Source organism: Macaca thibetana, chromosome 20 (genome assembly GCF_024542745.1).
Source record: "Macaca thibetana thibetana isolate TM-01 chromosome 20, ASM2454274v1, whole genome shotgun sequence".
Lineage (NCBI taxonomy): Eukaryota > Metazoa > Chordata > Mammalia > Primates > Cercopithecidae > Macaca > Macaca thibetana.
Window position 1 is genome coordinate 45307519 of NC_065597.1, and position 288358 is coordinate 45595876.

General features: G+C 41.9%; 6 protein-coding genes and 1 non-coding gene across 22 annotated transcripts; 5 read left to right on the forward strand and 2 right to left on the reverse strand.

Moving 5' to 3' along the window:
* Positions 1 to 5202: 5202 nt before the first annotated feature.
* On the forward strand, positions 5203 to 62450 carry MYLK3 (myosin light chain kinase 3). 4 transcript variants are annotated; one of them, XM_050773418.1, is made up of 13 exons: positions 5203 to 5425; positions 28826 to 28916; positions 30857 to 31289; positions 36263 to 36723; positions 38290 to 38395; positions 39019 to 39112; positions 39478 to 39587; positions 41230 to 41371; positions 47209 to 47279; positions 53742 to 53870; positions 55741 to 55893; positions 56843 to 56975; positions 61007 to 62446. In XM_050773418.1, exons 1-13 carry the CDS (start codon positions 5375 to 5377, stop codon positions 61064 to 61066), a joined length of 2034 nt encoding a protein of 677 aa, XP_050629375.1. In that variant the 5' UTR covers positions 5203 to 5374; the 3' UTR covers positions 61067 to 62446. The 4 variants fall into 4 exon arrangements, with proteins under 4 accessions (XP_050629375.1, XP_050629376.1, XP_050629377.1 ...); XM_050773419.1 differs by having other exon boundaries at positions 5320 to 5429; XM_050773417.1 differs by lacking the exon at positions 5203 to 5425 and adding an exon at positions 20486 to 21186 and having other exon boundaries at positions 61007 to 62450.
* Positions 62451 to 69228: 6778 nt separating this feature from the next.
* ORC6 (origin recognition complex subunit 6) lies at positions 69229 to 78488 on the reverse strand. Of its 3 annotated transcripts, none has more exons than XM_050773427.1 (7): positions 77987 to 78488; positions 75559 to 75688; positions 74168 to 74331; positions 73535 to 73624; positions 71873 to 71985; positions 71388 to 71456; positions 69229 to 69710 (listed from the first exon to the last, which is right to left on the reverse strand). In XM_050773427.1, exons 2-7 carry the CDS (start codon positions 75604 to 75606, stop codon positions 69583 to 69585), a joined length of 612 nt encoding a protein of 203 aa, XP_050629384.1. In that variant the 5' UTR covers positions 75607 to 75688; positions 77987 to 78488; the 3' UTR covers positions 69229 to 69582. The 3 variants fall into 3 exon arrangements, with proteins under 3 accessions (XP_050629384.1, XP_050629382.1, XP_050629383.1); XM_050773425.1 differs by lacking the exon at positions 77987 to 78488 and adding an exon at positions 76916 to 77090; XM_050773426.1 differs by lacking the exons at positions 71388 to 71456; positions 77987 to 78488 and adding an exon at positions 76916 to 77090.
* On the forward strand, positions 77257 to 107726 carry VPS35 (VPS35 retromer complex component). Of its 2 annotated transcripts, none has more exons than XM_050773422.1 (17): positions 77257 to 77354; positions 83207 to 83305; positions 84648 to 84744; positions 85328 to 85451; positions 85954 to 86136; positions 87638 to 87851; positions 89403 to 89486; positions 90097 to 90206; positions 92421 to 92517; positions 92619 to 92767; positions 94608 to 94815; positions 95220 to 95375; positions 97990 to 98112; positions 103773 to 103952; positions 104448 to 104687; positions 105063 to 105206; positions 106742 to 107726. In XM_050773422.1, the coding sequence occupies exons 2-17, from the start codon at positions 83291 to 83293 to the stop codon at positions 106919 to 106921; spliced, it is 2304 nt and encodes a 767-aa protein (XP_050629379.1). In that variant the 5' UTR covers positions 77257 to 77354; positions 83207 to 83290; the 3' UTR covers positions 106922 to 107726. The 2 variants fall into 2 exon arrangements, with proteins under 2 accessions (XP_050629379.1, XP_050629378.1); XM_050773421.1 differs by lacking the exon at positions 77257 to 77354 and adding an exon at positions 77458 to 77559.
* A 28263-nt stretch (positions 107727 to 135989) lies between these two features.
* SHCBP1 (SHC binding and spindle associated 1) lies at positions 135990 to 177359 on the forward strand. 2 transcript variants are annotated; one of them, XM_050773484.1, is made up of 13 exons: positions 135990 to 136129; positions 139480 to 139647; positions 140113 to 140228; positions 141719 to 141927; positions 148498 to 148590; positions 152739 to 152972; positions 153053 to 153221; positions 153534 to 153654; positions 157204 to 157335; positions 161829 to 161947; positions 173781 to 173867; positions 174221 to 174362; positions 175856 to 177359. In XM_050773484.1, exons 1-13 carry the CDS (start codon positions 136027 to 136029, stop codon positions 176179 to 176181), a joined length of 2019 nt encoding a protein of 672 aa, XP_050629441.1. In that variant the 5' UTR covers positions 135990 to 136026; the 3' UTR covers positions 176182 to 177359. The 2 variants fall into 2 exon arrangements, with proteins under 2 accessions (XP_050629441.1, XP_050629442.1); XM_050773485.1 differs by lacking the exon at positions 135990 to 136129 and adding an exon at positions 139230 to 139356.
* Positions 177360 to 191852: 14493 nt separating this feature from the next.
* LOC126944176 (putative ankyrin repeat domain-containing protein 26-like protein) lies at positions 191853 to 277587 on the forward strand. 9 transcript variants are annotated; one of them, XM_050773446.1, is made up of 19 exons: positions 191853 to 192238; positions 196613 to 196727; positions 196895 to 197068; positions 201216 to 201319; positions 206048 to 206121; positions 209589 to 209642; positions 213581 to 213611; positions 216367 to 216439; positions 232446 to 232485; positions 232872 to 232933; positions 235980 to 236073; positions 245157 to 245230; positions 250084 to 251037; positions 252745 to 252891; positions 267298 to 267585; positions 268175 to 268392; positions 270721 to 270949; positions 272341 to 272420; positions 275004 to 277587. In XM_050773446.1, the coding sequence occupies exons 1-19, from the start codon at positions 192027 to 192029 to the stop codon at positions 275059 to 275061; spliced, it is 3081 nt and encodes a 1026-aa protein (XP_050629403.1). In that variant the 5' UTR covers positions 191853 to 192026; the 3' UTR covers positions 275062 to 277587. The 9 variants fall into 9 exon arrangements, with proteins under 9 accessions (XP_050629403.1, XP_050629404.1, XP_050629405.1 ...); XM_050773447.1 differs by having other exon boundaries at positions 272344 to 272420; XM_050773448.1 differs by having other exon boundaries at positions 245160 to 245230.
* LOC126945184 (U6 spliceosomal RNA) lies at positions 204828 to 204934 on the forward strand. The gene has a single exon (XR_007722350.1). It is a non-coding gene; the product is annotated as a U6 spliceosomal RNA (small nuclear RNA).
* Positions 277588 to 286166: 8579 nt separating the features above from the next.
* On the reverse strand, positions 286167 to 287567 carry LOC126944214 (keratin, type I cytoskeletal 18-like). The gene has a single exon (XM_050773515.1). It carries the CDS (start codon positions 287526 to 287528, stop codon positions 286236 to 286238), a length of 1293 nt encoding a protein of 430 aa, XP_050629472.1. The 5' UTR covers positions 287529 to 287567; the 3' UTR covers positions 286167 to 286235.
* Between the last annotated feature and the right edge of the window lie 791 nt (positions 287568 to 288358).

Below are 288358 nucleotides of genomic sequence, written 5' to 3' on the forward strand. Positions count from 1 at the left end.
TGGAGCCTGGGGATTCCTGTGTCATCTGGGGGTCCTATTTCCCGGAGGGGTAAAGCCACCGTGGAGTCAGGCGGCTGGGGGGGGCTAGCCCTCGCGTCCGCCCCGCCGGCCCCTCAAAGTTACTTTCCCTTTCAGCAGGCCCGTGAGTGCCGGCTGCCTCCCCTCCGCCTGCTCTCTCCCACTATTTTATTCGCGCGCGCTCTCTTTCTCTCTGTCATCCCGTGTCCTTTCTCCTTCACACTCAGTCTCTTTTTTTTTCTGTCTCTCTCTCTGACTCTCCACGTCTGCCGTTTCCTCCCCTTTCTCTTTCCGATTTCCCTTCTCACTTTCTCCCTCTCCCCAGTCTCACTTTCTGTGTCTCTTCCTATAAAGGAATGTGGGTTAGAATCCCTATAGAGGAAATCTGATCTGACTTATTAATGATAGCTAGTCGCAGGCGCGCCTCGGCAGCCCGGGGACCGGGGCCGGGAGCGCGGCGCCAGAAGCCGGGGACCGGGGCCGGGAGCGCGGTGCCGGAAGCCGGGAGCCCGGGGACCGGGGCCGGGAGTGCGGCGCCAGAAGCCGGGGGACCGGGGCCGGGAGCGCGGCGCCAGAAGCCGGGGACCCCGGGGACCGGGGCAATTCAGACCGCAAGTGCGCACCCGGGGACTGGGGCAATTCAGACCGCAAGCGCGCACCCGGGGACCGGGGCAATTCAGACCGCAAGCGCGCACCCGGGAACCAGGGTCAGATTCAGCTGTTGCCCGGATCGTGAACGCGCTCCGGCAACTCAGATCGCAATTTAAATCAGAAGAGAGCCAGGGGACGTCTCCCACCGGTCTCCACTGGCCGTCCTATAGCGCGTCCGCCAGGACTGTGCCAGCCTCAGTTTCAGACCTCGCGAGTCACAGATTCAGATTCAGAACAGACACACAGACACAGACAGACAAACGGAGACGAGCCAGCTCACCTATCAGTAGATCGATCTTAGCAGATCCGTTGACCAGGGGTCTGGTGGGCTTGGGGAATCCCGGACGAGCCCCCAGATGTTATGCCCAGACTGTTTGTTCCCCAAAGAAGACCACCAGAGTCCAGAGTCAAAGCCAAGCGGCAAGGATCTTTACTACAAGTTCGAACCTGGTCCCTCCTTTACACAGTATACAAGAGGGCCCCGAACAATGCGAGCGTTTGCTTTTTATAGCCCGAAAGTTGCAGGGGAACAAAGAAATTCTTTTGGCTCCTGCGCTTTCAGTAACCTTGAACGGCTGTCCCCTTATCGGAGACTTTCCAGGTGGTGTTTGTACTGGGCTCAGGGAGTTTGAGAGATATATGGTGGTGGGATGGGAGGATGGGATGTGTTTGTGCTAGGCTCAGGGAGTTTTGAGCCCGGGGCTGAGGAATGTGCCCAGTTCCTTTCACAGCTTGGGTGACAGAGTGAGACCTTGTCTCAAAAACAACAACCACCACAACAAAAAACAACAAAAACAAAAACACAAACCAATGAGAACATCTGTAGACAAAAACACACATTTTTAGGATCTAGATCCATACTTTCCCTGGAGAAAGGGAGAAGTCTCCTTTCTTTCTTTCTTTTTTTTTTTTTTTTTTGAGACAGGGTCTTGCTCTATTGCCCAGGCTGGAGTATAGTAGTGTGATCACAGGTCATTGCAGCCTCCACCTCCTGGGCTCAAGTGATCCTGTCACCTCAGCCTCCTGAGTAGTTGGGACCATAGGCACGTGACATGCCACCATGCCTGCCTAACTTATTTTTTTATTTTTTGTAGCAATGGGCTCTCACTATGTCTCCCAGACTGGTCTTGAACTCCTGGGTTGAAGTAATCCTCCTGCCTCAGCCTCCCAAAGTGCTTGGGATTGCAGGCATGAGCCACTGCACCCAGCCGAGGTCTCCATGTTTGAAAGAGCACAAATCCTTTAGCTGGCCAGCTCTGGCAGGTCTTTTCTACCATTCCACACCAAAAGATTTTCAGAGGTCTGCTATGCTGAGATTAGCATTGAATTTCACTGGCTGTGTGGCAGGATGACTTTACTTCCCATTTTCACATTTTTTTAATCTGCAGAAACTTGGTACTCACCAGGTCTCCGTTTGCAAGACTGGGTCAGAACTCCAGCTTACATCCTGCTCTTAACAAGAGCAGCTACCACTCAGGGGCCACCTGACTATGTGCAGGCACTGTTGTATGAGTTTCACATTCATTTTCTCACTTAATCCTCAAAATAATCCCATGCAATAGGCCTTGATGGGGAAACTGAGGCCCGGAGCAGTTGGGTCACTTGCTTAAGTCACACAGTGCTTCAGATTCCTGAGAGCTGGGCTTCAAACCCAGTCTCTCTGGGGCCAAAGCTTGGGCTTTTAGCCTCTGTGCTACATGTTCACCACTAACCAACTCTTCTCCCTTCCCTTCCCTCCCCTTCCCTCCCCTCCCCCCCTCCCCCTTCCCCCCTTCCCCCTTCCCCCCTTCCCCCCCCTTCCCCCCTTCCCCCCTTCCCCCCTTCCCCCCCCCCCCCCCTTCCCCCCTCCCCTCCCTTCCCCTCCCTTTCCCTTCCCCTCCCCTCCCCTCCCCTCCCCCTCCCTCCTGCTTTCCTTCCCCTTCTCTCTTCTCTTCTCTTCTCTCTTTTCTTTTCTTTTCTTTTCTTTCAACAGAGTCTCACTGTGTTGCCCAGGCTGGAGTGCAGTGGTGCAATCATAGCTCAATACATCCTCAAACTCGTGGGCCCAATTGATCCTCCTGCTTCAGCCTCCAGAGTAACTAGGACTCCGGGCATGCACCACTATACCCAGCTAACTTTTTATTTTGTGTAGAGACAACGTCTCCCTATGGTGCCCAGCCTGGCCCTGAACTCCTGGCCTCACACAATCCTCCTGCCTCAGCCTCCCAGAGTGCTGGGATTACAGGCGTGAGCCACCCCATCTGGCTCAGTGAGCCCTCTTGAGCATATGAGAAGGGAGACCTGCAGCCACCACCTGTTAGTAACTGGATGGGTGACTGTGGTAGACTAGATAATGGTCCCTCCAAAAAAAAGATGTTCCTATGTTAATCCCTGGGACCTGTGAATGTCACTTTACAAATCAAAAAAAGGACCTTGCAGATGTGATTAAGTTCAGGATCTTGAGATTGGGAGACTGTCCTGGATTAGCCAGTGGGGCCTCGATGCGATCACGTGTATTAATATGAAAGGGAGGCACAGGGAGGTGTGACACACACAGAGGAGGAGGTGTGGTTCTGGAGGCAGAGACCAGAACGATGCAGCCACAAACCCCGAAAGCCGGCGGCTGCCAGCAACTGAAAGATACAAGGAATGGGCTCTCCTCTGAGGCCCCTAGAGCACGCATTAGTCAGCATAGTTCCTGAACTATGAAGGAATAAATTTCTTTTGAGCCACTAAGTTTGTGGTAATTAGAGCAGGCATAGGAAACTAATACAGTGACTGTGTGGTCTCTCTAGGCGTCAGTTTCTTTATCTGTAAAACAAGGATATTAATGATACATACCTAGTTTTTTGTTGTTGTTGTTTGTTTGTTTTTCCGGGTCTCGCTCTGTCACCCAGGCTGGAGTACAATGGCACGATCTTGGCTCACTGCTTCCTCTACCTCCCGGGTTCAAGCGATTCTCCTGCCTCAGCCTCCTGACTAGCTAGGATTACAGGCATGCGCCACCACGCCTGGCCGACTTTTGTATTTTTAGTAGAGACAGGGTTTTGCCATGTTGGCCAGGCTGGTCTCGAACTCCTGACCTTAAGTGATCCGCCTGCTGTGGCCTCCCAAAGTGTTGGGATTACAGGCATGAGCCACCACATCCAGCCTAGTATTTTTTAAAACTAAGGAATTTAAAATGCTTGGCAGGAGGCCTGGCATGAGTATATGCTCAACCAAGATGAGGTATTGTGATCACTGGCTCTGATAGGCGCACGTGTGGGTTTTTTGGGAGTACGTGGGCCACTTGACAAACCCAGCTTTAGTTCATGTGATGTGCTTGGTTATCCAGTAAGGTCCACAGGGCACTTTAGAGGCAAAGAAGTTGAAATTAGTTAAAAGTGACAATACATGATATTTACTGACCACCTGGCAGGAAATTCACCCAAAAATCTCCACCTCTAATTTCCTTTTTTTTTTTTTTTTTTTTTGAGACGGGGTCTCACGCTATCACCCAGGCTGGAATGCAGTGGCTTGATCATAGAGCACCGCAGCTTCAAACTCCTGGGCTCAAATGATCCTCCTGCCTCAGCCTTCCAAGTAGCTGGGACTACAGGCCTCCACCACCACACCTGGCTAATTACTGGTTTTTTTTTTTTTTTTTTTTTGAGACAGGATCTTGCCATGTTGCCCTAGCTCGGAATCCAACTCCTGGCCTCAAATGATTCTCCTATCATGACCTCCCAAGTAGGTGGGACTATAGGTGCCCGCCACCATGCCTGGCTAATGTTTTTTATCTTTATTTTTTGTAGAGACAGGGGCCACTATGTTACCCAGGCTGGTTTCAAACTCCTGGCCTCAAGCAGTATTTTCACCTTGGCCTTTCAAAGGGCTGGGATTACAGGTGTGAGCGACCAGGCCCAGCCTCCACTTCCAATTTCTAGTGTGACTATAGCCATCAGAGAAACACTTTTCAGGTAGTAATTTTTGTTACCCAGTGAATGCCCCAGTAACTTCTTATTTTCTGGATCTAATTCTGAGTGGTCATTCCAGGACACTTAATTAATAAACATAAAAGTAAACATGGCAACTGGGAATTATAAGTGCAGATTCAGTTGCCCATCAGGAATGTAACCAGTGATCTGCATGCTTTGCTATATTATCCACGGAAATGAGCAGAGGGAGGGCTGTTTTGATCTAGGCACCCGGGTCCCAGATGCCTGAGAGCTATTTCTCCCCAAGGGCCAGACTGCAATGAGTTTGCCTTTGAGATGTTCCCATTTGTTCGCCCAGCTCCAAGAGACGTCATTGCCTTCATTGTGGGTTGTTCCGGGCAAATGATGGGGGAATTAGCAGCATGGCCTGGAGCGGCTCTGAGCAGGCTTGGGCCAGCTGACACACGCCACTTAGGTTTCCAGGGAGCCAAGCTGTCCCCACTCACGCACACACGGCTGATGCACTTGTGGCTAAATGCGGTGCAGTCAGGGCCCCAGGCCAGATTCAGGGCAGGAAATAGAATACCACCTCCATTGCCAGGGAAACAATGGTCTGCGGACATGATTTAAACTGGAGCCAACGAGAACGCTCAGAGGGCCGGCCAGTAGAGGAAGGGAGACCAGAGGGCAGCTTGCACAGATCTTGTCTTGGGTTATAACTGTTGACAAGCCACTTAACTGCCTCCAGGTTTAAGTTTATCTGTGTATAAGATGGAGGTAACAATATTTATGCATCTCACTGGAGACTTATGAAAACAAGATTTTTGGACAGATCCCTTGGGACCCATGGATGGAAGGTGGTATGTAAGTGCAGTGATAAACCTACTCTGTGTGTGTGTGTGTGTGTGTGTGTGTGTGTGTGTGTGTTTTCAGCTGTGCATTAGGGACATGTAGACCCTCCAGAAAACACTTTTGGAGTCTGATCAAAAACGACAAGAAAAATGAGCAGCTCTTGGTTGTAAGTGCATGGGCTTGCTTTGGTTTTGCACAGGTCTGGGAGAACTGCATGTGTAACTCAGACTTCAGAATTGTTTTCCACCTGTTGCTGTGATGAGTAATACAGGTGCTCAGATCATCTGAGAATGCTACAGTGATTGTTGCCAAATGTTTGCCAACTTTGCTTTACAAAACTCCCCAATTCTACTGTGTGGTTTATGAGTTGTACGTGGAGTCTGAACATTTCTTCCCAAGGTGAGTGGGGAATCTATTTAAAAACAAAGCACACGGGGATAATTATTCTTTCCCCGTGACATGTGTGATTTCTGAGGAGTCTTCCTGCGCCTGCTAAATATATGTGTTTCTGTTCATTTAAGCCTAAGCAATTGACCTCAGACCTCCCAATAACGTTAGTAAATGTTTTCCGTTAGCTGGGGTCCTGCGGGAGTCTATTGCTCTGCGTTCTTGGTTAGTTAAACCTGTCTCTTAGGCATATCATCTGTCTAGAATAATTCCTCTGGCTCTAGGTGAATGATGACTATTATAGAAAAAAAAATTGTTGAGTAATAAACTGTTTTATTAGAAAAATATACATGAAATATAGAAAATATAGATTATCTGCAATTCCCTCATGCGGAATGAACCATACTGGCATACATACATGTATATTTTCAACAAAAATGGGATTCTATGTATATGCTTGAGGTGAAGTCTTTACCTAGTAAACCTGGAAGAGCATTGCATATCCTTAGAGATTTTTGCCTGCGGCAGGGAGGGGTCCTGCTTCTGTTGCTGGCCTGCGGGATGGCGGAATGAGAGACCTTGGAAGAACTTTCAAAGACTCCTTCCCTGAGATGTTGCTCCACTTAGCGCCCCTGTGTTTTGGCAACAACATGCTTCCCAGAAGTGGTAAACACTTGCTGATTTGAGCTTCTATGTGGATGCTGGTCCCTACCACTCCCTTCTCTTTTTTTTTTTGAGACGGAGTCTCGCTCTGTCGCACAGGCTAGAGTGCAGTGGCGTGATCTCCGCTCACTGCAAGCTCTCCGCCTCCTGGGTTCATGCCATTCTCCTGCCTCAGCCTCCCTAGAAGCTGGGACTACAGGCGCCCGCCACCACGCCTGGCTAATTTTTTTGTATTTTTAGTAGAGACGGGGTTTCACCGTGTTCGCCAGGATGGTCTCGATCTCCTGTCCTCGTGATCTGCCTGCCTCAGCCTCCCAAAGTGCTGGGATTACAGGCGTGAGCCACCGCGCCCGGTCCCTACCACTCCCTTCTATCCTCCTTCCCATTTTTTTTTTTTTCATGCTAACAGAACTGATTAAGTCATGACTCACATGCAGTGCAATACACACACATTACAGCCTGTGGAATTCGCTTTTTATTTTGTTTTGAAATGGAGTCTCACTCTGTTGCCCAGGATGGAGTGCAGTGGTGCGATCTCAGCTCACTGCAACCCCCACCCCCCAGGTTCAAGTGATTCTCCTGCCTCAGCCTCCTGAGTAGCTGGGATTACAAGGCGTGCGCTACCGCGCTCGGCTAATTTTTGTATTTTTTAGTAGAGATGGGGTTTCACCATGTTGGCCAGGCTGGTCTCCAATCCCTCCGCCCCAGGTAACCACTTCCATTCATTCCTAAATACTGACTTTATCATGTTACTGCCCACCCCAAAATGTTCCATAGCATCACAGTCCCTCTGTCTTGCTGCTTCAGGTCTGTATGTCTCCGCCTAATTTTCCTGGTCCACCGTCTTATTCTACCTGCTGGGACTCCATTGATGTCACATGGCTGGAGGGTGGGCCCTGCATCCTCACTCCTACCTGTCAGGCTCCACCAGAGGGCTTTGTTCCCTCTGTGACCTCACTAGAACCGTCTTTTCTTAGCCTTCCAAGTCTTGCCCATCCTTCAAGGCTCAGCTTAAGTCCCGTTTCCTCCAAGAAGTCCTCCCCAGTTTCTTTGCCTCTCTCTTACACGCTGAGTTCGCTGGCACCATGTGGCTGAGTTTCTGTAGGTCTAGGGCCCCAGAAGCCTTCCCTGGCCGCTGTGTCATTCCAACTTTTGATTCCCAACAACCATTTATATCTTGGAGCAGACATTTATCCAAGCCCTCCTCTGTCCTCATCCCTTCTCTCCCACATCCTGGGGCTGCCTGAGGGTTTGTCCCTCCCCAGACCTCAGACCCTGCTAGGTGTCTGTGTCACCTTTTTCCTACCCCAATGTTGGGACTTTGCTACCCAGATCAACCAAGTCCTCTCCTACGGACCCTCAGGTCCCACCTCTGCTACCAGTTCTTCGGATTTGATACCCAGACATCTTGGGACTGGGCTCAGCTCAGAGGATAGGGGTAGACTGAGGGGAGAGAGTTCACAGGTGAAGAGAGAGTTCTTTTGATGGGATGTGGGGTGGGGCTGGGAGCACTGGTGAGTTACACAGTCGCCCCATCTCACTCACGTCCCCTGCACTTCACAGTTTCTCTGTTGTTCCTATGTGTTAACCTCACTGCTGTCCAGACTTTTGGGGTTTCCCATGGCACAAGCAGAGCTTGGAGCCCACAAGAGTGGGCACAGTGAAGGGGATTAAATAAGACAGTGCAGCTAAGGTGCTGAGCACGGGGCCTGCCCATGGTCGGGCTGAGAGAAGCGAGTTAACTTCAAGACCCTGCAGTCCCTTCTCTGATTCTTGTCAGCCAGGGGAGGTGAGGCGGGGTCTCGAAGCTGTATGTATGTTTGTAGGAGTTGAGGGGACTTCCAGAAACCCTCTCGTCCACAGTGAACACAGGCCTGAGAGCAGCGGAGCCAGGTCTGAGGCCCAGCTTTGCGCGACTCTCCCTGTGACCTGTCTCTCCACAAGTGAAATGGGGCAGTGGTCCTTCCCCCTTGGATTAGCAGCGATAGGGAACACTGGTGCTCAAGGACTTTGCAGGTGGAACCCTGCATGAGGTGGGTTGGCCTGGTTCCAACCTGCAAGCATAATTGAGTTTTCTGAAATGGCAGCTGGAAGATGTAGCCCCTCAGAGAAAAAGTTGGGTTCTAGACAGAAAGCAGAAAGTTTCAGTGAGATTAGAGCATGTGGAAAAGGGGCTGGGTGTGGTGGCTCACACCTGCAATCCCAGCACTTTGGGAGGCCAAGGTCGGTGGATCACTTGAGGTCAGGGGTTCGAGGCCAGCCTGGTCAACATGGTGAAACCCCATCTCTACTAAAAATACAAAAAATTAGCTGGGTGTAGTGGTGCATGCCTGCCTGTCATCTTGCTGCTAGGGAGGCTGAGGCAGGAGAATTGGTTGAGCCCAGGAGGCAGAGGTTGCAGTGAGCTGAGATTGTGCCACTGCACTCCATCCTGGGCGACAGAGCAAGACTCTGTCTCAAAAAAAAAAAAAAAAAAAAAAAAGTGGAGAAAAGGAAAAAAAAAAAATGGGAAAGAAAAGAAAGCTACAGTGATACTACCCTCAGTTGTAGGCAAACTCTGGAGTCTGCGTTTAAATCCAGCATCTTACACTGACTTTGGAACATGCCTTCATCACCCTGTGCCTCAGTCTACTTGTCTGTGAAATGGGGATAACAGTTTTTTCCTCCTCGAATTGTTGTGAAGGGCAAGTACAGTAATTGATGTAAGGATGTAGCACAATGCCTGGCTCAATCAACACTAGTGTTATTATTTCCTAATAAGTGTTTGTTGTTACTCAGTGAATGAATGGATGGATGGATGGATGGATGAATGAATGGCCATTGGTCTGGATTTGGCTCAAGAGGGTGCTTTTTTGTTATTCTCTAGCATTTTGGGGCTGATTCCATCTGACTTTGCATAGGCAGGGAACAGTTTGACTTGCATGTGGAGAAAGAAGAGAGGAAATGAGAAGGCTTCGCCCAGGGGTGCAGGGCCACACACAGAAGGCAGTGAGATCTGGGAGCAAACCCAGCGGCACCGGAGAGCCAGTGGGGACACGCCCTCACCAGGCTGGGTTTCCCTGCGGCTGCTGTTCCCTCTCCGCTTCTGTAGAGTCAGACTTGCACTTTGATTTTGCTCCCCAGCTCAGCTCCTTGATTCATCCCAGCAGGGCTGTGGCTGTTGCTTTATCATCTTTCTGCATGGCCAGGATGAGACAGGTCATAGACATTTTACTATGAAAGAATAAGCAACCAACATTGAATATCTCAGAGTCCCCGCCCCTCGGCCCTTTCCCCATCTTCTCAGACAACCGTCAGAGCCGAGCCTGGGGGTGTAGGCCAGTCTCACTCTGTACCCCCGCACACACCTCTCAACCCACAGAGCCGGGGAGTTCCAGGTCATTCCAGGTCATTCCAAGGGCAATGGTTTTACCATCTGGCCCTGTCTTTGCTGCTGACGTGCTGTGTGACCTTCAGAAAGCCCCTTTCCATCTCTGGGCCTCAGAATCTCCATCTACAAAATAAGGGAGATGACCCTTCCAGTGTGTGAGATCCCTGCTGTCTGTGAAAGTGGCGGAGGGTGCGAGTGATGAGCATGGGTTCAGAACGCTGTCCCCATGCCTTTCTGGTGGAGTGGCCCTGGGCAGCTGTTAAAGTTCCCCAGGTTGCTCCTCCTCTATGAGACGGAGATGACAAACAATGACCCACCCCACGGGGCTGCAGTGTGTCTCAAATAAGGAGAGGCAGCTAAAGCGCTCAGCGCAGGGGCTGTGAGTGCGTACAGAAGCCGGCAGCCCTGTCTCTCCTTCCCGTCAGCCAAGCTAGTTAATTTGTGGTCCCAAAGTTGAGCGAGAGAGAGAGAGAGAGAGAGTGTGTGCGTGTGTATGCATGGCAGTGTGCGTGTGTATACTTGGTCTCTCCCAGGTGCTCTGGGAACATCTGGCCAGGGAGCCCTCCCTGGCACCTCCCTGGCAGAGCCACGTGTCCTTGTCTCCTTGTCTTCTCCTGCACTGCAGCCCCGGGCTTTGGGGACTCTGTGCCTCTTTGCTGCCTCCTGAGTAGTTTTATTTGGAGGGCCAATAGCAGGACCCTCCCAGCCCAGAGGTGACCGACCAGGCCCGGCCAGGGTACAAGCAGCCCCACTGAAGACCTGCAGGGCTGCCACCTCTCTGCTGCGGACCTGGCCTCTCCTCTGTCCTGAGGGCTCCCTGAAGGCAAGGAGTCCCTGCACATCCCCAGGGCCCCTTGCACCCGGTTGCGGGGTTTTGAACTCAGGTCAGTTCTACCCGAGGACTCCCTCTCTTCATTCCTTTCTCCTTGGACCACACAGTGTTTGTTTCACAGATGGACACTTTGCTAAGTGATGCAGGAAGTAGGCCCCCGGGGAGGCAGATAGAGCCCAGCAAGGCAGATAACCAAGTGAAGCCTCTGGATGCTGCTGGGGCCGGGGACAGGGTCAGAGATAAGCGGAAATGCCAGGCTTATCGCTCCTGCCTGAGTTCTTCCAGAGAAATCAGCCTGGCCGGCCAGCCCACCTCATTCCCAGCGCTCCGGGCGGTTGGGCAGCATCCATCTCCAGACAGAGTAAACACGGAGTTGGCACAGTCACAGCGGCTGATGGATGGGGACTCTGTGCCCCACTCCAGCACTGCGCGGTCCCAGCACCAGAGGCCAGTAGCGGGCGTCGGGTTACACCCAGATATTTGCGGTAAGGGCAGCTCCGGGCAAGTGTGCTTTGAAGTAAGAGCCCGAGGAACAATTGGTTGGGTCACGGGACTAAGGGAGACCTGGTGACAGTTGTTCCCCAATCCTGGGTTATCTTGCGCCAAGAAAGTCAGCAGAAAGCTTTGGTTTAGGGGGACAGTTTGGGGATGGTCAGCTTGGGCCTCTGCAACAAATGCAGGGTGTGGTGGACAGACGATGTGGATGGCAGCTACCCCTAAAGTTGTCCACATTGAACTCTGCGTGGCTTTCGGGAGCTCTTCTTCATCCTGCTTTCCTTTCTTAAGTGAGCTTGGCGCCATGGAGGGAATGTGTGTACTTCCGCACTGCATTCCAGTAATGGTGTGGTGCGGGCAGGGAGGTGGCCTGGGCTGGGAGGAGGTCAGCTGGCTTAGGACTGAGAAGCTGTCCCCCCACTTCTTCCTCCTGCCCCCCACCCCACAACGAAGTGACCAAGCAAGCACACTGCTGCCTTGCTGGGCTGACCATCTGTGGTCAGACGGGAGAAGGTGTGGGGTTGGTCTTAAGGATGGCCGTTCCAATCGCTGCCATTTTCGTGGACTTACCACGTGCCTGGTGCTGTGCTAGATGTTTTGCTTACTGCTTACGTTAATGTCCAACAGCCGTGTGGTTATTGCAGTTAATGGGCCCCCAGTGCAGATGAGGAAAGCTGCGTTCAGAGAGGCTAAGTGCCAGGTGCACCGTGAGCCCCTATGGCATTTTGTGTGAATTAGAAAACTTTCCTCTCAACACGTGGCTACCTTCTCTCGGAAAATTGTCATCATATTTGATTGTGTTAGAACAAGACCTTTCTGGCCGGGCGCGGTGGCTCAAGCCTGTAATCCCAGCACTTTGGGAGGCCGAGACGGGTGGATCACGAGGTCAGGAGATCGAGACCATCCTGGCTAACACGGTGAAACCCCATCTCTACTAAAAAATACACAAAACTAGCCGGGCGAGGTGGCGGGCGCCTGTAGTCCCAGCTACTCGGGAGGCTGAGGCAGGAGAATGGCGTAAACCCGGGAGGTGGAGCTTGCAGTGAGCTGAGATCCGGCCACTGCACTCCAGCCTGGGCGACAGAGCAAGACTCCGTCTCAAAAAAAAAAAAAAAAAAGAACAAGACCTTTCGCTGCTACACACTGCAACACGACTGTTATAAAGAAATACACAAATCTACGAAGGGCACCGTGTGTTTGTCCCCTTAGAGGCTGTCCTTAGGTTCTGGATAACCCATCTCCCATCCTGGTCCCCAGAAGCAAACACATTGAAGCTGTTTCTTTGTTTCTTTTGATATTTGCCTCCATATTTCTTCATTCTCTGTTTTGTGCATGATCTATGGAGTTGCTGGTAAGATAAATGAGGACTTAGCTCTCTCACACTCCCCACTTTCCCTCTCTCACCCTCACAAGACAGATGTCGCTGCTTTTACTTAATAAAGGGTTTACTTTACTACAACTGTAAATATTCTTCAATGCAAAATCAGTGATTGTATTTTAATCTCATTCTTTCTTGTAAGAACTCTGGGCCAGGCATGGTGGCTCACACCTGTAATCCTAGCAATTTGGGAGGCTGAGGCGGGCGGATTGCCTGAGCTCAGGAGTTCGATACCAGCCTGGGCAACACAGTGAAAGCCCATCTCTACTAAAATACAAAAAGTTAGCCGGGTGTGGCGGTGTGCACCTGTAGTCCCAGCTACTCTCGGGAGGCTGAGGCAGGAGAATTGCTTGAACCCGGGAGGCGGAGCTTGCAGTGAGCCAAGATCGCGCCACTGCACTCCAGCCTGGGCGACAGAGCAAGACTCTGTCTCAAAAAAAAAAAAAAGATAAAGAAAAGGAAAAAAGAACTCCAGTTGTCCTGGCATCTCTAATTCCTTTTGTTCCCCTTTTGCAGTATCTGCCATCATCATGCTGATGGCTAATGTCTGAGCACTTGCTGGGTGCCTCCCAGGCATTCTCATGGCACCTCCCGACCACTCCATAAGGGTATGTGTTATTATTATTCTCCTGTTACAAACAAGGAAGTATAGACTCAGAGAGGTTAAGTGAAAACTGGCCCAGGGCTGTGGCTAATAACTGGCAGAGGCAGAAATTAAATCCAGGCAGTCTGGCTCCAGGCCCTGTGCTCTTCCCATTTTACTGCATGTGTTTAATTGCATTCTATTGTATGCTCTTTTTCCCCTGGGAGGGTTCCTGTTGAACACTCTTGATTTTCTTGCTTCAACTTTGGGCCTAGGTTGAAGCTATTGTTTCTTGGAGCTCTTTTTTTTTTTTTTTTGAGATGGAGTTTCACTCTTGTCACCCAGGCTGCAGTGCAGTGGCACGATCTTGGCCCACTCCAACCTCCGCCTCCCGAGTTCAAGCAATTCTCCTGCCTCAGCCTCCCGAGTAACTGGGATTACAGGCACCCACCACCATGCCCAGCTAACTTTTTTGTATTTTTAGTAGAGATGGGGTTTCACCATGTTGGCCAGGCTGTTTACCCCCTCATTTTGCTGTAGTATATCCTCAAAGTAGCTTCCTTAGAAAGCATGCATGGGTCAGGTGCAGTGGCTCAAGCCTATAATCCCAGCACTTTGGTAGTCTGAGGCAGGTCGAATTGTTTGAGCCCAGGAGTTCAAAAGCAGCCTGGGCAACATGGCAAAACCCCATCTCTAAAAAAAACCCACAAAAATCAGCCAAGCGTGGTGACACACGCCTATAGTCCTGGCTGCTTGGGAGGCTGAGGTGGAGGACTGCTTGAGCCCAGGAGGCTGAGGCAGCAGTGAGCCGAGATCATGCCACAGAACTCCTGCCTGGGTGACAGAGTGAGACCATGTCTTAAAAAAAAAAAAAAAAAAAAAAGCATGAATTTTTTGCATTTTTGCAAATCATAAAACCCTTCATTTTGTCCCCTGATGGTGGTGCAGTGTCTTCAAAATTCTAAGGGGAAGTGCTTTCCTATCTAGACTTTGACAGCCAGCCTCTCTTCCAGCATCCAGTTGTTTTTAGGATGAGAAGTTTCATGTCATTCTGATTCTAGTTCTTTGCTATGTATGGTAGTCTATTTTCAGAAATACCTGAAACTGGGTAATTTATAAAGAAAAGGAATGTATTTCTTTAGTTATGGAGGCTGAGAAGTCCAAGGTTGAGGGGCTGCATCTTGTGAGGACCTTCTTGCTGGTGGGCCCTCTCCGCAGAGTCCAGAGGTGGCCCAGGGTATCCCATGGGGAAGGGGCTGAGTGTGCTCCCTCAGGTCTCTCTTCCTCCTCTTATGAAACCACCAGCCCCACTCCCATGATAACCCATTCATCCATTAACCCGTAAGGGTAGGGCCCTTATGATCCAGTTGCTTCTTAAAGGCCTTATCTCTCAATGCTGCCACACTGGGATTAAATTTTGACATTAATTTTGAAGGGGACAAATTCTCACAAGTGTGTGGTTTTTTTCTTTTACATTTTGGGGAGTTTTAAAATCTTCTCTTTATCCCTGTGTTCCAAAATTTCATAATGACTGTAGCATTTCTTTTATAAATTCTTTCCTTCTTTCATTTCTCTCGAAACTCCAGTTAATTGGATGTGAGGCTAGCTGGACTCATTGTCGAACAGCTTCTCTCCTGCACATGTCTTCATCTTTTAGTTTTATTTTCTGGGATAGTATCTTAGCTTCATCTTCTCATCCCTATATTGAATTTTTAAATTATACTATTCATATTTTTAAATTCCACTATTCATACTTTAAAATTCCAAGACCTCTCTTTTATTCTACAGTTGTTCTTTTTCCATAGCATCCTCTCCTTTTTTAAAGAATGGAATAGCCTTTCATGCTTTTCTGTGGCTACAAATGACAGGCTTGTCTGTTTGTTTTTTGAGACAGGGTCTTGCCCTGTCACCCTGGTTGGAGTGCAGTGGCACGAACATGGCTCGCTGCAACCTCCGCCTCTTGGGCTTTAAACAATCCTGCCACCTTAGCTTCCCGAAGAGCTGGACTACAGGCGCATGCCACCACACCCAGCTAATTAAAAGAGTTTCTTGGTAGAGACAGGGTCTCTCTATATTGCCCAGGTTGGTCTCGAATTCTTGTGCTCAGTTGAGCCCCGCCTCCCTGGCCTCCCAAAGTGCTAGGATTACAGGTGTGAGCCACCTCACCCCGCCAAATGACAGCCTTTTTGAAACTTCTGTTTCTCATTTCCTCTGTTTCTTCTATGATCATGTTTCTGTTTATTTGCTTTAGTCTTCCCTTTTCATCTTGAAGGCTTTCTTTGAACATTCAGTGATCCTTTTTGTCTGTGCATATTTCTGAAGAAGGTACTGACAGCTGGGGTGGTTGAGGCTTGTTAACTGCGTGGTTTTGTTGAGGATGAGCAGGTAGGGCGCTCCTGAGAAACCCCAAAAGCCAGCCCCTAGAACTATTATGGTGTGGACCATTACATTTCTCCAGAAGCAGGCTCTGATCTCTAGGGAGGGTGGGCCTGGCCAGGCCCTTCTGTGCCGGGGTGTGGGGCAGGAAGAGGGATGGACTTTTCAGTCTTGCATTCCTGCTCCCTATTTACCCCACCGGGGGTCTCGGGGTCTGAAGCCTCTTTGGGGTCCTACAGGGAAAGCTGGCTCCATGCTTATCTGTATTCACCCTTGTGGCCAGTGAGGCTGCAGTTTTCTCTTTCTTGTTTCTCCAGTTACCTCTCCTCCACTAGTTTTCCAGAAATTCATTGATAACACTCATTCACCAACAGCCCCTTCTATTCTCTTCATCATTGCAGGTGTGTATTTATTTTCTTCCTTTACCACGAAGTCTCTGGAGGGGAAGGAGAGAAATATGAAAGGTCAGTCTTTCAACTTGAGTCAGAGCCTTGATATCATTTTATTTTATTTTATTTTATTTTATTTTATTTTTTGAGGCAGGGTCTTGTTCCGTTGTCCAGGTTGGAGTATGTGTCTCCATTGCTGCTCACTGCTGCCTCAACCTCCCAGGCTCAAGGGATCCTTCTGCCTCAGCCTCCTTGTAACTGGGATGACAGCCACATGCCACCATGCCTGGCTAATATATACATATATGTTCTTTTGTAGAGACGGAGTCTTGCTCTGTTGCCCAGGCTGATCTTGAACTCCTGGGCTCAAGCAATCCTCCTGCCTCAGCCTCCCAAAGTGATGGGGTTACAGGTGTGAGCCACCACTCTCCTGGGTTAAAAAAGCCTGGAAAGATATTGAAAGACCCCATCTATAAAAGAAAGTTTTTTTTTTTTAACTTTTATTTTAAGTTCAGGGATACATGGGCAAGTTTGTTACATAAGTAAACTTGTGTCATGCGGGCTTGTTGTATAGACTAACTAATGAGTACTAGGCTTAATACCTGGGTGATGACATTTAAAAAAAATTAAAAATTAGCTGGGTGCGGGGGCAGGCACCTGTAATCCCAGTTATGCAAGAGGCTGAGGCTGGAGGATCGCTTGAGCCTAGGAGTTCCAGGTTGCAGTGAGCTGTGGTTGTGCCACTGTACTCCAGCCTGGGCAACAGATCAAGACCCTCTCTTAGAAAAAAACAAAGTAAAATAAAGTGAGGGTGTTGAAATCTCTCTCACCTCATGATCCCCAAGACTATTAGGTCACTAGAAGGCCAGGGAAGAGTCTTGGGGTTTAGTGTGTGCTGGCCCCCACCTAGGGTGAATAGAGGTCAGCCTGTCTTTTCCCGGGAAAGGATCCACTGCCCTGCCCTGTCCTTACCCAGGAAGGACAAGGGGTTATTGTATTTGCTGCTCTGTCGATCTAGTTCAGCTACCTCTTCTCTGGTCTTCCTTCTCTGGGCTTGGGGGGTCAATGCCTCCCCATCCTCCGGGCAAGCACCATCACACAAAAACTGGCCAAGCCCCCTGCTGTGTCCTATGCATCAGGGAGAGTTAGAGAGAAGCATCCCTACAGGAAATCCATGTGCTCCAAACTCCTATCTCTTAAAGCTGAGAATGAAAGAGGTTAAAGTTTGTCCTTCTGGCTACTCCCTTCCACCAAAGAAGCCCCAGGAACCACCCACGGTGTGTTCTAGGCTTTCTCCCGGAGGGCCCTGGAGCTCCCTGGAGCTCCCGTCCCGGATTGTCAGGGTTTCCTGCCCTGTGCTCACTTTGATGCCTCCTCCTTCCACAAAAGTCTCAGGACGGTCTGCTCAGCCTCCTGCTGCCTCCTCCTTAGCTCATTCCTCCATGTTGAACACCTGCCATGTGCCAGGCAGCTGGTGCCTCCGGGAATCCAGGCCAAGCCCAAGAGGATTGGTCTGCCCTCAGGGAGCTTCCAGCCGTAGCCACCTTCTTAGCAAATGAGCTACCTTGTAAACTTGTTTGTTTACAAGGTTAATGTAAATGCTTAATGAAGACATGACAAATCCTTTTGTAATTTAATTCTTTTCTTTTTTTCTTTTTCGAGACAGAGTGTTGCTCTGTCACCCAGGCTGAAGTGCAGTGGCACCATCTTGGTTCACTGCAACCTCCGCCACCCGGGTTCAAGCGATTCTCATACTTCAACCTCCTGAGTAGCTGAGATCACAGGCGCTCGCCACCATGTCCTGCTAATTTTTGTATTTTTAGTAGAGATGGGGTTTCACCATGTTGGCCAGGCTGGTCTCAAACTCCTGGCCTCAAGTGATTCGCCTGCCTTGGCCTCCCAAAGTGCTGGGATTACAGGCATGAGCCACTGTGCCTGATAATTCACGTTTGGTATAGGTACATGTCTGGGTATTTGGTGTTTTCCTTTGGATTCATTTAGACTTTGAAGTTATCTTTCTGGCTTTATTTATTTATTTATTTATTTATTTATTTTTATTATTATTATTTTTTGAGACAGAGTTTCACTCTTGTTGCCCAGGCTGGAGTGCAATGGCGCAATCTTGGCTCACCACAACCTCCGTCTCCCAGGTTCAAGAGATTCTCCTGCCTCAGCCCCCCAAGTAGCTGGGATTATAGGCATGCACCACCACACCTGGCTAATTTTTTGTATTTTTTTAGTAGAGATGGGGTTTCACCATGTTAGCCAGGCTGGTCTCGAAATCCTGACTTCAGGTGATCCACCTGCCTCGGCCTCCCAAAGTGCTGGGATTACAGGCATGAGCCACTGAACCTGGCCTATATATTTATTTTTGAGACAAGAGTCTCGCTCTGTCGTCAGTGGCGCAGTCTCGGCTCACTGCAACTTCTGCCTCACTGGTTCAAGCAATTCTCCTGCCTCAGCCCCCCAAGTAGCTGGGATTATAGGTGCGCACCACCATGCCCAGCTAATTTTTGTATTTTTAGTAGAGATGGGATTTCACCATATTGGCCAGGATGTTCTCAATCTCTTGACCTCGTGGTCCGTTCGCTTTGGCCTCCCAAAGTGCTGGGATTACAGGCATGAGCCACTGCCCCCGGCCCTTTCCAGCTTTATTAACCTAGGACTTGCCTGGATGCTGGTTCTCCAGAGGCCAGGGTCTGCCTCTCGTCTGGTGGGACTTTTATTCCACAAAAAGTATAGGCACCAACTGGGGAGAGGCACAGGGGCTGGGTGTGTTAGACTTCTAGAGACTTCTCTAGGCAGCCATTTTCCCAAAGATTGGCCCAGGGAGCCCAGATCTGCAGGGAAGTGCTAAGCGTGAAGTGTTGGGAGAGCCCGCTGCCCTGGTCGACTGGGGGAGTCTTCTGTGGCAAATGAGGTCCTCCTGAGGCACATGGTGAATCCCCAGAGGAACTGGAACATGGGGTTACCCTTCAAATTTCCTTTTCCAAGGAGACTTTATTTGTGTGTTTTTCAGCGGCGGTGAATATAACAGACCCTGCTCTTTCTAGCATGTTCTGGGTCATTCCACCAACGACACCCATGGCTGTGCTCTCAGGAATGGGTTTGGATTTCTCTGTGGGCTGCCCAGGGGCAACTAGCAGGATAGAGGGGTAGGTAGAGAAGGCTGTGGTCAAGCTGCATTTGCATAGCAAGCTCATTGCATTGATAGGTTAATGGTTTAACATAGCAAAACCTCTAGTGGTGCTTTCATGTATTTATTTATTTTGAAGACAGGGTCTCCTTCTGTTGCCCAGCCTGGAGTGCAGTGGCAGGATCAGAGCTCATTGCAGCCTCAAACAATCCTCTCGCCTCAGCCTCCTGAGTAGCTAGGACCACAAGTGTGTGCCACCCTGCCTGGCTTATTTTTTGTAGAGACCGGGTCTTGCTCTGTTGCCCAGGCTGGTTTCGAACACCTGGACACAAGCAATCCGCCTGCCAAAGTGCTGGGATTATAGATGTGAGCCACTGCACCCGTCCCTAATAGTGCTTTTAGATTCCAAATGTCCAGGTCAGACTTTATAATAATTGCTTTTATTCAGAAGGGGGAAGCTTGACGGGGACACTAAAGCCCCCTCTGTTGGGGGCAGCCCTGCCCATGGCTGGACCATCCTCAGGAGGCCGTGTGCCTGCCTGGGCCACCTTGGGCAAATGCCCCTCTCTGGGCCTTGCCTTCTGCCCAAGGGGAGCTGGATGGAAATGGTGTAGGTCAGACTGCCCCGTGGAGTACTTGGGACTTTGAGGGGCTCCCTGTGCCCCACCTCGGGGGTAACCTTAGCATCTCTGCTTGTGTCTGCTTTATTGACTGATACTTCTGTAAAATGTTTTATTTGAACCCAGGGCTTCTAAGGCAAAAACATTTGTAAACCACAGGAAACATAGGCCTGTTGTGCTCTGGGTCCCTGCTAAGTCTGTTTCAGTATGGAAACTGCGTGTGTGATACCTGCATAGTTGTTATTGGGGGAGCAAGTGTCTCTGGTGAGTGTCCCCCCGAGGGCCCAGTGAAGAACATGGGCCCTCAGGACAGCACTTGGCAGGTGGCCAGGGCCATTGCCCTCAGTTCTATTTTTAGGTACCAGTGACTAGTGACTGAAGGCCCTGGTGGGGAGGGACCAGCCAGCCACCCCACAGACAGTCTAAACACATGTTCTGAACGCTGGTGTAGTAGGGGCACCTGAAGTTTGTTTTAAATTTGCAGAAGCATCAAAATTTTCATCATGGCAGAAGTCACAACTTTGCTGAGTGGTCTCACATTCCTTTCTGTCTCTGCCTTGCTTTTTACTGTGACTCTGATATGTGTGGCCTCAGGGCTCTGGGCCTCTAAGGACCTTCCTCTGCCCTGGGATCCCTCCTGGAGCCCAGCCAGCAGGTCCATTCTCCAAAGGACCCTTTCCTTTCCACTGAACCGAACCAGTAGTTGCATGAACCCTGCCTGCTCTGGGCAGATTCTTAACATATTTGCCCATCAGCAGCCTCTCAGAGAGGAATGTTAAACGCTGCCGTGATGTCAAAGGGGCCCCAAGGAGAAGGGCCTGGGCCGACCTCGGCCTGTCACTCACAGGCCCGTGGAGGGTGGGAGATAAGCAAAGCCAAGGTACAGGAAGAACCCGGGTCTCTGCGCTCCTCACACAGCCCAGGCCATCGTGGGGGTTGGTGCTGCCGGGAGGCTGTCAGCTGCGGAGGACAATGACCTTGCAGACACCACCGCCTGAGTGAGAACCAGGGGTCTGTGCCTCTTGTCATTCCCCACTCTTACCCTGGTCAAGCCTGCACCAGCATGTCAGCAACCTCCAAGGAGAGTCTGGGGCACTGGGGGCTGCCAGGGTTGGGCAAGGCCTGCTTAACCACCATGGACAAAAAGCTGAACATGCTGAACGAGAAGGTGGACCAGCTCCTTCACTTCCAAGAAGATGTCACAGAGAAGTTGCAGAGCGTGTGCCGAGACATGGGCCACCTGGAGCAGGGCCTGCGCAGGCTGGAGGCCTCCCGGGCACCAGGCCCAGGCGGGGCTGATGGGGTTCCCCGCGCTGACACCCAGGCCGGGTGGCCCGAGGTCCTGGAGCTGGTGAGGGCCATGCAGCAGGATGCGGCCCAGCACGGTGCCAGGCTGGAGGCCCTCTTCAGGATGGTGGCTGCGGTGGACAGGGCCATCGCTTTGGTGGGGGCCACATTCCAGAAATCGAAGGTGGCGGATTTCCTCATGCAAGGGCATGTCCCCTGGAGGGGAGGCAGCCCAGGTGACAGCCCCGAGGAGGTTGGTTCCTGCTTCCCTGCCCTAGCTGGACGGGAGGCCCCGGCCCTGGTGGGAGACTGGCCAGGCAGCCAGTGTTTGGAGAGCTGGAGGCATGGTGTCCCCTTCCTGTGTGATCTGTTGATGGGGAAAAGGAGAGCCGGAACCTTAAACGGGTCATAAGTGGATTTCCAGGCAGGATACTGCCTGCCATTCTCCCCAGGGAAGGGAAGAAGCGGGGCTCTGGCCAGGACTACAGGGTCTTGGCAGCTCCAGGGAACCTAGCCGTGGGGGACACGCTGGTGGTTTGGGAGAGAGGACCACCACACTTCTCTGACACCCCCGTGACTGCCCTTCTGCTCCTTCACACATGGGATGGGACAGGCAGGAGTGGCCAGTCTCTCCTGATGGAGCCCCGCTCAGAAACCCACCCGCCACCTCCTGTTCCCAACCTTGAGCTTAGCTCCAGAGGGGGTGGACAGTGCAGCTGCCTGTGGGGAGACGAGTGTTGACAGTGACCCAGGGGGACAGCAGGCAGGAGCCGGAGCCTGGGGGTGGAGGGTGGCATTCCTGGGAGCGGCTGTTCCCAAGAGTTGCATAATCAATCCTGCAGGCTAATGGAAGCTTGGCCGCTGGGAGAAGGATATGGGGGGTGAGGTCTGCAGAGGGAACACCCTGTTTGGGGACAGCTAGGGGTCAGCCACTTAACAACACTCAGACAACCTGGAGCCACCATTTCAGACCCCTGAAGTGACTTACCAGCCTCTGGCAAGAGATGAGCTGGGGTCAAAGGGGTCTGTGCTTGACTCTGTGTCAGCTGCCGAGGACAGGAGCATGCCTCCCCTCCCCGCACCAGGCCGGAGCTCCCCTGCTGCCCCTTCCCCTCCCTGCCCTGCAGCTCCTGTCAGAGCTGCCCCTCTCCCCAGCCCCTGCTGTCTCCACGGTGCCTCTCCTGAGGGCTTGGCCTGCAGGGCAGTGTGACCCTAACCAAGCCCAGTTTTAAAGAAATAAAATTATGCTGGGTGCAGTGGCTCATGCCTGTAATCCTAGTGCTTTGGGAGGCCAAGGTGGGAGGATTTCTTGAGGCCAGGAGTTTGAGACCAGCCTGGGCAACATAGTAAGACCCCGTCTCTACAAAAAATAAATTTAAAAATTTGCCAGGCATTGTGGCACATACCTGTAGTCCTAGCTACTCGGGAGGCTAAGGTGGGAGAATTGTTTGAGCCCTGGAAACAGAGGCTTTAGTGAGCTATGTTTGTGCCAGTGCACTCCAGCCTGGGCCACAGAGTGAGGCCCTGTCTCTTAAAAAAAGAAAGAAATTTAATCTAATTATAGTCAGCCCTCCATATTTGTGGGTTCTACATCTGCAGATTCAATCAAATCTCAGATCAAAATGTAGTTAGTCCTATGATGGTGTGTCCGTACTGAGCACGGACAGGTTTTTCTTTCCTGTCATTATTCTCTAAATAATAATACAGTTGTTACACGATAGTATAACAACTACTCATATAGCATCTACATTGTATTAGGTATTATAAGTAATCTAGAGGTGATTTAAAGTGTATGGGAGGATATGTGTAGGTTACATGCAAATACCATGACATTTTATATCAGGGACTTCAGCAGCCATAGATTTTGGTGTGGAGGGGGCCCAGGAACCGATCCCTGGCAGATACAGAGTCACGACTGTAAGTAATAAAATAGATCTAATCAATAGCGTTAACCAAATTAATATGCACATAGTAAAAAAATAATAATGTAAAGAGCATACATCTCCTTCCTATTCCATCCCCCAGGCCCCAGAACACCAATACCCTGCCCCGCAGGCAAGCGTGGGTTCTGATTTCCTTTGAATCCTTCCAGATAGAGGCTGTGTCTACAAGCAACTTGGTATCCACAGCACCCTTTTGTTTTGTTTTGTTTTTCCCACAATCTGTCCACCAGAATTGCTTTGTTGATTTGTTTTGTTTTTGAGACGGAGCTTCACTCTGTCACCCAGGCTGGAGTACAATGGTGTGATCTTGACTCACTGCAACCTCCGCCTCCTGGGTTCAAGCGATTCTCCTGTCTCACCTCCTGAGTAGCTGGGATTACAGATGCCCACCACCATGCCTGACCAATTTTTTTGTATTTTTAGTAGAGATGGGGTTTCACCATATTGGCCAGGCTGGTCTCGAACTTCTGACCTCAAGTGATCTGCCTGCTTCGGTCTCCCGAAGTGCTGGGATTATAGGTGTGAGCCTCCGCTCCTGGCAGAATTGTTTTATTTTAATTTAAATGTTATTCACATTGTCCTGGCCCTGATTTCTAATTTTTTACTTAATATATTTTGGGCATTGATTGATGTTTATATTGTTATGAATATATTCCGAGTACTCCCTTTGGGGGGCTGTGTCTTCAGTTGTTAACCAGCCCAGATCCTCGTTTGTTTCTATTACATAATGATGCAGTGAATATCCATAGATGTATGTCACTGAACACAAGTGTGAGTTTATCTGCATGATACACTCCCACAGTGGAAATGCCAAGCCAAATGGTAAATTGATACGGATAAAGGCAAATCAGCCTTCAAAGAAGTTACTCCAAATCAGTCTCCTACCATCAAGGTGTGGGAATGCTTTTGATTCTTTGCCTTTCTGGTGAATGAAAATGGGAAATTATTGTGCATTTTTTTTTCTCTTTTCCCCACCCACTTCTCCCTTCGGATTATTTTAAGGAAATCTGAGATGTTGGATCATTTCTTTCATAAATGTTTAGCATTTATAGCAAAAAGATAAGGGCTCTTTTAAAAAAACATAATCTTGATACTGTCATCACACCTAATAAAGTGAATACCTTTATTTATTTATTTTTATTTAGAGATAGGGTCTCACTATGTTGCCCAGGCTGGTCTTGAACTCCTGGGCTCAAGCGATCCTCCTGCCTCAGCCTCCCGAAGTGTTGGGATTATAGGCACAAGCCACTGCACTGGGCCGAATGATAACTTTTTAGTATTACTGAAGTTCGGTGTTCTAATTTCCCTGATTATCTTATACTTTAAAAATATTTTAGGCTGGGCGAGGTGGTTCAAGCTTGTAATCCCAGCACTTTGGGAGGCTGAGGCGGGGGATCATCTGAGGTCAGGAGTTCGAGACCAGCCTGGCCAACATGCTGAAACCCTGTCTCTAATAGAAATACAAAAATTAGCTGGGCATGGTGGTACATGCCTGTAATGTCAGCTACTCAGGAGGCTGAGGCAGGAGAATTGCTTGAACCCAGGAGGTTGGAGGTTGCAGTGAGCCAAGATTGCGCCACCATACCCCAGCCTGGGCAATAAGACCAAAAACTCCATCTTAAAAAAAAAAAAAGCTGGGTGTGGTGGCTCACACCTGTAATCCCAGCACTTTGGGAGGCCAAGGTGGGCAGATCACAAGGTCAGGAGTTCGAGACTAGCCTGGCCAATATGGTGAACCCCCCCGTCTCTACTAAAAATGCAAAAATTAGCTGGGCGTGGTGGCGGGCGCCTGTAGTCCCAGCTACCCGGGAGGCTGAGGCAGAAGAATCACTTGAACCCGGGAGGCAGAGGTTGCAGTGAGCCGAGATCGCACCACTGCACTCCAGCCTGGGCGACAGAGTGAGGCTCTGTCTCACACACACACAAAAATAAATAAATAAAATAAAAATTTACAGTTTATTTGTATCAGACCCAAATAAGACAATTATTTTTATTTCTCTTAAAGGTAACCTTTTGAACTTATGAAAAAAATTTTAGGTTTTTATTATGGAAAATTTCAAATATAACCAAAACTAGACTAATATGTCTTATAGTTTTGATTTATATTTATTTTGCTAGAAGACTGAACATCACTCACAGGTTTGAAACCTTTTGTATTTTCTGTGGACTGCCTGCTCATATCTTTTCCCCCTCTTTCCTATTTTGTTTTTTTGCCTTTTTCTTATTGATTTGTAAGAGTGCTTCATATAGTAATGAAATTAGCTGTTACATATGTTGCATGAAGGCATTTCTGGTTAAGGGAAGTCACAGAACTTCCTACTTTTTGAGTTCTTGTGCCATTTCCCGTCGTCCTGCTCCACTGGAACTTACTAAATCTCTCCTCTGGCCCTGGCGTTTAATAAACGTATCAGGAATGTCTTTAGGTTTGGTCCAGTCTCCCCATCAGGCTGTCGGCTGCTGATTGGCCCATGACAGGAAACCTCTGCTTCCCTCCATGTTGTGAGGCCAGGGCAGGTCTTGCAGGAAGGGCTCAGAGAATGAGCGGTGAACTGAGACACAGCCACGGCTGCTAAACACATCGTCAGTGCTGAATGCTGTGCATTATGGAGGCTTCTTGGGGACTGAGTTTCCTGGGAGAGTGGAGCATGGCAACCATCTTTGGAATGGAATTAAATCCTAGCACTGGCGGTTGAATTTGAAAATTGTGCCAGGACTTTGTGAAGGTCCTCCTGAGATCTTCAGAAGTCCCCAGTGGCACTTCATTTGGTTCCAGCAGTGAATTTGATGATACCTGGAAGCCAGGTGTGCTCTTCTGGAAAACAGTCCCGGGCATATGTGTTCAGAGGCACCAGTCCTCTAGAATGGTGTGTGAGGAAGCACAGAAACAGCAGGGACTAGAAGGCTGAGCCCTGAAGACAGAACCCAGCTGGGGGTGGGGGGTGCACATGCATGGGCCTGCCTACCCTAAAGAGGGGGGAAGCAGAGGACAGTTTGAACCCAACAAGGTCTGCCAAAGGACAGTCTGTCCAAGTCCCTTTCTGCCAGTGGGTGAAAGAGGAGGAGGTCTATTTCATGCCTCCAGTCCCCCCAGCTCTGGGGGCGGCAGGACAGAGTCTGCAGAAGGATAAGGGGGAGCTGTCTGCCGAGCAAGGGATCTGGGCCACATTGATGACTCTGGTGATCCTGGTGACAGTGGCAGCGAGCAGTTTTGATGAAGTGCCTCCCCCACGCCAGGTGCTGGGCTGTGTGTTCTCCATGTGCTATGTCCTTACTGTTCAGAGGTCAAAGCTTGGTGTCCTGGAATCGCAAAGTAATGAGCAGGTAGTAATTTAGAGTAGTGGGCATGGTGTAGACAAACAGTGGAACCAACACCTTAGGGTTGGGGAGACATTTGGGACAGCTGTAGTGCCCTGCTTAGAGGAGACTGCCCTAGCCGAGTTTTGCCATCTTGGCCTAGAGTTGCCAGATCTTCAGGTTTTTTTCTGTGTGTGTGTGTTTTTTTTTTTTTTTTTTTGACAAGAGTCTTACTCTGTCCCCCAGGCTGGAGTGCAGCAGTGTGATCTGGGCTTACTGCAACCTCCGCCTTCCGGGTTCAAGTGATTCTCCCTGCCTCAGCCTCCCGAGTAGCTGGGATTACAGGTGCCTGTCACCATGCCTGGCTAATTTTTGTATTTTTGTAGAGACAGGGTTTCATCTCACCATGTTGGCCAGGCTGATCTTGAACTCCTGACCCCAGGTGATCCACCCTCCTCAGCCTCCCAAAGTGCTGGGATTATAGGTGTGAGCTACCATGCCCGGCCATCCTCAGATTTTTTTAAGAAAAGCTGGGGTACTTAGATTTTTTTTTTTTCCTAGAGAGTTTTATTAAGGTTTAGTAACTACATAATAATTATGATGGTATAATTTACATGTAATAAACTGCACATACTCACAAACTATGCACATGTCAAATATATAGCTCCACAAATGTTTCTATCCATGTCACCACCACCACAGTAAAAATGGGAAACAATTCTGTCACCCCAAAAGGGATCCTAACTGTAAAAATCTCATAGATTTTAAAAGTTGGGAACAAATTGAAAAAGTTAAACCTGGGTAACAAAGTGAGTACCTTGTCTCTATAAAACAATATCAACCAACAATTAGCTGGAGGTGGCAGCACGTGCCTGTAGTCCCAGCTGCTCGTGAGGCTGAGGTGAGAGGATCACTGGATCATTTAATCCTGGAAGGTTGAGGCTGCAGTGAGCTGGGATCCAAACACTGCACTCCAGCCTGGAAAACACAGCGAGACCCTGTCTCAAAAAAAAAAAAAAAAAAAATCCAAGCCCAGCAAAATATGTCCTGAGCTGTTTTTGGCCTCTGGGCTTCTAATTAAGGTCTTCTGTGGCAAGGCAGGGGAAGGCCCTGGCTGGGCCCCCAGGCGAAAGGCACTCACTGATACAGGGGCTTCTCTTGCCTTGGCCACAGAAGCCCCAAGACTGGTGAGTGCTTTACACCTCGGGGGCAAGCAAGGCTCTGGGCTGTGGCTGGCACTGCTGCTGTAACATGTGCCAGAATTCATCTTAGGGACTTCATCGAAGGGTGCAAACCCCAGAAACATCGTGCTCTTGCATGAGGACCCAGCAAGAGGTCAGACCATCTGGAAATACTTGCTTAAGTATGGACTAGCTGAGCATACTGAGGGCTCTGGGCTGTTTTATGGGTGAAAGCATGGGCAGGCCAGACACTGGTCTGGTGTGGACCATTTGGATTTAAGGAAAAGCTGCTGAGAGCTTCTCTGGGTCAGTGTCCTTACACTGGGCTCATTTAACATTGATAGCTCTTGGTTCCTGGCAGGACAAAATCAGCAGAGCTATTGAGCACCCACTATGTGCTGGGCACACTTCTAGGACATTTGCACATTACTCCCAAATCTTCCCACTGACTCTACAAGGCCGATAATGTGATTATCCCCATTTTACAGATGAGGAAAGTGAGATGCAGAGAATTTAAGGATCTTGACCAAGTGGTGAAGGTGGGGTTCAAACCCAGCATGGCTGGCTCCAGAGTCCATGCCCCTGGCTACACTGCTACACTGTAAAGAGGTGACCATGGGATCCCCCAACCCAGCTCCCAGGCACACATTACTAATTGACCTTGGCACTGTTTCCCCCAAGCAGGGATTTGACTTCAGAATTCAACCGAAACCAATGCTGTAGTAGCCATGATCAATTGATCTGGGTTGGCATATTAAGATTATTTTTCATCTCTGGCCAGGCATGGTAGCTCACACCTGTAATCCCAGCACTTTGGGAGGCCTAGGAGGGAGGGTAGCTTAAGTCCAGGAGCTCGAGACAAGCCTGGCCAACATGGTGAAACCCTGTCTCTACTAAAAATACAAAAATTAGCCGGGCATGGTGATGCATGCCTGTAATCCCAGCTACTCGGGAGGCTGAGCTGGGAGGGTCTTTTGAACCTGGGAGGCAGAGGTTGCAGTGAGCTGAGATTGTGCCTCTGCATTGCAGCCTGGATGACAGAGCAAGACCTTGTCTCAAAAAAAAAAAAAAAAAAAAAATATATATATATATATATATATACACACACATATATATTTAAATGATTATTTTCCATCTCTAGTCTTAAGTCCTTTGGGGTCCAGCCTATTTTGAACCCTGTATCAGGAGCTGGGTTCATCCCTTATGGGGAATATGGTGAAGCCCTGGAAAGGAAGTGGTTCTTGGTGTGAAGCTGGGTGCCTCCTCTTTTAAATTTTATGACATTGGGAAGGCCTCAGTGTCCTTCTCTCTAAAGTGGTAACTGCAGTGTCTACTCTCCAATGTTACTGTGATACTGTGTGAAATAACCTAAATGCCCTTACCTTAAGCACGCGGGAGGTGCTCAGCAAATGTCTGTGGCCTGAAAGGCAATATTGATGATAATGATGACATTTTTTTATGGTTGTTATTTTAGAACAAAGAGCGAGTGGAAGAAGAAGGAGCAAAACCAAAGCATGTGCTGAGCGCCAGTGGGGTGCAGTCTGATGCCAGGGAGCCTGGGGAAGGTGAGTGGGACCCCATTTGCTTTATCTGACATTGCAGACACAACAGCTTCAGAATAAAGTCCCCAACGACATGGCCCACAGTATGATTCCTGGGCAACTGTCAAAGCTTCTTTTTGTTTGTTTGTTTTTGCAGGGTTTTTTGTCATATATATCCCACCAGAGACACATAGTCAATTGCTATGTTTCAAAACCACTTGGAATACGGTTGACCCTTGAACAACTCGGGGTTGGGGAACTGACTTTCTGCACAGTTGAAAATTCAAGTATAATTTTTGACTTTTCCAAAATGTAACTACTGATAGCCTTCTGTTGACTGGAAGTCTTGCTGATAACATAAATAAGCGATTAACACATGCTCGTAATGTTTTATGTGTTAAATATGGTATTCTTACAATAGAGTAAGCTAGAGAAAAGAAAATGTTATTATGATGATCACGAGGAAGATAAAATATATTCCCTATTCATTCCGTGGAAGTGGGTCTTCATTCTTGTCATTTTCACATTGAGTAGGCTGATGAGGACGAGGAAGGTGAGAGGTTTGTCTCACTGTCTTGGTGGCAGAGGAGGAAGAAAATCTGCATCTAAGTGAACTTACGCAGTTCAAACCTGTGTTGCTCAAGGGCCAACTGTAGTACCTTTCTGTGCAGGCGATGCCACCAACTTGGTACTCAAATGCTTTAAATGTTTATGGATTACTTTGTTAACCTTTAATTTTCTTGTATAATTTTGCATGATATTTACATGGTTCCAAAGTCAAATAGACAAAACAATGTGTATTAAGAGAAGTCTAGAGGCCGGATGCAATGGTTCCTTCCTGTAATCCCAGCAATTTGGGAGGCCAAGGCAGGAGTATCACTTGAGCCCAGGAGTTTGAGACGAGCCTGGGCAACATAGTGAGACTCCATCACTATGAATTTTTTTTTTTTTTGCTTAAAAATAAGAGGCCGGGCATGGTGGCTCACACCTGTAATCCCAGCACTTTGGGAGGCTTAGGTGGGCGGATCACCTGAGGTTAGGAGTTTGAGACCAGACTGGCCAACATGGTGAAACACTGTCTCTACTAAAAATACAAAAATTAGCAAGCATGGTGGCATGTGCCTGTAATCCCAGCTACTTGGGAGGCTGAGGCAGGAGAATCGCTTGAACCAGGGAGGTAGAGGCTGCAGTGAGCCGAGATCACGCCACTGCACTCCAGCCTGGGTGACAAGAGCGAGACTCTGTCTCAAAAAAATAAATAAATAAAAGAGAAGTCTATCTTCTACCTTTGTTCTCTGCACCCCGCTTCCTCCCCTGATACGTAAGTAACCATTTAAAAAGCTTTTGTCTTTTCTTTCCCTTGAGGTCCAGTCTACCTAGACAACATGGTCAGTGGTTATGTGCACACGTGCACACATACACGCTCACACATACTCCCTTCTTAGAGAAACAGGACCCCAGACACACCGTTCTCCACCTGGCTTTCTTTCACTTACAGTATATCCAGAGATCACTCCATAGTTGCGCTTAAAGATGGTTTTTTTGAGACAGGATCTCACTCTGTTGCCCAGGCTGGAGTGCAAGTGGCGTGAACATGGCTCACTGCAACCTCTATCTACTGTGCTCAATCAATCCTCCTGCCTCAGCCTCCGAAGTAGCTCAGATTGCAGGCATGTGCGACCATGCCCAACTCATTTAAAAATTTTTATTTTTAGTAGAGACAAGCTTTCACTGTGTTGCCCAGGCTTCCATAGAGGTATTAATTTCTTCTTTTTCACGACTGTGCCAACTCCTTGTTGGATGCTTCATGGTTTAGTCAACCAGCCCCTTTCATTTGGGTCGTTTCCAGTCTTTGGCTGTTGTAAACCTGAGCACTGAATGGCCTTGTACAGATTCCTCGCAGTATCTTTGCGGCAGACTCCTCCACATGGGAGTGCGTTTTTGTCCTGCCTGTTTTCCTGTAGAGAGCCAGAAGGTGGACGTGCTGGAGGGGACAGTGGAGAGGCTGCCCCCCATCAGAGCTTCGGGGCTGGGAGCTGACCCCGCCCAGGCATGGGCCTCACCAGGCCAGGGAGATGGTGTTCCTGGCCCAGCCCAGGCATTCCCTGGCCACCTGCCCCTGCCCACAAAGGTGGAAGCCAAGCCTCCTGAGACACCCAGCGAGAGCCCCAGGACTGGCCTGGAATTGGCTCCAGCACCCGGCAGGGTCAATGTGGTCTCCCCGAGCCTGGAGGTTGCACCAGGTGCAGGACAAGGAGCGTCATCCAGCAGGCCTGACCCTTGGCCCTTAGAGGAAGGCACGAGGTTGACTCCAGGGCCTGGCCCCCAGTGCCCAGGGCCTCCAGGGCTGCCATCCCAGGCCAGGGCAGCCCACAGTGGTGGAAAAACACCTCCAAGGTAAGGGGAGCTCTTCCAGGCTGGGCAAGGGAGGGGATGGACTGCGGCGCCTCGCTGGAGCTCGGCTGTGGGCAGCATCCACTGCATCCATGTTCCTGGGCTGTTCTTGCAAGGGGAGTGGGAAGGAGGCCTGGGCCCTGCCTCTGGGAGCTTAGAGTGCCACTGCTCACCGGCTGCCCACTAGAGGTACCTGGGGGTAGTCTGGAAAATAAAGATGCCTGGAGATGTGGATTGAATTGGTCTGGAGTGAGTTTCAGGAATTAGATTTTTTTTATATGCTCCCCAGGTGGTTCTAATGGAGAGCGGGGTTGAGAATCACTAGCTCTAAGATCAGTACTAACAGTAGCTAAAAGATGGGGCTCATGGAGCACCTGCCCCGGGCTGGCCATTGGCTGGGTATTTCACTGGCTTCCCCTTTTATTCTCAAGCCGTCCGCAGGAGATGAATGTGGTTGTCATCCCCATTTCATTGATGAGAATACGTAGGCTCCAAGTGCCCAGGGCCCCACAGCTAGGAATTCATAGAGTTGGGATCTGAATCCGGGTTACCGGATTCCGGAACCTGTGCCCCAATCACTGCACCATCCTGCTTCCTCAAGTCGACATTTAATTAAGTTCTAAATAATACGGTGAGGCAAGAAGGACAGGAACCTCAGGAATGTGAGAGGGGTGCAGGCTGAGTCAGCCCCGGGGCTTTCGGGAGGCTCACTCAGAGGTCCTGGAGGCGGAGTCGTGGCAGCTGTCTTGGCCCTAGAACGCAGCCTGAGGACCTGCTCTGGCAGATGTCTGCAGCAGAGTGAAGAACCTGCAGACTCCCATGCCCTCCCCAGCATGTCCTGGTCCCCAGGGCGGCCCTGCTGAAGGGTGCTGTGCCCCCGGGCTTTTCTCGGAGGGATCTGGTGTTTCCTAGCATATTCTGTGCCTGCCAAGGGTGGCCCTGACCTGTCATGGAGAACCCAGGCCTGCCTCAGGGAGTGGATCTGGTGTCTGTGTTTGCTGTGGTGACAGGCAGAGAAGCCCAGATCATTTGTCAGACTTGGTTCTAGGAGGAAATGGGAGCCTCCCAGGGGGCCTCACAGGCTGGAGGAAGGGGTTCCTGGCAGGCATCCCGGGACTGGAACCAGGACACTAAATGTGGAATCTGGGGCTGGGGGTGAACTGTCTATGAAGTTGTTATGGGCCTCAAAAGTTCTCTATCTCAGGTTCAACCCTTGGCTGAATTCAGGCCCAGCAGACCTGCAGCAGCCTCAGGAAGTGAGGAGATCACTATCTGCCCTTCCTCACCTCCGACCTGGGTGCATTTTGAGGAAAACAGGTTGGAAGTATCAGCTCTGATGGGTCGTGATTGCCTGTGCAGAGGATCCTGCCAGGCGCTGTGGCTCACGCCTTGATCCCAGCACTGTGAGAGGCCGAGGCGGGAGGATCGCTTGAGCCCAGGAGCTTGAGGCCAGCCTGGGCAACAAAGCAAGACCCCATCTCTACAAAAATGAGCTGGGCTGCCATGGGCATGATGGCGGGCACCTGTAATCCATGCATGCTCAAACTACTTGAGCCCAGGAGGTTGAGGCTCTAGCTAGTTATGATCACACCATTGCGCTGCGGCCTGGGAGACAAAGTGAGACCCTATTTCAGACAAACAACAGCAGCAAACAAACCCAGAGGATCCTGAGGCCATGCCTACTGAGGCACTGAGCTGGAACTGGTCAGCACTGCCCGCATGGGTCTGCCACCCGGCAGGTGGACAGCTTTGGGTACTCAAAGTGGCAGGAGCTGCTTGGAAGTGCCTTTAGGGGCTTCACTCAATGGCCCTGGAAGTGAAGACCCAAAGGGAAGTCATGATTGCTGGCCTTCTCAGCTGACTGTTGACTAGCAGCAGTTTCCTGTGTCCCTTGGTCTGGCAGGAGGCCTGAGTTAGATTTGGAGTGGCTTGGCGTGGATGCCACACTTCCCCTCCTACCTATCATTACTGAACCATGCCCAGTCCCAAGGCACAGTGTTGGAAGGATTTCTACCGCTCATCCAATGAGTCACACGCACCTAGGGACAGGTGTATCAGAGAGGTCCAGCCACTGAGACACGGGGACGGGGCCTTCAGCTGCTGGAGAAAGCCTTCACTGTTTTCTTTTTAAAAATTGGGATAGAAACTGGCCAGGCACAGTGGCTCACACTTGTAATCCCAGAACGTTGGGAGGCCGAGGTGGACAGATCACCTGAGGTCAAGAGTTCAAGACCAGCCTGGCCAACATGGTGAAACCCTGTCTCTACTAAAAATACACAAATTAGCTGGGCATGGTGGCAGGTGCCTGTAATCCTAGCTACGCAGGAGGCTAAGGCAGGAAAATCGCTTGAACCTGGGAGGCAGAGGTTGCAGTGAGCCGAGATCGTGCCATTGTACTCCAGCCTGGGGGACAAGAGTGAGACTTTGTCACAAATAAATAAATAAATAAATAGGGATAAAAACCACATAATGTAAAATTTAACATGTTAGTGCCCCCCTCCTTTTTTTTGAGACAGGGTGTCACTCTGTCACCGGGGCTGGAGTGCAGTGGTGCTATCTCAGCTCACTTCAGCCTCCACTTCTCGGGCTCAAGAGATCCTCCTGCCTCAGCCTTCAGTGTAGCTGGGATTACAGGCATGTCCCACCATGGCTGGTTAATTTTTTTTTTTTTTTTTTGTAGAGACGGATTCCACTATGTTGCTCAGGCTGGTCTCGAACTCCTGGCCTCAAGTGATCTTCCTGCCTCAGCCTCCCAAACTGCTTGAGCCACAGTGCCCAGCCCCATCTTAACCTTTTAAAAGTGTACACAGTAGTGTTAAGTATATTCACGTTGTTGTGAGACAGATCTCCAGGACGTTTTCATCTAGTAAAACTGAGATTCATCATCCACTAAATAACATCTCCTGCTCCTAGCCCTTGACAGCCACCATTGTACTTTCTGTCTCTGTGAATCTGAGACACAGATTTTTGAGGGTCCTCATATCAGTGGAATCATACGGGATTTGTCTTTTCTTTTTTTTTTTTTTTTTGAGATAGAGTCTCACTCTGTCACCCAGGCTGGAGTGCAGTGGTGTGATCTCAGCTCACTGCAAACTCCACCTCCCGGGTTCAAGCGATTCGCGATTCTCCTGCCTCAGCCTCCCAAGTAGCTGGGACTACAGGCATGTGCCACAGCACCCGGCTAATTTTTGTATTTTTAGTCGAGATGGGCTTTCTTCATGTTGGCCAGTCTGGTATCAAACTCCTGACCTCAGGTGATCCATCCTCCTTGGCCTCCCAAAGAGCTGGGATTACAGATGTGAGCCACCACACCTGGCCACAGGATTTGTCTTTTTGTGCCTGGCTCATTTCACTGAGCACAGTGTCCTCAGGGTCCATCAGCGCTGTAGCACGTGTCAGAACGTCCCTCGTTTCTAAGACTGAATAGTATTCTGTGCTATATAACGCATAGACACCACCTGTGCATTATCTGTCACTGGGCATTTGGGTTGCTTCCACCTTTTGACTGTTGTGGATAATGCTGCTACCGTTATGAGGGGACAGATGTCTCTTGGAGACCCTGCTTTGGATTCTCTCGGATATATACCCGGAAGTGGAGTTGCTGAAACATACGGTAATCCTACTTTTAATTTCTGAAGAGCCTCCAGTTTTCCACAGCAGTTGCACCATTTTAGGCCTTTTGAACCCCTGCATTTGTGCCTTCCTCTCTTGGTTGACTCTTGGTACATCTGTAAGGTGTCACTGTCCCTGATGACAAAAGAGGGAACTGAGGCCAGATTTATCCAAAGCTGTCCAGCAACCTGCTGGCAGAGCTAAGCCCAGAATCAAGGCCACCTGCCTCCCTGCTGAGACTCAGTCCCCGCCAGACACTGTCACCCTCACCCCCCCAACACACATAGACCCCATGCTGTGGGACTGTGGCCCAGCAAAAAGAAGCCCCACCGAGAGGCAGCCAGAGTTGGGGAGACTCAGAGAGGGAGGGTCTGGATTCCCGGGTGACGTGACTGGCAGGATCAGGGTCTTTCCTTCTGGAGGTCGGGGTTCAGAGGGCCTTTCCCACCTCCAGCTGGGCTCACAAACCCTAGTATTGCAAGGTCTGGGTAGTGAAAAGGAGTGAAGTGAGCTGGGGCATCGCCAGGGTGCGCAGGGCCTGTGCTGAGGTGGAAGGCTGTTCTTCAACCACGTGGGCACGTGGGCCCAGCACAGCTAGCTCTTCTGTTTGTTCAAGATGAACAGAAAGTCTAGTTTTTTATGAGAATTGCCTGATTTTATTTTATTCTATTTTATTTTTTGAGACAGGTTCTCTCACTCTGTTGCCCAGGCTGGAGTGCAGTGGTATGATCATAGCTCACTGTAGCCTCCATCTCCTGGGTTTAAGCAATCCTCCTGCCTCAGCCTGAGTATCTGGGACCATCACTCCTGGCTAAGTTTTTTAAGATTATTTTTTGTAAAGATGGAGTCTTGCTATGTTGCCCAGGCTGGTCTCAAACTCCTGGCCTCAAGGGATCCTCCCATGTTGGCCTCCCAAAGTACTGGGATTACAGGTGTGAGCCACTGTGCCCAACTGAAATTGACTGATTTTAAACAAATACTTCTGAACTGGGGCTTCCAGTGTGACGTTTGACTTGGTTTCTCCTTCTCTTCATTTAAGTGAAAGGGGAACAGGGCCCGGGGAAGGTAGAGGGACCTGGGCCTACCTCCTACAGGCCTCAGTTCTCCTGGGGCAGAAACAGGTTCTTGGGGGTGTATGGTCCTCACCCCTGTCCACCGTCAAGCTTCCCGGGACCCTCATCCAGCGGGATCCTGAGAGCTGATGGCACCACCTGCCACTGAAGCCAGCTCCTGCCCTGGTGTCCTGTCTAGCAGGGCCTCAGGGCCATTGTCAATGATGGCAGCAGTGGGCATTGGAACCCACATCTGTTCTGACTCTGGAGTCCTTGCCTCTAACCTCAGCACCGTGTTTCTCTCTGCCCCAGGATCTCCATCCACATGCAAGAGATGGATACTCCTGGGGAGATGCTGGTGACACGCAGGGGCAGCCTTGGACCCAGCCCCGCCACAGAGGCTCCAGCAGCTGCCCAGCCAGGCGAGCAGGGCCCACCTGGGACTGGGCGCTGCCTCCAAGCCCCTGGGACGGAGCCCAGAGAACAGACTCCTGAAGGAGCCAGAGAGCTCTCCCCACTGCAGGAGAGCAGCAGCCCCAGGGGAGCGAAGTCAGAGGAGGATCAAAGGGCTGGGGTTGAGCCTAGCACGAGACCAAGCTTGGCCAGGAGGGACGACGATGACCACGCGGTTGGGGCCCTGGGCCTGCAGCAGGGCAAAGGCCCAGGAGCCGGAAACCCTGAGCCTGAGCAGGACTGTGCAGCCAGGGCTCCGGGGAGAGCCGAAGCAGTAAGGAGGATGCCCCCAGGCGTCGAGGCTGGCAGCGTGGTTCTGGGTAAGTGGGGCTGTTGGCTGGTTAGACATGAGCCCTGAGGGGAGGGAGTTTGGAGCCCCTACTCCTGGGGAGTCTTCCTGAAACTTCCAGGGGTAGCTCATATGAGTCTGGGAGCGTCCAAGAGTCGGGAACATCTCCAGGTACGTCCTGGGGCTGGAGACCAAGGCACAGAGATGTGGGGCCTGAACTTGGGCTGGCTGCAGGGGTAAGGGAGAGGGGACATGTGTGGCCCACCTGGGTACATTTCCCTTTTTTGGAGACAGGGTCTTGCTCTGTTGCCCAGGCTGGAGTCCAGTGGCACGATCATAGTTCCTTGCAGGCTTGACCTGGGTTCAAGTGATCCTCCAGCCTCGGCCTCCCAGAGCTTTGGGATTGCAGGCATGAGCCACTGTGGCTGGCCACTGGGGAGGATTCTTACCGCCACCTGCCTGCCTGCGCTTGCCTCCATGAGTCTCATTTTGGATAGAGAGAGAGAAGGCTTCTGTTAAAAAGCGAAGACATGAATTGGAGTATGTGACCACTGTCAGCGGTTCCCACCCACCCAGGCTAGTGACCCAGGGTGTGTTCTTGTGACCTAAAAGCCCTCAACCCCTCCAGCCCTAGGGTCACACCCTCTTGGTCTGAGAATTGTCCACGGACCGCTCTCAGAGTTCCCGGTAGTCGGAGAGCAGGCAGAGTGCTCCCGTGGCGAGCCCTGAACAAACAAACGCCAGCCGAGCCAGCCGAGCCGACTTCCTTCCAGCCCTTGATGCACAACCGGTTCACACCACTGCACTTGCTGTGTGTTCTAGATTCTGTTTTATTCATTTAGTCTATTTCCTGTAAGATTTCTAGGTATTCATATCACCTCTGAAGGACAAGATTAAAATAAAACAACCCTAAACCATTAAAAAACAAACAAGCAAACAAACCTTTCCAAGTGCTGGCTGTCCTCTATTTCCCTTGCAGACAGATACCCTGTCGACCCCCTCCCCAGTCCTGTGCCCCGGGGCCTGCCCCCTGGCTCCATCACGGGCTGTCATGCTGAGCTTCTGGTTGGGCTCAGCTGGCAGGAGATGGAGGGCGAGAGGAGAGAGGGTGGATGTTTATTTCTCCAGCTGCCTCCCTCTCATAATACCCGCGCGAGTTTCCACAGCCCTGACTTTACAGGCCCTTTAAAAATAGTGGCGTCACTAACTGCCCCATCACCTTGTCCATGTGGGCCCTCTGTTTCCTGCGGGCCACACAGATCCACTAGGATCGCCTTCTAGACATCATGAGCAGACTGGATAGAACTTCTCAGCCTTGCCAAGGGCACTGTCCTGGGTGCTGGGAGACCCGGGTTTGAGTGTCGTCTGTCACGGGCTTCCTGTGTGACCTCGGTGGTCACCTCACCTCTCTGACACTCAGCTCCCTTCTCTGCCGAATGGATGGCTCTACCGAGATGGTTTGGAGAAAAGGTTTCGAATACCAGGGTTGGCCGTAGGGCCTGGTGGACCAAGGGAAGCTAAGTGGGTCTGGCATAGGTGACCGAGAGGTGTGGGCTGCACAGAGGAGGCTCACGGGTTCCTGTTGCCTCCCGAGCAGATGACAGTCCGGCCCCGCCAGCTCCTTTTGAACACCGGGTAGTGAGCGTCAAGGAGACCTCCATCTCGGCAGATTACGAGGTGTGCCAGCACGAAGTCTTGGGAGGGTAGGTGGGCATCTGCCTTGGTGGGGGGGGCTCAGAGCAGGAGTCACGGGGTGGGGTCGGGACCACCTGGAGAACTGGGGTGGGTGCCGCAGGATGACTCTCTCGAGCTAATGGAGCCCAGGCTGGGGTGGGACATCCCGTACGGTGTGGGGTGCATGACGGCCCACAGAGTGGGGGAAAGAGAATAGCCTGAGAGGACAGGAGAGCCCACGTGGCGTCGGGGAGGGGAGGCTCGGGAGGGCAGGCACCCTATGGGTATGGGAGGCACAGCCTGGAGGTGGCCAGAGAGCCAACATGGGGTGGGGTGAGGAGAAGCTTCTTTAGGGTGGATAGCCCAGGTGGTGTGGGGTGAGGGGATGTTCCCTGGGGTGTGGAATGGTCTGGGTGGTGTGGGATGAGGGGATGTTCCCTGGGGTGCAGGATGGCCTGGGTGGTGTGGGGTGAAGAGTTGCTTTGCAGGTTTCAGGATAGTCAGCAGGGTTTTGGGGTGATGACAGGCTGCACTCTGGGATGTAGGATGGTCCACATGACCTGTGTGTGGAGGAGTTGGACCCAGAAGTCCGGGGATGGGTGTGGGATGAGCCTCTGGGCTCTCAGCCTGCCGTGTGGCTGTGTCTCTGCAGGGGCCGGTTTGGCCAGGTCCACAGGTGCACAGAGAAGTCCACAGGCCTCCCACTGGCTGCCAAGATCATCAAAGTGAAGAGCGCCAAGGACCGGGTGAGGCATCTGCCTGGGCCAGGTCCCTATGGCTAGCCTCAGGATTCCTTTCCTTCCCTCAGGGCCCCCAGGCTCCCATGCTGCGCTGGAAACGCTACTTATTCCTGCTCTTTTCCAGGATTCCCACCCTCCAGTCAGCTCTCCTGTCCTTGTTGGGCCTTAGGTTTCCTGTCTGTGAGATGAGTGGGTCACACTCAGGCCCTTTGTGTTGTAGAATCTGGTTTGGGTGTTGAGTCAGGGAGACCTGGTGTGAGAATAGGAAACTGAGGAAGGATGAGGAGTTCTGTGTCTGTGTTGGGAGGTCAGCTGGCTCCTCCTCCTGACTCATTCGCTTGGAAATCCCTCTGTCCTCTGGTTCCCCTAAGGAGGATGTGAAGAACGAGATCAACATCATGAACCAGCTTAGCCACGTGAACCTGATCCAGCTCTATGATGCCTTCGAGAGCAAGCACAGCTGCACCCTCGTCATGGAGTAGTGAGTATCAGAGGCGGGGCGGCCGCCTCGGCTCAAGCCAGGGCTCAGCGCTAGGGCTTAGAGCCTTAATTCAAGGCAAAGCCCTCTCTGTCCTTTCCCCTTCCTGACATGTCCAGGGTCGTGTCATCCTGTCTTCTCTGGCTTGGCTATTTGACCTCCAATATGGAATGTGGAGGACAAAGCAACTTCCTCACAAACCAGTGGCCAGTGAGCCTGATTTGACCTGCAGGTGTACGTATGTTGATTGGCCTATACTATTTTTAGTAATTTTTTGAAAATTAAATTGAAATTTTTTTTTAGAGACAAGGTCTTACTCTGTTGCCCAGGCTGGAGTGCAGTGGTGTGATCACAGCTCACTGCAGCCTTGAACTTCCAGACTCCAGTGATCCTCCCACCTCAGCCTTCCATGAAGCTGTGACCACAGGCATGTGCCACCATGCCCAGCTAATTTTAAAAATTTTTGTAGAGATGAGGTCTTGCTATGTTGCCCAGGCTGGTCTTGAACTCCTGAACTCAAGCAATCCTCCTGCCTCAGCTTCCCAAAATGCTGGCATTACAAGTGTGAGCCACCACACTCTGCCTATTTTTAGTAATGTGGGATTCGTTGTTAACCATTGGAAATTAGGATCTTCACATTAAAACCTAGATATCTGGCTTTTCTCGAAAACGTAAAAGATGTTGTAAATGCCGGGCTTGCCTTTCCAAGTGGAAATGATGTGTGGGAGCTTCCAGGGACTGCCGTTTGTAGACAGGGTGACCAGGCTTCCTCTGCCACAATCCCCAGCACTCCCAACCGCCCCAGTGCTGGGGCCAAGGACTCAGAGGCCATTCATATTTGCATTTGTGTTGCTGTTTTCCTTCGGGGCGCAGCTGAAGAGAATAAAGCGTTTGTCATGTCATGTCCTTATCGAAAGTGGAAAAACAAAAAATAAGTGAAAGACTGTGTGTCTTCAGAACATGTTTGCTTCACGGATGGCCTCATTGGTCCATTTAGGCTTATGCCACAAAGGTCCGAGTTGGCCTCCATAGGCGAATGAGTTCGCGGCCCTGGTCAGGACCATCTAGAGTGTGCCTGGATCATCAACACTGATGGCCATCCCTTCTTCCCTTTGATCTGTCACTTCCTTTTTACCACCCCTAATCTTTGCTGGGAGTGGACTGGAGCAAAGGTCCCAGTAAAACCCCAGTGGCAGGCCTGGTATGGTGACTCATGCCTGTAATCCCAGCACTTCGGGAGGCTGAGGCGGGCAGATCACCTGAGATCAGGAGTTCAAGACAAGCCTGACCAACACGGTGAAACCCTGTTTCTATGAAAAAATACAAAAATTAGCTGAGTGTGGTGGTGAGCACCTATAATCCCAACTTCTCAGAAGGCTGAGGCAGGAGAATCACTTGAACCCAGGAGACGGAGGTTGCAGTGAGCAGAGATTGCGCCACTGCACTCTAGCCTGGGCGACAGGGTGAGACTCTGTCTAAAAACAAAACACGCAAAAAACCCAATGGCAATGGCAGCAGCCCTGTGACCCATGAGGTGTGACAGTGGGCCTACCCAGGCTGGCCTCTTTTGGCCCCGTGATGACAGTGGACAAGCCCTGAAGAGCCTTGCTCAGACTGGTACCTGCCTCTCCCTTTGCTCTGGCAGCGTGGACGGGGGTGAGCTCTTCGACCGGATCACAGATGAGAAGTACCACCTGACCGAACTGGATGTGGTCCTGTTCACCAGGCAGATCTGTGAGGGCGTGCATTACCTGCACCAGCACTACATCCTGCACCTGGACCTCAAGGTGGGTTCTGCCCTGGGCATGCGGTAGGGGCCCCTGATGCCCTAGCCCTTGGCATGCTCTCACCATTGAGAGCTCTGTCCACAGACAGCCCCAGCTTCCATTCCTGGCTCTCTGTCATTTTGTAGTTCTGGAGTCTGGACAGGCCACTCTTGCTGCCTCTTGGGGCTGTAGTTCTTCCATCTGGATAATTGTACCTCTTTAAGTATTATTTGAAGATTAAGTGAAACAATGAGCTTTTCTTCTTTAAAAATACCTTTAAGATTAGTTTTTTTAAAAGATCAAAAGGGAACATAGGCTTTTGGTAACAAATATAGACAGCAGAATAGTGTGTAAAATACACAGTGAAAGTTCCTCCCACCAGGCCTCCCTGCTGAGGGGACTTCTCTGTGAGCAAGCTGGCATGACTCACACACACACAAAAGGAAATCCTACAATGCATTCCTCTCTCTCTCTCTTTCTCTCTTTCTTTCTGACTTTCTTTCTCTTTCTCTCTCTCTCTCTCCTCTCTCCTCTCTTTTTTTTGGAGACAGGGCCTCTCTCTGTTGCCCAGGCTGGAGTGCAGTGGTGCCATCATAGCTCACTGCAGCCTCGACCTCCCAGGCTTAAGTGATCCTCAGTCTCCCAAGTAGCTAGGACTACAGGTGCGTGCCACCAAACTTGGCTAATTTTTCTATTTTTTATAGAGAGAAGGATTCACCATGTTGCCCAGGTTGGTCTTAAACTCCTGGACTCAGGCAATCCTGCCTTAGCCTCCAAAAGTGCTGGGATTACAGGCGTGAGCCACCACATCTGGCCCACATCTTGTTTTTAATGTTGCTTTTGTTAGTCATACAGTATAGACATCGTTCCTCATTCTCTGTAAGAGCTGTGTGATACTCTATGGAGTGAATACACTTTTGAATTCCACTATTTTGTCTCCTAGGAGTGTCCTGGGAGTGTCAGGTACATAACACCCTGGGCACGGTGCCTGGCTGATAGCAATCACTTGAGACATGGTGGGAGTTTCTGTGATTTTCCACTCCTCTGGGCCAAAAGGAGGGTGTTTCTTTACAACTCATTTCAGGAAGGGGGTGAATGTCGGTGGCTCCCCACAGAAGAAGGCCGGTGGGTTGGCTGCATCTGTGAGGATTCACATTGCCCCTTCTGACCGTCTTTCCTTGTCGACATCAGACTGTAAGGTGGGGTGCTTGGAAAGTTGGTAGGGGTGAGGGGATTGGCCTCAGGCCCCTTTTGCTCATTAGAGCTCATCCCAAGCCCCCTGCACCAGCTGCTCTGGGGTGGGCAGCCAGGAAAAGCTCAGGAACCTGCCCTGTGATTCTGGGGCAAGGACCAGCCTTTGGGGCACCGCCTGTGGCTGCAGCAGAGAGGAGATCGCTGCTGAGGCTGTTTCTCTCAGCTAACGCTATAGTTTGTAGTAGGAGACTGAATGTTTTCTCCTTAAAATCAGGAATAAGACAAGGATATCTGTTCTTGCCACTTGCATTAAAGGGGCTGTGGGGGTTTAGCCCCTTCTGATTGTGAGACTTGGGGTAAGTTCTTTAAACTCATCAATTGTGAAATAGAGAAACATAATACCTACCTCTTGGGGTGTTGTGTGGATTAAATATAGAGAAAGAGCTCTGGAACTGCACTGTCCAAGACAATAGCCACAAGCCACATGGGGCCACTAAACACTTGAAATGTAGCTAGTATGACTAACCAAACTTTACATTTTATTAATTTAAATTAATAAACTGACCCTTGATGCAGTTATTGGAAAACTATTAGTATGTTTGGAACAATTTGGATATATGAATTTACTTTTCAACTCTAAATTTCTTGAAATCTAAATACAGATAAAATATTTCTGGGCTGGGCGCGGTGGCTCACGCCTGTAATCCCAGCACTTTGGGAGGCCGGGGTGGGGGGACCACGAGGTCAGGAGATCGAGACCATCCTGGCTAACATGGTGAAACCTTGTCTCTACTAAAAATACAAAAACAAAATTAGCCGGGCATGGTGGCGGGAGCCTGTAGTCCCAGCTACTCAGGAGGCTGAGGTGGGAGAATGGCGTGAACCCAGGAGGCGGAGCTTGCAGTGAGCTGAGCTCGTGTCACTGCACTCCAGCCTGGGAAACAGAGTGAGACTTGTCTCAAAAAAAAAAAAAAATTCTGATGAAAACTTAAGGTCTGAATTGAGATACACTGTAGATGTAAAATATACACTGGATTTCAAATGGATTTCAAAGACAATATGAAAAAGAAGGGACACAATTGCATCAGTATTTAGACATGATACTATTTTGGATATATCCAGTTAAATAAAATATATTATTAGTCTGTAATCCCAGCACTTTAGGGGGCCAAGACAGGAGGATTTCTTGAAGCCAGGAGTTTGAGACTAGCCTGGGCAGCATAGTGAGACCCTGTCTTTAAAAAACAAAATTATTTTTAATTAGCCATTTCTGTAGTCCTAGTTACTTGGGAGGCTGAGGCAGGAGGATTGCTTAAGCCCAGAAGTTGGAGGCTATAGTGAGGTATGATTGTGCCACTGCACTCCAGCCTGGGCAATAGAGCAGGACCCTGTTTCAAAGGGGGAAAAAAGACACTAGAAAAAGAACAGCAAGTTCTTTGAGTCTGATTGACTCAAAGCAATCAGAATGAGGGAAATAAAAATTGGAGCATAAAAAACAGAAAAAAATAGAGAAAATCATTAAAACCAAAGTTAGTTCTTTAGAAAGATCAATAAATTGGCAAATATTTAGCTATACTAACCAAGAGAAAGAGAAGATGCAAGTGACTAAAATCAGGAATAAAAGAGGAGACATTACTACTGGTCTTACAGAAATAAAAAAGGATTATAAAGAAATATGATAAAAAATTGTATGCCAATAAGTCAGAGCACCTAGAAGAAATGGACAAATTTCTAGGAAGACACCAACTAGTGAAACTGGCTCAAGAAGAAATAGAAAATCTGAATAGACCTATAGCAATTAGAGATTGAATTAGTAACCAAAAACTATCCACAAAGCAAAGCCCAGGCCCATATGGCTTCACTGGTGAATTATACCAAATGTTTGTTTGTTTGTTTGTTTTGAGGCCAAAGCAGGTGGATCACCTGAGGTCTGGAGTTTGAGACCAGCCTGACCAACATGGAGAAGCCCCGTCGCTACTAAAAATACAAAATTATCTGGGTGTCGTGGCACATGCCTGTAATCCCAGCTACTTGGGAGGCTGAGGCAGGAGAATCACTTGAACCCGGGAGGCAGAGGTTGCAGTGAGCAGAGATCAAAGCACTCACTGCATTCCAGCCTGGGTGACAAGAGTGAAACCCTATCTCAAAAAAAAAAAAAAAAAAAAAAAGCATTAGCTAGGATATGGGAAAATTGGAACCCTCATACATTGCTGGTGGGTTGTAAAATGTGCATTCACTTTTTAAAAAGTTTGGCAGTTCCTAAAAATGCTAAACATAGAATTACCATATAACTCAGCAATTTTACTCCTAGGTATACCCCTAAGAGAATTAAAACATAAGTTGACACAAAAACTTGTACACAAATGTTTTTAGCAGCATTATTTATAATAGCCAGAAGTGTAAACAACCCAAATGTTCATTAATTTTATTAGTTAATGGATAAACAAAATATGGTCTAATCCATACAATGGAATATTATTTAGCCATGAAAAGGAATGAAGTGCTGATACCTGCTACACAACATGGATAAACCTTGAAAACATTCTGGTAAGTGAAATAAATCAGACACAAAAGGCCATATGTTTTATGATTCTGTTTATATGAAATGTCCAGAATAGGCAAATCCACAGAGAAAGAGGACATTAATGATTGCCATGGCATGGGAAGTGAGGGGAGAATGGACAGGGACTGATGATGGGTATGGGTTTTTTTTTTTTTTTGAAGTGATGAAAATGTTCCAAAGTTACATAGTGATATCATTGCACAACTCTGTGAATATACTAAAAATCAATGAATTGCACACTTTAAAATGGTGAGTTCTGGATGGGCGAGGTGGTTCACACCTGTAATCCCAGTACTTTGGAAGGCCGAGGCAGTCTGATCACCTGAGGTCAGGAGTTTGAGACCAGCCTGGCCAACATGGTGAAACCTGTCTCAACTAAAAATACAAACAAATTAGCTGGGCGTGGTGGCCCACGCCTGTAATCCTAGCTACTCAGGAGGCTGAGGCAGGAGAATAACTTGAACCCGGGAGGCGGAGATTGCAGTGAGCCGAGATTGTGTCACTGCACTCCAGCCTGGGCGACAAGAGTGAAACACTATCCCCACCCCCACCCCAAAAAAGGTGAGTTTTATGGGAAAAATCAGTATTATTTGTATTACTTAAAATGTTATAAAATTTAAGTTCACCTGTTTCTTTTGACCCTTTTAAATGTGCATACTAGAAAACTTTAAATTACTATATATGTGGCTTGTGTTATATTTTTATCAGATAGTGTTATTCTAGATCCTATATAGAAGACATAGAGATTTTTAAACACCACTCTCTCACACCTTTCTGAAGGAATAACATAAGTAAGAGTGAAAGCTTCTGTTGGGAGAAACAGTAGCTGACATTTGCTTTGGAAGCTGTAAAGTGTTTCATGCATGTTATGTCATTTTATCCTCACACCCTCCTGAGGGGCAGACAGGAAGAGGTTATTACTCCCGTTTTACATATGGAGACGTTGAGTCTTCAGGAATGGAGAGGGACTCATCTAGGGCTACAGAACCAGGTAATGAGCCCCTAGGCCTCAGGCACTAGACCCTAGGTCTGCAAAGTCCTGTCTGTCATAAGCCCTACATCTTCATTCAGCTTCTCTCCCCAAACCCCCAACACACTTACCCCCAAATTTGTCATGCATGAGCAGAGAGCATCCTTCCAGACTCCCTCAGGGCCTCAGAGCTGATCCAAATGCCGTAAGAGGGGAGGCGTGCCAAGGCTGCCACCCTCATGCCATGGGCCACAGCTGTCACTGCAGAGTGGCAGGTGGACATTCAGCAGCTCTGCTCTCCTTAACCAACCAGTGATGCTTTGGTGTTACCCCAGAGATTCTGATGTAATTGGTCAGGGTTGAGGCCTGGGCACTGGGATTTTTTCTTTTTCTTTTTCTTTTTTTAATTCTCTTAGCATTCCAGTATAACATTGGGATTCTAAAAGCTCCCCTGATGATTCCAACATACAGCCAGGGTTGGGAACCCATCCCCAAACCAGTAGTTCCATACAAGCAGTTCATGGGCCAATTATACCTCACAGAGGTATTCTGTTGGGCTCTGAGATGTGAATTTAGATTTCATTTAGTTGTTAACATTTAAAAGCATGGAATTTTCACATAAAAACCTGAATTCCTAGCTGGGCATGGTGGCTCATACCTGTATGCTCAGCACTTTGGGAGGCTGAGGCTGGAGGATCTCTTGAGCTCAGGAATTCAAGACAAACCTGGGCAACGTGGTGAGACCCCACCTCTGTTCTTTTAATTAAAAACAAAACTGACCAAAACAACAACAACAACAACAACAACAAAAATCCCTGAATTCTCGGCTTCTCTTGAGGACTGAGAAACTCTGGCGTTGTGCCTACACTCCTACATGGTGACCAGTGTCTGGGACTGGGTAGTGCTGTCCCTTTACACAGGCTGGGAGCCTCCAGTTCCCCACAGTCCACTCCAATCCTTATTGTCTCGCCAGTCCCTTCATGTATTTCCTTTATCTATCCAGCCCTTGCAGGGCTGCCCTGAGCCATTTATGTCCCTTGAAGGCTGGAAAACAGAGGCCTATAGACAAGTGTGGCAGCTGCAGACCTCCTCAGCTATTGCTTGGGCTAAGCAGACTTCTTTCTTTCCCAGCCGGAGAACATATTGTGCGTCAATCAGACAGGACATCAAATTAAGATCATTGACTTCGGGCTGGCCAGAAGGTAAGGGGTTTTTACTTAGATACCTTAACAAAATTCCTTGGGACTCTTTGTGGCTCTCTGGGTATGGTTACTCCTGACCCAGCTAATGCTTGAGTTTTGGAACTGATGCAAGAAAGCTCTTGTGCACAGAGGCTGGTGGCCTTTGACTTGCAGACAGGCCTTGTTGCTCTTGCATGGGCTGGCTTTGTGTTGTGGGCTCTGCTTCTTCCTAAAAGGCTGTGGAATTAACTGAACTTCACTCCACCTATCTGAGAAAAGAGGACAGTGATGGTGAAGGGGGCTGTTGATCGAGGTGCTGGGCTGCTCAGTTCTGTGGGTTCCCCAGGCCTCCTGGGGCCAGGAGGTGCTGGGCTATGTGATGCATCTGCCACCATCCCTGCCCTCCAAGAAATGACCAGGTTAAATACAAAAAGCGAGCATGTGACGGTGTTGGGTGGCGCCATGGGTAGGTGTTTCTGTAACCTCTCAGGACTGGTTTAGATCTTGGTGAAATGGTGATGTAATACATTACCTGCTGGCATGGGGATGGTTATGAGCGTTAAATGAGAAAATACACAGACAATGTGGACCCATCCTATCCGGGAGGTTAGGTTCTCAAGTTTCAGGGCATAAAGTAAACATTGTAAGCCCAGCACAGTGGCTAACGCCTATAATCCCAACACTTTTGGGAGGCCAAGGAGGGAGGATCTCTTGACCCCAGGAATTCAAGACCAGCCTGGGCAACATAGCAAGACCTCATCTCTACAAAAAATACAAAAATTAGCCCAGCATGGTGGTGAGCACCTGTAGTCTCAGCAACTTGGGAGGCTGAGGTGGGAGGATCACTTGAGCCTGCAGTGAGCCAAAATCACACCATTACACTCCAGTCTGGGCAGTAGAGCTAGACCCTGTCTAAAAATAAATAAATAATAAAGTAAACATTGTATATTTATTATTATTATTATTATTATTATTATTTTGAGATGGAGTCTTACTCTGTTGCCCAGGCTGGAGTGCAGTGGTGCAATCTCTGTTCACTACAACCTCTGCCTCCCGGATTCCAGCAATTCACCTGCCTTAGCCTCCCAAGTAGCTGAGATTACAGGCACCTGCCACCACACATGGCTAATTTTTGTATTTTTAGTAGAAATGGGGTTTCACTAAGTGGGCCAGACTGGTCTCAAACTCCTGACCTCAAGTGTTCCTCCTGCCGCAGACTCCCAAAGTGTTAGGATTACAGGCCTGAGCCACCACATCAGGCCCATTGTATACGATGTTAAAAATCTCATAGTCTCTTAAAATACCTGAAGGCTAGTGCAGTGTGGCTAATATTGCTGTGTAGCCCAGGGATGCCACACTACCCATGGCACCACCCAACACTGTCACATACTCACTTTTTGTATTTAAACTGGTCATTTCCTGGAGGGCAGGGGTGGTGGCAGATGCATCACATAGCCCAGCACGCCCTGACCCCAGGAGGCCTGGGGAGCCCACAGAACTGAGCAGCCCAGCACCCTGCTCAGCGGCCCCCTTCACCATCACCCTACTCTCTTCACAGATAGGTGCTGTGAAGTCCAGTCACGTGTGCTGAATACTGTGCGCCTGGAGAGCTCCTGCCCATGGCATGCATGCCCAGGGGTGTGGGTTCTTGGCAGTGGTAGTAGCAGACCCTTGGCATTTGGGAAGGCTTCCTCTAAACCTTCAGACATCCGCAGTTCGTAAACATGGCAGAAACATGGCAGTAGTTGTATGCCCAGCTTCCAGGATTCCTCCAGGATTCTGTTGCCTCCAAGAATGACATTTCTCTGGGAATCACATATCTTTTTTTCTCTTTTTTTTCTGAGACCGAATCTCATGCTGTCACCCAGGCTGGAGTGCAGTGGCACGATCTCATCTCACTGCAACCTCCGTCTCCTGGATTCAAGCGATTCTCCTGCCTCAGCCTTCCAAGTAGCTGGGGTTACAGGTGCCCGCCACCATGCCCAGCTAATTTTTGTATTTTTAGTAGAGATGGGGTTTCATCACGTTGGCCAGGATGGTCTCGATCTCTTGACGTCATGATCCGCCTGCCTGACCTCCCAAAGTGTTGGGATTACAGGCATGAGCCACCATGGCAGGCCGAATCACATATCTTCTAGGTAGGTCTTTCAGCTACAGCTAAATTTTCAACTCTTCTGGAAGCTGCTTCTCTTTCCTAATGGCTGGCTGTTTTCTTTTTCTTCTTCTTCTTCTTTTTTTTTTTTTTTTTTTTTGGACAGAGTCTCTCTCTGTCACCCAGGCTGGAGTGCAGTGGCGCAACCTCAGCTCACTGCAACCTCTGCCTCCTGGGTTCAAACAATTTTCCTGCCTCAGCCTCCTGAGTAGCTGGAACTACAGGTGCCCGCCACCACGCCTGGCTAATTTTTGTATTTTTAGTAGAAACAGGGTTTCACCATGTTGGCCAGGCTAGTCTTGAACTCATGACTTCAAGTGATCTGCCCACCTCAGCCTCCCAAAGTGCTGGGATTACAGGCATGAGCCACCACGCCGTGCCCTCCACCACATCCACGAGTGGAAGGAAACACAGCATCGCCCCTGGATGCAGAGCCGCGTGCCTGAGCTCAGCTCTGCCTTCCAGCACCTGCCTCCCAAGCAGCATCCACACCCTCAGTGCTGGTTTTCCTGGTCACTCCTCCACTGGTTGAAGTGTAAACGTTACCCATTTGCAGTGTGATGATGCATTTTCAGTGCCCCATGTGCTGCTAGTGTAAATGCAGGAGGAAGTTCACATCATCCCACGAGGCCTTCAGGGTCTCTATCACACAGTGTATTGTAGTTCATAAACAGAAAAAAATCACATGCAATCTACCATGTTAGCAAGTTGCTTAGTATTTTCCCTGATAATATGCTATAAAATTCAGATGCCTCCCACACGCTTGCATGTTGTATACACTAGGGCAGTGTTTCTCAACCTATTTCATTATCGCTACCTGCCCTGTAGTGAGCCCTTTTTGACTTTATTTCCCCAATCGCCTAGTCCCCCAATGCCATGAAATTTAATACCACTGATGTACCATGTATCTGTTTATGTGCTGTGGCCCTTTGGAGAGCCACAAACCATTGTAATAGCTAAGACTGTTTTGCCCCCAAGAACCAATGTTTGTCCCCCACGGGGCAATATTGTCTTCACTGAGAATGCACACGCTGGTGTATGCAGTACACTCTCAAATACCTGATGGTCCGCTGCCAAATGAGCATTTGCAGGGACACATTGTGAACACCGAGAAAGAAGCAACCACTGGACGCCCCTGGAGTCAGGGAAGGCTTTTCTGAGCAGTCGGCAGGGACTGGTGGACAGGATTTGCTGTCTGCAGGCAATGCTGCTATGCTGGCAAATGCTTCAGCACCAGCCCTGAGGGAGTGGGGAGTGAGAGGGGATGGGTTTGATTTGTAATCTTTGCCAGTGTTTGCTAATTACAAGCTACCAAGATGATATCACTGAAGGCGGAGCTGGAAGGAGAGGCACTCAGGTCTCCCGTGCACCTGAGAGCCAGCTCTAGTGTAGCACTACCTGGAGGGGAGGTGGGGGGGCCCTGTGAGTTGTGGGCTGAGAACAGGGTGCACCCTGTATGTGCAGGCCGGTCGGGGGAAAATACAGTCGAAGATGAGGGCACTAATGGGGAATCCTGAATGCGGGGCTCACACGTCTGAACATTATCCTATAGGCCAGAGTCTTACCTGGTGGGGAGGTGAAAAGGGCTGTAGGTCAATTTACCAAAACTTAGTCAAACCAAAAACCTCCATGCCGAGTGGCTGTTTGGGGAAAAGCTCTCAAATTGTATTTCCTCTGCTCTCACACCACAGCAAACAACACTGAAGACTTCTGTGATCAAAAGCGGGCAGGTGGGTTCCCCACCAGCGAGCAGCGGATGCCAGCTGGGTGTCCTGCAGTTCAGTTCTGACATCCCCTATGGGGAGATAGCATCAGATCCCACAGGTTGAGGGCTCAGTCCTCAAGGATACCCCCTCTTCCCCCAGTCACTGGTCACAAGTGCAGGCCTCTGGAGCTTCTGATGGAATGTCTTCATGTTGGGGTTCCCACGACCCCCTCTTTGGGTTTGCTTAATTTGCCGGAATGGCTCAAAGAACTCAAGGAAACACTTACTTACATTTACCTGTTTATATTACAAAGAATACAGGTGAAGAGGGACATAGGGCGAGGTATGGGGAAAGGGGCATGGAGCTTCCATGCCTTCCCTGAGTGTCCCCTCTCCAGGAATCTCCCCGTTTTCAGCCCTTGGGAAGCTCTCCAACCCTGTCCTTTTGGGGTTTTATGGAGGCATCATTACATAGGCATGATTGACAATGGCACAGAAAGATGATTGGACAAAAAGCCCATGATCTAAACCCAGCAAGGCCTGTCTTTTTCTTAGCTTCTCTGTATTGCATTCCTTCCTTTAGGGTAGGGGGCAGGACACTCTCTAGAATGAGGGTCTTTTGATCCACAGTCAGATTAGAGTCCTGCCTTGGGCAGGTGAAAGAAGGACTGGAGAAGGACACAGAGAGAGAGATTCTCTCCTGAGGCCTAAAGTGTCCCAACATTATAACAAGGACTATGCAAGTTAGAAGCCAGAAAAAAATATATATATATACACAAACATATATATACGTATATATAGATACACAGCCCACATATATATATATGTATCCATATATGTATCTCATAACATGTATCTATCCATCTATCTATCTATCTATCTATCTATCTATCTATCTAACCATCTAGTCCCCTGGCCCAGTCCCTCAACCCCCGCCACCTTGCTGCTCTTTCACTGGATGGGCTTAGCTGTGTTGGCGCTGAGTCATTGTCTGCCTGGCTCTCAGCAAATTTGGAGGAGAGGAGACTGCTCTCTGAAAGCTGATTTAAAGGAAGCAGGGTATATTGGCAGAATATTCATTTTATTTATTTTATTATTGTTATTCTCAATTGCCTCATCTATAAAATGGGGATAATAATCCTACCTATTTCATAGGGCTCTTGGAAGGAGGGAAAGAGATGCCACGCATGTATAAAACTTTTAGCATAGTACCTGGCAAATAAAAAGTGCCCATGAAATTTTAGCTAGAGACTCTTTTTCTTCAAGAGTGATTCTAAAACACACTATTTGCCCCGCTTTCCCACTCAGCCATTGACTCTCTTCCTAGCCTTAAACTTCATGTCCAGAACTTTTTCTAATTTTTTATTTTTGGAATTGTGGTTTAAAAAATACATAACATAAAAGTTATCACCTAGTGTCCGTCAGTGGATAAAGAAACTGGGGTATATATATGCAAATGAATACTGTTCTGCTTCAAAAGAGAAGGGAATCCTGTCATTTGCAGCAACATGGATGACTCTGTAGGGCATTATGTTAGGTGAAATAAACCAGGCTCAGAAAGACAAGTACCACGTGATCTCACTTAGGTGTGGAATCTGAAAAAGACAAACTCTTACAGGCAGAGTTGGATGGTGGTTACCGAAGGCAGGGCAGGTGGCACTGGGGAGATGTCGGCCAAAGGATACAATATTTCAATTAGAAAGGAGGAGTAAATTCAAGAGAGCCATTGTACAACATGGTGATTATAGTTAATAACAATGTATTGTATACTTGAGAATTGCCAAGAGAATAGACTTTAAGTGTTCTCACCATAAAAAATAAGTATGTGAGGTAATACATATGTTAATTAGCTTGATTTAGCCATCCCACAATGTACACATGTATCGAAGCATCATATATACCGGTTGGGTGTAGTGGCTCACACATGTAATCCAGCACTTTGGGAGGCTGAGACAGGTGGAGTTTTTGAGCTCAGGAGTTTGAGACCAGCCCGGGCAACATGGTGAAACTTCATCTCTACAAAAAATACAGAAAATTAGTCAGATGTGGTGGCGTGTGCCTGTAGCCCCAGATACTCAGGAGGCTGAGGTTAGAGAATTGCTTGAGCCTGGGAGGTGGAGGTTGCAGTGAGCTGAGATCTTATCACTGCACTCCAGCGTAGGTGACAGAGTGAGACCCTGTCTCAAAAAAAAAAAAAAAAAAAAGCGTCATATATACCATAAACATGTACAATCAGTACATTCATATTTTTGTGCAACCAATCTACAGAACTTTTTCATCTTGCAAAACTGAGATTCTATACCCATTAAATAATAACTTCCCATTTTCTGCCTGCCCCAACCCCTTCCTTATTTCTGTTTCTATAAATTTGACTACCGACAGAAGCAAACACCTGGAGGAGGAAGACTGTAGTTTTCTGATTCTATCACTGACTTAGAAAAGCCTGAAGTTTGGGGCCTGGGATCTGAGTATTCCCCAGTAATTCACAAGTGTAGTGTGGGTGTGGGGTCCAGGCCATATGGCTGATGGGAAGTGGGGAATGTCTGCATCCCACCAGAAATGAGCCCCAGCATCCACATCTCCCAGGCCTCACCCCATGGTTCTTTGTACCCTCCCTCCTCCCCAGGTACAAGCCTCGAGAGAAGCTGAAGGTGAACTTCGGCACTCCTGAGTTCCTGGCCCCAGAAGTCGTCAACTATGAGTTTGTCTCATTCCCCACGGACATGTGGAGTGTGGGAGTCATCACCTACATGCTGTGAGTGCTTAGCAGCCTGGCTCTGAAATGGGGATGGGGGTCATTTGTCTTCCTTTGGGTAGTCTTAGAAGCAAAATTTTGAGTACAAGTAGTCTATTTGCGAAGTATCCCCAGGAAACCCCAATAGAGGAATAGGGTAGTGAGACGGGGAAGGAAAGGAGCCAGGGAAGGGTATATTATCAAGCCAGTTACCATATTTACAAGGCAGTCGTATTTCCAAGTTATTGTAGTAGGTTAATATTGAAAAAATTGAGATGTGCTGATATTATTCCCTGGAACAAAGGTCTAAAGGCCTGTTTCTTGGTGAGGAAGGCCTACTTGGGCTTCAGCAGCTGTATCAAAGTTATGGGTTGAGCTGGGCACGGTGGCTCATGCCTGTAATCACAGCACTTTGGGAGGCCAAGGTGGGAGGATTACTTGAGCCAAAGAGTTCAAGACCAGCCTGGGCAACACAGAGAGACCCTGTCTACCAAAACCAAAAAAAATTAGCTGGGCATGGTGGTGCGTGCCTGTTGTCCCAGTTACTAGGGAGACTGAGGTGGGAGGATTGCTTGAGCCTGGGAGGTTGAGGCTGCAGTGAGCCATGATCATGCCATTGCATTCCAGCCTGGGTGACAGAGCAAGATCATGTCTCAAAAAAAAAAAAAAAAAAAAAAAAAAAAAGTTATGGCTTGAGCCATTGAATTTTTTGGTACTGAGACATAAAAGTAATAACTGAAAAAAACAAAAGTATTCATGACTCAGGAGTAAGGCCCAGTTGTGGGCAACTAGAGTTTCATTCTGCTGGGGAACTCCAGAATCCATCATGGAATACCCCCTGAGAGTTATTTCATCTAGGGGAGGGAGTTGGGGTATTTATACACTAACTCTTATCAGTTATTCCATGTGGACTAATGGAGATGGGGTGGAATTGATTTCCTGATACTTCTGGGTGGGGAAAGCAAGCTTCGGCTGGAGAGAAAGCCCTCCAGCAGAGACATGCATGTGCTCTGGTACAAATGGAGCTGGATCATGCCTATAATCCCAGCACTTTGGGAGGCTGTGGCAGGAGGATTGGTTGAGCCCATGAGTTTGAGGCTGCGGTGAGCTATGATTGCACTCCAGCCTGGGTGACAGAATGAGGCCCTGTTTAAAGACAAAACAAAATAAAAACCCAAATGAGGCTGGAGTGCACTGAAGGGGTAAGGGGGTGGGGGGCAGGGCAGGATACCCTTTATGGCATCGTTGAACCCGTGCTCCCTGTTTTCTTCTCTGTCCGGCTGTGGACTTCCCGTGGCTGCTTTCTCAGAAGCAAAGTCATGTTTTGCTTCTGATCTTCTGATTATTGTGTAACTGCTACGCACTGTCCCTGCACTCGGATGTGTGAGCTGCACCAGGCTGGGGAAGTTCAGATCCCTGAGGCTGGCCGTCACGGTATCCTGCTTCTTTTACCCTCCCTCTAGCGGGAGCCTAATAAAGCCCATTCTCCTTTGGCTTGGGGCCTGGGTAGCATCTAAACAAGCCTGGCTGTCTCAAGGACATGGAAGGCTATTTCTATTTCTAAAATTAAATCAATGTGTACTTGATAACTGGGCATATGAAGTAGGGCCCTAATTTTACTCTTTACTTCAGGAATGAGGTGCAAAGAGGTGAGCACAAGAGGGGACTTATTCCAAAAATTCTTCCTGCCTCCAAATTTTAAATCCTTCCGTGTCCTCCCTTTAATGAACACACTGGACCCCATCCTGTGGAGAAGTAGTGGGGGTGCTTTCCTTTTGAACCCTCTTGGTTCTGGCTAGGTCCACTTGAACTCTGTAAGCTTCTCTATTCTGCCAATGCACGTTGGCAAATGTGGCCTCTACCTACTGATGGTCCTTTCTCTTTTCTGTAGACTCAGTGGCTTGTCCCCATTTCTAGGGGAAACAGATGCAGAGACCATGAATTTCATTGTAAACTGTAGCTGGGATTTTGATGCTGACACCTTTGAAGGGCTCTCGGAGGAGGCCAAGGACTTTGTTTCCCGGTTGCTGGTCAAAGAGAAGAGGTACCTTTCATCGCTTGTCACTCATGGGGACCCCAGGTCTGGGAGCTGGGCAGGACTGCTGACTGTGAAGGTCTTTCTTTCTGTGGACAAATTCCTTTCAAGATTTCTTAGTTTGCTACTTCTTTGGAAAAATAAAGGGAACAGAGAAAGGGACAAAGGAAATAAATGAAACAAACAAGTAGGGGCATAAAATACAGTTTTAGAAAGAAGCATATGTAGATTGGTCCTATCTGCAAGTTATCACTTGTCATAGGCTAAGGTTGAAAAAAACCTGAGTTATGCAGATGTTATTTGCAGAAGAAAGATCTGAATACCTTGTTTCTTGGTGAAGAAGATCTATTTAGGCTTCAGCATCTGTATCAAAGTCATGGGTCAAGCCATGTGAGTTTTTTGATACTCAGAATAAGGTAATAACTGGACATAACCAAAGGTATTAACAACCCAAGGCTAAGGCCTAAGAGTCTGGGCTCTAAGACAGCTTGTGTTTCCCTGACTTTTACAGTTTTGTTTCTTTCTGACTGTGAAAAGTTATGTGAGAGGAAAAAAAAAAATCTAAGTCAGATGAACAAGTTGCCTTCATACTCTGGAAGGAGAAATGAACTTCCTTCAAATTTCCTGTTCTTTTGCTTCTTTAAGAGCAATTCCAGGCATAGCTAGCCTTCCTACTGCCCTGCTTCAACTTCTTAGCCTGCTCTGGGAAGTGGTTCCTCCCAGAATCACTGGAATATGTTCCCGCTATAGAGGTCAGAGAACATTTTGCTGACGACCTTCTGGCACTTTGAAGGAAGGGAATTTTAGACACAAGGAGTTCCCTTTTTTGTACATGGCATGAATCTGCCTAAATGATTAATCTGTTCCACTGACTCAGGCTTCCTACCCAACTGAACAGATTTTTGGATGAGAAAATGCAACTCCAACTAAAAGTCTTAACTGCTGTTTGATTTCACAGCTGCAGAATGAGTGCCACACAGTGCCTGAAACACGAGTGGCTGAATAATTTGCCTGCCAAAGCTTCAAGATCCAAAACTCGTCTCAAATCCCAACTACTGCTGCAGAAATACATAGCTCAAAGAAAATGGAAGGTATTTGGTTTTTCTCTTAGTAAACGTGAAATTTGTCATTCTAATCTGTCCTTTGAAAAAACTGCAGCTAAGTTTTCTTTACTTTTCTTTTTTTCTTATTTTTGGGTTTGTTTTTATAGACAGGGTCTTGCTCTGTTGCCCAGGCTAAAGTATAGTGGCATGATCATGGCTCACTGTAACCTTAAATTCCTGGGTTCAAGCAATCTTCTCACCTCAGCCTCCTAAGTAGCTGGGACTACAGGCATGTACCACCATGCCTTGCTAACTTTTCTATTTTTTGCACAGACAGGGTCTTTTAAGTTGCCTAGGATGGTCTTGAACTCCTGGCCTCAAGCAATCCTCCTGCCTCAGCCTCCCAAAGTGCTGGCATTACAGGCATGAGCCACTGCACCCAGCCTGTAGCCAAATTTTTACTTACATTTTGATTCTAAACAGAAAGGTTATTTAGGGGGAAAAATCTCTCTCATGTCAAAAGCTGCTAACTTGATTTAAAAATGTCACAGAGCAAAAATAACTGGCATAAAACTTACATTTGGTTGTGCTTATATGGATACTTGAAGTAACAGAATGAAGCTTAAGCGTATGTTCTCAGTGGCAATCACAGTGAAGCTCCTGAACTAACTTCTTAGAGCTTGAGGCCTGATTCTTCCACATTTTAGAAATGGAAGATAAGAAAGGCCTGTTAAACTTTTAAAACTTTATAATTTGGTTTACAACAGAATTCTTTAGTACCATGGACATAAAACCTATCTTAAAAGCAATTGTGGAAAAGGCCTTTGACAAAATTCAACAGCCCCTCATGCTAAAAACTCTCAATAAATTCGGTATTGATGGAACGTATCTCAAAATAATAAGAGCTATTTATGACAAACCCACAGCCAATATCATACTGAATGGGCAAAAACTGGAAGCATTCCCTTTGAAAACTGGCACAAGACAGGGATGCCCTCTCTCACCATTCCTATTCAACATAGTGTTGGAAGTTCTGGCTAGGGCAATCGGGCAAGAGAAAGAAAGAAAGGGTATTCAGTTAGGAAAAGAAGAAGTCAAATTGTCCCTGTTTGCAGATGACATGATTGTATATTTAGAAAACCCCATTGTCTCAGCCCAAAATCTCTTTAAGCTGATAAGCAACTTCAGCAAAGTCTCAGGATACAAAATTAATGTGCAAAAATCACAAGCATTCTTATACACCAGTAACAGACAAACAGAGAGCCAAATCATGAATGAACTCCCATTCACAATAGCTTCAAAGAGAATAAAATACCTAGGAATCCAACTTACAAGGGACGTGAAGGACCTCTTCAAGGAGAACTACAAACCACTGCTCAGTGAAATAAAAGAGGACACAAACAAATGGAAGAACATACCATGCTCATGGATAAGAAGAATCAATATTGTGAAAATGGCCATACTGCCCAAGGTAATTTATAGATTCAATGCCATCCCCATTAAGCTACCAATGAGTTTCTTCACAGAATTAGAAAAAACTGCTTTAAAGTTCATATGGAATCAAAAAAGACCCCGCATTGCCAAGACAATCCTAAGCCAAAAGAACAAAGCTGGAGGTATCACGCTACCTGACTTCAAACTATACTACAAGGCAACAGTAACCCAAATGGCATGGTACTGGTACCAAAACAGAGAAACAGACCAATGGAACAGAACAGAGCCCTCAGAAATAATACCACACATCTACAGCCATCTGATTTTTGACAAACCTGAGAAAAACAAGAAATGGGGAAAGGATTCCCTATTTAATAAATGGTGCTGGGAAAATTGGCTAGCCATAAGTAGAAAGCTGAAACTGGATCCTTTCCTTACTCCTTATACGAAAATTAATTCGAGATGGATTAGAGACTTAAATGTTAGACCAAAAACCATAAAAACCCTAGAAGAAAACCTAGGTAATACCATTCAGGACATAGGCATGGGCAAGGACTTCATGTCTAAAACACCAAAAGCAATGGCAACAAAAGCCAAAATTGACAAATGGGATCTAATTAAACTAAAGAGCTTCTGCACAGCAAAAGAAACTACCATCAGAGTGAACAGGCAACTTACAGAATGGGAAAAAATTTTTGCAATCTACTCGTCTGACAAAGGGCTAATATCCAGAACCTATAAAGAACTCAATCAAATTTACAAGAAAAAAACAAACAACCCCATCAAAAAGCGGGCAAAGGATATGAACAGACGCTTCTCAAAAGAAGACATTTGTACAGCCAACAGACGAATGAAAAAATGCTCATCATCACTCGCCATTAGAGAAATGCAAATCAAAACCACAATGAGATACCATCTCACACCAGTTAGAATTGCAATCATTAAAAAATCAGGAAACAACAGGTGCTGGAGAGGATGTGGAGAAATAGGAACACTTTTACACTGTTGGTGGGACTGTAAACTAGTTCAACCATTGTGGAAAACAGTGTGGCGATTCCTCAAGGATCTAGAACTAGAAATACCATTTGACCCAGCCATCCCATTACTGGGGATATACCCAAAGGATTATAAGTCATGCTGCTATAAAGACACATGCACACGTATGTTTATTGTGGCACTATTCACAATAGCAAAGACTTGGAATCAACCCAAATGTCCATCAGTGACAGACTGGATTAAGAAAATGTGGCACATATACACCATGGAATACTATGCAGCCATAAAAAGGATGAGTTCATGTCCTTTGTAGGGACATGGATGCAGCTGGAAATCATAATTCTCAGCAAACTATTGCAAGAACAGAAAACCAAATACCGCATGTTCTCACTCATAGGTGGGAATTGAACAATGAGATCACTTGGACACAGGAAGGGGATCATCACACACCGGGTCCTATTGTGGGGGGAGGGGGAGGGATAGCATTAGGAGATATACCTAATGTAAATGACAAGTTAATGGGTGCAGCACACCAACATGGCACATGTATACATATGTAACAAACCTGCATGTTGTGCACATGTACCCTAGATCTTAAAGTATAGTTTAAAAAAAAAAAAAAAAAGCAATTGTAATCCAGGGAAGTGGCTTCCAACAATTTAATATAGACTTAGATCCTCACTGGGGATCCAAAAGCACGAACAAAGCCCTTTATGTATGGAGCCAGTACACAAGAATACCTATACGTGTACACACATACCGGGAAAGACACACACACACACAACAAAAATTTGACTCAGGCATGGTGACCTACACCTATAGTCCCAGCTATTCGGGAGGCTGAGTGGGGAGGATCACTTGAATTCAGGAGTTTGAGGCTGCAGTGAGCCATGATCTCGCCAGTGTACTCCAGCCTGGGTGACAGAGTGAGACTCCCATCTCTGTTTTAAAAAAATCACAACATTTTCTCTAACAGAGTATGATGTATTCTGATATTTTCTATTCTGTGCCACTTGGCTTTATTTTTTAAATGCTGTTCACAACCCACCAATTTGATTTCATGACCCATTGCTTGGTTGTGAATCACAATTTGAAAAACACTGTTCTATCAAAGCACGATGTAGGCTGATAAAAAATAAAAATAAGACACTGTTCTAGGGTGCTCCATTTTTAAAATGTGAAAAGGGCAGGATAAGCCTGGGTAACATAGTGGAGACATATCTCTACAAACAAGACAGAAATTAGCTGGGCGTGGTGGCGCTTGCCTGTAGTCCCAGCTACTTGGGAGGCTGAGGTGGGAGGATTGCTTGAACCCAGGAGGTGGAGGTTGCAGCGAGTCAAGATCATGCCACTGCACTCCAGCCTGGGCAACAGAGCCAGACCCCATCCCCACCCCCACCCCCCCTTAAAAAAAAAAGAAAAAAAGGGGGTAGGATGATATATCTTCCCACTTCATATTTACTCCCAACATGCCCCTGAAAGTCATATGATTATTCTATAATTATTTTAGAAACTTGTTTTTCCTTTAGGTGATCAGATTTAAACCAACCCCAGCAGCTGGACTCACTTAAATCCTTTTATTGTTTCTTCATAAAGCAACTGGTCTGAAATATATGCTTTTTCTTTTCTTTTATTCTCTTTGCCTCAAGAAACATTTCTATGTGGTGACTGCTGCCAACAGGTTAAGGAAATTTCCGACTTCTCCCTAACCTTCAACTCTGCTGCTCCAGTGGGTCCAGAAATTACTGAGGCCAGTGGTGAAGTGAAGAGATGACTCGAAAATTTAAATAATTTGGCTTTTTGGTATTATTGATTCCACTTATTTTGTAAAAATGGTTATGGCTGCTGCCTTCCTTGTGGATGAAAAGTGGCTGTAAAGAAGCTTCCTAAGAACGTTTTTTTTCTGCCTTGTAAGATCACTACGTGTGAAATGCTCTGTGTACCTTTCAAATATACCTACTTTTGGTGGTAAGTGTAGGGATGCTTTAGGTAGGTACTTTGCATATGTCGAATTTAAATTCTAAACTCACACTGATTAAATAACTCAGTAGACTACTTTGCAGGGGCCATGTTATTCGTATTATCTCCTCCAGTACAAAGAATTCCTAGAATTTTGATTTGCTCAGGTATGAGCTGACATTTTATTGTACTACCCCATTCTTGTGTCAAGCCATGTGGATTTAGGACAGTGATCTTCAAACTTGCTTTAACTTATGCTCCCTCTTGAGAATCAGCATCACTTGAAATGTCAAAATATGTCAACTCTCATAGCCAAATCGGAGCAGTGATCATTTTGAATGTGCTTTTTAAATCTCCACACACCTGCACCTCTCTGGTAATTCTGCCCTGTCCTAACCCCTCTGTCTTAGTTACAAATTTCTGGTCTTGTAAGTCTGGAAGCTGATAGGCCATTTATGAAAGAGATAAGAATGTAATGAGGTTCAGCTTTCTGAGAAAACACAGAAATGATACATCCTGAGACATCAAGGAAAGCGGCTCTTCTGCTGCCTCAGGCTGTAGCACGCTCGATGTTGTCACTCTACACGTACACTTCCTATATACATGTACAGTTGACCCTTGAACAGGGTTTGAACTGCACGGTCGACTTATACGTGGATTTTCTTCTGCCTTTGCCACCCCTGGGACAGCAACACCATGCTCTCCTCTTCATCCCACTCCGCAGCTTACTCAATAGGAAGATGACGAAGATGAACACCTTTATGATGATTCACTTAATGAATAGTAAATATATGTTCTCCTCCTTATGATTTTAATAACTTTTCTCTAGCTTACTTTATTGTAAGAATACAGTATATAAGCCGGGTGCGGTGGCTCATACCCATAATCCCAGCACTTTGGGAGGCAGGCAGATCACTTGAGGTCAGGAGTTCGAGACCAGCCTGGCCAACACAGTGAAACCCCGTCTCTACTAAAAATACAAAAGTTACTGGGGCGTGGTGGCAGATGCCTATAATGTCAGCTACTCCGGAGGCTGAGGCAGGAGAATTGCTTGAACCCGGGAGGTGGAGTTTGCAGTGAGCCAAGATTGTACCACTGCACTCCAGCCGGGGCAACAGAGCAAGACTCCATCTCAAAAAAAAAAAAAAAAAAAGACAGTATATGTATATATACACACACATGTACATGTGTATGTATGGGTGTTAATTGACTGTTTATATGATTGATAGGGCTTCCAGTCAACAGTAAGCTATTAGTAGTTAAGTTTTTGGGGAGACAAAAGTTATACCCAGATTTTCAACTGCAAGGGGGTAGGGCACTCCTAACCCTCACATTGTTCAAGGGTCCACTGTACATTTAAACACTTTTCTGTATGCATTAGAGTAGCCCTGTGATCCCTTCACTGAAATCACACTGTTCTCAACATGGCAAGCAACTAACACTTTTTTTTTTTTTTGAGACAGGGTCTCACTGTGTTGCCCAGGCTGGAGTGCAGTGGCGTGATCTTGGCTCACTGCAGCCTCTGCCTCCTGGGCTCAGGCGATCATGAGTAGCTGGGACTATAGGTGCCCACTGCTACACCCAGCTAATTTTTGTATTTTTAGTGGAGACAGGGTTTTGCCATGTTGCACAACCTGGTCTTGAGGTCAAGCGATCCACCTGCCTCAGCCTCCCAAAGTGCTGGGATTATAGGTGTGAGCCACCACACCCAGCTTCAACTAACACATTTACAAACTTGTACATATGTATATTTAGATACTTTACCAACTTGCAAAATGGTTAAAAGGAGTACTTTGTTATTTAAAAATACACAATCTTTTAAATTTCCTTACTTCTACATGATTTTTGTGCTATTCCCATTTTTTTTCTCGGGTGAGCAGCTTTAGTTTTTTATTTTATTTTTTTGAGAGAGTCTTCCTCTGTCACCCAGGCTGGAGTGCACTGGTATGTTCTTGGCTCACTGCAACCTCTGCCTCCCAGGTTCAAGTGATCTTGTGCCTCAGCCTTCCAAGTAGCTGGGATTACAGGCATGTGCTGCCACGCCCAGCTAATTTTCGTTTTTTTTTTTTTTTTTTTTTTTTTTGAGGCAGAGTCTCACTCTGTTGCCCATGCTGGAGTGCAGTGGCCGGATCTCAGCTCACTGCAAGCTCCGCCTCCCGGGTTCACGCCATTCTCCTGCCTCAGCCTCCCGAGTAGCTGGGACTACAGGCGCCTGCCACCTCGCCTGGCTAGTTTTTTGTATTTTTTTAGTAGAGACGGGGTTTCACCATGTTAGCCAGGATGGTCTCGATCTCCTGACCTCGTGATCTGCCCATCTCGGCCTCCCAAAGTGCTGGGATTACAGGCTTGAGCCACCGCGCCCGGCCCTAATTTTCGTATTTTTAGTAGAGATGGGGTTTTGCCATGTTGGCCAGGCTGGTCTTGAACTCCTGACCTCAGGTGATCCACCTGTCTTGGCCTCCCAAAGAGCTGGGAATATAGGCGTGAGCCACTGTGCTTAGCCTCAGGTGAGCAGCTTTAGTCAATGTTGTGAATTTTAGATTTTAATGAGATATGCAACAGTTTCACCACCTTTCAGGATTTTTGTTCCAAAACAGAGGCTCTTCTTTTTTGATGGAGAGGTAGGCAGGTGGAGAGGTTATCCTGCTGCTGCAGTTCTCAGGTTGTTAAGTTTCCTCTGGAAGGCTAACCCTCGTTGGGAACAGTTTCAGTATCAGCAAGTGTAGGCCTGCTCCAAGTTGGTCAGCTGAAGAATGAACATCAGAAGACACAGCTGCTGGAAGTTGTCCTTTGATGAGACAGTGACAGTGATTTGGTAAAATGTCTTATTTTTTAAATGTCAGTTATCTTTCCTTAAAAGGTTTTTTGAGGGCAGCCTCCAGAAGGAGCTAGAGTGTGTATTTTGTAGTTCTATTGTGGTTCATACCCTCCTTTGGACTTAAGATTCTGGAGAATGCTAGAATCATCTCCCCAGAAAAAGGTAGTTAATTACCATATCTAGAGCAGCACTGCCCAACAAAAATATAGTACAGGCTATACACATAATTAAAACATTTCTAGTAGCTTCTCTAACAAAACTCATTGAAAATCAATTTTAATAATTTATATGTTAGTGTATCAAAAATATTTCAATACATAATCAAGATAAAATTGAGATATTTTACCAGCTACTAGGGAGGCTAGGGCCAGAGAATCGCTTGAATCCAGAAGGTGGAGGTTGCAGTGAGCCAAGAATCCGCCATTGAACTCCAGCCTGGGCAATAAGAGCAAAACTCTGTCTCAAAAAAAAGAGATTTTTATTCTTTTTCTCATACTAAGTCTCCAAAATCTGGTATACTTTACACTTAAAAACACATGTCAAGGCTGGGCATGGTGGCTCACATCTGTAATCCCAGCACTTTGGGAGGCCAAGGTGGGCAGATTGCTTGAGGCCAAGAGTTCGAGACCAGCCTGGCCAACATGGTAAAACCCCATCTCTAAAAATACAAAAATTAGCTGGGCATGGTAGTGCATACCTGTAATCCCAGCTACTTGGGAGGCTAAGGCACAAGAATCACTTAAACAGGAGGCAGGGGTTGCAGTGAGCTGAGATCACACTACTGCACTCCAGCCTGGGTGGCAGAGCAAAACTTTGTCCCCATCCCCCACCCCCCCCACACAAAAAATCTTGTCAATTCAGATGCTAGGTTTTCATCAGACGTACGTAATCTGTATTTAGATTTCTTTTTTTTTTTTTTGAGACGGAGTCTCGCTGTGTCTCCCAGGCTGGAGTGCAGTGGCGTGATCTCGGCTCACTGCAAGCTCCGCCTCCCGGGTTCACGCCATTCTCCCGCCTCAGCCTCCCAAGTAGCTGAGACTACAGGCGCCCGCCACCATGCCCGGCTAGTTTTTTGTATTTTTAGTAGAGACGGGGTTTCACCATGTTAGCCAGGATAGTCTCGATCTCCTGACCTCGTGATCCACCTGCCTCGGCCTCCCAAAGTGCTGGGATTACAGGCTTGAGCCACCGCGCCCGGCCTGTATTTAGATTTCTTAAAACTTACTGTGGAAAAATGTATTTACATACTCAAGTTGTTTGAAATATAACTCACAGTTTTCCAATAACTGAAGTATCCACTTTTACCTGTATTAAAATCAAATAAAATTAGAAATTCAGTTCTGCAGTTGCACTAGCCACATTTTAAGTGTTTAATAGCCACATGTGGTTAGTGGCATTTATATTGGACAGGGCAGATCTAGAAAGAATCCTGTATCTATCAATTTTAATTTTTTTCCCTTTATGCTGTTATTCCTTACCTAGAGAAACAATTTCCCTCCAAAGTTCCTTTGAGGGGTCTGTTTAGGCCAGGCCCACACAAGTGAGCTATGTGGATTTTAGCATCCCTGATTTGAAATTTGAGGTTTTATGAAGCTTGAGTTTTTCTGGATTTTAGTACTTTGCTAGTATGTACTTAGCTCAAATATTTAATTGCAACTGTGTTGGGTCAACTATTTCTAATGGGACTTTTCCATGTGCATGTACAGTCACTGGAAACTGCTGGGCAGAGAAACTCGAAAAGGTAGTTGGGGCCCCCTCTTTTCACCTGTCAGATTGGTGAAGAATTGGTGAGGGTGTGGGGAAAATGGCATTCTCCCACTTTTGATGGATATGTATCCAAATAAAAGTCATGCCCATGCTTTCTTTCATCCAGTAATTTTATTTCTAGAAATTTATCCCTCTGTACTTGAACAATTGTATAGAGATTTATGCAAAATGATGTTTACTATAGCACAGTTGCTAATGGCCCAGTAGAAACAACCAACACATGCCTATTAGTTTGGTTTTAGTTAAATGAATTTTGCCACATCCATATAGTGGAATACCTCACAGCTGTTATAGATAGATCTAGATATACTGAAAGCCATTTTTTCTTAAAAAAATTATAGAATGTATATATGGTATCATCCCATTTGTGAAGAGACATATGCTTATATGTGCATTAAAAAATTGTAGGATATGCAAGAAACTTAACAGTGGAATGTGAAAAGTGGGTGATTGGAAGAGGTGGAATTCCACTTTTCATTTATCTTTCTGAACCTTTTGAATCTTTTTTTTTTTTTTTTTTTTTTTTTTTTTTTTAAACAATAAGCACGTATTCCTTTTTTTTTTTTTTTCAAGATGGAGTCTTGCTCTGTTGCCAGGCTGGAGTGCAGTGGCGCAATCTCGGCTCACTGCAACATCCGCCTCCTGAGTTCAAGCGATTTTCCTGCCTCAGTCTCCCGAGTAGCTGGGTCTATAGGCATGCGCCACCACGCCCAGCTAATTTTTGTATTTTTAGTAGAGACAGGCTTTCACCATGCTGGCCAGGATGGTCTTGATCTCTTGACCTCGTGATCTGCCCACCTCGGCCTCCCAAAGTGCTAGGATTACAGGTGTAAGCCACTGTGCCTGGCCCGCATGTATTACTTTTATAATTAAAAATTCACAACTTAATGTCAAGTGTGAACCTTGTGTTGACCCTGATTTGAGCAAACAATAAAAAGATATTTTTGAGACATTTAGATTATGAATTTCACATTTGATGATAGAGTTACTATTAATTTTGTGAGGTGTGATATTGGCAATGTGGTTAAATGACTTCAGAGAAAAAGGAAGGTATAGTTAAGCAAGTATGGCAACATCTAATAATTTGGGTCTAGGTGATGTGTATGGGTTTCATTATACTGTCCTCTTTACTGTTGTATTTGAAAACATGACAAAAAAACCGTTTAAATCAGTTAAACCATGAAGAACTGTTAAAGAAGTGAGCTTCCAAAAAGTGTTTATAACAGTACTGAAACACATGAATTCACTAACTAGTAAGCATCTGTATTAGTCAGGGTTCTCTAGATGGACAGAAGATATATATACACACACATATACGTATATATACATATATATACGTATATGTGTGTGTATATATATGTATATAAAGGGGAGTTTATGAAGTATTAACTTACATGATCACAAGGTCCCACAATAGGCTGTCTGCAAGCTGAGGAGCAAGGAGAGCCAGTCTGAGTTCCAAAACTGAGGAACTTGAAGTCTGATGTTCGAAGGCAGGAAGCATCCAGCATAGGACAAAGATGTAGGCTGGGAGCTAGAAATCTAAATCTTGGCACCAAATAACAAATTACATAGCTTCTGTTTTTTTGAGATAGTCTCGTCTGTCACCCAGCCTGGAGTGCTGTGGCACGATCTCGGCTCACTGCAACCTCCACCTCCCGGGTTCAAGCAATTCTTGTGCCTCAGCCTCCTGCATAGCTAGGACTACAGGCACGAGCCACCACACCTGGCTAATTTTTTGTATTTTTAGTAGAGACAGGGTTTCGCCATATTGCCCAGGATGGTCTTGAACTCCTGAGCTCAGGCAATCTGCCTGCCTCAGCCTCCCAAAGTGCACTTCACAAATACAATAATAACTTTAATCCTCACAAGGCAGGTATTTCTACTTTAGCTATTGTTATTCTTTTTTTTTTTTAAGCGATGGGGTCTCCCTATATTGCCCAGGCTGGAGTGCAGTGGCTATTCACAGGTGTGATCATAGCATACTACAGACTTAAACTCTTTGGCTCAAGTGATCCTCCTGCCTCGGCCCCTGAGTAGCTGTGACTGTAGGTGCACACCACTGTGCCCAGCTTTTCTATTTTATAAATAGGAAAACAGGCTCAGTGAGATTTTGGGCTTTTGTTAGGGGAGAAGTAGCAGAGCCAGAATTTAAACCCAAGTGTGTGTGATTCCAAAGCTCATGTTTATTCCCCAATACCACAGGCCTTGCCAGACATGCTTATGTTGGGATCATTTGATTGTGGTATTTCTTTAGCCTTAGTCTGCTAAAGTTCTAAAACTAAAAAGGGTAGGGGGGAAAAAAGAGACATCACCTTTAGTCATTCTAGATCTATGTAGCAGGTATTCATTACTTGTAGCAGAAAAAAGGCAACCATTATTATTACTGATGCCATTCTAAGTAGATTTTAAAACATTTGGATGTAATCCCTTTATCATGGAAATATTTAATTATATCATATATTCTTAATTTTAGTTAAAATCATGTCTGGCATGATGCCTTTAGCAACTTCTTACCATCCATGAAACGGTCCTCTTCCATAGTCTTAAAACAAGTAGTATTTACTAAGTTTACATTTTTCAATATGTAGACATTAAAAAAGAAAAACTTGATTTTTTAAAAAGGTGCTAATGTTTAATTCATTATGAGACCTCCATATGTGAGATTCTTTCTCTATTCTAATATTTTCTAAATGCTTACTCATAGCAGGTACTGTGCTAAATGCTTTATATGTATTGGCTCAGAAACTCCTCCATATTATCTATGAGGTGGTACCATTTCTATTCCTACTTTATAGATGAGGCATAAAAAAGTTAATTAATTTGCTAAAGGTTTCACAGGTGATAAGTGGCTGAGCAGGGTTTTAAAGTCTGATCTGAGTTTGTGGTCTGGCGGGCAGTGTGGCTCAGTGGACAGGAACCTGATAGAGGAGACATAGCTTTGAGCATAAGAAGGATTCCCCCAAACTGATGACAAGTACAACTTGAATGCATATACAAATAACATTTATTAAGTTAGGCTGTACAATAAATACCTCGCACAAAACCTGAAGTAAAAATCTGTAAGATGTCTTTCAGACTGAATTTTATATTCTGAATAAGACAAGGGACTGCCATTTATTTAAAACAAAGCAAAATGACTCCAATTCCATTTATTTATTTATTTATTTAGAGATAAGTCTCGCTCTGTCATCCAGGCTAGAGTGTGGTGGTGTGATCTCGGCTCACTGCAACCTCCGCCTCCCAGGTTCAAGTGATGCTCCTGTCTCAGCCTACTGAGGAGCTGGGATTACAGGCACGTACCACCATACCTGGCTACTTTTTATATTTTTAGTAGAGACGGGATTTCACCACGTTGGCCAGGTTGGTCTCGAGCTCCACCCACCTCGGCCTCCCAAAGTGCTGGGATTACAGGCATGAGCCACTGCACCCGGCCTCCAATTCCATTTTGTAGGAGAGCGCATGAGGCTATACCAATCAGGCGCTGTGGCTGGTCTAATGCCCACACCAGGGACCAGCCCACTGCCCAGACTTAGCCTCCGGGTAGGCTGCTTTGCTATTAAGGCAATAGTCTTAGGATCCTTGTTATAAAAGTTTAAACAAAATCCCAAAGCTCTCAAGTCTTCCTGGAGGTGGCAATGTACTATCAGTTTGGAATGCATACCAGTCTGGAAGCTGAAATTACTCTGCTGTAGCCTTTTGAGCATTGGCAGCATTTTCCAAAATTTTTCTTTTCCATTCTTCATAATCCTGTGTCAGATCTTCATCTTTCTGTGGTTTATGTGGCATCTCCTCTACCTTCTTCATTTCTGACAGAAAATCATCAAAAGCAATTTCAAAATTCTTATGCTTAGAAATGAAATTTAAAAAAAGGTAAACCTGTTTAAATTGTCTAAAATAGAAAAGAAGACACTGAAATGAAGTGGAGAAACAGCAGTTATCACTTTTTTTGAGATGGGGTCTTGTAATGTTGCTCAGGCTGCACTCAAACTCCTAGGTTCAAATGATCCTCCCACCTCCACCTCCTGAGTAACTGGGACCATGGCTGGGACTATAGGCTCACACTACCACACCTAGCTTAGCTATCACTTTTTTCTCTCCCTTACACTCCAAGCATTCCAAGACATCTAACAATAGCTAACGTCTATCAAGCACTTAACTGGTGCTTGAGAGGCACTGAACCAAGTACTTTAAATGGCATTATTTCCTTTAACCCCTACTACACTCCATAATAGGCGATAATATTAATCACATTTTATAGATCAGGAAACTGAGGCTCACAGAAATTACAGACTTTCTTAGAATCCCATAGCCAGTGGCAGGGCATAATGGCTCATGCCTGCAATCCTAGCACTTTGGGAGGCGAAGGGGGCCGATCACTTGAGCCCAGGAGTTCAAGACCAGCCTGGACAACATAGTTGAGATCCCATCTCTACCAAAAATACAAAAATTAGCCAGTTGTGGTAGCACATGCCTGTAGTCCGAGCTATGCAGGAGGGTGAGGTGGGAGGATGGTTTGAGCTCAGGAGGGGGAGGCTGCAGTGAGCTGAGACCGTGCCACTGCACTCTAGCATGGGTGAGAGAACCAGGCCATGCCTCAAAAAAAAAAAAAAAAAAAACCAAAAAACAGACAAAAAATCACATAGCTGGTAGGTGATATTAAAACAATAATGCGCTGGGCGCGGTGGCTCACGCCTGTAATCCCAGCACTTTGGGAGGCCAAGGCGGGCGGATCACGAGGTCAGGAGATTGAGACCATCCTGGCTAACACAGTGAAACCTCGTCTCTACTGAAAAACACAAAAAATTAGCCGGGCGTGGTGGCGGGCGCCTGTAGTCCCGGCTACTCGAGAGGCTGAGGCAGGAGAATGGCGTGAACCCGGAAGGCGGAGCTTGCAGTGAGCCGAGATCGCACCACTGCACTCCGGCCTGCGTGACAGAGCCAGACTCCGTCTCAAAAAAACAATAATGCAGCCATTTGCCTGAGATTGTCTTTGTAGCTAAAGCTCTTATAAGCAACCTGGAACTTAACTTGGAAACTTTTTTTTTTTTTTTTTTTTTTTTTTGTGGGGGGAAAAGAACCTCTGAAAGACAAAAATAATCCCCAGCCAATCACAACCAACCAACCAACCAGCTGACTGGCTGTACAACTAGAGACTTCCCATCAGACCATGCCCAGGTAAGACAAATACCTAGCTGTAGCTGCCCAGGCTGGTTTCGCACTCTTGGGCTCAAGCAATCCTCCCGCCTCAGCCTCCCAAAGTGCTGGGATTACAGGAATAAGCCACTGTGCCAGACCAGACATATTCTTAATTACCCAATACTGATGTTACTTCCATTATTGATTGCTTGGAAAACTGGTCTTATCAAATGATTCACAGTCAGAATTTACTTAAAACTGGACTCCTGTCAGGCAACCTGCTAGAGCAGCACTAGGCTGTTCACTGCATAAAATGTCAATGTCAGTACCGTGTTAGTAAAACTTACCCTTGGCTGGGGCTTCAACCACTATCTTCTTTTTCTTCCGTGGTGGAGCAGCTAAATCTCCAGGTTCTCCTTTAAGAAGTGTATTCAAGGTTAATTTTTCTCCTGTCCTCAATTTCAGTATTTGGGCATGTTTTGGATCACAAATAAAATTAGACACCTTAACTGATCAAATATGAGAAGGAGAAGACAAATGATCTTAGACTTCTCTTTTCTTTGGCTTCTCTTGTCAGACTTGAGAATCATTTCTATCCTGGCTTATGTATCTACAGGCTGGTATTTAACATGGGAACATGTTAATAAAGAATCTATTTTCCAGGCATAGATTCATGGAGTCATAGGTTAGAAACATCAATAAAAACATACCTGGTCCACATGTAATACAGAATTTAGGAAGCAGCCAGTTTACACATTTGAAAATATTTGACTTTCACAAACAAAAGTACTACATTTTCAAATGACACATTCTTGAACTACAGAATACTTACTGTCGATCTGCTGTCCAATCTTCTCTAGTTGTTTACACAGTCGATCAAATATAGCTTTTTTTACACCGGATGTGGCTACCATTTTGTTTTTATCCACTTTCAGCTTTAGAATCCTACGAAACAATTTCACAAGTTGCTTTTCTCAAAACCTGTACAGTTTTCTTCTCTGGGCAACCAGATAATCAACTTACTTTCTTTTTGACCATGCTTTAAGAGCCTCTAGTTTTTTCCTTCATTCCAAACATGTTATTATCTGTGCTAAGTTGTTTAGTTGTTTATTGGACTGAGAGTTAAAATGCACATGGGATCTGTTTTATAACAAAAGGAGTACATAAAAGACATTTGCTGTAGTGTTTCGTGACTTTTAGAACTCTTTAGTAAATCTCAGATTAATTTAATGAATGACAATCATAGGACTTTTGAATGTTCCACTCGTTTTAACTCACAGGATATTTATATTTATATTACAGGAATGTAACAACCCCACCCCACCCTGAAAATAAACTCTCCTAGTAACACTCCACAGCAACCACTAATTACAAACACAAAATAAGCTTTTTCTTCAGGATAATAGACCTGTCAAGACCTTTTCTTACTCAGCATAATATGGTTTCGAAAGTAGGGTTGACTAGTCTCACTGTTTTCTACAATAACAGCTACATTCCCTCTTTATATGCACATACTTTTGTTGAATTGAAGAGATGTTTTCTACAAATGCCAATTAATACTCCTAGGTATGTAGCTAATAGAGCCAAGCATACCAAAATTAGTGAGTAGGCAGTGAGAAATCCATTCTTTAAGGGCCAACTACATTTTGTTTTCTAAGGAGTTTTCTGGCAAGATAAAAACAAGACAATTTTAGACAAAGATATCAACTATTACTAATATTTCCAAGGTAACATTTCAGTATACACATAGATAACCCACAATTCTAAGATTCAGATGTGAGAATTTATCACTAAAATATGTTATAAATTCCTTGAAGAACAGTTGTAGCCAGTGCTTTTTTTTTTTTTTTTTTTAGAGACAGGGTGTTGCTGTGTTGCCTAGGCTGCAGTGTAGTAGCATGACCACAGTTCACTATAACCAAGAACTCCTAGGCTCCAGTGAGAATTCAGCCTCAGCCTCCTGAGTAGCTGAGAAGCCAGGACTAGAGGCATGCATTGACACCCAGCTATTTTTTTTTTTTCTTAAGAGATTCGGGTCTCACTATGTTGTCTAGGCTAGTCTTGAACTCCTTGCCTCAAGCAGTCCTCCTGCCTCCACCTCCCAAAGTGTTGGGATTCCAGGCAGGAGCCACCATGCCTGGCCCAGCCAGTACTTTAAAAAATATACGAGCAGAAAATCACATATGAAGATTGTTTTAATGATATCTCTTTTATAAGAGATATCATCTCTTATAAAAGGCAGGCTGAAATCAGAATTCCCAGCATATGTATACAGCTGCTATTTGGCTGGTGGAATTCTGACCACACTAGTTCCAAGTTGTTAGCTACATTATGGGATAAACTAGGAATATGGTCACTTGGCCAATATTCCTAATATTATTTCTAGGGGAAAATATGCTCTGAATTGATATCAACTAAATTAGAAGTATTCCTTGGGGATGAAAAACCAACTTGTAAATTGGTAACTTTACTGAATGTTTAATAAAATACTTACTTGCATGCTGAAAGCAGTGCAGCAGAAGTGAAAAGTGGCCTGGATAAGTCAAGATCTACTTGCTGTGTCTGGGGAAGACTGGACTCATAGCTAAAGGAGAAGTTATTGCAGAATTATCTGTTAGAAAATATTATTTGAAAAGAGACTGAAAGTGCAAACCAGAACTTACCAGCTTTTAAAACGGATGAGATATGTGTGCTGTCACTTAACATGAGTTATTTTTTTAAGACTGAAAATTAACCAGAATAGGACAACGGATAATTTGTATCTATCAGTATAAATTTTCTGGTGCGCCCCACTCCCCACCCCCCACCATGAAGTCTTGCTTTGTCATCCAGGCTGGAGTGCAGTGATGCATTCTCAGCTTACTGCAACCTCCACCTCCTGGGGTCAAGCAATTCTCCTGTCACAGCCTCCCGAGTAGCTGGGATTACAGGTGCATGACACCATGCCCAGCTAATTTTTGTATTTTTAGTAGAAATGGGGTTTCATCACGTTGGCCAGGCTGGTCTTGAACTCCTGACCACATGATCCACCCTACTCAGCCTCCCAAAGTGCTGGGATTACAGGTGTGAGCCACCACACCCCGCCTATTGGTATACATTTTCAATTAAGGTTCTTTATGCCCCATACCTTTTTAGTATCTTTGATGCCATATTCACTGCTTCTGTACAGCTAAACTGTACAGCTAGGTCTCTTATTCCAATATTTGAATTCAGGCCCAGTAAACACTCAAACGATTTAAGACAGCTCTGATATGTCTTCTTGTTCAAACCAGAAAGTTTAATTAAATAAGCCTGTGAAAGGAAACACACATACACAAATCATAAAAACTTTACATTCTATATATTAGTACCCTTAAACACTTGTTTAATAAGCAGTATAACTTTTCAAAGTTAATTTTGTGGCAAACCTTAATACCTAAAGGTTTAGCTTCATTTAGTAAAAAAATTGGTAATTATGTCAGGCTGAGGAAGTACTGCTTTCAAAGAGTTCAAACTATACAAAAGCAGGCAGCCATGCATATGCACAGATGATTTAAAATTATAACACAATACTAACATAGTCAAACAGGCAGTAAAAAACCACAGGAAACACATATATGGTTACTTGTGTTTATACAAAGGTGCTAACTGTTATTTATTGGGAAAAGGAAGGAGAGAAGTAGTGGGAGTGGAGTAGGGACGGGATGGGGCGGTGTGTGTGTGTGTGTGTGTGTGTGTGTGTGTGTGAGAAAGAGGAAAAGGAAAGTAGGAAAAGAAACAGGAGGCTCCACTGTGGGAAACCAGCTCTGTCTGGGAGACTTGAGTAAAGTTTCAATGTAACAATAAGACAGGGTCATGTAAGACAAATAGTTTACCAGAAGAGTACTACAGGAAAAAACAAGGTATTGCATTTTCAAAGCCACAAATCATTGAAGTGAAGAGTCTGTTAAGTGAATACTGTAGCTTGAGGCCAGGATTCAAGAGAGGCTGGAGGGTTTGATGGTCATCAGCAAAGCTTTGTTTTTAATATTACCATTTAATGAGTGTAACATTATGACACAGGTACCGTGTTAACGGTGTTATGTACGTTTAATCCTCCTCACAATAATCCAGCGAAATTGGATTTTATCTTCACTTTATGGATGAGGACACTGGAGGCTAACAGAACTAGCTAGTGTGGAGATTTAATCTCAACACGCAACTCCTCCTGACCCCAAAGCTTGTTCTCTCAAACACTGTGACATTGGAAGAAAAGCACAGGGGTTTGGACGTGCTTTAAAACGAGGGTAATGCTAGCAGCAGTGTGGAAGATGGCCTCCAGCCGAGAAAGAGGTGGTCAGGGAAAACAGTGATGAGTAAAGAAAACATGGCAAAATTTTTTTCCAAAGCAAAATGATTCTACAGTATTTCCAGAATAACATACAAGAATAGCCAGACCAATCTAAAACAAGGGATTTTACTGGGGTTTAGTTCAACCAAAAGTTAAAAGAGCTTCACTGTTACACTGGATTATTCAGACATTCGGTGGGACCTACTTACCCTGTCCAAGGGACACTTCATCCAGGAAGCTGCAAGGTCCAGGCACATGACTGCACTGCTGGTCTCCGTGGTGCGCGCAGAGAGGCCGACACACTTCAGCCGGGACAGGCGCAAGTACTCCTCTGCTTTCCTGGTTAAAAGGGCAGTGTGTTTGCTACAACTTATTCAGAAGTTTGCTCAACACGTTGGTAAACAATGAATACAGCCTGGTGAGCTTCACACTAAACCTAACTCCTGTGGCATGTTTATCTGGGGCTGGGAATGAAGGTCATACCTCTGGGGAGAGGAAGACAGAACCAGCACCGACTCCAAACATCACTGTGCTCAAATGCTTTCAGGCAAAAGGAAGTTAAATTTCGACAAAAAAATAACCCTTCTTTCCTCCCTCCATTACTGGAACAAGCATGAACTATCACAGAGGCAGGCAGGTTAGACCAGGGTTCCTCCTTTCCTCCTATTTCCTTTAAATCAGTAGTTCTTAAACTTGATTGTAGGCGAGAATCACCTTGGGGGCTTGTGAAAACAAATTACTGGGTCCCAGGCCGAGTTACTGATCAGTAGGCTTGAGGTGGGACCGAAGAATTTGTATTTCTAACAAGAGACAAGATGATATGGCTGTTGCTGGCCCAGGAACCACATTTTGAGAACCACTGTTCTAAACGACTACCGAGTCTTGTAGGTGTGTCTTCAAATCTTTTAAGGGCTCTATTCCTTGCCTTCCCTCGCCCGACTGCTCCACGTTTTAGCTACAATGGCTTTATTTCGAACCCCGGATCCCGCTTCCCATCTCAAGGCTTTTGCAGGAGCTGTCGTCCCTGCCTGGGCAGCTCTTGCCATATCTTTCCTCGCCTAGCACCTGCCATCAATCCGGCCTCAGCGGGAACAGCGCCCGCTTTTCCGAGTTTTTGTTGTTGTTTTGTTAAAGGCAGCCGCTAGGCCGCGCTCCACCCCACGCCCAGTGGTTCTGGCACACGGCCCGGTTAAGGTCCTCGCCCTTATAGACAACGGAGTCTGCGCCGCGTTGTCTGGTTCCCTGCTGTAAACCCGACTGCAGTAGGCGTTGGCGGAATGAGCGGCAAGTTCTCCCTGGCTCATTTTTCTACCACCGTGCTACCCGCGGACAGGGCTGGCTGTTCCCAGGAACGTTTGCCATCACCGTTTGCTATCGCCCTTCTTGCCATCTCATTCAAGCTTACGGCCGGGAAGTTTCTCTTGAAGTAGGCCCTAAACCCCGCGCGGCCCCAGCGCCCCCCGTCACTTCCGCGCCGCCCGACGCCTGGGAAGGGCGCCGGCCTCGCCTGAGGGCCGAGGGCCGCGAGGCGGGAGCCCAGCCCTGGTCTTGCGCAGCCGAACTCACCTCAGCATGTCGGGCTCGGCAAGGCCCAGGCGCCGGGCTAGGCGCCCGATCAGCTCCGACCCCATAGCGCCGGGACTAAAGCGAACAACTCGGGCGAAAGCCCCGGGGCAATGAAACCCGCGCGCAAAGGCTGCAGCAGCCAGTCAGAGCCAGGCCCCACCCCCGGCGCATGTGGATTGGTTGGGACAGGACGTTGAGACCGTCCCACAAGCCAATCAGGGTCTTCCTTTTGCGCATGCGCATCACTAGCCCACTCGCCAAGGCAGATATGGTGAATGTGGACTTGTAGGCTTTCCCTCCTTCCATTCCTTTCTTCTTGACAAACTCATCACACACTGCCTTTCCCTTCTGTTGTCTCCTGTCTGCCGCCGGGGGATCCCCACTGCGCTGCACCGACCGCCCACTCTCACACGCTGTGGTGAGATTGGCTGGCGCCCAGGTCCGTCCATCTAGCGTTAAGTGGCCGGGGCCAATAAGCACGCGAGACTTCGGTTCCTAGAAGTAGGCCAATCAATGAGCAGCCTGTAGGGCCCGGGGGTGGGGCTAGAGAGGGCGGGGCTTGGAGGGGCCGCAGCGTCACATGACCGCGGGAGGTTCCGCGCGGGGTGGGTGCTCCTTGCTGCAGGCTCTGGGGAGTCGCCATGGTGAGTGTTGAGGGGGCAGTAGCACCCTAGCCGACCCTCCTTGTAGCCCCTGCTCTCTCCCACCGCCCCGGACCCCAGCGAGTGGAGAAGAGGCCCCAAAGACCGTTCGGGACTAAGACCAGCCCGATTTGGCCTGCGGGATAGGGGACAGGAGGAGAAAGGCCGCGGGCAGGCTGATCCGGGCCGGGGTGGGCGGCGGCTCCTGGCTGCGGCCGTTGCTGAGAGACGGGGCGGCCTCTCTGTGGGGGTGACTTGGCCTGTAGGCTTTGGGGTCCATGAAGGCCTGCGGCCTCCTGTAAGTGGAATCGGCCGCCTGCCCGCCACGAGGGGACCCGTAGTCCAAGGTCTGAGCATCTGGCCCCCTGGGCGCGCGGAGGCCCTGAGATCGGAGTTGGCGCCGGGACCCGCCCAGATGTTGCGTTTCTACCTTTGTGCCTAGTTGTGCTCGGCCGTCCTCACGCCCTCCTGGAGGGGTCGCAGTGGTTCCTTGGCTTTTCTTGGCCTCATACCCGCCTTCGGCTGCAGTGTTTGTCAGCGAGTTCTGGGGACCTGCTTACATGAATTTCCTGGAAGGAATCAGGCTGTCTTCTAATCCTGACGGTCGGAAAGGAGACTGATTGTTTCCTTTAGCATTTGTGCGTTGGGCGCACCTTGGCTCTTTTGTCTCTCCGTTGATGAAATCCAAGTATTTGACTTGCTGGAAGCAGTCCTTCTCCTTAGGGCCCCTCTATGACGGCAGCAAATCGTGGTGTGGCTGTTGGCCGGTAAACTTGAACTTCCTCAAAATGTGAATCTTTGTGTCTGGTTCCCACAAAGGCAAGTTGTCACTTGCATTTTATTAGCGTTTGACATAGCCTGCACTGTGCAAATAAATTTTTTGAGTATATACTGTGTGTCCGCTTTAATTATCTTACTCTGTGTAGACAGGCTTCTGTAAATCTGTAAGCCTGGAAACAGATTTTAACTGTCTTAGTGCCGGAAAGGATTAAGTGTTTTACAAATACTGTTTTCATATAACATTGCCTTACAAGGTGATTTTTGTCTGTTTCTCAGAATATTTGCAATTGGGGATTGAAACAAGACCGGCGCAAAATTTAACTTTAGGATTTGTGTGTTTCCCAGCGTTTATGGATTGACATTTATATTGTTTTGTTTTGTAATGGAAAACACTTAATTGAGGATGTATTACGCACTCCGATTCTTTGTTGGGTGAACCAGTTGGGAGCAATCAGCCAGACACACAGTCTTGTCCTCATGAATTTTACTGGGAAAGGAAACTTGAGTATTCGTTCTTTCACAGTCACTGTCTATAATTTTGGCAGGTCGTTTAGTCTTCTTGGTGTCGCACTTTTGCATCCGAAAGAAAGTGTTGGCCCCTTTGGCCCTTCCAAGCCCTAAACTTCTAGAATCCACTTGCCCCTTTGGCCCTTCCAAGCCCTAAACTTCTAGAATCCACTTCAATTCATCAAACATCTTTGTGCCTTTAGTGTCACGGACTGTGGCACTGGGTTCCAGTGTCGAACTTAAGAGGCTACTGTGGGAGATAAGCTTGTAGAACTTAACCGTAATGCAGTGTGTGGATTGCTTTACTAACATTGTCAACTCAGTGCTTTGGGGTCATGGAGGGATAGTTTTGCCTGGGGATTTTGGGAGGAACTACAGGAAGTAACGTGAACTGAGACTATAAAGAGGGTGGACAGAAATTCTCCAGGTGGAAAGAAAAGGTATTGCTAATAGATGAAGCCAGAATGTTCAGTGTGCTCCATCAAAGGATTCTTGGGGATATGTATTGGAAATGAAGTTAGAGCCATTTGGTGTTCAAATTACATTTTGAAGTTCTTATGCCCTCATCATCCTTATTTCTCTCTACTTCAGTTGTCAATGTATGCCCTGTCATTTTTAAAATAGTTCTTTCATTAACATGATATTCTGTATCTTTGTTTGAAGAGATGAGTGTTACATTTGGTTTACCTTGTACTGTCAGATTACATCTACAGCATATGAGCAGGGAGATTGAACCACAATAGGTTTCTGACGTAAGTGGAGATAATTATTTGTATCTAAACTGAATAATAATTGTAGCACTTATTAAGTGCTTATTACTAAGTAGTAGGCACCTTTTGAGCTTTGGTTTCATTTGTTCTTCATAACAGTGGTGGGGGTGCTCTCATCTCTGTTTCATAGAAGAGGAAACAAAAGCACATTGTTTGAATGGAGAGTAGTTTTCCAAGTGATCAGTTCATGATGACCTTTGCTTTGCTCTGCACCTTATAACTGTAGTCTTGAGAGGGCTGTTTGTGGGTCTCAAGCTAAAATGGGCCTAATCACAAATGTTAATTTGATCCCCATTCTGTAGGGTTTCCATTTTCTTCTGATCCGTGTAGCTGTGAAGTACAGTCATTTACAAATGGAAAACCACTTTAATGATTGAGGAAACATTGGTTAATTGACTTGTGTTTAATGATAGCGTGTTCATATTATAATTGTTAAGGCTCTATGTGACCCTTCCTAGGAAGGCATCAAGAATAGCCCTTAGAATAGCTGTTGCTAGCATAACTGCACTGTTTTATGAGTAATATATAAAAATAGACTGCATTACTATAGCTTTATGTCTTCATTTGTAGCTTACTTTGTAATAAGTCATTCTGTAATCTTCAACATTTTGTATTTACATTTCTATTTTAAGCCCAGTTGAGACAAAATAGAATTTTCCTAAAATTGCATTCCTTTGTTTGTACATCTCTAAATCTTTCTAGTCATTCTATACAAATGTTTTTGTAACTGTTTGTAACCTCTTTGTAGCCACTGTTTCATTTGCTATGTAATAAAAATTATCGTACACAACAGCCAAAAGATGGAAACAACCTACATGTCAATGGATAAACAAAATGTAGTATGTGTATATATATATATAGATGTATAATGAAATATTTCGTTTTTAAAAGGAGGGAAATTCTGACACATACTGCAACATGGATGAACATTGAAGATATTATAGTCAGTGAAATAAGTGAGACATAAAAGGAAAAATATTGTGTGATTTCACTTATATGAAGTATATAGAGTAGTCAAACTCAGAGAAAAGAAGGTAGGATTGCTTGGGGGATCGGAATGGGAGTTTAATGGCTACAGTTCCATTTGCATTTGTAAAGATAAAAAGTTTTAGAGATAGATGGTGGTAACTGCATTAATGTGGATGTACTTAACTTAATGCCACTGAACTGCACATTTAAATGTGGTTAAAATGGTAAATTTTACGTACATTTTACCACTATAGTAAGTCATTTTTAATTAAAATATCCAGATGTATCATAAAGAAAAATAAAAAAAATTCAGGTGTATCACTGTTTATCTCTAAATGGATCAGTTGAACTTAATGAAATCCATTGATTCAAATTATTATTAAATCTATTGCATCCAGAGATAAGGAGCCAAAATATTCCAAATGATGGCCTGGTTTCACTAAAGTTCAGAGAAGACTAGCCCATGATGAGTAGTAAATTTCATTAAGTCAGAATCTTTAAATGCTGGTGGTCATCCTTGCCTCTGAAACTAGCATTTTATGGTAATAGTTCTGCTGGGATAAATTCATGTTCCCTTTAAGTGAAGTTTAAAAGATACCTAACTTTTTCTTTGAAATTTGTTTGTGCTTCTGAGGAAGAGTGCTTGCAGCAGAGCTCAGTTTACTAGAGTTAGTCATGGGAAAAAAGGGGAGATGCATGGCATTGCTCATTATTCAGTTAATATTTTTCTCTTTCCAAAATTAGAACAAGAGAAAATTGAAAACCCACGTCTGAACTATGCTAGTTCTGAACTAGCATAGTTCAGACGTGGGTTTTATGTGACTCACGTTTCTTTGTTGATCTCAAAATGAAATGTTGTTTTACTTTTCTTAGTTAATGAAACAGACTAGATTTTACTTGCAGGTTGACGTGTAAGTCCTTGCCTTCCACCTCTTCCACTCATTGTGTGAGAGGCATTTTGTCTTTAGTCATTGTTTTAAAAAATAAAAGTGAAATGACATAACGTAAAATTAACGATTTTAAAGTGAACAATTTAGTGTGCTCACAATGCTGTACAATCACCACCTTTGGTTTTAAAACATTTTCCCCACCCCCAAAAGAAACCCAGTACCCATTAAGCGATTATTCCTCTCAGCCTCCCTCCTGGTAATCAGCAGTCTACATTCTGTTCCTGTACAGAATATTTCATTTAAGAGGAATCATACAACATATGGCTTTTTGTGTCTAGCTTCTTTCATTTAGCATGATGTTTTCTAGGTTTGTTCATGTAGCAATACTTCATTCCTTTTTATGGTTGAATAATATTCTGTAATTGTATATATGTACCACAATTTGTTTATTCATCCATTAATTATTCAGTCATTTTTTTGTTAAATATCTAAACATTCTAAAACCAGTGTATTCATTTATGCAGTGAACATTTATGGAGCACCCATTATGTGTCAAGCAGTGTGTTGGGTCCCAAGGATGTAAAAATGACCATCATTTATAATGATAATGTGATGCATGCTGTGGTGGAGATGTAAACAGTGTTTATATGACTTGAAGAAGTGGTTAATTCTTCTTGGCAGGGAGATTGAATTCATTTTGCAAGCAGACGTTTGCTGATGGGAAAGAGAAGAGTGTCTAGACATATTTTGTCCACTGTAGCTGTAGATCAGTACATTTGAAATGATGTAAGCTATTTGAGGGCAGTGCTCTTTATTGTTTTCTACTGTAAGTCACTAACAATTTCGGCTATTTTATTTCTAGGCTGTTTAGTCTTGTTACATATTGCCAAGGAGGGGCTGGTCAGTGTTCTTGTAAACTAGTTCCTTAGTCTGTCTAAGAATAGACTGAAATGCAGATGATAAGTAGTCTAGGGGAAAAGAGAGGCTTCAGAGACTGGTTTCGGCTATACCTATCACAAGATTTCGATTGGTCAGATGGCTTTGTCTGGGTTTGATTCAGAGTGTGTTAGCAGAACACAGCCATGAACTACCACCGCAAGTTTCTTTGATGTCAGCCTACTACAAGAATGTTGAGTCAGTTTCTGAGAGAGAGGCAATTCTCTGTACACATACTGTTCTCCTTTGTCAGTCTTATTCTGTTAACTTCAGTGATGGGGCATGGCTCTGTGTGCAGCAGCTGTTAATAATTGGTAAATGGGCCAGGCGCGGTGGCTCATGCCTATAATCCCAGAACTTTGGGAGGTCGAGGCAGGCGGATCACGAGGTCAGGAGATCGAGACCATCCTGGCTAACACGGTGAAACCCCATCTCTACTAAAAATACAAAAAAAATTAGCCGGGCATGGTGGTGGCCGCCTGTAGTCCCAGCTACTCGGGAGGCTGAGGCAAGAGAATGGCTTGAACCTGGGAGGTGGAGCTTGCAGTGAGCCAAGATCGCACCACTGCACTCCAGCCTGGGCACAGAGTGAGACTCCATCTCAAAAAAAACAAAAAACAAAAAACAAAATAATTGGTAAATGGGTCTGAGGTATAGAGCTGGATTGATCCTTTTGTGATAGTCGTGGAGAAGGACTATGGCTAGAACTATAGAAATAACATATTTACTAGAAGAATGTGCTCGGAGATTTACTAGAAGAATGTGCTCGAGACATCAGTGGAATTTTTTATTTTTCAGCCTACAACACAGCAGTCCCCTCAGGATGAGCAGGAAAAGCTCTTGGATGAAGCCATACAGGCTGTAAAGGTCCAGTCATTCCAAATGAAGAGATGCCTGGTAAGAATGGAAATGTGGGAGGCACAGTTGCAGTTCGTGTGTTCCTAAGGAAGCATGTGCAGTGTTTTCTAGAGTTAGGTGGCACCACTGTTTCTGGTAAATCTAATCTTCACTGTCCACCAGCATCTATCTTCAGTCTCATCTTCCTCAAGCACTGTGTGGAGCAATTTCAACAAAGAGGCCCTGCTTACTCACATGTATATTTTTGGTTTGGGATTGTCTGTCTTCCCTACTAGAATACATGCTCATAAGAGCAAGAGGCTTTTCCTTTTATTTACGCATTACTGTAATATTACCACACCAGTGTCTGACCAGAATTACTAGCCTCCTTGGTTCTATACCTCGGACCTGAGGAGTACTTAACGTATAACAGGTACTCTGTAAATGTTTGTTGAATGAATGAATTTAAATGCTTTGCATTTGAATTATTCAGCTTTTTTTCTAAATATCTTGAAAACTTTAATTTCTTTCCTGAATAGATATATTTATTATAGAAGATAGCTTAAAAATTATACTTAACACTTATTTATATATTTTCATATTCTAAAAGATAAAGTAAGAGATAATCTGTGTAGATACTGTAGATTCTCTGGATTAAAAGATAAGGAATTGAGCCAAATTGGTTGGTACTCTAAGCTATAAATTACTGTGATGAAGATGATGCTGTCTTACCTTTGTAAAATGTCTTACTATGTTTTCCAAAGCACAGTAATATGCTCTTGTATCTTTTATTGGTTTCATTCCCAACAAGTTGGGAATGAAAAATAAATGTCTTGGAATGGAGAAGATGGTTTTGCTATTGCTTGTTTCTTCCTCTTCCTGGGTATGGATAGTGTTTCCTCTATCTCAAGGAATTGCTTGCATTTCTGAGTTAAGTGGAACATATGGGCATTGTGAGGGTTTGAAATATGTAAGAAGAAAGCAAACTTACATGAATAGTTATTTCAGACAGCTCTGAAGAGTCTTTAACCCATGACAAAGCCATGTCAGGATAGTATCTTCCTTCACCTGAATCAGTATGCCAGTTCTTTTAATTGCAGGTAAAATGTGATGAATGGAGCTAGTTTCCTAGTCTCTATAGATTGAAAAGATTAACATTCTATCAAGAAGCTTGCTGTCTTAGCTATGTGAACTCTACTAAGTATCATGGACCTTTTTCTTTTTCAGTAGGGACGGCAAAGTGAACTGATCTAAGTTGATTTTTTTATGTGGTTAAAGATCATTTAAGTGCTGTACACTTTTAAAACTATGTAACAAGTCCTTGATGTAAGGAGTTTGTACAACCAACATAAATGTTTATTTAAATTAAGCATTCTCATCTATTCTCTTGGTATTTCTGTAGGACAAAAACAAGCTTATGGATGCTCTAAAACATGCTTCTAATATGCTTGGGGAACTCCGGACTTCTATGTTATCACCAAAGAGCTACTATGAACTTTGTATCTTTTGAATGTTGAAGACATTTGGACCATACCTTTTTCTTGATAAGGATAATTTTGTTTGTTCTTTATGAAGTTTGTCTGGAGTTACTTCCTTATCTGAGTCACTTGGCACTCCTCCATGGAGATGTGCTAAGTGAGAAAAACACTTGGAGAGTACACCTTTCCTATGCCTCAATGTCTTTAAGTGTGTTGTCGGTGCATCTCAATTTTCAGACCCTTCATGAGGATATTCAGGCTATGACGCAGTTGGTTCTTTAATACTTAGATATTATTACGCAGCAGCCTCAAATGGACAGGAATTTTAATCATTTGCCATTTCAAAACCCATTAACAGTCTGACAGGTAACCGTTATATTTACTGCTTTGCTTCACCACACATGCTTTAAAACCCTTATTTTAAAGTAAGAAAAGCCCAACTAAAATTCTGCCTTCACTTGAACACTCTCTTAAAAGACTAAAACTTAAGATACCTGCCCAGTAGTTAATAATGACTCCACCAAGTTTCAATGACTCCACCAAGTTTCAAAGTTTTGCTTAGGTTGGCTTATCTTTATTTTTAGTCCTTAATCATAATTAAAAGATATGGCCATTTCTGATGAACTGCACTACTTGGAGGTCTACCTGACAGATGAGTTTGCTAAAGGAAGGAAAGTGGCAGATCTCTATGAACTTGTACAGTATGCTGGAAACATTATCCCAAGGCTGTAAGTAATAACAAATCAGAGGACTTTTGTGTCTGTATTTCCCACTTTATGTTATGTCCTTTATGATTATCAGCTTAAGAAAAAGTTTTAAGGGTAATTTCTTAACAAATAGAGATTAACATTTTGGTAGATACTCTCTTATTTGTTTTTAGAGTAACTAGATTTACGTTTTATGTAGATATTTGAGGAATTTTAGAAATAGAAAAAATGTACATGCTTGCTATTTTGTTTAATGTCTTGACTGTTAGAAAAATTAATATAATTGTTCTCTTCCTAATATGTTTAAAAGTAATATCTATGTTGTGTATGTACAGTATAAGTGTGTGTGTGTATGTATTTTTAGAGATCAGTGGTTATATTTTAAATCAGATATTTTCCTTGTCATGCAGGAGAAAACAACATGGTTCCTATCTTTATTTAATATTTTGTTCAATGTGTTTGGAAATAAGTTCTTGATTTGAATATTTTATTTATAATCAGCATTTCTTCATACTTCTCCTAGTTACCTTTTGATCACAGTTGGAGTTGTATATGTCAAGTCATTTCCTCAGTCCAGGAAGGATATTTTGAAAGATTTGGTAGAAATGTGCCGTGGTGTGCAGCATCCCTTGAGGGGTCTGTTTCTTCGAAATTACCTTCTTCAGTGTACCAGAAATATCTTACCTGATGAAGGAGAGCCAACAGAGTAAGTGACTTTCTTTCTTGATTTTGTTGCAGCATTTTTTTCATTGTAGAATGTATAAAAGCATGGAAACATGTACAGAAAGTAAGTATGAATAATTCTTCCACCCAGTCAGCCATTTAGGTAGCATTTGTATAGAGATTTCCTTTGTAATATAGAACTCCTCAGTATATGTAGCATGCTCTACAATGTCCTCTTATGCAAATTTTATCTTTGGATTTTTAGGACCTGCTTTTTTCAGTTAATGTAATTGAGCATTTTTGCACTACATTAAATATTCTTTGAAAATACAATTTTTTTAAGAGGGTTAATTTGGAAATTGAATTTGTAATGAAATAATAAAGTGTGAGCCCGCTGGATTTCATAATTGTTCCTTTAATGTCTATCAGTTTTTATAATTTATAGACTGCTAGTTACCTTGGAATATAAGTGATTTGAGTTATCTGTTACAAGTTACCTATTAACTCCAGAAGAGAAATAATAAAAGCCATTCAGAGACACTCGTTTCTCTTGTGTAATCAGTATTCTAGCATCAAAGTCTACTGTACTTTTATCCCACAGCAGGGGCAGATGGTCAGCCAACTGTGGTCTTCAGTGGGGTAAGCTGTTCACATGACAGGTCCTCAGATTAAAGAACTTCATTCCTTTTTAAAAAAGTTTATTCATTTATTTTCTTTTTTAAATTTTTAATCTTTTTCCAGTTTGCTCCAACAGATTTTGTTTTTTTAAAAAAAAAATCATTTATTTCTGAGATGTACAATTCAATGGTTTTTAATATATCTGCATCAATTTCTTTTTAAACAGTACAGAAAAGATAAAAAATTAACAGTGTAGAGAAATGAATGAAGTTATTTGCTTTATTATGTTTTGACTGTCCATTTTGAGCATTTAATTAGGCAATCAATAAAAATTTTTGAAAGCTGCCGAAGTCTCCATCCTAGGAGACGTAGAAAAATAAAGCAGGAAATCCATGGTCTCTTCCCTCACAAAACTTACATTCCAATTAAAAACAAAATATTCAACAGTAAGATGATGTAGTTAGCAATACACCATAAGTGTTGAAATTTTTAGCGTTTTGTTTTTGGTTTTGGTTTGTAGGGGTGAGGTCTCATTATGTTGCCCAGGCAGGTTTTAAACTCCTGGCCTAAAGCGATCTTCCTGCTTTGGCCTCCCAAAGCACTGGATTACAGACATGAGCCACCATGTCCATCCTTCTAGCCTTTTGAATTAAGGAATTTGCCATAAGAGCACGTCCAGTTGGCCCAACTCCAGATACAGAGTTGGGGAAAGTAATTTGCCCTTTAAATTTATAGTGTCCTTTCCATGGTACTTTTTACCCTAGAGTCTGTTCCCTTTGAAATTTAACACTAAGCCAATGAAGTTGAAAGTGATTTTTTATAAAGCATTGGTGTACTACAGAGATAAGTAGGAACTGCACAAAGGAGAGGGATATAGTAAGTTGGTTCTGTAAATACTGTGTAAAGACTTTTCTGTTTCTTTGCAGCGAAGAAACAACTGGTGACATCAGTGATTCCATGGATTTTGTACTACTCAACTTTGCAGAAATGAACAAACTCTGGGTGCGAATGCAGCATCAGGGACATAGCCGAGATAGAGAAAAAAGAGAACGAGAAAGACAAGAATTGAGAATTTTAGTGGGAACAAATTTGGTGCGCCTCAGTCAGTTGGAAGGTGTAAATGTGGAACGTTACAAACAGGTTTATATCTTTTTGTTACCTCTTCTTAAGTTCTGAGATAAAATGAAATCTGATTTTTAAAATCAGAATATTTTTGTTACGTAATAGTACATTGAAAAACATCTTAAAATGGCCTTTATTGAAGAAGACTTAAATGGAAAGATATATATGCAATGTTTGTGGATTGGAAGACTTAATATTGTCAAGATAGCATTAAAAAAAATTGATCTATAGATCCAATGTAATCTCAGACAAAATCCCAGCAGACTTTTGTAGAAATTAAGAAGCTGATTCTGAAGTTTATATGAGGAAACAAAGAACCTGGAACAGCTACAACAAATTTGAAAAGGAAGAACAAGTTGAAAGACCCAGACTATCTGAATTCATGATTTACTCTAAAGCTACAGTGAGAGCCTGTGTGGTATTGGTGAAAAGGATAGACACACAAATCAATGGAGGAGAATAAAACAGGGAATGGCAAACTTTACCTGTGAGGGACCAAATAATAAATGGTTTTTGGCTTTGCAAGACGTATGCCTTACAACAAGCTTATCCAACCTGCGGCCCAGGGCAGCTTGGAACGTGGCCCAACACAAGTTTGTAAACTTTAAAACATGAGATTTTTTGCTTTTTTTTTTTTTTTTTTTTTTTAAAAGCTCATCTTCTGTTATTAGTGTATTTTACGTATGGCCCAAGACAATTCTTCTAATTCTTCTTCAAACCAAACGATTGGACACCCCTGGTCTACAACTACTAACACTGCAGATATGGTGCAAAAGCAGCCACAGACAATATGGAAGTGAACGGGCATGGCTGTGTTCCAGTAAAACTTTATTTGTAAAAACAAGCAGCAGCTCAGTTTACCGATCTCTCACTAGACAATCCATAATAGACCCAGATATTTATGATCAGTTAGTTTTGATAAAAGTACAAAGGCAACCTTTTCAGCAAGTGATTCTGGAACAATTTGATGTTTATATGCAAACAACAAAAAACCCTGAACCTTGACCCTCATCCCTTATACCGTACAGAAAAAACAAAATCTATCAGAGACCTAAATATAGAACCTAAAACTGTTAGAAGAAAACACAGAGGAAATCTTTATGACCTGGGATTAGACAAAGATTTCTGAGGATGCACAAGCACAAGCCATGAAGAAAAAAGCTCACTTTTGAGAGGCAAAGGCAGATGGATCACTTGAGTCCAGGAGTTTGAGACAAACCTGAGCACCATAGAGAGACCCCATCTCTACAAAAATTACCAAAATTAGCTGGGCATGGCGGAATGTACCTGGAGTCCCAGCTACTCAGGAGGCTTGAGGTGGGAGAATGGCTTGAGCCCAGGAGGTGGACGTTGCATCGAGTGGAGATTTTGCCACTGCACTCCAGCCTGGGCAACAGAACAAGACCTTGTCTCAAAAAGAAAATAGCTTTTAAAGATTAGAAGTGAAGTCTTGGTGAGAAAAATCTCAAATATGATTTTCAAGTTAGTAGTTCAAATGAGTTGCTAGAGGAATGGCTTAAGAGTTTGAAAACAGATTTTAACCCTTATGTGTGTTTTTTTCTCTTTTAGATTGTTTTGACTGGCATATTGGAGCAAGTTGTAAACTGTAGGGATGCTTTGGCTCAAGAATATCTCATGGAGTGTATTATTCAGGTAGGTGGGAACATGTCATTTTTTTAAAATGACCTATTTTATCTTTCGTTAAGTTTGTTTTGAAAAAATTTTGAAGGAATAGGAAATAAGCTTTCCTGAATAAAGAATTTTCCTTGCTGGGCGTGGTGACTCACACCTGTAATCCCAGCACTTTCTGAGTTCAAGGTGGGAGGATCTCTTGAGGCCAGGAGTTCAAAACCAGCCTGGGCAACATAGCAAGATGCCATTTCTATAAAAACTTAAAATAATTAAAAAAAAATTTTTTTTCATGTAATCTTGTTTCTTCTAAAAATAATTTAAAAACAGGGATTTTCTGTTTCCGGCTTATAACTTGGTCTTTGTATCAATGTGGTTTGTTTTCCTCCAAACTGTAGGAATGAGTCATCTGAGTTTTCTCGGTCTCTGTAGCTTTAGTTTAATTGTAGGTGCACTTTGTTTATTGGACTATTTCTGTCTGAGCTTATGTTTAGTAGAGAGGTTCAGAAGTAATGTGTTCAAATTTAGTTGTATAAGATTACAGTGTTTTTTCCCCCACAAATGTGAACTTTACCATATGAGTTCAGAATATTATGTGAAATACTTTTACTTGTATTGATCATTTGATTTTCAGGTTTTCCCTGATGAATTTCACCTCCAGACTTTGAATCCTTTTCTTCGGGCCTGTGCTGAGTTACACCAGAATGTAAATGTGAAAAACATAATCATTGCTTTAATTGATAGGTAAGACCTTCCAACACTGGAGGATACATGCTCGGACTTGACAATAATGAATTTTAAACATTTTTTGAATTATTTGTCTCTGTTACATCTTTATCAAAACAATGATCTTAATTTAATTATACTATAAATAGTGTAGCTTTGTGAGTATGAGTACTAGGTACTTGCCTTGGTTAGACACGAAAGAGGCTTAACTTAAATGTGCAGGAGACATGAAGATCAGATGTTTATTCTGTGTGTTTAATTGCCATTTAAAGACGTTGTGCAGACTTTTTTTTTTTAAATTGTACAAATCCAGAGATCATATTGAAGAACAAAATTTGTTTTTTACTGTGATGTAAGTATCTTGCAGTGGGAACTCATTTGGTTTAGAGTAGCCATAAGATACAGATGATTGGAAATGTTCAAGTAATCACTCTATCATCACGTTTTCTTTTTTCTTTTTTTTTTTTTTTTGAGACGGAGTCTCTCTGTGTCTCCCAGGCTGGAGTGCAGTGGCCGGATCTCAGCTCACTGCATGCTCCACCTCCCAGGTTCACGCCATTCTCCTGCCTCAGCCTCCCGAGTAGCTGGGACTACAGGCGCCCGCCACCTCGCCTGGCTAGTTTTCTGTATTTTTTAGTAGAGATGGGATTTCACCGTGTTAGCCAGGATGGTCTCGATCTCCTGACCTCGTGATGCACCCGTCTTGGCCTCCCAAAGTGCTGGGATTACAGGCTTGAGCCACTGCGCCCGGCCCACATTTTCTTAAAGAAAAAATTTTAAGTATCAAATATGTTTAGTACATCCACTTTAAGTTTTATTTTCTTAGTTTTTTTTTTTTTTTTTTTAGACAGAGTCCCACTCCGTCACCCAAGCTAGAGTGCAGTGGTGCTATCTTGGCTCACTGCAACTTCCAACTCCTGGGTTCAAGGGGTTCTAGTGTCTCAGCTTCCCGAGTAGCTGGGATTACAGACATGTACCACCATGCCCGGCTAATTTTTGTATTTTTAGTAGAGACGGGGTTTTGCCAGGTTGGCCAGGCTGGTCTCAAACTCCTGAGCTCAAATGATCAGCCTGCCTCCGCTTCCTGAAGTGCTGGGATTACAGATGTGAGCCACTGTGTTTGGCCAATGGGTGACGTTTTTGCAGCCATGTTGTGTAGTAGTACAGAATGTCTGTCCTACTACTTGTAAGCATTGTCATGAAACCAGAAACCTAAGTGAAGATTTATTTCTGCAGATACCTTTTGTATGTTTTTTGAAAAACTAAGTTATTCATTTTAAAGTCTGAGAATTTAGATTACAAAATTTTCCAAATTATCAGCTCGATCCTGGGCAGCAAAAATCCCATACTGATTGGGCCCCCTCTTAAAGGAAGCTAGTGACTGGATTTTCCTGTGTTGCCTGTAATGTCACTTACCCATCTCTGTCAGTAGTGATGCTTCTGGGCGTAACAAAATGTGGATGTAGTTGTGACTGTGACAAACAGATAATGATAATGAAACAGACATTATTTTTGAGTAATTTAAGATGAGGGAAATAAAAGTTAATTTTATGAATTTTAGACTTAGTTGTATTTCAAACTTTAGTAAAAATGCAGTATCTTAAAATAGTCTATGTACTTTTATTTTTTAAAGATTATTTATTTGAATCATGGTTGTTGAATACATTGGTCACTTTAATGCATTTCTGTCCATATCTACTTAATTATGCTGCAAAGAGTTTGAGAGAATTATCTTGTTGAAAATCTACTTAGTATAGTATGAAATAAGAATGCTGAAGAAAAAAGGTTGCACTGGCAAAACTGTTTAGTTAAAAATGAATTGAGGAGGCCGGGTGTGGTGGCTTACATCTGTAATCCCAGCACTTTGGGAGGCCAAGGAGGGAGGCTTGCTGGAGTCCAGGTTAGTACCACCCTGGGCAACATGGTGAAACCCTATCACTACAGAAAGCACAAAAATTAGCTGGGCGTGGTTGCACATGCTGTTAGCCCCAGCTACTCAGGAGGCCTAGGTGGGAGGAGGATAGCTTGAGCCCAGCAGGTGGAGGTTTCATTGAGCTGAGAGTACACAACTGCACTCCAGCCTAGCCGACAGAGTGAGACTCTGTCTAAAAAAACAAGCCTTTTGGGCTCATACAAAATATAGAAAAGCAATAAAGAATAAGATGTCATCCATGATCTCACTACCCAAACCCTGTATCTTTTAAAATAAAGGGGTTTTGTTTTTTTTTTTAGATTAGCTTTATTTGCTCACCGTGAAGATGGACCTGGAATCCCAGCGGATATTAAACTTTTTGATATATTTTCACAGCAGGTGGCTACAGTGATACAGGTTTGTGTAGCATTTCTCCTAAGTTCTCAAAATTTTGAAACTTTTCTGCCTTCCTTTTACAGTTGTTTAAAATAAATTGTATGGTTTTCTAAACATTCCAGTCTAGACAAGACATGCCTTCAGAGGATGTTGTATCTTTACAAGTCTCTCTCATTAATCTTGCCATGAAATGTTACCCTGATCGTGTGGACTATGTTGATAAAGTTCTAGAAACAACAGTGGAGATATTCAATAAGCTCAACCTTGAACAGTAAGTCAGTTACATTTTTGTAAAAATCCTCATAAAGACACTTTTTTCCTAGATTTGCTTTTCTTTCTCAATTGTTTTTTGAACTGCTGGCATTTGTCTTGTTTTAATCATGCATTAAGATTGTCATGCTTAGCACTACTAGGGGCAGAAAGTGGTGACCAATTACTTGGTTGTGTATATTAATGAAATTGTGGTACCTATGGACCATAGGCAGTCTTCAGGGACCAGTGACTCCAATTTGGATCCCTTTCTGTGTATCAGGGGCATCCAGTCTTTTGGCTTCCCTGGGCCACATTGGAAGAAACATTCTCTTGGGCCACACATAAAATACACTATCACTAACAATAGCTGATGAGCTTTAAAAAAAGTCGCAAAAAACTGATAATGTTTTAAGAAGGCTTACAAATTTGTGTTGGGCTGCATTCAAAGCCATGCTGGGCTGCATGCAGCCTGTGGGCTGCGGGTTGGACGAGCTTGCTGTATGTGAATGACTTCCTAAACTGGTAAGGAAACTTTCTCAGGCAGTATTTATTTCCATAAGAGGTGTTTTCCTACGAATGAGCACATGGTGAAAAATGAAGGGTGTATGTGTATTTAAGGTGCAGAATTAAATTGGTTTAAATATCTTTTCTATTTTGAGCTTTGATTTTGATACCTTCAAGGAAGTATGAACAGTCCTGTTTCCAACTTGAAGCCTCCTCAGCTGTTCTGTCCTAGACCTGTGGCGTCCTGTCGTGGCCACTGTGGGCAGCTCGGATCCTGTTACCTTCCCCCGCAGTTCCCTTCCTGCCCCATTCCCCAATGCTCTGGACTTGGTTCAAGCCAGGCCTGCCTCCCCCGCCCATATTCTTGAGAATTTTACCTCATGTCATGTTCCTCCTTTCTATCTCCCTTCTAGTGGTTTACCTGCATCAAGAAAATTTACTCTTTTTTTCCTCCGTTTGTGTTACCCTTTTTCTTTTAGTCATTTTGGTTTTGTGTGTGTGCGAACGGAAAACAAGTTCAGATATGGAATAAGTGTGAGTGAAAATTAAATGATGTGCCAGGTGTGGTGGCTTGCACCTGTCATCCCAGCTATTCAGGAGGCTGAGTTGGGAGAATCACTTGAGCCCAGGAGTTTGAGAACAGCCTGGGCAACAGAGCGAGACCCTGTCTCTAATAAAAAATAAAATTAAAAATTAAAAAAATTTAAATAAAAAAAAACTAAATGATGTATCTATGTCTTTCTCCCCAAGTGAATTTTAAAGTAAAAATAGACAAAATCATTGGAAATAACAACCTCTAAAGAGGTTGTAATAAATGCCCCAATATGCCTCAGTATCTACAGAATGCTTTTACTAACCACTACCTAAGTCAGTCAGCCTGCTTTTCCTTAATCACCAACATCTGATGCAGAAGAAATAGTTTATATATTTTTCTATTGTGTCAAATTGCTGGTTTTGCATGGATTTTTTTTCCTATTTATTTTCATCGTGAATATACAATACTTGTTGGCTGCCCCCTGGGAACCAAACTACCACTTAAAATACTTCCCTTAGAAATGTCATCGAATTCTAGACAGTCATCTTAACTCCAGCTATACCATCTGTTCATGAGTTGGAAACTGTTTCTAGTTTTATATCAACAGAAAAATAATAGATGAATATATATATTTATGTTTAGATAGGCATTTTTTATCCTCTTGAAAGGAGGTTGTTACAGTCTTCTGTGGTGGTATGATTCACCTGACCCATTTCCTTTAATGTGTAATGAAAAATTTCAAATTCTTATGGAACAAGTGCTATTTGTGCATAGAGAAAGTTAATTTTGTTCATTAAGACTTCTGTTTTTCTTTTTGTAGTATTGCTACCAGTAGTGCAGTTTCAAAGGAACTCACCAGACTTTTGAAAATACCAGTTGACACTTACAACAATATTTTAACAGTCTTGAAATTAAAACATTTTCACCCACTCTTTGAGTACTTTGACTATGAGTCCAGAAAGAGCATGAGTTGTTATGTGCTTAGTAACGTTCTGGATTATAACACAGAAATTGTCTCTCAAGACCAGGTAAGAGGATACCTCCATGCTATTTTAGGGAAACAGTGTTACAATTTTAGACTATGGACCTAGATACCTGAGATGGGAGGGGAGGGTAATTCAATACTAAAGAAAATGTACAAGTAACTTATTCATTATATAAATTAGAAAATTGGAGATGTATAAAGAATTATAAAACATTTATAATTCCACCAGATAGAGAATAACCACTGTTAATTAACATTTTGTGCATATCTGTCCAGACTTTTGTCTGTATATGTGTGTATGACATACATGTGTATCGACTTTCTATCCAAAAAATGAATATCTTGTTGATACTGTATTGTAACTTTATAACTGGAAACACTTTTGACAGTGGCTTTATATGCCAATGGTTTCACGTCAGTGGGTTTCTTGTGCCTCACATGTTACAGGTGGATTCCATCATGAATTTGGTATCCACATTGATTCAAGATCAGCCAGATCAGCCTGTAGAGGACCCTGATCCAGAAGACTTTGCTGATGAGCAGAGCCTTGTGGGCCGCTTCATTCATCTGCTGCGCTCTGAGGACCCTGACCAGCAGTACTTGGTATGAGTTTACTCTTACTATAACCCTGTATCAGGTCCTAGTGAAATCACATGTTGAAGTGCTTAAAATGGTTTAATTCACCTTCTGGTCTTAGACGGTTTTGAAGGAATTGCAACTGAATCAAAGATTGACTTGAACCCGGGAGGCGGAGATTGCAGTGAGCTGAGATTGCGCCACTGCACTCCAGTCTGGGCAGCAGAGCGAGACTCTGTCTCAAAAAAAAAAAAGAGATGCATAGTGTCTGTGGGCTTTTACTTTATATATAAACATAATTGTAAACTTCTGGAGCATGTGAGTAATAATTCAGTTGCTCTGATTTCTTTTGAAGATTATCTGAGAATTACAAAAAAGTCTCTTCTTTTACTTGAGTGCCCATAATTATTCCATGTTGATTTTTTTCTGAACTATGTATTGCTTATAATAAACTTTATAAGAAATACAATTCTTACATTTAATTTTACTTTTCCAAATTTGCAAGTATAAATTACATTTGTCACATTGAAAATGTGAGTTTTTGTTTTTTGATGAGAGGTTTTAAAATTCATTTTGCCTTTTTCTTAACTTTTTTTTTCTGATAAAGAACAATCACATGAGGTTCTCTTTATTATTAGTCCACAGGGAAACTTTGTGAAATGGATAAAGCATGTTGCCTGAGTAGGGGTATCAGTGATCGATACTAGATAGAGAATTTATTTTAGTGAAGGGTTAGCACGGTTGGCTGCTTAATTATTGTTTGGGCAAAGTAGTTTAACCATTCTTGGATGCATAAGGCTGTTAGGCTGCTATGATGAAAAAGACATGTGCTTGAGGATGTCCTGACTGTTTTATATCTTTCTGTTGACTTTCTTCATTGTAGTTGACACTCCTGTACTTCTTCATAATCAGTGTGAAATAAGAGGCTGACTGCTGTTGATAGTGTGATGGTCTTTGTCTTGGCTTAGTAGCAAACATTCCAGGACTGTGGTATTGTGCTCTGTGAGCTATGTAATCTGTACAAGTGACTGAGTATTTTAACTGTTTCCCTTAAGTTTCTGTGTGAGATTGTGTGTGTCTGTGTGTTTTCATTTTCTATTGCATAGCAAATGTAGTAGTTAGAAAGTATGCCTTCCCGCTGGGCATGGTGGCTCGCACCTATAATCCTAGCACTTTGGGAGACTGAGGTGAGACTGAGGTGGATGGATCACCTGAGATCTGGAGTTCAAGACCAGCGTGGCCAACACAGTGAAACCCCATCTCTACTAAAAATACAAAAAACTAGCCAGGCATGGTGGTAGGCACCTGTAATCCCACCTGCTTGGGAGACTGAGACAGGAGAATCACTTGAACCTGGGAGGTGGAAGTTGCAGTGAGTGGATATCACGCCATTGCACTCCAGCCTGGGCAACAAGAGTGAAACTCTGTCTCAAAAAAAAGTATGCCTTCTGCATGTGGCTGATTGGTTATTCCCATGTATAACGATCTTTAATAATAGGGTCATTAGCTCTGACTGCCCGAGGGAAAATGCATTCTCTTATTCATCTGCCATATCAGGAATTTCACAAAATCTGAATGTCATTGTGTCACACACATTAAAAACATTTTATAAACTCTTTTTCTTGTAATTTTTCTGAATTGGCTATATGTTGTACCATTTCAGAAAAAAAATCCAAGAAAAACACAGAATTCATGGAATATTTCACAAGTAGCTCTTTTAAAGTATATTAGCCTTTTCGGTCTTAATATTTTTTGGAATGAGGAGGTATGATGTACCAGTAATATGCATATAGTTGTTTTGTATCATAGTAATAGTTAATATTACTGAGCGTATGCCTTGTGCTAAGTAGTGGTGAAACCTCACGTGTCACTTGATCTTCCCAACAACCCTAGGAGTTTACAGAAACTTGTGGCTAAGAGAAGGTAAATAATTTGCCCAAAGCCACACATATAACAAGTATTAGAATTTACTTTTAAATGTGAGTCTCTGAGTGTCTTCACAGCCTTCTTTTTTTCTCTTTTTTTTTTGAGATGGAATCTTGCTCTGTCACCCAGGCTGGAGTGCAGTGGCATGATCCCAGCCTACTGCAACCTCCATCTCCTGGGTTCAAGCAATTCTCCTGCCTCAGCCTCCCGAGTAGCTGAGATAACAGGTGTGCGCCACCATGCCCAGCTAATTTTTGTATTTTCAGTAGAGACGGGGTTTACCTATGTTGGCCAGGCTGGTCTCGAACTACTGACCTCAACTTATCTGTCCACCTTTGGCCTCCCAAAGTGCTGGGATTACACACATGAGTCACCACATCTGGCCAGAGCCTACATTCTTTATCAATGCAGCATACTTTGCATGTGTGTATATGAAAATATATTTAAATATATCTTTGCTTCTAACTCACTACCTTGGGCAGGTTATACAACCTCTCTGAAACTCATACTTCCCCATTTGTGAAATGGAATTGTATCTGTCTCTGAATTGTTGTGACAACTTGAGGAGATAAGAAATATATAAATTGCCTACCATAAACTGTGGTACATTGTATATATTCACAAAATGTTAGCAGTGATGATTAGAGCCCACATTTATTTCACAAATGATTAATCATAGTTTGGAAATTTTTTTTCTTTAATGCTTTTGTGTCAGATTTTGAACACAGCACGAAAACATTTTGGAGCTGGTGGAAATCAGCGGATTCGCTTCACATTGCCACCATTGGTATTTGCAGCTTACCAGCTGGCTTTTCGATACAAAGAGAATTCTAAAGTGGTGAGTTTACTTTTACGTATTTAGGCACTTTTTTCCTTTTTCATCACTCTGAGTGTGTGTGTGTTTTATGTTATAAAAAATTTCAAACATACAAAAATAGACAGTGGTATAATAAAATCCCATTTTTGGCAACTCTGTATTTGTTACTTATCCTGTGCTAAGTGTTCCTAATGGTGATGTTGGTGGATCACATACTAAATGAGGGATCACATAAAAAGCACTTAGAAATGCAAGATTAAAGCAGTGTGAATTTATGCTGAAACTCTTTCCTAAGTTCTAATTCAGGTTAGCTTTAAAACCTAAGGAGAGGGTCTAGCATTGCAGTCATTTCTCTCTAAAGGCATATAATTGAATAATATCATGAGTTGTGGGCAACTTTTTATGAGGTTTTTTCTTCCTCAAACCAGAATCATGGCTTGAGTCTTCACGGTGTAGTTTTGAAGAAAATACCTCAAGCTCATGTACCTGAAAGTTGGACAGTCAGGTTAATGTTAAGGAACAACCTCAGTAACTTAATTTTGTTTGTTTGTTTGTTTTGAGATAGGGTCTCATTCTGTCCCCCAGCTGGAGTGCAGTGGCTCAGTCTTGGCTCATTGCAACCTCCACCTCCTGGGTTCAAGCGATTCTTGTGTGTCAGCCTCCTAAGTAGCTGGGATTACAGGTGTGCACCACCATGCTCAGCTAATTTTTGTATTTTTAGTAGAGACAGGGTCTTGCCATGTTGATCAGCTGGTCTCGAACTTGTGGCCTCAAGTGATCCTCCTGCCTCAGCCTCTCCAAGTGCTAGGATTGTAGGTGTGAGCCACCACACCTGGCCTCAGTAGGGACTTGATTTTCTCATAATAGAGAAAAAAGGATGTATTAAGTAGACCTACCAGCATGAAACAGCAACTTTTGGCCAATTTGTATTAGGCCAGCTTATCATTCACTCTTTACCAGCATTTACGGATAGAAATTTGTAAATATAACAATAAAAATAGCAACCAGCCTACATTAAAAAGCCATAGTAATTAAGACAGTGTGCCAATATGGTACTGGCGTAAAAACAGACACATAGACCAACGGAACAGAATAGAGAGTCTAGAAATAAACCCATACATGTGCAATAAACTAATCTTTGATAAGGACACCAAGAATACACAAAGGAGAAAAGGATGGTGTCTTCAATAAATAGTATTGGGAAAGTTGGATATCCACATGCAAAAGAATGGAATTAGACTCTCATCTTGTACCATATATAATAATGAACTCAAAATGGATTAAAGACCTGAAACCATAAAGCTCCTAGAAGAAAACATAGGTAAAAACCTCCTTTTCATTGGTCAGTGATTTTTTGGATGTGAAACCAAAAATCTAGGCAATCAAAGCAAAAATAAGCAAGTGGGAGTCTATTAAACTAAAAAGCTTCTGTACAACAAAGGAAACAATCAGCAGAGTGAAGAGACAGCCAATGGAATGGGGGAGAATATTTGCAAACTGTACATCTGAAAAGTGGTCAGTATCCAAAATATATATAGAATGCAACTCAGTAGCAAACAAATGAATAACTTGATTTAAAAATGAGCAAAGGATCTGAATAGACATTTTTCCAAAGGAGACATACAGATGGCCAACTGGTATATGAACAGATGTTCGACATCATTTATCAGGAAAATGCAAATCAAAACCACTATGAGATATTACCGCATATCTGTCAGAATAACTGTTACCAAAAGGACAGAAAATCAAGTGTTGGCAAAGATGTAGAGAAATGGGAACCCTGTTTATTATTGGTGGGAATATAAATTAGTATAGCCATTATGGAAAACGGTATGGAGGTTCCTCAAAAAACTGAAACTAGAACTACCATGTGACCCTGCAGTCCCACATCTGGTTATGTATTCAAAGGAAAGGAAATCAGTATCTCAAAGAGATATCTGCACTCCCATGTTTATTGCAGCATTATTCACAATGGCTGAGATACGGAAACAACCTTAGTGTCCATCGATAGACGAGTAAAGAAATTGTGTTTTGTATATATGTGTGTGTATATACGTGTGTGTGTGTGTGTATATATGTACATACATTCTTTACATAGTAGAATAATATTCAGCTATAGAAATGAAGAAAATCTTGCCATTTATGACAATAGGGATTAATCTGGAGGACATTATTCTAAGTGAAATAAGCCAAACACGGAAAGGCAAATACTGCATGACTTCATTTATATGTAGAATTGTTTTTTAAGTTGAATTCACCCAGCCTGGGTAACATAGCAAGACCCAATCTCTATTAAAAAATAAAAAGGCCGATTGTGGTGACTCACACCTGTAATCCCAGCACTTTGGGAGGGCGAGGCAGGTGGTTCACCTAAGGTCAGAGTTCGAGACCATCCTGACCAACACGGAGAAACCCCGTCTCTACTAAAAATACAAAATTAGCTGGGCGTGGTGGCGCATGCCTATAGTCCCAGCTACTCGGGAGACTGAGGCAGGAGAATCACTTGAACCCGGGATGCAGAGGTTGCGGTGAGCCAAGATCGCGCCATTGCACTTCAGCCTGGGCAAGAGTGAAACTCCGTCTAAAAAAAAGAAAAGAAAATTTAAAAATTAGCCAGGTGTGGTGGTACATGCCTGTAGTCCTACCTACTCAAGAGGCTAGGGCAGGGCTGGGTGTGGTGGCTCATACTTGTAATCCTAGCACTTTGGGAGGCCGAGGTGGGTGGATCATCTGAGATCAGGAGTTTGAGACCAGCCTGGCCAACATGGTGAAACCCCGTCTCTAGTAAAAATACAAAAATTAGCCAGGCGTGAGGGCACATCCCTGTTATCCCAGCTACTCGGGAAGCTGAGGCAGGAGAATAACTTGAACCCGGGAGGCAGAGGTTGCAGTAAGCCGAGATTGCGCCACTGCACTCCAGCCTGGGCGACAAAGTGAGACTCCATCTCAAAAATAAGAGGCTAGGGCAGGAGGACAGTTTGAGCCCAGAAGTTGGAGGCTGTAGTGAGTTATGATTATTCTTTTGTGCTCTAGCCTGGGCGACAGAGGGAGACCCAGTCACTAAAAAATGGTTGAACTTGTATAAGCAAAGACTAGAACACTAGTTGCCAAAGAATACAAACTTTCAGTTATAAGATGAAAAAATTCTGGGATCAAAATGATTTAGGGCAAATAAATAAAAGTAACTAGCCTTTACTTATTTACTAGCATTACTTATTGTGTTGCTATACACTGCGCCAAGGTCTATGACTGTCAATGTCACTTTTTTTTTTTTTTTTTTTTTTTTGGAGTCAAGGTCTTTGTCACCCAGACTGGGATACAGTGGTATGATTACAGCTCACTGCAGCTTTGAACTCTTAGGCTCACGTGATCCTCCCACTTCAGCCTCCTGAGTAGCTGGGACTACAAGCATGTGCCACCACACTGGCTAATTTTTTATTTTTTGTAGAGACAGAGTCTCACTGTGTTGCCTAGACTGGTCTGAAACTCTTGGGCTCAAGTGATCCTCCTGACTCCTTGGCCTCACAAAGTGTTGGGATTACAGGCATGAGCCACCATGCCCTGCCTGTTGCCATCTTTTAAAAATGAAAAGAACTGATTGCTTTAACAAGAAGAAATTTGGATAGTCAATCATGATAAAATATTTAACCTTGCTTGTAATTACAACAGCGAACCTTTTAAGAAATCAAATTGGCAAAGAGAAATGAAAAATAAGGTTTAGCAATGGCGATGGTGTGATGAAAATTCATTCTCATCTAATGTTGGCAGTGTGAATTACTGTAATACTTCTAGGAAGTTGGCAGTATGTAAGTAGGGTGTTAAAATATCCAATAATTTTACTTCAAGTGGAATTCCAAGAATTTATACTAAGGGAATAATTAGGGTCTCAATAAAGCTTAGTGTATATAGAACATTCATTGTAATATTAGAGATTATTTCTAAAAGGGAATAGTTAAATAAATTATGCCATAGCCAGTCTCTGTAATATTTTCTAGTCATTACAATGATTTTAAATTAGTATCGGGAAAATTGTTAGGATAAAATAAGTGAACGAAAAATTAGAGCTGGGCGCGGTGGCTCACGCCTGTAATCCCAGCACTTTGGGAGGCTGAGGCAGGCGGATTACCTGAGGTCGGGAGTTTGAGACGAGCCTGACCAACATGGAGAAACCCCGTCTCTACTAAAAATACAAAATTAGCTGGGTGTGGTGGCACATGCCTGTAATCCCAGCTATTCAGTAGGCTGAGGCAGGAGAATCACTTGAACCTGGGAGGCGGAGGTTGTGGTGAGCCGAGATCGTGCCATCGCACTCCAGCCTGGGAAGCAAGAGTGAAACGTCATCTCAAAAAAAAAAAAAAAGAAAAATTAGATACAAATTACTTGAATCGATTTTGTTTAACTCTCAAGTAAGAAAATAAGGGCTAGATGCGGTGGTTCAGGCCAGTAATCCTAGCACTTTGGGAGGCCGAGGTGGGTGGATCACTTGAGGTCAGCAGTTCAAGACTAGCCTGGCCAATAAGGTGAAACCCCTTCTCTACTAAAAATATAAAAATTAGCGGGGGCGTGGTGGCACGCTTGTAATCCCAGCTACTCAGAAGGCTGAGGCAGAATAATGGCTTGAACCCAGGAGGCAGCGGTGGCAGTGAGCCGAGATCGTGCCAAAGAGAAAAAAGAAAACCACACACAAAAATTCCAGTTACATTTACGTAGAAAGAAAGGAAGACATTTAGCATCAGAATGTTACCAATGATCATCCCTGGATGGTAGATTTAGGGATGATGTGTGGATGATTTTGTGTATTTTTCTAATTTTCTCCAATTTTGGAATGTTACTTACGAATCAGAAAAAACAAATATCAGCCAGTTGTAATGGCTCATGCTTGTAATTCCAACACTTTGGGAGGCTGAGGCGGGAGGTTTGCTCGGGGCCAGTAGTTCAAGATCAGCCTGGGCAACAGAATGAGACTCTGTCTACAAAAAAAAATAAAAATTAGCCAGGTGTGATGATGTGAGCCTGTAGTCCTAGCTATTCGGGAGTCTGAGGTGGGAGCATCACTTGAACCCAGGAGTTCAAGGCTGCAATGAGCTGTGATCATACCACTGCACTCCAGCCTGGGTAACAGAGCTTAAAAAAAAAAAAGGAAAGAAAAAACAGATTGGGTGCGGTGACTCATGCATGTGATCCTAGCACTTTGGGAGGCTGGGGTGGGCGGATCACTTGAGGTCAGGAGTTACCAGCCTGGCCAACTTGGTGAAACCCTGCCTCTACTAGAAATACAAAATTAGCTGGGCGTGGTGGCAGGCACTGTAATCCCAGCTACTCTGGAGACTGAGGCAGGAGAATCACTTGAACCCAGGAGATGGAGGTTGTAGTGAGCTAAGATTGCGCCACTGCACTCTAGCCTGGGCAACAAGAGCAAAACTGTCTCAAAAAGAAAAAACAAATATCAAATACGTTAACATTGCAAAGGCAGTTTAACTTCAAATGATGTTTTGAGAAGACATCCTGCTTGATTTACTTGTGTGCCCTATAACTGAAACAGAGAAGGAAAATGACAGGAAAACTGCGCTCAACTTACCGTGTTCACTATTTTGTTCTATTAAAAGTTTTAAATAAAATGGAATCATGGAACAAGTTAATTTTGAACTTAAGGTAACTTAAAATGTTTTTTCTTGTTTTAGGATGACAAATGGGAAAAGAAATGCCAGAAGATTTTTTCATTTGCCCACCAGACTATCAGTGCTTTGATCAAAGCAGAGCTGGCAGAATTGCCCTTAAGACTTTTTCTTCAAGGAGCACTAGCTGCTGGGGAAATTGGTTTTGAAAATCATGAAACAGTCGCATATGAATTCATGTCCCAGGTGATGATCTGTTCTTTCTGTGTTGTCACGTCAGCTCTACTGAGTTCAGTTGCTTGTTTGCAGGCATGGTGGTAATGACATGAATTTACTCTTCTTTTACTGAATATGTAACTACCACCTTCCCACCATCATGGAACCTCTTAATATTATTGTCATAATTGACTGGTATTGATCATTTGCTGATGAAATCTAAGATTTCCAAGTGGGTCATGGTAAAAGTGTTCCATGGAACATGAAATTTGGGAAATGCATTCCATTCCCAAAATTCAGTTTGGGAACCCGGGTTAAACAAAGTTGAAAGAAGTTTCTTTATTGCAACTTTTTAGCATTTTTACCATCTCAGCTGTGTCCTGTGGCTCTCGAGGGGGTGCAGCATTTTCTGATTTGAAGGCTGCAGAAGTCTCACAGGATGGAGGTTCGGTGAGAAGTACTTTGGAAATGCTCAACTAGAGGATGGTTGGTTCTTGAAAGTCCTTTCTGCTTTGTGTTCACTAGGCCTTTTCTCTGTATGAAGATGAAATCAGCGATTCCAAAGCACAGTTAGCTGCCATCACCTTGATCATTGGCACTTTTGAAAGGATGAAGTGCTTCAGTGAAGAGAATCACGAACCTCTGAGGACTCAGTGTGCCCTTGCTGCATCCAAACTTCTGAAGAAACCCGATCAGGGCCGAGCTGTGAGCACCTGTGCACATCTCTTCTGGTCTGGCAGAAACACGGACAAAAATGGGGAGGAGGTAAGGTCATTCCTGACTGCATGATAGCAGACAGGATCGATAACAGGGATTGGTTGCCATGGCCTTGTGTTCTGGAGGTGAAACATTTGGGGTGCTTGGAAATCTGATGAAGAGAATTGCTTTGTTTTGTTAAAAAAGAGTCTCATCCTGTAGTGAAGCCTCTGCTTTGAGGATATTGTAACATAGCAAGTTCAAACCACTACCTGTTTTAAAAAAAATACAGCTGTATACTTCAAAAGAAGAAGGAGAATGAAAAAGATTTAAATTTGTTGTGTCCCTTTAGAATACGAAAGAGCACGGTAGTGTTGTGTTTCTTTGTATGAAAACGGGATGTTTCGTTAATCTCTTCACTGTCCCCCTGCCCTTTTATTTTAGCTTCACGGAGGCAAGAGGGTAATGGAGTGCCTAAAGAAAGCTCTAAAAATAGCAAATCAGTGCATGGACCCCTCTCTACAAGTGCAGCTTTTTATAGAAATTCTGAACAGATATATCTATTTTTATGAAAAGGAAAATGATGCGGTAAGTGAATTAGTAAAGTGTTGTTAATAAACTAACATTTTCCCTTCCTACTCAGGAAATTTGATATGTACAGAAGTTTATCATTCTGATACTTTAATCACTGTTCATTTGAAAAATATAAAATAATTTACAGATGTCAAGTAATAGCCTAATTTGTCATAATGTTCTAGTTTAAGACAATTCCTAGGCCGGGCACAGTGGCTCACGCCTGTAATCCCAGCACTTTGGGAGACCAAGGCAGGCAGATCACCTGAGGTCAGGAGTTCAAAACCAGCGTGGCCAACATGGTGAAACCCCATCTCTACTAAAAATACAAAAATTAGCTGGGCATGGTAGCAGGCGCCTGTAATCCCAGCTATTCGGGAGGCTAAGGCAGGAGAATCGCTTGAACCCAGAAGGTGGAGGCTGCAGTGAGCCACGATTGTGCCATTGCACTCCAGTCTGGGCAACAAGAGCAAAACTCTGTCTCAAAAAAAAAAAAAAAAAAGGCCGGGCGCAGTGGCTTACGCCTGTAATCCCAGCACTCTGGGAGGCTGAGGTGGGCAGATCACGAGGTCAGGAGATGGAGACCATCCTGGCTAACATGGTGAAACCCTGTCTCTACTAAAAATACAAAAAATTAGCCGGGCGTGGTGGTGGGTGCCTGTGGTCCCAGCTACTCGGGAGGCTGAGGCAGGAGAATGGTATGAACCCAGGAGGTGGAGCTTGCAGTGAGCTGAGATCATGCCACTGCACTCCAGCCTGGGCGACAGAGCAAGACTCTGTCTCAAAAAAAAAAAAAAAAAGATAATTCCTAAATGCAGTATCCTTTTAGCAATACAGTTTTGGTCAAGATTTGTAAGTTAAGTAAAATTTTCCTTTTTTTCTTTTTTTCACAGTCTCGTTCTGTCACCCAGGCTGGAGTGCAGTGGCGTAATCTCAGCTCTGTGCAACCTCTGCCTCCTGGGTTCAAGCAATTCTCATGCCTCCATCTCCTGAGTAGCTGGTTTTATAGGTGCCCAGCACCACACCCAGCTAATTTTTGTATTTTTAGTAGAGATGGGGTTTCACCATGTTGACCTGGCTGGTCTTAAAACTCCTGACTTTAAGTGATCTGCCCGCCGCAGCCTCCCAAAGTGCTGGGAGTATAGGGATGAGCCACAGCACTGGGGCCAATTTTGCTTGTTTTAAAGGGTTGTTTGGGTTTTTTTGATAGTCAGTAGATGTTCAAACTAGGAATCGTATCCCCATCTTTCTTTTTTCATAATTACTTAGGTAATTGATGAGAGAAGCAGAAGCTCCTCAAAGCAATTTCATTAAATTGTATTTAGCTGGGCCTGGTGGTACACGCCTGTAATCCCAGCTACTGGGGAGGCTGAGGCAGGAGAATCGCTTGAACCCGGGAGGTGGAGGTTGCAGTGAGCCGAGATCTCGCCACTGCACTCCAGCCTGGGCGACAGAGTGAGATTCCATCTCAAAAAAATAAATAAAAATAAGTTGTCTTTCATTTTTTGTGGTATGTGCTTGATCATGAATTTGTACATATTCTTTTGTAGGTAACAATTCAGGTTTTAAACCAGCTTATCCAAAAGATTCGAGAAGACCTCCCGAATCTTGAATCCAGTGAAGAAACAGAGCAGATTAACAAACATTTTCATAACACACTGGAGCATTTGCGCTTGCGGCGGGAATCACCAGAATCTGAGGGGCCAATTTATGAAGGTCTCATCCTTTAAAAAGGAAATAGCTCACCATACTCCTTTCCATGTACATCCAGTGAGGGTTTTATTATGCTAGGTTTTCCTTCCATAGATTGTGCCTTTCAGAAATGCTGAGGTAGGTTTCCCGTTTCTTACCTGTGATGTGTTTTACCCAGCACCTCCGGACACTCACCTTCAGGACCTTAATAAAATTATTCACTTGGTAAGTGTTCAAGTCTGTCTGATCACCCCAAGTAGCATGACTGATCTGCTATTTAAAATTCCTATGATCTGTAAAAAAAAAAAAAAAAAAAAAAAAAAAAAAAAAAAACCACAAGCACTTATCTTGGCTACTAATGAAGCTCTCCTCCTTTTTTTTTTGTTTGTTTCATTGTTGATTGTGTATTTTCTTCATTATTGGGGAGTACTAACCCAAAAGTGTCCGTCTCTTTTGTTCTTTAGTCCAATTTGAGATTAATTTAGAAGAAAGGAATACTGTATGTGAAATTCAGCTTGGGCTTTTCCCTAAATTGCAAGATAAGGCCATGTGTAAGATTTTCCCTAAAACTAGAATATATTAATGCATGTTTGAGAATTTTAAAACACCATGGTCAAAACGAGAAGTTATATTTTGCATATTTGGACTCAGCCATCCATTAAGAACCTATGTTGTCCTCTGGACATATTTATCAATATAATTCGGTTTTAAATAGTATAAAAGAAAATTTGTGATCTATATAATTTATGTATCACCTTCATTGTAAATTTAGCAGGAAATGCATCACAATTATGATTTTTTTTTTTTTTTGCACCAGTGAAACAATAAAGTTGCTATTAACAATTTTGGAGCTTTTTTTCTCTTTTCATACTATCTTTAATTGATAAAAAGAACTAATAGAGTGGATATAGAGTTTAATAGTCATTCTCATATATTCACAGAGCTCACTTAACTCTGGTTTTAAGCACTTGTTGAACAAGGCAGCATCTACTCTTTTAGTCATTTATACCCCTTTTCTTTCCTCAACTTTACCCTGCTTTTCCCAAGGCATGATGAATTCACATAAACCCCCCAAAGGCTCACCAGCAATACTAGTTACCTACTATATAATAAACCATCCCAAAACTTAATGTCTTAAAACAGCAAATATTTATCTCACAGGTCTCTGGATCAGGAATTTGGGAGCAGCTTAGCTGGTGGTCCTGGCGAAGAGTATAAGGCAAAGAGTGTAAGGTTGCAAGCAAGATACTGGTTGGGGCTGCAGTCATCTGACACTTTGGGGTGACTTCTCTGCTTACTGACCTGGCTGTTAGGCAGAGGCCCCAGTTCCTCTCCTTGAGGGCCCTTCCATAGAGTGTCCTCACAGCATGGTGGCTGAGTACGAAAGCAAGAAGGAAACCACAGTGCCTTTCAATGGCCTCCCTGTGGAAGTGACACTCTCAGTTTTGCCTTATTCTGTTAGTGGGGAGTCACTAAGTCTAGCCTATATTCAAGGGTAAAGAGAATTAAGCTCCACCTCTTGAAGGGAGAATTTATAGACATTTTCAAATGACTACATCACTTAACCACTCACCATTTGCCCTCCCATTGCTAGCACTTGATGACTAGCCCTTGCTGGGGTTTACATGAACAGATGTTTCCCAAGAATTAGTACCACTAAAATGTATCAAATCTTAAGCCATTCTGTGGTATGTCATAGTCCAGCAAACCCTTTCTGTTCTTTGCAGGTGTTAGTTTACCCTGTATAAACCTGATTATGGCTTGACATAGCCATATGATTTACATGTTTTGTGAAATACAACTGGAATAGTAGAAAAGACATGAGAATACTTGAATTTGAACTGAATTGGAGAGGTTGGTTTGCAGGTGAAATAATGTCAGTACAGTGTGTAAATTATTTCTTATTTTCTGGGTTGAGATAAACCCAATTTTAAAAATAATAAACCAACAAAAAAAGTAAATAAAAGTGAAAGCAAAGCGCTGCTGGTATCCTTAACTTACAGATTTTTTTGTTGTTGAACAAAAACTCAGTACCAGATATAGTTAGGCACTGAATCTAAAGGTGAAGAAGATCATAGTCCCTAGCTTCAAGAATGTTAGTCTGCTGTGAAGACAGACCCGTAGTTACAGAAGATGGTATGGGTGTGCCTAGGAGAGCAGTGAAGAAGAGCTTTGAGGGATTGGAGATGGGCAAGTTCTGCAGAGGGTTATGTGAATTCTCATGGAACGTCAAGTCCAATAGCCTATTTAGCCTTCTGAGGCCAGTGCTTTGGCCTGCAGTTCCAGGCTACTCAGATAGACCCATGGACTGAAGCAAGTTATACTCTTGGCTGTCTGTAGTGAAATAGGTATTTAAAAATTGACTTGGCATTTAAAACCTTTTATAGCAATTTGACAGAGTAATTTTATGTCTATCGGATGTAATAAACATTTGGCTTTGTGTTTTGTGTGTCTGCTATTCTCTGTTCTCCTTTTTTAGTAATTTTTATTGTATCTTACAAAAAAGTACCTGTCCTTAAATGGGGTGTGGTGGGGAATCCTTCACAGGTGGATGGAAATGCTGAACCAGGGCTAGGGATAGCTCAGGAGGACACAGATAGGACGATGCTGTGATTGGATGAGAGATGCTTGCTGACTTTCCTACTCTCCCGTTCCTGTGTCCCTGCAGGAAACTAGTGATTCTTAGAGTCCGGATGATCCCTTCTTTGCCTAGAAATCCATGTGCCTGACTCATCCTCAAGCCTGAGATTGGTGGTCATTAGGTTAATGAACTGCAAAAACACCCTGTCCATTAACAGCCCTTGCTGATACACACAGCACAAAGAGAGAGGCGTTTGAGTTGATCAGGCATCAGAGCACCTAGGAGAATGATGATGACTTGTAGTGTACAGTTCATGTGCAACTCTCAGAGCCATTGAAAAATGTGACAGACTTTAAAGAATAAATGCACCACCACAGGCACTGAGGGGATTTAAACACAAAGTCTAGGTTCCAGAGAGACCTGTTAAATTTGCTCTCTCATTCAGAGACCTCAAGGTAATACGCTCAAGCAGAAAGGATTTCCCAACAGAATTGTGTTTGACAATGGGAATCCAGACTGCATATTGTAAATGAAAGGTAGAGAAATCTGTGCGGGAGACCTTCCTGTTTGCTGGGGTTGGTCCTATGGAGATGCTGTGGGTATGGACGACAGACACTGATTCAGGTGCCGGTATCTACACATTTGCCGCACACTTGAATTCCCAAGAGTAGTGACTTGCCTTAGGTTTGATTAAAGACAAATGTTTCCTGGCTTGTGGTAATGCAAAACAATTCATTTGGGATGGTCTTGTATTGGCTGTACTGCCGTAGGGCACCCTGCATTGTCCCAACAAAATGGTCCATGCTTCCAAAATCTTTGGAGATGGACTGTATATTTTATTTTTTTGAGACGGAGTCTTGCACTCACCCAAGCAGGAGTGCAGTGGCATGATCTTGGCTCACTGCAACCTCCACCTCCCCGGTTCAAGTGATCCTCCTGCCTCAGCCTCCCGAGTAGCTGGGATTACAGGCGTGCACCACCATGCCTGGCTGATTTTTGTATTTTTAGTAGAGACGAGGATTTCATCATGTTGGCCAGGCTGGTCTCGAACTTCTGACCTTATGATCCACCCGGCTCAGCCTCCCAAAGTGCTGGAATTCCAGGCATGAGCCACCTCACCCAGCCGGAACACACTCATTGCTGTGTTCAGCCTTGCGTCAGTAGTGTTTTCAAATAAGTAAAATCTCAGGCTGTGACTTAAATCCATTTTCACTTAGCGAAATAGAAACACAAGGAAACCTTTGGACGCTTCAAAACTGTTGGGAAAGGGCTGTTATCAATTGTGTTTCAGAGTCAAACTATAAATTACTTCCCAAGGTTAGTTCGACCTATGCCCAGGAATGAACAAGGACAGTTTAAAGGTTAGAAGCAAGATTGGGTCTGATCTCTTTCACTGTCATAATTTCCTCAGTTACAATTTTTGCAAAGGTGGTTTCAAATGCTTTGCTGACCTCCCATAAACAAGGACGAGCCAATTGTAACTTCAGGTCTGCAATCCAAGTCTAGCTCCCAAAACTAAAGTCCATTGAATTGCACACTGATCGATAATATTCATTACAAGCTTATCTTCCCATGTGCAGAGCAAAGACGAGGAGATCAGCCATTCCTCCACCTACCCAGAGACGTTGCATTGGATACCATATCTTCTGGTATGGTTTTGCAAATGTAAAATGTAAAATCTATGCACACTGACAAGAAGGGAGAAAGAAAAAAGTAAAAGAGGGAGGGTAAGAAAAACAGTAAAATGTAAAATCTGCCTGATACATTTTTAGAAATCAGGTTCTATCGTTTTTTCAAGCCTTGTCTTTATATACACAAAGGTGATGGAATACTTTCATGTACTAGTACTGTAAATTAAAAATAAAACGCTAAGCCCCCCAGCTGACTGAATGGACTACCTTTTGGCCAAGGAGACCCCAGTGAAACCTGAAAAACCAAGTTCTCGGCCATGATGAGAAGGGAGGTTGGACTCGCCCCATTGCACCGCCTTGCTTTTGGAGTTTAGGCACAACTGACCAGTATGAAGGTTAAAAGACAGATCATTGGCCGGGCACAGTGGCTCACGCCTGTAATCCCAGCACTTTGGGAGGCCGAGGCAAGTGGATCACTTGAGGCCAGGAGATCAAGACCAGGCTGGCCAACATGGTGAAACCCTGTCTCTACTAAAAATACAAAAATTAGCCAGGCGTGGTGGCCCATGCCTGTAATCCCAGCTACTCATGAGGCTGAGACAGGACAATCATTAGAACTTGGGAGGCTGAGGCAGGACAATCATTTCAGCTAAGATTGTGCCACTGTACTCCAGCCTGGGTAACAGAGAAGACTCCCTCTTAAAAAAAAAAAAAAAAAAGAAGAACCATTACTGACACTTGTTTGAATTTGGAGGAAAGGAAAGAAAACAATATAATACAAAACACTGTGGCAGGAAGATACTAAATTATAAACAAGGCCTAAGTCCATTGCAAGGTAGGGGTTAAGTCACACCTTACAAACCATGAAATCCTCATTTAAATGGGTTTTTAACTTGGAATAATGTGGCTTACCTTCCAACCTGACTCTCACAAGGCATCACATGACTGACAGCAGACCACCTCCCACCTTATTAGAACTTAAGCATTCCTTTCTACTGACTTCAAGTCTTTAGACGAAGCTTAACTCTTTCAACCAACTACCAACTAAAGCATCCCTAAAACCCACCTATGACTTGTAATCCGCAGCTCTGAAATGTCCCGCCTTTTCAGACCAAACTAATGTATATCTTCCGTGTATTGATATGATTTTATCAGCAATTCCTGCCTCCTAAAACATATAAAACCAAACTGTGGGCCAGTCATGGTGGCTTATGCCTATAATACCAGCACTTTGGGAGGCCAAGTTGGGCGGATCGCTTGAGCCCAGGAGTTCAAGATCAGCCTGGGCAACATGGTGAAACTGCATCTCTACAAAAATACAAAAGCTAGCCGGTCATGGTGGTGCACACCTACAGTCCCAGCTACTTGAGAGGCTAAGATTGGAGGATCACCTGAGCCTGGGAAGTGGAGGCTGCGGTGAGCAGTGGTCGCGTCACTGCACTCCAACCTGAGCTACAGACTGAGACCCTGTCCCAAAACAATAACAAGAAAAATTGTAACTCAACTGCCCCAGGCTTACTTTCTCAGGGCCTCTTGAGACTCTGTTTCCCAGGCCATGGTCACTCATATTGGCTCAGAATAAACCTTTAGAAAATATTTTACAGGTTTTTTTTCCATTGACAGTATAAACAGGCCAGGCGTGGTGGCTCACACCTGTAATTCCAGCACTTTGGGAGGCTGAGGCAGGCGGATCAACTTGAAACCAGGACTTTGAGACCAGCCTGGTCAACATGGTGAAACCCCATCTCTACAAAAAATACAAAAAATTAGGTGAATGTGGTGGCACACAACTGAATCCCAGCTACTCCAGAAGCTGAGGCACAAAAATTGCTTGAGCCTAGGAGGCGGAGGTTGCAGTGAGCTGAGATCTCCCACTGCATTCCAACCTGGGCAACAGAGCAAGACTGTCTCAAAAAAGAAAAAAAATCAAAAACAAAAACCCCAAAATAGTATGAACAAAAGGGTTGAATATATTTAAACAGTGAGCCTTATCAAGGAATAAAATGGATTGATTAGTATATTGTGTGGAAATTTGGTAAAATAACATAAACTTGAGCTGCAGTGATGTTAAGCCCTTAATAGGATGTCTCCACAGGAGATGGGGTAGTACAAAATGATTTTTCTCAGCCATTTTATCTTCCTATGGATCCCTGGGGCCAATGCTTTTCTTTTCATTTTTAGGGGTGTGGGGTTGCGGGGGGCTTGCTATATTGCCCAGGCTGGGCTCATACTGGCCTCAAATAATCCACCCACCTCGGGCTCCTGAAGTGCAGGGATTACAGGTGTGAGCCATCCTGCCCGGCCCCACTGCTTTTTAAACTTTATTAAACATACAAATCACCTGGGAATCTTGTTAAAATGCAGATTCTGGAAATCAAGTCCGGAGTGGGGTCAGAGATCCCGCATTGCATTTCTAGTAAGCCCCGGGTAAACTCCATGCTGTTGACCACTCAGAGTACAAAGCCCTGGAGGGCAATTCCATATACCACCTTTTAAAGGAGCTTGTAGGAACCTGTTTCTTATATGGGTTCCATGTTTCCTTGTGGCAAAGACTGAAGTGAAGTGGGTGGCAGAGCCTAGGGAAGTGTTTGTGACCCTTTCCTCCAGGGACCATAGCGGGTGACAGCTGAAATGAGTGACTGAGGCCAGGGGCTCAATCAATTGAGGGGTATTCAGCAAGCTTTCGGGTGTGTCTGGGAAGACCGTGAGCCAAGGCGTATCTGTGGCTGTTTTTCCAAAGATGTTTTCAGGAGGTTTTATTATTTATACATTTCCTTCAAGGAAGGACAGGGAAAGCATGTAGGAAGAAGGGCAGGTAGGCAACAAAGCGAAAGCTTACAGTCCTGTGAGACTTTAGTGTCCAGTAATTATTTTACATAGACAAGGTGAGTGTTTGAAGGAAAAAGAGAAGTAAAGGAAGAATCAGTGACACAGATGTCTCTGGGTAGGTGGAGGAATGGCTGATCTCATCTTCTGCAGCTGGAGAGATACACTCGTAATGGACATTATCAATCAGTGTGCAATCCAACGGACTTTAGTTTTAGGAGCTAGGCTTGGATTGCAGACCTGAAGTTACGATTGACATGTCCTTGTTTACATGGGAGGCCAGGAAAGAATTTGAAACCACATTTCCAAAAATTATAATTAAGGAAATTCTGACAGTGAAAGAGATCAGACCTAACTGACTCCATCTTGCTTCTAACCTATAAGCTATCCTTGTTCATTCCTGGGCATAGGCCAAACTAACTTTGAGAAGGAATTCAGTTCATGGTTTGACTCTGAAACAAAATTGGTAACAGCCGTTTCCCGGAAAGACCCCCTTCTTGCCTGCGGACCAGTCTGCTTTTGCAGGACTAACAAATTAGCTACAAGATTAGACATTAAAGTTTAGGAGTCACACAACCTCTGACTCCAAGAGTCTGAACCTCCCCAAATTGGTCCTGGGGATAACATCACTATTGTCAAACCTAAGATCAGTGCTTGAGATATTTTGAGGACCCTGCACTGGATGGATCAGCAGGCACCACCCAGACCTGTAATCTGGCTCACCCAGTTCTGCCATCCCACCCAGGAACAGAAGACAGCAAGAAAACCTCACTTCAACACCCTGTGATTCCATCTCCAACCTGACCAATCAGCACTCCCCACTTCCCAAGCCCCTACCTCCCAAATTATCTTTAAAAACTCTGATCCTCAAATGCTTGGGGAGACTGATTTGAGTAATAATAAAACTCCAGGCTAGGTGCAGTAGCTCATGCCTGTAATCCCAGCACTTTGGCAGGCCAAGGCGGGTGGATGCCTGAGGTCAGGAGTTCAAGACCAGCCTGGCCAATAGTGCGAAACCCTGTCTCTACTAAAAATACAAAAAATTAGCCGGGCATGGTGGCAGGTGCCTGTAATCCCAGTTACTCAGGAGACCGAGGCAGGAGAATCGCTTGAACCCAGAGGCGGAGGTTGCAGTGACCTGAGATCCTGCCGCTGCACTCCAACCTGGGCAACAAGAGCGAAACTCCATCTCAAAACAAAACAAAAAACAAACAAAAAAACTCCGGTCTCCCACAGAGCCGGCTCTGTGTGAATTGCTCTTTCTCCACTGCAATTCCCCTGTCTTGATAAACCAGCTCTGTCTAGACAGCGGGCAAGGTAAACCCATTGGGCGATTACAAATTTACTTAAGAATGATCTGTGGGAGCATCTGGAGATGCCTGAGGCCTTCGACCTTTCCCTAGGGATCTGGCTGATGTGTAAAGCTGGTAACAGCTGTTCATTTGGAAGACGGTGGTGCACGACTCAACCTGAGATTTAACTTTCCCTTTGGCATAGGGAGTTTGAGGGTTCTGAGATTTTTAAAATTTTCCTTTATGAGGGTTTAGGTGATCTGGTACTGAGGCAGGAAAATAGGGTATGGAGGCAGGGAACATAAGGCCAATTCACACTTCAGCTATGGCATCCATAGGCCGTCCTCTGTAAATGACTTTGTAACTTTGTCCACTTCATTTACATAAGGTGTACCCCAAGTAAAGGGTATTGAAACTCACGAAAACTCTGTAATAGGGCCTTTGAGCCCCTATGCTCAGGCCCACTCCCACACTGTGGAGTGTACTTTCGTTTTCAGTAAATCGCTTCATTCCTTCCTTGCTTTGTTTGTGGGTTTTGTCCAGTTCTTTGTTCAAGATGCCAAGAAACTGGACAGCCTCCACCGTTAACAGTACAAGAGTAGTTTCTGTCACATGTACATATGGGGGTGGGTGGATCTTGCTTGGCCTTTCCAGGACACAGCGGTTTGATGGAATGCTTTTCTGAAACTCGTGGAAGAATGGGTATGGAACAGGGCTGATAGCCGAATTCAGCCAATGGAACCAGAAGCATGTCTCATAGAGGAAGTGCTGGACGTGTGACCCATGGCAGGCAGCTTGGATGATCACGAGCAGTGTAGGAGCCCAGCACAGAACAAATACACACACCATGATGTCCATCGACGTGGACACTCGCTTGTCCCGGGAGACACTGTGCTGGGGAGGCCTGGCTGCCTGCTGCCATTGCAGGCGTTCTCGCTGCCCTGTAGCGGTTCTGCTGCGTGGGATTCTGAGGTCCACCTGCAGAGGTGAGAAATCTTGAGTCTCAGGACATCCAAGGAAAGCCCCGGTGCCTGGGAAAGGGGCTCTGGTCTCTCCTCCTCTGCTCCTCCTCTTTCCTGGTTTAAGAAAAAATGTGACATGTGTTTCTTTTTTCTCCCCTGAAGTTCATCTCTGTTGTCATTCTTCAGGGAGGTGTGTTTCTGAATCTTACATGGATGCTGAAGTTGAAGTAAGTGACACTGATGAGAGGGTGAAGGATTCAATGCTGGAGGCTGTCATCAGGAAGCACCAGTTGTCCCATTCTTCCCTCAGGGCACGATGCTTCTTTTGGCCACGTAATCCCAACTGATGATGGCAGGCCCGTAGAGGAGGCACACTATCACCCACACCATTGCCATCTTGAAGATGGCATTCCTGGTCATGCCATCTGCACCCTGTAAGTCCCCTGCAGGGAAGCAGCAGGGGCTGGCAAGAGGGGATGTTGAGGTCGCTTTACCCCTCAGGCTGGCACAGCAAGGTGACAACCATGAGGCCAAATAGTGAGTGTTAATATGGCAGCATTTGGGAGTGGGGGTTCTTTTTTTTTTTTTTTTTTTGAGACGGAGTCTCGCTCTGTCGCCCAGGCTTGCAGTGGCCAGATCTCAGCCCTGCAGCTCCGCCTCCCGGGGCCATTCTCCTCCTGCCTCAGCCTCCCAAGTAGTGGGACACAGGCGCCGCCACCCGGCTAATTTTTTTGTGTTTTTAGTAGAGACGGGGTTTCGCCGTGTTAGCCAGGATGGTCTCTATCTCCTGACCTTGTGATCCGCCCGTCTCGGCCTCCCAAAGTGCTGGGATTACAGGCTTGAGCCACCGCGCCCGGCCTGGGGGTGGGGGTTCTATTTCCATATCAGCCAACTCTTCCTCAGCTATACCTATTGCCTAAGTCCTCCAGATAGCCTCTTTGTGATACACAAAGTGCTTTCCTCCCTGGGAGGCAGTGGCTCAAGGTTGGCCCCTTTGGATGTTAGCGGTGTTCCTTCTTGCAGGAAAGCATTCATCATTTTCAGCATCCTCCATAACATTTACACATTCATTCATCCATCTAGCACCCGCATGTGCACTGTGTTGCATTGTACTTCCTCTTCCAATGTTTAAGAACATCCGGTAACTATATGCTCATTCAATATTTTTACTCTAGATTAGTGGTTCCCAATATTTTTGGCACCAGGGATCGGTTTCATGGAAGAAACCACACAGGGTGTGAGGGAGATGGTTTCAGGACGATTTAAGTGTGTTATATTTATTGTGCACTTCATTTCTATGATTATTACTTTGCAATATATAATGAAATAATTATACAACTTGCCATAATGTAGAATCAATGGGAGCCCTGAGCTTGTTTTCCTGAAACTAGACAGTCCCATCTGGGGGTGATGAGAGAATGTGACAGGTCATCAGGCATTAGGTTCTCATAAGGAGTGTGCAACCTAGATGCCTCGCATGCACAATTCACAATAGGGTTCCTGCTCCTATGAGAATCTGGTGCCACTAGGGATCTGACAGGGGGTAATGCAGTTGATGGGGAGCAGCTACAAATACAAATGAAGCTTCACGTGCTCACTTACCGCTCACTTCCTGCTCTGCGGCCCAGTTCCTAACAGGCCAGGGACTGGTATCGGTCTGTGGCCCAGGGATTGGGGGACCCTGCTTTAAGCCAATTCAGTCCCCACTACTGTTCCTGTAAGTGTCACTCAATCACAGTGGCTAAGAGCAGAGGCTCTGTCTGGAGTCAAGTGGCTTGGATTCAAATGCTCACTATCACTGGATAGCTATTTGTTCCAGGCAACTTAGCCTCTGTGTGCCTCTGTTTCTTTTATCTCTTTTCTTTTTTTTTTTTTTGAGACAGAGTCTCCCTGTGTTACCCAAGCTAGAGTGCAGTGGGGTGAATATGGCTCACTGCAGCCTCAGCCTGCTGGGCTAAAGTGATCCTACAGCCTCAGCCTCCATGTAGATGGGACCGTGAGTGCGCACCACCACACCTGGGGTCTCACTATGTTGCCCAGGCTGGCCTTGAACTCCTTGGCCTCAAGTGATCCTCCCACCTCAGCCTCCCAAAGTGCTGGGATTACAGGCAAGAGCCACCACACCCAGCTTCAGGTTCTTTGTGTGTAAAATGGGACAGTATTTTGACTAGACCATTGTGTTGTCCTGAATCTTAGAACAGTGTCTATCTTAAAATAAGCCCTCAAACATTAGTTGCCACTGTTCCTGGGTATAAAAATATCTGTAAAGGCAGAAGCATGAAATAAAATTCTTGACTTTTTTCCCTCCTGTATCTTTTGTTTGTAGAAAAAGTTCTGAAAAAGTTAGAGGTAACTGAGGGAAATAAAAGGCCCTCTGAATTTGGGCGATGGAAGTTTCCCCCCAACTGGTCTGCCATGCTACAAACCCCTTCCAAGTGGATATTGCTGGGTCAGAACATCCATCTCTCCACATGGGTTACTGCTGAGCACTTAATTCCGGTCTTTAGGCAGTTTCATTGTGTGTGCCCACAATGTACACAAAACTTTGAATTCAAGCAAACGAAACCTAATCAAGTCAGGATCTCAGGAGACAGCACCCAAGCAATGGGTTCTCTGAGCTGCTGGAAAGAGAAAGTGCCACTTTAGACAATGTTGGTACTTAAGAAACAATTCTGGTCAAATTCAACAGGAACGTAAGAAACAGTAATAGGGATGGGAGACAAGGAAGAGGTAGGCAGGTGCGATGATGGAAGGCAGTGGTTTTCATTCTCAGTGGTACCTTAGAATTACTGGAAGTCATTTTTTTCTCTTTGTATCTTTATTTTATTTTTGTTACTGTTTTTTAAGTTTTTATTCTTTTCTTTATTATACTTTAAGTTCTGGGATACATGTGCAGAATGTGCAGGTTTGTTACGTAGGTATACATGTGCCATGGTGGTTTGCTGTACCCATCAACCTGTCATCTACATTAGGTATTTCTCCTAATGCTATCCCTCCCACAGCCCCCCACCCCCTGACAGGCCCCGGTGTGTGATGTTCCCCTCCCTGTGTCTGTGTTCTTGTTGTTCAACTCCCACTTATGAGTGAAAACATGTGGTGTCTGATTTTCTGTTCCTGTGCTAGTTTGCTGAAAATGATGGTTTCCAGCTGCATCCATGTCCCTGCAAAGGACAGGAACTCATCCTTTTTTATGGCTGCATAGTATTCCATGGTATATATGTGCCACATTTTCTTAATCCCGTCTACCATTGATGGGCATTTGGGTTGGTTCCAAGTCTTTGCTATTGTGAATAGTGCTGCAATAAACATACATGTGCATGTGTCTTTATAGTAGAAGGATTTATAATCCTTTGGGTATATCCCCCAGTAATGGGATTGCTGGGTTAAATGGTATTTCTGGTTCTAGATCCTTGAGGTATTACCACACTGTTTTCCACAATGGTTGAACTAATTTACACTCCCAATAGTGTAAAAGTGTTCCTATTTCTCCACATTCTCTCCAGCATCTGTTGTTTCTTGACTTTTTAATGTCACCGTTCTAACTAGCATGAGATCTCATTGTGGTTTTGATTTGCATTTTCTCTAATGACCAGTGATGATGAGCTTTTTTTCACGTTTGTTGGCTGCATAAGTGTCTTCTTTTGAGAAGTGTCTGTTCATATCTCTACTCCTCGCCTCTCCACTCCTTTTTCATGTGGTTGTTTGTTTTTTTCTTGTAAATTTATTTAAGTTCCTTGTAGATTCTGGATATTAGCCCTGTGCTGTGTTTTTCAGCTCCATCAGGTCATTTTTGTTCTTCTCTAAACTGGTTATTCTAGTTAGCAATTCGTCGAAACTTTTTTCAAAGTTCTTAGCTTCCTTGCATTGGGTTAGAACATGCTCCTTTAGCTCAGAGGAGTTTGTTATTACCCACCTTCTGAAGCCTACTTCTATCAATTCATCAAACTTATTCTCTGTCCAGTTTTGTTCCCTTGCTGGCGAGGAGTTATGATCCTCTGGAGGAGAAGAGGTGTTCTGGTTTTGGAATTTTCAGCTTTTTTTGCGCTGGTTTTTCCTCATCTTTGTGGATTTATCTCCCTTTGGTCTTTGATGTTGGTGACCTTCGAATGTGGTTTATGTGTGGACATCCTTTTGTTGATGTTGATGCTATTCTTTTTCTGTTTGTTAGTTTTCCTTTTAATAGGGAGACCCCTCTGCTGCTGGTCTGCTGGAGTTTGCTGGAGGTCCACTCCAGACCCTGTTTGCCTGGGTATCACCAGTGGAGGCTGCAGAACAGCAAAGATTGCTGCCTGTTCCTTCCTTTGGGAAGCTTCATCTCAGAAGGGCACCTACCAGATTCCAGCTGGAACTCTCCTGTATGAGGTGTCTGTCGACCCCTGCTGGGAGGTGTCTCCCAGTCAGGAGGCACGGGGTCAGGGACCCACTTGAGGAGGCAGTGTGTCCCTTAGCAGAGCTTGAATGCTGTGCTGGGAGATCCACTGCTCTCTTCAGAGCCAGCAGACAGGAATTTTTAAGTCTGCTGAAGCTGCACCCACAGCCGCCCATTCCCCCAGATGCTCTGTCCCAGGGAGGTGGGAGTTTTATCTATAAGCGCCTGACTGGGGCTGCTGGGAAGGCAGTTTTTTTTTTTTTTTTAAAGAGATGGAGTCTTACTCTATTGTCCAGGCTGAAGTGTGTGGTACAATCATAGCTCATTGTAGCCTTGAACTCCTGGGCTCAGGTGATCCTCGCACCTCAGCCTCCTGAGTAGCTGGGACTGCAGGTGCTCAGCACCACATCCAGCTGATTTTATTATTTTTGTAGAGACAAAGTTCTTGCTTTCTTGCCCAGGCTAGCCTCAAACTCCTGGATTCAAGCCATCTTCCCACCTCTGCCTCCCAAAGTGCTGGGATTACAGGCATGGGCCACCATACCTAGGCTAAAGGCATTTTTTAAAAAATGTGAATACCTGGGCCCCACTCCAAGCCAATTAAACACTAAGTGGGTGGAGAACTGCAGCTATAAGCAAAGCAAATTGTGTGGGTGCCACAGAGTAGATTTAGCCTCTGAGATGGGTGGAAGGGAATGGGCTTTCTCAGACCATGATGAGGTCTTGTGAGTGATGAGATACCCAAAGCTTGTTCTTATTTTCTAATTTTTCTATAGTGAACATTGATTACTTATACAAAAGATACAAATTAATTAATTAATTAATTAGAGACAGGGTCTCCCTCTGTCACCCAGGCTGGAGTGCTGTGGTGCAATCTCGGCTCACTGCAGCCTAAATCTCCTGGGCTCAAGCCTTCCTCCCCCATCAGCCTCCTGAGTAGCTGGGACCACAGGCGTGCACTACCACCCTCAGCTAATTTTATTTTTTGTAGAGATAGGGCCTGCCTGTGTTGTCCAGGCTGGTCTTGAACTACCGGGCTCAAGCGATCCTCCTGGCTCAGCCTCCCAAAGTGCTGGGATAACAGGCACGAGCCACCGCACCCAGCCCTAAAGATAATTCCATAATACATTATGTTCTCAGAAAACATATCTATTGGTGGTGTGTGTGTGTATGTGTCTGTGTGTACGTGTGTATGTGTGTGCAGATGTATCACTCAGGAAGGGGTAGGCTTTGGTGTGGTAACAAATAATTCCAAAATTTCAGTGGCTCAGCAAATATTTATTTCTTACTCCAACACATGGTTGACAAGTGTCTACAACAAGGATCGGTTCATTGGAGCCACTAGGAGACTCAGGTCGAGAGGCTGAGAAAGGGAAGAAGAAAAAAAGAGTGGATTGTCCTTTAAAGCTTCCATGCAGAAGTGATTCATGTTGCTTGTCATATTTCCATGGCCAGGGAGAGTCATGTGGAATTGTTACCCAGAGGGGCGAGGGAGTCTTCCGGTTCTTGGTCTTCTTGAAGGAAAGAATTCAGACCAGAGATGTGCAAAAAGAAAGCTGCCCCTGCCTGGCTACCTGCCTGCTCTAACAGAATCACCTAGCTCTAAGGAATGGGAAAGTTTGTGCCTGCAGGAACTGGAAATATTTGGTAGACAGCGCTAGGGATCACTCCTGTAGGTTTGTCATGCCATTTGCCACTTCTCATTATTCAGCAATGCTTTGGGATGTACCCAAGTTGATACACATGGATGGAGTTCATTATGATAAAGTCACTAAGCTGGACACAAGAGGGGACTGTGTTGGAATGCTGTATAACTCCAACATCCCTCCGACTTTTTTTTTCTTTAGAGACTGTCTTGCTATGTTACCCGGGCTGGCCTCAAACTCCTGGGCTCAAGGTTTCCTCCAGTCTCCTGAGTAGTGGAGACTACAGGCACGCACAATCGTGCCCCGGCCCTGAGGCTTTTTATCACTTGGTAAGCTCTCCTTACAACTCTTCTTGGCCTCCAGTCCAGCAATTGAGCAACGAATCAGCCCATGAAGAATGGGTTATTCAGTCAGTGCCTTAGGAGTGCCCTGTGCCTGAAGATACCATGGCCCAGAAGGTTGGGGAGGAGCAGGTCTAGGGAACAGGAACTAAGGGTTTGGTTTGGGCCTGTTGGGTTTCAGATCCCTGATGGGCTTCCAGGCCAAGATGTGACATGAGTAGCTGCAAAGTGACTGGGACAGATGTCAGGACAGGAGGTAACTTGGGAGTCGTCAGGCACGGAGGAACATATTGTCATGTGCTGTGAGTCACCTGGGGGTCTGTTAAAATGCAGATGCTGATTTAGTAGGACCAGGCAGCACCTGGGAATCTGCATTTCAAACATGCTCCCAGGTGCCGCTGCTGGTCCACAGGGCAGGCTTTGAGGAGTGAAGATGTAGACGGAGCTTGAAGTCGTGGGACTGCATGGGATGAACTAAGGCTCAGATATGGTTTGAGAAGAGAAGAAACACTTAGTCCTGAAGAGACAATGCCTCCTGGCTCTGCTTCTGAGCTCAGGACTATACAGAATGATGCCTTTCCCAGGGCACATCACCCAGCTGTTCAAGAGTATCCTCTAAAGAAGAAGAAAATGTGAGGCTCCCTCAGACAATAGGGCTAGGAGGCTTCCTGAGGAAGAGTTTGTTCCATTCTAGGGACCTTTCCTTAGGAGGACAGGAGGAAGGTCTGGGTGAGAGCAGTGATAAGGGTGGTGGAGTTGGGGAGAACAGGCCTCCTTGCATCATGAGCCTGCCAGTCCAGCTGTGCTGTGTGTGCAAATGCTCACTGGGATAGCCGGAATTCTTAACAGACATTCCAAGAAGCCAGGAGGTTTCTGGGCAGTTTAGTGAGAACTGAAGCAGAAAAATCACATTCGTTCCAATTTCTGAGAAAGTGCCCATTTTTTGGAACTGGTTGTTTAATGAGGGCCAAGAGGACTTTCCATGCATCCTTTCCTCCACTCAAGAAGTATTTATTAGGCTCCAACCAGGCTCCAGGCTCTGTACTGGGTACTGAGGAGATATTAGTAGACAGAACATCATCCTCATAGTGCTCACCCTTGGAGGGAGACAGAGAACAAACAAGTAGAGAAAGAAATTCATAATTACAGATTGTGAAAATGCACTGCAGGAAGCTCACTGGGTGTGGTGCTGGAGGATGATGGGATGATGGCGTGAGATCTAGTTTAGTTTGGTGGTCAGGAAAGGCCTTTCTGAGAAGGGACATGAATCAAAGACCAAACAGAATTTCACTGTATGCAGAGGCACATGTATGATCCTGAGAAGTTGCTGGCAAGTTAAACACTTGTAAATCAAACCACATGAGAAGTGCAACGGGGGCAGTCCCTCTGTTGAATGGAGCCTCCTGGGAAGGTGGCTATGGGTCTGGTCCTTGGCAGTATGCATGCCATGTCCTGATTTCTTTACTGATGAGTTCTGTGAACATTTAGTGTGCCAGCTAGTGTGCAGGGCACTGGGACAAGATGATAAGAAAGCAGACTTGACTCTTGTGCTCATGGAGCTCATTGTTGTTGTTGTTGTTGTTGTTTTAAAGAGATGGAGGTCTTTCTCTGTCATTCAGGCTAGATTGCAATGGTGCAATCATAACTGGCTGCGGACTCGAACTCCTGAGCTCCAAGGGGTCCTCTCACCTCAGCCTCCCAAGTAGCTGGGACTAGAGGTGCGGGCCACTGTGCCTGGCTAATTTTTAAATTTTTAGTAGAGATGGGGTTTTGCTATGTTGCCCAGGTTGGTTTTAAACTCCTGGCCTTGAGTGATCCTCCTACTTTGGCCTCCCAAAAACACTGGGATTCCAAGGAGAAGCCACCAGGCTGGCCAGTACTGCCTGTTAAAGTGGAGGCAGGAAAACCAGAAAAGCATAAATTGTAATAAGAGCTGCATAGGAAGAAAGCAGGGGGCTGTAAAAATAGCGGATCATTTACACTAGGCTGGGGAGGGAGAGACCAATTAAGAGGTAATTGCAGTTGCCGAGACAAGGGATGATCATGTTTTGGAATAGGGTGATGATTGCAGAGAAGGAGTGAGAAGTGTTAAGAATTTGGTATACACTTTGGAAGTTGGATTACAAGACTTGCTGATGGATTCGGTGTAGAGAGGTGACTCCTCTATTTTCTCTTGAGAAACTGGATAGATAATGGTATCAAGTATTCAAGTGGAGAATCCTGGATGGAGGTCAAGTTTGAGGGGAGTGATAGAGTTTAGATTTGGACCTGCTGACTTTAAAATATGTAGTAGACAATTGGATATGGAGAGCTAGTGCTATGAAAAATGGTCCATACTTATTAGAGTTGTAGTAAGACTGGATGAAATTGCCCAGTGGAAGAACAGAGACATGAAGGAGAGGTGGATCCCGCCCTGAAGACTCTACAATTTATAGGTCTGGTAGGTGCTGAGCTGTTTCCTCTTCCTTTCCTTCCTTCCTTCCTTCCTTCCTTTCTCTCTCTCTCTCTCTCTCTCTCTCTCTCTCCCCCTCCCTCCCTCCCTCCCTCTCCCTCTCCCTCCCTCCCTCCCTTCCTCCCTTCCTTCCTCCCATCCTTTTCTTTCCTCTCTTTCTCTTTCTTTCCTCTTTTAAAATCTCACTATGGAGCCCAGGCTGGTCTCGAACTCCTGGGCTCAAGCAATCCTCCCGCTGTGGCCTCCGAAAGTGCTGGGATTATAGGTGTGAGCCTCCACACCCAGCCTTTTTTTTTTAATTAAAAAAATTTTAAAAGAATATATCAACTGCATTTAAGATTTGTGAGCTGTTCTTACTTTTTTCTTTTTAAAAAATCTTTATTTTTTAAAGAGCAGTTTTAGGTTCACAGCAAAATTAAGTGAAAAGTACAGAGAGTTCCCATATACCCTACCCCAGCCTTCCCCATTATCAACATCCCCCACCAGAGTGATATATTTGTTAGAACCCATGAAGCTGCATTGGCAACACATCATTATCAACCTAAAGTCTATAACTTACATTAGGGTTCACTCTTGGTGTTGCACATTCTATAGGTTTTGACAAATGTATACTGTAATATGTATCCATGATTATAGTATTATACAGAAAAGACTCACTGTCCTAAAAATCCTCTGTGCTCTGCCTGTTCATCCCACTCTCTCCCCCAACCCTTGGCAACCAGTGATCTTTTTTAGTTTCCATAGTTTTGCCTTCTCTAGAATGTCATGTAATTGGAATCATATAGTATTCACACTCTATGATTCTATTTATATGAAACCTAGAAAAGACACATCTATAGTGACAGTAGATCAAGGTTACCATGGGTTTTGCAGTGAGGGTGGTTGATTGGGAAGAGACATAAAGAATGTTTTGGGATGAAAATATTCTACATCTTTTCTTTGTGGTGGTGATTATACGATTGTATACATTTGTCAAAACATAGAAGTGAACCCTTAAAATGGGTGCATTTTGTTGATGTAAATTGTAACTTAATAACATTGATGTTAAAAAAAGATACAGAGAAATGGACATTCATTTTGTCCTGTTTCCTCCAATGGTAACATTTGAACATATAATAGTATCCCTTATACCTAGAAATATAGAATGACATAGTATCTATTATATGAGGGTACTGGCATTGATACAATCCACTAACCTCAATCAGATTTCTCTAATTTTACTTGCGTTCATTGTATATGTGCATATGTATGTATAGGCATGTGTGTGTGTGTGAGTGTATTAAGTGTTACACAAGTTATCCCCTGTGTAGGTTCACTTATCCAACACCACAGTTAAGAAACTGATCAGTTCCAGCATCACAAGGATCCTCATGTTGCAGTTTTATGACCACCTTTCTGTTCCCATCCACCCCCACCCCTCTCTCCATCTCTGGCTACCACTAATTGCTCCTCCAGTTCTAAAAATTTATCATTTCAAAAATATTATATAAATGGACTTATACAGTATGTAACCTTTTGGGATTGGCTTTTTTTTTTTTTCCCAGCAAAATTCTCTGGAGAGTCATCCAGTTTGTTATGGATAGCAGTAGTTTCCTCCTTTTAATTGCTAAGTATGGTATAATGGTTAGTTTTAAGTGTCAATGTGGCTAGGCTTATAGTACCTAGTCATTTAATTAAACAAGAATATAGGTATTGCAGTGAAGGTATTTTGTAGATGTGGTTAACATCTACCAATGGTTTTAAGTAAAGGAGACTGATAATGTGGGTGGACCTCATACTATCAGTTGAAGTCCTTAAGAGCAAAAACCAAGGTTTCCCTTGAGGAAGGAGAGGAAGAAACTGCTGCAAAACTACAGCATCAACTCCTACCTGAGTCTCTAGCCTGCCTGTTTGTGAACTTGCCAGACTCCACAACTGCATGACCTACCTCCTTAAAGTTCTCTCTCTCGTGCGTGTGTGTATGTGTGTAAAATCTACTGATTCTGTTTCTCTGGAGAACTCTGACTGATACACATATTGTGGAGATATCAGTTTCACCATTCACCTATTGAAGGCTATCTTTTTTTTTTTTTTTTTTCTTCCTGTTTTGGGTTACTAGGAATAAAGTTGCTATAAATATTAGTGTACAGGTGATTGCATGAACACAATTTTCATTTCTCAGGGATCAATCAATGCCCAGCAGTATGGTTGTGAGTCATATGGTAGCTGTACATTTCTTTTGAGAAAGTGCCAAACTGTTTTCCAGAGTAGCTGTCACCATTTTACATTCCCCCAGCAATGTTTGAGCAATCCAGTTGCTCTGTATCCTCACCAGCATTTTGATGTTTTCCTTAATTTTTATTTTATTTTATATTTTGAGACAGATTCTTGCTTTGTTACCCAGGCCTGAGTGCAGTGGTGCAATCTCAGCTCACTGTAACCTCTGCCTCCTGGGTTCAAGCGATTCTCCTGCCTCAGCCTCCCGAATAGCTGGGATCTACAGGTGCACACTACCATGCCCGACCAATTTTTGTATTTTTGTAGAGATGGGGTCTTGCCATGTTGGCCAGGCTAGTCTCAAACTCCTGGCCTCAAGTGAGCCAACACACCCTGCCTGTTTTTCTAATTTTTTATTCTAGCCTTTCTGATAGGCATGCAGTGATATCTCATTGTGGTTTTGACGCCAGTGGCTGCTGCCATCACGCTGGCTGCAGCAGGGAGGCGTGGCTGGGGCTGCACACTCCATGGAGCTTGTGGGAGCCACTGCAGCTGCCCAAACCATGGCTTCAGACCCAGGCCTCCTGCTCTACGGAGCAGGCAGGAGCCTGCCCTCTTGAGCGGGGGCAACAGCCACCCAAACTGGGGCTGTGGATCCTAGCCTCCCTGGGCTCTTGGAGAGGGGCAGGAGCAGGGAAGATCTGCCCTCCTGGGTGCACCTGCAGCCTCCGGACTGGCTGTAGACTTGGTCCTCCCGTTCCATGGAGCAAGCAGGAGCCCGGGACAAGCAGGAACCCCACCCCTTCTGAGTTGGTGGGGTGGGAGCTCCCCGGGGTGCAACTGCAGCCACCCTCCCAGGTGCAGAACCCGGAGTAGCTACACCCTCCGGCCCAGGACGGGTGCACCCCACCCTCATGTCTGCAGGCCGGGGGCGTCTGCTTCCACTGCCTGGCCCCTCTCTTTTCCTGCACCTGCTCCGATCTCACAGCGGGGTTGGGGCCGAATCCTAGGGCCATGAATGGCAGCAGGAGGCCTGGGCGGAAGGGGGTGGGTCCTGGTAAGGCCCCACCTTTCGGCCAGGGAGGCCCTGAAGGCTGGGAGCCGCGCTACCAATCCAGCGGACTGGGGTGGGGACTTGTGGTGTCTCTTCTGGGCCCACCCATGGCCACTCATGGACCAATCAGCACGCACTTCCTCGCCTCTGAGGTCTAAAAAAGCCCTGGGCTCAGCCAGAGTAGGGCAGAAGACAGTCAGACATCCAACAGGGTGGAAGTCATTTGAAGATCACCTGCAGAGAGGAGTATTCTCTCTGCTGACAGGTGGAGCGCAGGGGATGAGCAGCTGCAGAGAGGACCTACCGTCTCTGCTGATTGCTGCAGAGTCGAACTGCCGGCAGAGAGGAACCATTCTCCAGGGCCGCCTCCCCACCACTGAGAGCTGTGGAGAAGGTCCTCTCCCACCGAGGAGCTAAGGAGAGGACACTTACCCTCTCCTGCCGAGGAGCTGCGGAGAGGACCTGCCAGCAGCGAGGAGCCACTCTCCAGGGCTGCCTCTCCTCTGAGAGCTGCAGAACTTACCGTCTCCTGCTGAAGCGCTGAGTAGAGGACTTACCCTCTCTTGCTGGAGAACTGCAGGGAGGACCTGCAGGCAAAGAGGACCCACTGTCTTCAGGGCCTCTCCTTTGCTGAGAACTGAACACTTAATGGATGATCTGACTACAGAGAGGAGCTACGGTCTCCTGAGTGCTGTTCTAACATTTAATCAAGCTCATCTTCATCTCGTTCACCTTTATTGTCTGCGTATCTCATTCGTACCTCATTCTTCCTGGACACAGGCCAAGAAAAGAACTCCATGTGGGCCCACAGAGGTTTCTGGCCCAGCCAGAAAATGGACACCTGAAGTCCCATAAGAGTCTCAGTTTGCATTTCCTTAGTGGTTAGTGATGCTGAGCATTTTTCTCACGTTAGTTGCCATCTTTATATCCACTTCAGTGGAAATGTCTGCTCACATTTTTGCCCATTTTTTAGTTGGTTTGTTTCCGTCACTATGTAGAGTTTTGTGAGTGTTTGTATTCTAGATAACTAGTCCTTTCAGGAGTTACTGCTCTGCCTGGTCTGAACTGAAATGTCTCTCATCCTTGTGTGAGTTGTGGTAATGGTTTAACTGGGCGTTTTGCCCAGCCTCATGAAGTTTCATTCTATTCACGTGCGGCTTAGTATTCAGGAAGAGACTAGAGGTGAACCCTCTGCAGATTTCTGGCATTCTTTTTGTGAAAATTTTTTTTTTTTTTTTTTAGACAGTCTTACTCTGTCACCCAGGCTGGAGTGCAGTGGCACAATCATAGCTCGCTGCAGCCTCGAACACCTGAGGTTAAGTGACCCTCCCACCTCAACCTCCCAGACTGCTGGTACTACAGGTGTGCACCACCACCCACAGCTAATTTTTTTTTTTTTTTTTTTTTTTTTTTTTTTTTTTTTTTTTTTTTTAGAGATAGGGTCTTACTATTTTGCCCAGGCTTATCTCAAACTCCTGGACTGAAGTGATCTGCCCTCCTTGGCCTCCCAAAGTGCTGAAATTACAGGTGTGAGCCACTGTGCCTGGCCTGTGATCAAGTCTCTTGGTACTTTTTTCAAAATTCCAGCTACCTCTCTCTCTCTTGCCATACTCTGATCTCTGTTTCCTCAGCTCAGTGAGATGCTGTGCTCTGCTGAAATTTCCCTTTCCTGGCTGCAGTTTGGAAGGTGCCTCAGACAGAAAGTCTGGTAATGACAGGACTCACATCATTTGTTTCCCTTCTTTCAGGGATCATCGTCCTGCTGTGTCCATTGCTTGAAAACTGTTATTTCATATATTTTGTCCAGTTTTCTAGTTGTTTGTTGATGGAAAAGTAAATGTAGTCCCAGTTACTTTTTTTTTTTTTTTTTGAGATGGAGTCTTGCTCTGTCACCCAGGCTGGAATGCAGTGGTGAGATCTCGGCTCACTGCAACCTCTTACTCCTGGGTTCAAGCAATTCTCCTGGCTCAGCCTCCTGAGAAGCTGGGACTACAGGTACCCGCCATCACTCCCAGCTAATTTTTGTATTTTTAGTAGAGATGGGGTTTCACCATATTGGTCAGGCTGGTCTCGAACTCCTGACCTTAGGTGATCCACCCGCCTCAGCCTCCCAAAGTGTTGGGATTACAGGCATGAGTGCCCGGCCCCAATTACTCTTCATATCCAGAAGCAAGCACATTGATCTGTTCTTTCAGTAGGTGTGATATACGCACAAACACTGGCCTGTGCAGGGCTAGGGGTGCCCGTGGCTTGGAGGGAGAGGGCAGATCATTGGACACTGGCTCCCCTCTCCTCTTCTTTCTTTCTGAAGAATTTTCAGTTGTGTCCTGGACTGGTTTCCCAGACTACATACATCCAGACACATAGAGCACATAGAGTTAAATGCCTGACCTGCTTCTGCAGGGTTTCAAAGACCAGGATATGAGCATCCGTTTTACATGATGTGTGCAAATTTATATATATATTTATCTGTTTATATATAAATTATAAAATATATTAGAAATACACATATATACACATTTTGTATATATTATATATATTTTTGTATATTTTTAATATTATATTTATGCACATATAAACATATAAAAAATTTGCACACATTATGTGTGTGTGTTTGTGTATATATACACACTATATATCCAGATATACATATACGTATGTATATGTATATATATGTGTGTGTGTATATATGTAGGCCATAGAACCAAGGTCATAATATATATGTGTGTGTGTGTGTGTGTATATATATATATATATATGTAGGCCATAGAACCAAGGTCATAATGAAAAGAGCCCTCAGCTGGATGTCAGGTCAACCTCAGTTTGAATCCAGTCTCCTCCATAAACTGATCCCTCTGACTCTGGGCACCTCATAAGAACTCACTAAACAAATTTCCTCTAGTATAAATTGAGGCTAAAAACATCTCATAGTAAAGCTGGGAAAGGGGAAGGAGAGGGGCTGGGCATTCAGTGAAACCCCTTTTGTAAATGAGAGAGCACCGTGCAATATGCGATGTTCCTGTTAGTTTTACACAATGTTGTGCCTAGGAGACAGATGTTCCCAAACCGTAAGTCCTGCAGTGCCCTCCACACAACGGCCAGATAGCTCTTGCCAGAGCAGCAGTCAAGTCACCTCTTTTCTTCTTTGAAGCTAATCAATGGCATGCCATAATGTGTAGATTAAAATCTGAACTTTTTCAAAGGCCTTTGGGGCTTTGTTATCCCAGAACCTCATCTCTGGCCACTCCCCATCTCATACTCTATCCTGATGCCTTTCTGTTTCTGCAACCCCACCCTTTCTCATGTCTCAGGGCTTCTTGAGCTGGGGCTCCCCTCTTCCTGGAATCCCACTCTCCCTCCTTAATTCCCACCTCTGTTCTTCCAGAATCTGTCCCTCTCCACCTCTGGCCAGCAGCTGCCTGCGTCTTACCCTGAAGCTCCTACTCAATGCCCTCTTCTCAGGGAAGTCTTCCCAAGACCTCCATGCAGAGGCCCTGCCTGGGAATCTGTCTCCTGACAGCAGCTCTCTCCTTGACGGCAACTATTCTAGGTTCTGAGTGCACCCTCGCTGGGTGTCCTCTTTTTCATTTGCTGCTTCCCCACCAGACTGCCAGCTCCATGAGGCAAGGGCTAAGTTCATTCCCTTCTCATCCCCAGGGGCCTCATGCAGGGTCTTGTCGATCAAGAGGAAACTGAACAGACTCGTCAATCCTTCACAAAGTGGACAAGATTTATTTTCTTTTGAAAATTTAAGCTGCCCTCTAGTGGAAAATGCAAGCCAAGATTCCAGCCTGGCTTTTCTTTGTTATTGTTTTCCAATCAAAACTAATGATTTTTGTTATCCAAAATTATCCAGACTCTCCAATCAGAGTGGCAGAGACCTAGCGTCTCTCCTCTCCCTGCAGCCTATGGCAAGATAGGCCACCTTTTTCTCCTACAGAAGATGCTCAGGCCCACCCAGGCTCCGTACAACTGCAGATGGAGAGACAAGCCTCACCCCAATGGGCCCCCTCCTAGGACTGGGGCTCCCTCCCTCCCTTTCTCTGCTGTTTAGAATACGCACTGTCTGTCCTGGTCCGTATCTGCTCTCAAAGCATTCACATGAGGATCCAGTAACAACTTATAGCGGGACCCTCGTCTCTCAGGGATCAAAGCCCATAGCAATTTCTGCCTTGGGGAAGCTGATAGTCTGATTTGGAGGCAGAGGACCCCAAATACAGGCAGCCTTCACCGACCCTGACTCAGGTAGTGATACTGCTGATGAATCTGTGATTACTGCAGGCAGCTGGGTGCAGAGCCTCATGGTCCAGGCCCCCGGCGCTTGACTCTTAAACCCGAGCCATTTGGCTAATGACATAGTGATATCACATTCTATAGCAGAGAACAGTATGTTAGTTTTTCCCATTACTAAGTCGGGCTCAGTTGTAGGTGCTAGCAATACAAAAGATAACAGGACATGTTTCCTGCCTTGAAAGAACTCACGGGCTCTGACACAATGTAACAAGTGGACTAAATCTCAGAAATTGCCAACTGGTGGTCTATAGATAGGTTTATTTGGCTGGCATGGTGTTTAACATTTTTGAAACCTGTTGCTCACATTTTCTTTCTTTTCTTTGTTTTTCTTTATGAGACAGAGTCTCACTCTGTTGTCCAGACTGGAGTGCAGTGGCGTGATCTTGGCTCACTGCAACCTCTGCCTCCTGGGTTAAAACAATTATCGTGCCTCAGCTTCCCAAGTAGCTGGGATTACAGGCACCCGCCACCATACCTGGCTAATTTTTTTTTGTAATTTTAGTAGAGATGGGTTTTGCCATGTTGGCCAGGCTGGTCTGCAACTCCTGGCCTCAAGTAATCTGCCTCCCAAAGTGCTAGGATTACAGGTGTGAGCCACTGAGCCCAGCCTGTTGGTCACATTTTAACATGGAGATAGCTAAAAAAACCTTGATTTCTGACTTTTCTTGAAAGGTCACCCTAACAACACCGGGTTCACTGCACATACACTAGCGGCCACTTCCCTGCTTGGTATCAGCCTGGCTTTTTGGGGCATTTAAGTTTGCGACTCCTGTATTAGGGGCAGTGAGAGGGGAGCAGTTAATTGTGGAAATGGGTAGGGTAGGTGAAGGCTTCTCAGAGGGCGACTTCCCAGAGGCTCTCGCAGCAGTGGGAGTGCAAGACGGTTGGGGCCCACACAGGCTGTGGCAGGGAGGTAGGATGCAGCTGAGGCATCTGCGCTGGACGAAGGGCTGTGCTGGGATCTGGCTTTGCAGCACAGCCAAGGTGAATCACAAGCGAGAACCCACATCAAGTTTTCCACCAGGGATGTGAAAACCAATAAAGCCTCAGGAAAGAGGTCAGTTCAGAAGGGCTTTGCTTCAAATGTGAATGATGTCACTTGGGAACTGGGGATCTTGCCACACACAGATTCTGATCCAGCAGGTCTGGGGTTGGGGTGGGAGAGACTGCGTTTCCAACAAGCTCCTGCTGGTCCCTGCACTGTGCCCTGAGTTGTTTGGGCTTAGAATGGAGGTTGCAATCTGGTGGGCCATGGGACAATTTGGCCTGAGAAATAAAATTTTTCTGGCTTGTATAGTGTTTAAATTTTAAAAAAATTAGTTGCTAAGTTTAAAATCAGGTGTTTTGCATAAAAGTCTGAATTTGTCTCCCCCATCATTTTCTATTACACTGCTGCATTTTTTTTTTTTTTTTTTTTTTGAGACAGGGTCTCACTCTGTGGCCCAGGCTGTAGTGCAGTGGCGTGATCTCAGCTCACACAACCTCAGCCTCCCAGGTTCAAGCGATTCTTCTGCCTTAGCTTCCTGAGTAGCTGGGACCACAGGCGCATGCCACCAGGCCCAGCTAATTTTTCTATGTTTAGGAGAGATGGGGTTTCACCATGTTGGCCAGGCTGGTCTCGAACTCCTGACCTCAAGTGATCTCCACTTCAGCCTCCTGGAATGCTGGGATTACAAGTGTGAGCCACCACAACGGGCAAACGTATTTAGTTTAATATTTTGTTCTTAGTGGAGTTTGCAAAAGCATAGGTATTTAGTCTTTGATCCTGTTGCCTCCTGTTCCTTTCCAAGACTTTTCCCAGAAGCAGAAGTTTGAGTAATATATGTATATATTTTTTTAAAAAATTATTTTTTGAGACACGTCTAACTCTGTTGCCCAGGCTGGGGTGCAGTGGCGCAATTTTGGCTCACTGCAACCTTTGCCTCTTAGGCTCAAGAGATCCTCCTACCTCAGCCTCCCAAGTAGCTAAGACCACAGCTGCATGCCACCACACCCAGATAATTTTTTTTTAATTTTTATTTTGTAGAGGTGGGTTTTCACCACGTTGCCCAGGCTGGTCTCAAACTCTTGGACTCAAGTGATCTGCCTGCCTTGGTCTCCTAAAGTGGTGGGATTACAGGCATGAGCCACTATGCTTAGCCTGGTTTGAGTAATATCTTGATGGTTGATGAAATATTTGGTAATTGGATGAGAAGAGAACTGTGTTGTCTCCAGTGATGATGCAAATGGGTGACGAGAAATGCTGCCATTTGTGAGGTTTGTGGGCGGCAAGGTTGAAGAGGAGAATAATGAGAAAGCTAGCGTCGTCCTCAAGGCCTGTTGTTAGTCTTGATTATTGTTTTCTGTGTTTTTACTTCATGGTGCTCAATAAGTATTTGTTCAGTGAGCAAATAAATGTAAGGTTAGATTCTGCACACAACAGTCAAAGAAATCTTGCTTCCCGGAAAAGTTAGCCCAATTAAGTGCAGGTTTCCACAGTCACCCCTCCTCGCTCCATTTTATTTCAGCTGTAAGGGATCCGAGAGACTTTAGCCCAAGGTGTTTCTTCAAAGCAATAAGTGGAAATGTTTCCCCGCATTAAGACTGCACAGACTAACTGTCATGACCAGGATCTTGGTACCCCGTGGACGCATCCCACATGGTGTCCTGGTAACCTGAGCTATCTAGGGCTGACCTCATTATTCTAGCAGGGATGGCCTGGCAGAGACATTAAAGGGTTTCTTCATGGAGTCTGGCTGGTTTCATATCCTGGCTTTGCTGGGTTAGATTGGAGAAGCGACTTAACCTCTTAGTGACTCCATTCGCTCATTTATAAAATGGTTATAATAATAGCTTCTGTCTCATAGGATCATTGTGAAGATTAAACAGAACAATCCAGGTAACGCATGCAGGAGGGTGTCTTGCACACAATATGCAGTAAATGTTAGCCATTATGATGGAGATTATAGTTGCCTTTGATTAATCCAAATTAACAAATTTACTTACTAAATTTAATTTGACATTGTTTGAAAATATGCGCGCGCGCTCTCTCTCCCTGTGTGTGTATTGAAAGACAGAGAGAGACTGGTGTTCGGTGGTGAAAAGTTTTGGGCCCACGTAGACCAGCATCCTTTTCAGTTGAAGTTGTGCTTTTGGGAGGTGAAATAACTTGCCCAAGGCAATACCACTAGGAATAACCCAGATAAGTTTAAATATTATGTTTTTTGACTCTCAACCCAGTGACTTTTCCACTATATCTCATTTCCAGGCATTGCTCGTTCGTTTTTTCGGAAAATCATTCCAAATTATGTCCCAATTCGACTTTCTTCAACTTCATCCCAGAAAAGCAAAGGCCGGGCACTTGAACAAGAACAGCTGTCAGCCTGGGGCGCCGCCGCGGGGTTGGTGGGGGCTGGAGCGGGGCCGGACTCTAATTGGTCCACGGCCTCGGCCCGACTATCAAATCAGCAGAGCCTGCGTCATCACGTCATTGCCTGGGCGACCGTCCGCGGAAATTTGAAATGGCTGACGGATCGGTGACTGGCGGCGGTCTGGCGGCGGCGGCCATGGCGCCGGAGCGCACGGGCTGGGCGGCAGAGCAGGAGCCGGCGTCTCTGGAGAAAGGTGAGCTCTCCATTCCCGGCCCGAGGTACCGCCTCTGAGCGGAGGCCTGGGGCGTCGGGACCCTCGGAGGGCGCCTGGGTCGCGGGCCTTCCGGACCCGTCTTCCAGGGCGGCGGGAACGGCGGTGCGCGGCCGGGACCCAGTGACCGGACGTCAAAGTCGGGCGGTGCCGTGGGGGTGAGGGACTCTCTCTCTTCCCTCTCCCCATCTCGCCCTGTCTTTGCACTCTCTGGCCTCAGCCCGCCCCGAGATTGGAGGGAGCTGGATTGGTCTAGGAATTCCCAATCCAGATGGGTTTTGCGGAAACTGTGCATTTACCGTTGCTCAAGAGGTCATCTTTTTCATCTGCATCTCAAAGGAGATCACGAACCACACTTCCCTTTTCCGAAGAAGAGGAAAGCTTGAACCCTTGGCCTACATGGCTGTCCTGTCCACGGAGGGTAGTGACGTGTCCAAAGTGAGGAGCGCCAACTTGGGCCAGAGTCCAGAAATAGAGCCGGGGTCTCCTAGTTCTCTGCCCTTTCTTCCTCCTCATAGAGTTTCGTTACTATTTTTTTTTCTGGTATTTTAAGCTGGTTCACGTTTTTACGTTAACACTTTCCGTTGTATTGTGTAGCAGAGTCCCAACAAAGTGAGAAAACAGAAGTGTGACAATTCCACTGTTAACCCACCTCTCCAAGTGGCAAAAGTCACTTGGCTTCAGTTTTCCCATCTGGAAAAATGGTGAAGTGAAATAAAGTTTTTTTTTTTTTTTTTTTTTTTTTTGGCGGAGTTCACGTTTTGCCCATGCTGGAGTGCAGTGGCGGATCTCGGCTCACTGACTAAGCCATTCTCCTGCCTCAGCCTGTACTAATTTTTTGTATTTTTTTTTTAGTAGAGACAGGGTTTCACTGTGGTCGATCTCCTGATGAAGTGAAAGTGCTGGGATTACAGGCTTGAGCCACCGCGCCGGCCGTGAAATAAAGTTTTTAAAGTGGTTGCAAAAATAAATACTGCATGACATGTCTTATATGGGGAATCTAAAAAAGAGGAAGTTTCAGAAAGAGAGTAGAGTGGTAGTTGCCAGTGGGTGGGGGGAATGGGGAGATGCTGGTCAAAGGGTCCAAAGTTTCAGTTATGCAGCATGAATAGTTCTGGGGATCTGATGTACATACAGCATGGTGACTATAGTTAATAATACTGTATTATTATTACAGTATTAATAGACAATGACGTGATGATGCAGTGACGATGCAAATTTTGTACTTGAAATTTGCTAACAGAGTAGATCATAAGTGTTCACACCACACACACACAAAAGGTAATTATGCGAGGTGATGGAAATACTAATTCACTTTACTGTGGTAATCATGATGTAAAGGTATATCAAAACATCATGTTACACACTTTATTTTTTATTTTATTTTTCTGAGGCAGAGTCTCACTCTGTTGCCCAGGCTGGAGTGCAGTGGCACACAATCTCAGCTCACTGCAACCTCCGCCTCTCGGGTTCAAGTGGTTCTCCTGCCTCAACCTCCCAAGTAGCTGGGATTACAGGCACCCGCCACCACACGTGGCTAATTTTTGTATTTTTTTTTTTTTTTTTTTTTTTGAGACGGAGTCTCGCTCTGTCACCCAGGCTGGAGTGCAGTGGCTGGATCTCAGCTCACTGCAAGCTCCGCCTCCCGGGTTTACACCATTCTCCTGCCTCAGCCTCCCCAGTAGCTGGGACTACAGGCGCCCACCACCTCGCCCGGCTAGTTTTTTGTATTTTTAGTAGAGACAGGGTTTCACTGTGTTAGCCAGGATGGTCTCGAGTTCCTGACCTCGTGATCCGCCTGCCTCGGTCTCCCAAAGTGCTGGGATTACAGGCTTGAGCCACAGCGCCCGGCCCAATTTTTGTATTTTTAGTAGGGACGGGGTTTCACCATGTTTCACCGTGTTGGCCAGGCTGGTCTAGAGCTCCTGACCTCAGGTGATCCGCCCACCTCGGCCTTCCAAAGTGCTGGGATTACAGGTGTGAGCCACCGCGCCTGGCCATCATGTTATACACTTTAAATACATATAACTTCTTTATGTTAATTATACCTCCATAAAGCTATAAAGAATGGTGCTGGAAAAAAAAGAATGGTGCTAAAGTACTACTGTTTCTTTAGTAAACATACATTATATTATAGGCACTGTTGTAAATTATTAACAAATAATTAATCTTCTTAATTGAAGTAGGTGTACTATTTTTATCTTTCCTTTATAGACGAGGAAGCTGAGGCACAGAGTGATTGTCACATAACCAGTAAGGTACTGATGCCTTCTAAGGCTCATGTGCATCAGTGTTTGTGAGCAGTAGACCCTTCAGTACACTTTGGTCATCTGTGGGTCAAATACTTCTGGTGGCCTGAACAGGGACAAAGAAATGGAAGGAAGGAGGAAAGGGAAGGAGAAAATCAAGGGGGAGGGAGAAAAAAGTATCTGCTAACAGCTCAGTTACCTTCCCTGAAAACTACCACCTCTGGAAACTACTCTACATTCTAAATGCTACCCTTTTTAGCATTGCTTATTTAGTAGTTGTTTCATTTATTAAAAACATCTTATTACACAGAATTAGATATGCCACTGGCTGAATCATACCTTATGAAACATTATATACAGCCCAAACCTAATGTGATTTGCATTTTCCAATCTTTTCCTTAGACAGAGTCATTGAAATCAGTGAGGAGGAACCTAATAATCTTACTGAAGTAAACCTTATGGATTATTAAGACTCTCTCATCCCTGTTTATTGAGGGGTGATTGACAGACTGATATTGTAGGAAATAAAGGGAGGGTTTAACCCATCTGAGAGGAAGTCAGCTCCCTTTCTTAAAGGAGCTTTATGGAATTGTTTTGGAAATAACTAACTAAGATACTTGATTATTGTAACTTGCTAACTGCAGTATAAATCACAGGCTGTATGCTTTGCTGTAGTCCCAGAGACTCAGGAGGCTGAGGCAGGAGGGTAGCTTCAGCCCAGGAGTCTGAGGTTGTGGTGAGCTATGATTGCACCACTGCACTCCAGCCTACGTGACAGAGTGAGACCGTTTCTAAAACAAAAACAAAAACAAACAGCCTTCTGCTTCCCCACAAAACCTCACAGAACAACAACAAAAATCTAACTTTGAAAGATCTTAAATTCTTATTGTTTTGAAGTAGAATTTGCATTTTGAAATCTTTTTAAGTTTGGAAAACTAGTTTCTTCTGACAGTGGTAGAGGTAAGTAGACCATTCATATTCAAATTCTTGTTTGTATTTTGTTTGGGATTTCTATGCAAGGATATGAAAATCAAAGCATTCAATAAGACACTGGAGCTTGCTTATTTTTGCTTTTTTTTTTAGGTTTGTTCCAAGATGAAGATTCATGCAGTGATTGTAGCTACCGTGATAAACCAGGTTCTAGTTTACAAAGTTTTATGCCTGAAGGAAAAACCTTTTTCCCAGAAATTTTCCAAACAAATCAACTTTTGTTCTATGAGCGATTCAGAGCCTATCAAGATTACATTTTAGGTGAGTAGGTTTTTTGCTTTTTTTTTTTTTTTTTTGAGATGGAGTTTTGCTCTTGTTGCCCAGACTGGAGTGCAATGGTGTGATCTTAGCTCACCGCAACCTCCGCCTCCCTGGTTCAAGCGATTCTGCCTCAGCCACCCTAGTAGCTGGGATTACAGGCATGAGCCATGACACCCAGATAATTTTGTATTTTTACTAGAGATGGGGTTTCTCCATGTTGGTCTGGCTGGTATCGAACTCCCAACCTCAGGTGATCCACCTGCCTTGGCCTCCCAAAGTGCTGGGATTACAGGCATGAACCACCATGCCCGGCTGGTTTTTTCTATCTTTTATCTTTTTAGTTTACAAGTAGATTATTTGTTTCAGTCCCTGGGATTGCCAGTTGTTGTTTCTGAGAAAGTGGATTTATTAACTTCCCTCTGCTTTATGTATTCTCAATTCTTCTTGTGTTTAATTTGTTTGTAGCTGACTGCAAGGCCTCTGAGGTACAGGAATTCACAGCTGAGTTCTTGGAGAAGGTCCTTGAGCCATCTGGATGGCGGGCAGTCTGGCACACTAACGTGTTCAAGGTACTGGTTGAGGTAAGGTTAATTTTGTTTTTAAGACCTTTGTCTGTAGCTATAAGCACTTTACTTCAGACTGTTATAGCCTAAGTGCTTATTTTTAATTAAAGTTTATGAGCTGATTGAAAGAGCATGTGTTTCACATCTAATTGCCATGTTGCAGGAAGTGTTCTGCAAATTTTAAAGGCAACTGAGGAGTTGTTACCAGGGAATTAAACTGGTTTAAATTAATTAAAAGAAGGTATTTGAGATCACTTAAAAAATTAGGCCTAATTATGAAGTTAATGGTTTCAAAAAAGTTTTTAACTTCTTAATTATAATTCGTTAAGCAGCTCAAACCTGAGACATTTTTATTTATTTATTTATTTTGAGATGGAGTCTCACTCTGTTGCTTAGGCTGGAGTGCAGTGGCATGATCTTGGCTCACTGCAACCTCCGCTAAGTGGCATTTTAAAACTAGCCCATTTTTTGCATAGCAAGTTTGTTTATATGTGGTTAATCTCTTGACATTGTGTCCCATTGCAGAATGTAAAAGCAATCTTATTCTTCTGCTGACTAGGCCTTTTACATTACATTTGCATTCTAATTACAGCTTTGAATTTTTCTCAGTGTTTGTTAACTGACCACAAAAAGCCCTAGTAACCTAAAATGTCAAACCAGGGAGTGTGAATACAAGTTGTCACTGCAGCTTCCTTAGAAAATGACATCACATACTGCAGTGATTATGTACGAGGCAGTGGATTGCAGCTATTGCTTGTGAGTTTTAAAATTTTGGATTATGCTAATATTTTTTGGTTGAAGTTCAGGCCTATTCATTTGGTTATGATAGGGCGCCCCCTGCCAGTCCATTCTCTGAAAACAGTCAAAGTCATTGTTTCAAAACAGAAGCATGCCATTTCTCTGCTTAAAACTCCTAATGCATTGTCTTTACCAAGGGCTTAGTATTGGCTTTATGGCTTCTCATTGTATAGAAAACACGTAAAATCCAAGCTCCTTCAGATGTCCTTCATGTCCTTGTCTTGTTGCCTCTCTCTCTCTTACCTCATGTCTTGCTGCTCCACTGCACACCACCCCCTTCCTCCATTTTCTCCCTTTGGCTCCAGCAAAGACTGCCTTCCCGCTCCTTCAGCTGCCAAGCCTGTCTCTGGCACAGGCCTTTTGCGCTTTCCCTGCTCTTCAGATGGCCACTTCCTTCTCATCCTCCTCAGCTTGGCTCAGAGCTGATTTCCTTGGCCATCTCAGCAGAACCAGATCCCCACCCCTGCTAGTTATTCTCTGTCACCTACTCGTTATCATTGTGTTTATTGATCTCCCTGATTACAGTGTAAGCTCCATGAGGATTACAGTGTAAGCTCCATGAGCCAGCCTGTCTTGTTCATCCTTTATGTTATGGGTAAAGGCTCCCCACCCACATTGCATGCTTTTAAAAAAATCAGGTTGTCGGTAGTCTTATAGGTATATCTTAATTTTGATTTCCATGTGTTAAGTCTCATCATTTTAAATTTCAGGCCACAGATGTGGACTTTGCAGCCTTGAAGGCAGTGGTGAGGCTTGCTGAACCATACCTCTGTGACTCTCAAGTGAGCACTTTTACCGTGGAGTGCATGAAGGAGCTCCTCGATCTGAAGGAACATCGGTTGCCCCTGCAGGAGCTCTGGGTGGTGTTTGATGATTCGGGAGTGTTTGACCAGACAGCCCTTGCAATTGAGCATGTCAGGTAGGAAAAGAAGTTGAGAAAAATAACCTTGTGGCCAGAAACTTTGGATGAAATGAAGTAATTCTGGTCTGTGTTAGACCCAGATTTAAAACTCAACTGTAAACTTGGTCATTGCAGTATTTAAAAATATCCAAAGATAGGATAATCTTTTTTAAATTAAAAAAAATTAATGTCTTAAATCATTTTTTTCTATTTTTAATTTTGAGACAGAGTCTTGCTCTGTTGTCTAGGCTGGAGTGCATTGGCGTGATCTTGGCTCACTGCAACCTCCACCTCCTGGGTTCAAGCGATTCTCCTGCCTCAGCCTTCTGAGTAGCTGGGATTACAGGCATCCATCACCATGCCCGGCTAAATTTTGTACTTCTAGTAGAGACGAGGTTTCACTATGTTGGCCAGGTTGGTCTCAAACTCTTGACCTCAGGTGATCCACCTGCCTCTACCTCCCAAAGTGCTGGGATTACAGGCGTGACCCACTATGCACCTGGCCTAAAAACGTTTTAAGTCATTTTATGATAATTTCAAACTAATAGAAAAGCTGACAAAACTAGTATAGTTGACTCTTGAATGATGCGGGGGTTAGGGGTGCCTATCTCCTCCGACCCCTACACAGTCAAATATCTGAGTATAACATTTGAGTAATATATAATGACCATAATGTAAATAATATTGCTTGGTGTTTTGTAGTATAAAAAGTACTTTCCATTTTCTATACCATTAGTAAGTTAGCCTAGTTTTGCTGAGCTTAACTCGAATGCTCTGCAAAGAAGCAGAATGTTTCAGGCCCTGCTGCCAACATCTTACCGACAGTTTCCGATTGTATGCAAGAACATTTAACCCTAGATGTTCAGTATTGGGCCAAGCAGAGTGAATCTAAAGAACCAGTTTCTGTCCAGAACCCAAATAATTCCCTTCTATTTTTCTCATTAAAAAAAAAAAATCTGTCAATTGAAACATTTGAAGATAAAGAGATAACTGATAAGTTTAGGAAATTAGGAATCAGAGAGCTAATCTCTATGGGCATAGAAGTTGGTAGAAAAATAAGTATCTGGAATGTTATTTGGTAGTATTATTTGCAGAGGAGCCTGGTTAAATGTACACTGCATTTTGAGGGCTGAGATTTGGGTCAGTGCCCAGAGAGGGTCAAATTATGAGGGATTTCATTCGTTCATTGATTCAATAAATATTTGAGTGCCAGGTCGTTAGTCAAGGGTGGAGTATGTCTGGTGCATGAGACACACCATCATCAGGGAGCTGTTAGTCTAAAGGTAGGAGATGAGCCTTCAAGAGATAATCACGCACAGATGTCTGCATGATTGGAAATAGCAGTCAGTGCTGTGAAGAATTACAGAGTGTCCTAAGATTAGGTCAAGTTACATTTCTAGGGTTATTTCCTGGAATAATGACATTTGAACTTGCGTTAGCTGGGTGAAAGGGGAGGCAAGGGTGGGGAAGGGAAAAGATTTAGGAGCTCAGTGTGTTGAAGGAGCTGAAAGGCCAGCATGGCTGAAACACAGACAGTGCTGGGAGAGACCTAGGAAATGAGATTAGAGAGGTTGGCAGGGCCCAGACAGTGTGGCGCTTTGTTAGCTGGCTAGTCATTTTTGTCTTTAAGAGCAGTGGGAAGCCACTGAAGGATTTTTATTCTTGGGCAAATATGACTAGTTTTGTGTTTTGTGTTTTTATTTTTTTGGAAACAGGGTCTTATTCTGTTGCCCAGGCTGTAGTGCAGTGGTGCAGTTATGGTTCAATGCAGGCTCGAACTGCGGGGCTCAAGTCATCCTCTTGCCTCAGCCTCTGGATCAGCTGGGATTACAGGCATGTGCCACCACTGCCCAGCTAATTTTTTGACACAATTTTTCCATTGAGATGGGGGCCTTGTTGTGTTGCCCAAGCTGGTCTTGAACTCCTGGGCTCAAGCAATCCTCCCACCTCAGTCCCCTAAAGTGCTGCTTTGTGTTTTCAAGGGTTCATTGTGGCTTCTGTGTAGAAAAATGGTGGGAGATGGAATTGGGAGACCAGTTAAGAGGCAAGAGAGAGGACTAGAGTGGGGATATGGAGAGGACAGATGGAGGCTTACTGAGAAAGTAGAATGACTGGGACTTGGTCGAGTGAATATCGGAGATGAGAAGATGTGAATGAAGTGAGAGAAGTCCAGGCTGACTTACACGTTTCTGGCTTGAAAGAACCAACACTGGGGGAGGTGCAGATGGGAATGATGTGTTAATGCTTGGCATGGTACTGGTGAGGATGACATTGGAGCTGAGTCATGGAATAGAACTATAAGTTTATCACGTGGAAAAGGCGGAAGGCACTTCTGGCAGCCTGACTGACAAGTTACATGGAGGTTTGAAAGAGCTTGTGAAATTGAGAGTTTACGTACAACGGCTCTAAGGCAGAAGAGGTGCAATAGGGCCAGATTATGAATCTATTTATAGTACCACGTCCAGGACTTCTTTTTGAGGGCTAAAAGGGAGCCAGCAGAGGTTTTTTTAGTTGAGTAGAGGCATGCTTAAGTTCATTACAAAAAAAAAAAAAAAAAAAAAGACTCCACTAGAGGGTGAAGGGACTAATAGCCCAATCTACAGTAATTAGGAGATGGCTGGTTTCATTTTCAGTGCTTCCTTTTCACAGCAGAACTTCTTGAAAGGGTTATATATAATCACAGTCTATACTTGCTGGCGTCCCAGTAACATTTCTACCCTGACCTCATCTCTGAAATTATGCACAAAGACTTCTATGTTCTTGTATTCAGTCGACATTTCACTGATCTCATCTTGCCTCTGATCTCATCTTGCTTGACCTCTTGACATTCTAGGTATTTGATCATTCCCATCTTCTTAACACACTCTCTTCTCAGCTTTCGGGACACCACTGTTCAGCTGGTGTCTTACTGGCTTGCTGTCTTAAGTCATCTTGGCCAGCTTTTCCTCTCATGCTCAAACTTTAGAATGTCGGAGTTACCCAGCGATCAGTTCTAGGCCATCTACTGTTTTTTCCCTAATCAACCTTGGAACCACTTTGGAATCACCTGAGGAATTTCTTTATAAAAGTATTCCAACCAATACATGAAGAAAGTGATAGAATATCAGTATTTTGTAACCACTAATGAAATAAAGGTTCTAGACAGTGAACATCAATGACTGCTGCAACCATTAGGGAAAGAGAACTTTATAGAGGGTGGATCAGGCTGACAGCCTGTATCTGTTGATCAATCTTAACCTCACAAAAAGACTTGGCCAGGCGTTTTAGTAAAGTCCTCAGTTACTGTTGTTGGTAGGTTCTTAGAAACTGCAATGTTAATGAAACCAATTTTACCATAGGCTGACTGATGTAAACAAAAGTTAAAGTTTCTACAGCATATTTCTGGTCATGAAAGCATCATCAAACTTCTAAATAAAGACCCCAAACAATTCTAATCTTAAACATTGAAATAAATATGAGCTATACATACATTAAGAAATATTAATGCAAACAAGATAATTATTGACCCAGTTTCCAATTTTCGGTGAAACAGTGAGTGACAGTGGTCATTGTGGTGTTGAGTAAATGAAGGAATAAATGTTTGCAAAGCGGAAATTATAAGGAGCACTTCCTACCATCACCCAGTTCAAAACAATGATAAACATGGTGGGCTCGCTGAGCAATTTCATGCCACAGCATTGATTGTTGTGCATTTGTATGATTATTGTATACTTCATGAATTTTTGTTTGACAGTAATTTGTATTCATTCACTTTCCAACCTGTTTATTCCAGTTCAGGATTGCAGGTGGCCAAAGCCTATTCCCGTAGCTCAGTGTACAAGGCAGGAACCAGCCGTGGACAGGAGCCCATTTCATCACAGAGTGCACTGACACACACTCACACTTAGACTGGGACAAGGCAGACACAGAATTCACCTCGTGCATGCATCTTTGGGATGTGGGAGGAAATCAGAGTACCTGGAGAAAACCCATGCAGACATGGGAAAAATGTACACACTCCACACAGACAGTGGCTTTTTGAATGAGGCTCTGCTCTTCCTGCTTCTTGACTGACGTACATTACACCTCCCTTGAAGTATTCTTGCAAAAAATCCTTCCTGAAGCCCCGCAGGTCTGTAGATCTTACTAGAAATAACGTGAAGTACATGTTAAATGACCCATGGGGACTGGGTGCACCTGTAATCGTAGCACTCTGGGAGGCCAAGGCAGGCGGATCATTTTAGCCCAGGAGTTTGAGACCAGCTTAGGCAACATGGCGAAACCCTGTCTCTACTAAAAATACAAAAATTAGCAGGGCATGGTAGTGCGTGCCTGTAATCCCAGCTACTCGGGAGGCTGAGGCAGGATAATTGCTTGAACCCAGGAGGCGGAGGCTGCAGTGAGCCAAGGTCGTGCTACTGCACTCCAGCCTGGGCAACAGAGCAACACACTGTCTCAAAAAAAAAAAAAAAAAAAAAAAAAAAAAAAAAAAAAAATGACCCCATGGGGATGTAATCACCAAAATTTAGAGTGTGGGAAATTAGTCAATAAATTGCAAGGGAAAAAAGAGGGAGAGGTAATGCATAGGCTAACAGTGATTTAAGAGACATGTCTGTCAAGGGCAGCAGTGGATCCTCATTTGGTGCCTGATTGGAACAAGTCAACTGTGAAACAGCAGCAGAAGACAATTGGGGGATTTGAACACTGGATATTTGGTAATATCAAGAAATTAAAACTTTTGGTATAAAGATTTATTTTAGAGATACATACTAAAAATTTGTGAATGATTTGATGTGTCTGAGATTGGTTCAAAATAATCCAGTATATTTGGGAAACTGAAGTGGGTGAGTTGCCTGAGGTCAGTTTGAGACCAGCCTGGCCAACATAGTGAAACCCCATCTCTACTAAAAATACAAAAAATTAGCGGGGCGTGGTGGTAGGCGCCTGTAATCTGAGCTACTAGGGAGGCTGAATCACTTGAACCCAGGAACTGGAGGTTGCAGTGAGACGAGATTGTGCCCTTGCACTCCAGCCTGGGCAACAAGAGCAAAACTCCATCTGAACAACAACAAAAAAATCCAGTATCAAGATGGTGGGGGAGGAGAGCAGAGGGTGCTGGGGTGAAGCAGAGATGAAATAAGATTGTGAATTGGTAATTGTTGAAGCTGCCTGATGATACATGGTATTCATGATACTATTTCTCTGTTGTTGTATATGTTTAGGATTTTCCATAATAAATTTGTTAAATCACTTGGAGCACTTTAAAAAAATATGGATACAGCTGGGCACTGTGGGTCATGCCTGTAATCCCAGCACTTTGGGAGACCGAGGCGGGGGGATCACCTGAGGTCAGGAGTTTGAGACCAGCCTTGCCAACATGGCAAAATGCTGTCTCTACTAAAAGTACAAAAATTAGCCGGGCGTGGTGGTGGATGCCTGTAATCCCATCTACTCAGGAGGCTGAGGCAGGAGAATTGCTTGAACCCGGGAGGGTTGCAGTGAGCCAAAATGGAGCCACTGCACTCCAGCCTGGATCACAAGAGCAAGACTTCGTCTCAAAAAAAAAGAAAAGAAGAGTATGGATGCTGGTTCCCCTGCACCTTCCTCAACCCCACCAGATTCTGATTGATTGGCCCGGGAGAGTGAACTAGTTTTTTTTGTTTTTAAATTTATTTATTTATTTTGAGAAAGAATCTCACTCTGTCGCCCAGGCTGGAGTGCAGTGGTGCAATCTGAGTTCACTGCAGCCTCAGCCTCCCAGTTCAAGTGATTCTTGTGCCTCAGCTTCTTGAGTAGCTGGAATTACAGGGGAATCAATTTTTAAAAGTGTCCCAGGGGACTCCAGTGTACAGTGAGGGTTGAGAACCACTGCCTTATGATTATGTCCTTACGTGATCTTATACATTGCTTTAACACCATCAATGTGTTGACAGCTACCAGGTTTATGTCTCTAGCCCAGACCTTTCCCTGGAGCTTTGGGCTGTATATTCCTCTGTTATTTTCAACCCCAAACCTGTTTCTCTCTCAGTGTTTTTTGTCTCAGCAAATGGCACTACCATCCATCCAGGTACTGGTGGTCAATAAATAATTCTTCCAATAAAAAGAAAGTCCTGGCCAGGCGCAGTGGCTCACGCCTGTAATCCCAGCACTTTGGGAGTCCGAGGTGGGTGAATCACGAGGTCAGGAGTTTGAGACCAGCCTGGCCCATATGGTGAAACCCCATCTCTACTAAAAATACAAAAAATTAGCTGGGCGTGTTGGTGGGTGCCATCTCAGCTATTCAGGAGGCTGAGGCAGGAGAATCACTTAAACCCAGGAGGTGGAGGTTGCAGTGAGCCAAGATCACACCATTGCACTCCAGCCCCGGAGACAGAGTGAGACTCTGTCTCAAAAAGAAAAGTCCTAACAAAACCAATGTGGAGAAACTTCTCTTCTTTAACAGATCCAAAAAAGGTCTCTATGTTATGTGACTCATGACTATCAACCATAGCAAATATGCAGCATTCTCCTATGAGAATTGTTTTGATTTACTGTTTAGCTCTCACCCCTCCAAAATCTTAATGTTTTGAGCCAGTGATAGAATTTGAATGATACTAAGTTCCATTTCAGATTTTTCTACCAAAACATTTGGAGGAGTTGGGATGAAGAAGAGGAGGATGAATACGATTATTTTGTCAGATGTGTTGAACCTCGATTAAGATTGTAAGTATTTATTGCTGACCTTGTTGTACATATTGGAAAAATAGTTACCCATGGTTTAATTTTGCCTGTGTGAGATACACACACACTCTCTCTCTCTCTCTCTCTCTCTCTCTCTCTCTCTCTCTCTCTCTCTATTTTCTTTCCAGGAGCTCATAGACAGAAATCAACTGATGTACAAATTGTACTACCCCTTGACAAGTCATTAAGTGAAACTTGTACAAGTGCAGAGAAACCTACTTTCAGTGTTTATAAATTGAGTCAAAAAGCAGGAAGTTCAAGAACATCTAAATTAGTAGCTCACTGTTTTGTTAATTTGAATAAAATTCAATTGAACTAGTGGGTTAAGAAGCCCTTTGTTAAATTTGATTGTTTTAAAAAACAGTGACATTATTTGAATTATATAAGACTTTTTGGCTTTAATTTTGTAAATAATACTTTAAAGGTATATGGCTTTACTCTAAGTTTCTGTAGTGAAACACAGCAGGCTGAACTAACAGATCTACCTTAAGATATTTTGTCAGCCTCCTGCCTTAAATCTTAATGACCTTATTAAATGTGGTATTTATCTTCCCACTAGATGGTGCTTTAAGACCAGTAATTTTTTCTTGTATTCAATAGCAGTAACTTCATAGGCAGTGCTGCAATAAGAATGAAATTATAACTTGCACTCCAAAAAGATAATTGTAGAAGGTAATTTTTTTCCCTGGGTAAAAGATGATTTTTTTTTCCCCCTGTATGAAAGACAAGATGATAAGATAAGGCAGTAGGCCTTTACATTTTTGTGGAGCTCAAGTTGATTTAGTGAATTTCTCTTGGCTTAAATAGTAAATAATAATAAAAAGAAAAATGTGTGAGGCCTGGCATGGTGACTGTAATCCCAGTAATTTGGGAGGCTGAAGGAGGAAGACAACTTTTTTGAGACAAGCTCTCACTCTGTTGCCCAGGCTGGAGTGCAGCGGTATGATCTCCCTCACTGCAGCCTCAACCTCCTGGGCTCAAGTGTCCCTCCCACCTCAGCCTCCTGACTAGCTGTAAATACAGGTGCACGCCACCACACTGAGCTAATTTTTGTATTTTTAGTAGAGATGGAGTTTCACCATGTTGGCCAGGCTGGTCTCGAACTCCTGACCTCAAGTGATTTGCCCGCCTCTGCCTCCCAAAATGCTGAGATTACAGGCCTGTGCCATCGTGCCCAGCCCGGGAAGACCTCTTGACCCTAGGAGTTTGAGACCGGCCTGGGCAACATAGTGAGACCCCACCTTTACAAACCTAAAAAAAAATTAGCTGGGTATGTAGGGCACGCCTATAGTCCCAGCTGCTGGGGAGGCTGAGGCAGGAAGATCGCTTGAGTCCAGGAGTTTGAAGCTGCAATGAGCTGTGATTGAACCATTGCACTCCAGCCTAGGTGACAGGGCAAGACCTTGTCTCAAAAAAAAAAAAAAAAAAAAAGTTTGAAAGTCTGATGAATAGTTCTACCTGGCTTAGAATTATGTATGTCTGATTTTAGCTCTTCATAAATGGGCTATGATTTCTATTTAGGCTTTCCAGTTTTTCCATTGTGCATTTCCTATTTTTCCATAGCATATTCAATAAAATCCCAAAATTTCAATAAGCTTGAGTATTTTCTAGGTTTGATACCCTTGCTCTTGAAAAGAAATGATTAGAGCCGGGCGCGGTGGCTCAAGCCTGTAATCCCAGCACTTTGGGAGGCTGAGACGGGCGGATCACAAGGTCAGGAGATCGAGACCATCCTGGCTAACACGGTGAAACCCCGTCTCTACTAAAAAATACAAAAAAAAGTAGCCGGGCGAGGTGGCGGGTGCCTGTGGTCCCAGCTACTCCAAAGGCTGAGGCAGGAGAATGGCGTAAACCCGGGAGGCGGAGCTTGCAGTGAGCTGAGATCGGGCCACTGCCCTCCAGCCTGGGCGACAGAGCCAGACTCAGTCTCAAAAAAAAAAAAAAAAAAAAAAAAAAAAAAAAAGAAATGATTGATTTTGATTGACGTGAAATATAAGGTATAACGTATATTGGACAAATTCAATCTTTACTTGGAAAAAAGTTGTATTCTGATTTGACAGCCTTGCATGTGCTAACGACAAGCAATGACTTACATGCATAGCTTGTACATCACTGGCAGATGGGAAGGCATAAGGGAGGAATTGTGTGTGGTTATGCAGAAGACATGGTGGTACTCGATGGAGAGACCGGAATGTTATCAAATGTGGGCAGACTTAAAAAAGGTCTCTGGGCTAAGATAGGAGTGGGGCTATCAATAGGCAAAATCAAACCAGACTGTCTGGATTTTGTACTGTTCAGTAAATTTTTCCTTTCTACTTCAAAACACACTGCTTATACGTGACTAAAGGAGGTCTGAAAAAAACCAACACTGCTTCAGAACTTCGGGGTCTGAGACACAAATGTTAGTTCATTGCTTCTAGACTATGAAATATCAATATAATGAAAAGAAATAAGCTAACGGGCATGGATACTGGAAATGCTAAGAAACTTATTTTAAAATTTGAGTCTTAATCTTCACAGCTTAGTAGAACATGATTTCATCCTCAATTTCTTTTTTTTATTTTTAAAATTTAAAAATTTTTTTGTTTTTCCCTTTTTTTTTTTTTTCACAGCTGTTCATTCAGTTTCTTTTGGATTAACCAAAGTAGACAAAATCCTTGCTTTTCAAGCTTCACCTAATTCACTTACTTGAAAAGCGGGAAAAGTTTCTTTTTTATTCATTTAAAATGTTTAAGTGTTCATAGTATGATCTAAATTTGTTTAAGATATGGTTCTATCTTGCTTTTGTTTTTCCCTATCTTATTTAGAGTGTGACTAAATTTAAAAAAAAATCATTTAAGGCAATTGTGCTCACTCTTGGCTACACATTAGCATCCCCAGGGAACTTAAAAAAATACCCCTCTATGTCCAGAGACTCATTTAATTGGTCTGGATGGGGCCCTGAGCATCTGTTTGTTTGTTTGTTTGTTTGTTTGTTTGTTTTTTGAGACAGGGTCTTGCTATGTTGCCCAGGCTGGAGTACGGAGTACAGTAGCATAATTAGATCTCACAGCAGCCTTAGCCCCTGGGGCTCAAGCCATCCTCCCACCTCAACCTCCCAAGTAGCTGAGACTACAAATGCATGCCACCATGCCAGGCTCATTTTTGTATTTTTGTAGTGACAGGGTTTTGCCATGTTGCCCAGGCTGGCCTCAAACTCCTGGGCTCAAGTGATCTGTCTGCCTTGGCCTCCCAAAGTGCTGGGATTACAGGTGTGAGCCACTGTGCCCGGCCTCTTTTACTTTATTTTTAAACCCATTAATTTTATATCGTTAACTTGATTGTGCATTTACAAATTATTTTATTGCATCTAGAAATACTCTGTGTTCTGTTTTTATATTTGAGAAAGTTTATAAATTAATACATTTGAAGTACCAGTATGGTTGTCCAGTACAAAGTTATTTTGTTTCAGTCACTCTCTAGTTTAGTAATGGCACCTTTTTCTCCCCCTCAGAATCTCAAGGGCTTATTTTTAAAAATTCTTTAATAATCTTCCCTAGGGAATATTCAGCATAATTTTGTGCCATAGTGCTTTAAATGGAAGGAGGGACTAGATTATTTGAGTAATTTATACTTTTTGATCCTATAAATGTGGTAACCTTTAATAAATTTTTAAAGTCATATTCAGATCCATGAAAAATATAGTAATCTTAAACATTGTTGTGAAACAATTTGAGATACTGCTCTCCCTACCCCCACTCCCAAATTACCCCCTGCCACCTTCTTATTAAACTTTTGAATCTAATATATGAGAAGAAAATAATTTCTTATTAAGTAATAATTACAAATTATACAACATGAACTTTCAGTGTTTCTAAGGCACAAATACTTGGATCCAAGAAAAAAAAGTAAACAACTCCTCAAGAGAAGAAAAATTAGTGACCTTAAGGAAGTGGTGCTTTAAACTTCCAACAACTTCCACTTATTATTATTATTATTATTAGAGTGCTATTCAGAAAGACTTAACATGCACCTGAGTTATATACTATAAAACTTTTCTTACTGGGTCTTGGAGTGCTAAGTGGGCTGTTTTAATGATGGGAAAATGTGCCTGAAAGGCAGCGGATTTCAATTTGCTTTTAAACTTTCAGGCATTATGACATTCTTGAAGACCGAGTTCCATCAGGACTTATTGTTGACTACCGCAATCTGTTGTCTCAATGTGAGGAGAGTTACAGGAAATTTTTAAATCTGAGAAGCAGTTTGTCAAATTGTAACTCTGATTCTGAGCAGGAAAATATCTCCATGGTGGAAGGGTTAAAATTGTATTCGGAGATGGAACAGTTGAAACAAAAGCTGAAACTCATTGAGAATCCTTTGTTGAGGTATGTGTGTCTTTGTAATTCTTAGTTGGCATCTTTTCTTACTCGCTGTCTTATTGATAGGCCTGTTTTGTTTCTTTAAGGTATGTGTTCGGTTATCAGAAGAATTCTAATATCCAAGCAAAGGGTGTTCGTCCTAGCGGTCAGAAGATCACTCACGTGGTCTCCTCCACCATGGTGGCTGGTCTCCTGCGGTCTCTGCTCACAGACAGGCTTTGTCAGGAGCCCAGTGAGGAAGAAAGAGAAATTCAGGTAAACGGAGTGTTTCTCGCTTTAGGTGGCTTTTTTTCCTTCTGATTCACCACAGGTTTTCACAAATCCCACAAAGTATTTACAGGAGCTTTCCCGAGATGGTTTTCTGTGCAATGGGAAGTAGTCAGAGCCCTGCCTTTAGTCCTCAGTAGTCACTTACCAGGCATGTGTTAGGTCAGTGCGTTATCAAAGGAGATGCTTAAATATGCAGTTTTTGGCTTCCATTTTCAAAGACATGAAAGTACCTAGAGTAATACTCAAATTACTTTTTTGGGAGTGTATATTTACAAATGTGTTCTTACTGTTTTCTAGTTTCATAGTGATCCACTGTCTGCTATAAATGCCTGCTTCGAAGGTGACACTGTTATTGTTTGTCCTGGCCATTATGTGGTACATGGTACTTTCTCCATTGCTGACTCCATTGAGTTGGAAGGTGAGTATGGAAGACACACAGCTAAACTCTCACACCTGATATGTTTAAGTAAACAATAAATCACCGATCTTGTTGAAACTTCAAGAATGTGATTTGAACCCGTTTGATTTCTAGTGAGCTGCCTTGAAGCATTAAGGACATGGAAAGCCTAAAAGAGGTTGACCCAGTGTTTCAGCCACTTAAGTTGTGGTTCTTTGTAGCAGTGTGTGTGTTGGGGAGATGTTCACAGGCTCATATAGAAAAAAGACCATTAGGAAGAAACATACTTTCCAGATTGTAGGTGGTTTATGGAAAGGAAATCTAATTTCTAGAATTAAAAAAAGATTCCTAGCAATATTTTAAAAAATTTTAATATTTTAAAAATTTGTTGCTTGCTTTTATCTCATAGATGTTGCAGATATGTTAGTGCATGGCTTTTTGTTTGTTGTTTTACACTTAGCTTATTTTTGTGAGCGGTATAATGAAGGGCATTTAACTTGAAATTGGTACCAGTTATCTTAGTTCTCTAAATGCTTGCTGAATGTCACAAATACTACACTTTGTGTCTTGATCAAAGTATACTTTAGAAAAGATTAATGTTGAAAGATTCTATTAAAAATAACTTTTTGGGCAGGGTGCGGTGGCTCATGCCTGAAATCCCAGCACTTTGGGAGACCGAGGTGGGTAGATCACTTGAGGCCAGGAGTTTGAGACCAGTCTGGGTAACATGGTGAAACCCTGTTGGTACTAAAAATACAAAAATTAGCTGGGCATATTGTTGCACCCTGTAATCCCAGCTACTCGGGAGGCTGAGGCAGAAGAATCGTTTGAACCTGGGAGGTGGAGGTTGCAATGAGCCAAGATCATACCACTATGCTTCAGCCTGGGTTTCAGAGCAAGACTCTGTCTAAAAAAAAAAATAACTTTTTGACAGTTATAATCTTATTGTTCATTTAGAGTGATTTCTGAATTTAGGTTACTTTACAATTGTTCATCTTGGTCCTGTATATATTCATAACGTGTCAAATTTAGTTACACCTGTTCAACTATTTACCAAAATAGTTTCAAGTTAGCAGTGAAGCTTATAATGCAAAAAATCATATATCATTTTGGGACTTGTGCAGCTGTTAGAAACTGCTTAGGCTATACTTTTTATCTTGTCAAAACTTATAAAGAACTGAGGCTGGAAGTTTAGTTTTCTCCTGTTCCTAGTACATCATCTCACTTCCTTTTTTGTTTCATGTGTATAATTTTTGTTCTTTTCTACTCTCCAATTTTTGATGTATAATAGATGTGTGTATATAAATAACACATCGGCAAGATAAATCACTGTGATAAAAACACTTAATTTTTTGGCGTAGTGGAAATAACACTGATATTATAGTTTGTATGGTAGATAAGGGTTCTTCCTAGATTGGTGAGGAAGTTTTAATGTAATTCCCAGAGTGTCATAAATAGACATAGAATTCTGATAGTTAAGTATAAAAATGGCTGTATATTGACTAACAGTATGGGTCTGAGAATTGGGGAATCAGATGGTATCTCTAGTGTGCATATATGGAGTGTTCATGAGTTAGATTCAAGCTCATCTGATAGTGATCTCTAGCTAACCCGTATAACAAGAGATACATATTGAGTACCTACTATGTGCAGGGTGTCAATAGTACTTACAATAGGGTTTTTCTTTCTTGTTTCAAAAATCCATTCTTTAGGTGATGGTTTTATGTTTTAAGTGGAAAGAAATACATAATTATATAAAAATTTGTGTAAGAATCTTTTCTCAGTATGCAATTCTTTTTGTACTTTTAATTTTTCTGATGATAAAAAGCAATGGTTATTGTAGAAAATATGCAAAGTACAGTCAGATACATACAACAATCAGAAACAAAATCACTCATAATTCAGGCATCCAGAGTCCACCCCTGGTAGCATTCCAGTGTGTGGAGTCCCCTTGCATTCTCTAGGGACCCCGAAGCCTTTGTCCTCTTCCAGTGTAGATACATTGAGTGGCTTTGCTTGTTAAAAACAGCTGCTGCTTTCATTTACTCAAAGACTCATCTTTAGACAATGAGAGTTATTTCTTACAGCTTTGTCTATGTGGTTCTGTTTTATAATGGAAGTCAAGCAAATTCCTTAGTTTTCTGATACTCCAGTTTTTTGTAAGCCCACTCAGATGTTTGGCTTGCATTAATGGTTCAAGTAAGATTTATACAGATCTGATTTTTTTTTGTTTTTTGTTTTTTTGAGATGGAGTCTTGCTCTGTCACCCAGGCTGGAGTGGAGTGGTGTGATCTCAGCTCACTGCAGCCTCTGCCTCCTGGGTTCAAGCGATTCTGGCTCAGCCTCCTCAGTTGCTGGGATTACTGGTGCCCATGTCTGGTTAATTTTTGTAGTTTTGGTAGAGATAAGGTTTCTCCATGTAGGCCAGGCTGGTCTCGAACTCCTTACCTCAAGTGATCCACCTGCCTCGGCCTCCCAAAGTGCTGGAATTATAGACATGAGCCACTGCGCCTGACCGAGATCTGATGCTCTTTTTCTGAGACAGAGTTTTACTCTGTCACCCAGGCTAGAGTGCAGTGGCACGATCTTGGCTCACTGCAACCTCCACCTCTCAGGTTCAAGCAGTTCTCCCACCTTGGCCCCCTGAGAAGCTGGGATTACAGGCACATGCCACACTCGGCTAATTTTTGTATTTTTTGTACAGGCAGGATTTCTCCATGTTGGCCAGGCTGCTTGAACTCCTGACTTTAAGTGATCCACCTGTCTCAGCCTCCCAAAGTGCTAGGATTACAGGCATGCGCCACTGCACCTGGCCTTGATCTGATGCTTTTTATTTGTTAATGAGGTAGACTGTTTTCTTTTTTTCTAGTAACTTGTCAGTTTGTCAGATTTTAAGCCAACTGTTTAAGAGAATATTGAACTTAGATCATCTTGAGAACTGCTTAGGTTTCAAATGTAATTTATATTAGAATCGTAGAATGTTAGAGTTAGAAACAAACTTCTAAGGGTGAGTGCTTGAAAGTTCTTTGACTCAGCTGTAAGTCCTTATTATTATTATTTTTTGAGATAGGGTCTCATTTTGTCACCCAGAATGAAGGCTGGAGTGCAAAGGCATGATCATAGCTTACTGCAGCCTTAAAATTCTGGGATCAAGTGACCCTCCCACCTTAGCCTCCTTGAGTAGTGAGTAATTGGTGCATGCCACCACGCCTAATTTTTTTTTATCTTTGTAGAGATAGAGTCTCACTATGTTGCCTAGGCTGGTCTTGAACATTATTTATTTTTTGTAGCACTTTTGTAAGTGAATTTAGTGCTGAGCTTATGTGGGATAGTTGATAGGGTAGTCTTCCTGATACGGGAACTAGTCAGAGAGTTGTTATTGTTAAAAATTGGATACCCTGGTTTAAATTAAAGAGGATATGTGGGTAGATAGATTTTATTTAAATGCAACATGTTGACTGGTCTTGTTATCACCTGCAGTCATTTGAACTAGAGAAACCTATTCTAGAGTGTTCATGTTTAGATGTTTTTCCTTACCCATCTTGAGTGTTCTTGCTCTCTCTTCCTTAGGATATGGCCTACCAGATGACATTGTGATAGAAAAGAGGGGCAAAGGCGACACTTTTGTGGACTGCACTGGTGCTGATATTAAAATTTCAGGCATAAAATTTGTTCAGCACGATGCTGTAGAGGGAATCTTAAGTAAGTATCTGAATGTTTGGTGTATCGTTTGTTCTAAGATTTGAAGGAAAACTGTACTTTCTATGGAAGATAGAATTTAATGAAATGCCACTCTTGAGTACAGGCATACCTTGTTTTATTGCACTTCACAGATACTGAGTTTTTTTTTTCCACAAATTGAAGGTTGTGGCAACCCTGTTTCAAGCCAATCTGTTGGCACCATTTTCCCAAGAGCATGTGCTTACCTTGTGTCTCTGTGTCACATTTTAGTAACTCTCACAATATTGCAAGCCTTTTTTTTTTTTTTTTTTAATTATAGATGATATGCCGATCTGTGAGCAGTGATTTTGATGTTACTATTATAGTTGTTTTGGGGTGCCATGAACCATATCCATATGAGATGGTGAACTTAACTGATAATTTTGTGGGTCTGACTGTTCCACCAATCAGCCACTCCCCTATCTCTCTCCTTCTCTTTGGACTACCCTATTCCTTGAGACACAGCAATATTGAAATTAGACCAGTTAATAACCGCTACAATGGCATCTATGTGTTCAAGTGAAAGGAAGAGTCACGTGTCTCTCATGTTAAATTTAAAAACTAGAAATGTTTAACTTAGTGAGGAAGGCATGTCGAAAGCTGAGACAGGCTGACACCTAGGTCTCTTGTGTCAGTTGGGGAAGTTTTGAATGTAAAGGAAAAGTTCATAAAGGAAATTAAAAGCACTACTCTAGTGAACACATGAATGATAAGAAAGCGAAACAGCCTTATTACTGATATGGAGAAAGTTTCCATAGTCTGGATAGAAGATCAAATCAGCCACCATATTCCTTAAATCAGAGCCTATTGCAGAGCAGAGCCCTAACTTCCTTCAATTCTGTGAAGGCTGAAGAAGGTGAGGAAGCTGTAGAAGAGTTTGAAGCTAGCTGAGGTTGGTTCATGAGGTTTAAGGAAAGAAGCCATCTCTGTAACGTGAAAGTGCAAGGTGAAGCAGCAGGTGCTGATGCAAGCTACAGCAAGTTAACCAGAAGATCTAGCTAAGGTAACTGATGAAGGTGGATACACTAAACAACACATTTGCAGTGTAGATGAAATAACCTTCTATTGGAAGAAGATGCCATCTAGTACTTTTCATTGCTAGAGAGGAGAAGTCAGTGCTTGGCTTCACAGCTTCAAAGGACAGGCTGACACTCTCGTTCGGAGTGAATGTAACTGGTTACTTCTAAGTTGAAGCCAGTGCTCATTTACTATTCTGAAAATCCTAGACCCCTTAAGAATTATGCCACATCTACTCTGCCTGTGCCCTAGAAATGGAACAACAAAGCCTGAATGGTAGCACATCTGTTTATAATGTGGTTTACTGAATATTTTAGGCCCATTATTGAGATTTACTACTGAAAAAAAAAGACTCCTTTAAAAATATGATTGCTGGCCGGGCGCGGTGGCTCAAGCCTGTAATCCCAGCACTTTGGGAGGCCGAGACGGGCAGATCACGAGGTCAGGAGATCAAGACCATCCTGGCTAACATGGTGAAACCCTGTCTCTACTAAAAAATACAAAAAACTAGCCGGGCGAGGTGGCGGGCGCCTGTAGTCCCAGCTACTCGGGAGGCTGAGGCAGGAGAATGGCGTGAACCCGGGCGGCGGAGCTTGCAGTGAGCTGAGATCGGGCCACTGCACTCCAGCTTGGGCGACAGAGCGAGACTCCATCTCAAAAAAAAAAAAAAAATATGATTGCTTATTGACAATGTACCTGTTCATCAGAGAACTAATGATGGAGGTGTACCAGGAGATTAATGTTGTTTTCATGTCTCCTAATAACATCCATTCTGTAGCCCATGGATCAAGGAGTAATTTCGACTTTCAAATCTTACTATTTGAGTAATACACTTCATAAGGCTCTACCAGCTATTGATAGTGATTCCTCTGATGGGTCTGGGCAAAGTCAACTGAAAACTTTCTGGGAAGAAGTCATCATTCTAGATGTCATTAAGAACATTTATGATTCATGGGAGGAGGTTAAAATCTCAACATTAACGTGGGTTCTGGAGAGGTTGATTCCAGCCCTCATGGATGATTGAGGGGTTCAAGACTTGAATGGAGGAAGTAACTGCAGATGTGGAAATAGCAAGAGGACTAGAGCCTGATGATAGCAAGTAGAACCTCAAGATGTGACTGAATTGCTACAATCTTGTAACAAAATTGGAACAGATGAGGAGTTGCTTCTTATGGATGAGCGAAGAAGGTGGGTTCCTGAGATGAAATCTCCTGGGGAGGATGCTGTGAACATGGTTGAATGACAACAAATGATTTAGAGTATTATGTAAACTTGGTAAAGCAGAGGCAGACTTTGAAGGGATTGACTCCAATTTTGAATAACTTTCTACTGTGGGTAAAGTGCTGTCAAACAAGATCACATGCTACAGAGAAATCCTTTCATGAAAGGAAGAGTCAGTCAATGTGGCAAACTTCGTTGTTGTCTTATTTTTAAAAATTGCCACAGCCACCTTAACCTTCAGCAAACATCATTCCGATCAGTAAGCAGCTATCAACATTGAGGTAAGACCCTTCACCAGCAAAAAGATTATGTCTTGCTGAAAGCTCAGAGGATTGTTAGCATGTTTTAGCAAAATAAAGTATTTTAAATTAAGATGTATACATTTTTAAAAAACATAACGCTTTCGTACACTTAATAGATGCATTATAAACATAGTACTCATTAGTATAAACTCATATGCTCATTAGTATAAACATAAATTTTATTTATTTTTTGTTTTTAGAGACAGTCTCACTGTCATCTAGGCTAGAGTGTAATACCACGATCATAGCTCACTGTAGCCTCAAACTCCTGGGCTCAAGCAATTCTGCCTCTGCCCCCCAAGTAACTGGGACTACAGGCATGTGTCACCACATCTGGCTAATTTTGGTATTTTGTAGAGATGGAGTCTTGCCCTGTTGCCCAGGCTGGTCTCAGACTCCTGGCCTCAAGTGATCCACCCACCCCAGATTCCCATAGACAACTTTTGTATGCACTGGTAAACCAAAAAAAATGTGTGACTCACTTCAATTGTGATATTTCCTTTATTGTGGTGGTTTGGAACTCAACCTGCAATATCTCTGGGGTATGAGTGTGTATGGAAGGCTGATTATTTATTTATGAAGCTGGGCGTGGTGGGTCACACCTGCAATCCCAGCACTTTGGGAGGCCGAGGAGGGTGGATCACCTGAGGTCAGGAGTTTGAGACCAGCCTGGCGAACATGGTGGAACCCCGTCTCTACTAAAAATACAAAAATTAGCCAGGTGTGGTGGTACACACCTGTGATCCCATCTACCCTGGAGGCTGAGGCAGGAGAATTCCTTGAACCCGGGAAGCAGAGGTTGCAGTGAGCCAAGATCGCACCACTGCACTCCAGCTCAGGCAACAGAGTGAGGCTTCATCTCAAAAAAAAAAAAAAAAAAAAAAAAAAAAAATTACTCATTTAGAATGGGTGCTGTGGCTTACTCCTGTAATTCCAACACTTTGGGAGGCTGAGGTGGGTGGATCACCTGAGGTCAGGGGTTCGAGACCAGCCTGGCCAACATGATGAAACCCTGTCTCTACTAAAAAATACAAAAATTAGCTGGGCGTGGTGGCAGGTGCCTGTAATCCCAGTTACTCAGGAGGCTGAGGCAGGAGAATCACTTGAAACTGAGAGGCGGAGGTCTCGCTCTGTTGCCCAGGCTGGAGTGCAGTGGCATGATCTCAGCTCACTGCAAGCTCCACCTTTCGGGTTCGAGCGATTCCCCTGCTTCAGCCCCCAAGTAGCTGGGATTACAGGTACCCGTCACCACGCCCGGCTAATATTTGTATTTTTTAGTAGAGACGGGGTTCACCATGTTGGCCAGGTTGGTCTTGAACTCCTGACCTTGGGTGATCTGCTCCCCCCTCGGCCTCCCAAAGTGTGAGCCACCGCATGCGGCCTAAAAAATTATTTTTTTGTGTACATAGTGTGACGACTTAGCAGTCTTAACCCTGAAGTGAAAAATAGCCTATTCATGAGAATTTGTTGTTTAATATTAGTTTCTTTTCTGTGTGGTGATTTTTTTCTTTTAAAGCTTTCCAGTGTTGTGGTCTGTGTTCTCTGTATTCAAGGTAGCACTAGAATGAAGTTATCTCCACCCTGGAGTAGTGCTTGTTTCCTGGAATCTTTGTATCCCCTTTCTTGAATCAAAGCCTTTTTCTTCCAAGATACTCAGCAAAATTGCTCTCTGATGCTTTTTTTTTCTGGTGATGGAAAGTACTTTTGTATCTGAGGTCAAGTCATTCTTTTTAAAGATAGTTGTTTTTGGATTGTAGAAAATAACTCAAAATAGTCATTGTTTTATATTTTATGAATTTGTAATTTAGGTAAGAATATTTAAATGATTGCCATTGAGAAATATTTAGACCATAACTAATGTCAGCACCAGGCTATCTCTAACATTGGGAAAGGCACATTACTTCTTAAAGCAGTCAGCATGTATTTTCATCCCAGTTGTTCACCGTGGTAAGACTACGCTGGAAAACTGTGTGCTGCAGTGTGAGACGACCGGAGTCACAGTGCGGACATCGGCAGAGTTTCTAATGAAGAACTCGGATTTATATGGCGCCAAGGTAGAAGCTCTTGGAGTAGTAGTTTGGGTTTAAGTTGTAAATGAAAATATGAAATATGGGACCAAGATGTATGTGCGTACTCCCACTCTCTTCAGACAGTCATTTCTACCAAGTCAGTCAAACTCAACTGTGCAAGGGTCTTCTCATGTAGCATTTTCAAATGATAGGAAGAAAAGTAATAAATCTCACAATTACTTTATGTAGCTTTAAGAGAGGTTTAGACCCTTAAAATTATAACTTTGTAATTGTAGATTCACACAGTGTTGTAAGAAATAACAGGGAGAGGTCCTGCATTATGCCCTTCACCAGTGTCCCCTAACGGTAACATCTTGTGAAACTGTCGTGCGACATCACAACCAGAATACTGGCATCGATCCAGTTAAGTGAAAGAATATTCCCATCACCACAGGGACCCCTCATGCTGCCCTCCTAGAGCCAAACTCACCTGCGTCTCCCACTAACTCCTTCCTTAACTCCAGGCACGCCTTAAACTGTTGTTCATTTCTATTTATTTCATCATTTCAAAAATGTAGAAATGGAATCAATCACACAGTATGTAGCTCTTTGGGATTGACTTTTCTCACTTAGTGCGGTTCTGTGGAGCTTCACCTAGGTCGTTGTATGTACCAATAGCTTGCTCCTTTTTACTGTGGAGGAATAGTCCAATGTGTGATGGTTCCATAGTTTGTTTAGTCACTTGTGGGAGGATGTCTAGATTGCCTCCGGTTTTTGCCTATTGTCGGTAAAGCTGCTATAAACGTTCGGGTACAGGTTTTTGTGTGAACACAGTTTTCATTTTTTAAGGAGTAAATGCCAATGGATGCAATTGTAGGTTATATAGTAGTTGCATGTTTAGATTTTTTAAAGAAACCGCTGAAATGTTTTCCAGAGTAGTTGTACCATTTTACATTCCTACTAGCAATGTTTGAGTGGTCCAGTTTCTCCATGTCCTCAAGAGCATTTGGTGTTTTGGCTATTTTTTGTTTTAGCCATTCTGGTAAGTGTGCAGTAATATCTCATTGTGGTTTTGATTGTCATTTCCCCAGTTATTACTGATGTCGAGCATTTTCTCATATGCTGTTTTTTTTTTTTTTTTTTTTTTTTTTTTGAGACGGAGTCTCGCTCTGTCCCCCGGCTGGAGTGCAGTGGCGCGATCACGGCTCACTACAAGCTCCGCCTCCCGGGATCACGCCATTCTCCTGCCTCAGCCTCCTGAGTAGCTGGGACTACAGGCGTCCGCTACCGCGCCCGGCTAATTTTTTGTATTTTTAGTAGAGACGGGGTTTCACCGCGGTCTCGATCTCCTGACCTTGTGATCCGCCCGCCTCGGCTTCCCAAAGTGCTGGGGTTAGTTGTGAGCCACCGCGCCCGGCCCTCATATGCTTTTTTACCACTCTTATGTCCTCTTTATTGAAATATCCGTGACTTTTGCCCCATTTTCTAATTGGATTGTTTGTTCTTTTTTACTGTAGAGGTTTGAGAGTTCTCTGTATATTCTAGGTACTAGTCTGTTGTCAAGTATGTGGTTTGGAGACTTTTTTTTGCCACTCTGTAGCTTGTCTTTTCACCTTCTTCATATGGGCTTTTATGGAGCAAAGTATTTTGATGAAGGCCAGTCTGTCAGTTTTTTCTTTTATGAGTCGAGGTTTTGGTGATAAGAACTCTGCCTAGCCATAGATCCTGATTTTCTCCTATTTTTTTTCTAAAATTTTTGTAGCTTTATATTTTACGTAAGGTTGTGATCCATTTTCTAGTTAATTTTGGTATAAGGTGTGAGGTTTAGGTCATGGTTCATTTTTTTTCCTATTCTTTTTCACTAATCTGCGTAGCCATCCCTCCACCAACACCTGTAGCTATACATTAAGTCTTAAAATCAGGTAGAGTGATTTCTCCTACTTTGTTTTTTTCAAAATTGTTTCAGCTACTCTGGTTCCTTTGCTTTTCAATACAAATGTTAAAATAATTTTGTCTATATCCACAAAAGATCATGCTGAGATTTTGATAGGAACTTTAATAAACCCATATGTCAATTTGGGAAGGATTAACGCCTTCCAATCTTTGAACACAATGTATTTCTCCATTTATTTAAAATCTCTGATTTCCTTTTTTTGAGATAGGGTCTTGTTTCTGTCACCCAGGCTGGAGTACAGTGGCATGAACATGGCTCATGGCATAGCTTCAGTCTCCTGGGCTCAAGCCATCTTCCCACCTCTGCCTCTCAAGTAGCTGGGACCACAGGTGCGTGCCACTACACCGAGCTAATATTTTTTACTTTATTTTTTGTAGAGATGGGGTCTTGCCATGTTGCCCAGGCTGTTCTCCAACTCCTAGGCTCAAACAGTCCTCCTGCTTCAGTCTCCCGAAGTGCTGGAATTATAAACATGAGCCACCACACCCAGCCAAATCTTTGTTTTCTTTCATCAGCATTGTGTACTCTTCAGTATACAAATGTTGCATGTGTTTTGTTAGATTTGTACCTAATTATTTCACTTTGAGTTACTGTAAGTGATATTTTTAATTTCAATGTCCATATGTTCATTGCTAGTATATAGAAATGTAATTTATTTTTGTATGTTTATGCTATATCCTATGACTTTGTTGAACTGTACTTACAGGAATGTTTTTGTAGATTCCTTGGGATTTTCTATAAACAGAGTAATGTTATTTGCAAATAAGGGCAGGTTCTTTTTTTTCTTTTCTAATCTTTATGCCTTTTCCTCCCTTGCCTTATTGCAGTGGCTAGAATTTCCAGCACTATGAAAGCAGACATCCTTACCTTGGTTTTGGTATTAGAGAGAATATATTTAGTATTCCATCAAAAAGAACAAGGTTGATCAGGTTTTTAGATCATCTTTATGAAGTTGAAGAATTTCTGCTCTTTTCTTTTTTGAGAATTTTTATCATAAGTGGATTTTGACTTCTTTTTTTCTGAGTTCCTTTCTCAGGAATAGGCTGACTTTTAATGTTTTTTCTGGATAGATTGATATGATCACATGATTTTTCTTATTGGAAAACAGAAAATGGTGAGTTACATTGGTTGATTTTCAAATTTTGAGCCAGCCTTCCTCTGTGGCATAAACCCCACTTGCTCATGGTATATAATTCTTTTTATATATTGCTGAATTATATTTGCTAATCTTTTGTTAGGAAATTTTGCATCTATATTCATGAATATTGGACTTTAGTTTTGGTTTTCTGTACCACTGTCTTTGTCTGGTTTTATTATCGATAATAATAGTTTCATAAAATGAATACTGAAGTGTTCCCTTCTCTTCTATTTTGTAGATGAGATTGTGGAGAATTGCTGTTTATTATTAAGATGTTTGATGGATTTCTCCAATGCAATCACCTGGGCCTGGAGATTGCTCTTTTGGAATTTTTAAAATTATGAATTCAATTTCATTAATAGTTTTAAAAGGGTATTCAACTGACTTATTTCATATTGAGTATATTTTGGTAGTTTGTGCTTTTTGTGATACTGGACTACTACTTCTAAATTGTCAGATTTATATGTATAGAATTGTTTGTAGTATTTCCTTATTCTTCTGATATCTGCAGGGTATGTAGTAATGATGCCTGTTTCATACTTGATGTTGGTAGTTTGTTTCATTGTTCTGTGTTTTTTTTTTTCTTTTTGATAATTGTTGTTTTCAATTTCATTTATTTTAGTTCTTTTTTAAAATTTAATTGTAATTTTTAGTGTTACTTTTTTATGTTCTTTTTATGATTTTGTTCCTTCTGCTTGTTTTGGGTTTATTTTACTTGTTTTGGGTTTTCCACCTGAGAGATTAGATTATTGATTTGAGACTTTTTCTCTTTTCTAATGTAAGCATTTAATGTTATAAACTTGTCTCTCAGCATTGCTCTAGCTGTTTTGTAAACTTTGATATTTTTTATTTTTATTCTTCGGTTCGTCACAATTTAGAAATGTATTGTTTAATTTCATAATATTTGGAGTTTTTACTATTATCTTTCTGTTGCTGATTCCAGTTTCATTCCATTTTGGTCAGAAAACACTATATGATTTTAATTCTTTTAAATTTCTAGAGGTTTCTTTTATGGCTCAGGATATGGTCTATCTGAATACATACTGTGTGAGTAAATGAAAAAAATGTGTATTCTGCTGTCGTTGCGTGGTATATTCTATAAAATGTCAACTAGATCAACTTGGTTGGTGGTGGTGAGTTCTTTTGTATTCTTTCTGATTTTTTCTTCTGTCAGTTGTTGAGAGAGGGGTGTTGAAGTCTCTAACTATAACTGAATTTGTTTGTTTGCTTTTTCAGTACTATTAGTTTTTGCTTCACATATTTTGCAGTTCTGTTATTTGGTGTATGCTCATTTAGGATTGCTGTGTCTTTTTGGTGAGTCAGCATGTTTATGATTACTTTATGTTGTCGCCGGTGATTTGTTTTGCTCCAAAGTCTACTTTATCTGATGTTAATATAGCCACATCTGCTTTCCTTTGATTATTGTTTGCATGATACGTCTTTTTCTTTCTTTCTTTTTTTTTTTTTAATTATACTTTTAAGTTCTAGGGTACTTGTGCACAACGTGCAGGTCTGTTACATATGTATACATGTGCCATGTTGTTGTGCTGCACCCATTAACTCGTCATTTACATTAGGTATATCTCCTAATGCTATCCCTCCTGCCTCCCGCCATCCCACGACAGGCCCTGGTGTGTGATGTTCCCTACCCTGTGTACAAGTGTTCTTGTTCAGTTCCCACCTATGAGTGAGAACATGCAGTGTTTGGTTTTCTGTCCTTGCAATAGGTTTCCAGCTTCATCCATGTCCCTACAAAGGACACGAACTCATCCTTTTTTATGGCTGCATACTATTCCATGGTGTATATGTGCCACATTTTCTTAATCCAGTCTGTCACTGATGGACATTTTGGTTGGTTCCAAGTCTTTGCTATTGTGAGTAGTGCCGCAATAAACATATGTGTGCATGTGTCTTTATAGCAGCATGATTTATACTCCTTTGGGTATATATCCAGTAATGGGATGGCTGGGTCAAATGGTATTTCTAGTTCTAGATCCTTGAGGAATCTCCACACTGTCTTCCACAATGGTTGAACTAGTTTACAGTCCCACCAACAGGGTAAAAGTCTTCCTTTTTCTCCACATCCTCTCCAGCACCTGTTGTTTCCTGACTTTTTAATGATCACCATTCTAACTGGTGTGAGATGGTATCTCATTGTGGTTTTGATTTGCATTTCTCTGATGGCCAGTGATGACGAGCATTTTTTCATGTGTCTGTTGGCTGCACAAATGTCTTCTTTTGAGAAGTGTCTGTTCATATCCTTTGCCCACTTTTTGATGGGGTTGTTTGATATTTTTTCTTGTAAATTTGTTTAACTTCTTTGTAGATTCTGGATATTAGCCATTTGTCAGATGGGTAGATTGTAAAAATTTTCTCCCATTCTGTAGGTTACCAGTTCACTCTGATGGTAGTTTATTTTGCTGTGCAGAAGCTCTTTAGTTTAACTAGATCCCATTTGTCAATTTTGGCTTTTGTTGCCATTGCTTTTGCTGTTTTAGTCATGAAGTCCTTGCCCATTCCTATGTCCTGAATGGTATTGCCTAGGTTTTCTTCTAAGGTTTTTATGGTTTTTGGTCTAACATTTAAGCCTTTAATCCATCTTGAATTAATTTTTGTAAGGTGTAAGGAAAGGATCCAGTTTCAGCTTTCTACATATGGTTAGCCACTTTTCTCAGCATCATTTATTAAATAGGGAATCCTTTCCCCATTGCTTGTTTCTGTCAGGTTTGTCAAAGATCAGATGGTTGTAGATGTGTGGTGTTATTTCTGAGGACTCTGTTCTGTTCCATTGGTCTATATCTCTGTTTTGGTACCAGTACCATGCTGTTTTGGTTACTGTAGCTTTGTAGTATAGTTTGAATTCAGGTAGCATGATGCCTCCAGCTTTGTTCTTTTGGCTTAGGATTGTCTTGGCAGTGTGGCCTCTTTTTTGGTTCCATATGAACTTTAAAGTAGTTTTTTTCTAATTCTGTGAAGAAAGTCATTGGTAGCTTGATGGGGATGGCATTGAATCTATAAATTACCTTGGGCAGTATGGCCATTTTCACGATATTGATTCTTCCTATCGATGAGCATGGAATGTTCTTCCATGTGTTTGTGTCCTCTTTTATTTCATTGAGCTGTGGTTTGTAGTTCTCCTTGAAGAGGTTCTTCACATCCCTTGTAAGTTGGATTCCTAGGTATTTTATTCTCTTTGAAGCTATTGTGAATGGGAGTTCACTTATCATTTGACTCTCTGTTTGTCTGTTATTGGTGTATAGGAATGCTTGTGATTTTTGCACATTGATTTTGTATCCTAAGACTTTGCTAAAGTTGTTTATCTGCTTAAGGAGATTTTGGGCTGAGATGATGGGGTTTTCTAAACATACAATCATATATGTCATCTGCAAACAGGCACAATTTGACTTCCTCTTTTCCTAATTCAATCCTCTTTGTTTCTTTCTCCTCTCTAATTGCCCTGGCCAAAACTTCCAACACTATATTGAATAGGAGTGGTGAGAGAGGGCATCCCTGTCTTGTGCCAGTTTTCAAAGGGAATGCCTCCAGTTTTTGCCCATTCAGTATGATATTGGCTGTGGGTTTGTCATAAATAGCTCTTATTATTTTGAGATTCGTTTCATCAATACCTAGTTTATTGACAGTTTTTAGCATGAAGGGCTGTTGACTGTTGTTGAAGGCCTTTTCTGCATCTGTGAGATAATCATGTGGTTTTTGTCTTTGGTTCTGTTTATATGCTGGATTACGTTTATTAATTTGCGTGTGTTGAACCAGCGTTGCATCCCAGGGATGAAGCCAACTTGATCGTGGTGGATAAGCTTTTTGATGTGCTGCTGGATTCGGTTTGCCAGTGTTTTATTGAGGATTTTTGCATCAATGTTCATCAGGGATATTGGTCTAAAATTCTCTTTTTTTGTTGTGTCCCTGCCAGGCTTTGGTATCAGGATGATGCAGGCCTCATAAAATGAGTTAGGGAGGATTCCCTCTTTTTCTATTGATTGGAATAGTTTCAGAAGGAATGATACCAGCTCCTCTTTGTACCTCTGATAGAATTCAGCTGTGAATCCATCTGGTCCTGGACTTTTTTTTGGTTGGTAGGCTATTAATTATTGCCTAAATTTCAGAGCCTGCTATTGGTCTATTCAGGGATTCAACTTCTTGCTGGTTTAGTGTTGGGAGGGTGTTTGTGTCCAGGAATTTAACCATTTCTTGTAGATTTTCTAGTTTATTTACCTAGAGGTGTTTATAGTATTCTCTGATGGTAGTTTATGTTTCTGTGGGATTGGTGGTGATATCCCCTTTATTATTTTTTATTGTGTCTATTTGATTCTTTTCTCTTTTCTTCTTTATTAGTCTTGTTAGCGGTCTATCAATTTTGTTGATCTTTTTAAAAAACCAGCTCCTGGATTCATTTATTTTTTGAAGGTTTTTCTGTGTCTCTATCTCCTTCAGTTCTGCTCTGATCTTAGTGATTTCTTGCCTTCCGCTGGCTTTTGAATGTGTTTGCTCTTGCTTCTCTAGTTCTTTAATTGTGATGTTAGGGTGTCAGTTTTAGATCTTTCCTGCTTTCTCTTGTGGGCATTTAGTGCTATAAATTTCCTTCTACACACCGCTTTAAATGTGCCCCAGAGATTCTGGTATGTTGTATCTTTGTGCTCATTGGTTTCAAAGAACATCTTTATTTCTGCCTTCATTTCGTTATGTACCTAGTAGTCATTCAGGAGCAGGTTGTTCAGTTTCCATGTAGTTGAGCAGTTTTGTTTTGAGTGAGTTTTTTAATCCTGAGTTCTAGTTTGATTGCACTGTGGTCTGAGAGACAGTTTGTTTTAATTTCTCTTCTTTTACATTTGCTAAGGAGTGCTTTGCTTCCAACTATGTGGTTAATTTTGGAAAAAGTGCGATGTGGTGCTGAGAAGAATGTATATTCTGTTGATTTGGGTGGAGAGTTCTGTAGATGTCTATTAGGTCTGCTTGGTGCAGAGCTGAGTTCAATTCCCTGATATCCTTATTAACTTTCTGTCTCATTGATCTGTCTAATGTTGACAGTGGGGTGTTAAAGTCTCCCATTATTATTGTGTGGGAGTCTAAGTCTCTTTGTGGGTCTCTAAGGACTTGCTTTATGAATCTGGGTGCTCCTGTATTGGGTGCATATATATTTAGGATAGTTAGCTCTTCTTGTTGAATTGATCCCTTTAGCATTGTCTTTTTCTATTGTTTTAATTTCAACTTGCCTATATTCTGTTTGAAGTGAGTTGTAGGCAGCATATAGTTAAGTCATGTTTTTAATCCACTTTGGCAGTCTTTTTTAATTGTAATTAGACCACTTACATTTAATTATTAATGTTAAACTTTAGTCTATTTCATGTTTTCTGTTTGTTCTGCTTTTCATTTCGTGATTTGCTTTTTTTCTGCCAACTGTGGATACCCGAATATTTTTCAGAATTTCATTTGTTTTTGAGAATATCTCCTTGTATAGCTTTTTTAGTGGTTGCTCTAGGTTTTATATTATATGTACCAACAGTTTACTGGTGTCACCAGTTCAAGGAAAGTACAGAAACTTTGCCTTCTTTTATTATTCTTTACCATCTCCTTTTTATAACTGTCTTAAACATTTCCCTTATGTACATACATCTAGAACCATATTAGACAATTTTATGATTTTTGTTTCAAATGTCAAACATAATTTAGAACACTCAAGAGAAGGAAAGCTTACTGTATTTATTTACCTATATCTTTGCTTACTGTGTAGGTTTTTTTTTTTCTTTTTGAGGTTCCAAGATCCTCTCTTTTATCATTTTTGTTTAGAAAACTTCCTTTAGTGATTCTATGAAGATAGGTCTGCTGGTGACAAATTTTCTTATTTTCCCTTCTTCTTAGAATATCTTGATTTCCTTTCGTTCCTGAAGAATATTTTCACTGGTTATAAGATTCTGGGTTGACAATTTCTTTTCTTTTAGCCCTTGAACAATACTTTGTCTCTTTCATCTGGCATCCATGGTTTCCGATGCTGTCAATCACATTTGCTCTCCTATAGGTAAGGCATAACATTTTCATTGATGCTTTCAAGATTTTTGTTTTTAGCTTACACTATTTTAATTATGATGTATTTTGGCATGGATTTCTTTGAGTTTATCCTGTTTGGTGTCTGCTCAGCTTCTTGAACCTGTAGGCTTATTATCCAAATCCTGCCAAATTTGGGAGCTTTTAGTCATTATTTCTTCAAGTATGTTTTTAGCTTCACCCTCTTTCTTTTCTCTTTCCAGGACTCTGATGACATTAATATTGGATCTTTTGTTATATTCCAGCAGACCCCTGGAGCTCTGTTTTCTTTTTCAGTATGTTTTCTCTGCTATTGGGTAAATTTTATTGTTCTGTCTTCTAGTTCACGGATTCTTTCCTCTGTTGTTTTCATTCTGCTGTTGAGCACATCCACTGAGCTTTCTATTTTAGTTATTGTATTTTTCAGTTCTAAAATTTCCATTTGGTTTTTTATATCATCTACTTCTTTGCTGAGACTTTCATTTTTCATTTTTTGTGTGTGTTCATAATTGCTTATTGAAGCATTTTTATTATGGCTGCTTTAAAATCACTGTCAGTTAATTCTATCATCTCTGACATCTTGGTTTTGGCATCTGTTGATTGTCTTATTCATTTTGACATTTTCCTGATTCTTGGTATGACACAAGATTTTCAAATATTTTTGTATTATGTTGTGAGAATCTGGATCTTCTGTTTTAACTTGGCTTCTCTGATATACTACAAGAAGGGACAGGGTTAGGGGTAGATGGGCATCGTCTTTTTACTGGTGGAGGTAGATGTCATGCTTCCCACTTGGCCTCCATTGATACCCAAGTTGGGTTGGGGAGCTCCTTGTTACTGCTATGTAGGGATGGGAGGTCTAGCTTCCTACATGGTCTCCACTGGCACTGTGATATATGGGAGTGGTCTTGTTACCACTGGGCAATGGTGAAAGTCTGGAATCTCCACGAGGCCTGCTCTGACACTGCCCCAATAGGGAGGGAGTGGTTGTCTTGGCCCTGCCAGGTAGGGGTACAAGTCCAGGCTCCTCATACAGTTTTCACTGACACTGCTGCAGGGAGGGCCTTGCAACTGTGGTTGGTGGGGATGAAAGTCCTGGCTCCTTGCTTGATCTTCTCTGGTACTGCCCCAGTCAAGGTGTTAGGTACCTGGTTACATCCTTGAGGGGGCAAAAGTTTAGGTTTTTCTCTTGACCTTTGCTGGCATGGGTGAGATTGGGGCTGCTGTTTTATTCTGTGGTGTTTACCTGGAATAGAGCTATTATTATCTAAAAGTTTTCTCTCTTTCTAGGTTGCCTAGTCCTTTTGTTACAGCAGCTTTTTTTTAAGTGTATGTCTGTTGGTGTACTGGATTGCTGGCTTCTTCAACTCCAAGTCTAGGGATTATGAAGCAAAAAGAAAGGAACTTACCACTGTGTTGGTGTTGTTTCTTGGGTCCTGAGGTCCCTAGCTGGTCTGTCTTATTCTCTCCACTTTTCAGTCTTATGCTTGTTTTATATATAATGCCCACTGTTTTTGGTCGTACCTAGCAGGAGGAATAGGGACATCTACTCCATCATCCCAGAAGTGGCAGACTCCTCAGTTACTTTTTAATTGCCAAATTATCTGTTCCTTTTCATAACATATTTTGAATATGACTTTCATTTGCTACATGACTACTGGTTTAAATTGTTTTCCTTTACAAATTTTATGTGATTCCTGATAATTTGATATTTAATTTTAACTATCTTGCTGTAGCTATTTGTTAACGTAATCACCCCTAATCTTTTTTTGCACATAACCCCAAACTGAAAATCTCCTAGAAGTAGGCCCAATTAGCACATTTTTAAAGTCCTCTCTACAGAAGAGTTAGATTGGTGTATACATATGATTCAGGCACATGTACAGGGTTAAGTAATAATAAATGTTTTCTCATGGAATACTACTGCTACTAGAAAATTAACTGAACATACATGCAGTAGATGTGTTATCAGTGGTTATAGCAACTCTTCTTCATCGATGCTGTTGTGTGTTAAATTATTCCCAAATGGTTGCTGAAATAACTATAGAGGTTTGAGTGAATCATTTTTGTTTCCAGAGTGCCTTGCATAGCATTGGGAAATAAATTCTTACTACTCTTATGTTTTTTGGTGCCATAAGGTGTGAGAGAATAGTGTCATGTTTGATCTTTCTGGTTACTCTGTTTGAATGATGCTTGAACTGGCTGCTAATGTTAACGTGTGTGGTAGGGAAAGCCATTGTTTAGCTCATAGAAATGATTTTTAAGTTGGGTTGGGGTATTTTAAAACTGGCACGTTTTGGAAAATGTGGGATCTTGTTTCTATCCTCAAATTACAATATTGTACTAAATTCAAATACTTTTCTCCAACTAATTGAGTATCTGAGAGAATGGTCATTTTGAATAAGTACATCTTTCAACAAAATTGTTAATGACTTTTTTTCTTGGCAGAATCAGAAAACATTTATCTAGAATGAAAGAGAGTAGAGCAAGAATCAAGTGTTGACACTCTTAGCCTGTGTGTGAGTGTGTGTGTGTATGTGGTTTTGAAAGTGATAAATTGTCAACAACTTGCTAGAAATGGAACAAATGGAAGTGTTGATTAAAAATGGCTGATAACACTTACCTGTAAAATACTTTATCTTTGTGCTGTACATTTGTACTGTGTTAAAGGCTAAGGAGTAATTGTAGTAATCTCTTACAGTCTTGCCTTTTAAAAACTGATTGTCATTATCTCAAACTGTGACTCACAGGGTGCCGGTATAGAAATCTACCCTGGGAGTCAGTGCACCCTGAGTGACAATGGGATCCATCACTGCAAGGAAGGGATCCTTATTAAGGTGAGCATTGGCCAAAACACCCACTTTTCAACGGATAGAATGGCTTCACCTACAAATTATGCTTTATTAAATTGTTGGGTTCTGTTTTTCTGGTTTTGAAAAGCAAGCAGTATACACATTTTGATAATATCAGTAGTCAGTGATTGGAATCTCTTGTGAGAATGCTTTGTTACCTATACATCTGCAGAAATGACAGAGGAAAGCTGTGTCACTAAGGGCTCAGACTGTGCTACAACATGGGACGAAGCATAGCTTTTCTCCTTTATTTTTAGAATAGTGTAAATAAAGAAGATTTTTAAGGCAGGAAATGTTGAATATGACAGTTCCTAAAACATTTGTTTTCAATGTCACAGGACTTCTTAGATGAACATTATGACATTCCCAAGATATCCATGGTGAATAACATAATACATAATAATGAAGGTTATGGTGTTGTCTTGGTGAAACCTACAATCTTCTCTGACCTGCAAGAAAATGCTGAAGATGGAACTGAAGGTATGTTTAGTAATTTTTAATATAAAAACCAGACATAATTTATTTCAGCATTAAATGCTGATTAAGGATCTGAGTCTTCCTCTGTTCCTTAAAAAAGGTTGTTGGGATATGCTTGGACAGACAGAGAGAGAGAACCTTGATAAAGCCATGATATTATAGAATGTGAACAAAACTCTCAAGGTCAACTAGTTCAACTGTCATTCAAAATCTTGATGTTGTGGTTTCTGTGCAGTTCCCTTATCATGCTTAGCTTTCAACGAGGGTGGATGTGTGATAGCAATGGTGGGTATGCGATAGCAACGGTGGGTGTGTGATGCTATGGTGGGTGTGTGATAGCCACAGTGGCTCCTACTGGCATTTGTTAAGGCTGGAGGCAGTGAAATGAATGTACCAGGTTGCAGGCTGCATTTCCTGGAGGGGATAGTGGAGTTTATCTCTGTTTTTATTGGTGGAAGTAAATGCCTTCCTGTCACCTGCCGTTCTTGGCAGCAAAGGGGAACTAACTCAGTGGAAATCTGTGAACTTCAAGCTATGAGGTAGATCACTATCAAACTTTGATGTAGGTGAGGAAAGTTTAAAGCAGTTTATTTATTTAATCAGCTTTTTCAGGTTGAAAGAGTTTAAAGGCTAGTCCTTGTCATCCTTCAGGATCCGCTCCAGTTACATCTCTGCAACTTCTTTATTTCTTCACAGGTCTCAAAAAAGTAAAATCAAAGTGTCAGCTGGGCAGGACTCATCTGAAAGCTCTGGGGGCAGACTCTGCCTCCAGATGCATTCATGTCGTTCATTGGCAGAATTCATTCCTTTAGCTTGTGGGTCTGAAGTCTCCATTTTCTTGCTAGCTGCTGGCTGCTGGCTGTTTGCTGGGGCTGGCATTCAGCTCCTAGAGCCTGCTCTCAGGTTCTTGCCTTGTGGTCCCCCCACCTCAGCAACAGAGAACATCCCTCAAGGCAAATCTCATGTTCTGAATTTCTCTTGACTTCTTCTCTTGCAACCAGCTGGAGAAAACTGATTAGCAATCTTAATTACATTGTAAAATTACAATGCAAAATTCTTCTGCCATTTTATAGCCAGGAAAGTAATCCCAGGGGTGGGGATCATGGGGCCTATCTAGAATTAGCTGCTAGATTGGGACTTCATTTAGAAAAGTGGCGCTATCTTATCAGTCTGCATCCTAGCTCCTGACACAGTGCTTAGCAGATAGTAACTATCCAAGAAATGTCTGTTGAGTAAAAGTGATTCTGGGATGAAAAGGGTGAAGGAAAAGTTCAAAATTGTTGATCCTGCCTGAGGTTCAGGGAACCTTGGCATAGAAAGCAAGGCAGCTGCTTGTTGAGAATCTTATGGCAAACACTTTGTAAAATCCAGTTAGAGGACAGCAGAAATCTTTTGCTGAAAAAAACCTGCAAGCTCTAACAGACTGTGTAGAAATACATGTTTTAGTTGGGTTAGCTTGTGTATTTAACTTTGTTATTATTTGTTTGTTTCTCCAGAAAATAAAGCACTTAAAATTCAGACAAGTGGAGAGCCAGATGTGACTGAAGGAGTGGATCTAGAAGAGCTGATGCAGTGTGCAACTGGTAAAATGGAGCTTTATGCAAGAACTGACCTTTCTGAGCAAGTCGAGGGAAATTGTGAAATTGTAAATGAACTAATTGCTGCCTCCACACAAAAAGGCCAGATGAAGAAGAAAAGGTTGAGTGAACTGGGGATCACTCAAGCTGATGACAACTTAATGTCACAGGAGATGTTTGTTGGGATTGTGGGGAACCAGTTCAAGTGGAATGGGAAAGGTAGTTTTGGTACATTTCTTTTCTGACCACAGTGATGTAAGTAGGTAGCAAAAGACTGGATTTTGCACATGTTGCCCTAAGAATCACTGCTGCCATTGTAGTTTGCTTTAATGTCTGTGTTTTATATTTGATTATTTGGGCTTGAGTGAAAGGTAGATTTATTTCCATTTGCAGGTGTTGCACATAAAACACTCCCTTTTTATAAGAAAAATCATAAATGCATATAAAATAGAAAATATTTGGAGATTGCTTATCTGAAAGTCTTGCTTTCTTGTACACATGGTTCTCTCATATTAAGCCTGGTAGTAACTTTTTAGTGTAATTACCTTTAGCACTTCAAAGATGAGGAAGAAAGGAAGGGAATGTAAGACTAGTGCATAAAAATGCAATAGATGTCGTATGTACAGGCTTCTTCTTAGAGTTGCCTTTTCATCCCAATTACAGTGAGTCTGATTTCCATCTTGTATTTGCGTAATACTTGTCTTAAAAGCTTTTATGATTGGGAATTTATCTGCCTAATCAGACTTATTATTGAGACTGTCAATGGGATGCATTTTTCTGTTGAGCTATGCAGTCATCAAAACAGTAATAGACAGCATAGGAAGTTTGAAGCAGAAATGAAATGTGTTATTCAGAGCCAGTGTTGTACATAGAACATTTTTACTATTGCTGAATGGGAATGATTAAAAACAAGGTATTCTTCAGACCAGGTTGTGGCTCACACTTGTAATCGCAGCACCTTGAGAGGCTGAGGCAGGAGGATCACTTGAGCCCAGGAGTTCGAGACTAGCCTGGGCAGCATAGTGAGACCCTGTCTCTACTAAAAGTAAATTAAAAAAAAAAATTAGCTGGGTGTGGTGGTGCATGCATGTAGTTCCAGCTACTCAGCAGACTGAGGCTGGAGGATCCTTGAGCCCAGGAGGTTGAGGCTGCAGTGAGGTGTGATTGTGCCACTGCATTCTAGCCTGAGTGACAGAGTGAGACCCTGTCTCAAGAAAAAAAAAAGAAGCATTTTTCTCTTACCATTGCAGTATTCTGATTATATTACTGACATAGTCAAAATGATTAACTGTACAAACTGTATTTGCTGTGTGTTCTTGGTATCATATTGTAAAACACAGCTTTTAAAAATATTTATATTTTAAAAACTGTATGTGACATTAATATGCCTAATGATTAAAATTATAGTGATGAAATAACAAAATTGAATCTTGTTATATCTTTTCAAACCCACTATGGGCCATAGTGTCAGTGTAGCATTTGTGGTCCATTGAAGAACACATGGTATTTGGTATCTGTTTTCATGCTTTAGAAAGAGTATTACATTTTTTCCCATTAAGTGTGCTTATGTTTGTTTTTTAAATTTGAGTAAAAAAAGAATTCTTATTTTTTGGATGCTACTAAATGTAGGATTTATGTTAGATTTATTATTTGATCATTGAAAGGTATTTTTACTTTAAAAAAAATCTTGTTGCAAAGAGGTTCAAAAAGTAATGTTCATTTCTGCATCAGTTTCAGCCAAATGTTGATATTAAAACCTTTTATTCTTTTTTTAAATTTTTGCCTCTAGATGTGATGCCTTAAGATAAAAACCAATTATTCAACTTAAAAAAAAACAAAACACATTTTCTTTTTTTTTTTTTGTGATGGAGTCTTGCTCTGTCACCCAGGCCGGAATGCAGTGGCGCTATCTCGGCTTACTACAACCTCCGCCTCCTGAATTTGAGCAATTCTCCTGTCTTAGCCTCCTGAGTAGCTGGGATTATAGGTGCCCGCCACCATGACCAGCTATTTTTTTTTTGTATTTATTTTATTTTGTTTTGTTTTTGAGATGGAGCTTTGCTTTGTCACCCAGGCTGGAGTGCAGTGGCATGATCTCAGCTCATTGCAACCTCAGTCTCCTGGGTTCAAGTGATTCTCATGTCTCAGCTTCCCGAGTAGCTCGTATTACAAGTGCCTGCTACCATGCCTGGCTAATTTTTGTATTTTTAGTGGAGATGGGGTTTCACCATTTTGGCCAGGCTGGTCTCAAACTCCTGACCTCAGGTGATCCACCCACCTCGGCCTCCCAAATCACATTGATTTTTCAATTTAATTTCTACTTTATCTTGGTTTAGATTTTGTAGATAAGTTAGTAACATTAATATGTTCCTTGTTCCTTTTTATAACATGGAGTTTTTCAGATTTCATTTCTATTTTAGCTTAAATCTAAGCTTATATTAATTTTTATTCACATGATTCATTATAATGAGTAGGCCTTCTTTGTTCTTATTTAAGTTATATGCAATACATTTTGCCTCAATCATGGAGCGTTAAACATCTCAAATGGTATAGCATAGGGAATTTAGGGAGTGCTCTAGAAGGGTATGGATTTGATATTTGAGATGAAAACACTGATGTGGAAAAAGGATAGCCTTCTGTGTTGACTAATCGTGTGTCCTATCGTTATGGTCCACCCTTTGTGTGACCTTGAATTTATGACAGGTAGCAAAATTCTATACCTTGATTTGAGGATTTTATTTCAGCTTCTTCAGATGTATTTCCATTCCTCAGTTTCTTGTATTATTGCACCATAGATAGTAACATGAATATATTTTTATAAACTGTCCAGAAATCATTTGATTTCAAGTGTGTATACTTCACTTTTCTGGAGTTGTAGAAGGATGGTGAAATAACCATTTTCTGGATTTTGCTTTTCAGAGGGAGATTGAAAAGAGTTCTATAAAACACTAATGAGCTCATAAGAGCCATGTCATTCATGTTTCTTTGTAATTCAGTTTGCTATTTTTATTCTTATTCCCTCCTAGGAAGTATATTCCATAGGCTTTTATGGAAATTGAGCTGAAATAAATTTTGATAATTGGGCTTTGATGCAAAATTTATGCATAGCATTTAATTTTATAACATTTTGTTTTATTCTGTGATTAAATATATATGTATGTGTATATATGTTTTAAAGTCTTATATGTGTTGAAATGAACATTCTCCTCTTTTTCCAATTCTCACTATTAATAGAAAAATATATATCTTTTAAAAACAGCAAAACAGGCATAATATACCAATGCTCTGAAAGTTGCTATTGCTATTTTCCCTTAATATATTGCAGAAAAATATGTCTGTACATACAAATCCACCTTATTCTTTTGATAGTTGTGTTATAGCCCATTGCCAGAATTCTTTCAGTTATAAGTGATAGAAACTCAACTGAGAAAGGCTGTATGAGAGTTGGTTCCTGGAACTAAACATCTAAGGATGAGAGCTTGATGACAGTTCTTACTTTTATAAGGTTTCTTTACAGTATGAGTTCTCTTCTCTTTCTTTTCTTTTCTTTTTCTCCCCTCCCCTCCCTTCCCCTCCCCTCTCCTCTGATGGAGTCTTGCTCTGTCACCTAGGCTGGAATGCAATGGCATGATCTTGGCTCACTCCCAGTTTCAGGCGATTCTCCTGCCTCAGCCTCCTGAGTAGCTGGGACTACAGGTGCACGTCACCATGCCTAGCTAATTTTTGTATTTTTTAGTAGAGACAGTCTTTTGCCATGTTGGCCAGGCTGGTCTCAAACTCCTAACCTCAGGTGATCCACCTACCTTGGCCTTCCAAAGTGCTGGGATTACAGATGTAAGTCACCACACCGGGCCAGTGTGAGTTCTTCCATGTAGTTAAAGGGAACAAATAAGAGTGAATACTTTACCACATTTCTTACACACATAGGGTTTTTCTCCAGTGTGAATATTTTAACGTCTTATAAGAGAACATGGAAAAACAAATGCTTTCCTATGTTCCCTACATTCATAGAGTTTCTCCCCAGTATGAGTTGTTTCATGGTTATGCAGGTGACTGAATGAGTGAAGCCTTTACCACATTGCTTTTTTTTTTTTTTTTTGAGACGGGGTCTCGCTCTGTCGCCCAGGCTGGAGTGCAGTGGTTGGATCTCAGCTCACTGCAAGCTCCGCCTCCCGAGTCTACACCATTCTCCTGCCTCAGCCTCCTGAGTAGCTGGGACTACAGGCGCCCGCCACCTCGCCCGGCTAGTTTTTTGTATTTTTTAGTAGAGACGGGGTTTCACCGTGTTAGCCAGGATGGTCTCGATCTCCTGACCTCGTGATCCGCCCGTCTCAGCCTCCCAAAGTGCTGGGATTACAGGCTTGAGCCACCGCGCCCAGCCTCACATTTCTTACATTTGTATGGCTTCACACCAGTATGAGTTATTTTACGGTTGTGGAGGGAACTGGAATATCTGAAGGTTTTACCTCATTAATTACATTCATAGAGTTTCTCCCTAGTATGAGTTTAATTATGATTATGAAGGGGGCTGGAATGAGCAAAGTCTTAACACATTCCTTATATTGATAGGGTTTTGCTGTAGTTCGTGGTTATCAAGGGAACTGAAATATCTGAAAGCTTTACCACATTTCTTACATATATAGAATTTTTATCCAGTGTGAATCCTTTCATGTATTTTAAGAGACAAAGGCAAAATGGATCTTTTCCTACATTCCCTATATTCATAGTCTTTTGCTAGTGTGAATTCTTTCATGTATTTGACAGGACCTGGAAAAACTGAAGGATTCCCACATTGATTTCATTTGTAGGGTTTCTCTTCAGTGTGAGTTCTCTGATGGATTTGCAATGAATTGGGAAAATCAAAGGCTTTCCCACATACTGTACATTCATAATATCAACTTCCAGTGTGTATTACCATGTGTCTTTGGACACTGGTGAGAAATGAAGACTTTTCCACATTGTTTATATGTGTATGTCTTCTCTCTGCATTCCTCGCACTCATGATTTGTGTCCAGAATTAGGTATGATACGCCTCCAAAGGGAGGCATGGCAGGTGAAGATGTTTCTACACATGCTGCTTTTACATGGATTTGGGGCAGGAAAGTAAAAGAAAGAAAAATAAAAAGAGAAAAATAAGGATTTTTTTTTTTTTTTTTTGAGACGGAGTCTCTCTCTGTCTCCCAGGCTGGAGTGCAGTGGCCGGATCTCAGCTCACTGCAAGCTCCGCCCCCCAGGTTCACGCCATTCTCCTGCCTCAGCCTCCCGAGTAGCTGGGACTATGGGCGCCCACCACCTCGCCCGGCTAGTTTTTTGTATTTTTTAGTAGAGATGGGGTTTCACCGTGTTAGCCAGGATGGTCTCGATCTCCTGACCTCGTGATCCGCCCGTCTCGGCCTCCCAAAGTGCTGGGATTACAGGCGTGAGCCACCGCGCCCGGCCAGGATTTTTTTTAAGAAAAACAAGCTTTCTGTATTAGCTTGACTCATCTCAAAAGAAGTAACAGGCAAACTCCAGACCCAGGCAAAGTCTTGATAACATTATCTAAGAAGCCAGGGCTCCAAGGAATGTGCTCTGGAGAGTCTCCCAGCACTCCCTCAACATGAGGAGAAGAAAAACAAATTGTTCTTATTTTCCTTTCCCTTATAGTGTGAGAAAACTTATGAGTTTATAGGTTCCTGTTTTCTGTAACTACTAACTCAAAGTATTCTGTTTTTCATCTAAGTAGCACAGTGAAGGTCATAAGATATGCCTGAGCAGGCCTGGATTGCAGCCATCTAGGCACCATAGCGAAGGTTATAAGCTCCTGCAAGGGACTTGAGCAAACCTACATAACAGCCATCTTGGCCGCATAGCAAGAGTCACATGTAAGTCTGAGTTATGAACCTGTCACAGTTTGATTTACTGCCTTTGTTCTGCTTCTGTACGCTCACTTTTGCTCTACTACGCTTCACACCACTGTAAGCTTGTTTCAAACTAGCCAACCCCTTTTTAGAAGTGTGTATAAAAGTCAAGTCCTGTGAACCCAGAAGGTGGAGCTTGCAGTGAGCCCAGATCGCACCACTGCACTCCAGCCTGGGCGACAGAGCGAGACTCTGTGTCAAAAAAAAAAAAAAAAAAAAAAAAAAAAAAAGTCAAGTCCTGTCTTTGTTCTAGGCCCAGTCCCTTGATATTAATCCACTAGTGCACTCAATAAAATCCTCCTGATCCACCTATTGGTCTCTCCAGTCTCCTGATTCCCACAACAGCTTTACTCCAGTAGGAATTTTCTTGTTCAGATTAAGATTTGGAATCTGGCTGAATATTTCTCCATGCTGACTACCTTCTTTACTTTCACACAGTCTTACTACCATATGACATCTTTGATTTCTCCAATAATTTTTATACTGATCCTTAGTGGTCTGGTTTTCTCATTTGTTTCCTATAGAAGCTATGTTTCTAAAAGTTTCCCACGTTGCATTCCCTGTAGAGATCCTTTTGGGAAGGATCCTGCCAAGCCCACCCCTACAGGGTGAAGTTACAGCCCACAACCTCAAAGGCCATTAGTCCATTTCCCAGCTTCTGAAGTATCCTTGATGTGGACAAGAGCAGCCATTCTGATGATGGCCATCAACCAGTGAATCTAAATATGTGCTGGGAACTTTTTGTCTGATCCTGTGTTAAGTGCTATAGATGGTGGGACTTCTAAAAGAAACATAAAGAAGAGTTGTTTATTACTTTACCTCACCCATTGCCCCTGCCCCAGAACCATTTATTCTGCAGAATTGCATGGGATACAAGAAATATGAGTTTGTTTTTAAGCTATTGATTATGAACCTCTTGATTTTTAAACATCTCTTACGAGGCACATGATCCTCTTATGCATTATCACAGTAGTTGCAATCCCACAAAATTTCTTAGCCTAAAATTTGCTAGACAGAATAGCCTTTAGCCATTATCAACATTTGCAGAATTTTGGACAGTCATATTTCCAATGTTGACTTTCCATGCATTAATGGAAGTTGTCAGCTGCTTCTTAAAAATTTATTTTAGGCTGGATGCCTGTAATCCTAGCACTTCGGGAGGCTGAGGTGGGAAGGTCGCTTGGGGCTAAAAGTTTGAGATCAGCCAGGGCAACACAGCAAGACCTCACCTCTAAAAAGTTTTAAAAATTTGGAAGGCATGGTAGCATGCATCTGTGGTTCTAGCTACTCTAGATTCTAACTACATCTGTGGTTCTAGGAGGTAGAAGTAGGAGGACTGCTTGAACCCAGGAGTTAGAGGCTACAGTGAGCTATGATTGCACCACTGCACTCCAGCCTGGGTGACAGAGTGAGGCCCCGTCTCTTAAAAAAAATCACAGGCTGGGCACAGTGGCTCACGCCTGTAATCCCAGCACTTTGGGAGGCCGAGGTGGGTGGATCACCTAAGGTCAGGAGTTCGAGACCAGCCTGGCCAACATGGTGAAACCCTGTCTCTACTAAAAATACAAAAATAAGCCAGGTGTGGTGGCAGGCACCTATAATCCCAGCTACTAGGGAGACTGTGGCAGGAGAATCACTTGAACCCAGGAGGTAGAGGTTGCAGTGAGCCGAGATCATGCCATTGAACTCCAGCCTGGGTGACAAGAACAAATCTCCATCTCAACAACAACAACAACAACAAAAAAAATCACAAATAACTATAATGTATTATGCTTCCCATGAGAACAATGCAAAGATTATTTCCACCCACCTTTGACATCATCCAAACAAATAGGCCTGAATGTAGAAAAGTCTTAATTTTGGATGTAAGCAAATAGAACCAGGAATATCTGAGATTCTGGGATGTGAATGTGTTCATCTGAAAGGGTTAATGTCATGGATCCATTCCATCCAGACTCCCCTTTATCTAAGTTTTCTCAAATGTGTCCACAGTCAAACATCAACCATTTAGTCAAATTTCAACAAAAATGAGCTAGAGAAATCTTAGAAATTTGACCTGCTTACCAATTGGCTACTAATATAGAGTCTCCCACTTCCTTTGGAAATTGTTCCAATCTGGACGATTCCAGACCAGTTTTTAGCCAAGATCGAGTAATAGGTCTCAGGTTTCCCCCCATACCTTACCTAGAAGACTGGACAAGATACCTGAGACAATGGTTTTCCAGATGTTACATAACAGACAACACAGGGCGATAATACCTAAGAAGAAAACTGAAAAAGTAAGTTCTACAATTACACGAGCTTAGTGCCTAAAGGCAGATTCCAGGCCTCAGTACAGGGAGTGGAAATGAAGCCCAGTTAATTCACTAAGTCAGGGAGACAGACTCAGAGTTTAGAGGCCAAGGCAGCCAGAATTTGCAAGACAGAGCACTGGAAAGGAAGGAGATGCACAGACAGCACCAGAAACCTGCAGAGGGTCCCTTGTGGTATCACTGAGTACCAATCTGCAGGTGTCTAGCTTGTAGATGGCTGACTTCTCCCTCTGCCTTCACATGGTCTCTACTCTGTGCCTGTTTGTATCCTAATCTCTTATAAGGATGCCAGTCACATTGGATTAGGGCCCACCCATAAGGACTCATTTTACTTTTAATATACAGGACCTGTCTCGAAATACAGTCAGATTTTAAGGCACATAGGTTAAGACTTCAACATAATTTCAATTTACGAATTTTGTGAGAGACAGCCCGTGACACCTTCCTAAGGTGGACAGTTATTGGAAGCCAGATGAAATTTATGAAAAATTGGTACTGAAAATATATCAAAAGTAACATTTTAATAATTTTCAGGTCTATAGAGTTAACCTTGAGCTACCTACTTTAAGATGTTGCTAAATAGGGCATGCTTTATTAAATAGGTATTTTATTTGTGATTACTGCATTGTTTATTTTTTTACACACTTAACAGATTTTAAATCAAATAAATATACTGCATCTCCTTTATGGATAAATCATGTGCCCCGAAGACCCCAAAATCTTGATGACATTCTGTGAAGTTACACAAATGTATCTAAAGAAACATATCTGTTCTTGTTCTGATTTCAATTCTAAATAAAAATCCAATTTCAAAATCAATGAAGAATTATTTTAATCTAGGACACCTTGGAATTGTTACACATGTAAAGCCTTGTCTCTGAGAGCCTTTTCTCCTCACGCTGCACCACTCCACAAATCTTAGCTGGTGTGGCATGGCATTGACCCCAATCACAAGAACCTAAGAGCTCAGCCCCAAGATCACCACCGTCATGGGTTTGCTCAGCCTTCGGTCTGTGTGACTTCAGCTTCTGGGGTAGGTACAGGGCAATCAAAATGGATGAAGAAACACTTCAGCAAAGCAATCATGATTTGTCCACAAAACAGTGAAAAACTGTAATGTAAAATTAATCCAAACATAAATCTAACACCATTCTGCATTTCTTGAACTTGGTTTTATATTTGCACATTGTTCTTGGTCACCCACCAATATTTTCTGCGTCTTTCTGAAGAACTTAATTATTAAGTTACTAAACCTGCTCTTTTGACCATAAGTCAACAGGATTGTGATTAGAAAATTCACTTAGTACTCTGTGCAGGGCACTTGACAGTGTGGCGAGTGTAGTGCAATTAAAGATGGGATAGAAGTCTCTGACTTCTGAACTGGACACAGAAGTTGTCAAAATCACCAGACAAGGCAGTGAAATGGTGTGGTCAGAACTGAGGAACGTCATTTCTTTGGAAAGTCTTACAAATATCTAAGCACTGCCTGAAGTCAACTGAGTTCATTGCTCAATACACTTCCACAGAAATGGGTAACTGGCCCTCATTCATTATGATCCATGTCATCTCTGTCTCTACTTCCCAGGCAGTGTCTCTGTCCCCTACCCCGAGCTCCAGGCTGTGTTTCCAGCTGCTGCTCTGCTTCTGCCGTTGATGCTGCCTGCAGCAGCTGGGTCCCCTGCTGGATGGCACTGTGGGCAACCTGCATCCTTTCACAGGGCACATAGTTCTCGTGCCTTTACGGAGCAGACATCTTGGCAAATAAATGCCTCAGTGCAGGAGCCACATGCAAGGCGTTTCCCTTCTGTGTCTTCTTTTGTGATCTTGAGGTGGGACTTGGGTTTGAAGGCTTTGTCACTCATGTGGCATGCAAACTCTTTTGTTACTGTGAACTCTCGGACAGTGCTTTAAGTAAATAATTTTCCACACAGCTCACAACTGTAGGGATTACATCCAGTGTGTGTGCATCGTATGTGTGTGTGTATCTTTTTTTGTTTTGAGATGGAGTCTCCCACTGTCACCCAGGCTGGAGTGCAATGGCGTGATCTTGGCTTACTGCAAACTCCGCCTCCTGGGTTCAAACGATTCTCCTGCCTCAGCCTCCCAAATAGCTGGGATTACGGACAACCACCACCACGCCTGGCTAAGTTTTGTATTTTTAGTAGACATGGGGTTTCACCATGTTGGTCAGGCTGGTCTCAATTTCCTGATCTCGTGATCCGCCTGCCCTGGCCTCCCAAAGTGCTGTGATTATAGGTGTGACACACTGCACCCGGCCGTGTGTATGTTTTGAGACGGAGTCTGACTCTGTCACCCAGGCTGGAGTGCAGTGGCAGGATCTGTGCTCACTGCAACCTCCACCTCCTGGGCTCAAGTGATTCTCCTGCCTCAGCCTCCCAAGTAGCTGGTATTTTAGACGTGTACCACTATGCCTGGCTAATTTTTATATTTTTGGTAGAGACGGGGTTTCATCATGTTGGCCAGGCTGGTCTCGAACTCCTGACCTCAAGTGATCCACCCACCTTGGCCTCCCAAAGTGCTGGTATTACAGACATAAGCCATCACGCCTGGCCCCTAAGTGGATTTTTAGGCGTTCTTTCAGGTGGGCCTCTGTGGTGAAACCTTTAGTGCGCATTTCACAAACGGCTTGTCCGCTGTGTGGCATTTCTCAGCTTTATCCACTGCCTTCACAGGAAACGTTTTCCCGCACTCCTGGCCGACGTCGCTCCCTAGGTGACCATGCAGCAAATGCTCAGACCTCAGGACACTGGCAGCTGTTGTCCGGCCTGGTGTCAGCTCAGCCTGCACTCGTCGCGTAGTTACACGTGAAGGCTTGAGGGGTCTGGAACCACTAATCTTTGAGCCTGGGGTCTCCATGGTTTTTACACGTGAAGGCTTGAGGGGTCTGGAACCACTAATCTTTGAGCCTGGGGTCTCCATGGTTTCTACTTCCTGGCCCTAGCAATGGACATTCTGAACTTTCTTGCCCTTTCAGAATTGCGTTTTGAACTTGAGTGTGGTCGTGGGTGACTCCCCGGCCTCCTGCCCTGGGGCGTGGTGCCTTTGTTCTGCGTCACCAAAAGTTTCGTCATCCTGATCCCAGCTTCTTCCAGATCATCCTCCCGAGGCTCAGCAGCGTCTCCGCCAGTGCCTGTGGGGCTCTCGCCCTCATTTCCCTTGTCCCTGGAGGTGGGGGCGTGCCCGAGGCCGTTTGCCTCCCTCCCTAGACAGAAGCTCCCCGCCACAATAGCGGCAGGAAAGGGCCAAGTTTCCTTCTGTAATCAGGCCTCCAGCACAGGCTGGGGCGGCTCTGAGCGCAGAAGGGACCCAGCACTGCCGATTCCCCCCGGCTCGCTAGGGCTCGGCCCTCCCCACTGTTTATATTTAAGATGATGAGAAAATAAATCCGTCAAGTAGATTAACCACCTCCTACCACATGGATTCTGCCTTTATTTTCTTTGTATTGCAATATAATTTATACATCTTAAAATTCAATCTTTAAAGTGTACAGTTCAGTGGTTTTTAATATATTCTCAAAGTCGTACCACTATCAGCATGATCTAACCCGACATGTCCCTCACTCCCAAAAGAAATCTGTATCCCTTGCAGTTACTCTGTCTCCATCCCTTCTTCTTCCAGCTCTGGCAATGACTAATCTACTTTCTGTGTCTATGGAGTTGCCTCTTCTGGACATGTCATAGAAATGGAATCATACAATACATGGTCTTTAACTTCTTGTTTGATCTCTTAGCATAATATTTTCAAGGCTCATTCATGTTGCAGCATGCATCAGTGCTTCATAGCTTTTTATATTTGAATATTGCGTTGTATGCACGGACCACTTTGTTTATCCGTTCATCTGTTGATGGACATTTGGATTATTTTCCCTTTTTGGCTATTGTGAATACAGCTGTTATGGTAATCATCATATGGTAATTCCATTTAGCTTTTTGAGGAACTAGGCCTCCCAATCCCAAAATTACATGCAATGATTTAGTCTGATTTGGTTTTTTTGTTTATATATGACCACAACTTAGAAAAATGTTCACCAATTAAAAGAGGTGTAGACAACAGTTTTCTAATATATATTTCCCAGGTTCTATAATAGCTCAAGTCTCAGTCTGAGTGATGGTCCATTGACACGTCTCTGATTTCCTTCAGAAAAGCGATAAAGGCTTACTTCTAAAGCTAGCTAAAAACTAACCTCCCGAATTAAATCTGCCTTTCCGTGAAGGTTGGTTAGGTAACAAAGGCAACGGCACTGCAGAAATTACTGAAGTTTGGATAGATAGCACAGGAAATCTGAGTGGAACACCACTGTAGAATCCCATACACATAATAAGTCAGTAGGCCTTTATAGAAATCCAAGAATTTTTAAAGGTTTTTAGCAAAAATGTAACTACACTTATTACCTATTAACTATCATCCCTTCCATGTGCATTTCACATACTGACTGCCATTTTGTGGTGGTGTGGTGGGTTTTTCCAGAGTTTTCTAAAATCTGTTTTAGGGACATTTCCTGCCCCACTCTGTAGGTCTTCCAGGATGTAAAGCCAGCTCACTTACTCTTCTGAAAGTGAGGTGCCAGGCCACCAAGCATGGGGTCTTTCAGCAGCACTCAGGGCATGGGGTCTGGCTTCTTCAAGTGTCAGGGACAGCTGGCCTTGGGCCAACAGTATCTGTGGCTGGTTTGCATGATTTTCTTCCTGAGTTTGATCGCTCCGTTGTTTCCATTTTCATCCTCTCCAAGGATGAGATCTGGTGGCTGATACCTTGATATTAATAGCAATTTTTGCCCTTGTCTCAACCATGATGGCACCCATGGATTCAGCATCCTTCAGGAGAAACTCCCTAATATCTGAGAGATGGCACTTGTTTCAGTAATAGCCATTACAATTTTTTCTGGCCCATGTTCTTTCAGCTCTTTATCCCACTTCTTCAAGATATGAAATGAATCCTGTTTGGGTAACATCATGCACTGTATCAGCTGCAGCCGATCCTCCATAGCATATGAGCCAACGAATGAAACCGTTCCTGGCCAGCAGTGTCCCAGAGGAGGAACTTGTGAAGGTCATTTCCACAAGGCACAGTTTTGGTCACAAAAGATACCTCAATGGTAGGGCTGATGTTGTGGTCAAAGTGATCCTGGGCAAATCAACACACAATGCTTGATTTCCCAACACCGGTGTCCCCGAGAAGGCACACTTTGAACTCCTCTATTGCCATCATGTGTTGGCTGTCAGGCCAGCAGGGGCTCAGCAGCGTCCTCCCGGCTCCATCAGCATCTCCCACCTGGGCACCTCGCTGGTGCCACCCAACTTTTCATCTTCAAAGCCCTTTTTCTACTGCAGTTGCTTTTCCCAGAAGCCGCATATTTATCCCAGGGAAGGACGCTGATTGGTCGTGGCTGAAGCATATGTCTACTCCTGGGCCAATCCCCCTGCCCCGGGTAATGAGATGCTATGATTGGTTATGTCTGCATCAGGTGCACCAAAAGGAGAGGTGCTGGGCAGTCCCAAACAACAGCTGTTATAATCCACTACAGCCCAGATTGCAAGATCACGGAAACTTTCCTCTTTCATAGTTCCACAGGGTTGGACTCAGGAGACTTGGTTGGTCTCAGGAGACTAAAAGGGGAGTAGGGTTTTCTGTGTTTCTTCTTGTTAACTTAGGACTGGGATTTCTTTGGGGGTTGAGGGTCAGCTTCAGTTCTAGATAGAGATGGCTGATTCAATGTATGCATCACCTGGCATGTTAGTGAAGCTTTGAGAGTAAACAAAAAGTAAGAAGATTAAAAGAATATGTGAACTCAAAACAAAAAAAAAAAAAAAAAGAGAAAGGAAATAAAATATGTAAAACTTGGAAGTTGAAAAGCACATGGACAAGTGGAAACTGACTTGGTTCTCCCTACCGCTGGCTTAGGAGTCAGTTTCTTCTGTCTGTTGGGAAGGGCCAGGCGCAGGAATTGGCACTTTCAGGTACTTCTGGAAGTAGAGGTAAAGGTGAGATTTGAAAAAGCAGAAAATCGGATGGGCACGGTGGCTCAGGCCTGTAATCCCCACTTTGGGAGGCCGAAGGGGTGGATCACCTGAGGTCAGGAGTTTGAGACCAGCCTGGCCAACATGATGAAACCCTGTCTCTACTAAAAATACAAAAAATTAGCCGGGCGTGGTGGCAGACGCCTGTGATCCCAGCTAATCAGGAGGCTGAGGCAGGAGAATCGCTTGAACCTGGGTGGCAGAGGTTGCAGTGAGCTGAGATCGAGCCACTGCACTCTAGCCTGGGCAACAAGAGTGCAACTCTGTCTCAAAAAAAAAAAAAAAAAGAAAAAAAAAGAGAAAGTCTCTGGCCTGGCAAACACTAGGTATAGTAGGCCACAGGAGTGCTGTACTGAAAACAGGGTTATGTGAATGGCTCCTAGTTTTCTCTCTCATTTTTCTTTCTTTTTTTTTTTCTCTTTTTTGTTAGACAGGGTCTCATCCTGTCACCCAGGCTAGAGTGCAGTGGTGCCATCTTCGCTCACTGCAACCTCCGCCTCCCGGGTTCAAACGATTCTCCTGTCTCAGCCTCCTGAGAAGCTGGGACTACAGGTGCCTGCCACCACACCCGGCTAATTTTTGTAGAGACTGGGTTCCTCCATGTTGCCCAGTCTGGTCTCGAACTCCTGAGCTCAAGTGATCCGCCTGCCTTGGCCTCCCACAGTGCAGGGATTACAGGTGTGAGCCATCGCGCCTGATCCCTAGTTTTCTTCTCATGCTCAGCTTCCAGGATGCCAACCACCAGGTCTATATTCTACGGGCAGAGGTTTGTAGAAATGTGTTTTAGGTCTCCCTTCATGGTCGTTTCCCCAGAGATACTGTACAAATACTGGATGTTTCTAAAGTGAATGCCCAATGATTGACCTCTGGTAAAGCTCACAGTTGCTAAGCATCAGGGGATTGAGCCTCCAATCAGTGTGTTAGTGTCCTGACCTTTTAAATAGAGCAGACCGCTCAGGATCCCCAGACAGCTGAGGAATGCCTCTAATATGACAGAGATGAGTGCAACCCAGCATCTCCTCTGTCTGTCTTTCCTTCAGCAGTGCGGACCCCGGGGTCAGTCTCAACCGAGGCGGCCAGGCCGGACTGCCACGACAGTGGCTGCCTAGGGGCGGAACCAGCCGCTGGGCCCCATTCTGGTGGCTCTGGGCACAAGCCAGGGGAGCGGGCACAGGCGAGTGCCAGAAGCTGCGCCGGGAGGGTCTGCTGGCTGGGCAGGGGGTGGTGCTCTGCCAACTCTGAGGTCCCCGGGTCTGAGCTCAGCAGCCTTCGCTGGCGCCCAAGCTGCAGCCGTGATTTGCATGGAGCTCTGCCCGCCAGAGAGTGTCCTCATGGGGGTTTCCCCAGGCGAGGCCTTCAGCATCTCAAGGTTCTCTAACTGCTGTAGCCTCAGTCATGTGTTCCCACGTGGGAACGCTGTCTTCACACGTGACTAGGGCTAGGGTAGCTGGAACTTCAGGATGCCTTCCCCTCCCAGGGAATGTCCTGAAAACTCTGCCAACTCCCACTGACGTGGGGCAGGAACGCAGGGCTGGTAACAAGCTGTCATCGATGTTTCTGACACGTGAGCCATGCACATGCGCGCTGAGAACGGTTGGCCAGCGGTCGGTTGTGCGCACGCGCAGTGACGAGCTGTCAGAGGTGCGCATGCGCAGTCGGGCTTACGGGCTTTCGCTTCGAGCGGCCTGGCTGCTTGGCTTCGCTTGTTACTGGCTCTGACTTTGGAAGCCGCGGAGTTTCCTGGTTGGAGGTGGTGGCTGACCACAGTGGCTTGATCTTATTGGGCCCCTGAGGCTGTGATAGGCGGACTGGTGCTGAGGTGTCTCTGATAGCCTCCGCCATGAAGGGGCCCTGCGGCTCCACCTGCTGGCGGAGGTGCAGGGGGGACGATGTCGAGGACGATGACAGCCCCTTCACCCAGCGCGGGTACAACATCCGAGAGAAACACCTGGGCAAGCTCCACAGAGCTGCCAGCCGGGGTGAAGTCTCCAAGGTGGAGCGCATCCTTTCGCGCGGGAACGCTGACTTGGATGAGAGAGACAAGAAAAAGAGGTGACAGGAGCTGGGGCTGGGGGCGGGGGCTGGGAGGAGGCGGGGGTGCGGGAGAAGCGCCCCCTTTTTGACGGGGGGATGCGGGGTAGGGGGTGAGCCCTCCTGACCCCGGGGTCCTGGCTTTCCTGCCTCCGCAGGCTCCACAGCACCTGGCGTGGGGAAACCTTGGAGGGGTTAATTAAGTCTATACAGCACTTTATCTTTAATGGACACATTTCAAAACATTTTTTTTTGTTTTTATGAGACGGAGTTTCGCTCTTTTTGCCCAGGCTGGAGTGCAGTGGCGCGATCTTGGCTCACTGCCACCTCTGCCTCCCGGGTTCAAGCAATTCTCCTGTCTGAACATCCTGAGCAGCTGGGATTGTAGGTGCACGCTACCACGACCGGCTAATTTTTCTATTTTTAGTAGAGACGGGGTTTCACCATGTTGGCCAGGCTTGTCTCCAACTCCTGACCTCAGATGATCCGCCCGCATCGGCCTCCCAGAGTGCTGGGATTACAGGCGTGAGCCACTGCTCCCGGCCAACATGATGTTATATACTCTATAGACAGGTGCATAAGGAGAGCAATAATTCCCATGACATTTCAATTTCTGGACTAAAAATTCTTCAGATTATATCTAATATTTATTTTTATATAAATGTACACCTATGTAAATACGTTCTTTACTGAAGAACCTTAGAAGGAAACTTTGAAGTGGGAAGTCGTTCCTGTTCTTGAATAGGAAGATTCATTTTTCTCAAGATGTGAGCTCTTTGTGTATCAACTTCACATAAACCAAATAAAAATATCGAAGTTTTAATATTTTAAAGTTAAACTTGTCTGTGTTTTACTGTTGTGATGACATGAAAATGTTTTTTGTAATGAGGTGAGAAAGACTGGCCTTTCTATATATCAAAATGTGCTATTAATTTCCACAAATTGTTTATTAACAGCTGAAAAGACAGGTAAATGAATGAAACAGAATAGAAGATCTAGAATTGCCCAAATATATGTAAGAATTTAGAGCTCGATAATGTTGACATTTTAGATTAGTAGGAAGGGTGAATTATTCATAAATGAAATGCCTGCTGTTTGGAGAAAACTAACTAGATTTTTATGTCGCAAAAATAAGTTCCCGATGAAATATAGATCAAACATTTTAAGTATACAAAATAAGGAAAGTACCAGAAGAAGACACACATGCCTATTTATACAGATACATTTTTATGTTGATAAAGACCTTCTTAAGAACTTTACAAGCAAGCATTCTGAAGGTTGATTTAGCAAAATAAAACTTAAAACACTTTGTAAATAAGAAAAAAAGACAACCTACTTGCAAAATATTTACAACACGTACATATAATACACACATATGTAATACATACACATCAGGTGAACAATGTATCTTCATATCTTCAACAATAAAATAATTCTAAATTTGGGCAAAGTACTTTTTTTGTACATCCATAAGTGACATAGGAAAAAACATTTAGTGTTCCTTGCAAGAGAAGTAATTCATGTTAAAAAAGAAATAAAATACTGTTTCCTATCCACAAAGTTTGTGAAAATGAAGACAGTGGTACTTACATGGCTGCTTAAAGTTTAAGTTGCTGATGACTTTTCAGATAGAGAATTTGGTGATAAGCACCACATTTAAAAAACATATATGCCCTTCACTCATCAATTCCATTATACTGAAATATTTGTAAAAAATAGAGATACATCCAATTTGTTTTTCTCAGTACTGCTTAAAACCTCAATGTATTAAGAAGAACCCATATGGTGGATTTTAGAACTAAATTTCAGTGCATCCATAGGATGGAATAGTAGCTGTTGAAGGTGTGACTAGATACAGACTTATTTTGACATGTGAAGATGTACTTTGCTATAGCAATTGAGAAAAAATTATTTTGAGTGTATATACACATAGACTATGCTCTTGTTTTAGCTGAAAATGTGTACCAAATATGAATACATTTATTTCTGGGCATTTGTACTATAAGTAACTTTTTTTTCTTGTCTGTGATTTCTGCAATGAGCATGTATAAAAGTTACAGTAAAGGCTTATTATTAATGAAATAATCCTTGGGAAAAGAAGAATACACGAAATTTGCCTAGATAAAAATAATTTCTCACTTTCTATTATTTTATTTTTGTGGTTTGGTCTCTTCCAACCACAAAAACCATTTTTGTGGTTTTAGCCTCTTAAAAAAGGCTAACTTTTAGCCTCTTTTGGAGAAGGGGGAATCCTTTTATCTGTGCTTAAAGGTTTTATTATGAATACATTTTTATTACATACATATATTTTTATTATATATAGATTTACTACATATATGCAAAAAATAGATTAAAAATTTTAGTTTAGTTGTGTCCTTATGAAAATAAAAAATAGCAAACATAAGTGAGTATTACTATTACAAAAGTATTGCTTTATTTTATGGGAGTTTTCTGTAAACACGTTGAACTCCCCAACTGTAATTTTCCATTGCTTTTTTAAATAAAAATATTTTTTTTTGAGACAGGCTCTCACCCAGGCTGGAATGCAGTGGCACGATTATGGTTCACTGCAGCCTCGACCTCCTGTGCTCAAGTGATCCTCTCCTCAGCCTCTGAGTAGCTGGGACTGCTGGTGTGTGCAACATGCCTGGCTAATTTTTGTACTTTTTGTAGAGACAGGGTGTCGCCATGTTGTCCAGGCTGGTTGTGAACTCCTGGGCCCAAATAATCCTCCCACCTTGGCCTCCCAAAGAGCTGCAATTACAGACATGAGGCACCATGCACAGCCTTCATTCTTTCAATCAATTTATCCATCAAACAGAAGCTGGACACCTGTTATGTAGTACACATATTCTACTATCTTTCAGGACCCTTTCATCCTTAAAAACTTCATATTTACCTGCCTAGCTTGAACAAGCTGAGAGATTTAAAATTGGAGTATTAGAACTTAATCTCAATTGAAGCTTTTCCTTCCTCCTTTAAGCATTTCTGAAGGTGGAAAATAGCAAAATAGAATTTTGTTGTTGTTGTTGTTGTTTTGTTTTGTTTTGTTTTGTTTAGACCGAGTCTTCGTTGCCCAGGCTGGAGTGCAGTGGCACAATCTTGGCTGATCTTGGCTCACTGCAACCTCCGCCATCTGGGTTCAAGTGATTCTCTTGCCTCAGCCTCCTGAGTAGCTGGGATTACAGGCATACGCCACCACACCTGGCTAATTTTTGTATTTTTGGAAAAGACAGGACTTCACCATGTTGTCCAGGTTGGTTTTGAACTGCTGACCTCAGGTGATCTGCCTGCCTCGGCTTCCCAAAGTGCTGGGATTACAGATGTGAGCCATTGTGTCCGGCCGCAAAATATAACTTTTAACTACTCTTTTGAAAGTTTATAGCAGTCTTAAATGTGAATATTAATCATTGAAAGTGCCTGATTTACATCCATTCTATAAATCTAAATAGAAAATAAAATAAGTCATATGCTTTCATTTGAATTCCGAATTTCTTTTGGCTTAAAGTGTTTTTTTTTTTGAAAATCAAAGTAAGAATGAGTTTGTTTTAAACATTTGTTGTCATCTTTATTTTCAGTCCTCTTGTTCCATGGTACTTTTAAGAACTAAAATTTATTTAAATGACATTTATATGACTAGAACGGCCCTACATGTGTTGTATATACCATTTCCACTTATTGCAAGGCACCATGGATTCTGTGATGCCCCATCATTTTATGTCTCAATAAGAGAATTATTTAAATGTTGCCAATTTTAGTTGTAATAAATCAAAAATTGTAAATGGGATTCCAAAGTCAGAGATGTTAAAATATGAGCAAGTGAGCAATTTAGAATGATCGAAATACAATGTTACCTCTAATCGTTAAACATACCTCAAAGAAGATATAATTGTATCATTTTACTTAACTAAAATCTTGTCTTTGTTAAGCAGTAGTATTAGTAATAATTGTAATATCTAACAAATACGAAACTGTTATTTGTGCTAAGAACTGTCTAAATACTTTGTACAGAGTCTCATGCAAGCATCACAATAGTGTCCTGTGAAACAGCCAGTATTTTTAACCCCATTTTATTAATGAGGAAATTGAGGCAAAAAAGGCTAAGCAGTAAGTGGGAAGTGACAGAGTTTGAAGTAGGATTCCAGTCCAAGTTGAACTGAATCCAAAGGCCAAGGTCTTTCTATTGAAATAGGCTGCTCTTTCATTAATGTAGTGAGTAATAAGAGAGAGTAAAAAGTGTGATTTCTTCACAAAAAATTAAATGTTTGTTTGGAAGGCAGAGAAATCACATGCTGCTCAATGTTTATAATTACACAGATGATTTTATGTTTTCAGATGATTTTATGATTTTATGTTTTCTGATAGTTTCCTAAAAATGTCGTCTCCCTCTCATAGGACTGCTCTGCATTTGGCCTGTGCCAACGGCCATCCAGAAGTGGTAGCTCTTCTGGTGGACAGAGGATGTCAACTTAATGTCTTTGACAACAAAAACAGGACAGCTCTGCTAAAGGTACAGAGTAGTCAACAATTTCAGCATGAGATAGATTTGATACAAATACATAGAATAAAATAAAATAAAATTCATCTCGTTTAAACAGAACTCATTGGTGAAACTTGTGGAATGCTTATTTTGAACTCCTAGAATTTACAATCTATTGCTTGGTCTAATACTGACAGGCAGTACAATGCCAGGAAGAGGAATGTGCGACTATTTTGCTAGAAGTCGGTGCCGACCCAGACCTTCCAGATGTCTATGGCAATACTACCTTACACTATGCCGTCTACAATGAGGATATACCAATGACAAAAAAACTGCTTTTACACCATGCTGATATTGAATCAGCAAACAAGGTATAGATCAACCAACTTTGATTTCAAAATATTTGAAATGCATTTGTTTTAACATTGACTTACGTACAGGTCAGTTTTCCATATTTGGAAGCTCAAGCAAAACCTGCATAAAAATATTTGGAAATAACTTAATTATAAAATGTTACTTTAAATATTGATACTTTTAAAGAGGCATTAGAGGGTATATCTTTTTAAATGTATTTATGGTAAAATTTTTGAAAACACTGAATTTGTAAAAGGTAATACTTTTAAATTTTTTCTTTCAAGTTTTTTTTTTTTTTCTAATTACCCTGGAAAGTAAAATTTGCTCTTGAAATAGGCTTTATCTTAAAATGCCAAGAAAACTAACACATTTTAAATAAAAGAAATCTTGATGCTGTTGATAAATTCCTACATAGAGTAATATATATGAAAATGATTTAACTCTCGGTGGCAGGGCTTAAAAGGGAAAAATGGAAAGGGAAAGGAAAATGGAAAGGAGAGCAACCAGAAATATGCAGGCCAATTTGGAAATTAGGTACTTGAGGGAAAATACCAAGAAGAATTTTTTTGTTGTTGTTTGCTTTTTGTTTGTTTGTTTGTTTCCAGTTTATGTCTAGACAATATTCTTTTCAGTTTTGGGGATAATAGTTTTCAGTTTGGGAGAGAGTTAATGAGTTGCACACTCGTTTAGAGATCAATTTTAGGAGGACCGTGAGGAAACCGGATTGGCTCTGAATAGGTGGTGATGAAGTGGGAAACCCTCAAGTAATTAACTGACTTATCCTATGCTGGCAGAAACAGCCACTTAGATAAATGTCTAAACTCTGCTCTCAAATCTAGACTGTCTTGAGGGGAAGGTGGAAGATAAGGAGCTTACAAAGTCAAGTTGGATTTTGAGTTTACTAGTCCCTATTCTATTCCTACCCAAACAAATTATGTGCAGTTTTCAGTAAATGTAAAAGAGAGAGTAAAAACTCTCAGTAAATGTAAAACAGAGAGTAAAACTTCTCTTTTACTCTTTCCTCTTTTTGGCCAAATCCTCAAAGATGAAGGTAATTGGTCATGTGGTGAGAGATGATGGAAGTAATTGTCAATTGCACTAGTTCTCAGCTAGAACTGTGCATCACCGTAACCTAGGGAAATATAAAAAATTCTACACAGCTAACCTCTCCTCTGATGATTTTGATATAGTAAATCTAATAAAGCCTAGACATATATGTTTAAAAATATTTCCTTGGAGCCAGGCATGGTGAAACATGGCTACAGTCCCAGCTACTCAGGAGGCTGAGGTGGGGCTATTGCTTGAGCCCAGGAGTTTGAGTCTAGCCTGGGCAACATAGTAAGACCCCGTCTCTGACTAAATAACAGCAAATTCCTCAAAATTCTGATACATGGCTGGTTAAGAATCACTGAATAGATAAATATAATATGTAAATTGCCATCTCCAAAAACTCTTCTAGAGTTAAGAAATCTCTAGAAGAGTTGGAGTTTGATAGGTACTACTTCCTTTAAATCTCTCCCTTTCAATAATATTAGCCCATTTTTCTTTACCATTGTGGTTGGGAAGCTAAAAGAAATATTATTGGCAATATCTATCAGCTTACAGAATAACACCTTTGCCTTCCCACTATTATTTACTGCCATTCAGAGGGTCTTTATACATTTGCTATGGGTAATCTTTATTTTTTAAAATGGTTTTGAGACAGGATCTTGCTCTGTCACCTAGGCTAGAGTGCAGTGGCACAATCACAGCTCACTGCAGCCTCAACCTCCTGGAACTCAAGTGATCCTCCTACCTCAGCCTCCTGAGAAGCTGAGACTACAGACATGCACCATCATGCCCAGCCAATTTTTAAACTTTTTGTACATACAGCGTTTCACTATATTGCCCAGGCTGGTCTCAACCTCTGGGCTGCTTCAAGCAGTCCTTCTGCCTCAGCTTCCAAAAGTACTGGGATTACAGGCATGAGCTAGTGCACTCAGCCTGGGCAGTATTTCACTAAATGGAGGGTAATCCCTTCAGGACTTCACATCTCTTTGTTACCATTCAGGTGATTAGTCCAATAAATCTTTATTACAAGTGGAGTTTCCTCAATTAGAATTGTAGCAAGTTCTAAACCTTTTGTTGTTGTTGAAGCTGCATTACGGGCTACATCAGTATGTCTGTTCATAGATTTTGGCATAATCAGGATGACAGTTTTAAACTCTGAAAACCATGAAATTACTAAGAATACAGATATAAATTCTTTTTTCTTTTTTGAGATGGAGTTTCGCTCTTGTCACCCAGGCTGGAGTGCAGTGGCACGATCTTGGCTCACTGCAACCCCTGCCTCCCGGGTTCAAGAGATTCTCCTGCCTCAGCCTCCTGAATAGCTGGGATTGCAGGCGCCTGCCACCATGCCTGGCTAATTTTTTGTATTTTCAGTAGAGACAGGGTTTCACCATGTTGGACAGGCTGGTCTTGAATTCCTGCCCTCAGGTGATCTGCCCGCCTCGGCCTCCCAAAGTGATGGGATTATAGGCGTGGGCCACGACGCTCGGCCATAAATTCTTTTAATCATTTAGTTTCAACATTCCTATGAACTAAATATCTATTTGGCTAACAATCTCACAAAACTACTTACTAATAGATTTTAAACAAATAAATGCTAGAAAAATTATTGAAGTGGGTGGTATGAGTCTTAGTAGCAAATTTTATTACATGTTGGGGACTGTTTTTTTGGTAAAACATCCAAAACTAAAGAAAGAAAATATTTTACATGCAAACACTTGCTTTCTGCACAACCATTTGGCAACACATCCATGGCAAGTTTAAAAATGCAGGCGCTACAGTCTAATTGTGGTCCATAGGTATGTTTCACTTGCCTTCGTAAATTATGTCAACATGTAAAATTGCGGAGACTCATATACAAATCTGGATTTTAGGTTTCTCTTAAGAATCAAATCTGGTGTCCCTTGAGCCCACATCACTGTTCGGTCTGATGTGCAGAGGTTACCCCTTTCTATGAGGCCTGTGTTCTCCAGTTTGCTGTGGTGTCCACCTAGGTCCCTCACTTAGGTCACCCCCTTTGCCCTTGTAAGCATTTGACAACTCTCGTCTTACAGTATATTTTGATAAAGATGTCAAGGCTTTCAAGACAGTTTCTATTTGTTTATAATATATAACCTATATTTTATATGAATCCCTTAGCACCAGAGTTGAATTTTAAAATTTAGAAGTTTTAAAAAAACCTGCTAAATTCTATATTCTTTTTATTTATGGTAAATATTCTTTGTATTTAACTCTTATTTTTTATATTTGCCATCACCACCTTTGCATTAGCATGCCTTTAAGCATTTCTAGGTTATTCCTGGCTGTAACTGGATGTGTTACCCATCTGGTAGAGTAAACATTCTTTGCAATGCAGCTTAAGAAACACTTGTCGGGCCGGGCGCGGTGGCTCAAGCCTGTAATCTCAGCACTTTGGGAGGCCGAGACGGGTGGATCACGAGGTCAGGAGATCGAGACCATCCTGGCTAACACGGTGAAACCCCATCTCTACTAAAAAATACAAAAAACTAGCCGGGCGAGGTGGCGGGCGCCTGTAGTCCCAGCTACTCAGGAGGCTGAGGCAGGAGAATGGCGTAAACCCGGGAGGTGGAGCTTGCAGTGAGCTGAGATCCGGCCACTGCACCCCAGCCTGGGCGACAAAGCAAGACTCCGTCTCAAAAAAAAAAAAAAAAAAAAAAAAAAAAAAAAAAAAAAAAAAAAAAAAAAAAGAAACACTTGTCTAGACGCAATAATTTAGATCATTAATAAAAACCCTTGAAGCTTTTACTAATATGTCTTAAGATTTGGGAATATAGAGATAAAAGATAAAGCCACTGCCCTCAAGAAGCTCTTGGTTTACATGGAAAACAATAAAATCATTACAATATACTATGCTAAGTGCTGTGACAGAAGCAAAGACTATTGGAACTGGTGTTGAAGTGAGTTTTGGAGATGACCAGAGTTCATGTGGTGAGGCGGAGGAGGAGGGGTTTTTCCAAGGGAAGGAACAGCACACAGGAAAGCAAAGAATAATAAAAAGGAAGGGACTTACTTACTTACATAAATATAATGTTTCCAGTTCAGTTGAGAAATATGTAAGGTTGTGAATTATCAGTTACTCTTGCTGTTTTACAGGATGAACTCACACCATTTTTGCTAGCTGTGCATGAACAAAAACAGCAAATGGTAGACTTTTTAAGAAAGCAAAAAGAAAATTTAAGTGCAGCTAAGTTTGAAAGGTACAGTAATTAGTTCTTTTTTTAAAACGTGACTGATATTCTACAATAACAGTCTCTCTAGTTAGAAATATTAGATTAAGAAGATTAACTTGTAATTATCGTGATATAGTAAAAGATATCAACACAAATCATCTGTTAAATAGAAAAACAATTATTTGGGCTGGGCAACAAAGAGAACAGTATGTAGTAGGATTCATCTTCTCTTATTATATTGACTGGGGTTTGTTATTTGTAATGTGATGTTTTTGGTCATGTGATCTGACCAAAGTGTTTTTATATTGGTTTTATTAGTTGTATGAAGTGTGGATTTTAACTTTAATATACTTTAAGATTTAATAAATATTGAACTTCTTAACTCTTTTATAGTAGTTTTTAACCTCTGCTTCTTATAAGCTCTTCCTTTAAACATGCTGTGTTAGACATAAATAGGAGTTGAAAATCATTTGTTCTTCTAGATGACTCTTTAAGTTGCTTTCTTTGAAAAATAGTAATGTTAAGCTACCCCTACGTGGCTGTTAATTGCTATTACCAGATACTGTGGGTTCATTAGCTTTTTCTATTTTATTTCTAGTGTATTTTGATGTTTTTATTTTATTTTATTTTTTTTTTAGGCAGAGTCTCACTCTGTCGCCCAGGCTGGAGTGCAGTGGTGCGATCTCAGCTCACTGTAACCTCCAACTCCAGGGTTCAAGGGATTCTCCTGCTTTAGCCTCCTGAGTAGCTGGGACTACAGGCGTGTGCCACCATGCCCAGCTAATTTTTTGTATTTTTAGTAGAGATGGGGTTTTACCATGTTAGCAAGGATGGTCTTGAACTCCTGACCTCAGGTGATCCACCCACCTCAGGCTCCCAAAGTGCTGGCATTACAGGCGTGAGCCACCGCACCTGACCCTGATGTTTTTATTTCTAATTGCTATGGGCAGAGGAAGAAAATACAGCTTTAAATGAGTAGCTTTTTTTTTTTTCTAATGAAGACAAGCCATAGGTGGGTGAAAAAGAGAAAAGAGCCAGGCTTTAGATTCACACAAGACTGGGTTTAAGTCCTAGCTTTCTCACTTGCTAGGTGTGTGACCTGGGAACATTACTTATCACCAAATATGTTTTTCTATATGAAAAGGAGGATAATAATATATCCTTCAAGGGTGGTTGTGTGGAAGAAAGATTTTATATGTATATGTATATATAGCATTTAATTCAGTGCCTAGCACATGTATATGGGCATCATTAACTGACACTACTATGATTATTATTATTACTACCATTAGTATTAGTATTGTTGTTTTCTGCCTGCAGGCGGCTCTTACTTATCTGACCCCTAGCTGATTTTGAATTACAATGTATCTGTCTTTAAATCTTTGCCTACATTAGATAAGTGATCTCAGCAAAGTTTCTTGCTCATCAAAGGACTTTAAGTTAGCAACTTCTATGATGTAATACTCTAATGGGACAAGAGGCTTTTTTTTTTTTTTTTTTTTTTTTTTTAAAAAAGCATTGGTGGTAATTTATGAAGATGAACACTTGAGCACCCAAGATGCTTATGTTTGTTAGTACATGTAAATGTTTAATTCTACATGGACAGGCAAAATATTAAATTGGTAAAGGATACCAAATTAGCTTTTTAAATAACTTTCTTAAAGTTCCTAAGAAAGAATTTATCTCTCTGGTGTTTTAAAACAGCCCTCGTTCTTGTTGTACATTGTGAATCAGCAAGTATAGTCAGTATTCTTCAGCAAAATGCTGATGTGTTTTCCCAAGATATGTCTAGATGGGCTGCAGAAGATTATGCCATTTTTAGTCCTTTTAGTAGGCAAGTTTTTACATTAGAAAGCTAGTTTACACTAAATTGAGGTTTAAAATAATTGTAGTTCTGGCATCCTATACACCAGGTGAGATTTTATAGTTTAATTCAGGTTGTTTTGGAGTGACAGTGAGTTAGTCCACTTTATCAACCAGAAATCAGGCAAAAGGCTAGACTGGTTAGAAATATCAATGGGTGCAGAATTCTTTATCTGAGGACTTTTGAGATCTTTATCTTAGAGATCCCAACATTGTCCCTTTTACTCCAAGTATAGCCACATGCACAGGATAAAAATAATGCCACATCTCTCATTTCTCTAATTAATTATTTGGGTGTTGAAATGTTCAGTTTAGCAGAAAATCTCGTACTATCTTTTGAGGGCTATCTCCTATTCCCTCCTCCTTTAATTTTTCAAGAACTTAAGGGGTTTCTAAGTCCAAGAAGGATAAAATGACACTCTTTTACCGGTCAGAAGGAAGGGAAGAAAAGGACATTCTAATCATTCTGCTGTTTCCATTGATTCTTTTCCTGAATTATTGCCATTAAAAGGGGTTCTGCTGTCTGTTAGTGCTTGACTTTTCCCACCAGGATTCGCTTACTAATTCAGAGCCCTCAGTTTTCATGGTGATTCATACATAGACTTCATAGCTATAACTTTTTTAGTTCACATACATATATGCTCAGCCATTGTTCCCAAAGCACCAGCATCCTGCTCTGACAGCTGGGCATCCTAGCTTTAGCCACACACATAGTGAGAAAATTGACCAACCTTCCCCCACACTCAAAACCTTATGTGGAGCCCACATCTTAGCCTAGACTTAGCTGAGGCCTTCATGGTAAGTTATCCTTTGAGGCCCTTGTTTGTCTTTTCTCTATTAAATGTTAGTTGAGATTGTTCTAAACTGTCAAAGAGGTTAAATAATGTTGCAGAAAGAGAACAGTGTTTTCTTACTCCATTGTTACCAGATCTGTACTCTGAGGTTCCTTTATATGCTGGTTAGTGTATTTTCTTAGAGAGTGGAAGGTTCTATATTATCCTTCCTCAGAGCAGTGGCGCCAATTTTTCTGTTTTCTTTTTTTTTTTTTTCAATTTGTGGTTTTATCTTCAAGTGATCTGATTTCCATAATAATGAAAATCTCCCAAGTTACTTGCATTTCTTTCTTTCTTTCTTTCTTTCTTTCTTTCTTTCTTTCTTTCTTTCTTTCTTTCTTTCTTTCTTTCTTTCTTTCTTTCTTTCTTTCTTTCTTTCTTTCTTTTTTTTTTGTGAGATGGAGTCTTGCTCTGTTGCCCTGGCTGGAGTGCAATGGTGTGATCTTGGCTCACTGCAACCTCTGCCTCCCGGGTTCAAGCAATTCTCTCACCTCAGCTTCCCAAGTAGCTGGGATTACAGGCGTGTGCCACCACACCTGGGTAATTTTTGTATTTTTAGTAGAGACGAGGTTTCACCACGTTTGCCAGGCTGGTCTCGAACTCCTGACCTCAGGTGATCCACCTGCCTCAGCCTTCCAAAGTGCTGGGATTATAGGCATGAGCCACCGTGCTGGGCCTAATTACTTGCAATTCTACCTCAAGTTTTAAAAATATTTTCATATTCTACCTCACAGGAAGCCATTCAATAGAATTATCTGAATCTCAAGTATGTTTATTGGGTTTATCAGAGCTAAGTCTCATCCATGACTCATGAGTATTCACGTGTAAAGCAGGGTTTTGTGCTTGCTTCAGCAGCACACATAGTAACACTGGAATAGTACAGAGAAAGTTAGCATTGCTCCTGCATAAGGCTGACACACAAATTCATGAAGTGGTTCGTATTTTGTGCAGTCCCTGGAAGGTCATATCACAATTTTCTGACTAGCTCCAAGGAAACAGCATGAGTCAAAGCAAAATGGTTGGCACTTAATATTGAAATTATGATTTTCACTACAAAAATATTCACATAGAGTGATCTATGGAATGAGAATGGAGCTGAGTAAAACACGGGATACTGCGTGCAAATATATTGTTAGTATGTATCTCAGAAATGAGAATGTCAACTTGCATCTACTTCATGGAACTTACAAAAAGAGTTTTATCTTTTATGTCAATTGGAGGTGAACATGGAGATTAAGCATCATTCTAACAAAGATCTACTGGTTCAGAGTTTGAGTCTGTGAAGAAGGGATAGTAGTCTAAGGCAGGTCTTGATATCTATTAGTTTTTTGCCTTTGGTATGATTGATGAGCTCAGTAACAGTAGACAATTATGCTATCTAATTTAGTGAGATAATAGGTTTATAAATGTAGTTACAAACCATGAAATATATGAGATGCCCTAAATTATAAGCCACAAAGAGTAGAACACCTAATAAACAAAATTAGGACTCAATAACATTTCCCAAATACCACAACGTTTCAATATTAGAACCTACAAAAAATACACATTGGATTTTATTTGCAGTTCTAAGATAGTTTCACCAATAATAAAGTTCAAGAACAAATTATTTCATTGCTTCACTATTTTTCTGAGCATTCAAAATATGTTATCTCACTAAATTTTTATAACAACCTAGTAAAATAAGACAGCAAAATTCTCGCTTTTTAGAAGAACACATTGAACCTAACAAAAGCAACTTATCCAAGAACTAGTAGCTTTTGGTTATGGAGCTAGGGCTTATTCTGAGTTAAGACACTTTCCATTATGTCAGGCTAATGCAAGTTAATTTACTGAACTATACTGCCTTCAGTTCATGAGTACTTCACGTTATTTTTTTTTCTTCTTTAATTAGAAGCTTAAAGAGAAGTTTGTAGAGCTTACAAATTAGAAGTGTATGGGATAATTAAAATTCTAAAATTAACACTGATATCATTTGAAATACTCTAAGAATTTAATATTTTTGGTAATTATTTTTATATCAGTTTTTAAATAGTAATTTTACTTATTACGTTTTTAGATATAGCATTCACCAACTAATGTCTGAATACAAAGAAAATGAGACACCTAGAAATCCTCAAAATAGCAATCCAGGTAAGACTTCTGGTAGTAAATTACTCTTGGTGGTCTTACCATAGATTAACAAATAAGAGTTAGGAAGTTTTAATCACCAAAGAGTAGTTTAAAAGCTTACTATGTAAATTGCATATATACATATACCCACACATATATATATATACACACACATATACACATATATGTGTGTGTTTTAAATTTCTTCTTAGTAGGTTAGATTTCAGAATTACTTAAAAAGTTATGTGTAGATAATTCATAATCTCAAACAGTATTATCTGAAAGGAATCGTTTCTTTAATCGTAGTCCCTAAAATCTTATATGATATTTTTTGTATAAATAAGAAAAAGGATTTTTAAGTTAGTATGTGGTATGTTTTATTTATAGTCTCATTATAGCAAACTGGATGTGTTATGAAATTGGAGCTTCTACTTAATTTTTAAAATAAATGGTTTTCATTGCTGGGCATGGTGTGGCTCATGCCTGTAATCCTAGCACTTTGGGAGGCCAAGGCGGGCTGATCTCCTGAGGTCGAGAGTTCGAGACCAGCCTGACCAACATGGAGAAACCCTGTCTCTGCTAACAATACAAAGTTAGCCACACATGGTGGCGCATGTCTGTAATCCCAGCTACGCGGGAGGCTAAGGCAGGAGAATCGCTTGAACCTGGCAGGTTGAGGTTACTGTGAGCCGAGATCATGCCATTGCACTCCAGCCTGGGCAGCAAGAGCAAAACTCCATCTCAAAAAAAAAAAAAAAAAAAAAAAGGCTTTTATTTAGTAAATAAATGTCAATTACAGTTGACCTTTGAACAACATAGGATTTAGCGGTACTGACCCTGTGTGCAGCTGAAAACCTGTGTGTAACTTTTGATTCCCTCCAAAATTAGCTACTACTAATAGATGACTATTGACCAGGAGCCTTATTCATAACATAAACAGTCAGCGAAGACATTTGGTATGTTACGTGTGTTACTATATTCTTACAAGAAAGCAAGCTAGAGAAAAATGGTTATTAAGAAAATCATAAGGAATAAAAATATATGTACTATTTATTATGTGGAAGTGGAAGTGGGTCATCCTCATGGTCTTCAACTTGAGTAGGCTGAGGAGAAGAAGAAAGGAGATTGGTTTTGCTGTCTCAGGTGGCAGAGGTAGAAGAAAATCTGCATATAATTAGACTGCTGCAAGTTAAACTCCTGTTGTTCAAAGGTCAACTGTATTACATAGTGATTTATGTCACTAGAAAAAGTAACTTTTTAAAACTGGGACCTCAACAATACCTTTCTGGTACCATAAATAAATGTCAATAAGAACTATAAAACTTATCCAGTGTACACTAATACTAATAGAAAATTATTTTTTAAAGATACCAAGTGTAGAAGTCAGAAAAGCAATTTCTTGTTGAAAAGCGCAGGTCATGTTTCATATTCTTATACCAACAAGGTCTCACTTATTGACTTCATTCTTCCTAATTTGAAATTGAATGAGATACATTTACTTCATTAGAACAAGATCAGTTCTTCTCTCCACTAGTTAATTGTCATGATAACAGTAATTTTGTTAGAACAAAATACTCTTTTACCAGTAGCCAAAAGGTTATTGTAATGAATACCCAAATAGTCCAACTCTAGGCTCAACAAATTATAATAAAAGTATAAAAGTGCTTCTCAATAACAAAAATGCTACTATGCTACCTAAATGTGACACCAAATACATTATACAGTCTGAACTGTGTGAGGACATTTTTAATTTAGTACATATCAATTGAAGAACTTTTACAAGTTAGATTTTGCAAGCTACAGGTGACAAACACGTAGTCTTAGTCTTTAAGGTGCTCATAATAGACTGCAGCTGTCCTTATTTCATATCTGTGTGTTTTTTCAAGATTTTTTTTTTTTTTTTTTGGAGACAGAGTCTTGCACTGTCACCCAGGCTGGAGTATAGTGGCACCATCTTGGCTCACTGCAACCTCTGCCTTTTGGATTCAAGCAATTCTCCCTGCCTCAGCCTCCCGAGGAGCTGGGATTATAGGCGCCCACCGCCATGCCCAGCTAATTTTTTTTTGTATTTCTTGTAGAGATGGGGTTTTACCATGTTGACCAGATGTCTTGAACTCCTGACCTCAGGTGATTCACCTACCTCGGCCTACCAAAGTGTTGGGATTACAGGTGTGAGCCACCGCAGCTGGCCAATAATTTTCAAAAAAAATATTTTTATTCATTTATACACTTGTCTATTTTTTTTTTTTTTTTTTTTTTTGAGACGGAGTCTCGCTCTGCCGCCCAGGCTGGAGTGCAGTGGCCGGATCTCAGCTCACTGCAAGCTCCGCCTCCCGGGTTCACGCCATTCTCCTGCCTCAGCCTCCCGGTAGCTGGGACTACAGGCGCCCGCCACCGCGCCCGGCTAGTTTTTTGTATTTTTTAGTAGAGACGGGGTTTCACTGTGTTAGCCAGGATGGTCTTGATCTCCTGACCTCGTGATCCGCCCGTCTCGGCCTCCCAAAGTGCTGGGATTACAGGCTTGAGCCACCGCGCCCGGCTTGTCTATTTAATGAATAAACTATCAAGAGTGTTTTAGGGAGTAGGCTTCTTTTTTTTTCATGTTACAGAATACAAATATTTAAAAATACAGTCAGGGGCTGGGTGTGGTGGCTGAGGCCTGTAATCCCAGCACTTTGAGAGGCCGAGGTGGGCGGATCACCTGAGGTCAGGAGTTGGAGACCAGCCTGGTCAACATGGCGAAACCCTGTCTCTACTAAAAATACAAAAATTCGCCAGGTGTGGTGGTACACGCCTGTAATCCCAGCTACTTGGGAGGCTAAGGCAGGAGAATTGCTTGAATCCAGGAGACGGAGGTTGCAGTGAGCCGAGATCACACCACTGTATTCCAGCCTGGGCAACAGAGAGAGACTCTGCCTCAAAAGAAAAAACAAAAAACAAAAAACAAAAAACAGTCAGGGCTGGGCATGGTCACACATACCTATAATCCCAACACTTTGGGAGGCTGAGGCAAAATGATTGCTTGAGCCTAGGAATTTGAGACCAGTTTGAGTAACACAGTGAGACCTCAACTCTACTAAAAATAAAAATCAAGAAATGAAAAAGTTAGTTGGGCATTGTGGCATGCATCTGTAGTCCCAGCTACTTGGGAGGCTGCACTCCAGCCTGGGCAATGGAGCAAGACCATCTCAAAAAACAAAACAAAAACAAAACAGTCAGGAGCTTGTTATGATCATTTTCATTTATATTATTTGCTACTTCATTCAGTGCCTACTACTATGTGCTGGATGCTGTCTGGAAGTGTGTAATGATCATTTATCATGTTAAATATGTGCCAGACATTTGAAGTATGTGGTGAGGAATGAAAGCTGTCAAAAAGTGGGTAGGATTTCAGGTAAGCATGCAGAAGGGGTAGAACTTTTCTAGGTAAAGAGGCAGAAGCATGATGTGGGCAGAAGGAACATCTAACAAGTTTGTATATTTGGCAGAAGGAACATCTAACAAGATGGCGTGCTTGGGAGAAGGAGCAGCAGGTGCAAAAGGTAAGATGCTTGAGTGAACTTTGCAGGGTTTATGAGCAGTTCTTTTTTGCTGTTGCAAAATCTGAGATGGGAGTGGTTGGGAATGAGGGAAAAACCTAGGTAAGGCATGCTTATGATGGACTTTTTAATACTTTATAGTGTTAAACTGAGTAGATCTTATCCTGCAGGCTATGGGAAATTTACCAGGTAGAGTGCTTTGGGCTGCAAATATTGAAGGACCTAACTAACCTTGACTAAAACAACAGGAAGCAGAGTTGCTTTGGTGGGTGGTTCAGTGATAACACTGGGTCCCACTTGGTGTTCCTTTTTCAGCTGTGCTGTCAGTAGTGTTTTGTACATGTCTCCTTTCATGGCTGGCTAATTAGCAAGAGCTCCAAACATCATGTTCTCATAACACAATTTCTAAAGGCTGGAAGGGCTGCTTTTCTTCTCATGTTTCTTTAAAATAGGGAGAAAACTCAGAAGTGTGCAGTGGGCTTCCTTTCACATTTTATTGGCTTTGTTACACCACATGCTCATTCCTAAACCAGGCACTGGGAAAACAAATGTAATGACCATGATTAAATTAGAATAGTCATTTCTCTTGTTGGGGATGGGGAGGCATATTAGGATGATAAATATTCAAACAGACTTGTAGTTCTCCAGCAAGAAAGAATAAGGAATGGTCATTGGGTAGGGAGGCAGCAATGTTTTCTGTAGGAATTCATTATAGAATTTTGAGCAGAAAAGTCACAAGATTAGATCTGAGTATTAGGACATTCTGATTATGGTATTCATAAGCTTTTAATGTAAAGAACCAGGTGGGAAATATTTCAGGCCATGTGGTCTCTGTCATATCTACTCAACCCTGCCATGGTAGTGTGAAAGCAGTCATAGATAATATGTAAGCAAAAGGTAGGACTGAGCTCCCATAAAACTTTATTTACAAAACTGGGTTTTGTAAATAAGGCTGGGTTGGGCCTGCGGCCTGCAGTTGGATGACTCCTCATATGGAGGATAGATGGAAAGTACCACATAAAGAGACTGGAAGACAAAGGAAGCTTTTACAGTAGCCAAAGCTATAGCTTCCTTGTCACCAATCCTTGGACTAGCATCAATCCATTGTGTGGTTTTCACCCATCCATGGTGAAATAAATGATGTTAGAAAGCTACTTAGTAATTTTAAAATGTTGATCTTTCTCCTGGTTTTTGCCTTTTTAATTTGTTTTGCTTGTTTTTTTATTTAAGAAATAATATTAATAGTTGGTAGTCTGTAAAAGCCAGTAGTTAAGAACCAGTGGTAGTGGAAATACAAAGCAGAGGCAGAGAAGAGATAGAGACAATATGAGTTAGTGATTATTGGATGTACAAAGTTAGGGCACAGAGAGAAATCTCAGATGATTTACAGGTTGTGAACTAGCTTTTAACCTGGACATGAGGAAGGAGTAGGAGATTTGCAGGTGAATGGAGAAGAGCAGCAGATCAGCAGGAATGACTAACCTCGTTCTGTGCATGTGGAGTTAAATGGAATATCCATGGGGGTATTTTCAGTAGGTAATTGGATTTTAGGCATTTCTAGCTGGAGGTAGAACTGAGGTTGGAGATGCAGACTTGGAATAATGTAGGCAAAGTCATAGATCTGAATGAGCTTGTCCATGATAGGAAAGACATGGAATAATCAGAAGGCCAGTGACAAGATCCTGGGAATATCAACATTTACCAGAGGAAAAGAAGTTAGTAAAGAAGCCTGAGCAGTGGCTAGAGAAAAGTTGGAGAGGTTATCAGAGGATGGGGTGTTGCAAAAATTTTAAAATGTGAGAATTTCAAGGAGGGGGAATGTAAATTCTAACAAGTAAGATTACTAAAAAGTAAGTTAAATTAATATTTTAAAAGCTCTTTGGTGGTACTCTCTTCAAAAGAACACTTTTAGAGTTGTAAGGTCTATTATTTAGGTACATGGTACTTCTGGTGTTCAAGTATGGAAGAATACACCTACCACCATCCTACCTAATGTTTTTGTAACTGCAGCAGCTACCTACACAGAGTCAGGCCTAGATGGTGAGTTCCTGTGCCAACATTTTCCCAGAATTTTTAGAACCTAAGGGTCCACATGAGGAAACGTGTAATCTTTCTTATCTGGTTTTTGGGGAAACGCTTGTTTTGTACTCAAACCCTTGATAAGCTCTTCTAGATGTGTTCCCAAACAAAAATCTGACAGCAACAACTGGAAGCCATTATCAGATACTCATATCCTTCCTCTAACATGGAATCAAAATACAGCCATGCTTTGACAAAATTTTAAGTTTTGATCAGAAATAGTTTACAGATCAGCAGTTTGAATTTCTTTTGATTTAAATATTTTATTGCAGAACACTAATGTAATATCACAGAAACATATGAGGTGATATGCTATATAGAGTAGTTCTCAGTATTTTTGGAATTCTGGTGACATCAGTAGGGAAGTCAGTACCTGACTCTATTTATTAGTGCAATCTCCTTTTCATCTGCCCTCTTGTGATATCTCTGCTTTCACTGCTTCCCTTTGAACTTCATCCCTAAAGAAAGTACTATTAGAACACATTTCTAACATATGTATATTTGACAAATGTCTATTATTTGATTTTAAAAGAATTGGCTACCTATCCTAAAGTATATATGGTATTCTGTTACTTTCCAATGCTAAATAAACTTCTTTATATCTGCACCACAATGACAGGGTGACTGATGATGGTCTGCCAAGATTTTAAGTGTGTCCTGGATTGTCAAATACAAATTGTTTTATTTCACACTGTTTAAATGTAAAATGCCTTTCTGGAATTACATTTCTTCAGAAATTAGTAAACTGATTTAATTAGATTATGTGGACAATCAGACTCTCACCATTTTAGTCATTTATATACAAGATAACTTTCTTCCCCCTTCAATAAGTTAAAAGTCCTGTTGATCCTTAATAATCAAACTCACTGGTGGGAGCAATGAAAAACTCATACTGCACTTTGGATGCATTTTTTGGGCATTTTGACTTGTTCTATTAAGAACTGACTTTAATAGGTAAAATTTATTTTTGTTGTTTTGTAAAAATTTAAGAAAAAGATTGAAAACAAAACATAACTCTATGATCAGTAGTACAGTATTATAGTATATCTGACGGTTATATGTTATTCTACAATCATCACAGTTACCTGAATGATACACAGTCTTTTATTTATTTATTTATTTAGTTTTTTTTAAGAGATGTGGTCTCACTATGTTGCCCAGGCTGGCATGCAGTAGCTATTGACTAGTGTGACTGTGGCCTTGAATTCCTGGCCTCAAGCAGTCCTCCTGCCTCAGCCAAAGGAGCAGCTAGGACTACAGGCATGTATCACTGCACCCAACCAGATGCATGATCATTATAAAAATGAATGAAGCATTACTGTATGCTGTTCTAACTACTACTAGTTCATTAGTCCAGAAAGCATGTTCTTGAAGTTTGACTCAGTTTGCTAGTGATGCTAGTCAGTCTGATAGGGTTTGGTTAGGATTATGATTATTGTACACAGGAATTCATTTGTAGGTATCACATTTTGGCAAATCCCATTCTCTTTTGCATTTGATTGATACAAAGGAGGAGAAGTAAGGATTCTTAATGTAGTAATTTCCTACCAGTAGTATAATCAATATTAGTTCTAGTGTAGTCTCAAGGTATGGTCCTAAAGGAATACTTTGTGGGAAAAAAAAAAAAAAAAAAAAGAAAGGTCTAAAGCATGCACAAAAGTATACATGATTTCTTTTAATGAAGGCAGAGTCTCAATGTGTTGCCCAGGCTGGTCTCAAACCCCTGGGCTTCTCAAGTGATCCCCTGGCCTCCAGCCTCCTGAGTAGTTGGGATTACATGCATGTACCACTGGGCCCTCTTATACTTTCAATATTCTGTGTTTTTCTATTGTTGACTTAAAATGCATTTTTTTCTTTAATAGTGGATGAGATTCCTGGATATCCTGTAAAAAGGTAGGACTTACAGATTTTAAAAATATTATATGTTACCTGAGGGAATATAGAGAAAAGAAACTAACATCTGTTGAGTGTTGTATTCTGGGGTAGACACTATTTTATGTGCTTATCTCATCTCATATAGTTATCACAGCAGCTTTGAAAGGTTCTCTGTTATTATAACCTACTTTTTCCTAATTAGCTAACTGTGGTTCAGTTAGGTTGATTAACTGCCCCATGTCCCCATAGTTAACAAGTAGCTGGCCCATGATTTGACTGGCAGCCTGCCTGGCTCCCAAATCCCTTCTCTTGCCCCTCTACATAGATTGGCAGAGACCTGTACAGCACTGGAATCAAAGTACAGGTCCAAACCAGATCGATTCAGAAAGTCAAATTTAGTTAACTCTCATTTATAGTTTGTCTCAGAAGCCTGGTTAGTCTAAGAGTTTGTTTTAATATATTTGGCAATTTCAGAGGTAATCAGTACCTTGCTTTTACTATCAAACATTTTAGGGCAGATCTCACTTAGCTATGGCCACAGGAGCATGGGTTTTACATAGACAAGACCAGTCATGTCCTAGAGAGGAATTATTTTATTGTAAGTGAAGGCTATTTATGTTACATTTACTTATTATGTTAGTTATATTTAGCATCTAAATAGAGCCTATTTCTAATTGATTTCTCTACTTATTGACTCCCTACTTTAGTTTTCCCTTTAGGCCACTACCCTGCTTAATTCCATGGGCTTTTTTTAAGAGTCTTTTTTCTTCTTCCATGACTTTTCTACAATCTTTTCTTTAGTTGTTAACTTTCTTCTCTGCTTTCTGTGGTGTTTCCTTTGTTCTATTATTTTTCCATTTCTGCCAGCTAAGTATTCCCCATTTTTATACAGACAGAATCAAAAGCATACACAATTTCAGGATTTTAAGGAATCTTAGTGACTAATCAAAATACCCTCCAGTACTTCAACCTGTGTTTAACATTCTGGTGAAGTGGTTGTTCGGATGGAGAATCTGAAACTCAAAGAGATTAAGATGACTTATTTGGATATAGGAAGTGGCAGAAATGAGATTTGAACCCATTTCAAAGCCCATTACTCTTCCTTGTTTATCATCCTTTTAATGAGTGTTTTAATAATAGAAAGGGAAAGTGGGTCTAGTGAACACAGTGGATGAGCCTAGGAAGGGAATTAACTGGGGAACCCAATGGAAGAGAAGACTTAAACTAGTAGGGGAAGCCCATGTTTGAAGAGAAATAACACTGGGTTGGATAGGAATAAGGTTTTTAGAAAAGAGAAGTGAATATTGGGGTTTATGACAAGTTTTATAAAGATAAATTATAGTAATGAAGAAGACAGGATATTGGGATTTATCTAGAAGGGCATGTTTAAGTAGGTGGTTCAGGGGAGTCCTGAACAGATTGCTGCTCTTGTTTGTTTAATTAGAGTGACTGATCAACTTCAAAGTTTCTATTGAAAGATGTTAAAAGAATTTGAGCCATTGAGAAGAGTCTCTATAGCAGATTGAATTGTAGTATTATCTACTTCCACCTCAACTTATAGAGGGAGGGCTGAGTCCCTCCAGTACTAGAGGACTGAAGGTTCCTGAACTATGTAGATCTGTGCCCCAGAGCACATATCCTCTTACCTCTGCCTCTTTTCCCAATTCAAGTAGGGCTGGGGTCAGATTATCTGGCAAATCAGTCATGGACCTTCAGTTTGGTAGCTGATAACATGGCTATGCTGGGGGAAGACGACTGAAATTCCATTTAGCTTGTTTTCTAGCAGCAATAAAATTGAGAGCTCTGTCTCTTGGTCATTTGAGCCCACTCTTTTAGGAATTTGTGCTTTCGTTGGCTAAAGATTTAAAGGTTGGGGACTGCCATAGAGCCCTGCAGAAGAGGGATCTGGAAGTGGGAGCCCATAGGAAGAAAGATATTTAGATAGTTCTTAGGGAAATAGAGATACAACTACCAGGATTCTGTTTTTCCAGAAGTCTCTCTCCTTTGGTATCTGAGTGCCTATGGAGGTTTTTAAGAGCTTCATACTTTATGTGGCCCTGAATTTGGCAGAGTCTATGTAGGGAAAATAATTAGATTTTATAATTAAGTTTTAATATCTCCCAGAAGATCATTTTTAATAACAATATATACATTTGTCCTTTGACATTCATACATTTAGCTTTCAAGTATTTTAGATGTGTCAGGGAAGATTCTGTAATATTTTAAGGAAAAGGGAAGCAATGGGGGCCTGCTTAAGTGGTTTCCAAGCAGAAGAACCAAGACTGCCATTTTCAAGTGACACAGATTAGTCTTTGAACTAGAGATAGATCATGGAGAAGGGACAGTGGATCTTTTCACTTTATTTTAAGCTATCAGGTGTCTTCCAGTTCAAGTAACAAAAGTTACATCAGCCATTACTTGGATTTTAAGTTCTGCCTCCAGAACAAATAATTTGCGAAGCCCAATTATTCTCAGGCTCTACCAATATATTAGCTGTCATGATTTGTTATGGAATTAAGGGTGAGTCTTCATGGACTGTTCCATAGCTTTGGAGAGGAGGAAGTAGAAATAGGTAATTAAGATCTTTACTGCAACAGAGGCCAAATTTTAATTATATTAAGAGACATTATTTTAAATACAGATAGCTAAACTTCCACAAGATTTACTTTTGTTTTTTGTTTTGTTTTGTTTTGGGAGGGCACTCAGGTATGAACTTTCTAATTGCTTAAAGAAATTAACACACTCATTTTTGTTGTATATTTTTATTCTAAAGGCTTTTCAACAAACCATCTATTGACGACTCACGACCTATGTCAGCTAATGAAGACTTTGATTTTGATACTGAGGTAAAGAGGTCTCTTGCAAAATTAATTTTCTCATTCTGAATTTAATTTTCTATAACATTTACTCTTGAAATTTAGTAGTAATCTACTTATTATTGTATTATGTTGGCTATGGAAAGTTCATTAGAGAAAACCATAAAAGAAACATGACTAAACATTTTTGAACATTTCTTACTTTGATAAATAACAAAGACTTGGCAAATATGTAGAGGGAGTGGGGGTGAAAAAAGAATGGGCTGGAAAATATGTAGTGACAGGAAAATTATATTAGGCAAAGCTTTCTCATAATAGAGCAAATTTGAAATTTGGTCAAGGTTGATTTGAATAAGTATTCTTACTGTGTGTGATGTTTAAATTACACTAAGATAGCTTTTATAATACTTATGCCTAAATAAATCTTTAATGGATCTAATTACTTATTACAGTAATCATGGAATCTCCTTGATGACTTTTGGTTCAAAAACTGTACAGCAGATAGCATGTACTTTTCTTTCTTAGACACATTATTTTAGTATTATATATACAGTTTTTAGATGTGAGCTATTTTCCTATTTCTATCCTTGGTTATGTAACTAGACTAAAATAATATTAGAAATTGTGAAAATGTAGCTGGGTATGGTGGTGCATGCCTGTAGTCCAAGCTATTCAGGAGGCTGAGGTGGCAGAATTGCTTGAGCCCAGGAGTCTGAGACCAGCTTGGGCAACATAGCAAGAACCTGCCTCTGATTTTTAAAAAACTGTGGAAATTTAGAAATTTACATTTTCTTTCTCAAAATCTTTATTACAATGAGATTCCACTGTCATTTCATTAAGACTATATTTAATACTCTTGACCTAATTGAAGAATGGTTGCTTTGTCCAAAATAACAACCAGTTCTAGAAGCAGAGACTCTTAATAACCATACGGTGGGACTTAATTTCAGAATTATTTGTGTTGTGGTTCTTAAAAATATCCAAACTAAATCCTATATCACATGCTAAAATTTCAAATTTCAGAAGTTTTTGTATTTATTTAGTAACCATTTAAAAACTCTTTTATTACTATGAGCTACTGGAGGTTAGGGAACTTTTTTTTGTATCCTGGAGTACGACGAATGAACAGACAAATGCATTTCTATATAATGGAATGTTAGCAATAATATAATATGCCTAACATATCTAATAAATAAATCCATTCATTTATAAGATATAGCCTAAATTTTTATTCACTTTTAATATTTAGGATGTATAAATTCAGATGAGTTATATTGAAAAAATGTGTCATAAATAAGAAAATTAGAAATAGATCATCAATAGGAAAGAGGGTTAAAGTGTTAATATATTTTCTAGTCTTCCAACTGTAAGTGTAAATTAAAATTTTAGATTTAAAATGTTTAAACTTTTAAAAGCCCCAACCCATGTTCTACTAAATACATGTTTTCAATCCATATATTACTGCTTAGAATTCTGATTAGTATTTTTCTTCCAAGTAGAAAGTTGATGGAATGTTTCCTTTTCCATTTTTCTCTCTCTGAGGTAGTAATGTTCCAGCTTTTAAGTTGTGGTAGATGACCATATTTAGCTAATTGAATGTCTCGTTTTACAGTACACAATTCAATTCTATATCACAGAAATCTTTACCAAAAGCTAATTATAAATACTACTCAGTATTATTGGAAATATACTATGAACCAAAGTCTCTGTTGTGCATCTGTATTTCTCCATGTACCTTACTGTATGTGATGTTTTTCTCCTTTTCCTTGGCTTTGGCTTTATTCCATGGCTTTATTTCAAGCTCATACTTGATTGACTGGTAGGTTATGTCCTTTTGTTTGTTTCTTTCTTTCTCCCTCCTCCCCAATCTTTTAAAAATGATTTATCCCAACCTATGTTTTTCCTCCTAGAACACATTCTCTACAACGTCTCTTCTTTCAATCCATGTGTGTCTTCACTGCTAGCATACTTAGTGTAGCTTTCTACATAGTAGCTATGTGAGACTTTTATTCATCTATCATTGCCCTACAAGATTTATTCTTTTTTTCTCTGTTTCTTGGAAGGAGCTAAATTTATACAATCATTTGTCCTTAGCTTTTTTTGAGAAACAGAATAGAAACGACTTATACTAAAGAACTAGAAAGCAACCCACAACAGCAGCTTAACAAATATGAAGCTGAAGAGGTGGATAAAGGGGAAGAGTTTATTAAAGAGAGGCAAGATAAATGTAAAGATTGAGTAACAGAGTCAAGGTGAGTCAGATTATTGTAAAAACACATCAGAAACTGTGGGATTTAATGAGCGCAGGAACTCGTTACATTATAAAATATGATAGAAATTATTTTAAATGCAAATTAAGAAAAAAAAAGACAGATAATGAAAAAAGTTGCTGAGATTTCTTTGAATGTTTTATAGCTGATTTTTATGAAGAACTGAAAGAAAATATAAGGGTGACTGTAGTTAACATTAATTTACTATACATTTGAAAGAAAAGATAACTAAGGTGATGGGTACCCCAATTACCCTAATTTGATTATATAAATGTATCAAATTATCACATTTACTTCAAAAATACGCACATCTATTATGTATCAATTTTTAAAAAGGAAATTTATATCCTCACATCTTTGAATTTGGCAGTTATGTCATATATTTGATCTAGTAAAACCTTGTTGATAAATAATGCACAGTGAAATCTGTTTTAGGCCTTATCAGATTTATTATGAATTCTTAATTTTTGACTCTTGCTTCTCATTTAAGTTTTCTAACTTAGTGTTTGGCATATCCATGACTTAACTAATTTATCTTACTCTTTCATATAATCTTGATAGCCATTTTAGAGGTTTCTGAGAATAAAGAAAGAACATAAATAATTATATTTAATCTTTAGTTAAAATTTCTGGTTATATGAAGGAGGTTCTTAATTTTATCCATTAAATGAGAAAACAAATTTCAAGGTAAAATCCTCTTAAATAAATTCAGGGAAGAAGATGAAGGAATAGAAATTCCACTGTTCCCCACGACCACAAGGACACCAAGTTAACAACTACACAGGAAGAAACAACTTCATAAGAACCAAAAGTAAGGTGAACACTCACAGTACCTAGGTTTAACTTCATGTCACTGAAAGAGGCACTGAAGAGATTTTTTAAAGTCCTGAATGGCTGACATCCCCCCCTCCCCCATCCCTAGCAGCCTGACATAGTGTGGAGAGTGTCTCTGAGTGCTGGGGGAGGGAGAACACAGCAAGTATGAGGCTGTGAACTCAGTGCTGTTCTGTTAGAGCAAAAAGGAAAATTAGACCAAACTCAACTGATGTCCACCCATGGAGGGAGCATTTAAACCAGCCTTAGCCAGAGGAAAATCACCAGTCCCGATGGTCTGAACTTGAGTGTCTGTAAACCTTGCCACCGAGGGCTACAGCACTTTGTGTCTCCAAGTAACGTCAAAAGGCAGTCTAAGCCATAAGGACTGCAATTCACAGGTGAGTCCTAGTGCTGAACTAGGCCAAGAGACAACAAGCTGGGTGGGGAAGATATGCCATATTGAGATACAAGCTGGGGTAGCCAAGGGAGTGTTGGCATCAACCCTCCCCTAATCTCAGGCTGCACAGCTCACAGCTCTGATAAAGGCCCCTTCATTCTGCTTGAGGAGAGGAGAGGAAAGAGTGGGGAGCACTTTGTTTTACATCTAAGATACCAGCTGAGCCACAGCAGCAAGGTAGGGCACTGGTCAGAGTTGGGAGGCCCCATTCCAGGCCCTGGCTCTCTGACATTCTAGACACGCCCTGGGCCAGAAGGGAACCCGCTGCCTTGAAGGAAAGGACCCAGTCCTGGACTTGCAGCATTCCTCATCTGCTGACTGAAGGGCCCTTAGGCCCTTAATGAACAACAGTGACACCCAGGTACTACATCGAAGGGCTTGGGTGAGCCTCTGTGACTTGCTGGCCTGAGATGAGACTCAGCTTATAACCGGCTGTGGTGGCTATGGGGCAAAATCTTTTCTGCTTAAGAAAAGCAGAAGGAAAAATAAAGGGGACTTTGTCTTGCACCTTAGGCACCAGCACGGCCATGCGGGTGGCCGGGTAGAGCACCAAGTGGGCTCTTGAAAGTCCCTGATTCTAAGACTTGATTCTTGGATGGCATTTTTGGACATGCTGTGGTCCAGAGGGGAGCCCATAGCCTTGAAGGGTGAGTCCCAGGCCAGGCAGGGTGACTTGAGAGACCTTGGGCCTTAAGAGAACATAGACAGTAATCTAGCAATAATTCTTATGGCCTGAGGTGATGGTGGCTATGGGGTGAGGCTCCCCCCAACTCTTTCCATGCCTTGGGACATGGGCCATGGGTTTTCAAGATAGAGCAACCAGTGAGGAAGCACCTGTTCCTGCAGCACCTGCTGCTGTCCTGGCCACTCAGTGGTCACTACTCATGAGCCTCACACAGCAGCTGGCAGAGATGTGGCAATTTGGCAGATCTGCCCATATCCCTAATAAACCACTAATGTTCATCTTTATTAGAGCCAGTCTCATAAAAACTGAATTTCATCTTTTTTAAGAAATACAGGCTGGATATGGTGGCTTAAGCCTGTCATCCTCGCACTTTTGTAGGCCAAGGAAGGTGGATCACCTGAGGTCAAGAGTTTGAGACCAGTCTGGCCAACATGGTGAAACTCCATCTCTACTAAAAATACAAAAATTAGCCAGGTGTGGTGACACATGCCTGTAGTCCCAGCTACTTGGGAGGCTGAGGTATAAGAATCACCTGAATCTAGGAGGTGGAGGTAGCAGTGAGCTGAGATCACACCACTGCAATCCAGTCTGGGCAACAGAGTGAGACTCCATCTAAAAAAAAAAAAAAAAAAAAAAAAGAAAGAAAGAGAGTTTTTTTGAAGGGATAATAACAGAGAACATCTTAAACCTGGAGAAAGATATTAATATCCAAGTACAAGAAGGTCATAGAACATCAAGCAGATTTAACCCAAAGAAGACTACCTCAGAGCATTTATTAATCAAACTGCCAAAGGTCAAGGATAAAGAAAGGATTCTAAAAGCAGGAAGAGAAAAGAAACAACAGACAATGGGGCTACAATGCATCTGGAATCTGATTTTTCAGTGGAAACCTCCTTACAGGCCATGAGAGAGTGGCATGACATATTTAAAGTGTAAAAATCCTCAATGGAATATTTGCAAACTGAATTCAACAATATATTAGAAAGATCATTTGTCATAACCAAGTGAGATTCATCCCTGAGATGCAAGGATACTTCAACATGTGCAAATCAATCAACAAGATCATCATATCAACAGAATGAAGGATAAAAACCATATGATAATTTTAATTGATGCCAAAAAAGCATTTGATAAAATTCAACATCCCTTCATGATAAAAACCCTCAACTAGATGTGGAAGGAGCATACCTCAACAATAAAAGCCATGTATGACAGACCCACAGCTAGTATCATACTGAGTGGGGAACCCAAATTTGGGTTTCCTCTAAGATGTGGAACATGACAAGAATGCTCACTGTCATCACTGTTACTGAAAATAGTACTGGAAGTTCTAGCCAGCACAATCAGACAAGAGAAAGATATAAGGGACATTCAATTGGAAAGGAGAAAGTCAAATTATCCTTTTTTAATAGATGATATGATCTTATATGTGACAAAACCTGAAGACTCCACAAGTAAACTATTAGAACTGATAAATGAATTCAGTAAAGTTGCAGGATACAACATTAACATACAAAAATTGGTAGCATTTCCAGATGCCAACAGTGAACAATATGAAAAAGAAATAAGAAAGTAATCTTATTTACAACAGTTACATGTAAAATTAAATACCTAGGAACTAACTTAACCCAAGAAGTGAAATATCTCTACAATGAAAACCACGAAACACTGGTGAAGAAATGGAATAGAACACCAAAAAAATGGAAAATATTCTATGTTCATGAATTGGAAGAATCAATATTGTTAAAAGTTTCATACTACCCCAAAGAATCTACAGATTCGATGCAATTCTCATCAAAATATCAATTACATTCCTCATAGAAATAGAAAAAAGTATCCTAAAATTTATATGGTACCATAAAAAACCCAGAGTAGCCAAAGCTATCCTATGCAAAAATAAGAAATCTGGAGGGGGGTTGTTCCAAGATGGCCAAATAGGAACAGGTCCAGGCTACAGCTCCCAGCGTAACGAACACAGAAGACGGATGATTTCTGCATTTCCAACTGAGGTACCGGGTTCATCTCACTGGGACATGTGGGACAGTGGGTGCAGAACAGTGGGTGCAGCCCACCGAGCGAGAGCCGAAGCAGGGTGAGACATCGCCTCACCCTGGAAGTTTAAGCGGTAAGGGAATTCCCTTTCCTAGCCAAGGGAAACTGTGGCACACAGCACCTGGAAAATCGGGTCACTGCCACCCTAATACTGCACTTTTCCAAGGGTCTTAGCAAATGGCACACCAGGAGATTATATCCCACGCTTGATTTGGAGGGTCCCACACCCATGGGGCTTCCCTCATTGCTAGCACAGTATTCTGAGATCTAACTGCAAGGCAGCAATGAGGCTTGCGGAGGGGTGCTTACCATTGCTGAGGCTTTAGTAGGTAAATAAAGCTGCTGGAAAGCTTGAACTGGGTGGAGCCCACCGCAGCTCAAGGAGGCCTGCCTGCCTCTGTGGACTCCAGCTCTGGGGACAGGGCATAGCCAAACAAAAGACAGCATAAACCTCTGCAGATTTAAATGTCCCTGTCTGACAGCTTTGAAGAGAGTAGTGGTTCTCCCAGCACAGAGTTTGAGATCTGAGAACGGACAGACTGCTTCCTCAAGTGGGTCCCTGACCCCAAGTAGCCTAACTGGGAGGCCTGCCCCCAGTAGGGGCAGACTGACATCTCACACGGCCGGGTACCCCTCTGAGACGAAGCTTCCAGAGGAATGATCAGGCAGCAACATTTGCTGTTCACCAATATTCTCTCTTCTGCAGCCTCTGCTGCTGATACCCAGGCAAACAGGGTCTGGAGTGAACCTCCAGCAAACTCCAACAGATCTGCAGCTGAGGGTCCTGACTGTTAGAAGGAAAACTAACAAACAGAAAGGACATCCACACCAAAACCCCATCTGTACGTCACCATCATCAAAGACCAAAAGTAGATAAAACCACAAATGTGGGGAGAAAACAGAACAGAAAAGCTGAAAATTCTGAAAATCAGAGCACCTCTTCTCCTCCAAAGGAATGCAGCTCCTTGCCAGCAACAGAACAAAGCGGACAGAGAATGACTTTGACTAGTTGAGAGAAGAAGGCTTCAGACAATCAAACTTCTCCGAGCTAAAGGAGGAAGTTCGGACCCATCGCAAAGAAGCTAAAAACCTTGAAAAAAGATTAGAAGATCGGCTAACTAGAATAACCAATGTAGAGAAGTCCTTAAATGACCTGACAGAGCCAAAAACCATGGCACAAGAACTATGTGACAAATGCACAAGCTTCAGTAACCTATTTGATCAACTGGAAGAAAGGGTATCAGTGATTGAAGATCAAATGAATGAAATCAAGTGAGAAGAGAAGTTCAGAGAAAAAAAGAGTAAAAAGAAATGAACAAAGCCTCCAAGAAATATGGGACTATGTGAAAAGACCAAATCTACGTCTGATTGGTGTACCTGAAAGTGACAGGGAGAATGGAACCAAGTTGGAAAACACTCTGCAGGATATTATCCAGGAGAACTTCCCCAACCTAGCAAGGCAGGCCAACATTCAAATTCAGAAAATACAGAGAATGCCACAAAGATACTCCTCGAGAAGAACAACTCCAAGACACATAATTGTCAGATTCACCAAAGTTGAAATGAAGGGAAAAATGTTAAGGGCAGCCAGAGAGAAAAGTCGGGTTACCCACAAAGGGAAGCCCATCAGACTAACAGAGCATCTCTCAGCAGAAACTCTATAAGCCAGAAGAGAGAGAGGGCCAATATTCAACATTCTTAAAGAAAAGAATTTTCAGCCTAGAATTTCATATCCAGCCAAACTAAGTTTCATAAATGAAGGAGAAATAAAATCCTTTACAGACAAGCAAATGCTGAGAGATTTTGTCACCACCAGGCCTACCCTACAAGAGCTCCTGAAGGAAGCACTAAACATGGAAAGGAACAACTGGTATCAGCCACCACAAAAACATGCCAAAATGTAAAGACCATTGATGCTAGGAAGAAACTGCATCAACTAATGAGCAAAATAACCAGCTAACATCATAATGACAGGATCAAATTCACACATAACAATATTAACCTTAAATGTAAATGGGCTAAATGCTCCAATTAAAAGACACAGACTGGCAAATTGGATAAAGAGTCATGACCCATCAGTGTGCTGTATTCAGGAGACCCATCTCATGTGCAGAGATATACATAGGCTCAGAATAAAGGGTTGGGGGAAGATCTACCAAGCAAATGGAGAACAAAAAAAAGCAGGGGTTGCAATCCTAGTCTCTGATAAAACAGACTTTAAACCAACAAAGATTAAAAGAGACAAAGAAGGCCATTACATAATGGTAAAGGGATCAATTCACCAAGAAGAGCTAACTATCCTAAATATATATGCACCCAATACAGGAGCACCCAGATTCATAAAGCAAGTCCTTAGAGACTTGCAAAGAGACTTAGACTCCCACACAATAATAATGGGAAACTTTAACACCTCACTGTCAACATTAGACAGATCGATGAGACAAAAATTTAACAAGGATATCCAAGAATTGAACTCAGCTCTGCACTGAGCAGACCTAATAGACATCTACAGAACTCTTCACTCCAAATCAACAGAATATACATTCTTCTCAGCACCACGTCACACTTATTCCAAAATTGACCACATAGTTGGAAGTAAAGCACTCCTCGCCAAATGTAAAAGAACAGAAATTATAGCAAACTGTCTCTCAGACCACAGTGCAATCAAACTAGAACTCAGGATTAAGAAACTCACTCAAAACTGCTCAACTACATGGAAACTGAACAACCTGCTCCTGAATGACTACTGGGTACATAACAAAAAGAAGGCAGAAATAAAGATGTTCTTTGAAACCAATAAGAACAAAGACACAACATACCAGAATCTCTGGGACTCATTTAAAGCCGTGTGTGGAGGGAAATTTTAGCATGCCCACAAGAGAAAGCAGGAAAGATCTAAAATTGACACCCTAACGTCACAATTAAAAGAACTAGAGAAGCAAGAGCAAACACATTCAAAAGCTAGCAGAAGGCAAGAAATCACTAAGATCAGAGCAGAGCTGAAGGAGATAGACACAAAAAAAACCCTTCAAAAAATCAGTGAATCCAGGAGCTGGTTTTTTGAAAAGATCAACAAAATTGATAGACTACTAGCAAGATTAATAAAGAAGAAAAGAGAGAAGAATCAAATAGATGTAATAAAAAATGATAAAGGGGATATCACCACAGACCCCACAGAAATACAAACTACTATCAGAGAGTACTATAAACACCTCTATGCAAATAAACTAGAAAACCTAGAAGAAATGGATAAATTCCTGGACACATACACTCTCCCAAGACTAAACCAGGAAGAAGTTGAATCCCTGAATAGACCAATAACAGGCTCTGAAATTGAGGCAATAATTGATAGCCTACCAACCAAAAAAAGTCCAGGACCAGACGGATTCACAGCCAAATTCTACCAGAGGTACAAGGAGGAGTGAGTACCATTCCTTCTGAATCTATTCCAATCAATAGAAAAGAGGGAATCCTCCCTAACTCATTTTATGAGGCCAGCTTCATCCTGATACCAAAGCCTGGCAGCGACACAACAAAAAAAGAGAATTTTAGACCAATATCCCTGATGAACATCAATGCAAAAATCCCCAATAAAATACTGGCAAACTGAATCCAGCAGCACATCAAAAAGCTTATCCACTGTGATCAAGTTGGCTTCATCCCTGGGATGCAAGGCTGGTTCAACATATGCAAATCAATAAATGTAATCCACCATATAAAAAGAACCAAAGACAAAAACCACATGATTATCTCAATAGATGCAGAAAAGGCCTTTAAGAAAATTCAACAGCCCTTCATGCTAAAAACTCTCAATAAATTTGGTATTGATGGAACGTATCCCAAAATCATAAGAGCTATTTATGACAAACCCACAGCCAATATCATACTGAATGAGCAAAAACGGGAAGCATTCCCTTTGAAAACTGGCACAAGACAGGGATGCCCTCTCTCACCACTCCTATTCAACATAGTGTTGGAAATTCTGGCCAGGGCAGTCAGGCAAGAGAAAGAAATAAAGGGTATTCAAGTAAGAAAAGAGGAAATCAAATTGTCCCTGTTTGCAGATGACATGATTGTATATTTAGAAAACCCCATCATCTCAGCCCAAAATCTCCTTAAGCTGATAAGTAACTTCAGCAAAGTCTCAGGATACAAAATCAATGTACAAAAATCACAAGCATTCTTATACACCAATAACAGACAAACAGAGCCAAACCATGAGTGAACTTCCATTCACAATTGCTTCAAAGAGAATAAAATACCTAGGAATCCAACTTACAAGGGATGTGAAGGACCTCCTCAAGGAGAACAACAAACCACTGCTCAATGAAATGAAAGAGAACACAAACAAATGGAATAACATTCCATGCTCATGGATAGGAAGAATCAATATCGTGAAAATGGCCATACTACCCAAGGTAATCTGTAGATTCAATGCCATCCCCATTAAGCTACCAATGACTTTCTTCACAGAATTGGAAAAAACTTATTTAAAGTTCATATGGAACCAAAAAAGAGCCCACATTGCCAAGACAATCCTAAGCCAAAAGAACAAAGCTGGAGGCATCATGCTACCTGACTTCAAACTATGCTACAAGCCTACAGTAACCAAAACAGCATGGTACTGGTACCAAAACAGAGATATAGACCAATGGACATAACAGAGTCCTCAGAAATAATACCACACATCTACAACCATCTGATATTTGACAAACCTGACAAAAACAAGAAATGGGGAAAGGATTCCCTATTTAATAAATGGTGCTGGGAAAACTGGCTAGGCATATGTAGAAAGCTGAAACTGGATACCTTCCTTATACCTCATTCAAAAATTAATTCAAGATGGATTAGAGACTTAAATGTTAGACCTAAAACCATAAAAACCCTAGAAGAAAACCTAGGCAATACCATTCAGGACATAGGCATGGGCAAGGACTTCATGTCTAAAACACCAAAAGCAATGGCAACAAAAACCACAATTGACAAATGGGATCTAATTAAACTAAAGAGCTTCTGCACAGCAAAAGAAACTACCATCAGAGTGAACAGGCAACCTACAGAATGGGAGAAAATTTTTGCAATCTACTCATCTGACAAAGGGCTAATGTCCAGAACCTACAAAGAACTTAAATTTACAAGAAAAAAACAAACAACCCCATCAAAAAGTGGGTGAAGGATATGAACAGATAGTTCTCAAAAGAAGACATTGATGCAGTCAACAGACACGTGAAAAAATGCTCATCATCACTGGCCATCAGAGAAATGCAAATCAAAACCACAATGAAATACCATCTCACACCAGTTAGAATGGTGATCATTAAAAAGTCAGGAAACAACGGGTGCTGGAGAGGATGTGGAGAAATAGGAACACTTTTACACTGTTGGTGGGACTGTAAACTAGTTCAACCGTTGTGGAAGACAGTGTGGGGATTCCTCAAGGATCTAGAACTAGAAATACCATTTGACCCAGCCATCCCATTTATAGCTATATACCTAAAGGATTATAAATCATGCTGCTATAAAAACACATGCACACTTATGTTTATTGTGGCACTATTCACAATAGCAAAGACCTGGAATCAACCCAAATGTCCATCAATCATAGACTGGATTAAGAAAATGTGGCACATATACACCATGGAATACTATGCAGTTATAAAAAAGGATGAGTTCATGTCCTTTTTGGGACATGGATGCAGCTGGAAACCATCATTCTCAGCAAACTATCACAAGAACAGAAAACCAAACACCGCATGTTCTCACTCATAGGTGGGAACTGAACAATGAGAACACTTGGACACAGGAAGGGGAACATCACACACTGTGGCCTGTCATGGGATGGGGGGAGGGGGGAGTGATAGCATTAAGAGATATACTTAATGTAAATGATGAGTTAATGGGTGCAGCACACCAACACAGCACATGTATACATATGTAATAAACCTGCACATTGTGCACATGTACCCTAGAAATTGAAGTATAATAAAAAAAGAATATGCAGATGAGAACAAAGAAAACAAAAATAAAAACAAAACAACAAATAAAAGAAATGTGGAGAAATCACATTACCTGACTTTAAATTATACTACTGAGCTATAGTAATCAAAACATCATGGTACTATCATAAAAGCAGACACATGGTATTGTCATAAAAGCAGACGAATGCAACAGAATAGAGAAACCAGAAACAAAGCCACATACCTACAGTGAACATACATTTGCAAAAGGCACCAGGAACATACACTGGGGGAAAAGACAGTTTCTTCAATATATGGTGCTGGGAAAACTGGGTATCTATATGCAGAAGAATGAAACTAGACCACTATGCTTTTTTTGTTTGTTTGTTTGTTTGTTTTGTTTTATTTTGTTTGTTTTTGAGATGGAGTCTGGATCTGTCACCCAGGCTGCAGTGCAGTGGCACAATCTTGGCTCACTGCAACCTCTGCCTTCTGGGTTCAAGTGATTCTCTTGCCTCAGCCTCCCAAGTAGCTGGGATTACAGGCACCCACCACTATGCCTGGCTAATTTTTCTATTTTTAGTAGAGAAGGGGTTTCACCATGTTGGCTAGGCTGGTCTCAAACTCCTGACCTCAGGTAATCCGCCTGCTTCAGCCTCCCAAAATGCTGTGATTACAGGCGTGAACCACCACACCTTGCCTAGACCCCTATCTCTCACCATATACAAAAGCCAAATAAAAATGGATTAAAGACTTAAATCTAAGACCTCAAACTATGAAACTGGTACAAGAAAACATTGGGGGAAATCTCTAGGACAATAGTCTAAGTAAAAATTTCTTGAGTAATACTGCACAAGCACAGGCAACAAAAGCAAAAATTGACAAATGTGACCGCATCAAGTTAAACAACTTCTGCACAGCAAAGGATACAGTCAACAAAATGAAAAGACAATCCACAGAATGGGAGAAAATGTTTGCAAGCTACCCATCTGACAAGGGATTAATAAGCAGAATATGTAAGAAGCTCAAACAACTCTATAGAAAAAAAAATCCAATAATCCAATCAAAAAATGGGGAAAAGATTTGAACAGACATTTCTCAAAAGAAGACATACAAATGGAAAACAGGCATATTAAAAGGTACTCAACTTCGCTGATCATCAGAGAAATGCAGATCAAAACTACAATGAGATATTATCTCGCCTCAGCTTAAATGGCTTATATCCTAAAGATAGGCAATGACAATTGCTGGTGAGGACGTGAAGAGAAGGGAACCCTTGTACACTATAGATGGGAATGTAAATGAGTACAACCACTATGGAGAAGAGTTCAGATATGTCTCAAAAAACTAAAAATTGAGCTACAATATGATCCAGCAATCCCACTGCTGTGTATATATCCAAAAGAAAGGGAATCAGTATATCAAAGAAATAACTGCACTCCTATGTTTGTTTGCAGCACTATTTACAACAGCTAAGATTTGGAAGCAACCTAAGATTCCATCAACAGATGAATGGATAAAGAAAATATGGTACAGATATACAATGGAGTACTATTTAGCCATAAAAAGAATGAGATCCAATCATTTGCAACATCGTGGATGGAAGTGGAAATTGTTAAGTGAAATGAGCCTGACACAGAAAGACAAACATTGCATGTTTTTGCTTGTTTCTGGGTTCTAAAAAAGCAATTCAACTTGTGGGCATAGAGTAGAAGGATGGTTACCAGAGGCTGGGAAGGGTAATAAGAGTTTGGCAGGAGTTGGGGATGGTTAATGGGTACAAAAAATAGAAAGGATGAATATGAGTTACTATTGTTAGCACAATAAGGTGAGCATAGTCAATAATAATTGCATATTTTTAAATAAAGAATGTAATTGGATTGCCTATAACTCACAAGATAAATGCTTGAGAGGACGGTTACTCCATTTTCCATGCTGTGTTTATTTCACATTGCCTGCCTGTATCAAAATGCCTCATGTACCTTATAAATGTGTATTAATACGTGCATAATGTACCCCCAAAAATAAATAAAATATTAAAGTAAATAAATTCAGAAATTATTTCTGGAGATATTCTGATTTCTAATAATATTGGTATAAAATAGACATGCACACATCAAAATGTAATGAAAATTTATGATTTTAAAAAATAAACTACCTGTTATCATAAGATTATAAGAAAGTTAAGATTTCTAAGAAAGTATGAACAATTATCTCCAGAAGATAATTTTCTAATTTTAAAAATATCTCTGGCAATAAAGACATTTTATGTTATTGTCAGGAAGCTTTATTAACTTCAGTATTCATAGTTGTTAAACCTTATACATAAAGTTTTGCATCTCTAAAACTCAGGAATTCTGCTGACTTGATTTTTGTGTGTGGAGAATGGGGTCTTTCTATATTGCCCAGGGAGGTCTCAAACACCTGGACTCAAGCTATCCTTTTGCCTCTGCCTCCATAAGTGTTGGGATTACAGGTGTGAGCCACTATGCCTGGCCTGATGTGATTTTTCAGTCCCCGTTTTCTCTCCTCATGTGAATACGGGGTCCTGCTTGAGCAGCATCTTGAGTTGATGTTTTAGAATTACATTTTTCATTCAATTAAAAATGCATATTACCATAATATTTCAGAAATAAATGTTTGTTTACATTAGTAAAAGTATATTTTATATCCTTGAAACAAATGTTGAAATATATAATCGAAATTTTGAATCTCAAGATTTTTTTCTCCTCTTGTTTTCATTTTCAAAACTTCAGAGAAGGGTATAGTGTTGCATGATTTAATTCTGTGAGTTTAGTATAATTTAAAAATGTTCCTCCTCTTCACATTATATGCTTTTCCTGAGTAAGGTCATCCACTCTTGCTTTCTGGGTGCCTCAAATTTGTTATGTCACACACTGAAGACATTGTCCTTGACCCTTTCCTGATGTTTTGTAATCTACTCTGTCATCTGGTTTCATCATCCTAGGAAATAACACCTAGTTAGTAGCACTGAAACATTGAAGCAGGACAATTTCTACATTTCAGCACTTTCTCAAATCATCAGTTCAGTCACTTGCAAATTCTATATTTTCTACTGCTTAGCATTTTTTATATCTCATTATCATAATTCACTCTCTGACTCATAATTTGGAAATACTCTTGTTTAATTTCCCCCATGCCATGTTCATATCTATCTTTTTGTTGCTGCCAAGGTGACTTTTATAAAATATATTTATAATGATATATAACTCATCTGCTTTTGAATGGTTCCCCATTACATGATGGGGAGAGTTCACACTCTAGTGTGGCCCATATCTTTTGTGGTTTGGCCTGATTCTCCCATTTTCTCTCTCCATTCCATTCCCTCTCACTATGTTCCACTCTTACAGCATTATTTTGGTACCCTTCATTTGCCCTATCATTTCATGCCTCATCCTTTTGAGCATGCGTCTCTGTCTAGGAACCCTTCCTGCCCTCACTGTTCTTTTCTTGGTCTATGTTTCAAAATATGGCTCTATCTTTGTAGCGTTTCCTGAGCTCCCCAAGTAGAACTGATTGTTCTTTTCCTTGTGCCTGTACTTACTTTTTTCACTTTAGTTGTAGAACTCATGGACTACACTTTTCTGTTTTTATTACCTTTTATGTATCTCTAACTTTGCTGAAATATAAGGCAGGACCTGACTTTTACTTATATTTTTAGCTTCTCCCCAAATATTGCTTATGATTTGATAAATACAGTACATTTTTGTTGTCTTACTGACAGAATGGTGAGTAAATACAATGTTTTCTGAAGTTGCTGTTCTTTTCTTTTTAATAGGAGAAAGCAACAGAGCCAGCAAATGGAAAAAGACAAAATGGTATGGGTATTATTGAGAGTGCTCCACAAGAGCACACAAATAATGAAAATTTAATTTTGATTCAAAAATGTTCGAGGTGGTAAGTTAGTGAATATATCTGAAAAACAGCGTATACTAAGTATTTTCAATAGAAAAACCACCAACCTATGTAGATCCAAACATAATATTCATTTCTTTCCCACAGTATTTTTCTGTCTTTCTTTATACTACCAACTTTTTCCTGAAACTACTTCAATTCCTCAATTCCCTGAAACTTTTTTCTTTTTCTTTTTGCTATTACTTTTGTTTCACTGAAATATTTATGGGTGAAGACAAACTTGTATAGGTATATAAAATTCATAGTGATAAATTTTCTCATGAGTGTATCTGTGTATAACATTTTATAGATGTGCCATTCGCAGTAAAATCAGGACAAAAGGAAGATATCCAATCACATTTGGACAGCAAGGTATTATCTATTGTTATTGCTGCGGTTATTATTTTAGAAAATAAGCATTCAGTGATGTTACAACATAAAAGAGAATGCTTTCACTTCACTTTTGTGCCTCTGCATATGCCCATAAATAATTATTTTCTGGCCAGGCACAGTGGTTCACGCCTGTAATCCCAGCACTTTGGGAGGCCGAGGCAGGTGGATCACCAGAGGTCAAGAGTTTGAGACCAGCCTGGTCAACATGGCAAAATCCAGTCTCTACTAAAAAAACCCAAAAATTAACCAGATGTTGTGGTGCACACCTGTAATCCCAGCTACTCGGGAGGCTGAGGCAGAAGGATCACTTGAACCCAGGAGATGGAGGTTGCAGTGAGTCGAGATTGCACCATTGCACTCCAGCCTGGTCAACAAAGCAAGACTCCATCTCAAAAAATTTATTTTCTTACATTATCAGCCCATAATTAGTACAGTAATTATGTACACAGTATATCACTGCTGCATAGTACAATTCTGTTAATTTGGAGGATTCGTGTAAAAAGCCGGTGTCACATAGTACAAAATTTATAAGGGTTAGAAGTCACAAGGAATCAAACTTAATCTAAAGTTAAGTTTATCTAGAAACTAAAAAATTGTTCCATGTCAATATATAGCCAAATGTATGATTCTGTGTTCTACCTGGATGTGTAAAAGTGCTAATGAGATTCAGAGAGAAAGAGTTTGGACTGGAGTTTTGTACAACTTGAAACCCGAAAAGACAATGCCTGGGATTTAAAATACTACTGTATTTGCATTGACTAGTATAGGTGTGCAAAAAAATTTCAGAAGAAGCAAAAGCATGGGGAGTTGTAAATAAGTGAAGCTATAAACACAGTAGTTTGGTTTAGTGGTGTTTTATTAAGTAGAAATCATATTCAAAAAAAGAAAACATTAGTACCTTTATGGTAAATGATGACTATTCTAAGGTGACAACAGTAGAAAGAGATGAAGGGGCCTGGCTTCTTAGAAGCAGTTGCTGTATTGTGATACCAGCACCAAGTTGGTCAAAAGACATGTTGTTATCCTGGTGCTTTTACTTACTAGCTATGAATTTCTGGTAAAAATTATTTAACCTATTTGAATGTCGAATGATGCCCCTCATAAAAAGGGTACTAGTATGTACTCCTAGGCATGTGTAATGAACAAATGCGCTGAAAAATTGGAAAGCATTTTGTAAACCTGAGAGTGTGACCACTAATGTATAATAAAGTGATCCACAGGGGTATTCGGTGCCTCAATAAGTATTGAGGATGCTTCACGTAAACCCTGAGGACAATACAATGACAATAGCATCAAGAAAAGTTTGGGAAAGTCAGAGTGGGCATGTGGATTTCTAGTTTGGGGAACATGAGTTTCAGCAGACTATTACTAGAGAACTCTTCTAGGAATCTAGTGGTTTGGTGCTTAAGACATTCCCATGGAAATTTAAGTGTTTTGACCTTGAGTGAATTTCTACTGTTGAGCACCAACTCTGTTAGGCAACTAGAGACTGAATATAGATGATGGGGGCTTAGGTTACAGCAGCAAGAAGAGAAAAACAAGTAAATAACCCAGCATTGTAAGTTGAATGTGCTTCCTATAAAGAAAACAGAGAAGACAGAGATTATTGGAGAAGTTTGTAGTTAGCGTGGGGATGGGAGTGGCAGTAAAGTTCTGTAGTCAGAGGAGATGTTTCTGCATGTGACATTGAAACTGTCAACTAAAGGATGAAAGGAGCCAGCCATGGGAAAGTCTAGGAGGAGGACATTCTGGACAGAGAGGAAACAATGGATCTCATCTGTTCATCATTTTCTTGTTAACATCCTGGAATCACCAGAAAGTGGGGTTACCATCATCAACTTCATCATCATCATTATTTTTATTACTATAATGTGTAGAAAAGAAAAGGTGAAATTACCTTGCCTGGCACATTTTAAATGCTTCACAAATGAATGTTCTGAATGTTCTTGTTCTGCTTTTTTTTTTTTTTTTTTTTGAGATGGAGTTTCACTCTTATCGCCCAGGCTGGTGTACAATGGCGCGATCTTGGCTTACTACAACCTCCACCTCCCAGGTTCAGGGGATTCTCCTACCTTAGCCTCTACAGTAGCTGGGATTACAGGAGCATGCCACCACATCCAGCTAATTTTTATATTTTTAGTAGAGGTGGGGTTTTGCCATGTTGGCCTGGCAGGTCTCGAACTCCTGACCGCAGGTGATCCACCTGCCTCAGCCTCCCAAAGTGCTGAGATTACAGGCGTGAACCACTGCCTGCACCCAGCCTTGTTCTGCTTTTTATACTAAGACTCAATATACTTTGTTGAAGTTACCTTTTTATGGGAGAGCATTGCTTACTATATCTAATATTTGCTTACTTATATATAAGTATATATAGACATAATATATATATATATGTTTATATATAGACATAAATAAAGGTTTTCTCATTGGTTTGTAGTTGTATTCAACCATTTTTTCTATCAGTAAAAATGATATGAAAGACTGTGTAGATTTCTCCAAGCCCTTGTTTACCTAAATGAAGGAGCTTCTACCATGTTCTGTTTAAATGCAACATGACACACACCACAGTTTCTTATTGTGCTGTCTTAACATTTACATTTTCTGTAACTAGAAATCTTTTAAATATTTAATGCTTTAAGTGTATTACCAAGTGTATTGTGTAGTATTTTAAATGGTCTCTTACATTTGGTTGGGAATGTAGGGTAGAGTTAGGTATTTTGAAGTTAGTCTCTTGCTGCAATATGCACATAAGTTATTATTTGGTCTGTGAATATATTTCTTGTAGCCTTTTAGTCTGGGTGTGCAAAGTCAGTAGCCCTGTGAAGATAAAAGATAAGTTTGATTTAGAGAGCCTATCTATGTAAGCTTCTTTATTGAATAATTTAGGTTCCCAACACATGTTCTTATTTTGAAGTTATCTGAACGAAAAACACCTTCTTTAAAAGAAAGTGTTTGAGAAATCTTTATGTAACTACTACTTCTTTTTCATCTTCTTGAAACTCATTGTTGTTATTAATTTTTACAGAAGATCTCCAAGAATCACACAGAGAACAGTGGCACTCATGTATCTGGGGCTACAGACTGTAAGACAAAATATGTAATAAATGGGCAAGAAGAAGGTAAAAACTGTATATCATATCATACTAAGGCTCAATATACTTTGTTGAAGTTACTTTTTTATTGGGAGAGTGCTGCTTACTATATTTAATATTTGCTTACTTATATGTAGACATAAACTAAAGTTGAATGACAGTATGTCTCTTTTGCTTACTTATATTTAGACATAAACTAAGTTGAATGACAGTATGTCTCTTTAAAAACATGAGCACTAGTATATTCTAATAGCCAGATAAAACTTCTTAAAATGACTTCTTTTTTTAAAAAAATTTTTTGAGATGGAATTTCACTCTTGTTGCCCAGGCTGGAGTGCAATGTTGCGATCTCGGCTCACCACCACCTCCACCTCCCAGGTTCAAGCGATTATCCTGCCTCAGCCTCCTGAGTAGTCGGAATTACAGGCATATACCACCATGCCTGGCTAAGTTTTTGTATTTTTTCTATATGCTTCATTTTCATTCTTTAAGCTCTGGTGCCTGACACATAGCAGGACTCCATAAATAATTGCTGAGTAAAATACATAAAGGCTGTTTATAGAAAGATGATTTGCAAGTTGTCCCCTATTGTGTAGAAGCAAAGGAGACAGTCATGTGAAGCAATAATATACAGTCAAGGTGGTAAAGATGCAGTAGAAAAATCAATAAAATACTAAGGCAGCCCCAAGAAAGGAGACACCTGTTTATCTGGGGAATAAATATACTAGTTAAAAAAATCACCAGAATCAACGAAGACTTCACATAGCCACCTATTTTAAAAGAAGAAAATAAATTTGTCAGAATAGTAGAGGAAAGCATTTCAGGTATTAGGAACAGGGTGCACATCGATAAAAGTGTAAACAGTTGTTTTGGAAATCATCAATCAGGTACTACCAAGAAATAGAGAATAGTATACCTCATTACTATGTAGGGATGTTTCTACTAAATTTTAAAGTATATTTCTAATTTTTAATTTTTTGTGTACAAGGTAGGTGGATATATGGACTACGTGAGATATTTGGATACAGGCATACAATATATCATAATCACATCATGGTAAATAAGATATCTATCACTTCACGGATTTATCCTTTGTGTTAAAAACAATCCAATTATACTGTTTTAGTTATTTTTAAATGTACAATTAAGTTATTATTGACTTTAGCCACACTGTTGAGCTGTCAAATACTAGATCTTATTCATTCTATTTTTTGGCACCCATTAACCAACCTCTCGTCCTCCCTCAATACTGCCCCACCACTCTTCCCAGCCTGTGGTAATCATTATTATACTTTATCTCCATTAGTTCAATTGTTCTAATTTTTAGTTTTAAAAAATAAATGAGAATATGCAAAGTTGGTTCTTCTGTGCCTTGCTTATTTCAGTCAGCATAATGACCACCAGTTCCATCCATGCTGTTGCAAATGACAGGATGTAATTGTTTTTCATGGCTGATTAGTACTCTATTGTGTATATGTACCACAATTTCTTTATCCATTTGTCTGTTGTGAAAGGTGTAGGTTGCTTCCAAATCTTGGCTATTGTGAATGATGCTGCAATAAACATGGGAGTGCAGACATCTCCTTGATGTACTAATTTCCTTTCTTTTGGGTATATATCCAGCAGTGAGATGGCTGGATCATATGGTAGCTCTATTTTTAGTATTCTGAGGAACCTCCAAACTATTGCTCATAGTCATTGTACTAATTTACATTCCCACCAACAGCATACAAGGTTTCCCTTTTCTTCACATCCTCATCAGCATTTGTTATTGCCTTTTGTCTATAAGCCATATTAACTGGGGCAAGGTGACATCTCATTATAGTTTTGATTTGCATCTCTCTGATGATCATTGATGTTGAGAACCTTTTCATATGCATGTTTGCCATTTGTATGTCTTCTTTTGAGAAATGTCTATTCAGATCTTTTGCCCATTTTTAAATTGAATTATTAGTTTTTTTCCCATACAGTTATTTGAGCTCTTTGTGTATTCTGGTTATTAATCCCTTGTCAGATGGGTAGTTTGCAAATATTTTCTCCCATTCTGTGGGTTGTCTGTTCCCTTTGTTGACTGTATCTTTTGCTGTACAGAAGCATTTTAACTTGATGTGACCCCATTTGTCTATTTTTGCTTTTGTTGCCTGTGCTTGTAGGATATTACTCAAAAAATGATTGCCCACAGTGATGTCCTGGAGAGTTTCCCCAGTGTTTTCTTCTAGCAGTTTTATAGCTTGAGGTCTTAGTTTTAAGTCTTTAATCCATTTTGATTTGCTTTTTGTATGTGGTGAGGGATAGGAGTCTAGTTTCATTCTTCTGCATATAGATATCCAGTTTTCCCAGCACCATTTATTGAAGAGACTGTCTTTTTCTCTAGTGTATATGTTCTTCTTCCCCAGTGTGTGAAGTCAAACATGATTTCACTGTAGGTATGTGGATTTGTTTCTGGCTTCTCTATTCTGTTGTGTTGGTCTGTATGTCTGTTTTTATGCCAGTGCCATACTGTTTTAGTTACTATAGCTCTGCAGTATAATTTGGAGTCAGGTAATGTGATTCCTCCAGTTTCTTTCTTTTTGCTCTAGATAGCTTTAGCAATCCTGGGTCTTTTGTGGTTCCATATACATTTTAGGACAGTTTTTTCCTATTGCTATGAGGAATGTCATTGGTATTTTGATAGGGATTGCATTGAATCTGTAGATTACTTTGGGTAGTATGAACGTTTAAAAAATACTGGTTCTGGCCCGGTGTGGTGGCTCAAGCCTGTAATCCCAGCACTGGTTCTAGCCGGGCGTGGTGGCTCAAGCCTGTAATCTCAAGCCTGTAATCGGGAGGCTGAGATGGGCAGATCACAAGGTCAGGAGATTGAGACCATCCTGGCGAACACGGTGAAACCCCGTCTCTACTAAAAAATACAAAAAACTAGCTAGGCTAGGTGGCGGGCGCCTGTAGTCCCAGCTACTTGGGAGGCTGAGGCAGGAGAATGGCCTAAACTCGGGAGGTGGAGCTTGCAGTGAGCTGAGATCCGGCCACTGCACTCCAGCCTGGGCGACAGAGCAAGACTCCTTCTCCAAAAAAAAAAAAAAAAAAAAAAAAAAAAAAAATTACTGGTTCTTCCAGTTTATGAAAATGAAATATCTTTTCATTATTTGGTGTCCTGTTCAATTTCTTTCACTGAAGACTTACAGTTTTCATTGTAGAGATCTTGTACTTCTTTGATTATGTTAATTTTTAGGTATTTCATTTTATTTATAGCTCTTATAAATGAGATAGATGACTTCCTTGATTTTAATTTCAGATTGTTCACTTTTGGCATCTAAAATGCTACTGATTTTTGTATGTTGACTTTGCATCCTACAACTTTATTGAATTTATCAGTTCTAATAGTTTTTTAATGAGGTGTTTAGGTTTTCCAAATATAAGATTATATCATTATATCATTTTACTTCTTCCTTTCCTATTTAGATGTTCTTCATTTCTATCTCTTATCTAGTTGCTATAGCTAGAACTTTCAGTACTATGTTGAATAACATTGGTGACAGTGGACATTCTTGTGATGTTCCAGATCTTAGATGAAAGACTTTCAGGATTTCCCCATTATGATACTAGCTATGGGCCTGTTGTGTATGACTTTTGTTGTGTTGAGGTATGTTCTTTCTATACCCAGTTTCTTGAGGGTTTTTATTATAAGGGGACATTGAATTTTTACCAGATGCTTTTTTTTTGTATCAGTTGAAATGATCATATGATTGTTATTCTTCATTCTATTGATATGCTATATCACATTGATTGATTTGCATGTATATATTCAATTATATATATATATTCAATTCTTTTTTGATTGATTTGCATATACTGAATCATCTTTTCATTCCTGAGATACACTTTACATGGTTATGAAGTGTAATTTTTGAAATGTGTTGTTGAATTTGTTTTGCTAGTATTGGTTGAAGATTTTTTGCATCAATGTTTATCAGAGAGATAAACAGTGTAGTTTTCTTTTTTTGATGTGTCTTTGTCTCATTTTGGTATCAGGGTAATACTGGCATTGTATAATGAGTTTGGAATTATTCCATTCTCTTCTGTCTTTCAGAATAGTTTGAGTAGCATTAGTACTACTTATTCTTTAAATGTTTAGTAAAATTAAGCAGTGAAGCCATCAGGTCCTAGGCTTTGCTGGGAGACTTCGCTAGGTCCCCTAAACTTTGCTGGCTTCAATCTCATTACTTGTTCTTAGTCTGTTCAGGTTTTGGATTTCTTCGTGGTTCAATCTCAGTGGGTCATGTGTGTCTAGGGATTTATTCATTTATTATAGGTTTTCCAATTTTTTGGCATATAGTTTTTCACAGTAGCCTCTAATGATCTTTGAATTTCTGCAGAATCAATTGTAATGACTGCTTTTCCTTTTTTTAAAAAAATTATACTGAAGTTCTGGGATACATGTGGAGAATGTGCAGGTTTGTTACATAGGTAAATGTGTGTCACGGTGTTTTGCTGCACCTATCAAGCTGTCACCTAGGTATTAAGCCCTGCATGTATTAGCCATTTGTCCTGATGCGCTCCCTCCCATCCTCCCACCGAGTTGCCCTGCTGTGTGTTATTCTACTCCCTGTGTCCATGTGTTCTCATTGTTTAACTCCCACTTATGAGTGAGAACATGTGATATTTGGTTTTCTGTGTCTGTGTTAGTTTGCTGAGGATAATGGCTTCCAGCTTCATCCATGTCCCTGCAAAGGACAGAATCTCATTCCTTTTTCTAGCTGCATGATATTTCATGGCATATATATACCACATTTTCTTTATCCAGTCTATCATTGACAGGCATTTGGGTAGGTTTCATGTCTTTGCTATTGTGAGTAATGCTGCAGTGAATATACATGTGCATGTATCTTTATAAAAGAATGGTTTATATTCCTTTGAGTATATACCCAGTAATGGAATTGCTCGGTCAAGTGATGTTTCTGGTTCTAGATCCTTGAGGAATTGCCACACTGTCTTCCATAAGGGCTGAACTAATTTACATTCCCACCAACAGTGTAAAAGTGTTCCTATTTCTGCACAGCCTTGCCATCATCTGTTGTTTCTTGACTTTTTAATAATCGCCATTCTGACTGGCATGAGATGGAATCTCATTGTGGTTTTGATTTGCATTTCTCTAATGATCAGTGATATTGAGCTTTTGTTCATACATTTGTTGGCTGCATAAATGTCTTCTTTTGAGAAGTGTGTGTTCATATTCTTTGCCCACGTTTTGATGGGGTTGTTTCTTTTTCTTAAAAGTTTAAGTTCCTTGTGAATTCTGGATATTAGACCTTTGTCAGATGGGTAGATTGCAAAAATTTTCTTCCATTCTGTAGTTGCCTGTTCACTCTGATGATAGTTTCTTTTGCTGTGCAGAAGCTCTTTAGTTTAATTAGATCCCATTTGTCAATTTTAGCTTTTGTTGCAATTGCTTTTGGTGATTTCATCATAATATTCTTGCCCATACCTATTTTCTGAATGGTATTGCCTAGATTTTCTTCTAGGGTTTTTACAGTTTTGGGTTTTACATTTAAGTGTTTAATCCATCTTGAGTTGATTTTTGTATAAGGTAAGGAAAGGGGTCCAGTTTCAGTTTTCTGAATATGGTTAGCCAGTTTTCCTAGCACCTTTTTTTATAGGAAATCCTTTCCCCATTGCTTGTTTTTGAATGACTGCTTTTTCATCTCTGATTATATTTGAGTCTCCTCTCTTTTTTCTTAGTCTGACTAAAGATTTGTCAATTTTATGTAACTTTTCAAAAAAATCAAGTTTTTGTTATGTTCATTTTTTTGGATTGTTTTGTTTGTTTCAATTTCATTTATTTCTGTTCTGATCTTTGTTATTTCTTTTCTTCTGCTACCTTTGGGTTTGGTTTGATCTTGCTTTTCTAATTCTTTGAGATGCAATGTTAGGTTGTTTACTTAAAGTTTTGTCTCCTTTTTGATGCTGGCACTCAGCTATAATCATCTCTGTTAGCACTGCTTTCATGGTATCATATAGGTTTTGGTTCTTGTTCCATTATTGAGAAAAATTTTCAATTTATTTTCTTAATCTCTTCATTGACTCACAGGTTATTCAGCAGCATGTTATTTGATTTCCTTGTGCTTGTGTAGTTTCCAAAATTCCTCTTGTTATGGATTTCTAGTTTGAGTCCATTGTGGTCAGAGAAGATACTTGATAGTTTCCATTTTTTGAGGGTTTTAAGACTTGTTTTGTGGCCTAACATATGGCCTGTTCTTGAGAATGATCCACGTACTAAGAAGAAGAATGAGTATTTTGCAGCTTTTGGATGAAATGTTCTGTAAACATTTATGTGGTCCATTTGGCCTATAGGTCAGATTAAGTCTGATGTTTCTTTGTTGATTTTCTATCTGGATGATCTGTGAAATTCTGAAAGTGGGGTATTGAAGCCTTCAGCTAGTATTGTATTGAGGGTGTGCTCTCTCTCTCTTTAGCTCTAGTAACATTTGCTTTATTTATCTGGGTTCTCCAGTATGGGTGCATATATATTTAAAATTGTTATATCCTTTTGCTAAAATGACCCCTTTATCAAGATACAGTTCCCTTTTTTGTCTCTTACAGTTTTTGTCTTGAAGTCTATTTTGTCCCATATAAGTATATAGCTACTGATTCTCTTTTTTGGTTTTCATTGGTGGGGAATATCATATGTCATGTTTTTATTTTCAGTCTATGTGTAAGGCAAAAGATCATTGGGTCTGTTTTTTTTTAAATTAATTCATTCAATTTATATATTTTGATTGGAGAGTTTAGTTATTTATATTCAATGTTGTTATTGATAAGTGAGGACTTATACCTGTTAGTTTATAACTTATTTTCTAATCATTCTGTAGTCTTCTCTTCCTTCTTGTCTTCCTTTTAGTAAAGGTGATTTTCTCTGTTGGAATGTTTTAATTTCCTGCTATTGTGTGTGTGTATCCATTGTATGTTTTTAGATTTAAGGTTACTATGAGGATTTGAAATCTACTTAAGATATGAGAAGTTTACACACCATAATTACAGTGTTACAATATTATATGTTTGTCTGTGTACTTACTATTATCAGTGAGTTGTGGAAGATTCATTGATTTCAGGTTGTTTCTTATTGCTCATTAACATTCTTTTGTTTCAGATTGAAGAACTCTCTTTAGCATTCCTTGTGGGACAGGTCTGGTATTGATTGAATTTGTCAGCCTTTGTTTGTCTGGGAAAATCTTTATTTCTCCTTCTATTTAAAAGACATTTGCACTGGATATACTATTCTAAGATAAAAGTGTTTTTCCTTCAGCACTTTAAATATGTCATGCCACTCTTTCCTGGCCTGTAAGTTTTCCACCCAAAAGTCTATTTCCAGTTGTATTGCAGCTTCGTCGTATGTTATTTGTTTCTCTTTGCTTGCTGCAGGGATAAATGAGCCTTTCTTTATTTTCAATCATTGTAAGTTTGATTATTAAGGTCCTTGAGGTAGCCTTCTTTGGGTTAAATCTGCTTGGTTTTCTATAACCTTCTTGCACTTGAATATTGATATATTTCTTGAGGTTTAGGAAGAACTTTGTTATTTCTTTGAATAAACTTTCTTCTCCCATCTATCTCACTTCCGCCTCTCTAAGGCTATTAATTCTTGGAATTGCTTTATTAGGCTATTTTCTAGATCTTGTAGGCTTCATTCTTTCCTATACCTTTTTCTTTTGTATCTTCTGACTGTGTTTTCTCGAGTAGCCTATCTTCAAGCTCACTGATTCTGTCTTCTTCTTGATCAGTTCTGCTATTAAGGGACTCATGCATCCTTCAGTACATCAATTGCATTTTTCAACTTCAGAATTTCTTCTTGATTCTTTTTAATTATTTCAATCTCTTCGTTAAATTTATCTGATAAGAGTTCTGGAATTTTTTTCTTTTTGTTATCTTGAATGTTTTTTGAGTTTCCTCAACAAAGCTGTTTTGAATTATCTGTCTGAAAGGTAATATATCTCTGTCTCTCTGGAATTGGTCCCTGGTGCCTTATTTATTTCGCTTGGTGAAGTCATGTTTTCCTGGATGGTCTTCATGTTTGTGGATGATTGTCTGTGTCTGGGCATTGAAGAGCTTTGTATCTATTGTAATCTTCAGTCTGGACTTGTTTGTACTCATCCTTCTTGATAAGGCTTTCCAGGTACTCAAAGGGACTTGGGTATAGTGTCTATGCTTTTGGTTACTGCACCCATATCTGCATTAGGGGGCAGGGACCCTAAGCCCAGTAATTCTGTCATGTTTGCAGCCTCATAGAGACATGCTTTTGGTGGTTGTTCAATAAGAGCTGGAAGAAGTCTCTGAATTATCAGATATAAACCATTGTTCTCTTCCCTTACTATCTCCCAAACAAATAGAGTCTGTCTCTGTGCTACCTGGGGCTGGGGGAGGATTTAAATAAGCACCTCTGTGTCCACCCGCACTGGGATTTCACTGCATCAGACTGCTCAAGGCTGTAGGGCTCTGCAATCAACTGGTGGTGAAGTCAACCAGTCTTATGTCCTTCCATTCAGGGCAGTGAGAGTCCCTTCAGGCCCCAGGTGGGGCCACATATACTGTCTGCGAGCCAGGGCCTACAGTTGGAAACCTTAGAAATCTACCTGGTGCTGTATTCTACTGCAGTTAAGCTGGCACTGAAACCACAAGACAAAGTCCTTTCCATTCTTCCCTCCCATCTCCTCAGGCAGAGGAATCTCTTACCATGTCCACCACCACCACCACAGACCTAGGAGGAATCCTGCCAGGGTACCACCAATGTTCACTTAAGGGCCAAGGGCTCACATTTAAAAATTTTTATTTTGTTTGTGATGGTTTTCTTTATTTATGTTTGGTAGATACATTTGCAAGTGAATGTTTGACATGTGTGTTTATCTTCAACTGGTGACATCTAGTGTCTCCCCAGGTGGTTTCTTGAAGTTTTAAGAATTAGGAGCATTTATTAAAGAAGTAAATATCCTGCTAAAGATTAAGCTTCCTTTAAATTCACAACTTATAAAATAAAATGAAATATTAGTTTTAATCTATTTTCATAAAGACTATAGTTTAACTGTTCAAGTAGTTCATTTTAACTAAATGTGTGATTTTTTCAGCAGAACAAGTCTTAGCAGTGATATCAGAGGAAGAGCAAGAAAGACTTGAAGAAAGTGAAAACAATGAGCTCCAAGTATACAACAATTTCATTTAAATTTCTGGTTGACTATTATGTTCTTTGCTTTAATAATATAGGGTAGTCCAAATGAAATTACCTTTCAGATTAGCCTTTGTTAATCAATATATTCTAATTTACTATTTAATATTGAATTTTAAATACATTTTAACTAGTTATAAAACTTAAAAGATTTTTAAAATCTATAGTAACTTATACCTCATCTTTACCCTTGGAATAGAGAGAAAACATTTTCAAAATTTTCTTTCCTTTTTTATCTTTATGACATGTTTACATGATGAAGAAAGTAAAATGAATTATTGAATCATATTATTGAGCAAAAGAAGTTATGAACAGTTTAAGAGTGATGGCCATTGTATTCATGTTAAAGGAGTCATGATGGCCAGTGGTTCAAAATGTGCAGTTTTATATTGCCAGTCACTAATGAATGCCAAGGCTAAACATGTATTCTGCCTCACGCTCTCTCATTGACTTCAGGTCATGTTTAGGAAGAGAGCTGGGTCATAAAATCAACCTAAGTGTTTATTAAGAGAACCATACTCTGCAGAATGGGACCTTTGGTATTAGGATATGAACAATAACTTTCTAACTTATTTCAATGCAAGAAGTCAGTAAATAGTATAAAATTTGTAATCCATCATCATCGGTGGATATTAGAATATATTAGAACTGGACTTAAGCAGACAAACTGGATACATTAGAGTGTCATATTACAGAGTATAATTTGAATTAAAATTTGAGAATTTGCTTTTCTTCCTGATTGGTATTGATTTTTTCTTCTAACAAAGTTTGCCTACAGTCCAGATAGTAATCTTCAGAAAAAGTACTTAAATGCACCGCACGTGCTCACTAGTTAGGGTATGCTGAGGTAAAATCTTTTCAGGTGAGGACACTTTTGTAACACTACTAATCATCTGCTCATTCATGTTTTGGTAGATATAACAAAAAATGAATTTATTCCAAACAACAGTGCCAAAGTTAAGTTTGCTGGTTTATTTTTTTCTTGCAGTTTTAGCTAAGGCAAATTATTTTTTACTTCTCCCTGTGATTTGGGAGCAGTTAAACATACAAAGAAATTTAACAATTAAATTTTAATTTTAATTACTTTAATTTTTTTTCTTTACACTTTACTGAAAATAAAGTTATTTTAAAAACATGCTCCTGGCTGGGCACAGTGGCTAATGCCTGTAATCTTAGTAGTTTGGGAGGCCGAGGTGGGAGGACTGCTTCAGTCCAGGAGTTCAAGACTAGCCTGGGCAACATGGTGATGCCCCATCTCTACAAAATTGTTTTTGAAAATTAGCCAAGCATGGTAGCATGTGCCTGTGTTTCCAGCTACATGGGAGGCTGAGATGAGAGGATCACTTGAGCCCAGGAGGTTGAGGCTGCAATGAGCCATGTTTGTACCATGGCACTCTAACCTGTGCAACAGAGTGAGACCTTGTCTCAAAAAATAAAAACAAAAACATGCACTCTGACAAAGACAACTTCTGAGAAATGAAACAAGCAAATTAATCTTTCCCTTTTGCATCTGCCAAAAATATCTCAGGACCAAGAAAAAAATAAAGATTGGATAGAGAGGATACGTCTGTATATTCAGGACTTTTTTGTGTAAAAGTCTGAGGAAATGTGTATTAAATGAGGCAAATTAGATTGGGAAAATGAAAATGAATTCACTTCTTACAAGTGAGTTAAATCAGAGGTTTGGTGAAATCTGTGAAAAATACAAATTACTGTTTTTCCTGAAGCCACTCCATGATAGCTCAAAAGGAGAAACAAACATAAAGGAAATTCCTTCTAATTTGACAAATAATATACTTGTGAGGGAAAAAGATGCATCTGGAGTGCCTGTCTTTGTGGCATTGCAGGCATTTTGTTGAACACATGGAACTCAGTCTCAAAAATGTGTGTATATCTCATTCATATTCTGGGTTTTTGGTACATGTTTGCCAGACATCTTCTAAGCTTTATTTAAATGAAAATAAATTAGACTGTGAAAATAACAAACCAGATAATGAATATGTTTTTAACGTAGATGAGGAGAATTTTTATAATGATAGAGACTCTAAGAAAGCATGGAACTGTGAGCCGAGATCGTGCCACTGCACTCCAGCCTGGACAACAGAGTGAGACTCCGTCAAAAAAAAAAAAAAAAAAAAAAAAAAAAAGCAAGGGACCCAGAAGTTGTTACAATGGAAATGAAAGAAGGTCAAGAGTTTGATATGCAAATGACAAAAAAATATGACCAAGATACCATGAGGCATCAAATTAGACATCAGGCATATGCCTCTATCTAGTGATCCAAAAGGTCTTTCAGATTCATTGGGTACCCCCTCCAGGAGACAAAACATGATTCAAATAAAAAGCTACAGTATTTCTGCAGATATAGGCACTTAGAAGAAAACAAAAGCAACACAAGACTTGTTCCAGAAGCCATTCTATGACAGTCTCAGTGCTAGTAACTACAAAATCATGGTGCCTGAATTAGAAAATTTGAGTTCTTTATCACTACATCATGACAGAACATCAAAAGTAGATCTACAAAGAAAATGACAGCAAGATACACAAAGGTTTAAGAATGAAGTAGACATATTACAAGTAGAGTTCCTGGTTTTGAAGAAAGTTCAACTTCAAAAAGTGGTAGAGGTTTACTTGTTGTTACTCTTTGTTTTCTCTCTTTATCAATCATCGGATCCATTCTGAATTTCTACTGATGATAAACTTACGTGTAAAATTGGGTTATCTAAATCTGTACATAGAAATAGATTTTTTCTGCTATCTAAATGATAGAAGTTCAGAAAAACTTTCTCTAATCTTTGTTCCTTGATCAAGCAAAGTCTATCAAGTTTTCCAAGTGGTATAAGAAATCATAAACTAATTTATCTATATGCCTATGACCTTCAGAACCAGGATAAGCATAAAGAAAATTGCTTAAAATTATAGCCCTAGGGTTTTGCCTTCCATTTATGTAAAGATGAGATGTGTTTAGCAATAAAATGGAAATACAGTGGGAAGGAAGCAATGACTGAGAAGGGAGATAAAAATGTACTAGTCTTGAGAGTTGTAAGAAATATTCCTGGCCAATGAATCTGTTTCTTGTGCTTTCATGTTTTGTAGTGTATCTGTTTAACTGCAACTCTTGCAACATATAATTATATTATAACCACTTTCAATATTTTTGAGAAGTATATATACTTTCACATAATTTAAATAACTCTCAAATGTTTCTGTTGAGTCAGACTTCTATATTCTATTGTTTGATAGAGTATGGTAAGTTAATGGCATATATGATATTTTTATATAAGTATCATAAATTCTCAGCCAAAAATTTAGTGTATGACTTTAAAGTAGAAGACTGAGTTCTAGACAGATAAAAAAGAAAGATAAAAGGCAGTGGGGAAAAGAATAGCTTAGTGCACAAAGGGTGAAGCTTCCTTTCTGTTCCTGAAGCCCCACAATATCACATCTTCAAAAGCTAGCTGTTTAAAATCCAAGTTGTAAAGAAGGAAGAAGACAATTTTTGTCTTTGTCTTTTATGAGGTGGTGGTGGGGGTTCTGGCCTTTGGTCCACTGAATAAAATGATGTTCTTAATTTAATGCCATTTGTCTGCAATAGTCAAGTAGTGATATTCATACTGGCCTCATGAAAAGCAGAAGCATTTGATACTTTCCATAGGAATTAATGATCTTTCTATAATGTCAAAACCCTTGCTACTAACAAAACATGTTCTAGTTGTTGAAAGTGATTTAATCTTAGTTTTATATTAATGGAGGGGTTAGTTTATTATTTCCACTGATAGGTAAGAAGAAAATGTATAGGCAGTTCAGAGACCATATTTTGGATGTTCTTCTTTTTACTTTTGAGAAGAGTAACAGTCTGCTCCAATAGTGTCTAATTTGAGTACAAAGAGTTTGAACACAATGGTATGCCACAATATATACTAGTGATAATTTACTAATATGTATTTTGTTCCTAGTAAAATAGTTCAGTATATTTCCGCCATTTCATATTTATGACTCTTTCAAACATTATAAAGAGGAAATAGAAGTTATTGCAATGACAAATGATTTTATGACTCTCTAAGCAAAGCTCTATAATTTTATCTTATTTACTATTGGTGTTTTGAAATAAAAAAGTTTCTTTTTGTATTTAGTTACACTACAGAAATAAATGTGATTTGGTGGAGGTGCACTAGAAGTGGTTAGAAAACCTGGAAAATTTTGCAGCTTGCTTATTTTTTGACCACTCCTTTGCAGAATTGTGATAATTGAGTTTGGTGATGTATCTAAATACATCACCAAGTGCTTAGTGAGATGCTTATATTTAGCATTTATGCATGCATGTCATTCTTAGGACTGCCTATAAAAAATACTACCAAAAGAGAATATCTGTAGAATAGTCTCAGGAAAAAGGAACTTAAAGGACATGGGGAATTTCATCTGTCCAAATATATGCAGAACTAAGGCTCTTATTATATGGTAGTATATAGGTTAGATATCAGAGTGTAAACCCAATATTTAATGTAGTAAATTTTTAAAATCTTTTATTTTACACCTTTGGGTTTGTTATTGTCCTGAGAAAGGTTTCTCCAATTCTGGGAACCTTACACATCCTCTAGTGGTTTCTCTTTTCCTTTTATGGATTCATTGTCTTTAAATAAATCATTGACCTTTGGAGAATTTATGCTCTACGAGGTTTGAAGTTTTAATTCAACTTTTTTTCCCAGTTAGATATTCATTCATGGCAATGCTTTCATTGTATAAATGTGCAGGATATTCTTTAATTTTAGAGAAAGTAATGAGATGTCATTGTATTGAATGCTAGCTAAAAGTTTCCTTTGTTTATTTAGATTTCTCATGGGCATAAGAAAGAAAAAGATCTGTTGTACGAAAATTGCATGTTGCAGGAAGAAATTGCCAGGTTAAGACTGGAAATAGACACAGTGAAAAATTTGGACCGGCAAAAGGAAAATAATTATCTTGAGGACATTAAAATTGTGAAAGAAAAGAATGATTTCCTTCAAAATACTTTGAAGCTGAACGAGGAAACATTTACAACAACGATATTCCAGTACAGTGTACAGTCTGAAGTTTTGAAAGCTGAGAATGAAATGCTCAGTTTTAAATTGGAGGATGAAAACCAAAACCAGGAGAGACTGGAAACAGAAATTGAATCATATCGTTGTAGACTGGCCGCTGCTATACAAGACTGTGATCAAAGTCAGGCATCAAAAAGAGATGTAGAACTCGATTTCCAGAGAACAAGACAAGAGTGGTTTCATTTAAAGGAAAAGATGAATTTTGATATGAGCAACCTAAAAGATAAGAATGAGATGCTTTCTGAAAAACTTTCTAATGCTGAAAATAAAATCAGAAGCCTCAAAATGAAGTGGCACCACACAAAAGATGCTCTAAGAGAAAAGACATTGGTTTTAGAAGATGTCCAAAGAGACCTAACCCAATCACAATGTCAAAGGAAAGAAATTGAACAAATGTTTCAGAATGAAGAAGACAAAGTGAGTAAATACATTCAAAAGCAAGAATCTCTAGAGGAGAGGTTATCTCAAATACAAAACGAAAATCTGTTACTTCGACAGCAACTGAATGAGGCTCACAAGAAAGCTGATAATCAAGAAGAGACAATAATTAATATCCAAGAGCATTTTAATGCTATTGTCAAAAATCAAGCTCAGAGGGAAGAGCAAAGTCTTCTACTGGAGCAGGAAAACAACAAGTTAATTAATAAATGCAATTACATAAATAAAAGATTGTACAAATATGAAAAAGAGAAAGCAGAAAGAAATGTAAGTATTGAGAAAGAAAATATTTTAAAACTTCTTGAAAGAAAATATAAAGCAATATTTGGTTTTTGCTAAATGATGAGTCTCATTGAATATAAATATATATGTATTATAAACATATTTGCTTTATCAGCCTAGAAGCATGCCAGCAAAAAAAAAAAAAAAAAAAAAAAAAAAAAAGACTGGAAAGATGCTTTACTTTGTGTAAAGAAATAGTGTCACCTATGAAATGTTGAGAGGTTAAGTTACAAGTTGTTAATAGAGACTAGTATCAATAGTGTAGTCTTACACTGCTGAAATAATACCTTTTTTTAAATTTGAGACAGAGTCTCACTCTGTTGACCAGGCTGGAGTGCTATGGCACGATCTTGGCTCACTACAACCTCCGCTTCCCGGGTTCAAGCGATTCTCCTGCCTCAGCCTACCGAGTAGCTGGGACCTCAGGTGCGCACCATCACACCCGGCTAGTTTCTGTATTTTTAGTAGAGATGGGGTTTTGCCATGTTGGTCAGGCTGGTCTCGAACTCCTGACCTCAGGTGATCCACCCACCTGGGCCTCCCAAAGTGCTGGAATTACAGGCATAAGCCACCACAACGGGCCTGAAATAATAATTTTCATGTCTTTATGTGGCCACATTTTGAGACCATGATGAAACAGATAAATGGAAATGCTCCTACCGGAAGTGAGTATTTTGAAGTTAAGATTCAATTTGGTGGGTGATTTCGACAGTTAGGTCCAGATTTCCCAGGTGAACTGAAGCGTACTGCTGTATCTCATAAGACTTTCCCTCAGGAGCTTCTTATATATTGAAGTTGGTTTAATTTTATTTTTATTCGTGTCAGTTTGACTTAAATCTGAAAATATTTCAATCTCAAATTATTGTCATGACCTCTCAACTCTGACAGGATTCACTTTTAATTAAGTATAATTTGGGACAGATGTGAATGTCAGTAAAACCATATTTGATTTCATCTTACCACTGGCATTTGTAATTTATTTTGAATGTTTTTACAAGTAATTTGTGCATAATTTTTATTTCTAAACTCAATGACTAATTTCATTTGGATATAACTTTGTCCAGTACAAAGATAATTGTAGCAATCTGAGATTTCTTTGTTTGGCGTTGGGTCCCCATGTTCAAACTAATGAGGGGTGACAGGATTCACATATAGTGGGAATGGAGTGAGTAGGAGAGAGAGTGTAGGAGCTGAGATCAGGGAAGTGGAGGCAAGATTATCAAGGGCTTCAAAGACCATTGAAATTTTAGTTTTATTTCAATACAGCAATCTAGTGGAAGGATTTGAGCAGGCAATTGAATAAATGAGGAATTGTGAAGTTGATTTGAACTTCTAATAAAGAAGAGAGAAAACATTTCAGAGTATAGAATTTACAACCACTAGTCTCACTCACATACCCATTTCTTTCTGAGACTTCAGTAGATGATTAAGCATTGCCAACTTAGGTGATGAATATATAATGGGCTGTATCAGTTGTCTAAGTTACAGAATACTGATTTGGCAGGAAAATAACACCTTTTCTGTCCTTAACTGAATTCAGTATTGAACAGGAATGTTCATTACACATGAGGAAAAGAAGGTGAATCAAAGTATGTGGTAATATTTTTCAAAGTATATATGTTAGAGTTAAATTCTATGACCATCATTTAATAATAAGGTGACATAAAATCAATAACAAAAATATCTTTACAGGAAATTGTGAGACAAATTCAACAAGAATTGGCTGATACTGTAAAAAAACAACCTGTATCAGAGCCTTCACTAGAGGCTACACCATGTTATGTTAATTTAGATGAAACACGGGACTCAAAGAGGAAATCAGGTCAAATCAGAAGTCAAGTATGTATAAAATATAACATGTCAACAGTTAGTCTATAGCTGGTTAAATAATATCAAGTGTTTTAGGATACTAATTTCAGTGAAGCGCTTTCTTTTTTATTTTCGTTATAATTAATTTTATTACAATTTTATTACCATTATAATATACTTATTTCTTAACCTCTTGACTTTTATTCTGTCATTTTTTCCTCTTAATTATGTACATATTTTTATTATAATATTTACCTTCAGGAAAAGTTGGGAATTAGACATCATTTCTCACAAAAGTTGAGAGACTTTTTTTCTGTGTAACAGTATTTTTTAGTGATTTTCTCTATTGCCATGGTGAGGCACACCAGATTAAATCAGAAGATAATGTTTATTTCAGAAAATTGTCTTATTTCCTATCTTTACTTTTGTGAATGGGTACAGAATCTCTGTATATTTATTTCATGCATTTCAGGATAATGCATACAGGGAAAAACTGTTATACTGGTCTTCAAAATATAAATGTTTTAGGTTAGTTTACAAACTACTTGAAATGTTAGGCATTTCTTTCCTATTTTGTTTCTTTTAAATATATTGTAAAACAGAAATATTCAGATCATGTATAGTATATAATCCAAAGTAGAGAAGAAATTTATCAAAATCCTGCCATTTGATTTTTAAAAGCAACTTTATTAAGATATAATTCACCTACCATACAGTTCACCCATGTAAAGTGTGCGATTCACAGTTTCTTAGTATATTCACACAGTTGTGTAACCACCACCACCATCAATTTTAGAACATTTTTATGACCCTGAAAAGAAACTCTGCATCCCTAAGCTATCATCGACCAGTTTTCCCCTTTTTACTCAGCTCCAGGGAACCACCAGTCTCCTTTGATTGTACAGATTTGTCCATTCTGGATGTTTTCTATCAGTGGAATTACACAATATGTGGTCTTTTGTGACTTTTTTTTTTCACTTAGAATAACATTTTAAGAGTTTTCTGTGTGGTAGTAGGTATCAGTACTTAATTTCTTTTTATTGCTGAGTAATATTCCATTGTGTGAATATACCAATCATTTTATTTATCCACTCATCAATTGATGGACCATCAGGTTGCTTCCAGTTTGGACTGTTATTAACAAAGCTGCCATGAACTTTGATGTAAAAGGGCTTGTGTTTGCACTTTTTTGTAAGAGTGCATATGTTTTCATTTCTATTGGGGTTATACCCAGTGGAATTGCTGGGTCACGTGTTAACTCTTTGAGGAGCTGCCGGTCTGTTTTCCAAAGTGGCTGTGCCATTTTACATTCTTATCAGTATTGTGAGGGTGTTCTAATGTTTTCATACCCTTGCCAAAATTTTCCATATTTTTGACTGAGAAAAGATTTCATTCTAGTAGTGCTATGAGGTACTTTATTGTGGTTTTGACTTGCGTTCTTCTAATGACTAATGACTTTAAACATCTTTTTATGTGTTTATGAACCATTTGTATATCTTCTTTGGAGAAATATCTATTCAAATCCTTTACCCATTTAAAATTTTTTTTATTTCTGAATTTTAGAAGTTGTTTTTGTATCCCAGGTGTAAGTCCCTTATCAGATGCATGATTTTCAAATATTTACTTCTACTCAATGGCCTTCCTCTTTGCTTTCCTGATGGTGCCTGTTCAAGTTCCAAATTTTGATCAAGTCCAGTTAATCTATTTTTCCTTTTGGTGTTATGTCTAAGAAACCACTGGCAAATGCAGTCACAAAGATTTATGCCTGTGTCTTCATCTAAGAATTTTATAGTTTTAGCTCTTACATTTAGCTATTTTGAATAAATGTTTAGATATTGCATTTGGTGAGACAATACCATTTGTTGGAAATACTATTCTTTTCTCATTTGTTTTTTAACTCTTGGTGAAAATGAACTGAATACAAACATACAGATTTAATTTTGGATTCTCAACTCTAATATGCTGGTCTATGTCTATCCTTGTTCACTAACACGTCTTGCTCAATTTGTATGACATGGAGAAGCATTTTGTTACAAAATAAAGATAAGATGGTCTCACCTTCTTCATACAAACAGGCTCAAAGTAAGGTAAAGGGGAAATTGTACTTAATTTCTTAACATTCAAAGGACACATTTGTTTTATTCCTGAGAAGATTAAAGATAGTTCCATAATATTCTCTATTTTCTCATTGAAGAAATGAACATAAACATTGAATACTAGATTGATTAGTAAACACTCAAAGTTACTTATCTCTTAGAATTTCAATGAATTGAAATCAGGTCAAACATCTGATTTTGGTTAGAAAATCAAAATATTGCTAGTTTTTTTCACCTTTTATACTTTGTGAACCCAGAAGATCTAAGCCAGGTCTCAGTTAATTTAGAGAGTTTATTTTGCCAAGCTTGAGGACATGCCCATGACACAGCCTCAGGAAGTCCTGATGACATGTGGACAAGGTGGTCAAGGCACAACTTGGTTTTATATGTTTTAGGGAGACATGAGACATCAATCAATATAGGTAAGAGGCACATTGGTTCTAGAAAGGTGGGACAACTTGAAGCAAAGGCAGGAAGACTCAAAGTGGGGAGGGAGCTTCCAGGTCCCAGGTAGGTTATACACAAAGAAATACGTTCTTTTGAGTTTCTGATTAGCCTTTCCGAAGGAAGCAAGTCAAATATGCATCTATCTCAGTGAGTGGAGAGGTCACTTGGAATAGTATGGGAGGCAGGTTTGCCCTAAGCAGTTTCCAGCTGGAGTTTTCCTTAGTGATTTTGGGGGCCCAGGATATTTTCCTTTCACAACTTCAACCATATATTTCCTTTCATCCTCACCATCTTTATCCCATAACTTGAGGAACAAATTCTAAAAAGGCTCTTTTTCTTTATCAGACTTTGTAACTGAAGAAAATTTTAGAAAAACTTTCTCCTCAATAGTTCTTATGCCTTTCTCCTAATTGTCTGCTGCTTCTCGTTAGCATTGTTTGTTGTTAATAAATTAAATTCAGCACTTATTAATTCCTACTTTAAAGGACATTAATTTCTACTGTGTAAGTTATTTTTTCTTGATGTCTCTTTGTTTAAATCAAATTTTCTGTTTATTTTTTCCTAAAAAATTATCTAAAGTTGAGTCGCTGAAAACACCATTTATTTAGTTCAGCCATCTGTGGCTGGGGAAAACCTTGGCCGGGGCAGCTTATCTCCATTCCCTTGAGCTTCACTTGGGATAAATCAGAGGTTGGAGGACTGGAATCCTCAGAAGGCTTGTTCCCTAACTGTCTGGTTGTTCATAATGGCCATTGACTGAAACTTTAGTTGGGGCAGGCAGCTCAAATACCTTCATTGGAACTCCTAGGCTGTCTTTGTGGCCTGAGCTTCCTCACAACATGGGGGCTAAGTTCCAAGGACAAGCAGTGTGAGATGGAGGGCCTTTTCTAACTTAATGTTGGAAGGCACGTGGTATCACTTTCACCACATTCCTTCATTAGAGGCCAGTCAGTAGGGTTGGCCCACAGTCTACTTCTTTATAGGATACAGTTTTTCTTCTATTTTTATTATTTATCTATTTATATATATTAGAAATTGGATCTCACTGTGTTACTCAGGCTGGCCTTAAACTCCTGAGCTCAAGGGATCCTCCTGCTTCAGCCTCCCAAGTTGCCGTGACTACAGGCATGTTACACCATGCCTGGCTTTCTTTTATATTCTGTGGTCATATATATTTGTACATATTTATAGGATACACAGTAATATTTTGATACATGTAAATAATGTATAATCATCAAATCAGGCTAATTATTATATCCAGCACTTCAACCATTTACCATTCTTTTTTTTTGTAAACATTCATAATCCTCTCTTCTAGCTTTCAAAAAAATACAATAAATCATAGTTAATCATACTCACCCTACAATGCCACAGCACACTAGAGTTCATTCTATCTAGTGGTAATTTTTTATCCATTAACCAACCTCACCCCATGCCCCACTCCCCTTCATTTCCCAGCTTCTAATATCCACAATTCTATTCTCTACTACCGTGAACTCATTTTTAAAAATTAGCTCCCACATGAGTGAGAACATACAGCATTTGTTTTTCTTTGCCTGACTTATTCTACTTAACATAATGTCCTCCAAGGTCATCTATGTGGCTGAGAATGATATAATTTTATTCTATTTTATGGCTGAATAATCTTCCATTGTGTACAGATACCACATTTTCTTTATGCATTCATCTGTTGATAAACATTTAGATGGATTCCATATCTTAGTAATTATAAATAGTGATACAATAAAAATGGCAGTGCTGGTATTTCTTTGATACATTTATTTTCTTTCTTTTTGATAAATACTCAGTAGTGGGATTGCTGGATTGTTTGATACTTCTATTTTTAGTTTTTAAGAAAGCTCCATACTGTTTTCCTTAATGGCTATACTAATTTACATTCCCTCCATGAGTGCATAAGTTTCCTTTTTCTGCAACCTCACCAGCATTTTTTACTTTCTGTCTTTTCGATAGTAGCCATTCTAACTGTAGTGAGATGATATCTCATTGCAGATTTATTTCCTTTCCTGATGATTACAGATGTTGAGTATTTTTTCATATATCTCTTGGCCATTTGTACATCTTCTTTTGAGAAATGTCTATTCAGATCCTTTGCCCACTTTTTAATCAGATGATTAATTTTGTTTTTGCTGTTGGGTTGTTTGAGCTCCTTATATAGTCTGAATATTAGACCCTTGTCAGCTGAATAGATTGCAAACATTTTCTTCCATTATGCAGGTTGTCTCTTCACTCTGTTGGTTGTTTCCTTTGCTATGAAGAAACTTTAATTTTGATATAGTCTCATTGGTCTATTTTTGCCTGTGTTTTTGATGTTTTAGTCATCACAGCTTTGCCTAGACCAAGGTACTGGAGTATTTCTGCTATGTTTTCTTCTAGTAGTTTTACAATTTTGGTTCTTATGTTTGTCTTTAATCCATTTAGTGTAGATTTCTGTATATGGAGAACTATAAGGATCTAGTTTCATTCTTCTGCCTACAGATATCCAGTGTTCCCAGCCTCATTTGTTGATGAGAATGTTCTTTTCCTGATGGATGTTCTTGACTCTTTTATCAAAAATTGCATGGCTGTAAATATGTGGATTAATTTCTGGGTTCTCTATTCTTTCTGTTGATCTATGTATTTGTTTTTATACCAAAACCTTGTATTTTGGTTACTGTATCCTTGTAATATAATTTGAAGTCAGGTAGACTGATGCTGCCACCTTTTTTTTCCTCAGGATTGTTTTGGCTAGTGTGGCTCTTTTTTGGTTCCATGAGTTTTAGAGTCATTTTTCCTAACACTGTGAAAAAGCGATGTTGGTAGCTTGATAGGAGTAGTGTGGATTGAATTTGTAGATCGCATCGGGCAGTATAAGCATTTTGATGATACTCATTCTTCCAATCCATGAGCGTGGATTTTTTTCATCTGATGGTTTAATTTCTGATTTCTTTTGGCAGTGTTTATATTTCTTCTTGTAGAAATCTTTCATTTATTTGGTCAGATGCATTTCCCGGTATTTTTTTTTTCTGTGGCTGTTTATAAATGGGATTGTGTTCTTGATTCGGCTTTCACCTTAAACATTATTGGTGTATAGAAACGCTGCTGATATTTGTACGTTGATTTTGTAACTAGAAACTTTACTGAAATTGTTATCAGATCTAGGAGCCTTTTGACAGTCTTTAGGGTTGTCTAGGTGTACAATCATATCATCTGAAAAGAGAGATAGTTTGACTTCTGCAGTTCTTATTTGGATGCCTTAAATTCCTTTTTCTTGCCTGACCCTGGCTAGGACTTCTAGTACTATGTTGAATAGGAATGGAGAGAGTGGGCATCTTTTTCCTGTTCCAGTTCTGAAGGAAAATGGTTCCAAGGTTAGCCCATCGAGTATGATGTTGGCTGTGTGTTTGTCATAGGTGGCTCTCATTATTTTCAGGTATGTTCCTTTGATGCCTAATTTGTTGAAGGTTTTGATCATGAAGGAATATTGCGAGTCTACTGAAAGCTTTTCCTGCATCTGTTGAGACGATCATATGGTTTTTAAAAATTCTGTTTATGTAGTGAATCATATTTATTACTTTGTATATGTCGAAGCAACTTTGCATCCCAGAATAAAGCCTGTTAGATTGTAAAAAGTGAATTTTGGGTCAGGCATGGTGGCTCTTGACTGTAATCCCAGCACTTTGGGAGGCCGAGGCAGTCAGATCACAAGGTCAGGAGATCGAGACCATCCTGGCTAACATGGTGAAACCGCATCTCTACTAAAAATACAAAAAATTAGCCAAGTGTGGTGGCGGGTGTCTGTAGTCCCAGCTACTGGGGAGGCTGAGGCAGGAGAATGGCGTGAACTTGGGAGGCAGAGCTTGCAGTGAGCTGAGATCACGCCACTGCACTCCAGCCTGGGCAGTAGAGTGAGACTCGGTCTCAAAAATAAATAAATAAATAGATAAATAAATAAATAAATAAAGTGAATTTTTGATGTGTTGCAGGATTTGGTTTGTTAATGTTTTGTTGAGAATTTTTGTGTCTATGTTCATCAGAGACATTGACCTGCAGTTTTCTTTTTTCATTGCCTCTCTTTCAGCTTTTAATATCAAGATGATGCTGTATTCATAGAATGAGTTATGGAGGAGTTTCTCAAAGTCGATACTTTGGAATAGTTTCAGTAGGATTGGTAACAGATCTTCTTTGTATGTCTGGTAGAATTTGGCTCTGAATCCTTCAGGTTCAGGGCGTTTTCTTTGGTTACTAGGTTTCTAAATTACTGATTCCGTTTCAGAACTTGTTATTGTCTGTTAAGGGTTTTAATTTCGTCTTGATTCAATCTTGGGAGGTTTTGTATTTCTGGGAATTTATCCATTTCCTCTAGATTTCCTAGTTTCTGTGCATAGAGGTGTTCATAATAGTCTTTGATGATATTTTGTATTTCTGTGGGATCCATTGTAATGCCATCTTTGCTATTTCTGATTGTGCTTATTTGGATCTTCTCTATTTTTTCTTTGTTAATGTAGCTAGCTAGCTATCGATCTCATTTATCCTTTCCAAGAACAAACTTTTGGTTTTGTTGATTACTTGTAAGGATTTTTGTGTCTCAAATTTATTCAGTTCTGCTCTGGTTTTAGTTATTTCTTTACTTCTGCTAGCTTTGAGGTTATTTGGTTTTTGTTTTGCTAGTTCTTGTAGGTGCGATTTTAAGTTGTTGATTTGAGATCTTTCTAACTTCTTGATGTCTACATTTAGTGCTATCAACTTTTTTCTTAATACTGGTTTTGCTATATCCCAGAGATTGTGGCATGTTCTGTCTCTGTTTTTATTTATTTTCAAGAGGTTTTAATATCTGTCTTTATTTTGTTGTTTACCCAAAAGTCATTCAGGAGCAAGTTGTTTAATTTTCATATAATTATGTGACATTGAGAGAAATTCTTGGTATGGATTTCTATTTTTATTCCACTAGGGTCTGAGATTATGCTTGGTATACTTTCAGTTTTTAAAAAATGTACTGAGACTTGCTTTATGGCTGAGCATGTGGTCGATCTCAGAGTGTGTTCCCTGTGCCAATGAGAAGAAAGTACATTCTGTGGTTGTTGGGTGGAGGATTCTGTAAGCGTCAATTAAGTTCAATAGGTGAAATGTGAAATTTAATTCTAGAATGTCTTTGTTACTTTTCTATGTCAGTGTCTAATGCTGCCAATGAGGTGTTGAAATTTTTAACTATAATTGCATGGCTAACTAAGTCTTTTCATAGATCTAGAAGTATTTGTTTTAGAAATCTGATGCTCCAAGGTTGGGTGCCTATATATTTAAAAATATTTATGCCTTCTTGTTGAATTGAGTTCTTTTATCATTGCGTATCATTCTTTATCATCTTCTTCTTTGTCCTTTTTTAAAATTGTTGTTGGTTTAAAGTGTGTTAATCTGATACAAGAATAATGACCCCTGATTTTTTGTTTTCCGTGTGCATGGTAGATCTTAGTTTACGGCTTTACTTTGAGGCTGTGGGTGTAATTATATGCGAGGTGGGTCTTTCGAAGGCAGCAGATTGTTGGTTCTTGATTTTCTTTAATCCAACTTGCCACTCTGTGCCTTCTAAGTGGGATATTTAGATCATTTTATCTAAGGCTAATATTTATATGTCAGATTTTTATCCTGCCAGGATGTTATTATCTGGTTGCTTCGTAGTCTCCAATGTGTATTTGTTTATAACGTCTGTGAACTATGTACTTACGTGTGTTTCTGTGGTTGCAGGTATTGTTCTTTCATGTCCCTGTTTAGAACTCCCTTAAGGATCTCTTGTAGGGCTGGTCTAATGGTTTTAAATTCCCTTAGCATTTGCTTGTCTGGAAAAGATTTTTTTCTCCTTCACTTATGAAATTTAGTTTGACAGGATATAAAATTTGAGGTTTGAATTTATTTAAGGATGCTAAAATAGGCCAACACTCTTCTGGCTTGTAAGGTTTTGCTGATAAGTCTGCTGTTAGCCTGATGGGGTTCCCTTTGTATGTGATTTGACCCTTTTCTCTAGCTGCCATAAGACTTTCACGTTGACTTTTGGATGCTTTTCACTATGTGTCTTTGGAATGACCATCTTGTGTAGTATCTTATCTCTGAATTTCTTGAATTTGCATGTCAGCTTCTCTAATGAGATTGGGGAAAGTTTTGTGAATTATATTCTAAAATGTGTTTTCCAAAGTACTTATTCTTTCTCCACAATGCCAGTGAGTCATAGATTTGGTCTCTGTATATGATCCCATATTTCTCAGAGGTTTTGTTCACTTTTAAAAATTCTGTTTTCTTTATTTTCATCTGACTGGGTTGATTCAAAGGACCAGACATCAAGCTCTATAATTTTTTCCTCTGCTTGGTTTAGTCTGTTGTTGAGGCTTCCAATTGTGTTTTGAAATTCCTATAGTGAGTTGTTCAATCTCAGAAGCCCAGTTTTCTTCTTTCTTAAAATGGCTATGTCATCTTTTAACTCTTGAATTATTTTACTTGCTTCCTTTGTTAGGTTTCAACTTTTGCTTGGATCTCATTGTACTTCCTTACCATCCAGATTCTGGATTCTAAGACTATTATTTCAGCATTTCAATCTGGGTAGGATCAATTGCTGAGGAGCTAGTGTGATCCTATGAGGGTTAGAAAACACTATGACTTTTTGAATTGCTGGACTTCTTTCACAGATGCTTTCCTGTCTGAGAGGGCTAGTGTTTATTTATCTTTTTGAAATTGCTGTCATTTGGATATGACTTCTGGTTTCTATATTCCTATTCTTCCCTTGAGTGTTTGACTGTTGTGTATGTTGGAACAGTTCATTGGTTTAGTTTCTGGGTTCTTTCAGGAGGCCAAGGATCTTTATGAATTTCTCCTTCCTTCCTTCCTTCCTTCCTTCCTTCCTTCCTTTCTTTCATTCAAGTTTTGTTGTTGTCACCTGGGGTAGAGTGCAGTGGTACAATCTTGGCTTACTGCAACATCCGCTTCCCATGTTCAAGTGATTCTCCTGCCTCAGCTTCCCAAGTCACTGGGATTCAGATGTGGGCCACTACACTAGGCTAATTTTTTTTTTTTTTTTTTTAAGAAGAGATGAAGTTTCACCATATTGGCCAGACTGGTCTCGAACTCCTGACCTCAGGTGATTCACCTGCCTTGGCCTCCCAAAATGCTGGGATTATAGGCATGAGACACTGTACCTGGCCTCTACGGATTTCTTAGTTGTGGCTAGTTTCTTGCATTGGTTTTCACAGGCTAACTGTGTTGAGGGAATTAATTTTGTTTGGTAGTGTAATTCTGGCTTCAATCCCATAGATGGTGCTTTGGAGTAAGAGCTGGTAGATAGGCTCTTACTCAGCTGCATAACTCTTTTGTATATCAGTGTGTTTGGAGCAGGCCTCTGAGGAGGGGGAAATAGTTGGCAGGGAGGCAAGAAATGCCTTTCTCACAAAGTTTGTTCCCTAGCCTTCAGAGAATCCCCTTCAATCACTGGTGCTACACTCCCTCTTTCTTAGCTCCAAAGAAGTCCCTGGACAGCTGCACAGCCTCCATCTTTAAGGCCAGGGATGTCCAATCTTATGACTTTTCAAGACCACATAGGAAGAAGAAGAATTGTCTTGGGCCACACATTAAACACACACTAATGATAGCTGATGAGCTAAAAAAAGTTGCCAAAAAAACTCATAACGTTTTAAGAAAATTTACAAATGTGTGTTGGTGGGCCACATTCAAAGTCTTCCTGGTCTGCATGCAGCCCATGGGCCCAGGACAAGCTTGCTTTAGGGGCAGCCTGAGCCAAAGGTTAGTCCTCCAAATGTCCAGGGACCTGCTGATTCCTTGTGCTTGGAAGAGTCTGAGTGGGATACGGGGTATGTCTGCAGGTGTCTGTGGATGCTGTGGGTCAAGGGTGAAGGTCCCCTGGATAGGCAAAAATTTTCTCCCATTCTGTAGGTTGCCTGTTCACTCTGATGGTAGTTTCTTTTGCTGTGCAGAAGCTCTTTAGTTTAATGAGATCCCATTTGTCAATTTTGGCTTTGCTTCTGTGCTTTTGGTGTTTTAGACATGAATGTCTTTTGGCTATGTCCTGAATGGTACTACCTAGGTTTTTTTGCTGATCCATTTTCAGCTTTCTACATACGGAGGCCATTTTACCCAGCACCATTTATTAAATAGGGGAATCCTTTTTCCCATTTCTTGTTTCTCTCAGGGTGTACCAGTACCATGCTGTAGCCTTTGGTTACAAGGTAGCTGATGCCTCCAGCTTTGTAGTATAGTTTGAAGTCAGAGATGGTGCCATGGGTGTGCAGGGTGGATGGTGCCATGGGTGTGCAGCTGGTGAAGTATGCACATCCTGGAGTTTTTTGCTCAGCAGTTGGCTTTGAGGACCATAAAACTCATGCTCCCCTGACCAGATTTTCTGTGATGTGTACTTTTAGGTAAGGCCTGACCAGCTAGTTTTGCCCCAAGCTTTCTGAACCCAAATCTTTGGCCTGATATGTGTTCCAGGTCACAGGTTTCCCTTGGATGGAGTCTGTGGCCAGCCAACAGGCTATGCTTTTTCCAGACCAGTCTTGTAGAAGGAGGCACACCCAGCTCCTGTGCCAGCACATGAATCTGTGCCTCACTCTTCTCATTGTTCTGAGAGTCGGGGGTGCCACCCCAATTTGAGCTCAGGCCACAGATATCAGCTCAATACCCCTTAACTGTGCACTCAAACCCTGGGAAGTTGGGACGGGTCTCGTAGCTATATCCTCTGGTACCTCAGGGTCAAGCATTGGCTGTGCTGGAGTGGGCAAACTGCTTTCAGGCTGCCAGACAAACACTCAGGTGGGGCAGTGGAGGCTGTGTTATGTGTACACCCTTGAGGGAGCAACCAGGCAGGAGCTGGGGAGGGACAGGCAGACAAGGGGGTGTGCAAATCAAATGCACTTCAGGCCCTTGGGAAAGGCAGCCCTGCTTTCTCCTGGTTTGGCTGTCAGCAGGGGCTAAAGTAACTCAGAAAGATGGAGAGCCTTGGGGGATGGGTGCCTATTCTCATATTTTCCTGCAGCTACCTCATGCATGAAATCTTTTGGGCTCCATGCATGTTCAAGCTCTGCCTCTTCTCGAGAGTATCTTTGTGGGCGTTCTCTGTATTTCCTGGATTTGAATTGGCCTGCCCTACAGGTTGGGGAAGTTCTCCTCTGAAGAGTGTTTTCCAACTTGATTCCATTTTCCCCCATCACTTTCAGGACGTAAATTTGGTCACCCCATACCTTTGCAGGCTTTGTTCATTTCTTTTTCTTCTTTGTTCTTTTTGGTTTCTCTTCCCCTACTCTCTTGGCAGTTCCCCCTGCCAATTCAAATGTCTGTGTGTATCATGGGATCTCTTGTACCTAGGATCTCAGAGGTCCCTGGCAGGATTGTGTGACCTCTAGTTCCTTCACTCTCTCCTTCCTTAGGTCCAATTCTGGACCAAGAGCTGGTCCTGGTGACTGGTGACTCCATCTGGCTTCCTAGCTTCCTTCCTCTTCAAACTCAGTGTCTGCATTGCCTCTCTATTGACTTTGAGTGCTTTTCCCCCCAAAATCTGTTCGAAGTGTGATGGCTTACTCAATATTTTGTTTTCTGTCTGTGGAAGAGGTGTTTCCTGGCTGCATCTGGTTGATCATCTTGTTCCCCAGTTAAAAATGTAATTGATATTTTGATATGGTTTGGTTCTGTGTCCCAACCCTAATCTCATCTCAAATTATAATCCCCATGTGTGGAGGGAGAAACCTGTGATCCCCACATGTCAAGGGAGAGATGTTATTGGATCATGACTGGAGCTGTTCCTATTCGGCCATCTTGCTCCGCCCCCAAAAGGCAGTCAACTCATAACGTTTTAAGAAAATTTACAAATGTGTGTTGGGCCACATTCAAAGTCTTCCTGGTCTGCATGCAGCCCATGGGCCCAGGACAAGCTTGCTTTAGGGGCAGCCTGAGCCAAAGGTTAGTCCTCCAAATGTCCAGGGACCTGCTGATTCCTTGTGCTTGGAAGAGTCTGAGTGGGATACGGGGTATGTCTGCAGGTGTCTGTGGATGCTGTGAGGTCAAGGTGAATGTCCCCCCTGGTAGGGGTATGGTGCCCAGGTGCCAGCTGTGAAGTATGACACATCCTGGAGTTTTTTTGACAGTTTCCCCCATGGTGTTCTCATGATAGTGAGTGAGTTCTCATGAGATCTGATGGTTTTATAAGGGCTCTTCCCCCTTCTCTTTCTCCTCTCTCTCCTGCCACCATGTAAGATGAGCCTACTTCCCCTTCTGCTGTGATTGTAAGTTTCCGGAGGCCTCCCCAGCTATGCAGAACTGTGAGTCAATTAAACCTCTTTTTAAATACATTTTACTCAGTCTTGGGTAGCGTCTTTATAGCAGTGTGAAAATAGACTAATATGTATTTTAATAGCGATAGTATTTAACCTGTAGACTCCTTCAGGTAGTATTTTAACAATATTAATTCTTTAAATTCATGAGCATGGGATATATTTCCATTTGTTTTTGTCCTCTACCATTTCTTTCATCAATGTTTCATAGTTTTCTTGCAGGGGAGCTCTATCACTTCCTTGGTTAAATTTGTTCCTGAGTAGTATTTTATTATTTTTTAGCAATCATAAGTGGTATTGATTTCTAGTTTTATTCCATTGTGGTTTGAGAAGATACTTGATATGATTTCAAGTTTTTAAAATTTGCTAAGACCTGTTTTCTGGCCTAATGTATGGTCTATCCTGGGGAATGTTCTATGTGCCGATGAGAAGAATGTGTATTCTGTAGCCATTTGATGAAATGTTCTAAGAGTTTGTTTGAGGGGTCTAGGTTTTTTATATACAGGATCAGGTCATGTGCAAAGAGAAATTTCAATTTTTCTTTCCCAATTTAGATGCCCTTAATTTTTTTCTCACCCAGTTGCTCTGACTAGGACTTCTAATACTGTGTTGAATATGAGTGCTGAATGTGGGTATCCTTGTCTTATGCCAGTTCTTAGAGGAAAGACTTTCAGCTTTTCCTCTTTCAGTGTAATGTTAGTTGTGGTTTTGCCATATATGGTCTTTATTGTGTTGAAATATGTTCCTTCTATGCCTAATCTGTTGGAGGTTTTATCATAAAGATTCATTAATTAGAGTCTTATTTTCAAGTCTTCTTCTCACAGTGATTTATTGGTTTAGGTTTGGATAATTTAATGTGGTGTTCCTAAAACTTTTTTAGAAATTATGGGGAATAACAAAGGGTGTGAGGGGGCAAGAGACTTTGTACTAAGAAGTGACTTAGACGGAGTGCAGTGGCACACGCCTGTAATCCCAACACTTTGGGAGGCTGAGGCAGACAGATCACTTGAAGCCAGGAATTCAAGACCAGTCTGGCCAACATTGTGAAACCCCATTTCTATTAAAAATACAAAAAATTAGCTGGGCATGGTGTCAGGTGCCTGTAATCTACTCAGGAGGCTGAGGCAGGAGAATCGCTTGAACCCAGGAGGCGGAGGTTGCAGTGAGCCAAGACCATGCCACTGCACTCCAGCCTGGGCAACAAGAGTGAGATCCCACCTCAAAAAAAACAAAAACAAAAACAAACAAAAAACCAAAAACAAACAATAAAGAAGTGACTTGGAGCCATTTTAAAGAGGAAATATATTACACAATCAGGAAAATGAAAGCCTACTATCACATAAAAATATTGTGTGGCAAAGATGATGTGAGTAAAACATACATTTTTGTGATTCCTGGTGGTTTTAAATTTGTTTTTGATTTTCTAAGTAATTCAAAGATCCATGTTTTAAGAATCTACTACAGTATAGATAACATTTTATTGCAACTGAATTTATTTAAAAAATGATTAGTTTTATGTTAGACTATTCTGTCTTCTTTCTTCCTTACAAAACCATATTATTTTACTTATGCAGCCTGATCTTACAGAAGCAGTGGAAACTGCATCTTCAGAAGGTCTACATGTGGATGCAGAGATTGAAGTTCTTCAACAGTCATTATTATATATGAAAACAATGCAAGAAAAGCGCAAAATACTACGGAAGGATCAGGAGAAGTTGGAAGAAGAACTAGTAAACCTCAAAAGTCACATGGAAATGAATATGTTACAATGTGACCAATTGGAACACTATAAACAGGAGGTCGAAGAAGGAGCAAGGCAGGAGATAGCAGAACAATTAGAAACCATTGATCTAATTTTACAGGTTAGTTTATTATCAGGAACGTGCCTTCATTCATTTCACTGCAAATTATATTTTGGATACATACATAGTATATGTTTCCTCTCCTTCACTTATAGCAATTTGTTTGGTAGATTTCTAGAAGGAAGGTGGTATCTGTTTCTCTCTTTAAATATTTCACTTGCCATCATTATTGTAACTAAATTGATCTTCCATAATAATGATTCTCATTAGTGAATCATTTGATTACTAAGACAAGTGGCATGAAACAAGGCTAATAGAGAAAGAAAAATGTGATTTAGAAATTATACTATACTCTTGAAGTATTCTTAAGTTATATTGCTCAATTTTTCAGAATTTAAATTGATTTTATTATTCTTTGGAGTGTTACATTTCATGAGTACTACTATAAGCATGATTTAATATTTTTACAATTCAGATTAAGTTATTAATTTAGTTGATACTCATAATAAATATATTAAACTTCAGTTGCTTTTTTTCATATACTTAGAAATGCTCTCTACATCACCTACCCAAAACAAAAAGAAACAAATACACAATAATTATTCAGATTATAATTATTTGTTTAATGTACCCTTTCAATTTGTTTTAGACACAGAAAATAGCCCATGACAAGTTACAGTTTTTAACAGAGGAAAGCAATGCTACTATGAAAAGTCAGATGGAACTTACAATTAAAGATCTGGAATTCAAACTCTACAAAGCAAAAACTTCACAAGCAGACTGTAATACAACAGAATTGGAAAAATATAAGGAACTGTATCTAGAAGAATTAAAACTTAGAGAATCTTTGTCAGATGAACTAAACAAGTAAGTCAAAACACAGAATCATAGAAAATAAATGAAGCTCATTAATTTGCCTCAAAGGCATAATTTTTAGTGAGACAGGTTCATGAGATTAGGGGGAAGTGAAAGCTAACTAGGTTAAACAATTTTGGAAAATGATGTTAGTAAATAAGCTTACCTTTAAAATGTTAATCCGCCAGTGGCTCACCAGAGGTCAGGAGCTCAAGACCAGCCCAGCCAACATTGTGCAACCCCGTCTGTACTAAAAATACAGAAATTAGCCGGGCATGGTGGTATGCTTCTGTAATCTCAGCTACTTGGGAGGCTGAGGCAGGAGAATCACTTGAACCAGGAGGTGGAGGTGTCAGTGAGCCAAGATCACGCCACTGCACTCCAGCCTGGGTGACAGAGTGAGACTCCATCTAAAAAAAAAAAAAATAATAAAATAAAAAAATTAAAAAAAGTTAATCCAGGACAATTCATGTCACTCCCCTCTTTTTGGATGTGTTTTTTGTTTGTTTTGTTTTTTGTTTTTTTGAGATGGATTCTCACTCCGTCACCCAGGCTAGAGTACAGTGGCACAATCTTGGCTCACTGCAACCTCTGCCTCCCAGGTTCAAGCAATTCTCCTGTCTCAGCCCCAACCTTTCATATTCTCACCACTCCTGGCTAATTTTGATATTTTCGGTGGAGCTGGAGTTTCACTATCTTGGCCAGGCTGGTCTTGAACTCCTGACTTCAAGTGATCTGCCCACCTCAGCCTCCCACAGTGCCGGGATCACAGGCCTGAGCCATCGTGCCTGGCCTGTTTTTTGGTTTTATATGGTTCTTTATCCCCTTAATATTCTTATGTGGTTAACCTGATCTATTAGTCTTTCAGCCAAGTTTCTTTGAAGCTTCATAATTTAGACAGTGATATTGTTACACAATTGTTTGTCAGCATTCCCCTATATAGAAATATTAATGAATTGAATTATTTTTTATAAGATTACAACTTAAACTGAAAAAGGGTCAGGTACTTCTACTCCTCTGCACATTCTGGCACTCAGTAAATTAACTGTCATTGATTGCGACCTTTGGTAGTATCATTAGAGGCCACCTTGGAACAAAGTATTTTGTATAGTTTTTCCACGCCACATAAAGGCATACTTGTGAAATAGGGAATAATTAACACAGGGTTGAAAGGAAATCTAATTCACAAAGTGGTGAAAAATAACACCTTGGTCAGCCTGAGGTGGTAGGTGGAATACCAAAAGGGCAGGCCCCACTTCTGATGCGTGGGTCACAATTTTAGGAGTTAATCACCCTTGGAGATGATTGAGTTCTCTTTGATCTTGGCTATCTCCTTCTCCCCAGGGAATTGTTGCTCTGAATGATTCCTCAGTGTCAAATGCTTCTCAAATAATGGCTGAAATGTACAAGGGTGGTAAAAAGACATGCTTGAAAGTGTCTTTGAGAGAGAGTTTTTTTTTCTGTAACTGGCTTACTAAATACAAGTATTTCTACCTTTATTTTACTTTTAGTTATTTCACTGGAGTAAAATATTTTTGGATTTATAGTTTTGGATATATTTCGGTACTCCTGTATATCTAAGGAGTACCACATGATGTTTTAATATATTTATACATAATCAAATGGTGATTCTAGTCCAGCAAATTAACATGTTTATCATTTCATATAGTTACCCTTTAAACACAAGTATTTATTTGCTTTTTTACTTTTTTTTGTTTTGAGATGGAGTTTTGCTCTTGTCCCAGGTTGGAATGCAGTGAAACGATCTCGCCTCCCGGGTTCAAGTGATTCTCCTGCCTCAGCCTCCCAAGGAACTGGGATTACAGGCACCCACCACCATGCCTGGCTAATGTTTTGTATTTTTAGTAGAGACAGGGTTTCACCATGTTGGCTGGGCTGGTTTTGAACTCCTGACCTCAAGTGATCCACCTCTTTTGGCCTCCCAAAGTGCCTGGATTACAGGCATGACCCACCACGCCCAGCCTAACTAAACACAAGTATTTCTAATGGCATCCTTAAGAATCTTATAACTAGAGCCATTTCAGAAGGCAGCAAATGTCACCTGTTAATCCACATATCATTGATAGCTTTCGCTCTTCCCTCTCTACTTTGTTTGAATTACTTGTTAAAAATCCTCTAGAAGTACATGTAGTTCTTTAGAACAATTTAAAAATTAAAACTGTGTACAGTACACATGCTCTCATACATTTTCAGAGTTAAAACATAGTTTGTGGTATCTTTCATTGACTCATGGTGACTTTTTAAACAATGCAAGTCATTTAGACATAATTTGTAAAAAAACCCAAAATACTCAGTATCTGTGTTTTGCAATCTTCACAGACGTAAAGAAATTCTAGCAGACGTCAGTACCAAACTTCTTCAAGAAAAAGAGCAGAGCGGATCTTTATTTACTTCTCATACTATAAGGGCAGTCCTACAGTCAGCATGCAATGGAAATCTTAATGAAAATTTAGGTCTCAACAGAATACATATTCCAAGAGAAACCTTAAGGATTCCTACCTTAAGCTCATTGTCTTCAAATATCAGAATGGAGAGCGACTTGTCAAAGGTTAGATATAGCATCATTTTTTCTTTCCTTCTCAGACTTCTGATATAATTCTTGTATTTTTTTTGCAAAATATTGAGTTGTCTAACTGACTTATGTATTTTAAGTAAAGGTCATAATTAACTGTGTTTTTAAGGAAAGGAAACAAACTTTACAGCCTTTTTTTAAAGTCCTTGGAGCTCTCATTGTCAAGAGATATTCATTTGTTAACTTTATTCGATAAATGTAACTAAACCGGCACATTTTAAATTTCTGTAAAAATTGCATTTAAGTTAGATTTTGGAAATGAAATGGTATTGCCTGACAACTAAAGGTATACTTTGAGATGGTTTGGCTTACTTTCTAATTGATTTTAGTTTGGCTTGGGTTCATAATGCTTTTAAAGTTTTCCTGTAGCATCTCAAGGTTCCCACTTCTAATCAGATGTGAATGATTGATATCAAACACCTGACCACATATGGATGATTATTATGTAAAGGAATCTAAGACAAATACTTTTTATGAATTCTATGAACCTGTAACACTAAAAAAGGTTTCTTCTGTTTTTCAGTTTAAAGTTTTGTGATTTTCTTACATGAGCACATCCTTAATTGCTATTGTACTTACAGCATTTTAATATCAATTGTTATAAAATGTTCTTGTTGCTGTGCAATCATACAGCAGGTTTTAAATACTTAAAGCAATATTTGAATTCATAAAGTGAAGCTCACTTATGTCTATCTTACCATCACTTGAATGATTTATGGCTAAGATGACAATGATATCAAGAGTAGTTAAATAGCAAATGTGACCAAATAGAATCCATTCTCCTTCCTACTCAGAATTCCATGTAAAACTGCACAGGGTTCCCATCTCCCTGGGACATGACCCTTTCAATGTTTCAAGGTTCAATTGAACAAGAACCTTGCAATCCAACTGTTAGGGTGGCATTAGTCAGATATGAGCAGGCAGGAGGAAAGGTAGCTATATGGGAAGGAACACCCCAAAACGACTCTTAAGGTGCTTAGTAATCACTCATTCTATGGTTGAACTGTCAGATGTGTTAGCTACATTCAGATAAAGAAGGGGAAAGGCAAAAGGGATGGCTATACAACCTTTCTGGGTGGCAGCAATGAGCAATGCCACCATTGGGTAGAATTTATCTTGATCACTGGGTTCTGCACATGTGCATTAACCAAGAGTAAGGGAGAGCCCCCCAAGCCTGGGTATGAACTGGTCAAGAACAAAGGCAGGAACCCAAAGAAGAAAGTGAGGAAAAAGGTCAAATGCAGAGTGTACTGGGGCTGCTCCCAGCCAAGTTGGCCCACTCTTCTCTTAAAGCATACTGTCACTTCTGCAATACATTTTTTGCTAGATTTACTAACTGATCTTTTGGCTGAATTCTTTCTTGCAAGAAGACAAGAACCGAGGACACTTTCTGGAACTCCAGGCTTGGCAATCTCTCTCGGTGTTGTGACTTGCATGCTGTCTTGAGGTAAGGGCTACGCTCCCTGCTGTCTCCTCTCACATGTCTGCTCCTATCCGGCATAGTCTATGAGAATGCTGAGCATGCCGATCAAGCTCCCTGGCATCTCCGCTTTGTGTGCTCAGCTGAAGCACTTCTACCCAATGCCTGACAGAGCCCCTCCAGGCACTGAATGTTTTCTTCTTGCCAGAGACCCCAAGGCTTCTGATTACTTCCACATTCTCACAACTGACTTCTGGGGACTCACCACCCTGTCTTTCTTCACAGTTGGTCCTGCTGCCGATGCCATCACGGCATCTCTCGTGCTAGCCAATGCCACCTACTTTTTCCTCTTCTTTTCCCAGATAGGCTCCAATAGAGTGGCTTTGGCCCAGGCTGGAGTACAGTGGCCAGATCTCAGCTCACTGCAAGCTCCGCCTCCCGGGTTTACACCATTCTCCTGCCTCAGCCTCCTGAGTAGCTGGGACTACAGACACCCGCCACCTCGCCCGGCTAGTTTTTTATATGTTTTGGTAGAGACGGGGTTTCACCATGTTAGCCAGGATGGTCTCGATCTCCTGACCTCGTGATCCGCCTGTCTCGGCCTCCCAAAGTGCTGGGATTACAGGCTTAAGCCACCGCGCCCAGCCTAGAGTGGCTTTTTGAATGCTCTGTCACTGTCTCCTCTGTACTAATTCCATCTCCCGAAGGAATTTAGGTAAATTTCAGGTGCTATGGTCTTGGTTTAGGGTTCTCCTGGATGTAGCTACTACCCAAAACTCTTTCCATGTTCTGACCACTGAATTCTCCGGGATTTACTAGTCAACTTCCCTCTTGTCTCTGGCCCTCCCCACTGTCCTTGACATGCTTTGCCTGTATGCAGAGGGTTATCACACAAAAAGCTACAAAATTATAATTGGGCACAGTCATCTATAATTAGACGGGAGACCTATGGACCTGGGGGATCAACAGACCAAATGAGGCAAAGAGGTCACCTCTCAGTAGGGAGCATGCAATAAGGGTGCATGAAGTGTGAAGCTCCTGAGAGGCTAGGGATGCCTGGCCTAGTGTGGGAAAGAGGTGGAGAGGATGTTCTTCCCCTTTCATAATGGATGAGAATGGACAGGATGCTCACTCTCCCCTGGCCTTTACTTCTGTCTGTCTTTCAGATGGACATTCAACACCCCACACTGTAGGAGTCACCCCTTGGATGCATTCTCAAAAGTTAGGACAAGATCGATTCCTAGACATTAAAGAAAAAGATGTTAGTTTTCTTTTGTAACTCTTCATGGCCTCAATACAAAACTATATGACTATGGAAGTCTGGCCAGAAAATGGTAGCCTTAATTTTAATACCATCTTGCAGCTGGACCTGCTTTGCAGGTGACAGGGTAAATGGTCAGAGGTACCCTATGTCCAGGCCTTTATGGCTCTAAAAGAAGATCAGAATCTCTCCAAAAATGCAAACTAGACCATGCCATTTTGGCTCTTGTGAGCCCCTCAGTGGGTAATTCTCCTATAAATGGCTTAGGAAATTTCCCAGCAGAGCATCCTCAGCCTCCTTTAATTCATCCTCCCACTGAGGATCCAAAGCCACCAGCCCCTTGTACTCACCAGAGGAATAGGAATGGGCACTGGGACACGAGGCCCCAGAGGCTGGTATCAACTGCGAGAGGTCCTACATCTGTCTTAAAATGTTCAATGGAAAGTTAGCTATGTTTTGCATGACTCCTGCCACTTTGGCAAGAAAAAACTTTCAATAATGTGCAAATGGCTCTTTTGGGGAAAAAAATCTTTCCAAGACTCTCGAACAAGTTTGCAGGGCCTGTGCCCTTGATACATTAAACATCCCACAAGGAGCCGAACCTCCTTTTCTTTTCCAGCCAGTCCAATGGGGGAGCACTTATGCTGGGGAGGACTGGCAGTTTGACTTCAACTGACTTCCTGCCTGTCAAGGGTATAAATATCTTCTGGTCTTTGTAGACACCTTTCCAGGTTGGATAGAAGCTTACCCAGTGTGAATGGGAAAAGCAATGAGGGTAGTAAAGGCCCTCAAGGAGGTCGTCCCCCGGTTTGTCATTCCCAGGTCACTGCAAAGTTATAACAGTACATCCTTCACCTCACAGTTTACTCAACTTGTTTCTCGGGCCTTGGGAATCAGTTACTTTCGACTTTTCTCCTGGCATCCACAACACTCTGGAATGGTTGACAGAATTAACCAAACTCTCAAGCAAACCTTGGAAAAATTATGCCAGGAAACCTCAAAGCCATGACCAGAGCTATTATGTATTGCTCTACTAAGGCTGAGAAACATACCCACCTCTAACTTACAACTCAGTTCTTTTGAGTTATTATGTGGAAGATCCTTTCTTCACTTTCCTGTTGGATACTGAAACTTACCAACCCACTAATTATGTTACTTCTCTATCCCAGTCTCAGCAGGGAATTCAAAAACTGGCCAAAAGATATTTTCACATCCTGAAAACTCTGACCAAATTTTATACCCTCCAAGTACTCAAGTTCTCATTAAGACTTGGAAGGATGGAACTCCAAACTCTCAACTGAGTCTTATTTGGAGAGGTCCTTACACTGTTTTGCTCTCCACTCCTACAGCAGTTATGGTGCCAGGGATCACCAGGTGGATCCACTACTCCAAGATAAAGCTGTGTGACTCATCTCTGGCAGAGGAAGTCGTAAAGGCCCCATTGGACACCTGGACCACGGAGCCCCTCCAGGGTCTCAAACTCCTCTTCAAGCAAATCCAAAAGAATAAAGATAAGTAAATTAGTAATGCTTTGGCCTGTTACACCATGAATCATAATACTCCTTGCAGGTTTACTAATATGTCTTTGCTACTGTGAACCAACACCACCCCCCACCCACCCCACCGCCCCAGGAAAAGTTCTCTTCTGCCCTACCTGGATTTAAATCTCAAAGCCATTATCTGGGTGGTGTTCTCTCTAACACTCACTGAGTTAATAGCTTTTTTCCCATAATCAACAGACATCTTAATTTGGCTCTAATCTGCTCTCTTTGGGACCATGCAGCCAAATGCTCTATGCTCCCAGCTAAAATCACCCTCATAGGCCCCAACAGCCCACAACTATATATAAAAAAATCTACAAGCAGCTCAACAGCTACTAAAGTTCACCAAATCTTCCTATCCCTCAACCTATGGGCTATGCACGAATTAGTTCTATCTAGGGCAGGAACAGCCTACTCAGCCACGATACAAGAATAGGCAACTTCTCAAACCCAATTTAGCTTCACCTATCACTGGGGCTTCTCTATACAAAACCTTCCCAGAGATGCATACAGTACCTAACACAAGCAAAGGGGACTTTCAAGCTTTTCTTAACACTTGCACTATTTTAGGCCCCTTGTTCTCCCCCATCACCTTCAGTCAGGTACCCCTAGGCATCACTACTGCCAGAGATTCTGGAACTTTTGTGGGTTCTCTCAACCCTGAGCACTGCAACACAACCATCACCATTGTCAATACGTCTCATACATTTTTTTTTTTTCTAGAAACTAAAATCTCCCAATACCAAGTAAGGTTCTCTACCTTACCAAGCCAGGAGGGGTCACGCAAAAATTTCAAATCTTTAACTCCCTTTGGAAGCTCTTCTCCTTGACATTACTAGACACATGCTCTTCTGGGAAAATAAGAACCATCTTCCTACTCAAACTAGTCACTCATGTCTGGTTCTTCTAGCAGCTCCAACTTTAGTGACAGAATATCACATCTTGCATAGCCAATGAGGATATTGGTAATGTTTGGAATTGACTTTGCCTCCTTCCATATCCATTCTTGTCTGCCTATGACAGAACTTTGCTTTCTATGTGGGACACAGGCCCACCTATGCTTCTCTGCAAAGTGGACCAGAACACCCATGCTGGCTTACCTAAACCCTAGCATCTCATTGCCCCAGGTGATGCTTCTCGGCCCTTGCTCTTATTACTGGGGCCCACCAAGCAATTCAATTAGTTCCCTTTCTTGTTGGGCTTGGCATTACCACAGGTGCCACAATAGGAATAGCCAGCATTGGCACTTACTCCTGAACCTACCACAGCCTGTCTCTGGAATTGGTTCAAGAGATAGAAATGACTGCTTGCTATAAAAGAGTTACAGTGACAAGTCAGTTCTCTTGCAGCTGTAGTTCTCAAACATGGTAGAGGTCTTGACATGCTGGTTGCAGCTCAGGGAGGAACTTGACTGTGCTTGGAGAAGAGTACTGATCTGGGTTAAGAGATCAGGGCAGGCTCAGGAGCACATTTGAGATCTCATAAACTAGGCTTCTCATCTTTGGGAAGGGGCTGCTGAGGGGTGTCACCTGGTTCTGATTCTCATGGCCCCTCCCCTTCCTGGGACCCCTGACCTCTATCTTCCTTCTTCTCTTTTCTGGGCCTTGCTTCTTGAATCTACTAACTAAGTTTATTTCGTCCCATCTAGAAGCCGTCAGACTTCAAATAGTCTTGTGACAAGGATATCAACCTCTTTCCTAACCTTGAGGACAAGCAAGTTTCTGCATGTCTCCTCTGGACACTGTGGGTCAAACCTTTTGAGAGACAACAACAACCTCTGAAAGCTTCTTGCCATGACAGCAAGCAAGGAGGAGGGACCAGAAGACCCTCGACGCCCCTTTGCAGCAGGAAGTAGTTACAGAAGAATGACCTCCGCCCTATTTCCCAAAAGATTTCTGGGTCCCAACTCCTTAAGAGATAAATGTAAGAGGAGGCAGTTAGTCAGACATTAGCAGGCAGGAGGGGAAGTACCCATGTTGGAAGGAACAGCCCAGAACACCTCTTAAGATGCCCAGTACTCACTCTGTGGTGGAACTGTCAAAGTGTGGTTAACTAGATCCTGATAAGGGAGAAAAAAGGCAAAAGCAGAATTCTTGAGAGCCACACAGGTGCAATGAGTACAAATTTGATGGCTATATGCCCTTCCCAGGTGGCAGTAATGAGCAATGTTCCCATTGGGTGGGATTTGTATTGATCACTGCGTCCAGTGCACGTCCATTAACCACAGTAAGGGATGATTCCCCAAGCCTTGGTGAGAAGTGGGCAAGGAAAAAAGCAAGACCACAGCATATCAAATGCAGAATATCCCGGGGCTTTTTCCAGCAGGGTCAGCCCACTCCTCTTTTGGAGTGTCCTTTTACTTCCCCAATAAAACTTTTGCCTGCTTTACTAATTGGTCTTTTGAGTGAATTCTTTCTTTGAAGAAGACTCTGGAACACCCCAGATAGGTAACATCAACATGAGAGTTCACTCATAATAGGAGTCCATTTCTGGGGATCTCGAAGTGAATCCAATAATGACAAAGTATATCAATTACAGAATTGGTAAGGAAAAAAATAGTTCAACTGTGCTTGACTGACTTTAAGAACTTTGTCTAAGGTTTGACCATCTTTCAACCATTGGAAAATTACAAAAACTGGGTGCAATGGCACACAACTGTAGTCCCAGCTACTCCAGATGCTGAGGCGGGAAGATCACTTGAGCCCAGGGATTCAAGGTTGTAGTGTGAAATGATGGTGCACTGCAGCCTGGGTAACATAGCATGACCCTGTCTCTCGAAAAGATTACAAAAATTATAAAATATTTGTTTTCACAAAAATAAGTAAATTTTAACTAGTTTTTTGTGTCTCATTGTTATTAAAAAATTCAGTCAATGCACTTTGGCTCATAGTTTTGGTGGTGTTTTTATGATCTTAATGCACAGAAAAGTAATAATAGACCCATGTTAAATGAGGCCTTAACCTTCTTTCTTTACCTGGGTTCATGTCCCAACACATCAGGGAAGAGCAAATCTAAAGTTTTTAAGAAAGCATTGCAGCCAAATAGCTTAAAAGAGAACAAATTAAATCCTTGTTTTAATACATAAATTACAAAATCCTAGGTAGCAGATTTAAAAAATCGTATTGTTAGTTTTGTTTTATTTCTCTGCAAAAAAGGTGATGAGAGTCTAAGTGCTTCAGAATCATAAAATTCTGCCACTGGGTACAAGAAGAAAATGAAAAATACTTCTGTAAACTGTTAAGCATGATTTAAATATAAATGTTCTAATTAGTTTTTACCAGCAAAATCGAGTAATATATCATTTCACAAGATGACAATGAAAGAGGGTATAGATGCAGATGCGGTGCCAGGGAAGATTTTTGAGTCAAGGGGTGTTTATTTTTAGTATTTCTAGATAAGTTGAAAAATAGTTTATTTTAAACTTAATATAGTAGTTCCAAGGCAGACTTGGTTCCCTTGTGATGCACTGGTTTGCCAAATTAGGTTAGACTTAGTAAAAGAGATTAAAAATGATTCTCTCAAGATACAAAGGGGTAAATCCATAATCACTACAAGATCCCTTAAAAGAGTTTTCATATAGTTGCCATCTACAAAATGCTTAAGTTAAAGAAAGAAGATGCCTTCTAGAGTTGCTAGAAAGTGTAAGTTGATTTCAAACAGTGATGAACTTTCTGAATGCCTCTTCCATGTTGGATTTTACTATGATATCATTTTCAAACAGTTAAAAGCCACTTTTTTATTCTGCAATAAGCTAAAGGATGGCATAACAAGAAGCAAGGTCAATGAAGATATCCAGAGAGTAATATATGAATATCATATCCATCCAGTGCTGTTAGACTGTTTTTTGCAAATGGCATTTGTCATGGCCACAAGATGCAGAAAGACAAAAAGAAAAGCTGTTTTTCCACCAACGATGGGCAAATTGATAGTTTTCAAAAATCTGGAGAGGGAAATGAATATATACATAAAGGTCATCAAATCTACCTACAGAAAGCCACTGTGAAGTGTGTGGTTCTTTACAAACAAATATGGGCTCCGTTTTATCAAGACTTGAACAGATTGTGTTCATGTACAGTAAACAAACACAACCTCATGATAACTTGCTTCTAGGAATCATGGAAGCAAATATCACAATTCGGGTGCTTGGAAACCCTGGTGAAGTGCCTCCATGAATAGTTCTAGGCAACACATCTGAAATAGCTAGATATTTACCTTGTGACTCCAAGTATATTGGATTTCAGGAATGAGAAACAAGTCCACATTGTGAGATGACAGTGAGTGATATGATGAGAATGGAAATCAAGGACTTTCATTATGTTTCATTCTTGTGGAGAATTCAAAAACTAAATGAAGAGATCCCAGGGACACTTCTTCATGAGGCAGTTTTTAAACTTATTTTGGCCTTGAGGCATTTCAACTTATTTTGGCCTTAAAAGACCAAAATCTTGATTATTCTGTGGCAGTGCCCACTTACAGAACAATAAGAAATGTGGATTACCTCAATCTAGGATTTGTTCTTTCTGGCATGACAAGGGCCTTTTTGATAGAAGTGCCTTGCATCACATTTCGGATGACAGATACATGTGATATAATCCCACAGAATGTCACAAGCTTAGCAGAAGCTATTAGGAAAAGTCAAGGGAAGAATGATCCAGAATTCTATATTGATTGTCAGGGGACAATATTCATTTCTGCAATCAGGAATGTGTCTTTTGAAAGGGTTTATGATAGCAAAACCCACAAGGGCAACTGGAACTCTGAGGTGTTCACTCTACACACCTCAGACCCCTACAATGTAGTAAAGGTGACAGCCAAGATAGAAAGACACAAACTCACACTGTTCGATGACCAATTTTTGGAAGTTGAGACTGATAAAATGTGCATTTACTCAGAAGATTATTTTCCTGTTAGCACCTCCGGGTGTAAGTTTGACAATAATTTGTATTGGGCTGATGACACAATGGGGAAACATAAACTACTGGCACTGGGCTTCAGCAGTACAGGAGCAGCCATGTGCAAGGCCATTTAAGAGGTAAAGACTGGTGATTACATTGCCACATGTTTTTGTGCATGGCATCATCAAAGGTCTTAACTCCTGACATCACACGCTTTCACAGCAAGATGTTTCCAATATTTAGAAATGGGCCTTGTGCATCTTATACTTCATAAGAGCTTGGAAAACTCACCCAGGTATTACCAAATCCCAAACATCTCTGCATGCTTGCCATGTTCTCCCCACAGCAAAAATCCATTCTAGGTGAAATGCTGGCTTTGGCTGCTAAGGAAGTAATCTGGGGTTGTCAAGTGTCTCTCACTATCTCTGGGTCTATGGCAAAAAGGCACTAAGTTTACTGCCACCTTTAGAGGAACTTGTCAAAGAAACACTCTTTGACTCTCCCCACCTGACTGTTATAGGGATATGCGGCCAACACCAACCTGAGTTTTTACAGCAAGTATTACATAATGATCACAATCACATTCAAGTCCACATTCTAAGTCTTAGCCAGGTTTCACAGAGACCCTGGTGGTGTCTCACAGACCTTTCAGTGGCTACAATCAATGAGTTTGGAAAATAACTTGAATTTGGCTTGCTCACTGTTTCAACAGAATGCACTGGTGAATACTGCTCTGTCATCATATCTCACATGTGTGGCTATCCCTCTCGCTGTGTTAGAAGTCAATGTTCCAGAATGCCAACTTCTACAAATACATTTGTATAGAGCAAAGGGGAAACTATTCATGGCAAATGGAGTGTATGTTGTATCAGGGGAGCTCTCTAGTCTTGGATTTCAAACTGTAATGTTTATTCTACAGAAAGGAGATGGTTCTTTTTTATATTTTATTTTTAATTTTTGTGGAGATGTAGTATTGGTGGGGTACATGAGAGGTTTTGATACAGGCATGCAATGTGAAACAAGCACATTGTGAAGAATGGGATATCCATCCCCCCAATCATTTATTCTTTGAGTTACAAACAATCCACTTACACTCTTTATGTTATTTTCAAATATATGATTAAGTTGTTATTGACACTACTCACCCAGTTGTGCTATCAAATAGTAGGTTTTATTCATTCTTTCTATTTTTTGGTAGCCATGAACTGTTCCCACCTCCCCCCACCCTCTCACTACCCTTCCCAACTCTGGTAAACACCCTTCTACTCTCTATGTCCATGAGTTCAATTGTTTTGATTTTTAGATTCCAGAAATAAGTGAGAACGTGTGATGTTGGTCTTTCTGTGCCTGGTTTATTTCACTTAACATGATGTTCAGTTCCATTCATGTTGTTGCAAATGACTGGCTTTCATTTTTGATGGCTAAATAGTACTCCATTGTATATCGGTACCACATTTTCTTTATCCATTCATCTGTTGATGGACACTTAGGTTGCTTCCAAATCTTAGTTATTTTAAACAGTGCAGCACCAAACATAAAAGTGCAGGTATCTCTTTGATAAACTGATTTCCTTTCTTTTGGGTATACACCAAGCAGTGAGATTGTTCAATGATATGGTTGATATGGCAGATCAATGTTTCGTTTTTTGAGTAGCCTTCAAACTGTTCAAGGAGACGGGCCCATTGTGATTATTTCATTGAGATATCCAACTTATGAGCATTTGAGAGGAATGCAAATTGCTGGAAAATCAGAGTGAAGAATGCAAAGTGATCAGGCTACAGTGTCCTGTCATTTTTCATTCTGAGGTGAAAAAGGCGGTGCATTTATATATATATATAATTATTATTATACTTTAAGTTCTAGGGTACACGTGCATAACGTGCAGGTTTCTTACGTATGTATACTTGTGCCATGTTGGTGTGCTGCACCCATCAACTTGTCAGCACCCATCAACTCGTCCTTTACATCAGGTATAACTCCCAAGGCAATCCCACCTCGCTCCCCTCTCACCATAATAGGCCCTGGTGTGTGATGTTCCCTTTCCCAAGTCCAAGTGATCTCATTGTTCAGTTCCCACCTATGAGTGAGAACATGCGGTGTTTGGTTTTCTGTTCTTGCGATAGTTTGCTGAGAATGATGGTTTCCAGCTGCATCCATGTCCCTACAAAGGACACAAACTCATCCTTTTTTATGGCTGCATAGTATTCCATGGTGTATATGTAAGGAGGTGCATTTAATAGTAAATGCCTTTCCAGAGTAAAATCTCAGGTGTATTGTTTTAGTGCCACAGTCTTGGACGATGGACTCCTGGAAACTCTCAACATCTCTTCTTGAGTGGAGAAAGTGTTAAGCTCCAAAGTAGATGGAGTAGTACATTTTCACCTTTTGACAAGAGGGCAAAAACTTGATAATTTTGAGTGCTATTCAACAGTCTCTGCTTTAATTGAAAATGCAATACAAGCCAACGATGCTGCTGCTAACTCCTTGCTGGACATGTTCTGCTACTATCACAGGAACTATGGTCTCACTGGACAATCAATTAATTGGAGAGCCTTGAATCTTGAATGACTGCTGAAAAAATATTATCTTCCAAGCATTTTAACCACCAGAGGAATACTAAATTTTCAAATACCCCACATCCATCAGTAACTTGAATCGTGCTTGATTCTGAATAATTCTCAACAAGCCATGTCAAGGGGGCTCTCTGGCTTCGGATTTGAAATGGTGATGTTTATTATAAAGAAAGGAGATTATTTTGTTGTGATTATTTTATTGAGAAATTCAACATCTGAGCAGTTTACAAAAAGCAAGTTGCTGGAAAATCAGAATGAGGAATGCAGAATGATCAGACTACAATGTACTGTCAAATTTGATTTCAAGAAATTACAGGAAAACTTTCCCAAGTTCCATCTAATGGAATTTATTTCTACAAATAATTCTAAGATAAATTCAATTTTCTGGAAAAGTTTGACATGGTTTTTACTCATTCTTCATCTTAAGTATCAACAGATGAGCTAGAGAATTCATGAATACAAAACTCAAAGACATTCGCATATCCACACTGCTTACATCATTAGGCATAGACTCAATGTTAGCTATGGCAGTTGAAAATAAGCTCTTCTGTGATTTAAAGGTTCAAATTCCTCCAATGCAACTGCTTGATCCAGATGCAGCTCTGCAAATTTTAAAATTGTTTCTGGAAGAACAATAAAGCAAGACTTAAGAGAGGAAAAGAGTGGCCATAACCCACCTGGAATTAAAAAAAACAACAACAACTATGCAGCATGCCAAATTAGAATGAAAACAGATGTACAAGATTATAAACAGAATGCATCAAACTTGTCTTAAGTTTACCTAAAGTTTATTTTTGTCAGGCAACTTTGATCAATATTAAATTGACATTCTAACTAACAAGTCTTTATATATGTTAGTAAGCATTCCCTATATTAATTAATTTTATTATCCAAGGCTAAATCTAAAAGGTTTTAGTAAAATTAAAAATGAGTCTTCATTGATCAAAAAATAAAGTTTGTTAAATTTAGTACTTTCCCAATGAAATTGGTTGGTCATTGTTGGTGTTTTTGTTTGGGACATCCGTAAAACTCCACTGAAAATAAATTAGTAGAAATTATTCCTAAAAACCATAAACTGAAGAATTTTGTCAGTTGGTTTCACAAAGAAAAAAGGAAATTTGCTTAATTAGCAGAAAGTATCAGCCCTATTATTTTTGTTGTTCTTGGATCAGTGTTCCGAGAGAGATATGATGGCAAGTAATTACATAATTAAAATAAATATGTAGATTTTTAATTTTTATTATTTATTTATTTGTTTGAGAAACAGCCTCACTCTCTCACCCAGGCTGAAGTGCAATGGCATGATATTGGCTCACTGCAACCTCCGCCTCCTGGGTTCAAGCAATTCTCCTGCCTCAGCCTCCTGAGTAGCTGGGATTACAGGCACACGCCACCACACCAGCCTAATTTTTGTATTTTTGGTAGAGAAGAAGTTTCACCATGTTGGCCAAGCTGGTCTCGAACTCCTGACCTCAAGTGATCCTCCCGCCTTGACCTCCTAGATTATTTTACCTGGTTGATAAAATAATCTGTACAACAAATCTCCATAAGTTTACCTATATAACAAGGTAATAGGAACCTGCACATATACCCCCAACTTAAAAGGTTAAAAAAAAACCTCATTTGGGAAAACTCATTTGCTGAGTTGTATGCTATGGGCATGTTTAGTTTTATAAGGAACTGGCCATATTAATGCCATTTTTTAAAAAGATGGTCCATGGGACCATGTTTGCGTAATGAAGCATTGATTTCATGAAGACATAATAATGGCACAAAGAAAGATGTGGGCTGGGTGCAGTGGCTCACACCTGTAATCCCAGCACTTTGGGAGGTTGAGGTGGGTGGATGACCTGAGGTCAGGAGTTCGAGACCAGCCTGACCAACATGGTGAAAACCTGTCTTTACTAAAAATACAAAAATTAGCCAGGCATGGTGGTGGGTGCCTGTAATCCCAGCTACTCGGAAGGCGAGGCAGGAGAATCTCTTGAACTGGGAGGCAGAGGTTGCAGGGAGCCAAGATCATGCCACTGCACTCCAACTTGGGCGACATAGTGAGACTTTGCCTCAAAACAAACAAGCAAACAAACAAACACAAAAACAAAAAACAAAAAAAGAAAGATGTAATCTCATTATAATATTACCTTACAAATGAGACTGAATGTCTTCTCAGTCTCTTATCTATGGTATATCTTTTTTCTGACATGATGAAATAAAGAAGGCTAGAAAGATACAGACCTGTGCATATTATCTTTAGAGATGGTAGAAAGATGAGGCGGTTCTTGCCTCGTGGGATCTAATTTTTGTACGAATTATTGGGCAAGATACCAGGTAAAAGCCACATGAGTAAATGTTCAAAGGACATGGAGAAGATTGTTAGATACGTCGGGTTTCTGAAGAAAGGATTTTATCAGCCAGATGTGAACTTACTAAGTTCTGGGCAGTGTTTATGGTCATCTGGTGTGCGGGTAGTTTTGAATTTGTGTTGATACCACCTGGCCACTTTTCTACATTGTATCTGGCTCAGCTGAGTGACATCATTGAACAACATAGCATGGTGCTCATCCAGGTATGGGATTGTGCCAGAAAAAGCAGAACAGTAAATCAGGGAGTTAAAAGTACTCATGAGAAAGTGACTCTCTCAAGTGGGCCAAGTGAAGAAGACCAACTGGGTTTTTTGTGTTTGGTATTTGGGGAAAGGACATGTGTGTTTTGATGGGTCCGTGTGTCATTTGTTTATTCTCTTAAGAGATCAAATAATGGGGTTGATGGATTATGGTTCTGGACAAGGTGGAAGAAGTCTTAAAGTAGACGTATTTGTGCAAGTGATTTGACAGGATAGGATGGTCCAGTCAGTCCATTTACCCAGAAATCAAGAGAATCTGCAGTAGATCAGGATGGGGATGGTGTTACACAGCTGGAGTCCCAGCCTGTAGTCCCAGATACTGGGGAGGCTGAAGTGGAGAATCTCTTGAGACCAGAAGTTTGAGGCTGTAGTGTGCAAGGATTGTGCCTGTGAATAGGTGCTGCACTCTAGCCTGGGCAACAGGGTGAAAACATGGCTATAAAAATGTACATATAGAGTAGCTCAGACTCAGGTCTTTAAAAAGCAGATGGAAAAAGGAAGTCCTCATAGCAACTTGTAACTTAGCGGTAACAGAATTGTCCCAGAATAGTGAGTCATTTGCCTTTAGCCCAGTCAGTGGCTATTGCCCTGACATGGTCCCTGCCCCACCCCAGCCCCATGCCCACACCCACATCTTTTCTGTCCTCAGGCAGAGTGACAGTGGAAAGGCCCATGAGGAGGGGTATAGAGCAGTGCAGTCCCAGAACAAGTCTCATCTCATCCTCAAATATCTTGCCACTGTGTCCACCTTGCCCAAGACATCAATTCAATGCTATGCATGCATGATTTCCTTGGACAAGGGGCCTAGTTCGGTCCTTAAGATGAAACCCCTTGCCTTTCTCCCCAAATCCACTGGCCAGATTGATGCATTCAAATACTCTTTTTTTTTTTGAACTCTGAACTTTTTATTGGCCTCCTGCTCCCCAAAGGGTACCCTGCTTCTGCTGGCTTAATGCCTCAGAACTTTGGTGTCGTTGGTCTCAGACACCACTTTGCCATCCACTATCCGGCGGGTGGTGGTCTTTTGGATGGTTTGCATGGAGTTGCTGCTGTCCAAGGCATCACCAAGATTGAATTCCTCGCCATCTTCCAGCAGGCGGCGGTAGGTGGCGATCTCAGCTTCCAGCTTGACCTTGATGTTCAACAGGGCCTCATACTCCTGGGCCTGTCGCTGTCCCTCTGCCCGGGTCTCTGCCAGCTCTGACTCCAGGTGCAGCAGGATCCCATTGAGCTGCTCCATCTGTAGGGTGTAGCGGGCCTCCACCTCCCTCAGGCTGTTCTCCAAGCTGGCCTTCAGATTTCTCATGGAGTCCAGGTCGATCTCCAAGGACTGGACTGTACGTCTCAGCTCTGTGAGCGTCGTCTCAGCAGCTCCAACCTCGGCGGACTGTGTGGTGACCACTGTGGTGCTCTCCTCAATCTGCTGAGACCAGTACTTGTCTAACTCCTCTCGGTTCTTCCGAGCCAGCTCGTCATATTGGGCCCGGATGTCTGCCATGATCTTGGCGAGGTCCTGAGATTTGGGGGCATCTACCTCCATGGTCAACCCAGAGCTGGCAATCTGGGCTTGTAGGCCTTTTACTTCCTCTTCGTGGTTCTTCTTCATGAAGAGCAGCTCCTCCTTGAGAGCCTCGATCTCTGTCTCCAGCTGCAGTCGAGTGACATTGGTGTCATCAATGACCTTGCGGATCCCATGGATGTCGTTCTCCACAGACTGGCGCATGGCCAGCTCTGTCTCATACTTGACTCTAAAGTCATCAGCAGCAAGACGGGCATTGTCAATCTGCAGAACGATGCGGGCATTGTCCACAGTATTTGCGAAGATCTGAGCCCTCAGGTCCTTGATGATCTTGAAGTAATGGCTCCAGTCTCTGACCTGGGGTCCCTTCTTCTCCAAGTGCTCCCGGATTTTGCTCTCCAGCCTCCGGTTCTCGGTCTCCAGGCTCCTCACTCTGTCCAGGTAAGAGGCCAGGCGGTCGTTCAGGCTTTGCATGGTCTCCTTCTCGTTCTGGATGCCTCCCATTCCTGCCAGACCCCCGGCCATCCCTGAGGCCAGGCCCCCGGACCCCATGCCGCCCCGGAAGCTGGTGGAGTGGGACACGGAGATCCGGGAACCAGAACCCCCGGCGCCTGCATAGACACTGGCCGCACTGCTGACCGGCCGGGCGCCGTAGCTGGGCGCCTGGACAGAGCCCAGGGACCGGTAGTTGGTAGAGAAGGTGGAGCGAGTGGTGAAGCTCATGCTGTATGGGAGGAAGGCGAGACAACAGGACTCAGGCTTTGCCGACCGATGCATTCAAATACTCTTGATTCAACTGTTTATTCCAATGCAGCAAGCTTTTGGGAAGTTGAGGCTTTTGACATGGCCTTGAGCTTCTCTTCATTAAAGGGCTTCTTCAACACATCCACTGTTACATTGTGACTTCCAGACTAAAGGAGCATGTCTGAGACACTTGTCCATCTGAGGCAAAAATAATTCTCTGTTTTTTTAACCAAGGAAACCCCACTAAACCATTTGTCAGTTATTGGCTTGGAGGCTGATGTCTCATTTTATGTCATCCTTGGGGATAACTGAGTGAAGGGGGATGCTACACAGATTATGTTGGTGTCTTTGAGCTCACATTTCAAAAGAAGGATTGGAGTAATGAGGATCAAGGCCTAGCAATGGGTGGCTGTAACCTACCAACCCTGGGTTATGAGTAAACCCCCTCCCATTGTGCAGGTTTTGTGTGTGTGTGTATGCGTGTGTGTGTGTGACAGAGTCTCTCTCTGTCACTCAGGCTGGAGTACAGTGGTGCGATCTTGGCTCACTGCAACCTCTGCCTCCTGGGTTCAAGTGAATCTCCTGCCTCAGCCTCCTGAGTAGCTTGGATTATAGATGTGCACCAGCACACCCGGCTAATTTTTGTATTTTTAGTAGAGATAGGGTTTTGCCATGTTAGCCAGGCTCTTCTCAAACTCCTGACCTCAGGTGATCCACCCGCCTCAGCCTCCCAAAGTGCTGGGATTACAGGCATGAACCACCCCACCTGGCCCCATTGTACAAGTTTTTCTCATTCATCTTTCAGGTCC

Bases quoted from the DNA above. Each gene is read 5' to 3' on its own strand.
- MYLK3 (XM_050773417.1), top strand. From the start codon at position 20,710: ATGTCAGCAACCTCCAAGGAGAGTCTGGGGCACTGGGGGCTGCCAGGG. The intron at 38,396-39,018 runs GTAGGTGGGCAT...GTGTCTCTGCAG, and splicing joins CAGCACGAAGTCTTGGGAGG to GGGCCGGTTTGGCCAGGTCC. The intron at 55,894-56,842 runs GTACCTTTCATC...TTGATTTCACAG, and splicing joins TTGCTGGTCAAAGAGAAGAG to CTGCAGAATGAGTGCCACAC.
- ORC6 (XM_050773425.1), bottom strand. From the start codon at position 76,980: ATGGGGTCGGAGCTGATCGGGCGCCTAGCCCGGCGCCTGGGCCTTGCC. The intron at 75,689-76,915 runs GTGAGTTCGGCT...CCTTTTAACCAG, and splicing joins GCCGAGCCCGACATGCTGAG to GAAAGCAGAGGAGTACTTGC. The intron at 69,711-71,387 runs GTAAGTTTTACT...ATTTTCTGTCAG, and splicing joins GGTTGAAGCCCCAGCCAAGG to AAATGAAGAAGGTAGAGGAG.
- VPS35 (XM_050773421.1), top strand. The intron at 83,306-84,647 runs GTAAGAATGGAA...GTATTTCTGTAG, and splicing joins TCCAAATGAAGAGATGCCTG to GACAAAAACAAGCTTATGGA. The intron at 105,207-106,741 runs GTAAGTGAATTA...ATTCTTTTGTAG, and splicing joins ATGAAAAGGAAAATGATGCG to GTAACAATTCAGGTTTTAAA.
- SHCBP1 (XM_050773484.1), top strand. From the start codon at position 136,027: ATGGCTGACGGATCGGTGACTGGCGGCGGTCTGGCGGCGGCGGCCATG. The intron at 153,222-153,533 runs GTAAACGGAGTG...ACTGTTTTCTAG, and splicing joins AGGAAGAAAGAGAAATTCAG to TTTCATAGTGATCCACTGTC. The intron at 157,336-161,828 runs GTAAGTATCTGA...TTTTCATCCCAG, and splicing joins TGCTGTAGAGGGAATCTTAA to TTGTTCACCGTGGTAAGACT.
- LOC126944176 (XM_050773446.1), top strand. From the start codon at position 192,027: ATGAAGGGGCCCTGCGGCTCCACCTGCTGGCGGAGGTGCAGGGGGGAC. The intron at 216,440-232,445 runs GTAAAGAGGTCT...TCTTTTTAATAG, and splicing joins ACTTTGATTTTGATACTGAG to GAGAAAGCAACAGAGCCAGC. The intron at 252,892-267,297 runs GTATGTATAAAA...TTACTTATGCAG, and splicing joins CAGGTCAAATCAGAAGTCAA to CCTGATCTTACAGAAGCAGT.
- LOC126944214 (XM_050773515.1), bottom strand. From the start codon at position 287,528: ATGAGCTTCACCACTCGCTCCACCTTCTCTACCAACTACCGGTCCCTG.